This window comes from Hypanus sabinus, chromosome 1, assembly GCF_030144855.1.
Source record: "Hypanus sabinus isolate sHypSab1 chromosome 1, sHypSab1.hap1, whole genome shotgun sequence".
Taxonomy (NCBI): Eukaryota; Metazoa; Chordata; class Chondrichthyes; order Myliobatiformes; family Dasyatidae; genus Hypanus; species Hypanus sabinus.
Genome location: NC_082706.1, coordinates 25,328,263 through 25,588,970, shown reverse-complemented (window position 1 = coordinate 25,588,970; position 260,708 = coordinate 25,328,263). Strand labels below are relative to the sequence as shown.

Below are 260,708 nucleotides of genomic sequence, written 5' to 3'. Positions count from 1 at the left end.
ATTACAGAAAAAGGAGGTTGGTTCAGGCTGCGAAGCGTCTTGGAGCGACTCATTTGTGAACGGCAAACTCCTATTAACACCAACGTAATGACGGAAACTTGTAGGTCCCGTTGGCGTCCTGTCATTCAGGGTCCGCGAGTGAGGTTGAGATGTGCGGCAGATTTGGGAGGGCGGTGGCGGAGTCGAGTCTGTCATTTTTGCCTCATCCCGCAGTGTCTCCCCACTCGCTTCCCATATCCTAAACCGTCAGGTCCAGTGGAATGACAGACACCAAACTGGGAGGCAAAGGGAATAAAAGAGTTTTTAGGTTTATATTTCCAAGTTATTTACCCCAGTTCTAATGTCTCTGAATGCGCGAGGCTTCTCTTGAATTTAGCCTCGTGCTCTGCGCCCAGACTTGCCTGTTTTTTAGGGCAGAAGTTCAGCATGGTTTAGCTTTTGCTGTCTATCCTGAGGAGCAAGACCAATTCTGTGTCCGGTCGAGAATCAAAAACTCGTCACTGCTCAAGAACAGGCCGTTCGGCCCGAAGGCTCCATGTTGACCCTTTACATTAAAAATAAACTTTATTCATTCAAAATATATTCGGGTAACACAACGCACAGGTTTTTCTTATGAACAAAAGTAATTCGGCAGATAGTGGCAATCTTGAGCAACGCACTCAAAATCCGGGAAATGAACAGTGGACGTTTTGGGCCAAGATCCTTCATCAGGACTGGAAAAGGAATGGGAGAGATGCCAGAATAAGAAGATGGGGGGGTAGGGGAGGAGGGAAAGTTGGCAGGTGATAGGGGAGATCGGGTGAGGGAAAAATTCCCTATTCTGGTTAACCATTTACCCTTCTCTTCTCACCGGTCTATCACTTTTCTTTTGTTCCCTTTCCCCTTCCCTTTCTTGCATTGTCCACTATCCTCTCCTAACAGATTCCTTCTTTGGCCCTTTACATCTTCCTCCTTTCACCTCCCAGCTTCTTACATCATCCCCTCCCCCTGAACAACTTCCCCCTCACCTGGTCTCATCTATCACTTGCCAGCATGAACTCCTTCCCCTTCCCCCAGATCATGCTGCCTTTTGTTACCTTCCTTTCCAGTCCTGATGAAGGGCCCTGGCCCGAAACGTCGACTCTTCATTCCCCTCCATAGATGCTGCCTGACCTTAGTCCAGCACTTTGTGTTTCTTTCTTACATCATCAATGAAAACAATCCCGGTGCTGGCGAGACAGCGCATGCTCTTACAGAGCCCTTGTGTACTCTTTAAACAAATCATGCTAGAAGTGTTCACGACTGGATAGATGGGCCCTCAGGCCTCTGCAGTTAAGAAGTACATACAAGAAGTACGAAACACTAAGTTGCTTTCTGTATATTCATAGCATTGTTCAGTCTATCCGTTCATAGTGTCTTTTTACAGAGCATCATGTGGTCTCCCTGGACAATACCTCAAGCGTTGTGAGGCAATTACACAGAGACCCAGCCCCTCAGTGTCTAGTGGTGGCCGGGCATCAGACTGTAGTCCTCCACATAGCAGCAAGCTTCAATGTGTTCCTCAGCATATACTTCTAGAACAATCTAGAACAGGTCAGGTAGTCGCATTATGTGGTTTGATGTTTTATGTTCGATCTGTTCTTTTCCCACTTATTTTTCACTTTTTGCACAATTTGTTCTTTTTTTTGCATGTTGGGTGTTGGATGTTTAGTGCTTCTTTGTTTCAATGCATCTTGTTGTACCGGACAGCCAGGTTTCAGGCAGAACTAAGTGCATGTTTCACTGAGCTGATTATCTTCCAGCAGCAGATGTTTGTCTTGGAACTTTTTCTTAATTTCAAGAATAAACTACTCATAAAAATATGCACAGGAAACAAAATACAAGCCATTCTTGACTGTCTTTACATACAAAGTATATCAAGTCAAGTCACTTTTATTGTCATTTCAACCATAACTGCTGGTACAGTACATAAAGACAACGTTTTTCAGGACCGTGCAGTTACATGACACAGTACAAAAACTAGACTGAGCTACGTAAAAAACAACACAGAGAAAACTACTCTAGACTACAGACCTACACAGGACTGCGCAATGTGTTTCTGGTTTCTGTTTACCCCTTTTTATTGCTGTTTTGTGCAACCTTGATCAGAGCGGACTGTCTCTAAGGCCTGCAGTCAATAAACAACAGTGTTAAATTGAACTGAACTAAACTAAACTAAACAGAACTTTCCGAGACGGTTTCAAGGACTCTGTGGTTTGATGTATGTTCTGTGCCCATTTTTTTCCACTTGCTTTCTGCTGTTTGCACAACTTGTTGTGTTTTTTGTTGCACTTTGAGTGTTGGATGTTTTCTTTGAATGGCTTCCATGATGTTTCTTTTGTTTCATGCCTGTCTGCAGGAAGATGAATGTCAGGGTTGTATACTGCATACACACATTGAATAAATGTATTTCGAAATACCTGCTTCAAAGCAATGCAAGATAAGATAAGAGATGTAGCAGATATTAAACTGATAGGAGCAGACATTTTAAAATTTCAGTGGTGGGCAGTCTATGTTGGATATTGTCTAAATGTATGGTGACACTTGCAGGGCTGCCCCAATCATAACCTTGGGTGTGTTGATTGTTAATGCAAACAACATATTTTGCTATGTATTTCAATATAAGTGTGATTAACAAACATGAATCTTACTCCCTGAGATCCCACAGGCAGCAGGCACTGACCAGGTTTGGGACGATGGCTGAGGTTTGAAGATTAGGCAGAGTTCTAGGTGGCAGTCCTTCATTTCTCACTGGTGTGGGACTCAATCCCATGAGGTGGCAGGGTACTGCCTGAGGAAAGGAGCTTGAATAACTTGGCAGGTTAATCCATCTTGGGATAATGGTGACAGGAGCCATAGAGATCCCTCTAACCACAGCTGTTCAGCAAGCTCCCTCTTCATTGTAACCATTCAGAATTTCAATAATATTCTTCCGTTCTGCTTTAAAACTCCTGCTCTTGCAGAAGATATAGTTACAGCGAGGGTTCTGCAGCAACAGCCAGGCCACCTCTTCCCTTCCTGCAGTTTAGAAACTCTACCACCAGGTTTCAGTGTGACTTCACTTTATGGTGATTTTCACTTTTCAACCGTTCAAAAGATTTTACACTTTTATTTCTTTTATTTTAGAAGCCAACTTTGAAATCCCTTTAGCTATTTGCAATCCCATTCTGTTGCATTAACCACCTTGGGCAAGTTTGCTCTGTTGATATTACAGGTGAGTCTCTGGGGGCGAGACTCCTGTTTGCATCGCTGGCCTCTCTGATGTGGAGACTCCGAGACTCAAACTCCAAAATACCTCTCCTCATGCAAAATGGTGGTCACAGCGGCCTCTCCGGCTCCCAATAATGGAGGTAGTTTTAAATTTTTACATAGTGTTTCAAAGTTTCTATTCAGAGATTTCAGTCAACTAAAGCTCCGTAAACACCTTTGCAAACTGCATCACTGCTTAGTATGGAAACTACACTGTAATGAACAGGAAGGCTCTACCATGGGTAGTCAAATTGCCCAATGCAACACTGGCACCAGCCTACCCGCCATTGAGGATATATATACAGAAAGGTGCTGGAGCAGAACCAGAAACATCATGACAGATCCCAGAAACCCTGTTGACGGACTGTCCCACTCACATCAGGGAAGAGTCTACTTAGCATCCAGCCCATGATCACCAGACCCGAAAACAGTCACGTTCCACAAGGCTGATCAACACCTACTAACGCACCCCTCCACACCCCCGTAGCCAAAGAGTGGTGAATCTGTGGAATGCTCTGCCACAGACTACAGTGGAGGCCAAGTCTGTGGGTATATTTAAAGCGGAAGTTAATAGACTCCTAACTGGTCGGGGCATCAAGGGATATGGTGAGCGGGCAGGGATATGGGGCTGAATGGATTCTGAGATTGGCCATGATGAAATGGTGGAGCACACTCGATGAGCTGAATTGCCTAATTCTGCTCTAATGTCTTCTGGGCTTATGGTCAACCAGTACATTATAATTTCCTGACAGTCACCATCGAGTCTGCTCTGCTGTTCAATCATGGGCTGATCCAATTCTTCCAGTCATCCCCACTCCCCTGCTTTCACCCCATACCTTAATGCCCTGGCTAATCAAGAACCTATCTATCTCGCCAGTGACTTGGCCTCCACAGCCGCTCGTGGAAACAAATTCCATAGATTTACCACCCTCTAACTAAAGTAATTTCTCTGCATCTCTGTTCTAAAAGGATGCCCTTCGATCCTGAAATCATGCCCTCTTGTCCTAGAATCCCCTACCATGGGAAATAACTTTGCCCTATCAAATCTGTTCAGGTCTTTTAACATTCGGAGTGTTTCTATGAGATCCCCCCTCATTCTCCTGAACTCTAGGGAATGCAGCCCAACAGCTGCCAGATGTTCCTCATACGGTAACCCTTTCATTCCTGGAATCATTCTCGTGAATCTTCTCTGAACCCCCTCCAATGTCAGTATATCCTTTCTAAAATAAGGAGCCCAGAACAACACACTATACTCCAAGTGTGGTCTCACGAGTTATCAAAATATCTATATTGATGGTGTTCTTTATCTTACTGTGTTTTTGTGTGCTGCACCCTATCCGGAGTACAGTATACTGCTGCTGGTTCCAAATACCGGAACTCCATTCGTCACATGGACTGAAGTGGTTCAAGATGCAGGCTCGCCCATTTCACCGTCCTGAGCCGGTAGTGCTGGCGATGTTAGTGAAACCAGACCCTACAAAGAATACATTTATAAAGTTTCTTTTTGATTCTAACACCTCCTTTAGTTTTGTTCAAGCTAGAAGTGTTACGTTACTCTGCAGGTCAAATTCAAGGCGTCTTTAATGTAAGATGGTCCCAATGCATTTCCGGGAGATGTGAGAATCAAAGACAAAGGTAAAAAATCACTTTGTTTTCACGTGCGTCGTCTGCACGAAATCAAATCAGCGAAGATGTGCTGGGAGCTTCCGGAGAATCACCCAGTCACAGGGAGAACGTACAAACTCCTTACAGACTGTAGCGGGAATTGAGCCTGGATCTTACAACTGGGCTCTGTGATAGAGTACGATGACCTTTATTACTCAAAGAGTGAGAGTGTGCTGAAAGAAGCGAGAGTGAGTTATTTAATCTGAGGCACCCGGCGGCTGGGGTTTGTAAACGAAATCGATGAAATGTGCTCAGCCATCGCTGTGGGAGTCCGATGATCTCTGCGGGTTAAAGGCTGGAGAAAGCGTGCGACTGCTGACCGATTGAAGTGGCGGTCTGCCGTCCATTTGAATCGCCACCTCAGCTACTGACTGCGGTGGGGAAGGGCGGGGCGGGGGTGTAGTGTTGCAGAGCCGGGAATCGAACCAGCGTCGGGCTGTCAGCCCGCTTTCTGCCACGTGACTGACCCTGCACCGCCACCTGGTGGGAGTCGGGAGCTGCTGGTGTAATCACACAAGACCAGAACTGAGCAGATTAAGCCATTCAGCCCATCAAATTTGTTCCTCCAGTCCACCATACCTAATTTAGTATCCTTCTCAACCCCATTTTCCCACCTTGTCCCTGTAACTTTTGATGCCAACAGACTATCAACCTTGGCTTTAAAGATTCCCAATGACTTGGGCTCCACAGCCGTCTGACTCATCGCCCTCTGGCTCATGAGGATGAGAAATTCCTCCTCTTCTCTGTTCTAAAGGTATTCTGAGGCTGCACCCTCTGGTCTGAGACTCCCCCATTATAGGAAACATCCTCTCACCACCCACTCTGTCTAGGCCTTTCAATATTCAATAGGTTGCAATGACATCCCCCCTCAATTCTTCTAAACTTCAGCAAGTACAGGCCCAGAACCATCAAATTTTCCTCATATATTAACCCTTTCTCTTCATGAACCTCCCCTGGACCCCTTCTAAAGCCAGCACCTCCTTCCTTACATAAGGGGGACAGAACTGCTCAAAATACTCCATGTGTGGTCTGAATAATGCTTTATAAAACCCCAACCTTGCAACCCTGCTTTTTTGTTTTAAGTCCCTTGAAATGAATGTTAACATTGCACTTGATCTTCCTGGCCACTGACTCCACCTGCAAGTTAATCTTTTGGGAATCCTGCCCAAGGACTCCCAAATCCCTTTGCACCTCTCATTTCTGAATTTCCCCCCTGTTTATAAGATAGTCTACGCTTTTATTCCCTCTATCAAAGTGCAAGACATAACCACATAGTTTCATGTTGTCTTTAAGGATCCTGTGTCAACACACATTGTGGGGCAGGGAGAAATTCCTCGTACCGGACATCAGCTCTGGGAGGTTAGAAGGGGGGGGGGGGGGGCTGGATTCATTAACAGACGGTTACTGCTCAACACATTCAGTTCTGCTGCCCATCTGAGGGAAAAGGGCTATTCAGGTTGAAAGGCCTTCTCAGGGTCTTCTACTGATCACATTTGAATATTCCAGTGAAGGATTTGACCCTTGTTTATCTGCCGGTGGGTAACCAATCTCCCACTTGATCTGTGAGTGCTGGCGACCTTTTTTACTGTGAAGGCCATCAAAACGGCAGTGATCCCTCTCGGAGGCATTTTTCTGATCAATGCCCAGACTCCAATAAAGGCCCCAGCTGCCTCTGGTAAAGAATCAGAATCAGGTTTGTTGTCACCGGCCTGTGACGAGGCACCATGTTCCAGCTGATGTTTGTACTCGTGACTCCCTCCAGTAGGCTGAGGGGCTTAAACCTGCCAGGTTCTAGAGGGAATGGTGTGCCAGGCTTTATGGGTTGATTTGCTGTTGACGGCTGTGGAATTTAAATGTGGCTGCTGAGCTGGGAAAATAATACCTGGTCTCTGTAACAATAATTGAGATAACCAGCAAGTTGTTGTAAAAATCCACCCGGTTACCAAACATCCTTCAGGGGAGGGGAGGACCATCACCAGCCTGAGGGTGACATCATCCTTTTTGAATGACGTAGTGAGCTGTCTGATCAATGGGGCTCACCACCATTTCCCCCGAGGATGGGCAATAAGCGATAGCCCCTGTAGTGACACTCCCCACCCCAAAAATGAATCCATAAGGAGGGAGAGTCCTGCAGCCTACTCCCAAGCAATGATCAGAAGGAACACCAGATCATGGGGGAAAGTGAGGCAGATTTGCCTCCCGGTTACCTTGTCCAGGAATTAATTTAATGAAACCGTCATAAAGGATGAATGCACACAACAGGTGGATTCAAAGAAACACTTTCCTCTCCTGATGAAGATCAGCACTCAAAGGCTTCCTCTTAAAATCCGAGTCAAATGAGGGAACATTTCCATGTGGTATGGGGAACCTGGAATTGCCCCACAGTCCATTCCCGTACATCATGGATGATAAGGGTCAATTGGATATGGTTTTGGGGTTATACAATATGGAAGCAGTCCCTTTGTCCCAACTGCTCCATACTGACCAAGATGGCCTATCCAAGCCAGTCCCATTATCCAGCGTTTGGCCCATAGCCTTCTTATCCTTTCCAAATTACGTGCCCGTCCAACTGTTTTTAAAGAGTTGTTGTTGCACCTGACTCAACCTCTCCCTCTGATTGTTCATTCACATCCATAGCACTCTGTATAAAAAACAAAATATTGCCCCTCAACCTCCCAGTAAATCTCTTCCCTCCTACCCTACCTAAACCTATGCTCCCCAGTTCTCGATTGCTGAAACAGACTAAATACGTGCACCCTATCTATGCTCTTTCTGATTTTATGATAAAAAATCATCGGCCTGATCCTGCTTGTCTTCCACAGATGCCGCCCGACCTGCTGAGCACGTTCGGGTTGTATTCCTGGTGGACCCGTGTTGCACTGGAGATTGGCCAGCGGTAGAGTGGAGGGGCTGACCCAGCAGAGAGGTAACTGGATCGGGAGGTGGGGTGAATGGCTATCTCCTGCTTCTCTGCGGGAGTCGGGGGTACCAGAATGCTGCTCACCTCTCAAAGGCATTTAACCTCAGCGAGGAAGGTGACAGCGGAGCAAGATGATGGACCGTTACAGAATTTCTACTTGTGTTGATAGAGGAGGTGGACCCAAGGCATCAAAGAGCTTGCAATAGCTATATAAAATGTTCAGTGAGTCAGATAATTGATTGGCTGCCTTTAGATTTCACACTAATGAATGACTGGTGGCTGTTATTTAAATTGCACATCGCAGTCTATAACACTGAGCTCAAAGGGAGCCAGTGCTCTGTAAACAGCGGTGAGCAATGGGAGATGCTTGTAAAATTTATGGTATATTACTCATCTGGGAGCTAAGGAGGAGTACATCAGCCATTGTGTGTTTAAGTGTTTGGGTAATCCCACCTTTAAAGCTCACACAGCTCCTAATTTATCCAGTGTCAGACCACTCAGTTTAAAGATTTAATTTTAAAAGTTTTAAGATTTGCACCCCCTACTCATTGCATCATCAGATTCTAGATTGCAAAATCCCATGCAAGCGGGATGAGCTCCTTTCGGAGGATGTGAAACCTGCAACATTGCTGACTTTCACCTTGGAACTTCTAGTTGAGCTGAGTATCCTGAGGACCATTGGAGGTATAAAACAACCTGCACATAATGCCACAAATCAGAAGTTTAATGTCGAAATGTCATGTGAAATAAACAGACCTCTGAGAAATACCAGTACTGTCCGAGGATGGAGAAGGTTTAGAACAATCGTCCACAATGGTTTATTCTCTTTCAAGTTGAAAGGAGGATGGGGTTAGGGACGAGGGCAGGGTATGGAGATGTGGTCCGAGATCAAGGTACAGTCTCCATTCAGAAATGCTGATGGCTGCAGGGCAGCAATTCTGATTCTCACATTCCAACTTGTTCTATTTTTTCTCCCTCCCTCCCTCCTTCTCATTCTCCCCCTACTTCCATTTCTCTCTCTCTTCTTCTCTTTCTCTCACTTCCCTCTCTCCCTCCTGCCCTCGCTCTTTGTCCCTCTTTCACTTTTACCCTACCCCGTCTCCCTCACCGCCCACCTCACCCCCCTCTTTCCAGCCTCCACTCTCTCCAACCCCCTGCATCCCCCCTCCGTGCCCCCCTCCGCACCCCTCTCTCCTTCCCCCTTTTCCGTACCCCCGCTCACCCTACACCCCTTTGTCACTCCCTTCTCTTTCCCTCACTCCCCTGTCTCTCTCACACTTCCCCCTTACTCGCCCACTACATGTTCACCATTTTGTTATTTATTTGCTCTTTTTGCACTATTTATTTAATGTTTTATATTTATATTTCATGTTGTAATTTATCACTTTTATATGATGTATTGCACTGTTCTTCTTCTGCAAAATAATATTTCCTAACCAATGTGCGTGATATTAAATTTGATTCTGATTCCAACCCAGCCGCTGGTCCCTCCACTCAGATCATTGTCCATTTTTTCCCCTTCCAACATTTGCCCAATTCTTGGCGAAAAAGAACAATTATTTTTTGCATCATTTATTCTTTTGTCTACATGATTCTCAGCCCTTAAGCAAGAGCAGCAATTTTCCATTTTGTTTACGTGTCCTCTCAACCTTAAATGACAAATCAAATCTTTTCAGTATCCTGTGGGAGATGACTTTAAAAATGAACAATTTCTTTCTATTCACTTGAATTATCATGTTCTGCAATTTCTAAATCTTTATGTCAGTTAATGGATGTAACAGCAGTAATAAGATCCTTGGAATAAGCCTTAATCTTCCTTTGATCAGGGCAGAGGTCTGTGGGAGCTGGCATTACGAAAAGCCAGCAAGCTGAGAATCATTTACCTCTATTGTTTGGTTAGTTCTCAATGTGCTGAGTGGTGAATTTTTCCATGGTGCGGGGAGATGAGCACCTTTCAGCTGGAAGTAGGGGGTGGGAGGAGAGTTGAATGCAGTCCGAGAGCAGGGATTTAACCACAATAACAAACAGAGCCGCTGCTGGAAAGCAGAACAGTATTTTCAACGAATGACACAATTGCTAATCTTTGTATCGCCGATATTCCCTGGAGTGAATCGTGCCCCAGTAATCCCCGCGAGAGGCTGGAAATCGCCCTGGAATGACCAATTCCAGATAAGCAGCTGGGCTCAAAACAGTGCTGTGTAATTATATTGATTCAATTTCAGGCTGCTGCACTTTCTTATTAAGAAAATATCTTTCATCGGACCCGATAAAGAGAAAATTAATTGGTAATCTTGGGAGAATCACAAATGTGTTCCCCTTGAAGACTTGGATAGATAATTCACTTAACACTTGATGCCCCAGGACAGAAGCTCTGGATCAGCTGCTCTAAAAATCAGATGTCCCCTTTAAAGCCATCTCTTTGAGCACTCAAACACCCTTTCTCATGTCTTAGTGATCATTTAATAATTGCAACAACTTTGGGAACACAAAGGGACAGGCGGCATCTATGGAGAGGAATAAACAGGCGACCTTTCAGGCCGAGACCGTACAACAGCCCTGAAGAAGGGTGTCGGTCTAAAAGGTCAACTGTTTATTCCTCCCCATAGATGCCGCCTGACTCATTCAGATCCTGTGTGTGTTACACCAGATTTCCAGCTTCTGCAGATCTCTGGTGTTCATCAGTTTTTGAGATGAAGATGTTGATTTATTCTTGTGATGTAGACAGTGTAGGTGAGGCCAGTGTCTATTATTTATTCACTCTGAGTCTCTCTGAACCACTGCCAAGAGGACTGATACATCCACAATGAAAATAAGAAGGCGCAGATTGTAAATCAAAGCCCACAATCTTGGAATCATTCGGCCGGCCAGGAGGCTTCTGGGGCGATAGAAACCAAGTCAAGGACTCTAAGATAACTCTGTTGCTCTCTCCACAGATGCTGCTGGAGCTTCCCAGTGTTTCCAACATTCTGACATGTTATTACAACCGAGAATCCGCTGAGGTTGCCTTGGAAGACAATTTCACAGCAATCCCACCACTGAAGTTCGTAGTCTTGTGTAGACCAGACTGGGTAGGGGTTGCATTTCCTGAAGTGAATCAGATGGAGTTTTACAACCGCATCTCTTTCCTAGATGCTAACACCACTTATTTGATTTTCAAGTCTGTTCTTGTACTTAAACAGGCCAAATTCAAATTTTTGTACCGACTTAATGTGACTTGAGATGACATTATTTGGACCTTTCTTCCTGATTCATCATTATGTACCTTGAAATGAATGAACAAACATTAATTGTTCAAATAACTACATTAATTTTAAATTTTTATTGAATGTGTAGTGGGAAAATTTTGATTCAGGGTGAAGATGAACACTGTTGGTGGTTCATCATTGGAAGTGTCGTTTCTTCTCCATGCCAGGGTTTATGCAGCACGATCCTGCCAGTTCATTTCATTTTCTCCTACCAGAAAATCCTTTTCTCCTTGTTTTCTTTTTCCAGCTTCCTGTCTGTTCCCTCTGTTGTTCACCTCAAAAGCTCCCAGCATGAAGTAGCTCTGCACTCTGAACTCTGCTTTGGTCAAGAGGTCTTTGTTGATTAGACCAGGCAGTAACTCTCAGAGCTTCAATATTTCCAAGTGGAAGGAGCTCTGCTACATCGACGCAGAATAGTTCCATTAACTTAGAAGAAAAAATCAGACCTCTGGCTTCTCGCTTCCAGGGAGTTTGTCACAGTCTTGAACAAATGGTCAGTTTAACCTTCTGAGTTCAACTGTCAGCTTGCCCATTATTATTTTGGATCTTTCAGCAGCAGAGAGACAGAATTATGTGGCACTGAAATAACTTTCCTGCTATTTTCACACTAAATTAACCTATTGTTTTGTTCTAAGGTCACTGCCTGACACAACAGAGCTGTGTAGTACATTGGGATGTTATCCCAACAGTACTCATGTTGTTCTTTAGCTCTAGAAACACAAGGCCTACAAAACCCTTTACAAACCTGATTAATTTCCCATTTTGCTATATTTTAATGATATTCGAGGCGATTTGGCCCTCTGAGTCTATACTAGCTCTCAGATCAGCCCCATTTTCTCCAGCTTATTTCACTACAAGTTATTCATCCCCAGTTTCCCACCACTCAACTACAGTCAGGGAAAGCTGCAAAGCACAATTACCATACCCGGTGGAAGCATTTCTTCCGTTACCATCTAGGCCACAGGAGATTCTGCAGATGCTGGAAATCTTCAGGCCAAGTGCCTTCACCAGGCCTGGAAAGGTTACAGAAGCAGGTATTAGAAGATTGGGAGAAGCGGAAGAGTACACACTGGTGGGTGAGACCAGGTGTATGATGTGGGAAGCTGTTTCCACTCCTGATGAAGCATCCCGGCTCAAAACGTCTATTTTTCATTTCCCTCCACTGGTGCTGTCTGACCTGCTGAGTCCTTCCAGCCTTTTGTGAGTGTTTTCCATCTAGGTGTTGTTATTCTATCTGCAATCACTGTACCACAACCTCTCAAGGGATCTCCAAATTCCAAGAGTCAAACTATTCCAACATCCAGCAGCCACACTCCCCAAATGCTCGTTGCACCACGTTCTCCAATCACTCTCACCCTGTCCCCTAAACCCAACCCCTTCAGCACAGATACACTATCTCCCATTTCAACTCAGCCTTGGCAAATTTCTGCTGGATTTTATTAGGTTTTTGTCTGATAAAACATACTCTCTTTGTTTACAGGGTGGCAATAAAAATACTGTAAATGTTGGAGATCTGGACGGAAAACAGGTCAGAAATACTTAGCAGGTCCAGCAGCCTCTGTGGAGATAGAAGGAGTTAACAGTGATGCTGGCCCGACCTGCTGAGCATTTTCAGTATGCTCAGTTTTCTTGAAATACTACAGTGCATGTGCTCCCACCTCCAAGAGGCCAGAGGAATCCCAGAGCAGGGATCAAATACCACTTAATGCGTCTGCTATTTTGTTTCCCTCACGCGTTCTGCTTGCAGAAATATTGAGTGGTGGGGTGTACTGGGGCCCAGGCTGCATTTGGGTTCCAGCCACAGGACAGGCCAGCTACCGACCTGGAGTTGTATTTGTGAGGTGAGTCTGAATCCCACAGAGTTAAAATCCAGCCAATGGTGTCTCAGTTATAAAGTTGATTGGCACGTGGGAGGGAAATATGGGAGGGGGGGGTAGGATTGGTGGGATTTTCTTGAGAACTGGTATAGACTTGATGGGCTGAGCAGCCTTCTCTTATGACCTTTAGAGGAAATGGAAGACTTGCATTATTCTATGTAGAGTGCTGGCAAACCAGTGTTGCTGTAATGATCTTGCTTTGTGGCTATTATAATGGGCACATAGCATAAATGCCATGAAAATTAGCATTTAGGAACAGCATCAAAGAACATTATAAACATGAGCAACATACATTAACATAAATTATACATAACTCACAAGACAACATTTACACAATGACAATAGTGCAAGTATATGGGGAGAAGGGAAAAGAAATATAGTCTGAGGTCGTGTTAGACGTTCTCATTTTGGTCCATGAAGGGTAGAGTACTTGCTTCAGTAGAGAGTTGGCAGGCTGACTGAATGTGATCATGCATTTGGCGCCAGGGATATTGAGTGGAGAAAACAGCAGTATCAGCTTGCCGTCCTCTCAGTGGACCCAGAGAATCTAGCAGAGACTGTGCTGGGGAGACTTCAGTGTTTGCTGCTGGTCGTCCCCACCTCCAAAGCCACACAGGAGGGTAGAGTTGACCGTTTCACAACAGCCCATAAACACAGGGGTGGAGTGGAAGGCTCCGTCTTCAAACACACTTTGCCTCAGCTGGTTGAGGTTTGTAAGTGGCGGTGAATACAGTCATCGGTGTTTGAATTTCCTGGGTGACTCTTGTCATCCCCGTTTTCCAGGTCTCACTGGCGATCTTGTTGACAGGGCTGGTGTCGTATAGCAGCTATCTGTACAGTGTCTTAGAAAGGCAATGTCCAGCACCCAGGGCATGCCCTTTTCCCACTGTTACCTTCAGGTAGGAGATATAGAAGCCTAAAGGCACACACTCAGTGATTCAAAAACTGCTTCTTCCTCTCTGCCATCTGATTGCTAAATGGACATTGAACCTGTGAACACTACCTCCCTTGTTAAATATATATTATTTCTGCTTTTGCATGATTTTAAATCTATTCAATGTACTGTAATTGATTATTTTTGTTCTGTATTGTATATTGCATTGAACTGCTGCTGCTGCTAAGTTAACAAATTTCATGACACATGAGAGTGATAATAAACCTGATTCTGATTCCTGACGAAGGGTCTCGGCCCGAAACGTCGACAGTGCTTCTCCTTATAGATGCTGCCTGGCCTGCTGTGTTCCACCAGCACTTTGAGTGTGTTGTTTGAATTTCCAGCATCTGCAGATTTCCTCGTGTTTGCTGATTCTGATTCTGATATGTTAGGAGAGGGCATCGGTCTTCTAGGTGTTCAGTGTAAGACCTATCCCCTTGGACGTGTCAGTGAAAGAGTCCACATTGATCTGGGTCTTACACCACAACTGGTGAGAATGCAGGTCCTCCCCATCTTACAAATGCCCAACTTCTAAGTCCATAGGAAATGGGAGCAGAACTAGGCCATTTGGCCCATCGAGCATTCTTCACCATTTGATCATGGCTGATATATTATTCCTCTCAACACCATTCTCCTGTCTTCTCCCCATAACCTTTGATGCTTTTGCAAATCAAGAATCTATCTACCTCCAATTTAAAATATACTCAATGATTTATTGCTGGCTGTGGCAACAGCTTCTGCAGACTTACCACCCTCGAGCTAAAGAAATTCCTCATTTCCGGTCTAAAGGGATGTCTTTTTATTCTGACATTATTTTCCAGTCCTACACTCTTCCACTATTGGAAACATCCTCTCCACCTCCACTCTATCTAGCTCTTTCAAGATTCAGCAGGAAGAGCCGTATTAATGAATGAGCCTTTGGGAGTCCAGTGCGATGACTTGATTGGAGGTTACAGAGCTGCAGGCATCTTCTGCTGTGTGGGTACTGTGTGAGGCCACGTTTAAAACTTATGTAGAGTCCATGTTACAAACAGGTCACAGGTGTGGAACCCTGCTCTAACTGGGGGAGGACATGGATGTGTTATCTCTGGAGGACTAAAGCGGGGCTGATCCGGAGATGAGGAAAGTTGAACAGAGATCCGTTTGTCCTCCATGCTGGCTTCGCTTCAATAAGGAGCTTTGAAGTGAGGTGCAGTTTTGAACTGAAGGAGGAGGAATAGTTTACCCCAGACTGCACTGAGGTTGGATCTGTGGTGGACTAGATGGTTAAGATAATCAATTAGAAGATGTTGCAATCTCCAGTGACACCTAACCCCTTCTGCCTGCACATGGTCCATATCCATCCATTAGATAACATCAATCACCACTACTCTGAACTGATTTTACCAGTTACAGACTCACTGTCAAGGACTCTTTACAACTCATGTTCTCAATATTATTTTTTATTTGCCTTTTGTCTTCTTTTGTACACTTTTTTTTGTCAGTCTTTGTTTATGTTTTTTGCAAATTCTATTGTGTTACTTTATCTCCTGTAAACCCCTGCAAGAAAATGAATGTAAAGGCAGTACATGGTAACGTTCACTTAATAATGTGCACCAGTACACCTGCTTGTTGATAGCGTTCAGGTCTGGCGACCAAGTAAAATACAAGAGGTCCGGGTATGACCTTCGGAAAGCCATCTCACATTGAAGTGGCAAATCCAGGCCACACCTGGATCACAGAAGGTTGTTGATCAGCTCCTACACAGTAAAACCAAGCAAATATGTGACAACAAGGTTCCACTCTCTTCGACTGACACATCATGGAGGCATCATGAACTCCCACCGCCCCCGAAGACCCTGTGATTCTGGTTTCTGAGACTGACGTAAGAGCATCCTTCAGGAGGGTGAAGCCCTGGGAAGCTTCCAGCCCAGACAGGGTACCTGGCCGAGTAGTGAAGACCTGTATTGATCAACTGGCTGGAGTATTCACTGACACCTTTAACCTCTCACTTCAGCAGCCTCTACTAAAAAAGTAGGCTTCAATTATGCTGGTGCCCAAGAAGAATGTGGTAACCTTTCCCAATAAAATATTGTGCGGTGGTACTTACATCCACTGTGATGAAGTGCTTTGAGTTGATGATAGAACATACCAACTCCTGCCCTTAGGAGCGACTTGGATCCCCTCCAATTTGCCCACCGTCATAACAGTTTGACAGAAGATGCCACTTCACTCAACTCTGGAACATTTGGACAGTGAAGGTGCTTACATCAGGATGCTCCTCATTGATACAGCTCAGATTCAGTACTATCATCTCCTAAAAACTAATCAATAAGCTCAAAGACCTGGGCCTCAATACCTGCTTGTGCAACCTGGCCCTCAACTTCCTCACTTGTAGACCACAGTCAGTTTGGAATGGCAATAATATCTCCTCCCCAGTCACCATAAGGCTGAGTGCTTAGCACCCTGGTCTGCTTGCTTTATACTTTTGACTGTGAGGCTAAGCACAGCTCCAATGCCCTATTTAAGTTTGCTGATGACACCACTGTCATTGGCTGAATCAATGGTGGTGATGAATCAGCTTATAGGAGGGAGACTGAAAACCACCTCTCATTCAATGTCAGTGAAACCAAAGAGCTGGTTACTGACTACAGGAGGAGGAAACTAAAGGTCCATGAGCCAGTCCACATCAAGAGATTAAAGGTGAGAGGGTCAGGAGCTTTAAAATTAATTGGCATTATCATTTCAGAGGATCTGTCCTGGACCCAACACATAAGTACCACACAAAGAAAGCACAGTAATGCCTCTCCTTTCTTAGAAGTTTGTGAAGATTCAGCATGTCATTTAAAACTTTGACAAATTCTATAGATGTGTGGTGTGAAGTATACTGACTGGCTGCATCAGAGCCTGGTATAGAAGCACTAATGCCCTTGAATGGAAAAGTATTAGATACAGCCTGGTCCATCACGGGCAAAGCCCTCCCTATCACCGAGCACATCTATGAGGAGTGCTGTCACAGGGTAGCAGAATCCATTATCCAGGATGCCCAGCACCCAGGCCACAGCCCTCTTCTCACTGCAGCCATCAGGAAGAAGGTACAGGAGCCTCAGGGTCCTCACCTGCATGTTCAGAAACAGTTATTACCCCTCGACCATCCGGCTCTTGAAACAGAGGGGATAACAGAGGGGACTCGTACCAAGGTGGTATATGGTGACATACATGAACTTTGATAATACATTTACTTTGAACTTTGAAGTGTCTAATCAGCCAATCACATGACAATAACTCAATCCATAAAGGTCTGCACACATGGTCAAGAGGCTCAATTGTTGTTCAGACCAAACATCAGAAAGGGGAAGAAATATGATTTAAATGACTTTGACTGTGGAATTGTTGTTGGTGCCAGACGGGGTGGTTTGAGTATCTCAGAAACTGATCTCCTGGGATTTTTACACACAATGGAGAATGGTACAAAACCACCCCCCCAGAAAAATCCAGTGAGCGGCAGTTCTGCGGGCAAAAATGCCTTGTTAACGAGGGAGGTCAGAGGAGAATAGTCAGGCTGATTCAAGCTGAGAGGAAGGCGACAGTAACTCAAATAACCACACGCTACAACATTACTGTACAAAAGAGTATCTCCGAATGCACAACACGTTGAACCTTGAAGTGGATGGGCTACAGCAACAGACAACTAGGAACATACACACAGTGGCTACCTTACTAGGTACAGGAAGCACCTAATAAAGTGGTCACTGATTGTAGATTTTAATAACTTCCATTGAGTTTCTTTCTGCCTTGTAAATGTGTGCAAGAAATGAATCTCATATTTAATTTATTATCAAAGTACGTACTGTTTACATAGTTTGATAATACATTTACTTTGAATTGTGCACATTCTTTGAACAGCGTTTACTTAGACTTGTGGAACAGCTAAGATTGTTGACTATGCCTCTTCAAAAGGCAATTCCTCGATCTCCCTACAACTTCTGGGAGGTCTTTGAGAAGAGATGGTTGAGGAATGCGCTTGCACTGACTTTCACTGTGTCAGGTGGCAGGGATATCCTTCTGAAATTATTGCAGACAGCATTCCTTATTGAAGCTGTCCAACATTCCAGTGTCTTTCGGGAAGCTTACTCTTCCAGGATCAGATCATGAATTCCCATCAGGAATACTGGTTCCTGTATTCAAGGAACCAAGCCAAGCCTGCGCCCCGAGCTCCAGAATTCCCTCCCTCCCTACACCTTCAATCCATCCTGCTTGATCAAACTTTTGCTCTCTTGTCCTAACGCCTCCTCACTGCTTGGCATCAAGCTGTGATAATAATCCCTCTGTGGTGCCCTCAGCTGCTTCCCACTTTGAAGGTGGTATGAATGCAATTTGTTTCACTTCATGGTGGTGAAGATTGGTGTACCAAGTAGAAACTGATGTAGAGCCATTTTGTTTCTAAAGGGAGAATTAACTTTGGTTCCAGAGGAAATAGGACTGAGATTTGACATTGTTTATTCTTGAGGTTAGTTCAGATTCCTAGGACCATGTTAGACTGACCTCTGCTGGTCACATGTACTGCACAGAGTACAAGTAATTCTGCGCAGGATCTCGAGGATTTTTTCCCCATTGTCAGTTTTTAAAAAAATAGTTGGCAGGAGTTAGGTTGTGAGTTTTAAAAAGCGGTTAGTTTCCTCAAACGATAAATGTGTGCTAATCTGAGAACAAATTGGTTTGTACTGAGAAAATAGCATTCTGAACCAGAGAAGCTATGAGTAACTTTGCCAGTGAATAAGAACTGACCATATTGGCAACACTCACTGGACTCTCAAGGGCATGTAACAATTCCAATTTGTCGTTTGTTTTGCAGTATAACATTGCTTTCATTACCAGTCGTTCATGCCTCCTCGCCATGTAGTAAACCAAGATAAATTAGATGTCACATTGGATGAATAAACTTACTAAATTGATTTCATTCCAACTCTACTGACTACATTTCAAATTGGCAGAAAGAGTCTGAACATAACTTTGGTTTCTTCTTGGCCGGGTGCCTTCTCAAAGCCCAGGAGCTGCAGCGAGCGGTTTTCTGTTAGTAATGCACCCAACACTTTACAGTATGTTTCCATTCAACAACATAGTAACACAGAAAACCTACAGCACAATACAGGCCCTTCAGCCCACAAGGCTGTGCCGAGCATGTCCTTACCTTAGAACTACCTAGGCTTACCCATAGCCCTCTATTTTTCTAAGCTCCATGTATCTATCCAGGAGTCTCTTAAAAGACCCTATCATTCCATCCTCCACCACCGTCTCCAGCAGCCCATTCCATGCACTCACCCCTCTCTGCATAAAAAACTTACCCCTGACATCTCCTCTGTACCTACTCCAAGCACCTTAAAATTATGCCCTCTTGTGCTAGCCACTTCAGCCCTGTGAAAAAGCCTCAGACTATCCACACGATCAATGCCTCTCGTCATCTTATACACCTCTGTCAGGTCACCTCTCATCTTCCGTTGCTCCAAAGAGAAAAGGCCACGTTCACTCAACCTATTCTCATAAGGCATGCTCCCCAATCCAGGCAACATCCTTGTAAATCTCCTCTGCACCCTTTCTATGGTTTCCACGTCCTTCCTGTAGTGAGGCGACCAGAACTGAGCACAGTACTCCAAGTGGGGTCTGAGCAGTTTCCTATGTAGCTGTAACATTACCTCTCAGCTCTTTATCTCAGTCCCACAATTGATGAAGGCCAATGCACCATATGCCTTCTTAACCACAGTCAACCTGCGTAGCAACTTTGAGTGTCCAAAGACCCCAAGATCCCTCTGATCCGCCACACTGCCAAGACTCTTACCATTAATACTATATTCTGCCATCATATGAACCACCTCACACTTATCTGGGTTGAACCCCATCTGCTGTATCACTAAAATTTATCCCGATTTCTACTCCATAAAGCCGAGCTACTTCATAACTCAATTTTACCATTCGCATTTTCAAGTCTGATTTAATCTCTTCTCCTGTCTCTGAAATGTCCTCCTTTGTCTCTGAGGTGTTTAATTCTGTTCTTTTATTCTTCTATGAAATTAATCGCAGAGCCATCAGCTGGGATCCGAGCTCTGTCAATTCCCCCCCAGACCTCCATGTCTCTCTTCAGGCAAGCGATGTTGGTGAATGTGAGGGTGTTCACATTGCTGCGACAAAGAGAAAAACAAAGTGCGGTCAAAATGTAACATAACCCATAAAAGTCTGTGTTTGTGTTCGGAGGGATCAGGAAGTTCCAGTGCAGATGCAGCCAGGCAATGGCCTTAATTGCAAAAGGGTCAAAGTACAAAAGTTAAGGAAATCTTGTTGGTGTGATCACACCTGAGATACAATATAAAGTCCTGATTTTCTACTCTCTGGAAAGCTGCATCTGGTGCAAGCAAGCAAGTTTATTCCTAGAGCACTTTTCAAACACAAGATGCTTTACATAGAACAAGATATAAAAATCAAACATCAAATTTCCGGCAATATATAAGGGAATAAAATCACACAAAAATAGATATGATAAATAGTAGTTACAGTGCAGGAGATTCTATTTAAAAGCTACAGTGAAAAGCAAAGTTTTAAGCCTCGATTTAAAAGAGCTTAAAGTTGGGGCAGACTTCAGATCCTCTGGAAGGTCATTACAGATATGTGCCATGTAGTGAGCTCCTTCACCGTGTTTAGTTTTGACCCTGGGGACAGTAGGCAGACCCGCCCCGACGACCTGAGAGCTCGGGAGGGTTCATAATGCAGCAAGCGATTGAAGATGCATTTTGGCCCCAGGCCATTCAGTGCTTTATAAACCAGCAGTAATATTTTAAAGTCAATCCTCTGATGGGCAGGAAGCCCGTGTAGAGTTCAGGGGTGATTCTACTTTCTTGGTGCTAACAAGGACTCTAGTAGCAGAGACCTGTAAAAATGCCATTAGTCAAGCCTACTAAAAGTAAGCCACTGTGATTCTTGGGATAATCAAGTTGTGAGTTGAAATAACATGGAATTTACTACTTTCTTCAACAGAAAATACCTCATTCCTTGCTATTGTTGGAAATTGATCCCAAGATATTATCAATGATTATCATACAGTTCTGCCGCAAACCATTGTGGAACTTAAATTTACTCAACTGTGATTCTGGAAGTGTCATAGAAACACTTAGGGGACATCCTGTATTATTTCATTCAAATATTTGTTAAACTCAGCAATGTATGTTATGCACATTTTAATGCAGCACGATTATAAATTGCCTCAATTATAAAATGTCTCAATTCAAATGAAGTTTGATTGAAAATGAAAACTTTTGATGATCTTCTCACTTGTGCAGGGAGGGATCTTCTGCATATTATCTCGATTCAGTCAACTGTAAGCAGTCTTTCTCAACAGTTTCAAAGCAGAACAGGTTAGAATGATGCCAGAACACAGATTACCAGCTGCAAGATGCACGTGCATGCAACATTCACCACGCTTGTGCCTCTTTCTTTGATACAACCGCAGAATCAACTGTAAGGTGGATCTCAGTAACATGGAGAAATTTCCCAGTGTGACGCACCGACTGGCTATTGCAGCCTGCAATTCTACTTTAGACCATCGGAGGGCAGACTAGCATCAAACTTGAGGAAAGTTTTAATAAGGTTCAAAGATGCTCGGAGTACCTCGTCAGATTGGTCAAATTACAAACTCGGCAAAATACTTGAGATTTGATTATGTTCTACTTCATGAAAATATTCAAGCACCCTTTTAGGGTAGGGTCCCTCTAGTTTTAAAAGAAAGGCTGGGTTGCGAACTCCCATCTCTTTAGAACCACAATCTTGCAATAACGCATTGAAGGAGATTGCCTTCCTTCGAAGCGATCGTTCCGAATTGTTTCTTTCATGTAGTGAATATTTAATAGTGAGATTTTTCTAGAGAAACGTGAATCTAAGTTTCCGTTGAGACTTGTATTCTCATTTCCCTTCCACATCACAAGACCAGTTTCGTTTGAATCTCACCCTTTTAATTAGCTCATAGAAACTTTACCTTTGAGACTATTGTAGAACAATTAACAAGTTGCCCTCAGAAAATAATCGTTTGTCACTCTTTGAATACAGTAATAAGGGCTAAGAAATTTTAAAAAGTGCTGTTTATTTATCTCAAGGCCTCTTCTGTAGAGGTTTCCCAATGTGTCAGAGATCTCTGCCGAAGAAACAGTTCCTGAGGCAAGGTAGAGGGAATCAGCCTTGGTTAGTGCTCCTAATTACTTTTATTGGCTCCTGCTCGTGTTTCCAAGGGAGACAGATTCGGGTACACACAAAATAGTTTGGATTGCATAGGCAGATGAGCCACTTGTGACATCTGTGAGGGTGTACATCTTCAGATTAGGCACGGATGGAAAGAAAGGGAGTCACTTTCAGGCCAGATGCAAGGAGTGAATGACTAGTTCTGTCTGAATCCTGTCATAGTGATATTTCAACTGTCCGAGACTCGAGGAGCAGAGCAACAAGTGCTGCGGGTAGAGGCGCCGCCTCACAGCTTCGCTTGCCTCCGGTGCTGTCTGTCCAGAGTTTCTATGCTCTCCGTGTGACTGCATGGGTTTCAGAACGCTACAGTTTCTTCCCACGTCCCAGAGATGTGCGGATTGGCAGGTTAAGTGCCTGGGGTAAATCTTCCCCTGGGGCGTAGGTGAGTGGGATCTTTTGGGACTGCAAGGAGAACAAAAATGGAGATTGACGTAGGGCTGTGGTAATTGGGCAGCTGATGGCAGGCACAGATTTGTCGGGCTGAAGGTCCTTTTCTGTGTAGATTTTCGCAAATAAAGTGAAGTGAGGCATTTTACATTTAATGAAAACCATAAATATTTTATTGAGCTCCAAAACCTAAAAACCAAAAACACTCTAAAAATTCTAATGTAACAACATCATCATCTCAGAGCAGCCTCTTAAAGCGACCCTATACTTGAACTGTTATCAGTAAGTTCAGGACAAGAACTTCCAACTGGAAAACGCTGTGCATGTCGATAATCGCTGGTCTCAGTGGTAGGGAGTGGGAAGAAACACAAAGTGACTTAGAATAAATTAATTTAAAATAGAATCAACATTTGAGCAACAGCCTCTCTTCAAAGGTATATCACTGGGTCACATCATTAGGCTACTGAAGGGACATGACCAAAGAGTAAAACTCACACACATTATACATACACTGGTGAAGATGTAGCAGGAAATCTTTTTTTCCCAGAGAATGCCTCATTTAGTAACATTCTTTACTTAAGACAATTTGTATGTGCTACATGGTGTCCTCTCTTCAAACAGGAGAAACAGAAATGGAGGTACAGACAGGTACAGCATGGAAGTAGGGCCATAATGGCCCATTATGTCCATGTCAACTATCAAGTACATATTTTAATCCATTTTATTTAATTCCCCATTGAAACACCGCTGGGGGTTGGGAGTGAACCTAGGTCACTGGAGCTGTAGGTGAGCAACTTTAGGAAGAGAATCAGCTTCTTGCTAAGAGCAAAAATGAGCTGCTTCAGGTTGCATTGGTTTATAAGGATCCTGATATATGGAGAATGAATAACTTGATGAAACCTGCTTTCAGATAAAGCCGTGAGTAAGCCGTAACTATTTTCTGATGCCTTACCATTATGAATTATCCTTGCTGCAATCACAACTCTTCCAGACATTCTTCATAGGTCAGAGGATTTCCCCGGCGAATGGTATCCCCATTCCAGAACTAAAGCTGATAATATCTCTCAATGTTCAATTCCCTTGAAAACTGTCTAACGCACACAGATTCTGATAAGGGTAGCTCTCTGAATTGCTGGGAGATAAGATCAAGTTGCCAGCCTTGAATTCCAGTAAGTTTGCTCATTCAACACTCTCACCACCCTGCGAGTGAAAAAAGTTCTCCTTATAATCCCCTTGAACATTTCACCTTTCAGCCTTAAGTGTTCTAGTCTCACCCAAACTCAGTTCCTTGTCATATCAGCTGTTAAGTCTATGCCAACTGTCAGAGCAATCCATTCAAAGATTGAAATCACACTTCATAAGAATGCATAAATTATAACCTTGAGATTTGTCCTCACTAATTTTCCTGTATCTGTTCCCCCTCGTATGCCCAGTCATCCCTCCCCATCCCTTATCCTCTGATTACCCACCTATTCGGGGTAAGCTACAGTAGGTGGCCAGCATGGATGTGGAAGGAAACCACCCGACAGAAACTCATGCAAATTCTACACAATCAACACTGGCTGGAGCCTGTTTCTGTGGCAGGGAGACAGCAATGTCAAACTTATTGCCATGGATGCACAGGTACAATTAAGAATTTATTTGCAGCAGCATCACAGGCATATAGGCAGCATTGACAAAAAACAAAATAATTTATGTACAATTTATGCACTATTTTTACTGTGTCATTAACACCATAGTCCTGAAAAACATTGTCTCATGTACTGTACATAGCAGTTATGGTCAAAATGATAACAAAAGTGACCTGACTTGACACATGACTGTGTGCCTAGGCACAGCTCAAATGCCATCTATAAATTTGGTGACAATTCAATCATTGTGGGCAAAATTTCAGGTGGTGATAAGAGGGTGTACAGAAGCAAAATATATCAGCTAGTTGAGAGGTGTTGCAGCAAAAACCTTGCACTCCAAGTCAGTAAGACCAAAGAACTGATGGTGGACTTAAGAAAGTGAAAGGTGCGGGGACACATACCAGTCCCTATAGAGGGATCAGAACTGGAAATAGTGAGCAATTTCAAGTTCTTGGGTGTCAACATCTCTGAGGATCTAACCTGGACTCAACATATTGATGCAGCTAAAAGAAGGCATGATCAGCAGCTATATTTCATTAGGAGTCTGAGCAAGTTTCTACAATTGTATGGTGGAGAGCATTCTAACAGGCTGCATCACAGTCTGGTATGGGGAGCCACTGCACAGGACTGAAGTAAGCTGCAGAGAGTTGAAAACTTAGTCTGCTCCATCATGGGCACCAGCTTCTGTAGTATCCAGGTCACCTTCAAGGAGTGATGCCTCATAAAGGTGACATCCATCATTAAGGACCCCCATCAGCCAGGTCATGCCTTGCTTTCATTATTACCATCAGGAAAGAGGTACAGAAGTGTGAAGACACATTCTCAATGATTCAGGATCAGCTCCTTCCCCTGTCATCTGATTTCTGAATGGGCAATGAATCCATGAACACTACCACACCACTTTATTAAATTTCCATTTTTGCACTCCTTATTTAATTTAACTATTAAATATATATACAATTTTAAAAAAACATGAATTAAAGTATGTATTGCATTGTACTGCTGTCACAAAGTCAACAAATTTCAAGACCTGTTTCTGATTCTGGGGATCTTTGCTAATGGCTGTTGAATTCTTTGAGGCAATGCCTTCTGTAGATATTGCCAATAGTGAGTGGGGAGGGATATGCCCGTGATGAGACCACTACTCTCTGCAGCTTCTTACCTTCCTGTGCATTCAAACCGCTCCACTTCTTGCATCACTGTGCTAACTCTCTTCAGGTCCCTCAAACTACTCCCAGTGTTCAGACATGGAGAGGCCTAATTTATTTTAACAGTCCTTTAACAAGGTATAATGTGTTTTATTTATAACCCAAGCTGACAAAAGGAATATTAATACTGTTAATTCTCACCCCAAACCTGTTTGATGTGATATTTTTACGAGTCCACCTCAACCCAATTGGGTCTACACAATCTCCCAATATAGAAATCCCACCTGTCCAGTCCTTCATTTCCCTGTAACCCTACATGTTCATTCACATGCCAATGAAATGGCAATAGGTTAATCGGCTTTTCAAATTACTCCTTTCACACCACTTACCTACATTGACAGTGCCTAGGCCCAGGATCAAACCGAGATCCCTGACGTTAAATACCGAGTCACCTTGATATCCAAATATCACATCAGCTTGTCACCATTTTCCAGAAATTAATAGATCTGTCATTGGTACAATTTTTATGTAGATTTTAAAATGTTACCAATTAATTGAGTCAGGAATGGTTACTAATATTCCAGCAGGGGTCAATGTCTCTCAATGCTTCAACTCATGAATTGCCCACTTCCTTTATACTTAAAAGAACCTAGTGTATCATAACTTTGAGGACAGCTATGTTAAACTGAGGACAGCTGACAGCATCTGTCATTTTCTCTTTACGGCTGATCCTTCTTATGGATCTCGACTTCGAAGAAACTGATCAGACGTATTCCATGAGTGTGAAGATTTGAGGTGTAGTCCTGCAGGTCTGTGTGTATCCAACTGAGTTTCACGGGGGAAAAGCAATCAGTAACAACGTGTGTTTGAAAGTGAGAGAGAAAGGGAGTGGGGGAGAGAGTGTGTGAGAGCGAGATAAAGAGAGAGAAAGAACCTGCTGCCACTAATGAGTAAGGAAACAGGGTGTGAGAGAAGAGGTTATTTGAAGAGACCCCCAAGACTGCAGATGCTGAAATCTGGTGCAACAAAATGCTGGAGGAACTCAGCAGGTCAGGCACATCTCTTTGGTTGGGGCAGGGGAAGGGATGGACAGTCAACTTTTCAGGTCAGAGTCCTTCATCTGGACTGGGCCAAATTATGAAATTTAAGGAAAAGTTTAAGGAAAATAATTTCTGCAAAAGTAGAACCACACTTGTTTCTACAGTGTTTCAGCAATTAAAATGTTAATGTTGAATATCTAAGTATTGTACGGACAGGCAACTGAAATACTATACCAAGAAAGTCACCAGAAAACGTTACACAATAGCTTTCATGTACATATGGGAAGAGCCCAGTTGTAATTATTATGCAATGCCTTATTTTGTTTAAAGTAGATTCCTTAAATGCCGAACAGTCACCTCCCATCCTATGATAGGATTAATTGAGTATTAGCAACCCACGGACACAAATCAGATTCAGATAAAGGCAAAATATAAATGATCGAAGCCATTAAATGTGAATGACTTTTACTGAAGCATTGAATCTTTCTACAAAATGTCTCCAATGCTATAAACTGAGTGGAAGGCATGGAGTCTGAAGCAGGCCAGTGAGAGCCAGAAAGAAAGTGGTAATGTAGAAATTTATAAAAATCCTTAGAGGACTGAAACAGAGATGTTTCCTCTCGTTCAACCATGTAAATCCAAAAGGAGGAGAAAGTGTATTCACTTGGAGGCTTGAGGACCTATGGGATTCATTAACGGAGATAATCATCCTTAAATATACACGAGAAGGAGATTCTTTGAAGAGAAGGAAAAAATAGATATGATGAGAAGGAAGACTGATGGTTAGCCATGATTGTGGGAATGGTAAAGCAAGCTCAGTGTTCTATGTTGTATTTCCATATTGCTGTAATGCAGATGTCTCAGCATTACCTTTCCAAGATGCAGCCAGCAACATTAAGCAGCATTATATCGGCAGCTCATAAAACTACTAGATATACTTCTTCTCACCAATCTACAACCTGTAATTTCCCTTCAGGAAATGTGCTTTTGAACCGTCTAGGCGAACTAACGATTGTGCGATCTGCTGAAGGGTTCGGTGAACTTGACTCGCAAGAATGCAGCAGCTCAGCTCCATTACTCTGCACCGATACAAGAGTCGAGGAGCAGGACCACCATCTGCCTACGTTTCTCCCGTCTCCCACTCTTCTTGTTACTACCATCAGGTGAAAGTGTAGGAGTCTTGGGTCCAGAGTCAGGAGCAGTTGTTGCTCTGCAGATATTGGGGTCCCAGACCGGCTTCAGTTGCCTCAGCACTGAACTGACTCCACAGCAGTGGACTGCAGCTCGTGTTCTATGTATTACTTGTTTATTTTTACTATTTGCACTTTGGATGTTTGTTGTGTGTGGTTTTCTGTGGATTCTATTGAAGGTGTCTACAAGAAGATGAATCTCAAAGTTTTATAAGGTACATACACTTCAATAATACATTTGAACTTTCAACCTTATCCTCACCTGATGGCAAATTCTGGTCTTGCGCTTTTCGTGATATGCCTCCTGTTGGACTGCAATGTGTTCACAGACCTGCCAGTGGTAACTTGCTCTGATTTAGTTCTCTTTCTCAGCTTGTGGGTTTGATAGAAATAGAAGTCCTTGTGAGAACCACTGCATCTCTCTGTGCTGTCCCTGAGAAAGTGGATTGAAAAACTCCCCATTCCTCAGTATTGACCGCTCTTCCCCGATAGACAGATGTCCCCAGAGTAAGGAAGATTAGTGTTACCATAGTCAAATCAACTTTTAATGCAGAAAACACAACATCCAATTATATTTACAAATGTTACAAAATTACATCCCACTGAAGCTACCTTTAGGTGCAAAATGACCAGCTTTCACAGGGCTCTTCATTTTTCCCATTACATCAGGAATAATCAATCAAACAACAATCACCATCAGCTTCGATCGGAAGTGCAGTCCCACACCGTCCTCGTTCTGTGCTTGGGTTACATGTGCTCAAAGCGCTAATTGCTCAACAGTGGCAAGGTATTTCTCCAGCAATTTGCATTTGCCACAAAATGGAGAGGAAACCAGGGAACATACAGTGTAGCCATTTTGGAATGGGTAAAAAAAAAATTGAACATATGTGTGTTTAATTTCAAAGTGCAAAAAATGACTTCAGTAAGAGTGGGTAGGGTTGGCAGAAGGTGTTATCCAAATCACAATATAGACCCCACATAAAAATTAGATTCAGCAATTTAAAAGGACCTCAAAACCTCAGCTAATGGAGAGTTTTAGTGTTCTGACTCAGGGTCATTCAACAATAAAGCAAATTGAGGGGTCACTGTTCTGGCTGGATTTTAAGGACACAGCAGTGTCCTTTATTTCACAGATGAAATAAAGATTCTGAGCTGCACTTTGGGCATCATGGGGGTGGGTGGGTGGGAGGGGGGGTGTTGAATGATAAGTTTCTTTCTTGTAAAGTGCCTTAAGTTACATTCAAAATGATACTGTGTTTACACAGTTATCCATTATACTGGAAGCAAAACCATGGTACTTTGGAATGCAGAAGATTATTAGATAGAGTCAGCTTTTTTTTAATTAAGGGAAATTTAACTATAATTTTTTTTAGAGCTCTTTGAAGATGAATGAGTAGGTAAATGGGAGCCAGTATATGTTGTATTCAGGATTTCTTGAACATGTAATTCAAAAGCAGGAACATTTGATGTCTTAATGGCTTTACAAGGGATATCCTGCACCCCACCCCCTGGCCCTGAAGAGTCTGCTAGGGAAGCAAAGGAGAAGGTTGCAGGGATTGTAGACAGAGACTTGTAAATCTTCACTGGCACAGGTGCCAGGTGACCTGAAGACAGCAAATGTGCTAGCTTTATTCGACAGGAGAAGCAGGGATGAGCCAGATAATTACAGACCTGTGAGTCTAATGCAGTGGCAGAGATATTATTGGAAAGAATCTCTGGGAGACAGGACTAAGGCAAGGATTAATTAAAGGTAATCAGCATTATTTTGTTAGGAAGAGATCCAATCTGACCAATACGATTAGATTTTTCAAAGAGAAGTAAAATGTATTCATGAGGGGAGTCGAACGGATGCATGGATTTCTGTAAGGAATTTGACAAGGCCCCAGATACAGTGGTTCAAAATATTACCGCTCATGACAGCCAGGGCAAGTTAGCAAACGGGATCAAAACTGGCTTGGTAATAGAAGGCAGAGAGATGTTTCTGTAAGTGAAATCCTGAAACCAGTGGTGCAACACAGGGTTAGGTACTCAGACCCTTATTGTGTGTTATATATATTGACAATATAAATAAGATTTCTCTGTGAATTGTCACCTTGTAGTGGTGGAGAGGCTTGTGTGGTCCTGAGATCCCGACAGCGATGCTGTCTGGAGCTATGCTCCTGGTAGGGTCACCCATGGCGTTAAGGTCGAGGGTGAGGTCCCTGACAAAGAACAATCCAACCAAGACCTCAACGGTGGAACAGGCGGATGAAGTCACTTCAAACTCAACGACTGTGAAGGCGGATGAAGGCTGCAACAAATTCATCAGCACCAATCGTTGTGGTTTCCATGCCATTGGAATCAGTTGGTTGATTTGTGAAGTATCGTGTGCTTCTTGAAGTGCAACATCAAGTACACATTAAACAAGTACATGCACAGGCATCTTCGCTTATGCACAGGCATCTTTTGGCGATCGGGGGAGGACGACGGGAGCAGACAATGTGATAACTGGAAGTTCCTAGTCAAGAACCGGCTCGAAAGCGGTGAATACTTGATTCAGTCGTTCAACTTTTGGACAGAAGCAGGAAAGTTGTTCGGCAGCAGTATTCACGTGAACTCTAGCAAACCGTCATCTGAGAAGGAACAGCAACTTTCGAAACCAACAGATGTTCAGAATTAGAAGAAAAGAAAAGAAAAGAAAATGGAAAGAGAGGCAGCAACAACCAAAGCCCAGTCTGCCATCTGGAACTACCTGTGCTGAATGTGGAAGAACTTTCAAAGTCAAGATTGGACTCATAAGCCACTTGAGAACCCATAAATAGATCAAGAGAATGAAGACCATCATCCTCAACCTCAAAGTTTAGCCACGACGACGACAAAATAAGAATGGAGTGTGATCAATGGAGCAGATGATATACAAAAAATTCAGTGGTTTCAATTTTTGGTCTGACTTGTCAGAATTTAAATAACGATCTATTGGTAAGACAGGCTGAGCAAGGTGACATAGTTTGGGATGATAAACAATAGTGCCTTTAAGAGAGTATTGATTAACAAAAGGATTCCGTTCCCTCTAAGCTGTGTGAGAGCGTGATGTGCAGTAACTGAAATACTTCCATGCACATAGCCTTTGCTGCTGTAGTTTTCAGGCCATGTAAACATTTTCCTGCTCAGGAGAATGGTTGGTTCAAGCAACTGTAAAAAAAAAGTAGAGGGAATGTTGCAAGGGGATCTCAGTGTTCAGGTCTTCCTGAAGGTGATAGGGCCATAGAATATAAGAGTAAAGAAGTTGCAGTGCATTGCTCAGGCCCCCACTGAGTATTATGTACAGTTCTGATTGCCACAATATAGGAAGGATGTGACTACACTGGAAAGGGTGTAGAGGAGACTCACCAGGATGTTGCCTGGGATTGAGTGCATCAGTTATGAAGAAAAATGGATAGGCTGTGCTTGTTTTCCATCAAGCATAGGAGGCTGAGGGGAGATCTGACTGAGGTATAAGATAGGGTAGATAGCTGGAAACATTACCCCACAACAGAGGAATCTATAATGAGAAGTCATATGCTTAGGTAAAAGGTGAGAGGTTTAAAAGGGTATCTGAGAAAGAACATTTCTCCTGAGAGGGGTTGGAATCTGGAACATACTGCCTGAGGGGGTGGTGGAAGTAGATACTCTCTATCTAGATTAGCACCTGAATTGCCGAGGCATAGAAGGCTTTGGAGCAAGTGCTGGTAAATGGGATTACTATGGATGGGTACTTGATAGCTGGAACAGACACATTTCTGTGCTGAATGACTCGATTACTATGTAAATGGATGTAGAATGTTTAAGGGAGTGTGCAAAAACATGGCAAATGGAGCATTAAATTTTAAACACCACACAAAATGCTGCAGGAACTCAGCAGGCCAGGCAGCATCCAGGAAGGAGAATAAACAGTCAATGTTTCGGGCCGTGACCCTTCATCAGGACTGGAAAGGAAAGAAGCCAGAACAAATTAGAGTTGTGATTAAACTTCCAGAAAATAAATTCCATTTTTGCTAGGAAGAATAAAAAGGTGGAACAGTATTGAAGTAGTGTAAGTATAAGAGTTCATCTAGAAGCACAAAGTTAATATGCAAGCAATGAGGAAGGAAAATAGGAACGATGAGCCCTTATTGCAGAGAATTCAAAGGAACTCTTGCTATAATTACAGATGGTTTTGGTTGAGACCACACTCAGTGACTGCATACAGCTGTGGTTTTCTTAGTAAAGAAAGGATATTGTTTACTTTGAGGTGAGGGTGTGAAAGTTTGTGGATTGATGGGATGAGGGGTTCATTCAGAAACTGAAGTTTGGCCAGACTGATCCCAGATTGACTGCAGGTCAGCTAAACAAACAGGGATCTCAGTGAAACTATATTTAGTGGATGCTGTGAGAGCATCAGGATGGCAGGATGGAGATACGTCTCTACCAAGGGTGTTGTAAGGCACTCATTCCCTCCACTAGCCTGCAGGTCACCCTTGGGTAAAGTGCAGCACCTGACTGGCTCCCCGATCAGAGTCACATGAAGCCGTGGGAGCGGTCATATGAGCAGCCGGTGCATATCACAAATCCCGGTTATGCGACCACTGACGCCAGGCAGACAATCTCTGAAGTGTATTGATAAAGGCTGGGGTCACCTGTCTTGTAAAGTCACTGTCCAGAAGAAACTACGTCTGCAGAACAATTCACCAAGAACAATCGTGGTCATGGGACCATGATGACCTACATCATACAACACGGCATATAATGGTGATGACGAGAGCATCTCTTCTGATATCAAAACCAGGGCCAGATTCTTAGTGTGCCATGCCACTGTCCAGGGCTGTGATGAGGGAGAAATTCTCCCTTCAGAGGGCTGTGAATTTTTGGAATATTACAGTTCTGTGGTTAAAGGCTGAGTTGCAAAAATATTCAAATGAAGTAGGAATCCAGTCTTCTGGAGACAGGGAAGAAAAATGGAGTTAAGACCAAAGATCAGATCAGTAATAATTGTACTGAATGATAGAGCAGGTCTGGGGCCTCTGTGACCTACTTCTTATCCTACTTTTAAATTCAGGGTTGTATATCGATTAGATATTTTCAAATGAACTACAATATTCCCTCTCTCTCTCGCTAAAACACACAGATTCCCCCTGCTCAAAATAACATTAGTGGGCCAACTGCCCAGTTACTACAGACTCAGTGAATGGTTTATAATCAGCTTGCTAGGCATTTGGTTCAGTCTGGGAGTTAGGGTGCTTCTTAATATAAAGGTGGGGTATTTCACTATTTAACTCTTAAGCAGTTGTTTTTCCCCTAGAATTAAAACCAATCGTTCCTTCCAACTCTCCAAGGAATGGAAAGGTTCATCCACTCCCTCCAAAATATGTTTTGCAGGATAGGCAGGGACAGAAAGCCAGGCACTTCCAAGCAATGAGGGAACAAGTATGAATTGTACTGTACTGTCAAACCGAGGCCTGATAAAACCCAGAGAGATTATTCTTTGACATAGACACACAAAGACAGGAAAATAGAATAGAAATCCAGGATTGGGATCAATATCCAAAGATGTTCCATATTTTCCTAACTTTCTCAAATGATTCCTCACTTACACATTGATTGGATTATTCTAAACACCAGAGATTGAAGCCAGTATCAAATCAGTATGCAGTTCATGTACAGCTTTTCCAGTTCAGTCATCTGCCACTATGGAGAGAGCCCGCAGCTCATTGAGCTTAGCTTCGTTCTCCTTCTGCCGCTCTTCATCACTGATACCCTGCTGGTCCATTTGGCCAGTGAGGTCTCCGAATATCTTGGACATTTCTGTGTAATATACGACCTGCAAAAAGAAACAGAAACATCTGGTGAGATCTATGTTAAGCAGTACAGTCTTCACATTTAATAGCACACCAAAGCTTCAGTGACCACCATCTCATTCTGCTAATCTATCCGCCAGGTGCACCCAATCTTAGTTCTATCTCCACTGCGCCATTCATCTATAATAGAATTAGCTGGCTCACGTTTGAGCAGTGTGCTGCAGTAAATGGTCTATCTGACAAAAATAGACAGACTTTCATAACAGCTTTCAGATCTTTCAAAACTGCCTTACAATTAATTCAGTACTTCCAAAGTGAACTCACTTTTACAATGTGGAAAAGTGGTTGTGCGCAGTAAGCTTCCATGAACAGCCAGCGAAATAATGACCAGATGTGGCCTGGTTTGCTTTCAGAGTTACACACCAGAAACAAGCCTATCAGCCCAACACATCCATGCCAACCATAAATTATTCCTCTCCACTAATTAAAATCTTCCTCTCCAAACTCTCTGGCCACTCACCTACACTAGGGGCAATTGACAGAAGCCATTTAACCAGCATGCCTTTGATACGTGGAAAGAAACTGGAGCCATCCCAGAAAACCACGTGGTCACAGGGAGAACATGTGATATAACACAGACAGACTGAGGTCAGGATCGAACCTGGGGTCACTGCAGCTGCCACGCACAATCCTTACCTGGTATAATTTATATGTGACCGTAAGCAGGGATTAAAGACAATACCTCACTGCCATATCTCAGTGGTGAAAACAATAAAGGTTGACCTTACCATCAACATTCATATGCTACAAAGGATCTGTGATCATCTCTGAGCAGGCAAAACACCAGTTTAATGACTGCTCTCAAGTACAATTTGATATTATTTAACTAAACGTAGACACAGGTACATTAACCAAATTGAGACAGGAGACTGGGTTATGAGGGAGTTTTCACAAAAGAGTTAAACTGAACAAAACTTGAGCACGTGGAATTGGTGGTACTGATCTGAGGTCTGGTTCATAGGAAACATGAAGGCGGAATAAACAAATCATTTTCAGGTTAGGAGGTATAACTAGTAGAGTGCTGCAGAGGTCAGTGCTGGGCCCTAGCTTAGCATCTTCTTACTTCCCAGTGTAAGTGAGCAATATGTCACCATCCACTTAAAAATCCTCAAATCACAATGAGCTAGACAAAAGACTTAATTACATGGATTGGACTGCTTGCATAGAACAGACACAGAAAAGCCATTAAGCTTGAGGAAGCTGCCATGAGCAGACAGAAAAATGCAGTACATCCCTGCACAACCAGTCTCTCCATGAAGGAAATACTTCACACAGTAAGACCTTAAGACATAGAACCAGAATTAGGCCATTCAGTCCATCAAGTCTGTTCTGACATTCATTCATGGCTGATCCCAGATCCTACTCAACATCATACACCTGCCTTCTGGCCATATCCTTTAATGTCCTGACAAATCAGGAAATGAGCAATTTCCGTCTTAAATATACACACAGACATGGCCTCCACCGCAGTCTGTGGCAGAGCATTGCACAGATTTACTACTCTCTGGATTAAAAAAAAATCCTCCTTACCTCTGTACTAAAGGCCTGCTCCTCAATTTTGAGGCTGTGCCCTCCAGTTCTGGATACCCCCACCATAAGAAACATCCTCTCCAAACCCACCCTAGCTAATCCTTTTAACATACAGTAGATTTCAATGAGATCCCCCCATTCTTAAAGTTCCAGTGAGTACAGGCCCAAAGCTGTCAAACACTCCTCGTATGTTAACCCCTTCGTTCCCAGAATCATCCTCATGAACCTCCTCTGGGCTCTCTCCAATGTCATCTTTTCTGAGATATGGGACCCAAAACTGTTGACAATACTCCAAGTGCAGCCTGACTAGTGTCTTATGAAAGCTCAGCACTATCTCCTTGCTTTTATATTTGATGCCCCTTGAAATAAATGCCAACATTGCATTTGCCTTCTTTACCGCAGACTCAACCTGTAAGTTAACCTCTGGGAGTCTTGCACAAAGACTCCTAAGTCTCTCTGCACCTCTGATGTGTGAACCTTCTCCCCATTTAGATAATAGTTGTTCCTTTTACCAAAATGCATTATCATACATTTCCCATCTGCCACTTTTTTGCCCGTTCTTCCAATTTGCTGCAATCACATTGCTTCCTCAGCACTACCTATCCCTTCACCCACCTTTGTATCACCCACAAACTCTGCCACAAACCCACTGATTCCATTATCTAAATCACTGACAAATAATGTGAAAAGTAGCGGTCCCAATATTGACCCCTGAGGAACACCACTATTCACTGGCAGCCAACTAGAAAAGGCTTATTTTATTGCCACATGCTGCCTCCTGCCAGTTAGCCACTCTGCAATCCATGCCAGTATTTTTCCTGTAACACCGTAAGATTTTGTCTTGTTAAGCACATTATCGAACACCCTCTGAAAATCCAAGCAAATGACATCCACTACCTCTCTTTTGTCCACCCCGCCTATTACTTCCTCAAAGAACTCTAACAGATTTCTCAGGCAAAATTTCCCTTTACAGAAATCGTGCTGACTTTGACTTACTTTATCATTAGTCTCCAAATACCTCGAAACCTCACCCTTAATAATAAACTCCTACACTTACCCAATCAGTGAGGTTTGGCTAACTGACCTATAATTTCCTTTCTTTTGCCTTCCTCCTTTCTTAAAGAATGGAGTGACATTTGCAATCTTCCAGGACCACGCCAGAATCAAGTGATTCTTGAAAGATCACGACCAATGCATCCATTATCTCTTCAGCAACGTCTTTCAGGACTCTGGGATGTAGTCCATCCGGTCCAGTTGACTTATCCACCTTAAGACCTTTGAGTTTGCCTTGCACTTTTTCCTTTGTAATAGCAATGGCACTCACTCCTGCTCCCTGACACTCACAGACCTCTGGCACACAGCTAGTGTCTTCCACAGTGAAGACTGATACAAAGTACCCATTAAGCTCATCTGCCATTTCTTTGTTCCCCATCACTACCTCATCAGCCTCATTTTCCAGTGGTCCAATATCAACTCTCAGCTCCCTTTTACTCTTTATATAACTGAAAAAATATTTTTGCTATCATGCTTTATATTATTGGCTAGTCTGCCCTCATACTTCATCTTTTCCCTCCATATAACTTTCTTAGTTGCCTTTTGTTGGACTTTAATAGCTTCCCAATCATCCAACTTCCCACTTATATCTGCTACATTAAATGCCCTTTCCTTGGCTTTTATGCAGTCCTTAATTTCCTTTGCCAGCCATGGTTGCCTACCCCTGCTATTTGAGAACTTTTTCCTCTGTGGGACATATCTATTCTGTGCCTTGTGAACTATTCCCAGAAACTTCAGCCATCTCTGCTCTGCTGTCATCCCTACCAGTATTCTCCTCCAATTCACCTGGGCAAGCTCCTCTAACATGCCTCCGTAATTCTCTTTCTTCCACTGCGATAATTGTGCTTCTCCCTCTCAAACTGCAGTATGAATTCAATCATATTATGATTACTGACTCCTAAGTGTTCCTATACATGAAGTTCCCTAATAAGATCTGGGTTATTACACAACACCCAATCTAGCCTTTCCCTGAGTGGGCTCAAGCAATAGCTGCTCGAAAAAGCCATCTCGTAGGCATTCACCAAATTCCCTTCCTTGCGATCCGACACCAACCTGATTTTCCCAATCCACTTGCATATTGAAGTCCCCCATTACAATTCTATCATAACCCTTATTACATGGCTCTTCCAGCTCCCTTTGTAATCTCAACCCCACATCTTGGATACTATTTGGAACCTATATATCATTCCCATAATGTTACTTTTTACCCTTCAGTTCCTTAGCTCTACTAACAAAGATTCAGCATTCTCTGACCCCATGTCAGCTCTTTCTAAAGATGTATTCTATCTCTTACTGAAAGAGCCAGACCACCACCTATGCCTTCCTGTCTGTCCTATCGATACAAAAAAAACACTTTGATGCTAAGCTCCCAACTATGGCCTTTTTTCAGCCTGAAAGCTTCTTTTCAGCACCTGGTCTGAAATTTTAATGATTTCTCGGACACTAATTAATATCAGCGAGGGTTACTTCTGAACAAATAAAATTGAAATCAAATTGAAACCGTGCAGAAAACATTATCCTTCTCATTCTGAGACAGAGATCTGCTAAACTGCAGATTTCTCAAAATTAATAATCACTTGAGAAACAGTACTGATAAATCAATGGTTAACTGTGTTGAAAAATAAAGAAGAGAAACAAGTTGGTCTAAACAGACAAAAGAAAGAGCTCCACCATTGTGTATTAGCACAAGGAATAAATGTGGAAGGCTCTGTATAGGCAGTACAAGCATATTCTATTCATTAAGTTATAAAATATCTTCAGACATGTAGAAGACACAGATATTTTTATCCTAACAAAATAGCTAAATTAAGCTACAGTGCCTGGAGATTCATTCCCAAATAGATGAACTGAATATTGTTTTCAAGTCATTTTCTCTTCTGAAATTCATTTATTGTCTTTAATATTATATTCCTTACCACGGATGAATTTTCAGGCAATACACTCAGCCTACAGTGGCTATAAAAAGTATTCACCCCCGCCCCCAACCGCCAGAAGCGTTCATGTTTAATCGTTTTACAACATTGAATCACAGTGGATTTAATTTGACACTTTTGGATGCTGATCAACAGAAAGAGACTCTTTCATGTCAAAGTGAAAACAGATCTCTACAAAGTGATCTAAATTAATTACAAATATAAAACACAAAATAATTGATTGTGTAAGTATTCATCACCTTTAATATGACACACCAAATCATCACTGGTGCAGCCAATTGGTTTTACATCTGGATCTGGCAGGTCCAACTGCTGGTGAGACAGTATCCTGGCAAAAACTACACCATGAAGACAAAAGAACACTCCAAACAACTCCATGAAAAGGTTATTGAAAGGCACAAGTCAGAAGATGGATACAGGAACATTTCCAAGTCACTGAATATTCCTTGGAGTACAGTTGAGTCAATTATCAAGAAATGGAAAGAATATGGCACAGTTGTAAATCTGCCTACAGCAGGCCATCCTCAAAAACTGAGTGACCGAGTAAGAAGGGGACTAGTGAGGGAGGCCACCAAGAGACCTGTGACAACTCTGGAGAAGTTACAAGCTTCAGTAGCTGAAATACAACATGTACCTACAACACGTCCATATCCGTCCATCTTTCTTACATCCATGTGCCTATCCAAACATTTCTTAAAACCTCTAATGTATTTGCTTCTACCACTACACCAGGCAGTGCCTTCCAGGCATCCACAACTCTGAGTAAAAAAACTTACCCCTCACAGCCCCCTTGAACCTATCCCCTCTCACCTTCAATGCATGCCCTCTGGTCAAATGGCAAAAAAGGTGAACTTGCTTAAAATCTATTCCTTCTTGAATGATCAACAACCTGAAACAATGCAATGTTCCACAGATGCTGCCTGACCTGCTGAGTTGCACTTGCTGCTTTCATTGCTTTTCCATCCATCATTTATTGGTTTGCTGATTCATTTAGCTTCCAAGATTATTTATGGATGAGGTTAACTCCATACTTTTATGCTGAACAATTACGAAAACATCTCGCTTTCCAAAGTAAACTCCTTTCAAAAGGACACCACACTAATTCATGACCTGAAATTAAATGAAAGCTGCTTTGGGTTAGGGATGGATTTTGAAACAAGCCCCACACTTGATCGCACTTAGAAAGCTCCTAAACATCGGTTTGTGGGAGTTGCCATCAGTTGGCAGAAAGTCCTGAATACATACAAGCTTGGGTCAGGGCAGAGAGTTAGTGGTTTGTATAGGACTCCAGAAATGTGAAAAGATCTGCTGTTTTCTGTTTGTTTTTCAAATTTTTTTATTCACACAGTTTCTGGCCAACAGGAAATTGCAGGCTGCTACAGGGATCACTTCTGTGACTGACTCAGCAGAGGCAAGAGGGGGCTTAATCTCCTTTTCCTTATTTAAAGTGAGTTATATTGATACCTTCATGTTAGATGAGGGATTTATTGAATCTGGATATCTTAACTTTAAAAAGTTTTATTAAAGACTATGGTTACATTTGGTTGCCGTCAATTTTTTAAACAGCAAAATTAACGTTTTATTATGTTTTGCAAACTAGTACTTAGTGGTTTTTGAACTAGCCCAATAAATGTAACTGGCTCCAATCCTATGTGCCTGCTGCATACTCTAATGAGTATGGCAAAGTTGGAAATTGGATCACAAGACACTATTTCTTCTCTAGCAAGTTTTGAGAACTTAAAAACCCGAGGTTTTAAAACATTCAAATTCCCAATACTTTCATCTTATTCCCAGTAATCAACATGCTTTCTTGAGCAATACAATGCCTCATGGTCTAACAGGAAGTGGCATACTGCAGCTGTCTCCAGCATGTCGAAATCTATCCTGACCTTCAATGCTGTCTGTGTGGAGTTTGCACGGTCCCTCCTCCTGTGAATCCTCGCAATTTCTCAGGATGCCCTGATTTCCGCCCACATCCCAGAAACAAGTGGATTGGTAGGCCAGTTGGCCACAGTATATTGACCCTCATATGCAGGTGTGGCGTTGATGTGAATGTGGGAAGAATTAAACAATAGGACTAGTGTTAATGGGTGCTTGATGGTTGACTCAGACACAGTGGGCTAAATGACTCTAATTATACCTAACCAGAATGTTTTAAGATCTTCTTTTAGTTTCAAAGCTTGATACTGTAAGTATAACTTGTGAGATACAATCAATTCAAAAAGGAAACAACTGAACTTGCTCTAAATCTACTATGAATATACAATACGCTCCCCTACTATAGCATACTGGGTGAGCATTTGCAGAAACTCAGCAGGTAAGGGAAGCTTCCTTATTAATATCCCAAGTCCTACCAGCCCACTGAGGATGCTTACAATACTGAGTTGCTCCAGATATTGGCAGGATTTCACAGTGTAGTACAAGTTTCCAACCCAGTTCTGATCTCTGAGGAGTGCGCTAGAGGAGGTGTTTCACACTCAGCTAGAGGCAGAGGGCCAGGAAAAGGACATGCTCATCAAATTGCTTAGTCCACGTGCATGGACTAGTCACACAGAGGCAGAGGCCAGGTGTTAACTCTGTTCTCTCTTCTCCCTGCTATTTGAAATCCAAATCCTGTCAATGCAGATACTGATGGTACCTGATGCCTGGCTGTAAAACTCTCAGTAATGAAACAGTTACATTTGATTGTTGTCAATGATTTCAAATCAGCTATTTATTATCTTTTTGCAAATTGACAGTTAGTGGTTTACTAATTAATACTACTTGTAAGTGTGTACGGTTTTGTATCGGAATGGTGTGCATACAAGTGTACCACAAGTACCTTTCTTAACTATAAATCAGTAGAGGAACTCAGTCTAAAATGATCAATAATACACCTTGAGAAAAATTCTGCAAATATTCTGCAGTGAGCTGGTTTATTACATTCCAGAGACAAACCTCTTCAGTGTCACCTGAACTTACCTTCTGTCAATTTGGGTCAAACGCCTCCATCCCACACGGTTGCACTGCTCAGCTTGTTTCCAGCTACCAACTAATGGTCGTGTGGGCTGCAGTGAGTAATACAGCTGTTACTGGCTTGTGAACTTCACCCAGAGCAGCCCCCACATCCAAGGAGGCACCGAGTAATCTAACCACATCTTCAAGAAATTGTCTCTTACTGATTTTTCCTTCCCTCCAGTGTTTGAAAAAGTCAGTAGTTCTGATTGAATTCATGTTTTATAAAAAAAAAGTTGTAATAATATTTGTTGATTAAACAGTAAAGTCTATCCATATAGTACATGGGTTAAATCTTAACTGGCTGAAATGATCAAAATGATCATATTTTGAAGTTAGTTAAAGAGAGATTTTTGTTGCTGATCCCTTGTGTTCAGACAGAGAAGGCATTGCTCAGGACAAGGCCATTTTTATAATAAGAAACAGCACAGATTGAACGGAACAAACAGCAAGCTGTACACTCTGGAGACTGGTGGTTCACTTTCACAGTAAGCCCTCATGAGGTCACATGGTTTTTTTTTACAAGTTCCCACATCTGACCAGACGTGGGTGGGGAGAATTTCAGTTGGGTGCCTTGTGTACTGCTTCAGTTTAGGTCAAACAACACACAAGAGGGATGTTCAATCCCCATACACGATTCAGAGAAGTACCACAAGTCTGATCTCAGGCACTAGAGAAATATTACAGGATTTTGGGCTTTTCAGCACTGGAAGCAGAGGCTGAAACAGACTCAAGATTTCATAATGTAACAAGATTCTCAAATTAAGTCATTATAAAATGGCAAGGATCTTTGAGGTGGTTTCAATCTTAACTCCTTAGTTTCACATTTCTTAATACAGTTACCTAAACAAAACTGTACATTTTTTCCATTAACCTCTTCCTTTTCACACCCTTCCCCTTCATAAGCCATCCATGGTTTGAAGGTCTTATTAATATTTTGCAACTAAATTGTTCATGGCATCAATCCTAAATTTTATCCCCACTTTTTCTTGACTACAGCAATAGTTTCTCTCCATGACATCCTATCACGAAGCACTGCAGATACCTGTTAGAATTTGATAATCCCAAGAGAACCCAAGCCTAGATTTAGCAAAAGGAATCTTTGTAACAGGAGATTTCGTCCCGTGGGATTTAATCCTTTCAACCCTGGTGCAATTCTGCAAATATGTGCAGTACCCCATCCAAGACGGATGTCCTTGCTGAGCCGCGGTGCCAAGAATTGAGCACAAATCTTCACAGAGAACCCTGAGAAACTATAGTCAGTTCCACTCTTCATTCTCTTGAGACAACTTACACATCCCAGATTGTTCTTATTTTTTAAATACCAGTCCACAAGTTTTTAATGAAATTTTGTATTTGGACACAAATTCCTGAATTACAACTCTCAGCACTTTGACTCATCTTTCTCAATTTCAAAGTCATCCATCTTCCATTTTTCTTTAGAAAAAGCACAAGTATGGTGAAAGTTTTCATTACAATACCAGAAGCTGCTTTTTCAGGGATGATCAGTACATAAGTGGACAACAGATAAGAATGTTGTTTTTTCTGCGACTGGGTGGGTTGGGGAAATGGTGATGGAAGGAAGCGAGGAGATAGTGCAATTATTAATTTCCAGCCTTGGAGATAAGAAACTGCAGGTTCTGGAATTGGGAGCACAAAACAAACTGCTGGAAGAACTCAGTAGGTTGAGAAGCATCTGTAATAGGAAACCTATAGTCAATGTTTCAGGTTCAAAGGGCCTAGACCTAAAACATCAACTGTCCATTTCCTTTCACAGATGCTGTCTGACCCGCTGAATTCCTCCAGCAGTTTGTTGTTTGCTCCAACTTCCAATACTATCTGCTTTGGGTAGAGGACAAATTGCTGGACCTAAATTTGGGCAGCACTGGAGCACAGTGGTTAGCGCAGCGTTTTACAGTACAGGCAGCCCAGGTTCAATTCCCATTGCTGTCTGTAGGGAGTTCGTACTTTCTCCCCGTGACCATGTGGGTTTGCTCCGGGTGCTTCCGTTTCCTTCTACAGTCCAAAGATGTACCATTTGGTAGGTTAATTGGTCATTGTAAATTGTTCCCTGGCTAGGCCGGGGTTAAGTTGGGGATTGCAGCTCAAAGGACCAGAAGGGCCTACTCTGTGCCATAGCTCAATAAATAAATAAATAAATAAATAAATAAATAAGCTTCAACTTAATTACCATCGATGATCCAACTGAAGAAAGACCTCCAAATTGAATCCCATACAACCAAGTGAAAGCTCCGAGAAATGAAACCATCAGTGTAGCGGTGAAATAGATCTGTAAGTTACATCAGAGATCGTCGTGTAGAGGTTGTTAGGTCACTGAATGGGCTAGAACTAGTGATGACAGCAGAGGACAAGATGTTTTCTTCAAAATAAAGTGTTTAAAAAATTGTATAGACAGTTTTGTAATGATTAATATGGCATGAGCAAGTAAAATAAAATGAAAGGAATGACTTTCACTGCTAGTGCCTGCTGAATGGGTTGAATGGCCTCCTGCAGCAGTGTAATTCCATGCGTGCAGATGCAATGAAGGATGTGATATACATACATCTGGCACATAACTTACTGCAGTCGGGTCATCAAATACCATAAGTATTTAAACAGTAAGTTGCACATGCTCTGAATTACGGGGACTACACCACTGATTCCTGGAGGGAGTAACATGATGTATTTTTTTTCACTGTAGTTTGCTTGATTATTCACAAATAGTTAACCAGTTGAAAAATCAACTCCGATCCTACAGATCTCCATAGGATTCAGTTAGTGATAACAGACATCTATTCTGGGAGTCTCCCGCATATTGATAGCGGCTCCCCAACGCCCACAAATTATATACAATGTCCCAGAAATCAATTTTTTGAGAGCGAGCGGGCGAGAGAGTGTCAGAGGGAGCACCCCGATTGGTCTCACTTTGTGCTAAGTAGACCTATCAGTTTTCTCTGTGGGCGAGCATTACAGTCAACCTCTCTCTCTCTTTCATTGTCCATCAGTTCAGTTTAGTGTCCTGCAGCACCGTGGCTGAGTGTTCAAAAAAAAGAAAGTATAAAACCTACTTCGCCCCAGACTACACTAAAGTGTACCCTTGCCTAATAGGGGTCAAAAATAATGACAGTGTGGCTCACTGCACTGTTTGCAACAGTGACTTTTCTATTGCCCATGGTGGGTTAAATGATTGTAAAACACATGTTGATGAGTTTTGGGGGAAGCTATCCAAAGTAAAATCTGTGAGCACAGGGCAATTGAGATTCAAAGAGCTCTGCCAGTTGATGAAGCTGCTTTTGGTGCTGCCAAATTCTAATTGTGATGTAGAAAGGGCATTCAGCATGGTGTGTCACATTAAGACAGAATTCAGAAGTCAGCTGTCTCACAAAACACTTATGAATCTGATGTCTTGCAAAATTAACAAATTCATTGACACAGACTGCTATGAGGTTGAGACTTCCAGCAAAACGCTCAAATCTGCCAAGCAAGCCACATCACAGTACAAGGAAAGTTTGCAAAAGTAATAGTAAAGCTATTTTGTATTAGCATTTAGCTGTTAGCATTGAGACTGCCAACAAAATACTCAACAAGGAATATATGTGTGTGTGTGTGTGTGTGTGTGTAAATAGTTTCAATATGTGATCAAATAAATTGCTGTGTTCTTTCATAATCAAATGTCCTGTATACATTCACCCTTGGAGGTCAACCGGTGGGGGGGGGGGGATATGGGGTTGTGGGGAGTAGGGGTGGTGGTGCTACCTCCCTGAAATGAGTTTTTGTGGGGTGGGATGTGTGATAAATATGCAAGTTCGGATTGAGGTCTGTATGGACCTAAGAGAATTGACCTAACACAAATTTGCTTGTAGCATGAATACATCACTATAGGGAACTGCTGAAGCACAGCACATTGGATCTTCTCAGCTCGAAAACTGGAGCAGAGTGCGTGACGAGGTAGGAAGGAAAAGGCTAGCACCTGTAGAGAAAGGTTCACAACCTCAAAAATGCCCCAGAGCACATTGCAATGAATTAATTAGTCTTGAGGTGTTGTTATTGATGTTGGAAATGCAGGATATAAAGAAGGTAGCTAAACACTAGTCCTTTAAAAGATGAATCAGGGGAATCAATAATGGGAGAAAGCTAAGTAGCAGAGATGCAAAGTAATTATTTTGGATTAATGGCAGAGGACACTAAAAGACACCCCAATAAGAATAGATAATAAAGGGGCTTCTGGAAGGGAGGAACTTAAAGCAATCAGTTAAAGAGGCTAAAAGCCCCCATCCCCTGGATTGACTGCATCAAAGAGTCTTAAGAAGTGCTGGATGTATTGGTTGTAATCCGACAGCAATTCCCTGGATTCAGATGTTGTAATAGATTAGAAAATAAAAACATAATGCCACTATTCAAGAAACGAATGAGGCAGAAAGCAGGAAAATGTTGGCCAGTTTTAATCTGTTTTGTTATTGGGGATTGATGTTATCTATTACTAAGTAGGTAACACTATGATATTTGGACAATCATATGACAGCAGAATCAATATGATTTTATTAAAGGGAAATTATGTTTGACAAATTTACTAGAGGTGTAAGAAGCATATTAGATAAAGAGTAACCAATGAATAGAATGTATTTGGACTTCCACAAGGGATTTGATCAAAAAATATCACTTACTGCACAAGATAAGTATACACAGAGTTGGAGTAATAAATTGGCAGGGTGGCTAGCTAATAAAAGTGGAAACACTGGGAGAAATGGTACTGCCAGGGATCTCATCTGTTTATAATCTATATGTATTACTTAGAAAGAAGGGACCAAGTCTACGACAGAAAAATTTGGTGATGATAGGTGGATTATAAAGTTGCAAGGAATACACGAAAAGCTTACAAAGGAACATGAGCAGGTATATGAATGAGAAAAACGTTGACAGGTAAAGTAAAATGTGGGAAAATGTGAGATTATCTACTTTGAAAAAGCAAACTACTACTCAGGACAAGTAAATGTTGATGTACAATTGGATCTCAGGGTCTTGGTATAGTAAATACATCATTTGGCATGCAAATATAGCAAGTAAATAGGAAGGCTAATCAAGTGTTGGCCTGTATTGCAAGGAGACTAGGGTATAAAATTATTTCGATACATTACAGGACTATGGAGAGGTTGCATATGGAGTATGCCATATAGTTTGGTCATCACATTTAAGGAGATATATGTACACAATAGGCTGAAACTTGGGATGAAGGGGGTTACATATGAAGAAATGTTAAGTAGGCTGGGACTTAAGGAACATGTAAGGTGATCTTATGGAAAATGAAAGATTCTGAGTTGATTTGACAGGATGGTTGCTGTTTCTTCTTTTAGGTGTATTAGAATTAGAGGGTATAGTTTCAGAAAAAAGCATCATCCACTTCAGCTGAAGATGAAGAATTTCTTCTCTACAGGATCATGAATCTTTGAAATTCATGAAAGGTGGAAAGTGACAAGATTCAAACTACAAGGGTGATGAGGGATGTGGGATGAGTGCAAAGACATTCAGCAGAATCTTGATGGACAGCAAAATAAGCTTGAGGAGTCAATGGCAAAATTCTGCTTCCCATGTGAAATTCTGTCTACACAAAGCAAGGACCTTAATTAAGTAGGATCATGACAATCTACTTTAATGATATTGCTTAAGAAATAGCTCGTTCCTGGTACACCATAGAGAACTCCCTTGCCCATCTTCAACATACAAAGGAGGGATCTCATTATGGAGTAGGCATGTTCTCATCAATATCATCATTACTACAATCAGAGAGGAAATACTGAAGCCTGAAAATACAGTCAGTGTTTTAAGAACCACTTCTTTCCCTCCACTATCAGATTTTTGAATGGACAAAGAACTCATGAACACAACCTCACTATTTTTTGTGCTGTTTGTACTACTTATCTATTTTTTATATATTTACTGTATCATTATAATTTATAGTATATTTTATGTATTATAATGTACAGCTGCAACAATAAAGCAAATTTCATGACTTATGGTCAGTGATAATAAACCTGATTCTGATTTTAATGTCCCATCTGAGAAATGGCATCTCTGGCAGTGTAGCTTTCTTTCAATATTGGATTGGAACACAAGTCTAGATATTTGTGCTGGAGTCTCTGGAGTAGACTTATGACCTGATGACTGAAAAACCGAGAGTTTCCATCAACACTTCAGAAATACTTCATTCCTATACTGAGCTTTGGGGCAATCTGAGGTTGTGAAAATCATCAATTTTGTTTCTGCCTGATCTCATCTATAGAAACCCTTGAAGTCATAAATGACAGGAAAGATATGATTTGGATTACTTTAACACACAGCTTTTACTGTGAGCAAAATCTCAACAATCACCCAAAGAATTTTCTCATTTCCTGTCCCAATATGGAATCACATAACCAGGTGAAAAACAGATTGTTGTACTTAGTGGACTCACAACACAGAACAGACATCAGGCCTGGGCTTGAAATTTGTAAGTGTGCAACACTGCAGGAGGACGAACAGGAAATACTGTGTGGAGGCAGCTGAGTTTTGGGCTGGAGTCTCTGAAGGGAACTGCTCCAGTGCCTTTAAGATGCGCATTACAATTGGAACTACCATTATTCACCTTCAGGGAAATAAAGGCAACAGCAATCAAAAGTGAGGACCAGAGCTGGCTAATAATCTAATCCAGGCTCATGTGCAAGTGTCTGTTCTTATTGTATTGTTTCAAACAGGGTTGTTGGATTAGGAGTGAGCGTGATGACATTTCCAATTTTCTGAGTAGAGAAATTTCTCTTGCACTTTGTTATAAATCACCGATTCCTTGTGTTAGGTTTACAGACTGCAGATGTAACTTTTGGCAGCTACCATATTAACCTCTTTTATAATTTTGTATGTCTCAAATTAACTCACCTCTTGTTCTGGAGAACACCACCATAGTTTCTTTTGTCTCTTTACTGTAAACAATCTAATAAACTAATTTTGGCAGCTTCTATATTACCCACTTTCATATCTTTGTACGTCTCAAATAACTCATCTCTTGTTCCTGGGAACACCTATATATATATATATATATATATATATAGTTTGCTCTACCCTTTCATTAGAAACAAATTAAAAACTCATGTTAGATGTACATGAGGCTGCAGTATCTGGAAATCTGGAGCAACACACAAAAAGCTGGAGAAACTCAGAACTCAGTGGGTCAGGCATCATCAAAGGAAGGAAATGGACAGTTGACGTTTTGGGTTGAGACCCTTCATCAGCTCTGGATAGAAAGAGGGGAGACAGTCGGCATGGGAAAGGGCTGGAGCAAAGGCTAGAAGATGATAGTTGGATCCAGGTGAGGGGAGTAATTCACCTATCACCTGCCAGCTCTTGTCCCAAACATCTTTTACACTGGCAGTCTCTCCTCTTTCTATCCAGAGCTGATGAAGTGTCTCTACCCAGAACATCAACTGTCCATTTCCTTCCATTGAGGTTGCCAGATCTGCCAAGAACCTCCAGCGTCTTGTGTTGCTTCAAACAAATCATATCAAAGTAACTTCAATGCAAGGATATTACTTTTTTATCTTTGGAAATGAACATTAAAATAAACTTCAAGAACTCCAACCAAAGACATCTACGATCATTGTGAGACTTCCTTACTTTTGTCTTCTAATACCCTGGATGATGAACAATGTACAATTTACCTCTTTATTTGCTTCCTGCATCTGGTTGTTTACTTTCTGAAGGTCATGAACCTGCATTTGAAAATCCCTCTGTTCAACAACATTTGTCAGTTCCTCACCAGTTAGAAAATACAGTTTCTCAGCTTCTATGAAACTAAATTACCTCGTATTCTCCCACATTATGTGCTGCTTCCTTTTTGCCCATTCATTCAACACGCCAACACCCCTTTACATACCATTGTGTCCCCACACTTCACTTTGCCACCTAGCTTTGCATCAGCAAATCTGTTAACATCAATTTGGCCCCTAAATGAATGTCTACAATATAATTATAAATAGTTCATGCCCCAACACACTGGTTCATCTGAGCCATTTATATATTATTTGAGTAGCTATGAGGTCAGCATCCACTATCAATAGTCAGAAAACCAAAAAAATCAACCGGTCTATCTATGTTTACATGTCACCCAACTTCCCATGAGCAAAATCATTTTACACAACCACACTGCGTGGTACTTTATCAACAGCCTTTTAAAAATTCAGTACATATTTATTCATTTACAAGATGTGGGTGTCACAGCAAGCCTGCAACTACTGACTGCACATTTGTCCCACTTGTGAGCTGCCTTCTTGAATTACTGTCACCATTCTGTGAAAGTACTTAGACAGTGTGACTGGATTGGAAGTTTCAGGAGTTTGACCCAGCAATGAAGGAGTGACGGTAAATTTCCAAGTAAGGGTGGTTTGAGTATCTCAAACTGTTTATCTCCTGTGACTTTCACACACGGCAAATGGTGCGAAAAACAAAAAGTATCCAGTGAGTGGCAGTTCTGTGGATGCAAATGCATTGATAATGAGAGAGGTCAGAGGAGGATGGCCAGACTGGTTCAAGCTGACAGGAAGGTGACAGTAACTCAAATAATCATATACTACGACAGTGGTGTGCAGAACAGCATCTGTGAACGCACAACATATCAAACATTGAAGCAGATGTGCTACAGAAGCCGAAGAATGTGTACATACACTCAGTGGCTACTTCATTAAGTATTAAGTATAAAATGGCCACTGAGTATATGATTGCTACACTCAGTTTTTTTGGATGTAATTTTCATTGTAATTTTATAGCAACGAAACAGATTCACCAGAATGGTAACTTATTTTTCAATTTGTGTGTTGGTGCTCTTTGCATGTTGTTCTACACTCCACATTGAACCAGGTCACCCTGGTCTCTGACTTTGTCATATTTGAGTGAGACATAAGCCAAGTTATGAGCACAGTCACAGAATACTACAATACCAAAAGAGGTCCTTCACCCCACCATGTCCATGCTGGGCATCAAATATTCTCTATATTAATGCCATTTACCAGCAGTTGTGTTGGTCTGCAGCCTTCAATGCCTCAACTCAAGAGTCATCCATATGTTTCTTAAATGTTCCTAGAGTCTTTGCTTCTCAAGAAGTGCATTCCAGCTTCCCTTAAAAACCTTACTCCTCGCCGTAAACCTTTGGCTTCCAGTCTTAAAAATATAGTTTCATACAATCCTGCCGTGGCTCCAAGACGTTTAGCTCAAATGACAGAATCATATGCACCAGGCAAAGAGGTGAGTACAGCTTCAGCCAGGTTGATCAAGAGGACTGGCTGTATTGAATGGCCAGGTCAAATGATTTTGTTTATTATCAGAGAATGTATACACCATACAACCTGAAATACTGGTCTTCGCAGACATCCACAAAAAACAGAAGAATCCCAAAAGAATGATTGACAGAAAAATGTTAGAACCCCAAAGCACCCTCTCCCCTTCCCTCCCCAAGCAGAAGCAAGCATCAGCCTCTCCCCCCAAAGCCTGTTTCAGCCAGAAACAGTGCCCACCACCCACCAAGCAACAGCAAAGCAGCCAAAGAAAGACCACGATCCGCAGTCAACGAAAACTATTGTTTACAACAGTTGTACATGCTACAGGCTCCCTCTCTCACTACTAAGGGACACAGAGATTTCACACATTTTCACATCGAAAGGCGAGACTGACAGTCGCTGTTACAATATTACAGTCTGCCGCATCATTTTTTTTTATTCCCTGAATCTCCTACGCGAGAGTTGGCAGCAAACTCTCCCACCATCGAGAGAAAGAAGGCAAGAGTGCGACCGCTTGACTACAGAGATCTCCACTCAGAGAAATCCTGATGTTCCATCTACCACGACACCCGTCATCAATACCAGTCTGGAATCGGTTGTCCACAGGGCCGCACCCTGGAGGCGCCATTTCCAAGCCACAGTTTACACTAAACAATCCATTTTGTTTTATTATATGTGGTTAGAGCCACCAATGCTTGCTACGCTTCTCAAATGTCAATCAACTGAGTGTCTTGATCAGCCACTTCAGAGCCAACCATGCTTCTGTGGGTTTAAAAGCCATATGTCAGGAGGCAACTTTCTCACCGAAAGAAGATTTATAAAAAAAATAATAACCTGGCAGTTTCTCAATCACTATCACTGATCCTTACATTATGTCCAGAATTTATTTTATTAACTATATTTAAAACTGTCTACAGCTGAGGTGGGATTTGAACTCCTCTTCACATCATTAATCCAGTCCAGTAAAATAAAATCTCTATACCACCACTCTCTGAGGAAATATAGAGACGTCTTTCCTTGACAAACATCACTGTGGCTCTTGGTCATTCAATAAGAAGATTCATTATTATCGGATCGAGTAAAAATATTGAAATTCTGTTGCCAGCTGCACACGAACAGTTAGATTAACAATTACTGAAGGGAGCCTGTATCCTGCGTTCTGTCACACTGTGTGTTGATGTACTAACATGCCACGCATCATGGAGGCATCATGGATTAAATGAGCCAAGAAACACTTTTTGAAGAGCAATGTGCCATCAATCCAATCTAGTTTAGATGAAGTGTAAGTGCTGGCAGTATTACAGCTGGTGGCAGTGCAGCAAGGGATTAAAGGGAACTCATCTGTACAATGACAGCATGAGAAACCATATTCATGACACATACAGAAGAGCTGAGAAACAGGCCATTGAAATTAATCATAGGCAATTATATTTAATCCAATTCCAGTACACTTTAAAATAAGTTGCTAATCAAATTAAGACAGAGTCTTCTCCCAGTAGTTATCTTGTCCACTAGAGCTCAGCAGCATTATTGCAATTTTATATGCCCCTCAACCTGAGGTCAGGAGTATGACTATTACTTATCTGGAACTCTACAGTTGTTATTATATACTCAGAGCTATCTATTATGTGGGATTTTCTCTCAAATGACAAGTAGGAGCAATAGGATGCCACATTCCAGTCTTACAAAGTTCTGAGCAATCAACAATGCACAATTTATCAACCGCCTAAATTCTGGGTCATGTTTCAGGGCACCCACATCAACTACATCAACAGTGAAATGCTCCTTGCTCTAATTAGTTCCATTTCTAGGGAAGGGATAAGAAATGATATGGACAGATGTGTTTTAATTTTTTTCCCCAGAGCAAATTACTCCCTCCCTTCTCTGAAGACCTTATTTCTGGAGCAAAGGCTCCACAGTCACCAGCTGCCTTTCTCTGTTGCATGTAAGTAGCCATCTCTTTTGGTGCCTGTTTCACAGGGAAGACAGGGATCGGAGAGAATCGTGCCAGGTGGTATGCATCCCATCCACTGCCGAACAGAAGCAACAGATAATAGAGGGTGAGTAGGCAAAAGTGGGGAATGACGAGGATACACAAAAGAAGGGACATATTTTATCTTACCTCATTCTATCCAGCATTATCGATCAACAGCTAGTGTGCTGTAAACCAAATGCCAGCGGACAGCGCTGTTCTTGCACTCCACTGGAAGTTGCTGCCAGAAGGATCCTCTACATTCTCCCACTTGGTAACTTCACTGAACGTGTGATCAGGCACTATCTCTCTGCTGTTTTCAAAGAGCATGGGCATCATACTGCAAGTACTAAGGATACAGACACACATACAGGGAATGAAGTTTGCTGAGGGGATCCACTTGGAAATACTGCAACGAGTTTGTCCCGCAGTTTACGACCCTAAACGTTTGGTACAGTACACAGTTGCTACTAAATTGTTGCCCGCAGAGGATGAAACATGCAGGACACAGGGAACTTGGTACTGTATGTAAATTGAAAGATTCATACAGCAGCCCAGAGGTGTTCCTCACAGCAGAGGAGGACACACTGGATCCAATACACAGCTAAAGTTGCTTTGAGAGAAGTTCTGTGGGCAGATTGTGTTAGTGTTACTGTCTTTCAGAAGCTGCTACAAGGGTTTGGTCTCCAGAGGACACTGTGGCATCCCTTCTATACTCCACAGCATTGCATTGTAACAAAAAAGAAAGTCAGAGCCACTCACTGATGTTCTTGGCATCATCTCACTCATAGGGAATTCCGTGCACACAGAATGCCTGATACTGATGGTAAGTCAGGGGTCTGCTTGAGTGCTACTGCAGTTTTTCCAACAGCTCTGTCAGAAGCCAGGACGAGGACAGAAAGGATGTTACATTAGGCTGTCAGTGCAACAGAACAAGAGATACATTGTGACATACAGACATCTCGTGCCCCTTGAATTTTACCATCCAGCCATCTCATGCCATTTCTCAAACTGCAGCGCTGGATCAGACCAACAAGTTCAAATGGCACAATCACTGTAACGGGAAGAACACAGGCTGCAATGAAAAAACACCGAAAAGCTGTTTTTTACAACAACATTTGCAACTTTTTTGAAAGACAGGACAAAGATGAGATGCACATATAAATGTGAAAGAGTGAGAAAACTTTTAATATAGGGGTGGCACAGTAGCACAGTGTTGAACTATTAGTTAACACTGTTTCAGCAATGGCTGGAAGAACGGGGTTCAATTACTGCCACTGTCTGTACGGAGTTTGTACGTTCTTCCTATGACCGTGCATTTCGTCCAGGTACTCCAATTTACTCCCATGTTCCAAAGACATACAGTTAAGGCTAGTGAGTTTTGTGCATGCCATCTTGGTGCCAAAAGCATAGCAACATCAGCACATCTGCTGATGTGAACTTCCCACTATTCAGGACATTTACAGCAACAGGTGTATAAAAAGGGCCCAAAGGATCATTGGGGACCCAAGTCACCCCAAACAAAAACTGTTCCAGGTACTACCATCCAGGAAACAGTACTGTAGCATTAAAGCCAGGATCAACAGGCTCTGAGACACCAAGCCATCAGACTGATTTAGCAGGAGGAATGTTTTGTTGTATACCTTACAGTACATACTATTTATTACAAATTACTATAATTTACACAGCACACATTCAGACAGAGATGTAACGTAAAGATTTTTACTCCTCACCTATGTGAAAGATGCCCAGCACAATCCTCACGATTTGATTTGACACAAATGATGCATTTTGCTGTATGTTTTGATGCACATACGATTTGAAAACAAAATTTAATCTTAATCTGGAGAAGATATCCTATATCATAAGGCTAGAGAAGCTCTAACAATCTGTACCAGGGCTGAAATCCTCTCAACTGATGGCTTCGTTCACCATTTTCCATCCTACTTCATCCATTAGAATTGTTGATAGACCACTACCTCAGGAAATAGGTTTACAAAGTAGCAAAGCAGCCCAGAGCAATCTGGACACTTGATGGAAGACCTTAGCATCTCAGATTGTGCCTGAATGAAGCAAAAGTGGATACTATTTAATCAGAGCTGAGCTCCGGTAGTAACCGTGAGACCTGTACAGCTTGTTCCGTCTATTAGAATAATTATGGTGCTTCTGGGACAAGAAGGACATGAGAAGGGCAGCAATGCGATAGGCAACATGGACAGGAAGGCCAGTGAAATAGAAATATGCAGCAGTTGATGGTGCTATTTTAGTTATCTTGGCGCATGAAGATTACTGCAATCTCCACGAGGAAGCAACAACGATTTGCTAGAGGAATTGTTCTGCACAATTTCACAAAATTGATCTTAATGGTCCCCGGAGATCCCAAATGCAATGCCTCCATACCCAAGAATCAGAATCAAGTTTCATATAACCAGCATATATCGTGAAATTTGTTAGCAGCAGCAGCAGAACAATGCAATACATGATAAGGATAGAATAATTAAATTTTTACAGTAAGTATATATATGTTTATTAAGTAGATAAATTACATATAGTACAAAAACAGAAACATAAAAATGTGAGCTGGCATTCATGATTTCAATATCCATTTAGAAACTGGATAGCAAAGGGGAAGAAGGTGTTCCCGAATCTGATTCCTTTCTTAAGCAAGGAGCAGTACCCTCAGTAAACCTTGCAACAGTTTTTATAACACACTTGTTGCTTACAGCAAAGAGATAGAATGGGCCCTTCCAGTCCTCATTCTACTCTTAGCTCTGACAAAAGGAGATTATCAGGCTGACACAGGAAAAGGATTCAAGGATACAACTTCGGCATTGATTATTAAGGCACCTGTCCATGTGACTCAAAATGGAAGATGATTGAGGATCATATTGAGAACATGAAGGCCTTAAATTGGGAACATACCAAAGCCTCTGCAAGTGATGGAGGGAGTACTATGCCAAACAGCTATCTACCGCCAGCCCCATCTACTACCCAGAGTCTCTTTCTATGTTTTCCACATTCATCCTATCTGCCACTTCAGAACCCACAGAACGAGCACAGAGGCAAGTCATTCTCGGTTCTGAGGGACTGCTCAAGAAAACTACACAATGAATTGCAGTGAACTGATGACTGGAGATATCTGCTCTATAATTCTATAGTCCACTCTACTAGTATATCAAGTAGAAAGTACAACTACTGTCGAGCTTCATTCAGCAAGAGACAGAAACAGAATAAACAAACTGCATATTACACTTCATTTCCACAATGTGGTTCCAATCTTCTCAGTGGAACATAATTCTGAAAGCAAGTGTATGAAGAACCCCAAGCATTTAGTTAATGTGTTCATACTGGCCTGTTTCTTTTTTAATGAGCTTGGTACAGTCCTTCATCAAGTGTAGAACTACAGGCGATTGTAAAATGAACAATATGTAGGAGCACTGATGGTTATTTACACACCAGCAGCAGTGAATGTGAATAGGCCAACACAATAAATGATAACTCATCACCTGAGACCTGTAGCTCCATTCATTACTCACACCAAGGGAGTTTCCGGGGGAAAAAATCCAGCGATATAATTGGCTAATGCCATTTTAAAATGATTTTTTAAAAAACTTCTTAAAAATGAAAAAGCTGTCAAACTAGATTAAAAAAAACTCAATTTTGTCACTTCAGTGTAAATTGGTGTTACTTATGCAAAGGATGACCACTTACAAGAGACATTTTTATCAATTCAATGATCCACATTGGAGAGTGACTTAAAGTAGATGAATCACGATTGATACTGGGGCAGCACAAGTGAACACGAGGATCTCCTCAGGATTCAATACATTCTGCAGTAAAGGCCCATTAAAACTCTTCAAGCTTTGGTAGAGCCAGATGAGCATTTTTTTTAACTATAGGATGTTAATGTATTAATACATCAATACACTTCTACACAATTCTTTAAAAATCAAATCATATTTCCAATAAATCGTGTAAGCTGGAAAACACTTCTCTGGAAGAAATAAATGGGCAGATTGTTATTTAAATGGGGAGGGAATTCAAAATGTAGAGATGCAAAAGGATTTGGGAGTCCTTGTGCAGGTTACTCTAAAGGTTAACCTCTAGGTTGTGTCGGTTGTGAAGAAGGTAAATACAATCTAGAGGTATAGGATATAAGAGCAGGGATGTGATGTTGAGGCTCTAAAAGGCACTAGTGAGACCACACTTGGAGTATTGTGTGCAGTTTTGGGCTCCTTATGTAGCCCCCTGGGTCACCTCAGGCTCGCTCAGCTCGTTCTCGTCTAGGGGGAGCAGCCTTCGGCCCCGCCAAACTGGGTAATCGGCTGGTGTGGATGCTGTGTGATGTCCCCGCCTCGCCCAAAAACAGACAGTACACCATATGCGATTAAATGAGTACAATTTATAAAGGTTACTATAACTAAGTGATTAATAACGATACAGTATATATGAAGGAAAAAATAAAGAAAAGGTGCCAAACTTATCAAAGTCCAAACCACTTTGTGCGCAACCGTTGGAGCTCAATTACTGAAGTCTTCTGGCCACCATTCGATCCCCTCCGAACTCCTCGACTTGCAGCTCAGGACCACCCGAAGTGGTCAACCAACCACATCTATCTTCGTCTCCTCTCCTCGGGGTACCTCCTGGCCTCGGACCCCCCCCCCCTTGGGGTCCGTTCCTCACCCTGTTTACAACATAGCGTCCTCTCTCTCTCACCCCCTCGTGCCGATCTCCCCAAAAGCCCGCCAACAATAGCTTACAGACTCAGAAGAAAGAACAACATTAATCCCAATTGGTTTACAAAGGAATACAATTCTCATTATCAGTAAATTTTAACCCAAACAAGCTTCCAGCACTCTCTCACAACAAAGAAGCATTCCTACTTTTAACAAAACAAAGAAGCCATTTTGATTACATACACAGTAACAAAGAAAAAGAAGAAACCCCCTTTACACTTATTTTAGAAAGGACACACTGACATTGGAGAGGGTTCAGAGAAGATTCACGACAATGATTCCAGGAACAAAAGGTTACCATACGAAGAACGTCTGGCAGTTCTTGGGCTGTATTCCCTGGAGTTCACGAGAATGGGGGGGGGGGGGGCGGATCTCATAGAAACATTATGAATGTTATAAGGCCTGAACAGATTAGATATGGCAAAGGTTTTTCCTGTGGTAGGGGAGTCTAGGACTTCAAGATTGAAGGATGTCCATTTAGAACAGAGATGCAGAGAAATTACTTTAGTCAGAGGGTGCTAAATCTGTGGAAGTTGTTGCCACAAGCGGCTGTGGAAGCCAAGTCATTGGATGCATTTAAGGCCGAGATAGATAGGTTCTTGATTTGCCAGGGCATCAAAGAATATGGGGAGAAGGCAAGGTTGTGGGGATGACTGGAAGAATTGGATCAGCCCACGACTGAATGGTGGAGCAGACTGGATGGACCAAATGGCCTACTTCTGCTCCTATATCTTATGGGCTTATGGTCTAAGTTTCAAAGAAGCATGTGAAACAGAACCAGGTACGTTTGGAAGATACACAGTGCGCTGATCTACAGTGTGCATGCTTTTAAGGGAGTGTATGTGTGTATGAGAGAGCGAGTGTGTGTGCATTAAAGTGCACATCTGTACAGGGAGAGTGCATGCAAGTTTAAGAATGCAGGGATCTAACTTTTTTTGCTGAAGTAAAAATACAAATTGCACTGTGCAACTGAAACTAAATGACAATCAGGAAAGAAAGATGGCTTTGTCTGCCAGAATAAATTGCCTAATTATAAACCACTTTTTTTCAGGAATCTATGCTGATTAAGTGAAATTTTGTCTGCAAGATCACATTCATGAAAATTATCTGATCAGAAATATAGTCACCATTCAATGCTTTACATAAAAGCTGCAGCATATTGTACAAAACAAGTAAAACCTTGTTTCCTCGGGAGATCCCCTTTCCTCCAAGCTTGTGCTAAGAACTTACAGCTGCACTTTCACATCCAATACTTTCTAAGAAACTTGGGAAGATGCAAATTGTGGAAAGAGGATGTATTAAACTGGTGAGATAACTGAAGTAATAATTTGAAAGTGATGCAAGTTCCCCATAAATCATGTTAAATGCTCTGAAATTGTTTTGAATCCCATTACGGTTTCCAACCAGTCCTGATGAAGGGTTTCAGCCAGAAATGCCTTTCCATAGATGCTGCCAGACCTGCTGAGTTCCTCCAGCATTTTGTGTGTGTTACTCAGGATTTCAAGCAACTGCTGAAACTCATGGGTTCGTGACTTCCAACCTTAGCTTTTTTTAAAACCAGAAACACCTTTCTTCTGTCACATTACAGAAAAGCAACACATTCAGATCCATGCTTCCTGACAAAAACGCAGTAATTAGATGTTTCATTCAGTAGACCCAAATGGGCCAGCTGGTGTGATATGTACCAGGGTTTGCAACTCATGGCTATAATTGCACTGTGGGTCATTTAGTCTTTCACTCTTAAAGTAGAAGGCCATATCACCTGTAAGCTAAGGTTGAATAATTCAGATCTTTGAATTCCACTAGCAAACTAAACATCATATTACTTGAATATGTGAAATTAGCAGCAAAACAAAAGCCCTAGAAGGTTTAAAATTGTAGTCCGCACCCTACACAAAAAGAATCCAGTAGTACATCTTTAGTACAAACAGCTGCCTTCCAAGTTTACTTTTCAATGATACGGCATATTGTCCCTTCAGCCAAGCAGTGAATTACCTATCAAAACAAAGATCGAATCCAAGGTCCAGCAACCAAAGAAAAGCTCACAACGTTTGAAGATACATTTGGAACAAGCTGTGCTTGCAGTGCATTACCATACATAGATGTCTTGACATAAAATTCGTAAATGGAGTTAATGGAACAAACAGAGCAGATAAAATCTAATTCACAGAACAGCAAGAATTAGGAGAATCACCTTGACCCAATGATACAGTTATAATGGGACAGATACTTGGTTATCTACATACAGAGGACTTTGAAAGTGGAAGGACAGGTGGATAAGGCACTTCCTTCAAAAAATGCAAACAGAATAATAGGCTTTATAATTCATGATGTTAAGCATGAAAGGAGGATCTACTCTAAATCTTTAGAACCTACTTATTAAGCCCCAAGTAGAACATTATATTTAATTTACTTAGAAGGATGTCAGAGCTCTGCAGAGGGTACAGAGGAAATTTACCCTAGTGATCAAGTTAATTCCATGGAGGTACCAGAAAAACTGCAACAGTTCTACTTATAACAGAAATGCTATCAAGTAGTTCATAAAAATTTCCCGATCCTGTGGAGTTTTGATGAGTAAATAAAGTTTCAATTGTCATAAGTGTCAGTAATCAGAGAAATAAGATCTCACGTAATTTGCAAAGAGCTAGAGAACTAGTTTACCCAGCTAGTTATGATGGCCCAGAACCTGCTGCCGTAAAGGGCAGCATTAACAATCAGAACTCTCAAAAAGGAATTGGATACAAGATTGAAGGAGTGAAACCTGCAGGACGAGGAAAGAGAAGTGGAACGGGACCAACTAGATAGCTCCTTGCAAAGAGGCTGCCGAGCCAAGAAGGTCTGAGTTGTCTCCTCTGTGCTGTAACATTCTATATATCAGAGACATCAATGACAGTTGGCTACATATTGATCAGAAAACAATGGCGCAGCCTCTCCGAGGGAACAGAATTCAAGTGCAATGAAATCCAATGTTATGAATTCTATAAAGACATATAAGTTTTATAAAAATGTACAGCACAGGAAACTCGTCCATGAATATGTCTTTTGGAAAGGGTGAATCGATTTGTTTCTTGCTCATAGACCAAAATGATCTTTCCTTTTCAACCATTGATATGTGCTTGATAACTAATTTAGAAATTGTATCCACAGTGTTTTTAGGTCCATCACAACAACTTTCTGAGCATTAAAATTCCTCATCTCTGTTAATTAGCTTATGGCAATCACATGCAAGAAACCTTGCATGTCTAATATCCATTTCTAAAAGGCAACTTTAGTCATGCTAATATTACCTGAATCCAATAACTATGCAAACATCCAACAAGCTTGGAGGGACTCCATAATTGTGTGGTCAACATTATGATGTTACTCTCCTAAAAGCTGGCTTTCCCAAATGTCAATAATTTCCTCCTGTCTGCCAAAAAAGAATTCCACACAGGTAGGAAATAACCTTTCAGAGTAACTCAAATTTCCCAACCAAAGTGGGGCTAACATCTCAAAAACAGGAATTATAAGGACAGTGCATGGGGACTTTACTGACATTATCAAAAAAGAACACATTTATAATTATGCAAATTAGTAGCTAAGGAACTGCCTACAAAACAGGGAACACATAAAGATAAAACATACTGGTTCAGCTACAGGTAGAATACACCAGTATTGAACGAGAAATTACATGCACACTTGAATCAGTGTGTGAGGACTTAATATATTTCATGCAGAATTGCAAAGCTAAGTCTAAAACAGATCTTCGTTCACATTCACTCCAACTCCTAAGGTTGAATCATTGAAAAAGTCAGTTTTTCCAGGAAAAGGAAAAAACCTGGTTATTGCTTTCTTGGACATATTTCTACATGGATAAGAACTGCCAGTGAGCACAAGATGATCTGATAATTTTTGAATATCAGTAAAATGCAACTGCTAGAAATCTGAAATGATTTTAAAATGTGTGGCTTTAATATTTTTGTTTAAATTTACAATCACATTGGTATTATCTTCCTTCTGCATCTGAAACAGCTGCCCCTTTCTTTCCCCTGTCCCCACTCCCCCGAACCTAACATTTCCTAGATGCCACAGAGATCTATCTAGGTGTTTGTGTGTGTGAATCATAAAAAGTCAGCAGACAAGTGCAGCATGTGGTTGGAAAGGCAAGAGGTGCATTGACCTTCATTGCAAGATTGTTGGAATTTAGAAATTGGGAAGTATTGTTACAATTGAATAAGGTACTGGTGAAGTCTCAACTGGAACATTGTGCATTGTTCTGCAACTGTTTCAGGCAGCATACACTGGCAATGACAGGAATCTAAAAGATCCACTTGGCTGATTCTTGGGACAAGCGAGTGTTCTATCATGAACAGCTAAAGTAATTAAATCTATATACAGTGCCTATAAAAAGTATTCACACCCCCTATAAGTTTTCATGTTTTATCTTTTTACTTCATTGAATCATAGTGGTTTTTTTTAAAACACTGATCAACAGAAAAAGACTGCTTTGTGTCAAAGTGAAAACAAATCTCTACAGACTGAACTAAATTAATTGCCAATATAAAACACAAAATAATTGATTGCAGAAGTATTCACCCCCTTCAAGTCAGTATTTAGGAGGTACACCTTTGACAACAATCACAGCCCTGAGTCTGTATGGACAGGTCTCTATCAGCTTTGCACATCTGGACATGGCAGTTTTTCCCTATTCTTTTCAAAATTGCTCAAGCTCTGTCAGATTGTATGGAGATTGTGAGTGAATAGATACAAATTCTTCCTCAGACAGTTACGTTTATCTATCAATCAATTAATTAATTAATTAATTAATTAATTGAGATGCAGCGTGGAATAGGCCCTTCTGATCCTTTAAGCCACGCCACTCAGCAATTCCCAATTTATTAATTAATGGCTCCGTCTGTCTAAGTAGACAAGTAGCGTTCGGTTTAGGATTCAGTTTGGTGTGGCACAGCGTCAACTGTGGCTGAACAAGCTGATTCTTGAGCGGCATTTCTTGGCACGGCTGCTGCACACGAAGGCTGATGGCTGTGGCTGGATTGTCACTGCCACAGCGTTCCTTATCTCTTCCCAAGTGTCCACCCTGATATCAGCAGACTTCAGGTCACGTTTACAAACGTCCCCGTAATGCAGCAGTGGCGCCCTATGGGCCGGGATCCTGCAGCGAGTTCTCTGTATAGGATGTCCTTAGGGATGCAGCCATCCTGCATGCGGCGGACTTCGCCAAGCCAGTGGAGTCGTCGCTGTGTGAGAAGGACACACATGCTTGGCATGCTGGCCTGGTCCAGGATGTCCTTGTTTGGCACGCGGTCTTTCCAGGAAATGCCCAGGATCCGACGCAAGCACCGTAGGAGGAAGCTGTTGAAGTGGTGCTCTTGGCGCGCGCAGGTTTTCCAACTATCGCTGCTGTAGAGAAGAGTACTCAGTACGCAGGCTCTGTACACTGCTATCTTGGTGGCTGGGGTGAGCTTGTTGTTTTTCCACACTCTCTTTGACAGCTTGGCCACAGCAGTGGCGGCTTTCCCTGTTGAGCTCTGGATCGAGGAACAGGTTGCTGGAGACTGTCGGTCCTAGGTAGGTGAATTCATCTACCGCTTGCAGGGTGTGGTCGCCGATGCTGAGGCTGGGAGCTTCACTGACGTCCTGGCCCATGATCTCCATCTTCTTCAGACTGATGGTGAGGCCAAGCTCTTGGCAAGCATGCGCCAGGGAACTGACTAGCCTCTAGTGTGTGTGTGATGTCAGGGCGGCATCATCAGCGAAGAGTATCTCCCGGATCAGGACCTGGCACACTTTGGTCTTTGCTCTGAGACGTGCAAGGTTGAAGAGCTCGCCGTTGGACCTAGTGTGTAGGTACACTCCATCATCAGATGTCCTGAAAGCGTACAACAGTATGAGGGAGAAAATGATCCCGAAGAGCGTCGGGGCAAGGACGCAACCCTGCTTCATTCTGCTTTGGATGGGGAAGGGGTCTGACGATGATCCATCGAATTGTACTGCCCCATGCATGCTGTCATGGAAAGAGGCGATCAGATTCAGCAGCTTTGATGGGCATCCGATCTTCTTCAGGAGTGCAAAGAGGCCTTTTCTGCTAACCAGGTTGAAAGCCTTGATCAGATCAATAAAGGCAACATACAGAGGCTGTCTCTGTTCCCGGTTCACACTGCAAGAGACCAGGCTTGCTGCAGATGGCATGCTGTGGGAGAGGGACTATAACTTCTTTTGGCAGGGCAGACCACCTGAGGAACCCTGACTGCAAGGCGTTGGCCTTGCTGTCAACAACAACCTGCTATCCATGATAGTTCCTCCCACCGGCAGGTCAGAACGCATCCTTTCCCTCAGCCTTTCAACATTATCTGGTAAAGTGAACATCCTGAGTGTCTATGCTCCAACGCTGGGCTCACCTCAAGAAACAAAAGATCAATTTTAGGAGGACCTCAACGCTACCATCAGCAAAATACCAGAATCTGAACACATCATACTGCTGGATTTCAATGTTAGAGTTGGATCTGACCCCAGCTCACGGTCTACTGCCTCAGACACTTCGGCGATGGCCAGATGAACGACAACGGCAGAGACCGGTGGAGCTTTGCTCCTATTGCAAGCTGTGCATCACCAACATGATCTCCAAGACAAAGCCTTGCCATAAAGTCTCCTGGAGACATCCAAGGTCCGGACACTAGCATCAGCTGGACATGATCATTACCAGAAGAGCTGCCCTCAACAGTGTGCTTCTAACATGCAGTGCAGACTGCGACAAGGACCATTCCATGGTGTGCAGCAAGGTCCAATTGAAACCAAAGAAGATCCATCACACCGAGCAGAAAGGATGCCCAAGCATCAACACCACTAAGGCAGCGAACCCAGAACTTCGCACAGAACTCAATGACCAAATGGAACAGGCTTTCAAAGCAAATACAGCTACAACTATGTAGGAGAGATGGCAACTCCCAATTTAACCTTGGCCTGATCACAGGATAATTTACAATGAATTAACCTACCAATTGGTACATCTTTGGACTGTTGGAGGAAACGCACGCATTCCATGCGGAGGACGTACGGATTTCTTCAAGATGACATTGGAATTGAACTCTGAACTCTAAATGCCCTGAGCTGTAATAGCATCACACTAATCACTACACTACCATGGCGCCCCAGTTCTGACCATGAATGCTTGGAACATCAGATCAAAAATGAAGTGCTGTGATTTTTCTTCAAAATAGGTGATAGACACTCCAATGAAATATTCTAATCTTATAATGTTTAAGCAATATGAGGACACTGAATACAACACAGAACAGTACAAACAGTACAGGCCCTTCAGCCTACAATATTGTACTGACTTTTTAACCTACTAGAAGAACAACCTATCCCTTCCCTCCCACATAGCCCCCACTTTTTTTCATCCATGTGCCTATCTAAAAGTCTCTTAAATGTCCCTAATGCCCCTGCTTCTCCCACCACCCAAAGCAGTGCATTCTATTTGAAAAACCTAACTGACATCAATCACCTTGAAATTATACCCCCTCATATTTGCCACTGCTGCCCATGCTAACTGTGTCTCTTGTCATCTTATACACCTTTATAAAGCAACCCTTCATCCTTCATCACTCCAAAGAGAAAAGCCCAAGTCTGCTCATCCTTTCCTAAGACATGCTCTCTAATAGGTGCCATCCTGGAAATTCTACTCTGCACTCTCTCTAAAGGTTTCACAACCTTCTTGAAAAGAGGTGACCAGAACTGAACACAATACTCCAAGTGTGGCTCAACCAGCAACAATATCTTGCAGCTCTTGAACTTAATTGCTCAACTAATGAAGGACAACCATAAGCCTTTTTTAACAATCCTATTAACCCGCGCAGCAACTTTGAGGGATGGACCTCAAGATCCTTCTGCTTCTCAACATTGTTACAAATCCTATTATTAACCTTGTACTCTGCCTTCACGTTCGATCTTTCAAAGTGAATCAGTTCATACTTTTCTTGGTGAAACTCCAGCTGCCACTTCTCACCCCAGCTATGCATCCTATCAGTGTCCTGTTGTAACCACCGACAACCTTCTACACTATCCATATAAGATCGGGCAGGATAACAGTATATTTATTTTACAGAATATTTGGCAGAATTTCATCTTTAGAGACATGCAAATGTTGGAGTAAATAAAAACCTTTTTGATTCTGAACCTAAAGAATAATTGTGACTATTTTCCCTAGTACAGGTCCTCAAAATATCCTGATGAAGGGTCTTGGCCCAAAACATCGATAGTCGATTCCCATCCATGGGTGTTACCTGAATTAATGAGTTCCTCCAGCATTTTGTGTGTGTTCCACAAAACATCTATAGATTTTTCCATTTAATTAGGTTAAATTAAAGATAATTCTAAGAATATCGATCACACACAAAAGAGAGAAATAAAATTGTTACTGCAACCAATCAACTGAAGAGCCAAGGTTAATTTTTTTTCTGAGACAAGAGAAGAACACAATTAAATTGGATGGTTGTGTATTAATGCCTGAATCATGATACAAAATAATGTATGTAACGTCCATCTGAAGATTGCACAAAACAGAAAGATGTATCCATGGTTCATCTATTGCTCCACACACCACCAGCAGAAGACAGAGTAAAGAATTAGATTATTTATTTTCTCTACCTTCCTACCCACAAAACTAATAATTTATCAGTTGCTTCAACCTCAGCTAGGCAGACCAGTTCAGCAATATTTCTATCATGTGAATCTATATCATCGATTTGCCTGAATATATACTAGGAATATAATAGGAATATAACAAAATACTTTTAAGTCCAGTTCCAATGTCCACATCTCATAAGAACATAAGACGCAGAGCTAGATGTTCATCTGTCTCTCACTCCAGCTCTGCCATTCTATATTGTTGATTGTTTACATTTTCTTGCATTTACCTCATATCTCATGATTCCCTTAATACTGTATCTAAAAATTTATTGATCAATGTCTTGAATATGTCCAATGACTGAGCTGCAAAAGCCTTCATGTGTAGAGATTCTCCACCATCTGGGGTAAAGAGGTTTTAGTTCATCCGTACGGAGATCATTTTAAAGAGCATAAATGCGTTTGTTTCACTTCTCCTTACATTTGTAACATCTTTTCACCTGACCTGCTTATATCACCCGAAGCCTCTTTGTCCCCTCCTCAAAACAACAGTAAATTTAAATATATTAAATTTAATTCTCGCATCCAAATCATACAAATTCCAAACAGCTAAGGCCACAAGCACCTATCCCTATGAAATCTCACTGACATTTAAAACTTTGACAAACTTCTACAGATGTGCAGTGGAGAGTATAGTGACTGGTTGCGTCACAGCCTGAATGGAAAATCCTGCAAAAGGTAGTGGATTCGGCCCAATGCATCCCAGGTAAAGCCCTCCCAACCTTTGAGCATATCTGCATGAAATAGTGTCATAGGAAAGTAGCATCCATCTTCAGAGATTGCCACCATGTTCTCTTCTTGCTGCTGCATCAGCTAGACAGTAAACGAACCTCAGGACTTGCACCACCAGATTCAGGAACAGTTACTACCCCTCAACCATCAGGTTTTTCAATAAATGGGGATGACTACACTCACTTCCCCCATCATTAAAATGTTCCTACAACCAATTATCTCACTTTGGGGACTCTTTACCTCATTATCTCATGTTCTCATTATTTATTGCTATTTAATTATATTTGCACAAGAACAGTTGGAGATTAGTCCAGACAATGAGAAGTGTTGCACTCCAGGAGGTCAAATGCAAGAGGAAAATCTACAGTAAATGGTAGGATTCTGAAGAGCATTGATGTCCTGAAGGATCCTTGGGTGCAAATCCATAGCTCCCCGAAAATGGTAACACAAGCAGACAGGGTGATAAGGAAACGGTTAACATTTGCCTTCATTACTCTGAGCAATGCATATAAAAGTCTGGAAGCCATGCAGCAACTGTATAAACTTTGGTTAAGGTATGCTGAGAGTATAGTGTGCACTTCTGGTCACGGCATTATAGAAAGCATGTGAAGGTTTTGGAGAGGTTGCAGAAGAGGTCCACCAGGCTGTTGTCTGGATGACAGAGTATCAGCTACAAGGAGAGGTTGGACAAGCATGAAGCTGGAGTTTCTCTGGAGTGTCAGTGGCTAAGGGGAGACTTGATCGATAGGGCGATGACCAGAATAATTTTCCCAGAGGGAAAATGTCAAATACTAGAAGGCATAAGTGAGAGGGGGAAAGTTTAAAGGAGATGCTTGAGGCATTTTTTTAAACAGAGTAGTAAATGCCTGGAACATGCTGCTGGGAATATGGTGGAAACAGTGACATTTAAGAAACTTCCTGGGCCAAAGGGCCTGTTCTGAGCTTGCCAGTCTAATGTTCCATGTTCTGTGAAAACAGATGCAGTCAGGGATGTGTAGGCAGCTGGTAAATGAGGAAGGGGCTGTGTACTTAAAATAAACATTTGGGTACATTTGAAATGGACTATACTTGGAATACTCACATTAAGTTGTGCAGAGGGAAAACTTGAAATTCAGATGATTTAATTTTTCTTGTTTTATTTGCATATTGTAAAAAGGCTGGTACAGTACTTGGAAAATCCAAGTCAGCCTCCGTGGAAACCATGAGGAAATTATTAGATTGTAGCAAAACCACAGAACACAACAGATTGAACCAAAGGGGATGCACTCAATACAGCAACAGTTCCTGCTCTGGAGATGAGATGCTTTCAAGGAACAAGAAGCAACAATGAATAGTGGGAGGCTCTCAAAATATTGAGTTAATTTAGTTAGAAAGTTTATATAACATAAGGTTATATCAAATGAAAATATTCTCATTAAGATAACTAACATTTTCCATGAACCCTTGGGAAAAGTTCAACTTCGTAAAAGGCTTGTGACATCATCAGGCATTAATGGGGAATAGTATTTTGTTGTGTGTGTATTGGCATTGGTATAGCATTCTCAGATATATTAAAACACAGTGAAAAGGTTTTGTTTGCATGCTACGCAGCCAGATCATGCTATAGTTGCAAGAAAATGTTTGTGAACCCTTTGCAATTACCTGATTTTCTGTATTATTCATAAAATGTGGTCTGACCTTCACCTAAGTCACAATAATAGACAAACACGATCTTGCTAAACTAATAACGCACAAACAATTGTATTCTCTGTCAATACTGAGTACACCATTTAAACAATCACTGTCCAGATTCAAAAAGAATTATACGAACCACCGGGATAATGCCTTCTACAAAAACTATTTGGAGTCAGGTGTTCCAATCAGTTAATGCTGAAGGAAGTGGAAAAAGAAACCAAGGGTAACAGCAAAAAATCTGCAATAATCTCTACAATTTGCTAAAGTCTTTATTCATGTGCCCACTATAAGAAAAGCACTGAACAAGAATGGCATTCATGGAGGACACTAGGGAGGAAACCACTGCTGCCCAAAATAAACATTGCTGCAAACCTCAATTTTTGCAAAAGACTACCTGGATGTTCCACAACACTTCTAGGACAATGTTCTGAGGACAGATGAGACAAAAGTTGAACTTTTTGACAGAAATGCACACTGCTATGTTTGGTGGAAAAGGGTATGACATACCAACACCAAAATCTCATCCCAACTGTGAAGCATGGTGGAAGAATCATCATTGTATGGGCTGTTTTGCTGCCTCAGGGCCTGGACAGCCTGCAATTGTTGAGGGAACAATGAATTTAAATCTGTATCAAGACATTTTACATGAGAACTTCAGGGAAGTGGTCTGTCACCTTAAGCTTAATAGATGATGCAGCAAGGCAATTATCTGAAACTCAAGAGTAAATCAACAACAGAATGGTTTAAAAAGAAAAAAAAGTTACGTTCTGTAATGGCCAAGTCAGATTCCAGACCTTAGCCCAATTACGATGCTGTGGTATGACCTGAAGAGGGCTGTTCATGCAAAAATCCTAGAAATATTTGCAAACTGTAAGAGTTTTGTATGGAGGAATGGTCTAAAATTCTTCCTCATCGCTGTACAGGTCCGGTCAGCGGTGAGAGGAAACATTTAGTGGAGGTGATTGCTGCTAAAGGAGGTTCAACCAGTTATTAAATAAAGGGTTCACATATTTTTTCCCAGCCTGGACTGCGAATGATTAAACAATGAGTTCAATAAAGACATTTTGTATGCTACTAAAGACTATTTGTATGCTACTAGTTTAGGCAGGTTGTGTTCGTCTCTTATTGTGACTTGGAAACATAGAAAACCTACAGCACAATATGGGCCCTTCGACCCGTAAAGTTGTGCTGAACATGTCCCTACCTTAGAAATACAAATACTTTATTGTCACCAAACAATTGATACTAGAGCGTACAATCATCACAGTGATATTTGTTTCTGCGCTTCGTGCTCCCTGAAGTACAAATCAAATTAAATAAAATAAAAATTTAATTTATAAATCATAATTAGAAAATAGGAAAGGGAAAGTACAGTAGTGCAAGTCAGGTCCAGATATTTGGAAGGTTCGGCCCAGATCCGGGTCAGGATCTGTTCAGCAGTCTTATCATAGTTGGAAAGAAGCTGTTCCCAAATCTGGCCATACGTATCCTCATGCTCCTGAACCTTCTCTCGGAGGGAAGTGGGACAAGAATTGTGTTGGCTGGGTGGGACTTATCCTTGAATATACTGGCAGCACTGCTCCAACAGCGTGTGGTGTAAAGTGAGCCCAAGGATGGGAGATTGGTTTGTGATTGAAGATTGGTTTGGGCTAGGTTCAGGATCTTCTGCAGCTTCGTTCGGTCTTGGACAGGACAACTTCCATACCAGGTTGTGATGCACCTATAAAAATTAGTGAGGGTTTTAGGGGACAGGCCAAATTTCTTCAGCTTTCTCAGCAAGTAAAGGCGCTGGTGGGCCTTCTTGGCAGTGGACTCTGCTTCATTAGACCAAGTCAGGTCATTTGTGATATTCACCCCGAGGAACTTAAAGCTTTTGACCTGTTCCACCCGCGCACCATCGATGTAGATGGGGTCGTGTGGTCCGCTACTCCTTCTGAAGTCAACAACCAATTCCTTCGTCTTGCTGACGTTGAGGGATAGGTTATTGTCTTCACACCATGCCACCAGGTTCTTAATTTCCTCTCTGTACTCAGACTCATCATTACCCAAGATACGGCCTACAATTGTGGTGTTATCAGCAAACTTATATATTGAGTTTGATGGAAACTTGGTTACACAATCATGGGTGTACAGAGAGTACAGCAGGGGGCTGAGTACACAGCCTTGTGGGGCACCGGTGCTCAGAGTGATTGTAGAGGAGAGGAAATTACTAGGCTTAACCATAGCCCTCTATTTTTCTAAGCTCCATGTACCTATCCAAAAGTCCCTTAAAAGAACCTATCGTATCAGCCTCCACCACTGTTGTTGACAGCCCATTCCACGCACTCACCACTCTCTGAGTAAAAAACTTACCCGTGCCATCTCCTCTGTACCTACTCCCCAGCACCTCAGTCCTCTTGTGGCAACCATTTCAGCCCTGGGAAAAAGCCTCTGACTATCCACACGATCAATGCTTCTCATCATCTTATACACCTCTATCGGGTCACCTCTCATCCTCCATCGCTCCAAGGAGAAAAGGCCGAGATCACTCAACCTATTCTCATAAGGCATGTTCCCCATAAGGGCAACATCCTTGTAAATCTCCTCTGCACCCTTTTTATGGCTTCCACACCCTTCCTGTAGTGAGGCAAACAGAACTGAGCATAGTACTCCAAGTGGGGTTTGACCAGGGTCCTATATAGCTGCAACATTACCTCTTGGCTCCTAAATTCAATTCCACGATTGATGAAGGCCAATATAGCATACGCTTTCTTAACCAGAGTCAACCTGCACAGCAGCTTTGAGCATCCTATGGACTCGGACCCCAAGATCCCTCTGATCTTCCACACTGCCAGAGTCTTACCATTAATATTATATTCTGCCATCATATTTGACTTATCAAAATGAATCACTTTACACGTATCTGGGTTGAACTCCATCTGCCACTTCTCAGCCCAGTTTGGCATCTTATCAATGTCCCACTATAACCTCTGACAGTCCTCCACACTATCCACAACACCGCTAACTTTTGTGTTATCAGTGTTACCATCCCTTCACTTCCTCATCCAGGTCATTTATAAAAATCACGAAGAGTAAGAGTCCCAGAACAGATCCCTGAGGCACCCCACTGATGACCAACCTCAATGCAGAATATGACCCTTCTACAACCACTCTTTGTCTTCTGTGGGCAAACCAGCTCTGGATCCACAAAGCAATGTGCCGTTGGATCCCATGCCTCCTTACTTTCTCAATAAGCCTTGCATGGGGTACCTTATCAAATGCCTTGATGAAATCCATATACACTATACCTACTGCTCTTCCTTCATCAATGTGTTTAGTCACATCCTCAAAAAATTCAATCAGGCTTGTAAGGCACTACCTACCCTTGATGAAGCCATGCTGGCTATTCCTAATCATATTATACCTCTACAAATGTTCATAAATCCTGCCTCTCAGGATCTTCTCCATCAACTTACCAACCACTGAGGTAAGACTCAATGGTCTATAATTAGCTAGGCTATCTCTACTCCCTTTCTTGAATAAAGGAACAACATCCTCAACCCTCTAATCCTCCGGAATCACTCCCATCCCCATTGATGATGCAAAAATCAATGCCAAAGGCTCAGCAATCTCCTCCCTTGCCTCCCACAGTAGCCTGCGGTACATTTCGTCCGGTCACGGTGACTAATCCAACTTGATGCTTTCCAAAAGCTCCAGCACATCCTCTTTCTTAATATCTACATGCTCAAGCTTTTCAGTCTGCTGCAAGTCATCACCACTATCATCAACACACACTAAATGCTGGTGGAATGCAGCAGGTCAGGCAGCATCTATAAGAAGAAGCACTGTCCACGTTTCGGGCCGAGACCCTTCGTCTATCACTTACTATCACCAAGATCCTTTTCCATAGTGAATACTGAAGCAAAGTATTCATTAAATACCTCTGCTATTTCCTCTGGATCTGTACACACTTTCTCACTGTCACATTTGATAGGTCCTATTCTTTCATGTCTTATTCTCCTGCTCCTCACGTACTTGTTGAATGCCTTGAGGTTCTCCTTAATCCTACCTGCCAAGCCCTTCTCATGGCCCCTTCTGGCTCTCCTAATTTCCTTCTTAAGCTCCTTCCTATTAGCCTTATAATCTTCTACATCTCTAACATTACCTAGCTCTCTGAACCTTTTATAAGCTTTTCTTTTCTTCTTGACTAGATTTATTTCAACCTTTGTACACTACGGTTCCTGTACCCTACCATAACTTCCCTGTCTCATTGGAACGTACCTATGCAGAACTCTACACAAATATTCCCTGAATGTTTGCCACAAAAATTCCCTGAATTTTTTCCATACCTTTCCCTGAGAACATCTATTTCCAATTTAAGCTTCCAATTTCCTGCCTGGTAGCCTCATAATTCCCTTTAGTCTAATTCAATGCTTTTCTAACTTGTTTGTTCCTATCTCTCTCCAATGCTATTGTAAAGGAGATATCTCCAAAATGCTCTTCCACTGAGAGATCTGACACCTAACCAGGTTCATTTTCCAATACCAAATCAAGTACAGCCTCTCTTGTAGGCTTATCTACATACTGTGTCAAGAAACCTTCCTGAATACACCTAACAAACTCCAACCCATCTAAACCCCTTGCTCTAGGGAGGTGCCAATCGATATTTGGGAAATTAAAATCTCCCATCACAACAACACTGTTATTATTACACCTTTCCAGGATCTGTTTCCCTATGTGCTCCTTGATATCCCTGTTACTATTGGGCGGCCTATAAAAAACACCCAGTAAAATTATTGATCCCTTCCTGCTCCTAATCTCCACCTACAGAGACTCCATAGACAATCCCTCCATAGCATCCACCTTTTCTACAGCTGTAACACTATCTCTGATCAACAGTGCCACGCCCCCCCCACCTCTTTTGCCTCCCTCCCTGTCCTTTTTGAAACATCTAAAACCCAGCACTTGAAGTAACCATTCCTGTCCCTGAGCCATCTAAGTCTCTGTAATGGACACCACACCATATCTCCAAGTACTAATCCATGCTCTAAGCTCATTCGCTTTGTTCACAACACTCCTTGCATTAAAATAGACACATCTCAAACCTTAGGTCTGAGCGTGATCCTTCTCTATCACCTGCCTATCCTCCCTCACACACTGTCTCCAAGCTTTCTCTACTTGTGAGCCAGCTGCCTCTTCCCCAATCTCATCAATTTGGTTCCCACCCCCCAACAATTCTAGTTTAAACTCTCCCCTGTAGCCTTAGCAAACCTCCCTGCCAGGATGTTGGTCTCCCTGGGATTCAAGTGCAAACCGTCATTTTTGTACAGGTCACACCTGCCCCAAAAGAGGTCCCAATGATCCAGAAATCTGAATCCCTGCACCCTGCTCCAATCCCTCAACAACACATTTATCCTCCACCTTATTCTATTCCCACTCTCACTGTCATGTGGCACAGGCGGTAATCTTGAGATTACTACCTTTGCGATCCTGCTTCTCAACTTCCTTCCTAACTCCCTGTAGTCTTTTTTCGGGACCTCTTCCCTTTTTCTACCTATGTCGTTGGTACCAATATGTACCATGACCTCTGGCTATTCTCCCTCCCACTGCAGGATATCTTAGACACGATCTGAAACATCCTGGACCCTGGCACCTGGGAGGCAAACTGCCATCGGAGTTTCTTTACTGTTTCCACAGAATCGCCTATCTGACCCCCTAACTAGAGTCCCCTATCACTACTGCTTTCCTCTTTCTCTCCCTACCCTTCTGCGCCACAAGGCCGAACTCTGTGCCAGAGGCATAGCCACTGTCGCTTCCCCCCGATAGGCTGTTCCCCCCACCCCCCCAAACAGTACTCAAACAGGAGCATTTATTGTCAAGGGGTACAGCCACAGGGGTACTCTCTAGTACCTGACTCTTTCCCTTCCCTCTCCTGACTGTGATCCACTTACCTGTCTCCCGTGGCCCCGGTGTGACCACCTGCCTTTAACTCCTCTCTGTCACCTCCTCGCTCTCCCTGACCAGGCGAAGGTCATTGAGCTGCATCTCCAGTTCCCTAACTCGGTCCCTTAGGAGCTGCAGCTCGACACACTGGGTGCAGATATAGCCGTCCAGGAGGCTGGGAGTCTCCAGGACTTCCCACATCTGACACAGAACACCGGCCTCACACACATCGTTCCTCCTTTCTGCAGTTAACACAGCTAAACCTACCTCGCCTCATCCCATTACTACCTAAGCCTGTTGAGCCAAAGCCCTATCACTCTGCCGCCTCTCACTCCGCTGCCCACTCCAACTTAGATGAAGTTCAGGCCAGAGTTCATTAGCATTTAATGCAGAAAACCAGGTAATTGCAAAGCGTGCTCTAACTTTTCAATGCAACTGTATATACAAGCAGACTGAGTAAGTAAAACTAAAAATAAATCAAAATATGTACTCAGCGGCCACTTCATTAGATACTCCTGCTTGTTATGTAAATATCTAATCAGCCAAACATGTGGCAACAATTCTATGCATAAAATCATGCAAAAATGGTGAAGTAGTCGTTGTTCAGACCAAACATCAGAATAGGGAAGAAATGTAATCTAAATGACTCTGACCGTGGAATGATTGTTGGTGCCAGACAGGGTGGTTTGAGTATCTCAGAAATTGCTCAGCCCTGGGATTTTCACGCAGAACAGTCTCTAGAGTTTACAGAGAATGGTGTGTAAAAAAAAATCCAGCAAGTGGCAGAAAATGCCTTGATAATGACAGAGGTGAAGAGGAGAACGGCCAAGCTGGTTCAAGCTGAGAGGAAAGTGACAGTAACTGAAATAACCAGGCGTTACAACAGTGACGTGCAGAAGAGCATCTCTAAATGCACAGCACATTGAATATTGAAGTGGATGGGCAGAAGACCACAAACATACCTTCTGCACCTAATAAAGTGGTCATGGAGTGCAGTGTTGCAGTTACAGAGAAAGTGCAGTGTAGGTAGACAAATAAAAGGCAAGGGCCACAAGGATCAAGAGTTCATGTTTCAGTATATGAGAGGTCTGGTCAAGAGCCTGATAGGAGATAGAAGCTGTCCTTCAGCTTGGTGCTCCGTGCTCTCAAAAATGTGTAATTTCTGCGTGATGGAAGAGAGGGATAGCAAGAATGACCAGGGAGGGAGCAGACCATGATTATGTTAAATATCATGGATTAGCTTCATCTGTTACATGTATGTAAAACTATACAGTAAATGCACTGTTTGCTTTAAATTAGATCAGTAAGGATTGCACTGGACAGCCTGCAAAGTGACACCTCGTTTCTGGTATCCATCGCGAGCCCAGAACACTCTAACCCTAACCCATACATCCTTGGAATGTGGTTGGAACCCAGATCACCCAGAGGAAACCCACGTAGTCATGGGGAGAACATACAAACTCATTACAGACAGTGGAGGCAATTGAACCCCGATCTTACAGCTGCTGCTGCAATAGTGTTACACTACCTGCTATAGTATTGTGCCACCCAGCTGGCTGATTTGCCAAGGCAGTGGGAAATGTAGATGCTGTCAATGGAGGAGAGGCTTGTTTGCACGATGAACTGCCAGAGAGGACATTCAGGCTAATTTGCTAATAGCAACCAGCATTATACAGTTGCTACATGGCATTTTATTAAGATTAGCCATTTTTAAAATAAATAATTTTTACAAGGATAAAATTCAATTTATCTAAAGCTCAAAGTCTTTAAAAGGGAGTGACACTACTGACTGGAAAAAGTGGCTAAGGAAAATTTCAGAATCAGTGATGCTTACAATAGGGAACTGCACCTTGACTTTAAGACTCAGGATTAGCAGCAGGAGAACCATTTTTCACTCCGCAGGGGTCTGAAAAGCTGTGAATTATTGAGTTAGCAACTTAAGTACTTGACCAGAGAAAAAAAATGACATTAAAGCAAGGAGGTCAGAGACAAAGAGGAATGTGACAAGAACATGGGATTAGGATGCTACTCCTGAAGAGGGCAAATGCCTGACAGGATAAGCGTACCAACATCTGCATCCTCTTCTAGGACAGTATCATTGTACTGATGAACTAATTATGATGCACATATGCCAAAAACAGATACCCATTTCTGAGCTCTGGCACTGCAAGGATTCACCAAGCAGACAGAACAAAAGGTCTGAGGGTTTCCTCAGATATATCCTCGACAAAGTGCAATAACTCTGCAGATTTATGAGATTTACTAGCATTGTCCATGCATCTGAAGTTCACACCAAGTGCAATGTAAAAAGTGGAAGGGAAACACCATCTCCCGAGTCAACTATGTGCCCTTTCGTGCCTTTTATCCTACTAGCTGTAGAGTCTGAGAGATCTACATTAACCTCATGAACCACTTCAGAACCAACAATACCATATTAGAAGCATATTATCCTTGACCCCACAAACACTGCCTAAGGAGAAGAAACACCAATACCATTTTATTGGACTGAAAACCTATTACTGCATGGTAATTATAATTTATTTTCAATGTTGTATACAGATCAACATGAAGAAAAATCTTCAGATTGCAAGACTGGACCTATTACACTTGAAGTGCAGCAAAGTGAGAACATGAACTCAACCTCTCCTACCTTCTGAAGCACAAATTCCATAGAACAAGGACCCATCAATGAAAGTGACCAGCTCTCTACTGAACCAACGCACCCACTGGCCAGACAAATGGCAATACTGAGCAAATGACAGGGAGTCCATTGGAAATAGGATAGGTGTTGAAATAAAGGGCAGTCAATCCCGTTCATTGTCTACCTGTGCACGAATCAGAGCCTCGAAGCTTGGCTGAAAGTAGTCAATGCGACTGTTGTAAAACTTTGGCATCTCCTCAAGAAGCTGCTTGTTCTTGGCTTCAAAATCTTCACGAACCGGCCTTAGCTCTTCTTTTGCCTAGGAAATGACAACAGTGAAGAATTGTGATGTTGTATACCGCACACCTTTTAAGCCAGCAATGAGGAATAGGAACTGTGAAGAGCAATGGGGAAAGGAATAACTTTTCTTGTTCCAATTTCAGATAGTTCTGATTTAAGTTTACCACGAATTCACTGATAACATGGTTAAAAGAGATTTATTTTTGGCTGTGGAACCTACATAAAAAAGTGCTTCAACTAAAATTGAGTTGCCGACCTGGTGAAGTCACAATATGGAACTACTAGCATGCTAACAACATACAAAACTTAGAGCTTCTGTAAGTAATTTTATAGCGAACAGCAAAGTCCTGTAACTGTGCCACATCTAGTCATGAATGATGATAGACAACTAAAGAGCTAACAAGAGGAGCAAACTCCAAGATCATTCCTATCCTCAATGAGATGAGGAAAACGGCACATGAGCACAAAACGCTTGAGCAAAAAAAAGGATGAAGCACTGACAACTAAGTGGCAGGTGAATGATCCAACTCAGCTTCCTCCCAAGATCCCTACCATCAAAGAAGCCATTCTCTAGCCAATTTCATTTACTCTATGTTATGCCAAGGAAAAATATACTCAGTGACCACTTTATTACATACCTCCTATGGCTAATAAAGTGTCCACTGAGTGTATGTTCATGGCCTTCTGCTGCTGTAGCCCATCCACCTCAAGGTTCAGAGATGCACACCGCTGTTCTAACATATAGCTGTTTGAGTTACTGTCACTTTCCTGCCAGTTTGAATCAGTCTCACCATTCTCCTCTGTCCTCTCTTATTAACAAGGCACTTTCGCCCACTGAACTGGCACTCGCTGCATGTGCTTTTTTTGTTTTACGCACCCTTCTCTATAAACTCTAGAGACAGTTGTATGTGAAAATCCCAGGAGGTCAGCAGCTTTTGAGATACTCAAACCACTCTGACTGATACCAGCACCCATTCCACAGTCAAAGTCATTTAGATCACATTTCTTCCCCATTCTAATGGTCTGAACAACAACCGAACCTTTTGACCATGTTTGCATGCTTTAATGCATTAAGTTGCTGCCACATGATTGGCTGATTAGATATTTGTATTAACAAGCCAGTGGCCACTGAGCATATATAGCCAAGACTATTGAACCAGATACCAATCTGGCTGTATACTGAAGACCTGTACTCAAGAACTAGTCATATCTCTAGCCATCTGGTGTCCTTTCCAGTGTAATTGCACCACTGGCTTCCAACTGACAGTGTGAGAAAATGTCTAGGTATGTCTTGTTCACAAATCTGCCTTATTATCATCAATCAGCATGATAACTCATTTTCTGGCACCTCAAAGATTTTCCACCATCTACAAGGCACAAATGAGGACTGTGATGGGACACTCTCCATCTGCTGGTGAGAATGCAGCTCCAACAACACTCAACAAGCTTAACAGTATAAAGCAGCCTACCCAACTGATAACATTTGTAATCCTAAACCCATAGCTGCAAAATGTGATTCTCAGCATACAAATACGATGTTAAAAATGTTGCTTTATTTGCTTTATACCACAGTGGTTTAGAGGTTGTACAACAGACAGACGACAGTCCATAGGTCTTTTTAATTCACTTTTTTACACCCCTTTTTCTCTCTTCATATATTGGTTCCTTCATGGTTTTTCCCACTCCCCCATCTCCTTTTTCACCCTCTTGTAGCCACCCTTTTAGATCATCTGATGACTTTGTTAGGCTATCCAATGATAAAAGGCTAAACATGGTTCAGCACTGAACTGTAGTGGATAGATTGCAAGAATGCAGCAAGTACACACATAATTGATCGGACCTCTTATGCGCAGAAGGCGCTCTCTTTTTCCACAGACTTTCGTTTTTTTCTCTCTCGGTGGACCTGATTGCCTAGTGGGTACAGTGGCTAACATGACTCAGTAAAAGTGTTTAATCCTCCGCTTCACTGTCATTGTTGTTCTGTGCATATGTAACAAATACCAGCTTTGTGTTGAGTTTGTTGTCCTCAGTGGGATAGCTGGGGACAATACTACAATGAGCCTGGGTGACAAAAACACCAACCCCAGTCCAGCAACCCAGGAAATACAGACTGTAGAACAATGCTTTTTTTGTTGCATTATTTACAGTTGAAGATACTTTGTCTGACCTGATTCACCTTGAAGGGAGAAGGGGAAGGAGAGGGAGAAGTACCTGCACTCGATATTTCCCTTCCACTCCCTCTATCTCTTCTTGGAACAGAAGAAGCCATTCTTACTTTACAATTATCTTGTGTCTTAACCTGCATTGGCAAAAAGAGTTCAAGGGACCATGATGTTTATTTAAGATCCTACCAACCATTCCTTAATCTTACAAAGAAAAGCCAAGCAAACAAAACTAAACTGCTGCTAGAACTAAGTAGGTCAAGAAGCATCGTTGGAGACAAAGGGTTGGTCCTGCTTTGGACTCTGTTTGCTCAACTAAAAATATCAACCATACCATTGCATTCATTGATGCTGCTTGACCGCTGAGTTCTTCCAGGAGGGTGTTTTTCATTCCAGCTTCCAGCATCTACTGTCTCCAAAGAAAAGCAGCCATCATTTTGCTCCAACTTACCTGGTGAAGCTTCACAAGCACAGGACCAGATTTCTCTTTCTCTTCATACTTTTCCACTTTGGATTGCAATCTTTTGTAATCCTGCAGGATCTGCTCTCGTCTCTTCACAGCCATGTTGAGACTTGGAAAAACATTACTGAACCTAGATAGTAACAAGAAAGAAATAAAATGGGAAAAAGCCATTAGAATATTATTTACCAAAGTACGGTTTTAAAGCCCCACAGTCAGAGAAGCTAGAGCATAGAATAGTACAACACAGGAACAGGCCCTTCAACTCACAGCATCTGTGCCAACCATGATGCTAATTTAAAAGGAACATCTGTCTGCATATGATCTGTAAACCTCAATAACCTGCTTGTTCATGGGCTTATCTAAATGCCTTAAATGTTGGGGCGTCAAATCCAATTACTAGGCTTAAATTTAAACCATTTACAATCAACATCAAGGGACGACTACCTTATAAGATACATTTTGGAGTCTTATGATTAATGATCACTTGGAAAGGCAGGACCTAATCAGCATGACAGATTTTGTCTAACCAATATACCTGAATTTTTTGAGAGGGTAGCAAAATGTTTTAATGAGGGCAGTTTAAGAGATGTGATTTCTATGCTCTTCTGTAAGGCCCTCAACAAGGTCCCACGCAGCAGAGATTAGGGCTTGTGGCACCCAGGGCAAGATGAATCCAAAGCTGTCTCAGCCATAAGGAGAGAGAGGGTGATGGCTGAAGGTTGATTTTTGTGGTTGGACGTCAGTGACTATAGGTGTGCTACAGGGATCAGTGCTCGGACCCTTGATATTTCTAATATGCGTGAATGATGTTGACCTGAATGTAGGTAGCATAATTGGTAGCTCACTGATGACAAAGTTTTACTTATCACATACACATCAAAATATACAGAGAAATGCATCGTTTTTGCGACAGACCAACACAGCCCGAGAACTGTGCAAGAGGCAAATAGCAATTGCCGCAATGCTTCTGGCACCAACATAACATGCCCACAATTCACTACCCCTAACCCTAACTTTCATCCTTGGAATATGGGAGGAAAACGGAGCACCCAGAGAAAACCCACACAGTCAAGACACTGGGTATGTTTGAAGCAGGGGGTGGTAGCTTCTTCATTAATAAGGTTTCATAGGTTATGGGGAGAAGGCAGGAGAATGGGGTTGACAGTGATAGTAAATCAGCTACAATGGATTGGCAGAGCAGACTTGATGGACCAAATGGGTCAATCCTGCTCCTATGTCTTATGGTCATTGAGTGAACATACAAACAGACAGAAGGCAGCGCCAAGAATTGAACCCCAAATGATGATCACTAACGTGGTGAAGCAATGTGCTAACTGCTACGCTACCGTGCTGAGAGGTGGAGATTGGTTGTGATGGGGATTTTATTGATGTGATGGTGAAACTGGCTGAGAACGTCAGGTGATGCATTTTGAAAGTACCAAAGAGGCCATCAATGGTAAGGTCCTAGGGAATATTGAGGAACAGAAAGCCCTTAGCGTGCAAGTCCAAAGATCCTTTAAGGTGGCAACACAGGTAGTTAATGTGGTTAAAGAACTGAATACAAGAGCAGGAAAGTCAAGCTCCAAGTTTATAAAACATTGATCAGACTTCACCTGCATGATTGAGTTCACTACTGGTCACTGCACTAGGAAAGATATGACAGCGCTGGAGAGGGTGCAGGAGATTCACCAGGATGTTGCCTGGGATGGAGCGTTTTAATTATGAGAAGTGATTGGAGAGCCTAGTTCTGTTTTTTCTGCAGTGGAAAACATTAAGAAGGGAGTATGTTTGAGGGGTGTAGATATGTTAGAGAGCAGGAGTCTTGCCCTTCTCAGAGTGAAACAAAACTAAAGGGCAATGATTTAGCGTAAGGGCTGAGAGATACAAAGGGGATCTAAGGGTGACATTATCCACCCAAAGCACAGCAAGTACCTGAATGCACTGGCAGAGGGAATAGTGGACAAAGGGCTGCTGACAGCATTTAAAACGTATCTAATCAAGCACTTGAATCACATAGGCATTGAAAAATATGGGTCAAGCGCTGGAAGATGGGTTTAATATACATGGGATCTCACTGGTTAGCATGGAAGTAGTGGACCGAATGATCTGTTTCCATCACAAAATGCTGGAGGAACTCACCAGGCCAGGCAACATCTATGGAAAAAATAGTATAGATAACGTTTTGGGCTGAAACCCTTCAGCAGGACTGGAGAACAAAAGCTGAGTAGATATAAAAGATGGGATGAGGTGTAGTCCAGGTAGATGTGAGAGTTTGTGAAGTCCACTTCCCCCCTTCACCATTTCCCATCCCCTTTTCCTTCTCTAACATCTCCTTGCCTGCCCATCACCTCCCTGTAGTGCTCTCCCTCCGCTTTTTCTTTCTTCCATGACATTCTGTCTCTTCCACCAATCAACTTCCCAGCTTTATTCTTCATTCCTCCCCCTCCAGGTTTCATCTATCACTTGGTGTTGCTCTCCCCTCCCCTCCGCCACCTTTAGTATCTACTCCTCAGCTTTTTTTCTCCAGTCCTGCTGAAGGGTTTTGACCCGAAACGTCACCTACACTTTTTTCCATAGATGCTGCCTTGTCTGCTGAATTCTTCCAGCATTTTGTGTGTTTTACTCAGATTTCCAGCATCTGCAGATTTTCTCTTGGTTTTCATACTGTATTACTCTATGACCTTTCACAAAATATGAATCAAATTTTTTGCCTATTTAGGTGGATGCTGAAGATCCCAAAGCTTCATCCGAAGAAGGTTAGGTAATTCTTTCCATTTCTCTGTGCTGAAATACTTACAGAAAATACTGGGAACAATCAGGTGGCACACATGGAAAGAAATAAAGAGGTAAAGTTTCAAGCTGAAAACCCTTCATAAAAATTATGAAACAGTTGTAACAAAGGGTGATTCCAGTGTTTCCAGTAATTTTTCATATTTTTAGCACATGGAGTTTAGGTTTTATTCTCATTTAATGGTGCACATAAGACCACAAGACCATAAGACATAGAAGCTGAAAAATAGTAATTTGATTCATCAAATCTGCTCCATATCAATCATGGCTGATCCCTTTTCCCCCTCCTCAGTCCCACTCCCCGGCCTTGTCTCCATAAACTTTGATGCTGTATCCAATCAAGAGCCTATCAAGCTCTGGCTTTGATACACCCAACAACCTGACCTCCACAAATGCCTCTGGTAACAAATTCCACAAGTTCACCACCCTTTGGTTAAAGAAATTTCTCCACCTCTTTATCCTGAGGCTATGCCCTCTTGTCCTAGACTCCCCACCATGGGAAATATCCTTTCCACATCTACTCTCTCAACCTTTCAACATTCAAAAGGTTTCCATGAGATCCCCTCTAATTCTTCTAAATTCCAGCAAGTACAGACCCAGAGCCATCAAATGTTCCTTGCATGATAACCCTTTTATTCCTGGAATCTTCCTTGTGAACCTCCCCTGAACCCTCTCCAATGCCAGCATATCTCTCTCAGATGAGGAGCCCAAAACCGTACACAATACAGCCTCACCAGTGCTTTATAAAGCCTCAGCATCACACCCCTGCTCTTCTATTCTAGACCTCTTGAAATGAATGCTAACATTGCATTTGCCTTCCTCACCACCAACTCAACCTGCAAGTTAACCTTTAGGGTGTTCTGCACAAGGACTCCCAAGTCCCATTACATCTCATATTGTTGGATTTTCTCCCCAGTTAGAAAATAGTCTGCACATTTATTTTCACTACCAAAGTGTATGATAATGCATTTTCCAAAAGTGTATGATAATGCATTTTCCAAAAGTGTATGATAATGCATTTTCCAAAATTGCATTTCATTTGCCACTTTCTTACCCATTTTCCCAACCTTAAGTCATCCTGCATCCTTCCTGTTTTCTCAAGACTAACTGCTCCTCCACCAATCTTCATATCATCTGCAAACTTGGCAACAAAGCCATCTATTCCATCATCTAAGTTATTGACATATAGCATAAAAAGAAGCAGTCCTAACACTGACCTCTGCGGAATAAAACTCGTCACCGGCAGCCAACCAGAAAAGGATCCTTTTATTCCCACTTGCTGCTTCCTACCCAATCCGCCAATGCTCTAACCATACCAGTAACTTTTCTGTAATACCATGGGCTCTTAACTTGATAAGCAGTCTCATGTGAGGCACCATGTCAAATGCCTTCTGAAAGTCTAAATATACAACATCCACTGCATCTCCTTTATCTATCTTACTTCAAAGAATTATCTCTTCAAAGAATTCCAACAGGTTCATCGGGCAAGAATTTCCCTAAAGGAAACCATGCTGACTTTGTCCTATCTTGTCCTGTGTCACCAAGTACTCATCCTTAACAAATGACTCCAACATCTTCCCATCCACTGTGGTCAGGCTAACTGGTCTATAACTTCCTTTCTGTTACTCTCCTCCTTTCTTAAAAGTCCTATATCCACCTCCATTTCTCTTTTATTTTTTACATACTTGGAAAAAGCTTTTGCTATCCACATTGATATTGTTTGCTTGCTTGCATTCACATTTCATCTATTCCCTCCTAATGATTCTTTTAGTTACTCTCTGTAGGTTTTTAAAAGCTTCTCAATCCTCTATCTTCTCACCAATTTTTGCTTTTTTGTATGCCCTCTTTTTAGCTTTTACATTAGCTTTGACTTCCTTTGTCAGCCATGGTTGTTCTATTTTGCTATTTGAGTATTTCTTCATTTTTCGAAGACATCTATCCTGCAGGTTCCTCATTTTTTCCAGGAAATCACACCACTGCTGCTCTGCTGTCATCTCTGCCAACATCTCTATCCTATTTACTTTAGCCAACTCCTCTCTCATACCACTGTAATTTCTTTTACTCCACTGAAATACTGCTATGTCAGACTTTACTTTCTCCCTATCAAATTTCAAGTTAACTCAATCATATTGTGATTACTGCCTCTTATGGGTTCTTTTACCTTTAGCTCCCTAATCGCCTCCAATTTATTACATAACACCCAAACCAGTATAACTGATTCCCCCTGCAGGCTCAAAGACAAACTGCTCTAAAAAGCTATCTTGTAATACAAACTCATTCTCTCGAGATCTATTACCAACCTGATTTTCCCAATTGACCTGCATGTTGAAATCTCCCATGACTGTCATAACATTACCCTTTGACACACCTTTTCTATTTCTGGTTGTAATCTGTGGTCCACACCCCAGCTACAGTTGGGAGGCCTGTATATAATTGTGTCTTTTTACCCTTGCAGTTTCTTAACTCAGCCAAACAGGATTCAACATCTTCTGATCCTATGTCACATCTTTCTATTGATTTGATGCCATTCTTTTCCAGCAGAGCCACGTCACCCCTTCTGCCTCCCTTCCTATCTCTCCTGTACACAGTGTAACCCTGGACATTCAGCTCCCAATTACAACCATCCTTCAGCCATGATTCAGTGATGGCCACAACATCATATCAGACAATCTGTAATAGCGCAACAAGATCATCCGCCTTATTTCTTACACTGTGCATTGAGATAACACTTTGAGTATTGTATTAGTTACCCTTTTTGATTCAGCATCCTTAATGCACTGATACTCATCCTGATGGCTACAATTTTGACCTATCATCTGCCTGCCCTTCCTGACAGTCTGCTTGCTATCTTTGCTTTTAACCATCTGTCCTAGTCTGAGTCCCTTCACTCTGCTTCCCTCAGTTTGCCCTGAAGGACAAACTACCCACTGTCCTATTTGCCTGTGACCGACTTTCAATGCACATCCTTGGATAAGAAGCACTTCAACAACATTCCATGAAAAATATTATAAATCCAAGTTAAGTGCACACCAACTCTAACTGCAACAAAACCAAACATGAGAAAATAAAAACTGGACACACTTCAAATACTCTCATAAGTACTTCATAAACAAATGTGCATGAGATACTCTTATTACGGAGGTTAACTTCCCTATTCACAAATAACTGCACTGCAAAATACTTGAGTCGTCACATTGTCAAGTTTGCCCATGACACAATAGCGGTGGGGCTCACCACCAACAACGATCAGATGGCCTGCAGAGAGGAGGTGGAGGAGCTCGAGGACTGGTGCCAGACAAATAACCTCTTCTTCAATGTCAACAAGACGAAGGAGATGGTCATTGACATCAGGAGAACTCGCACCACTCACACCCCACTTTACTTTGGCAGCACGGCAGTCTCAAACTCCTGGGAGTGCACACCTTCCACAACCTCTCATGGTCTCAGCGCACGTCATACATAATCAGGAAAATGCACCAATGCCTTTACTTTCTGAAGAGGCAAGAGCTGGCCTATGTATATTTAAACTCACATTATTCTACGGATGCACGGTAGAGAGCATCCGAACAAGATGCATCTCTGCACGGTACAGTATCTGCACTGCCGTGGATAGGAAGGCCCGCAACGAGTAGTCAAAACTGCCCAATCCATCAGCAGCACCAACCTACCTGACATCAAAAAAATACGTCAGAAATAGGTCAGTAACGTCATAAAGGATCCAGCCCACCCTAATCATGGTCTAACTCTCATCAAGGAAGAGGCTAAGTAGCATCTACACTAGGACCACTAGACTCACAAACCGTAAGGCTGATCAACACTTCCACCTGCTAACCCACTGTTCCATATCCCCAACTACCACCTTTTCCCGTCAGTAACCTTAAAGGTAGGCACTCTTGTTCTTAGTGTCACTTTATAGCTATACAAGCAATGTACAGTACAGCTACATCAGACCTGGAGTAACAATTATTTGTTCTCCTTTATGCACTGGAAATGACATTAAACAATTTTGAAACTTGAAGTTCCAAGTCCAATGTACTTTTTCCCCTCTAGCCTTCTCAGGTCACTGGTAGGAATAGAGCATCATTACCACATCTCAGTGGGCAGAGTTCCCTTCCAGCAATATTGTGACAAACTGCTTTGGAACATTTAGTAATAAGAAGGGCGCTCACAGGTTAACAGTAACACGTTATAATTCAAAGGAAACTTCATGCTCAACAGATTCCGTGCATAAATATGAAATCATAACTTCATTGTAACACAACTGTGTGGAGGTAAGTGCTTCAATGGTGGCACCATTTTCCAAGATTTTAAAACCTGTTGAGTTATATAACAGTGCAAGTTTTTGACATCTGTCAAGCTTTTGACCTATACTAACCACCATCATCTGTACTGATTTTGAACTTACTTTTTTAAATTAAGCAGCTAATGAAGCAAATACCATAAGCCAGGTGAATTTTATTTTCCTATTTGACGCAGTGCCACCTTGCTGCCTTCTGGGTCCAGGCTTAGATTTCAAATGCTTGGGCTGAACACAAGTTAGGCGACCTAACTTGGGGCTTATAATAAAGCTGCTCCTGCTCACAGAAGCAGACGCACAAGAGGGCTGGGAAGTGGAATTTGCTTCCCCAGATGCAATGCATATTTAAGGGACAGCTAGACAGGGATATGAGAATCAGAATCAGGTTTAACATCACTGGCATATGTTGTGAAAAATTTTAACTTAGTGGCAGCAGTACAATGCAATAAAGTACATGATAAATACAAAAAATAAATAAGTGAATAACACCAAGTGTGTGTGTATATATACTGTATGTATATGTGTGTGTGTGTGTGTGCACGCGTGTGTCTATAGAGAGAGAGATTAAACAGTTAAATTTAAAATAGTACAAAATTGGAAATAATTTAAAAAATTAAGTAGCGTTCACAGGTTCAATGTCCATTTAGAAATCGGATAGCAGAGTGCAGAGTGGAAGAAACTGTTCCTGGATCGCTGAGTGCGTGCCCTCAGGCTTCTGTACCTCCTTCTGAATGGTGACAATGCGAAGAGGTCATGTCCTGGGTGATGGGGGGGGGGGGGGTCCTTAATAATGGGCACCACCTTTCTGAGGTATCATTCCTTGAAGACATCTTGGATACTGCGGAGGCTAGTACCCATGATGGAGCTGATTAATATTACAACTTTCTGTAGCTCCTTTCAATCCTGTGTGGTAACACCACCCCCCCAAATTACCCCATACCAGAAAGTGATAGAGTCTGTCAGAATGCTCTCCACAGTACATCTGTAGAAGTTTTCAAGTGTTTTACATGACAAACTAAATCTCCTCAAACTCCTAATGAAATATAGCCACTCTCTTGCCTTAAATAGCAAGAACATTACAGGTGACTGGGGTACAATACCCTCTGCTGCCTTTATAGAGCTTGTACACGGGTTTCCTCCAGGTGCTCTGATTTACTCCCACAGTCCAAAGATGTTCTAGTTGGTAGGATGATTAGTCATTGTAAAGGGTCAAATAATTAGCGGAGCAATAATTCCGGGGATTGCTGGGCAGCATGGCTCAAAGGGCCAGAAGGGCCTATTCCACACTGCACCTCAATCAATCAATATATCAATAAATACAAACATGAGGGTGATAATGATGGAGGAGCAGGAAGTATAGATGCCAACCTCGACTAGTTGAGCCAAACAGCCTCTAATGTATTGTATTGTTTTGTAAAATAATACATCACAGCTGCCTTTGAAATCCAGCAACCTATTTATACATAAATGGACACCAGTTTCGTGATGCAGGATGAAGAATAAATGAAGAATTCAGGGAGGGTAATGTATCCTAACTAGTCCCAGACTTCCAGCAACGCATATAGTGGGAATTAGAAAAAACATGTTAGGAAGCAGCCAGTTAACATTTCAGGCCGATGATCTTTCATCCGAGTTGGGAAAGGTTAATAACAGCACATGTTTAAGGTTGCCAGGAACGGGGAGAGGGCACAGGGAACAATTGGTCTGTGATAGGACTGAAGCCAAGAGAGATTGAGTGACACTGGTATTGTAGTGCTGACTGAAAGCTGGTGAAAAGGACCTAAGAAGACAAAAAGTATGTCTGAAGGTGGTATAAACAGGAGATAAATGAAATCCGAAATACCAGTAAGAAAGAATGTAAACTCTTCTCCTTGGTACAAAGTGAGGAAATTCAGATTTGTTTTCTTAACAAGCTATGAAGGGCTATGACGAATTAATAGGTAATGGGTCTATTATCGTACGTACCGAGATCCAGAGAAAATCCAGATAAATCATTCCAAATGTCAGTACACAATGTAGAGCAAATAACAGAAAGCAGAATGATAGAGATTACAGCATAGGTAGGCAGCTAAGGAGCACAGGTCAGGACGAGGGACACTGTGAAATCAAGAGTTCATATTTATTGTATAAGATGTTCCTTCAAGAGTTTTGTAACAGCGGGAAAGAAGCTCTCCTTGAACCTAGAGGAAAGAATTTTCGAGCTTTTTGTACCTTCTGCCCAATGGGTATGACTGGGTTAGGAGGAGTCTTCTACTATATTGGCAGCTTTCCTGAGGTAGCAGAAAGTGTACACAGTCATTGGAAATACTATTTTTAAATCTGGTGGATGGCCTCATTAATTAAAACATATCAGGAGCAGAGACACAAGTTGCATAGACAGCTGTCCTAAGAACATATGGTACACCACAAGAGAATAGTGAGTATAATGTTCTATCCCATTCTGTAGGAAATAAACTGGGATGCTCTGGTGAAATTTTTTGGACCTACTGCGTATTTTCAGAAATTTCTGTTTTTATTACAGAACTCCACCATCAAGAGTTTTTTTTTTGATTTTTGATTACTGTAATGCTGTGGCTGGATTTACGTGGAAGTGGTGCTATCAGCCACCAAATGCATAATGGTTTACAAGTTTGATTAAACGGAGGAAACAAAATAATAACATTAGGCCTAGTTAGCCACTGTAATACTCAATACTTACCTCACAAAGATGAAACCCAAATGTACAGAATGTCAAGGCTATAGATAAAATGAAAGCTGGCGGTACAGTACTGGCAGAAAGGCTTAGGCACAATAAGTAAATGTTAGGATTTTTGTGCAATTGTGGATAACCTTGCGGTATAAAATACATATTTCACATGCATGCATAGAAGAGTCGAGGAGATTCCCTGTTACTGAATTTTAAAAAAAGTCCAATTGCATAATTAACAAGAAATGAATAAGAAAAACAAACAAGGTATGTTTAAGATGTTGCAAAATCAACTAACCAAATTCAAAGCAAGACTTAGTGAACAGAAACCAGTGAAGTTCAGCACTCTGAGGATTTGAATGCAACAACCTTCCTTTCAGGTTTATGACAATGGTTGGTTTCTCAGAGAAGCAAGTGTGAATTTTCCTTTTATACACAATGGCAGAAGGATTATATAGTTGGTCAAACATCTACTAAGAAGCAGAGACTGAGAGATTTGAAGAATACAATAAAATCAACAAACTATGCAGATAAAATGTAGCACACACGAGAACACTGATACACAACTACAAACAATTTTATTTTTTTCAATGCTTTCCCTTGAATCATGGCTGGTGATAAAAACAAAACAAACTCAATCCCATCAACAAAGATGGATGAGATCAAGTAGAGAGAGGCAAGTTGAAGTAATTCTGCACTGGGCAACCAGTTGAAAGTCAAACATTTCACAAGTATAGACCCTTCAATCAACTGAGCCTATGCCACGATTCAATTAGCTCACAGCCGATCTGTTCCTCATTTACTAAACTGTTTCCAAAAGCAGAGTGAAATGGGAAAGGTACCAGCACTGCATCTGTGTGACCTGCGCATTGAATTATGCAATGACTGCACCATTACAAGAGTCAAATATTATTAATTCTTGCAGGAAATTTACAGCATTCAAAGAAAGCTTCTATTCATTAATTTTGGGCGAGTTGAGTTCTCTGGTCCAAGACCAGGATAAATGAAAAAAAGTGGTTTGCATCTGCAGCAGTGGTCCCAAATCTGAAACCAACTCACAACCGAGTGTTTGTGAACTCCTGTGTAATCAAGATTTCCAAGCAACTTGAATAAAATATCATCCTTTTATTTTATTCTAATAGCAATCCTTGGAACAAACAGACAAATTGATGCAGATTTACAAAGGCCACACGGAAGAGCAAGAATTAAGATTTATTTCTGGTTGACAGAATTGAAAACATAATGGGCTGAATGGTCTATTTCCAGGCTGCCTCTCAATGACTTCACAAGGAAAACAGCAGGCTGATTAAGGCATTGACAGAGAATGGCTGAGCTGATTGCCTCAACACCACAGTGAAAATTCCACATTTGAGGTATTTTGTTGCAAAGATCAAACACAAAATGCAAGTGTTGGAAGAAATAGATTCGAATGGGTTATCATCGCTAGGAGTGCTACAGTATCTTGTGAAATATTAATGGCCACTGTTGCTTTAGTGTTCTAACCCGTCATTGTGTTCTGCTCACCGGATACAGTATTTAAAACAGCATGATTTCATCGAGTTACCAGTAGTCTTTCATTATGCCTGCCTGATCAAATCATATTTTGTGCTAAAAGCGTTAGAGTTGAATGACACACTGATGTCATGAGGGAAGTATTTGGAGCCCAGGAAAGCTTGAGTTATGGGTACTATTAAAATAAGGGAATTAAGAGCTAGCTCAGCAAAGTGAAACAGCAGATCTTGGCTTTTTAAAAGTTTCTTTTTCAAAATCAGAATCAGAATCGGGTTTAATATCACTGGCATATGGCATGAAATTTGTTGACTTTGCAACAATAGTACAAATCAATAAATGATCATAGAAAAGGAAAAAATCTGTGAATTATAGTAAGTATATGCATATATTAAATAGTTAAAGTAAATAAATAGTGCAAAAACAAAAATTTTTAAAAATAGCAAGGTAATGTTCATAGATTCAATGTCCATTCAGAAACTGGATTGGAGAGGGAAAGAAGCTGTTGTTGTATCATTGAGTGTGTGGCTTCAGACTTCTGTACCTCCTTCCTGATGGTAGCAATGAGAAGAGAGCATGTCCTGGGTGATGAAGGTCCTAAATGATGGACACCACATTTTTGATGCATTGCTCCTTGAGATGTTCTGGATTCTACCGAGGCTAATGGAGCTGACAAAAGTTTACAACTTCAGTCCTGTGCAGTAGCGCCCCCCCCCCCCCCCCCAGACAATGCCTGTTACACATAGGCGCAGGATGGAAAACAGAAGTCCCGCCCTGTGCCAGTAAGCTCCCTATACTCTATTTAATAAAGCAAAATGTTTTTTACAACGCTTAAAGTGAGTGACCAGATCAGCAGTAAAATGGTTTAAAAGACCCATCACAAAAAACTTCAACTTAATGTTGCATTTAGTATTAATCAATTGAGGAATGAAATTTGAACCTGAAGACTTAATACAGAATTGCATTTGAGGGGGTGGTTTGTTCGAATAGCAGTAGTAAAATGGAATGAAAAATATAATGCTTGATGTATTTTTTCAAAAATGTCTTATATTTCTTCTCAAATCTACAAGTGTGAGCTTGTTTACATTGTAACAGTGTATCTCAACTTCTCAACTCAACACTCAACACTCCCAATGCATCCCAACCTCTCTAAAGCACCATGACTCATGGGGTTTAAAAGTGCAAGTCTTTGTCTTAGTATGACATGGTCATAATCAGGTCAGATTCAATAGAGGCAGCAAGATTTTTTTTGTGTGATGTATCCAGCAATCTGCATGACTAGAGATGAGTGATCGAGGTTCAGGAATTCAAATCTCACAATGGCAACTGGGCAATTTAAAAATGGTTAATTTAAGTAAACCTTGAAATTAAAAAAAAACTACCATTAGCAATGGTTGTAAGAATCCAATGGTTTACAAAAGCCTTCATGGAAGGAAAGCTATCATTCTTACTCGGTCTAAACTGGTAACAGCAAACCCACAATAAACAACAAAAGTAAAATGCTGCACATGTTACAAATTAGAAATAAAAACCGAAACCCTGGAAAAACAGCAATATGGATTAAAGACAATGGTGGAGGAATTAAAACAACTCAAGAAGAGCAAAGTAGTGCTAAAGAAAAACTTGCATCACAATGCTTTTCATAAACTCAAGGTCTCTCTACACACGTCAGTACCATGGAGCATTTCTTAAGTTATGTCATGCAAAAAAATAACTGTACCTACAAAAAAAACACAAAATCCTTCAAACAACAAAAGAAAAGTCTGTTATAGTGTCTCAGCGATAAAGAATTTCACACAGCAAAGAGAATCTTCCAAACCCTTTCCAAGAATGCAATGAAAACTTTTGCATTTAATTTCTTGAGGCCCTCTGTTAGTCAGGGCCAACCCTGGATGTTGTGTCCCAGAAGTCTATCTGATATGCAAGCCAGTACACGAGCTTGAGCAACACAATATGGAGGACAAGCTGTTGCCCATGTCGCAGGCTCCCTATCTCCATGCAACCGATGAATCGAAAGGAACGGCAGAGACCGATGCAGTTTGGCAACAACACTGTTGCAGGAGTTGTCAGTCAACGCTGAACGCAATGAAAGACTGCCTTTGGCACTCAGGCTCCTGATCTCTCCTCTGGGTTTACTCCCAAAGCCTTCCCCATGAGTGGGTATAACTGCGAGGCAGCAGAGGTTTGAGATCAGGGGTTTTCTTCTCCTAGGTGAGCTGCCAACCAAGGTTGAGAAACCCCATCTGCCAGAAGCAACTGATTTTAAGATGCAGTAACCAGCCTTTGCCCCTTCTCCTGTCAGTACAGACGGTTCCACCGGGCTTAGTAGCTAAGCCACACTTGAAAGCTAGGAGCTAGACTTTGTTGTCGGAGGCTATTTGAGATGTATGGCATTGGGAGCATTTAATAGATAGTGGAAGCTTATCCTCACTACCACCCCCAGCTAAGACAAACTTAAACCACTAAATTACTATGCATAGGGAAAAATAAATTTAAAGCCCAAGTTTGTTATCACAGCAACTGAATCAACTGCCTAAGTAATGAATATGCCACAGTAATTCCATAAAGCAACACAGGATCTATTAGTACAGCATTTATAGAGTGCAAAATGTACTATAGAACCCATGTGAAAAAACAAATATCTATTGCAAGGCACATCATGCTGTTATGGTACTATACATATTTTTGTGCAATTGATATTTGTAACCTTACTCCTCATATCCTTGTTAAACAACTAGTTTTTTTTCCATGTGCAGTGAATTGCTTTCTGTTAAGAAACAACTACCAGCGAGCACTGCATAACCAGAACTGTTCAATGGTACAGGATTATTTTTTGAAGAAAGTGCAATCAGTTATATCAGCACTTTATATTTCCTTTGAAAATCAACAGTGGCTGACCACACACCTATTTTAGCTGAAATGGACAACACACCAGACACTACTGAATTGAATCCACTGATCTTGAGTCACCAAAAGTCAACATTTGTAAATGTACTTTTAAAGAAATTTTCCAGTACAAAAATGTGTGTAAAAATAAACTGGTTACGGTAAATTATGTGTTTTAATTTTCAAAAACATTTTGAAGTCGTAGCCAAAAAGAAACAGTGTGGATGGTAAAAGGTATGTAGAACATATAACCAGAATTATTAACCACACCTCTTCCCAGTGGAATTTCCTTAAAGCAAAAGATGATAATTCAGTCATGTGTTGGTTCTTCAGTTGGGCAATAAGGCATCCATGTAATAGCAATGATGAAACAGAATAATTATCCTGTCAGTACATTAAAAACCCTAGAGATGATACTTCTAAAGAGAAGAGTAATCATTTCAGAAGATATGAAGAAAGTGAATTTCATTGACCATCTCTGGAAAAGAAAGAATTGGGGAAAGTTTGATCACGTACCTCATAAATAGGAATTTTTTAAAAAACAGCAATTTCACTGTCAATAAAAAATGTTGTTAATTTGAAAGATTAACATCTGGTCGCAACATAGATGGCAGCTATAAAGAAGGCAAGACAGCAGTTATATTTCATGAGCTGTTTGAGATTTGGATTATCACTCAAAACACTTGAAAACTTCTGCATCACTGTTTGGGGAGGTGGGGGGTGCTACTGCATCCATGAAAACTACCTCATTACTTTTTTAAAGAAATTATTTCTGTTCTTGCACTGCTTATTATGTATTTATCTATTTATCATGTACTGCCTTGTACTGCTGCTGCAAAGTTAACAAATTTCATGACAAAACTTGTGACATCAAATCTGATTCTAAGAATCAAGACTATTATCTAAAAGAAACATGGTCTACATCCTGCAAAAATGAACCATTTTCAAGCTTAATTTGCAGGACAGTTACTTCACAATTCTTGGAGTGGACCAGGAGGCTGATAACAAAGTAATTTGGATTACAACTAATGACAGTCTGATTTTGCTTTCCCCTCCCCAAATGAACTGAATATCCCAGAGGAGACAGGGAGACAATGCGCTACATTTTGTGATGAGTAACTGTTGATCTGTTATGTAGAAGTACATATTTAGGAGTTACAACTACTGCCTACCTCACCGCCTTTTATCCAGACCCCCAGCCTCCAAAAAAACAGACCTTTCAGTCCTCCAAATCCATGTGAATTAGTATGGATACTAACCACACTTACCAGCACTTGGCCCATAGCCCTCTATACCTTGCAAGTTTTTAAAAATGCTAATTAAAAAAGCATTAATACTTCCTTCAAATCCTTCCCTGAAAATCATCAATAAAGCCAGATGTGTTTTTAATGACAGTCCAGTAGCTTCACACATGCCACTAATGATTTAATTAGTTAATTGAATTTAAATTTATCTACTCACATGATGGATATTTTTCAGGGATTAGAGGATTATTAATCACTAGTGTCACCATATACTAATGTACACCTGAACATCACTACACTTACTCGAGTATATTACTGTATTTTCCCATGTATCACACATGGTAAGACAAAGGACTTCATTATAGAACTAGCTTTGGCAAACTTGGATTATGGCAGAGGATACAGAAAATTTAAAATATCTACAATTCCATGAAAATTGTGAATTGCTTTATATTTAGCATGTATTTCTTCACCTCAATATTTAACATTTATCTCTGTTATTGAAGGAGACTGCAGATATAAACAGTGTTGTGTAATGCGCAGCATCTTGAAGCTGCTATCTGAGCTTTGGTTGGAGGAAGAGTGGGGTCTAGCAGCACAAAATGGGGGAGGCCATTGCTTTGGTATTTATTGACTGGGAAGACGTTGCACCTCAGAATGGGCTTGAGACCATACCTGGCCCATTAATCTAGGGCTTGGCAAGTGGCTTCTGGCTTTGCTTGTTCTAAAATAGAATGGTAACTGATGATATAAAAGTGCAATGTATTTTTATGTGATTAAATTCAAATTAGTATGGAAGAAAGCCAGATTTGATAGCTATTAGCAACCTGAATAAAGCTTCCATTTTCTTTTCATATTTAATATAAATTGAAAAAAATTCTATAAGTTCAATTAATGAATCAATGCTGATGTATATTCAGAAATTCAAAGTACACATGCAGACTGCAGTCTACAGTATTGTAGTTTTGGACAAATCTACAAAGATCAAGTGTATTGGGGGCACAAGTGAAAACTGAATAAATAATTAAACATTATGAAATGTAATTGTTCTGCTGTTTTGATGTTTTGCTGCTGTGGATGTCAATAACTAATAAAATGGTTTAAAGTTCTTTCACAAAGCACTGCTTATGATTTTTGGGAAAAAGTCATACAGCACCATCCAGTGCCTAATTTTGGACTGTTGAATTGAGAGAGTCCACATGCATTATGAATATGGACTTAGAATGTAAAATGAAAAAAAATGCTAATAAAGAAATAAACTAAAAAATAATATTTTTTTCAGTCAGGAATTTACATGAATAATATTTTAAAAATATATTTGTAAGATAGTAAGGGGATTGCTTGCGTACAAATAAAAGAGCAATGACCAAATACTTTTGGCCACAAAATGCCAAACAGCGTGTTCATGCACTGATATTTTTGGCTGATGAAAATATTACCATGGATTTTCACAATCTAACAGACTGCTCCATAGAAGATGTGTGTTAATGGTTAGACAAATTGTACTGAGGTACTGTGGGCAATTAGCAGATTAATCACATGCCAATTAGACAAAAATGACTGACCAATCAATGGATAATTTTGTCTCTGAGGTTCTATTTACAGGATGGAGCTGCCAGCACTGGTATTATTGAAGAGAATCATTACACGGCTTACTCGGTTGATGTACAATGAGTAGTACCTTCTGTCATCTTAGGATACATTGATGGTGATCATATTGAGCAGGCTAAAACCAGGAAACAGCGGACACTTCCACATCTGTTCTCAAAACCCATGATGAGACCACACTCGGGTTGGAGGAGCAACACCTTTTATTTCATCTGGATAACCTTCAGCTCAATGGAATGAATATCGATTTCTCAAACTTCCAGTAATTGCCCATCCCCCCACTTCTCCTTCACCATTCCCATTTCCCTCCTTTACCTTATCTAGTTACCTGCCCATCACCTCCCTCTAGTGCTCTTCCCCTTTCCTTTTCTTCCATGGCCTCCTGTTCTCTCCTGTCAGCTCCCTCTTCTCCTGCCATTTATCTCTTTCATCAATGTGTAAGGAGATAGCAGATATTTGTAGTAAACACAAGGTGGTGATTGTGGGAGATTTTAATTTTCCACACGTAGACTGGGAAGCTCATTCTGTAAAAGGGCTGGATGGTTTAGAGTTTGTGAAATGTGTGCAGGATAGTTTTTTGCAACAATACATCGAAGTACGGACTAGAGATGGGGCAGTGTTGGATCTCCTGTTAGGGAATGCGATAGGTCAGCTGACAGATGTATGTGTTGGGGAGCACTTCGGGTCCAGTGATCACAATAGCATTAGCTTCAATATAATTATGGAGAAGGACAGGACTGGACCTAGAGTTGAGATTTTTGATTGGAGAAAGGCTAACTTTGAGGGGATGCGAAGGAATTTAGAGAGAGTGGATTGGGTCAAGTTGTTTTATGGGAAGGATGTAATAGAGAAACGGAGGTCATTTAAGGGTGAAATTATGAGGGTACAGAATCTTTATGTTCCTGTTAGGGTGAAAGGAAAGGTTAAAGGTTTGAGAGCACCATGGTTTTCAAGGGATATTAGAAATTTGGTTCAGAAAAAGAGGGATGTCTACAATAGATATAGGCAGCATGGAGTAAAGGAATTGCTCGAGGAATATAAAGAATGTAAAAGGAATCTTAAGAAAGAGATTAGAAAAGCTAAAAGAAGATACGAGGTTGGTTTGGCAAATAAGGTGAAAGTAAATCCGAAAGGTTTCTACAGATATATTAAAAGCAAGAGGATAGTGAGGGATAAAATTGGCCCCTTAGAGAATCAGAGTGGTCAGCTATGTGTGGAACCGAAGGAGATGGGAGAAATTTTGAATGATTTCTTCTCTTCGGTATTCACTAAGAAGGATATTGAATTGTCTAAGGTGTGGGAAACAAGTAAGGAAGTTATGGAACCTATGACAATTAAAGAGGTGGAGGTACTGGTGCTTTTAAGAAATTTAAAAGTGGATAAATCTCCGGATCCTGACAGGATATTCCCCAGGACCTTGAGGGAAGTTTGTGTAGAAATAGCAGGAGCTCTGACGGAGATCTTTAATATGTCATTAGAAACAGGGATTGTGCCGGAGGATTGGCGTATTGCTCATGTGGTTCCATTGTTTAAAAAGGGTTCTAGAAGGAAGCCTAGCAATTATAGACCTGTCAGTTTGACATCAGTGGTGGGTAAATTAATGGAAAGTATTCTTAGAGATAGTATTTATAATTATCTGGATAGACGGGATCTGATTAGAAGTAGCCAGCATGGATTTGTGCCTGGAAGGTCATGTTTGACAAACCTTATTGAATTTTTTGAAGAAGTTACGAGGAATGTTGACGAGGGTAAGGCAGTGGATGTAGTCTATATGGACTTCAGCAAAGCCTTTTACAAAGTTCCACATGGAAGGTTAGTTAAGAAGGTTCAGTCGTTAGGTATTAATGCTGGAGTAATAAAATGGATTCAACAGTGGCTAGATGGGAGATGCCAGAGAGTAGTGGTGGATAATTGTTTATCGGGATGGAGGCCGGTGACTAGCGGGGTGCCTCAGGGATCTGTTTTGGGCCCAATGTTGTTTGTAATATACATAAATGATCTGGATGATGGGGTGGTAAATTGGATTAGTAAGTATGCCAATGATACTAAGGTAGGAGGTGTTGTGGATAATGAGGTGGATTTTCAAAGCTTGCAGGGAGATTTATGCTGGTTAGAAGAATGGGCTGAACGTTGGCAGATGGAGTTTAATGCTGAGAAGTGTGAGGTTCTACATTTTGGCAGGAATAATCCAAATAGAACATACAGAGTAAATGGTAGGGCATTGAGGAGTGCAGAGGAACAGAGAGATCTAGGAATAACTGTGCATAGTTCCCTGAAAGTGGAGTCTCATGTAGATAGGGTGGTGAAGAGGGCTTTTGGAACGCTGGCCTTTATAAATCAAAGCATTGAGTACAGAAGTTGGGATGTAATGCTAAAGTTGTACAAGGCATTGGTAAGGCCAAATTTGGAATATTGTGTGCAGTTCTGGTCACCGAATTATAGGAAAGATATCAATAAATTAGAGAGAGAGTGCAGAGACGATTTACTAGGATGTTACCTGGGTTTCAGCAATTAAGTTACAGAGAAAGGTTGAACAAGTTAGGTCTCTATTCATTGCAGTGTAGAAGGTTGAGGGGGGATTTGATCGAGGTATTTAAAATTTTGAGAAGGATAGATAGAGTTGACGTGAACAGGCTGTTTCCATTGAGAGTAGGGGAGATTCAAACTAGAGGACATGATTTTAGAGTTAGGGGGCAGAAGTTTAAGGGAAACACGAGGGGGTATTTCTTTACTCAAAGAGTGATAGCTGTGTGGAATGAGCTTCCTGTAGAAGTAGTAGAGGCCAGTTCAGTTGTGTCATTTAAGGTAAAATTGGATAGGTATATGGACAGGAAAGGAGTGGAGGGTTATGGGCTGAGTGCGGGTAGGTGGGACTAGGTGAGATTAAGGGTTCGGCACGGACTAGGAGGGCCAAGATGGCCTGTTTCCGTGCTGTGATTGTTATATGGTTATATGGTTATAATCAGCTTTCCAGCTCTTTATTTCACCCCTCCCCCTCTATCTGTTTCAGCTATCACCTACTGCCTTGCACTTCCTCCTCTCCTCCCTCCATTAACTTCTCATCTTCTTTTCCAGTCCTGATGAAGGGTCTTGACCCGAAACATCAACTGTTTACTCTTTGCCTGGCCTTGATGAGTTCTTACAGCATTTTGTGTGTATTATTCTCAAAACATGTATTTTAACTAGATTGGATTCCACAGACTCCTAGAACAAGGTACATCCTCTTCTCCAAACATTCACTTTTCTGTCAAGGTGCAATACATCAATCGTTAACATCTATCCTTCCAGCGGTATTAGTGACAACAAGTATATTTGACAATTCTCCATCTTTTAGCTGATCTTCCAACCAACCTGAACACTTTACTTGCTGCTAATATAAAGCACAATGTCACCACTGGGATAAACAGCATCTGCAGCGAGATTGACATGGTGTTACTAATATTAATTTTACAGTATCACAAACACAACCAATAAAGGAAAAAGAACCACAGTAAAACAATGACTGCAGTTGCAGCTAGGCTTGTAGCAGGAAACGTCTGCCTGTGAACTAAGACAGACTTTCACTGCAATGACTGGCTCACTTCACTTACAGTGGCATCCCAAACTGGTGCCAAAGCCAAATGAGTCAATAAATATCATACTTATATCTAACAATGCTTTCATCACGCAAGCCCACTTTACAGGGGATTAATATGACCTTTCGGCATGAGCAGTACAAGCAGTTACTTGTGCAAGCAAAAAGCTCAAACAAAAACAGGCATTGTGGAGGCTGTGCATTTAGACCCTTCAGGATATTATAGCAGAATTACACTTTTAATGACTAAGAGATATAGCACACCTTTTCCAGAGAGAAAATGTCACAGCTATGTGTAATAAGATCCACTCCGATGTTTCAACCAAATTGTTTTATTCTGGAAAAACAATAAAACAAAAATAATGGAGGTTGCCTTTCCCATTTCAGAAAATTTATGTCATTTAAAAAAAATGAACTGCATTAATATGGCACCATTCAGGTTCAATTCAAGCCACTGCAGACCATTTTAAAGTATAGTCACAGTTGTAATGCTAGAATCACCCAATATGGCCATGGCTAACTCCCACCAACACTAGATAATGTTTTTAATATATGGTGAGCAAGGGGCTAACACTGACCCAGAAAATGTGGATCATTTCTACTCCACTAGTGCCATGGAATCTTCTACATCCATCTTGGTCAGCTGATAGCTGCAGTCTATTATCTCACTCCAAAGACAACACCTCTAACACTCAGCATCCCTTTGATCTACACTGCTGAGTGTCAGCCTAAATTTTTTGCACTGTTTCCAGAGCAGAACTTGAACCAGCAATCGCATGAGGTAAGTGTGATAATATGGCAGAAAGTTTTGGGTCAGTTGACTTTTTCCCCAAAAAATGTATCTTATTTCAGTTGGAATTGCACCCTTTCAATGAAAAGTTACTCAACCATCTCAGCTTGCCGTTACTTGCCCAACTAACCTTTTACACATCTGTAGATTCCACTTGTATCCACATGCTTTCATGTGTCATACTATTTACGTATGTAAAGGTCAGTGGTCTACGCAAACAGGCTGCTTATACAGGGGAAAGGATTTAATTGTGTAATCCAAGAGTAATCTGAAGCCAATTATCTCAGTTTATCAACACTGCAGAAAATTTAACATAAACTACAATGGATTTTCTTTGCAGAGGCTAAAACAACCATTTTCTGAGAAACTAGGCGTAAGAATTGAGAGGAATATTTTCACTGCAATAAAATTTGGTTGTAACACAACCTAAAAATTACTTTACTGTAGCAGAAATGTGGATTAATGAGGAGCATTACTTCATGTTGGTTAATTAGTCTGATATTAGAAAATATGCGGAATTAAGTTATGAACTATAAGGATTCAAAAGGCTTCCTAAACTGAGAGGACAACTTTAATGACTTTAAAAATTAAATACAAATTTAATAATTTAAAAGGCGGCAGGGTGGTCTAGTGGATAACATAACATTATCAACTACATTACATACGATCGGGGCTCAGTTCCTGCTGTTGTCTGTAAGGAGTTCATACATTCTCCCCATGACCATTTGGGTTTATTCCGTTGCTCTGGTTTCCTCCCACATTCCAAGATATATGAGCTATGGTTAGTATGTTGTGGGCATGCTATGTTGGTGCTGGGGTGCTGGAAGCAAAGCGACATTTGTGGGCTGCGCCAGCACAATCTCAGACTGCACGGGTCGTTGACGCAAACAATGCATTTCACTGTATATTTTGCCGTTTTGATGCATATATGATAAATACAACTAATCTTTAATCAAGACTTCATCACTGCCTTATTTTTTAAAAGTAACATTTGTTTATTTTAGATCACATTTAAAAAAATAAAATAGTTTATTTGAAACTCAAGCAATTCTGAGCAGACTGAGAAAGTTTCTGCAAATCAAAGTTATCTAACAACTGGCAGTTGTATGGCAGCAAATATGATCAATAAATCTGGATAATTTGACAATTATGGAAAGTGTTGCGCAATGATGTCTAAACAACAGTTCCAGAAACACATATGAATCTGAAGGCCAGGTAATTTCCAGAACACAAAAATTTATAGTCTTGTAGTGTCCATTCATCCCATTGTGTCTTTGCTAGAGTATAACAAAACTACATAAACCATATACAACCCTAAGATTCATTTTCTTGCGGGCATACTCACTAAGTACAATAACCACAATAGAAGAGGCAGATGGAGTTCAACCCATATAAGTGTGAAGTGGTTCATTTTGGTAGGTCAAATATGATGGCAGAATATAGTATTAATGGTAAGACTCTTGGCAGTGTGGAGGATCAGTGGGATCTTGGGGTCCAAGTCCATAGGACGCTCAAAGCAGCTACACAGGTTGACTCTGTGGTTAAGAAGGCGTACAGTGTACTGGCCTACATCAATCGTGGAATTGAATTTAGGAGCCAAGAGGTAATGTTGCAGTTATATAGGACCCTGGTCAGATCCCACTTGGAGTATTGTGCTCAGTTCTGGTCGCCTCACTACAGGAAGGATATGGAAGCTATAAAAAGGGTGCAGAGGAGATTTACAAGAACGTTGCTTGGCATGCCTTATGAGAATAGGTTGAATGAACTCGGCCTTTTCTCCTTGGAGCGATGGAGGATGAGAAGTGACCTGATAGATACTGATGTGTGGATAATCAGAGGCTTTTTCCCAGGGCTGAAATGGTTGCCACAAGAGGACACAAGTTTAAGGTGCTGGGGAGTAGGTACAGAGGAGATGTCAGGGGTAAGTTTTTCACTCAGAGAGTGGTGAGTGCGTGGAATGGGCTGCTGGCAACGGTGGTGGAGGCGGATACGATAGGGTCTTTTAAGAGACATTGAGATAGGTACATGGAGCTTAGAAAAATAGACGGCTATGGGTAAGCCTAGTAATTTCTAAGGTAGGGACATGTTTGGCACAACTTTGTGGGCCGAAGGGCCTCTACTGTGCTGTAGGCTTTCTATGTTTCTAATCATTGAAAGACTGCATCAACGGTGGACAACCAGTGTGCAAAAGCAACAATGTGCAAATACAAAAAGAAAGAAAAGAAATAATAATCAACAAATAAGTGAGAAGAGTCCTTAAAAGGGAATCCATAGGATGCGGGAACAGCTTAGCGGTGGGGCAAATAAAGTTGAGTCAAGATATTCCCTTTGATTTAAGAGCCTGATGTTTAAGGGGTAATAACTGTTCCTGAATCTGGTGCTGCAAGTCCTGAGGCTCCTGTACTTCTTTCTGATGGCAGCAATGAGAAGAGAGTATGACCCGGGTGGTGGGTGTCTCTGATGATAGACACTGCTTACCTGTTTACAACGCTCTGTGTAGATGTGCTCAATGGTGGCTGAAGGATGGTTGTAGTTGGGAGCTGAATGTCCAAGGTTACATGTTATATCGGAGTGATAGAAGGTCGGCAGAAGGGGTAGTGTGACCCTACTGGTAAAGAATGGCATCAAACCAGTCGAAAGATGTGCCATAGGATGGGAAGATGTCAAATCCTTGTGGGTTGAGTTAAGAAACTGCAAAGGTTGATGGCAGTTACATACAGGCCTACCAACAGTGGCTGGGAGGTGGACCACAGGTTACAACGGGAAATAGAAAAGGCGAGTCAAAAGGACAATGTTATGGTAGTCATGGGAGATTTTAACATACAGGTCAATTGGGAAAATCAGGTTGGTAATGGATCTCAAGAGAGTGAGTTTGTTGAATGCCTAAGAGATAGCTTTTTAGAGCAATTTGTCATTGAGCCTACTAGGGGATCAGTTATACTGGATTGAGTGTTATGTAATGACACAATTAGGGAGCTTAAGGTAAAAGAATCCTTGGGAAGCAATGATCACAATATGATTGTGTACAACTTGAAATTTGATAGGGAGAAATTGAAGTCTGATGTAGCAGTATTTCAGTGGCATAAGGGAAATTACAGTGGTATGAGAGAGGAGTTGGCCAAAGTAAATTCGAAGGAGCTGCTGGCAGGGATGTCAGCAGAGCAGCAATGGGTGCATTTCTGGGAAAAATGGGGAAGGTGCAGGACATGTGTATTCCAAAAATGAAGAAATACTCAAATGGTAAAATAATACAACTGTGGCTGACCAAGGAAGTAAAAGCAATTGTAACAGTAAAAGGGCATACAACAAAGCAAAAATTAGCGGAAAGATAGAGGACTGGGAAGTTTTTAAAAACCTACTTGAGAGCAACTAAAAAAATTATTAGAAAAAGATGAAATATGAAAGAAAGCTAGCAAATAATATCAAAGTGCGTAGTAAAAGTTTTTTTAAAGTTAAAAATAAAAGAGAAATGAGATTGGATATAGGACTGCTAGAAAATGAGGCAAGTGAAATAATAACAGGGGATAAGGAGAGAGTTGATGAACTAAATGAGCATCTTGCATCAGTCTTCACTGTGGAAGACACTAGCAGTATGCCTGATGTTGTAGTGTGTGAAGGAAGAGAAGTGGGTGCAATTACTGTTACAAGGGAGAAGGTACTCAAAAATCTGAAAGACCTTAAGGTACATAAGTCACCCAGACCAGAGGAACTGCACCCTAAGGTTCTGAAAGAGGTAGCGTTAGAGATTGTGGTGGCATTAGAAATATTTCAAAAATCATTGGACTCTGGCATGTTGCCAGAGGATTAGAAAACTGTAAATGTCACTCCACTCTTTAAGAAAGGAGGAAGGCAGCAAAAAGGAAATTATAGACCAGCTAGCCTGATCTCAGTGATTGGGAAGATATTGGAGTCAATTGTTAAGGATGAGGTTATGGAGTATTTGGTGACACAGGACAAGATAGTACCAAGTCAGCATGGCTTCCTGACAAACCTGCTGGAATTCTCTGAGGAGATTACAAGTAGGATAGATAAAAGGGATGCAGTGGATGTTGTATATTTGGACTTTTGGAAGGCCTTTGACAAGGTGCCACAAATGAGATTGCTTACCAAGTTAAAAGCCCGTGGTATTGCAGGAAATTTACTAACATGGCTAGAGCATTGGCTGATTGGGAGGAGGCAACAAGTGGGAATAAAAGGATTCTTTTCTGGTTGGCTGCCAGTGACTAGTGGTGTTCGGAAGGGGTCGGTGTTGGGACTGCTTCTTTGTATGCTGTATATCAATGATTTAGATGATGGAATAGATGGCTTTGCTCCCAAGTTTGCAAATGATACGAAGATTGGTGGAGGGGCAGGTAGTGTTGAGGAAACAGGTAGGATGCAGAAGGACTTAGACAGATTAGGAGAATGGGCAAGAAAGTGGTAAATAAAATACAGTGCTGGAAAATGCATGGTCATGCAAACTGGGAGAAAATCCAAAAATCAGAGATGCAAAGGGACTTGGAAGTCCTTGTGCAGAATACCCTAAAGGTTAACTTGTAGACTCAGTGGTGAGGAAGGCAAATGCCACGTTAACATTCATTTCAAGAGGTCTAGAATACAAGAGCAAGAATATGATGCTGAGGCTTTATAAAGCACTGTTGAGACCTCACCTTGTGAACAGTTTTGGGCCCCTCATCTTAGAAAAGATGTGCTGGCATTGGAGAGGATCCAGAGGACGTTCACAAGGATGATTCCAGGAATGAAAGGGTTATCATATGAGAAACATTTGATGGCTCTGGGTCTGTACATATTGGAATTCAGAAGGATGAGGGGGGATCTCTTTGAAATCTTTCAAACGTTGAAAGGCCTAGACAGAGTAGATGTGGAAAGGATGTTTCCCATAGTGGGAGAGTCTAGGACAAGTGGGCAGATAGAGGGGCACCCTTTCAAAACAGATGCAGAGAAATTTCTTTAGCCAAATTGTGGTGAATTTGCAGAATTTGTTGCTACATGCAGCTGTGGAGGCCAGGTTGTTGGGTATATTTAAAGAAGAGATTAATAGGTTTTTGATTGGACATGGCATCAAAGGTTACGGCAAAAAGGTTGGAAAATGGGGTTGAGGAGGAGATAGAAAAAAAGGATCAGCCATGATTGTATGGTGGAGCAGACTCGATGGTCCAGAAAGCCTAATTCTTCTCCTACGTGTTATAGCCTTTAACCGTGATGGACTGGGCCGTATCCACCACTTTCTGTAGGATTTTTGAGGACATTGGTGTTTCGGTACCAGGCTATGATGCAGCCAGTCATATACGCTCCACCACAAATCTATAGAAATAGAGGCGGTTCCATACTTTCTTCATTATTGCACTTAAGTGCTGGGCCAGACAGGTCCTCTGAAATAACTTCCTCTGAGGTCATTTGTCCATTTTAAAAGACACATTTCTGCATGAATCACTCCTTGTATCTTTTTAGGGAGTCAAGCTCTTTTCCACTCCAGTCCTGTGGTGGGTGATGAAGCCAATGTGCAACAGATATAATTTTGGTAGAGTGGATGATGGATTGTTTTAGAGACAGGTCTGCTCCTTCCCCATCTTTATACTCAGTAGCTGTATGCTCCCAATCCATGTACTCAAGGTTCTCACCACTATTTTTCATGTTTCTTCTTCATTTTGAGCAGTTGTGAGATGGAAATTTGATGAACTATTTGCACTTTTCCAAGCAGCTGTTGAAGTTTTTTCTTCTGGTCATATGATGATCTTTTACCAGAACAGAATATGTTTCAGCAGGCTGGTGTCAATGTCTTTGGAACAAATTAGGGATGAATGCTGAGTAAAGACTAGGAGAAGACATCATTATTCTTCCTGCCAATGGATCTGAGGATTATGCAGAGACAGCATTAGTAGTGTCTCTCCAATTACAACTGCTTAGAAGAACATTAATGTTGTGCTGACTTTGAATTTATTCTTCAGGTGGTTAAACACTGTATTTGCATACAGAGAGAATGGTTATTTTATTGGTTCTTGCCTTATTTGACAGATGGCTTCCGAGATACAAGCAGCACTCCAACATTTTCCATGGATTCTTTCCAGCTTTGTCAAAAGGTAGTTTAGTACAGCAGGGGCAGGTTGGTAGAGGGCCTTACCATTGTCAATGATCCCTCCCATCTGTCCAACAATATCCTTGACCCTTTAAAATCAGGCAGGATTTACCTTAGCATTAGGACACGGACTGTTAGGTTGGAAAACAGCTTCTTCCCCCAGGCTGTAAGATTACTGAACTCCCTGCCGCCACCACCCGGGTGTCATCATGTATGAAGCACCAGTAGCGTTATACTGTTTACTTTTTAATCTGCAATGTAAGTGGGTTATATCATTCGTTAATTTATTTGTGGTAATATTACTTTATGTGTTGTTTGTGAGTTATTTGTACTGTGTTCTGCATCTTGGTCAAGAAGAACGTTGTTGTATCCATGTATACAACTGAAATGAAAATAAACTTGAACTTGACTTGATCATTATTTTGAGGTTGTTAAGCTTAAGCCCCATTCCCTCAAGAACTTCATAAAGTTCTGCAATCAAACAGCTGTTGTGAAATTACACTTCCCCTGATTTGTCCCATATTTTCATAATGACAAACCTGGAATGACAGTAATTCAGTACTGATAACCTAACCAACACTGCCTTTTCCTCCATCAAATGCCTTCCATGACGTTAGATAAAAAATCTTCTGGCAAACCTCTCAATTCCAATAGGAATTGTTTACATTTCTGAAGTCTCTCCTCTGCAGCTGTGGTTTCTCACTGGTGAGCCTGTTGTCCAGTTGCTAAGAATTGAATGTCTTTCTATAATTGAAGATGAAAGTCTGCACATAACACTCAAAACTGTGGGCAAAATGTTGACGCCACTACCAAGATCATCCAACTCACTTCTACTTCTGTAAATATTTGAAGTGCTGGTTTGTCTGATCCTTGATTTGAGAATAAGGCAGTATTAATTAATTTTATCACTGCCACACACTGATTTCAACAAATTGAGATCAGTATGTATTTGACGGAATACAAATCTGAACTTCATTTGGCAGCCCCAAGCCTCTACAAAATGTGTTTCCTCCACCATAGCTGAAGTTTCTGTTTGGCTATCCAGCAGAACCTCAATGGTTTTTATGGTGGTTTTTGTAGAGTTTAAAGGCCAAAGATTTAAGACCAAGTTTGTACCTCATCTCTGACCACGCTTCCTATGAAGAATAACAAGCTAACCAAGGGCTGGTGAGACAAGGCAATCTCAGAAATGGCTGATGCAAATTATTTAAAATTCATCTGAAATGGCATTAAACCAACTCTTACTGAAGTAAATTTATTCTGAATTTGAAGGTTTGAAAATAAAGCAGCTGATAGAGGTTATGTGTAATAACCATTATAAAAATGCTATGGAATTTAATGTTTTGTTGGGGACTTAGCTGTTAGTGATGGTGCCCCAGAGCATGTCTCTGGTTTATGCCCACTCCAGAAACTTGTACACAAATGGTATTCTAGAGGGAAGTTTTGACGTTAAACTAAAACTCCATCTGAGGTGGATCTGAAGGATTGTGTGGCACTCATTTAATAAAAACATGCTAGATGGCACTGGTGAACCACTGTGACATTCTGCGCGCTACATACAATACTTCTAAATATAACTCTTGAATTACACTCCCTGTAACCTACAAATATGTAAATTTCCTTTAAGCAATGAACTTTTAAATCAACTTAATGATCTGCTGATTTCACGATCTTCTGAAGGACTCAGCAGACCAAGCACATATGACACATTTAAGGTTTACCATCACGGCCGAAGTGAGGCAAGACGGGGGGGGGGGGGAATTCAAGCCAGGGTGAAACCCAAAGGGATCAGGCCCCCTCTACCCAGTATCTTGTTAGCAAATGTGCAGTCCCTGGAGGACAAAATTGAAGACCTGAGGGAAAAGATTGCTGGGAAATGAAAGTGTGTTGTGTTCTATGTTTGAGCGTGCCAGATACAGTGATCAGATCCGAAGGCTTCTCAATTTACGGAATGATGCGAACTGCTAATTCAGAAAAGGCAAAAGGTGGAGGTATGTGTTTCATGATAATCTTTCAGTAGTGCTCTGATGTAATAGTTCTGTCAAACTCGTATTCACCCAACCTGAAAAACTAATGGTCAAATGCCATCCATTCTATTTACTTAGGGAGTTCTCTTTCATAATCCTGACCGCAGATTACATACCACCATTAGCTGAATATAATCAAGCGCTTGAGACACTGAATGATACTGTCTTCAAACAAGAAACAGTTCATCCCAATCCATTTCAAAACATATTTGGGTACTTCAACCATGCTTGCTTGAAGAAAACCCTACCTCAATGATTCAGATCTTCTCCCCTGCCATCCAATTTCTGAATGGACTCTGAACCCATTCAGAAACTTACTACTTTATTATTTTTCCTTTTCTACTACTTATTTAGCTATTTCATATATATATATATACTTACTCTATTATTATGTAGTGTGTTGTTGCCACAGAGACAACAAATTTTACGACATATGGTCGTGATATTAAATTCTGATTCAATTACCATCAGTACCAGAAGTCCCAACACATTAGATCATTGTTATACTATGGACTGTCTACCATTCCCTGCCCAGGCGACATTTCAGTAAATCTGATCTATTAGCTGTCCTTCTCCTACCTGCATACAGGTATAGGCTAAAGAGCAAAGCTCCAGAGATGGTTGCTGGAGGCAGAGGAACAGCTGCAGGATGACTTTGAGTCAGCGGACTAGGTCGTGTTCAAGGACTCATCTGTGGATCTGAATGAATACACCATGGTTGCCATGGTTGTAGATGAGTGTGTTCCCACAAAATTATTCAGAGTCTTCTCCAATCAGAAGCCCTGGATGAACCACTTAAGTTGGCAAGGGCAAGAAAACCAGGGTGTTAGGGTCAAGGAAGAGGAAAATAGTAATAAGTCAAAAATACTGTGCAGCAAAGATGGCAAGAAGGACAGACAGGTGAATAGACAGGGTAATTTGCTGTGTGATAGAAATATAACAAAATCAGTAACAGATACTGATCTAAATGTACAATACTTAAATGCCCGCAGCATTAGAAATAAAGTGGATGAGCTTGTTGTACAGCTACAGGTTAAAACATATGACATAGTGGCCATCACTGAGTCATGGCTAAATGATAGATGTGATTGGGAGCTGAATGTTCAAGGATACACTGTGTATAGGAAAGATAGGAAAGTAGGTAAAGGGGCTGGCATGGCCCTGATGGTAAGCAATGATATCAAATCACTAGAAAGAAGGGACATAGGATCAGAAGAAGTAGAATCCCTATGGGTCGAGTTAAAAAATGGCAAGGGTAAAAAGACACTAATAACAGTTATATACAGGCCTCCAAACAGCAGCTGGGATGTGGACTACAAATTACAGCTGGAAATAGAAAAAGTGTGTCAGAAGGAAAATGTCAAGATAATTATGAGAGATTTTAATATGAAGGTGGATTGGGAAAGTCAGGAAGATATTTCTGGAGCAGCTTGTCCATAAGCCCACCAGGGGATCAGCTGTATTGGATTGGGTGCTGTGTAATGAGCCTGAGGTGATTAGGGAGCCAGAGGTAATGGAACCCCTTGGAAGTAGTGATCATAATACGATTGAGTTCAGTTTCAAATATGAAAAGGAGAAGCTGGTATCAGGTGTATCAATATTTCAGTGGAACAAAGGAAATTACAGTGGTATGAGAGAGGAACTGGCTCGTTGATTGGAAAAGTAAGCTAAATAGAGGGACAGTAGAGCAGACTGGATGAAATTCCTACAAGAAATAAGGAGAGTGCAGGAAAAGAATATTCCAAGAAAAAAGAAAATCATCAAAGGAAAAATGACACAAATGTGGCAAACGAGAGAAGGCTAAAATAAAAGCAAAAGAGGTAGGGTACAAGGCAGCAAAAATTAGTGGGAAAACTGAGGACTGGACGAATTTTATAAGTTTACAGAAGGAAACTAAGAAAGTCATTAGGAAAGAAAAGATGAATTATGAAAGGAAATCGGCAATTAACAAAAAAGGACACAGAGTTTTTAAAAGATATATGAAGAGTAAAAGAGTGACATGGGTAGATCTAGGACACATTGAAAAGGATGCTGGAGAAATTATAATAGGTAACAAAGAGATGGCAGAGGAACTAATGAGTATTTTGCATCAGTCTTCACAGTGGAAGACATGAGCAACATACCTGATTGCCGGAGGTCTCAGGGAATAGAATTAGGTACAGTCAAAATTACTAGAGAGAAAGTGCTTGAGAAGCTAAATGGACTAAGGATAGATAAGTCTCCCGGACCGGATGAAGGGCATCCACAGGTTCTGAAGGAGGTGACTTTGGAGATTGTGGAGGCATTAGAAATAATCTTCCAGGAATCAGTAGACTCTGGCACGGTTCCAGAGAACTGGAAGGTTGCAAATGTAGTTCCATTGTTGAAGAAAGGGGGGAGGCAGCAAAAAGAAAATTACAGACCTATTAGTCTGACATCGGTAGTTGGAAAGTTATTGGAGTCAATCCTCAAGGATGAGATTATGAATTACCTTGAGGTGCATGACAAAATAGGCCAAAGCCAGCATGGTTTCATGAAGGGAAGATCCTGCCTCACCAATCTATCAGAATTTTTTGAGGTAATCTCAAATAAAATTACTAAGGGAGAGGCTGTGGATGTTGTGTATTTGCATTTCCAAAAGGTCTTTGATAAGGTGCCGCATAAGAGGCTATTTAATAAGATGAGGGCCCATGGAATTACAGGAAAGATATTGGAATGGGTGGAGCATTGGCTGATAGGCAGAAAGCAAAGAGTGGGAATACAGAATACAGGGATCCTATTCTGGTTGGTTGCTGGTTACTACTGGTGTACCACAGGGGTCGGTGTTGGGGCCTCTTCTTTTTACACTGTATATCGACGATTTAGATTATGGACTAAATGGTTTTGTGGCTAAGTTTGCAGATGACACCAAGATAGGTGGAGGAGCAGGAAGTGTTGAGGAAATGGAAAGGTTGCAGAGAGCTTGGTCAGTTTAGGAGAGTGGGCAAAGAAATGGCAGATGAGATACAATGTTGAGAAATGTACGGTTGTACATTTTGGAAGAAGAAACAATCGAGCAGATTATTATTTAGATGGGGAGAAAATTCAAAAATCGGAAGTGCAAAGGGACTTGGGGGTCCTAGTGCAGGATACCCTAAAGGTTAACCACCATGTTGTATCGGCAGTAAGGAAAGCGAATGCTATGTTGGCATTCATTTCAAGAGGAATAGTGTATAAGAGTAAGGAGGTGTTGATGAGGCTCTATGGGGCATTGGTGAGACCCCATTTGGAATACTGTGTGCAGTTTTGGGCCCCCTATCTGAGAAAGGATGTTCTGATGTTAGAGAGAGTTTAGAGAAGTTTTACTAGGATGATTCCTGGAATGCAGGGACTAACATATGAGGAGCATTTGTCGGCTCTTGGATTGTATTCATTTGAGTATAGAAGAATGAGAGGGTATCTCATAGAAACATTTCCAATATTGAAAGGGTTGGACAGAGTAGATGCGGAAAGGCTGTTTCCCTTGGTGAGTGAGTCCAGGACAAGAGGTCACAGTCTTAGAATTAGAGGGTACCCATTTAAACAGAGATGAGAAATTTTTTCAGCCAGAGGGTCATGGATTTATGGAATTTGTTGCCACATACAGCTGTGGAGGCCCAATCCTTGAGGGTGTTTAAGGAGGAGATTGATAGGTATCTAATTAGTCAGGGTATCAAGAGATATGGGGAGAAAGCCGGAAATTGGAACTAGATGGGAGAATAGTTTAGCTCATGGTGGAGTGGCGGAGCAGACTTGATGGGCTGAATGGCCTGCTTCTGCTCCTTTGTTTTGTGATCTTGTGTGAACCACAAAAACTGCAACCTGCTGAGGCCCAGATCAGAGGCATTCAAGTTTGGTGACCAAGAAGGTTAAAAGAGGTCCAGGGACGATATCCAGAAAGCTATCTCAAGAGTGAAGCAGCAACTCCAGACCAAACTTGAATCAATGAAAGATGCTCGGCAGTTGTGGCAGGACTTGAACGCTATCATCTCTTATAAAAAATCAAGTGACACAGGCAACACCAGGGCTTCACTTTCAGATGAGCTCAATGCCTTTTACGCTCACATTGACCAACAAAACATGGAGGTCCCATCACAAACTTCCACAGCCCCTAATGATCCTGTGATTTCAGTCCCTCCGATCAACGTGCGAGCAACGTTCAAAAGGATGAACCCACGAGAAGCTTCTGGCCCAGATGGGGTACCTGGCCAAGTACTTAAAACTTGTGCAGATCAACTAGCTGAAGTTCACTGAGATCATTAACCTCTCACTTTGACAGTCAGAGGTTCCCACCTGCTTTAAGTAGGCTTCACTTAAACCAGTGCCCAAGAAGAACGTGGTAACCTACCTCAATGACTATCATCTAGTAGCACCTACATCCATCTTGATGAAGTGTTTTGAGAGGTTGGTGATGAAACATAGCAACTCCTGTTTGAGAAGTGGCTTGGATCTACTCAAATTTGCCTTGTGGTCACAACAGATGCCACCTCATTGGTTTTTTTCTCAACCCTGAACTTCTGAACAGCAAAGATGTACACATCAGGATGCTCTTTATCCACTACAGCTCAGTATTCAATACCATCATCCCCTCACAACTAAGCAACAAGCTTCAAGATCTTGGCCTCAACACCTCCTTATTCAATTGGATCCTTGATTTCCTCACTTCCAGACCTCGGACAATTCAGATTGACAACAATATCTTCTCCACAAGCTCCATCAGCACAGGAACACCACAAGGCTGTGTGCTTTCAGCCCCATGCTTTATTCGCATTACACTTATGACTGTGTGGTTAAGCATAGCATCAATGCCACATTCAATTTTGCTGTCAACGCCACTATCGTAGGCCGAATCAAAGGTGGAGATGAATCAGCATACAGGAGGGGGAATGAAAATCTGGCTGAGTGGAGCCATAATAACAACCTCTTACTCAATGTCAGCAAGACCAACGAGCTGATTATTGACTTCAGCAGGAGGAAAATAGATGCCCATGAGCCAGTCTTCATCAGAGGATCACTTTAAATTCCTTGGTGTTATTGTTTCAGAGGACCTATCCTGGGCCTAGCATGTAAGTGAAATGATGAAGAAAGCATGGCAGCACTTTTACTTTCCTAGGTGTATGTAAAGATTCAGCATGACATCTAAAACTTCAACAATTTTCTATAGAGTGTAGTGGAGAGTATAATTACTGGCTGCATCACAGCCTGGTATGGAAACACCAATGCCTTTGACCGGAAAATCCTACAAAAAGTAGTGGGTACGGCCCAGTCCATTAACAGGGAAAGCCCCCCCCCCCCCCCCACTCAGCACATCTACACAAAGCATTATTGCAGGAAAGCAGCATCCACCAGGACTTGCTCTCTTCTTACTGCTGCAGTCAAGAAAAAGGTACAGGAGCCTCAAGACTCACACAACTAAGTTCAGAAGCAATTACTGCCCCTCAACCAATAGGCTCCTGAAGCAAAAAGATAACCCCACCCTCCCCGTAACCTATGAATTCAATTTCAAGGACTCTTCATCTCATGTTCTTGATATTTATTGCTTATTTACTCATTACAATTTCTTTCTTTTTGTATTTGCACAGTTTGTTGTCTTTGACACACTGACTGAATGCCCAAGTTGGTACAGTCTTAGATTGATTCTATTATGTTGATTGTTCTATTATGACCTTATTGAGTATGCCTGCAGGAAAATAAATCTCAGAGTTGTATACGGTGACATATATATACTTTGATAACAAATTTTCTTTGAACTTCGAACACTGAAGAGCACAGGTCTTGCACTAAAATTTAAATCTTTAGCCAATACTCTAGTAAAGCAAGTTATCTGTCTGGTCATTATTTTCAACATATTTGGCGTAACTTTGTAGTGCACAGGTTTCCTACCTGACAAGTACATAGATAGTAAATGCCATAAAGCAATTTGCCATATACTAAAGTCTTATTCAAACATAAACCTCTCTTTTTGGAATGAATGCAGATATTACTAAATATTTTACATATGTTCGATGGATATTTTTAAAAATATGAGATTTATCCCACTTCCATTCCATTTCATCTCCATTAATGGCTAAGGTGAGTGAGCCAATGTATAGATGGTGAATTACTAAAATTCACATCTTTGAAGATGGTTACTATGGAAAAAACAATATGACACAGAAATAAGTTGAACTTAATGCTTGAAATCTGACACAAGCCTGAGAGGGGCAGTAATTGTTGACTAAATGTACTTCTCAAACCCCAACACAAAGAAGATGTCAAAAGAAAAATTCAAATTACCTCCTACAAGTGAAAATACTCCCACTGAGACCTACCCAAAACCTTACCACTGCAAGACAAATAATGCCCAGAGGAAATGTTCCGCCAGCCTGTCTCCAACTAGTAGCTGTCACAGGCAATAGACATCAGCATCCTCTTCAAGTCAATCTGTCCAGCACAACAACAGCATTATAATATTTTCATCAGCAAGGACTTGAGCTGTAAAAGCTCTTAATAAAAACATTGAGACTACAATTATAGTCAGATTTGAGAATTAATGCCAAGCCCTGACCTGCTGGATATGTTCTCTACAATCAAGAGTCACCAAAGTGGGCAAGTGTCCATCAGGCTGTAAGTAACGGATGCTACTGATCCTACAGAGAAGATATTGTAAATGTATTCATTTCCTTTTTAAAACAAATTCTGTTTTGGCCCCTGCCAAACTGCGATTACACAACTACTCCCTTGCCCATGCAAGAGTTCTCTTGGACAAAAGCCACATTTGAACATCAACTGAGCTGTTTCACAGCTTCTTCAAAGAACACAAGAGGTCTAATGAGCCTCTTTCCCTGCTTTATGAAATAAACTTTCCTACGAATCAATATCAACACTCTGCTTTAGCTTTTTCATTTGAGGAGTTACTCCGTTTTGAATTATCAAGTATTGAGACCACCAGCTGCTGGTTATAACACAGAATACTAAAGCAAGAAAATAGAAGTGTTGCTTTATCTCCAAGGGTGTGAATTCAATACTTGTCCAATAATTACAGACCTTCATTCACTTCTTATAATATGACAATTTATAAACTGCCATGTTATACTAATTATAACATTGCTAATCTGTAGCAGTGAAAAAGCATCGCAACCCTCTACTTAAGGATCAAGAGGGAGACTAATCTGCCAGACACACTTGCAATATTCTCCATGAATTGCAAGTGGGAGGACTCTCTCAGGAATATTCATTCACTGGTTCCAGCTGGCTGAACTCTAGACCAGTCCTCCCACACTCATGTACATGGAGCTCAAATCCCAAAGGGAAGACAGTAAGAGAGTGGCCTATTTGGTGAGAGGGAGGGAGGGGGAGGGAGGAAGAGGAGGAGATAGGGAGAGTGAGTGAGAGGGAAAGAAAGAGAGAGGGCAAGAATAAAGGGAGGGAAAAGGAGAGAGAGGAGAGAAAGAGGGTGACGGGAGTAAGGGGGGAAGAAGAGGGGGATGAAGAGGTGAAAGGGAGAGTGAAGGGGAGAGAGGGGATGAGGAGGGTGGAGTGAGTGGAGAGAGTGTGGGAGGGGTGGATGAAGAGAGAGAAAGAGAGAGAGAGAGGAAAGAGAAAGGGAGTGAAAGGGGGAAGCAGACTAAGAGCGGTAAGGAAGGGTTAATGTGGGAGATATGGAGAGGGGGTAAAGGGGAGAGAGGGGAGAGTGGGGGAGGAGGAGGAGGAGGTGAAGGGTTGGGGAAATGTGGAACAGGAAGAAGGAAGGGAGACGGAAGAAGGGAGAAGGGGAAGAGGAAAAGGGGAGGGGGAAGGGAGGAGGGAAGGGGAGGGAAGGAAAAGAGGTGGAGAGAAGGGTGGAGAGGTGGAAGGTAATGGAAAGAAATGGTGCAGAGAGGCAGGAGAGAGAGAATGAAGGGTAGGTGGAAAGCTTCACTCTTGCCTACCTTAAGAGAAACAAGCATTTAATAATCATCAGTCTGTCACTGACCAAGCCAATACACACAGCCATCATTCTCAGAAATCACTCAGTGCATACAACCTGTCCACATGATTTTACTCCTTTGGTCTTTAATGGCCACTCTTTCACTGGCTCTGCATTTGCCAGTGTAAAGGCCACATGCATGAGTTTGTCTCATTGTAGCCGCCACCCAAGCTACTATTCTTAGTCAGGCCTCCAGCATCAGCATTTGTGTCTTTTGTTGCATTACAACACATGTTCTGTCTGGATTTAAGTCCAATAAAAGAATCCTTGGACGTTTTTGTGCTTTCTTTCTGTGGAGTTGAACAGAATGGATGATAATGTGGTTAACTGGATCAGCAAATTTGCAGATGACACATTGGGGGTGTGTGGACAGTGAGGAAGACTATTGGAACTTGCAGTAGGAGACCTGGACCATCAGGAAAAATGGGCTGAAGAAATGGCAGATGGAATTTAATGCAGATAAGTGTGAGGTGTTGCACTTTGGTAGAACCAACCAGGGTAGGTCTTACACAGTAGGACACTTAGCAGTGTGTTACAACAAAGGGATCTGGGAATACATGTCCATAATTTGTTGTAAGTGGCAGCACAAGTAAGGAAAACTTCTGGCACATTGGCTGTCAGAGGGTCTTGAAGTGTGGAATGAGCTGCCAGCACAAGTAGTGCATGTGAGCTTGATTTCAACATTTTAGACAAGCTTGGATAGGTACATGGATGGGGCCAATATGGAGAGCTATGGGCCGGGTGCAGTTCAGTGGGACTAGGCAGTTTAAATGGTTTGGCACAAACTAGATGGGTCGAAAGGCTGATTTCTATAACTCTAAGAAATGATCAGTTTAATTACTTTGCACACACAAAATGCTAGAGGAACTCAGCAGGTCAGGCTGCATCTATGGAAAAGAACAAAGAGTTGATGTTTTGGGCCGTTCCCTCATTCTCCATTACAAATTCTCACATCTGTCAGAATCATACCACATCTTCCCTCTCTACACTTTTATGATAGACCCTTTTATAGATACTCCTAATCTATTTATTCTCCTAATCTATTTCCTCTACTTTACTAATCATGGGATCATCCGTTGCTGAATTCCAAAATGCTCAAATCCCAGGCATTGCTTTCTAAAACATTTTATGAACCTTTTCTTTACATTTAATGCTATTTTCAATTTCCGTGAAACCATGAGACACAGCAGCAGAATTGGACCATTCGGCTCATTGAGTCTTCTCCTCTATTCCATCATAGCTGATTTATTATCCCTCTCAACCACATTGCCCTGCCTTCTTCCTGTAACCTGATTGTCTTTCTAATCAAGAACTTATCAACCTCTGCTTTAAATATATCCAAAGACAACGTCCACAGCCGTCTGTGGCAATGAATTAAACAGATTTACCACCCTCTGGCTAAAGAAAAAATTCCTCCTCATCTCTTTTCTAAAGGGGCATCCATATATTCTGATGCAGTGCCCTGGGGTCCTAGACTCCCCCACAACAGCAAACATTCGCTCCATGTCTATTTTATCTAGGCCTTTCAATATTCAATTGGTTTCAATAATATCTTCCTCATTCTTCTAAACTTCAGCAAGTGCAGGCCCAGAACCATCAAACACTCCTCCGAAATTAACTCTTTCATTCCTGGGATAATTCTTGTGAACCTCTGGATGTTCTCTAATGCCAACACATCCTTTCTTAGATAAGGTGTCCAAAACTGCTCACAATACTCCAAGTATGTTCTGACCAATGCCTCAGCATTACATCCTTGCTTTTATATTCTGTTCCTTTTATTCTGTTGCTTTTATATTCTGTTCTGTTCTGGATTTGTGCATGGAAGGTCATGTTTGACAAACCTTACTGAATTTTTTGAAGAAGTTACGAGGAATGTTGACGAGGGTAAGGCAGTGGATGTAGTCTATATGGACTTCAGCAAAGCCTTTTACAAAGTTCCACATGGAAGGTTAGTTAAGAAGGTTCAGTCGTTAGGTATTAATGCTGGAGTAATAAAATGGATTCAACAGTGGCTAGATGGGAGATGCCAGAGAGTAGTGGTGGATAATTGTTTATCGGGATGGAGGCCGGTGACTAGCGGGGTGCCTCAGGGATCTGTTTTGGGCCCAATGTTGTTTGTAATATACATAAATGATCTGGATGATGGGGTGGTAAATTGGATTAGTAAGTATGCCGATGATACTAAGGTAGGAGGTGTTGTGGATAATGAGGTGGATTTTCAAAGCTTGCAGGGAGATTTATGCCGGTTAGAAGAATGGGCTGAACGTTGGCAGATGGAGTTTAATGCTGAGAAGTGTGAGGTTCTACATTTTGGCAGGAATAATCCAAATAGAACATACAGAGTAAATGGCAGGGCATTGAGGAATGCAGAGGAACAGAGAGATCTAGGAATAACTGTGCATAGTTCCCTGAAAGTGGAATCTCATGTAGATAGGGTGGTGAAGAGGGCTTTGGAATGCTGGCCTTTATAAATCAAAGCATTGAGTACAGAAGTTGGGATGTAATGCTAAAGTTGTACAAGGCATTGGTAAGGCCAAATTTGGAATATTGTGTGCAGTTCTGGTCACCGAATTATAGGAAAGATATCAATAAATTAGAGAGAGAGTGCAGAGACGATTTACTAGGATGTTACCTGGGTTTCAGCAATTAAGTTACAGAGAAAGGTTGAACAAGTTAGGTCTCTATTCATTGCAGCGTAGAAGGTTGAGGGGGGATTTGATCGAGGTATTTAAAATTTTGAGAAGGATAGAGTTGACGTGAACAGGCTGTTTCCATTGAGAGTAGGGGAGATTCAAACTAGAGGACATGATTTGAGAGTTAGGGGGCAGAAGTTTAAGGGAAACACGAGGGGGTATTTCTTTACTCAAAGAGTGATAGCTGTGTGGAATGAGCTTCCTGTAGAAGTAGTAGAGGCCAGTTCAGTTGTGTCATTTAAGGTAAAATTGGATAGGTATATGGACAGGAAAGGAGTGGAGGGTTATGGGCTGAGTGCGGGTAGGTGGGACTAGGTGAGATTAAGCGTTCAGCACGGACTAGGAGGGCCAAGATGGCCTGTTTCTGTGCTGTGATTGTTATATGGTTATATGGTTAAAATGAATGCTAACGTTTTATTATTGTCTAAGTTCAAGTCTAAGTTTAATGGTCATTCAACCATACATGAAGACCAATGAATACAGCCAAATAAAACAGTGTTATTCCTGGATCAAGATGTAAAACACAGTACCAACAGTCATAAACAGTACAAGGCACATTTCGCACATATAAAATAGCAGTAAAAAATAACATACAAAAAACATACATGTCCTAGACCCCGAATCCATAAATGTTGCAGCAATCAGCAGTCGAACATAATGCAACTTGTCCTCTGCCGAGCAAACACTGGAGGACAGCAGGGATGCCTCTCTCCTGGACAATTGGAAACACATGACACCACAGCTTGAGTCCTAGTCCTCTCTACAACTGAGGCCAGTCAGCTCCCCTGCTGTCCATACCCGCCTTTTGCCAATAAACCAGTGAACCAACAAGGTCTTGCGATCACAAGGAAAGTGACTAAGGCAATCAATCACTCACTGTTAGACTGCACACTGCCTTCAGGCACCGATTCCAAAGCCTCTGACACAGGCAGTAGCATGGTCCACACCAAGTCCAGCAAGGTCTTACGATCATAAAAAAGAAAGTTTTAAAAAGACAGTAACACCTTTGGTCGGCCCCATGTAAGCCACTGTGTCCGACCGCATCGCCATCTTACCGGTAGCACGTTGGATCACATTTACTGTTGCCTTTTGTATCATGAATGCTCAATATGTGTTATAAACTATCTGTATTTTCTTAAGTGTAAATGCTACCCATTTCCTATTGTCTCTGTCTTAGACATTGATGTGGTTTCCCAATCTACTACAGACGACCCTCATACTTTCATAGTGGCTTTTAAGTTAAAAACTTCATTTAAAATGGAACAATGTAACTGACAAAATTTAATGTAAAATTCTGTCACATTATGAAGACACTGCAACCAACATCACTCTCTTTCTCGTTGAATACCGTTCTATCTAAAAAAACTCTGTTCCTAGTTCTTCAACATGTTGATCTGAACACCTAACGCATGTACATACTTTGTCATTAATATTAATTTAGTTTGTCCAATCTATGAACAGATTAAAATCCCTGATTACCTTATTGCCCTATTATATGCATATGTAATTGCCATATACCCTCCATCTAAACTATTACTCAGGGATCCCCATTGATGCTTTCTTCCCCCATTGGCTTTTAATTCCACTCAAACTGCTTTTAATATTCTACAATAATCTGCAGAATTGATACTATTGTTTACTAAACACCACCCTCAACATCTAATGGCAATAATACCGTTGGGTGTTCCATTGTTAATATGCTGAGGTCTCCAGAGACCCCAGAGTCAAACGGAAGAGCCACAAACACTGTGGTTACAACAGCAGGTGAGAGAAAAGGTACCCTGTGGCAAATGACTCACTTCCTCAGGACTGGAGAAAGGCCATGGCCCGAAATGTCGACTATACTCTTTTCCATAGATGCTAACTTGCCTGCTGAGTTCCTCCAGCATTTTGTGTGTGTTGCTTGGATTACCCGCAACTGCTAATTGTTCTTGTTTGTGATGAGATAGGCCAATAGTTCTTTTAGAATAGTAAGGGTGTCAGAGATTATGGGGAGAAGGCAAGAGAATGTGGTTGAGAGAGAAAATAGATTAGCCATGACTGAATGACAGAGTAGCTCAATTGCTGAATGGTCTTACAGATCATTCATGTTTACTACTACTTTTGGGATTAATTAATTTATTCATTAATTAATATAAAAATTACTCAGCACGTACTGGGGCAGTGATTACTATTTCTATGCTATTCCCATCCAACTAAATAATTTAAATGCTTACCTGACTCTTGGCTAATCAGCTCTTTGCTACAATTACAGACGTTGGCCCATTGTTGTCATACTAATGAAGTCAAAGGTCTGAGGAAGAACAAAACTGTTTTGGAGTTTCCTGACTTGGAACATCCAAATAAGTACTGCCAAATGGCAGCTTGGCCCTCTTGTGTGTTAAATCAGCCTGGCAGCAGTCTGGCGTGGGCACACAATGTATACAACATCAAACTGAATTAAAAGCCATGTGTGATTGCCATGACTTTATGCTTTGTGAATCTTTCAGACTGTAGCCCTAAAGGACAGTAAACCGGTGCCACTTGTGGGCTGCCCCCAGTACATCCCTAGGTGTGTTGGTGGTTAACACAAACAACATATTTCATTCACTGTACGTTTCGATGTGATAAATAAATCCAAACTGTAAAAATTAAGGCATAGGTCCTCCCCCAAGTTTATGAACGCCTGTCTTATGTACAGCCCATACACACAAATGAGCACTCAGGAAACCTGAAGGATGGATTTGTCAGCTGCTGCAGGCATCTTCCACTGTCTGGTTCACAGCTGCATTTCTGACTTACAAACTGTCTGACTTAAGAACAGATCAGAGAAATACAAATCCGCCATAACCTGGGGAAGACCTGAGCAGGACTGACCACTTGCAATTTAAAAATCACCAAGTTGTGTGGTCCAAGGAATGACACCCAACAGGCCACCAACTTTGCACCAGAGTTTTTGAACAGCAATAGTCCCATTCCTCTGCTCATCCCCCATCATAAGAGAAGTAAATGGAGTCATGGACCGTAGGGTACCTCAAGCCTGCTCTGCTGTTCAATACAACTGTGACTGATTTGCTCACTGGCCTCAAATACTTTGTTGCCTGTACCACAAAACCTGCAAATTTTTTCAAGTCTTTGAGAAAAGTAAAAACAATGTCTGCTCAGCTGCCTTCAACTCAAGAAATAAATCTGGAATCACCAAATGCAAAAACTGTTCTGTGCTCTCTGCCTTATTTCACTCAGTGAGCTGTGATTGGTGTTTTGCTGACTGACATCCTTATTTGATTTCACAAAAGGTTAAAAAAAATCCTCTCAGTGGTACTAAAATCCACAGATGGAGAGAGTAGCTGCCAATTAACTGTTTACTTGTTGCTTAGTGACATAGCACCTAAAGTAGCAACATAACTGAACTCATTTCAAGATTGTAGGCAGCCCCGAATATCAAAATGAAGCGATTGCTAGCTTTCCGAGCCACTGATCAAAGCTCGAATTCTTCCTTCTGACAGTTTTGCCATCACTGACTCGCATAATAGCGAAGGTGCAAGAAAAGAAATCAGAGGCTGTCAAAAAGAAGTGCGGAGATTGAGGCAGCAAGCTTCAACAATGTTTTTGCTTAAATCCTAAGCAAACCAGATGTACTGAACATTACAGCACACACTTGTGCAATGGATGTGGCTCCTCGCACGGTAAACTTCCACATCACTCACAAATGCAAACTAGAATGAAGAAAAATCCAAGGCTGAGGTATCTGTTTAATTCAAACAAATCCTCCTTATTAATTTTTATTCCATTCTTTGCTCAGGTTATTGACTCTTGTGGTAGTTCCTCTCCATTAAGATGGTAACTATTGACAAAATTACTCATAGGAGACACAAACTCAACCATGCCTACTCCAAAATAGAGCACAGTGTTAATAGGCACCTCCCAACAAAAGTTCGGGAGCGTCTTCAGTTGACAGGGGAAAACAATGTTTCAACACCAAGAAATCAGACCTCAATGCCAAACTCCTAGTTTCACAAACAGCAGTAATCCTGCCCCATCACTGTACATTTCAAAGTCAGTGCACCTCAAGGCACTGGAGAATTATGACCAATATTACTTCTGCAAAATTCTCCAAATCAATTTGCATGATGGGCAAATTAAGTCAATGTCCTCTCCCAGACTCCTATCCCCAGAAACAAGGCTATGGCAACAGTTAAACAGCTCCAGTTGGTGACCAAACCATTCACATGCCCGACACTAGGCTTTCAGCACTCTCATGCTGCAACTGGAAAAGACTGACAGAATGCTTCATGGACAATTTTGTAAAAGAGCGATTTAAGGATTAGCTTCATTTGTCGCAGGTACATTGAAACATCGAAACATACAGTCAATTGCATCACATGCGCCAACGAACAACACAGTCTGAGGACCGTGCTGGGAGAAGCCTGCAAGTTTCGCTATAATCCCACCACCAACATTGAAGTCCCCAACTCACTAAACTTAACCCTAATCATATGTTTAGGAAAGTGGGAGGAAACCAAAGCACCCAGAGGAAACCCAAAGAGAACGTACAAACTCCTTACAGACAGCAAGAGGAATTGAATTCCTGATCGCTGGTGTTATAAAGTGTTGTGCTAACTGCTACGTTACATGCAAAAGTAAATCCTTAAAAGTAATAATAAAATATTAATATTTTAATAGTATTAAAAGTAATATCCTTGTAGACTTGTGGGAATCTCCTGCCCATAACTGCTCAAACTGGAAAAGGGATATTCATAAAAGCATTAAGTACCTCATATCTCACAAATCAAGAGCACACAAAGGTGAATTGCAGATCACCCTAGCCCCTCCCCATAAAGCAGACTTGCCCACTGTGGCTGTTGTTGTAAATCTTATACAGAATTGTTTGGCCACCTCAGAATCAACAGAACTTTTCTCTCTCTCTCTCACACACACGCACAAACTTACACTCGTAGCCAACTCATGATGTAACTTCTGCACTATTTCACCTTGCTTAGTTGTAACCCATTGGGAGTTGTATTAAAATAATTGAAATAACAGTCCTGACCTGAAACCATTCAAGCTCAAGAAAGACATTCACATTCTACCTGATTGCACTGGTTCAAAACACCTTAAAAGAGTAATGGAAGATGTTCATAAAATTGTGAGTAAAAGTTCTCATCAAGACATTATGGTTCAGTTACATTTATTGCATCTACCCTTTGATTTCTTTTTCTGTAATGTAATACATGTCAATAATCATCACTCCTATCATTTGGGCCCTGTGCTGAGTGCACTATTCTCTAGCTAGGATAATGTACAGAATCAATATTGCTGGGTGCTCATTTTCAGAATGGAAATTTTTTTGCCCTTAAATATATGGCTTTGATTTGAGAATGAAAAGGCTATTGTAGGGTTAAAGGTGTAACAGCAATTGCAAAGGAATCAAGCTGATAAATGGAAATGTGACAAAAACTGGGCAACTGTATAAAACATTATATGTGGAGATATTCAGGCTGAAGGAATGCAGAGAACTTTTCCAAAATCATTAAGTTAATAGACACAACGTGATGGAGGAATTCATAATTACATCATGCATTCTGCAGTCAACGTCATGCGAAGACTCCTTCCTCAGACCATCAGGTGTGTAATTCAAGCTAAAAATCAAGTGAGAGCGACAGAGAAAAGAGTCGGCATCGGATATTTAAAAAGCCTTCAGGAATGCCTGCCTCCCCAATGTGATCCTACACGTCCGTCCATCCACCCACCAGGAAGTGAAATTGAAACCGTCTGCTTGAGCCAAGTGGTTTAAAATGTAAGTCGGTGTTAGCAGTATTAAAAAAAAATGGCTTAATAAAAGGGAAATCTCTATCCATTCATTAAAGCTCAGGCATGATCTAACAAACAGTCGATGAATGGGTAAAGAGTATTCATCCCAAAGAAGGAAAAGGTTTGCAAGAAGTGCTAATCAGTAAATCTCTGCAATTATAACTAGATAAAAGTCTTTTTTCCCACCATACTAGATCATTGTGTGTGAAAGAAAGAGCGTAGAAATATGAGATGCACAGAAAATTATGCTAAATTCCCAAGCATAAACCACTGAATAAATTCTTAACTTCAATGGACAGAACAGGAGTCTTAGAACTGCTTTTCTGAAGTTAACTGCTGTGTCGTAGTGGTTTCCCTCGGTCAGTAAACTGCTGTGAAGCACAATGTAACAGTAATAGAATCTACAGCCGACATTTTTATTTTACAAGTTAACTGCTATGTTCCTAGGAAATCTGTCAGTGATTTTATCAAAATGCTGAGATCTTATATCCAGAACAACGTAAAAGTGGGATTCATTGTCTGTAAAGGAAATGTTGGAGACTATCACAATGGATTGAAACATGGTCTGTGGTCAGAAATCCATGGCAGCCGTTGGCATTGAATGCATCAGAATATGGATGAGGTTTTTTTAAACTATTAGCAATTCCTTATTCTAATGTGCCTCCAAGACAAAACAAACATTGTATACAGGGCCACATAACAAGAACACAATACTTATTCCTGGAATGCTACCAGTCCACTACAGCTTGCCATTGTAAAAATGTGAACCCAAAGGAAATATTAATGATGTCAAGAAAGCCTCTATTGAAGCCTCATTTACTGGATACAAGAGTTGGACAGTCATTTCAAGTTCTTCTAGAGGTTAAGGGCAACAAGGAAAGGACAATGAGGGATTAGTGCACATAGTGTGACTAATGCACAAGATCAGTCGCAATCTTATTTAATGGTAAAGCAGAATCAGAATCAGGTTTAATATCACCAGCATATGTTGTGAAGGTTGTCTTTGTGGCAGTCATACAATGCAGTGCATAATAATAAAGAAAAAACATGAATTACAGTAAGTAAAATTAAATAAGTAGTGAAAAAAAAGTAGTGAGGTAGTGTTCTTGGGTTCAATGTCCATTCAGAAACCGGTAGTATAGGGGAAGAAGCTGTTCATGAATTGTTGAGCACACACCTTCAGGCTCCCATGCCTCCTTCCTGATGGTAGTAATGAGAAGAAGGCATGACCTGAGTGGTGGGGGACGTTAATGATGGCTGCTAAATGATGGGGTCCTTTTTAAGGCACCGCTTCTTGAAGCTGCCCTGGATCCTACAGAGGCTAGTGTCCATGAAGGTAACTTAGTCACAAGAGGCTGAATGATCTGGTCCTACTTCTGTTTCTTGTTTTCCCTTGTTCCACGAATGACAGCCATCTTCGCCACTACTCCTGCACATTCCAAATTTTTGCGGTAATGTTGTGTGCCTGCCACACTCTAACTTAACTGGGTTCAGCTATTTTAACCAATTGCTCAATAATTAGTCAAAGAGTGGTCAAAATGTTGTGGTCAGTATAACCTCTAACAGAATCCCAATAATACAGAGAAACCACATTCCATCTGCTCCTACAGTAAAGCTGTGGAGCCAGCCTGTCAGAGACTGAACCTCAATTCTACATGCTCTCTATCACTCGTACACAATTTCACTCTTCATGGAGTTAGCCTGAAAGAACAAGGAAATTAATTCTGAGAGGCTTAGAATGGTGCATTCTTAATAGCAGTGGCACATAAAAGCCACTGGTACATCATAATTCCTCATAGGTTGATAATACAGTTTGCAACACTAAACTTCTAAGGCCTTACATTGCTAGATACAAGACTGAACACGATCAGGGACTACTGACAAATAGGAAAGACACATTTAGCCTTTGGTATACCCTGCTGCTGAATGTTATATCCAGCAAGTCTTTGTTCTTTTATTTTGAAACAAAAAGCCTGATCAGCTTCCCTTAACCAACAGAAACAGATTATGATAAAGATCCTGAAAATTTAAGAACACCCTGTTTTAGAGTCACCAAATACTTCTCTGGTCAACTCACGCAGCAACATAATCACAACAAGACATAAACATATTAAGATTCTTATTAAGGACCCTCACCATCTGGAACATGCCCGCTTCTCATTATTACCCATCAGGGAGGAGGTACAGGAGCTTGACAACCCACACTCAGTGCTTTGGAAACAGCTTCTTCCCCCACCTCCTCCCCACCATCAGATTTCTGTAGTCCATGAACACTACTTCACCATTTTCTTTTGCACTATTTTTTTTTCTGTAATTTATAGCAATTTGTTATGCCTGCACTGTTTTCCTGCCACAAAACAACAAATCTCACGACTGATGTCAGTCAACCAGAAACCTGATATTGATTTAACTTACTTTTCATCTTTTCTTGTTCTGATCTCCCTCATTCATGAAAATTTTAATGTGTTTAGAATTTCTTTCAGCGGGATATCTTTGCACTTCTCTGTCATTACTGCATTTGTTGCTGCCGGACAAATCACTGTCTTTTTTTAAAACCCCAATAAAAGTGCAAAATCACCATGAAATGATTCTGAAATCAGGCTGTCATCGAGTTGCACAGCATGAATCAAGTCCTTTGGCTCACCACATGTCTACCAACTATGTAATCCCACCTGCCTGCCTTAATTAAACATCCCCCTATGTCTTGCTCATTCAAGTAGCTTTGGTGATGCCTCTTAATTGTTACTGATCCAGCCTCCACCACCTCCTCAAGCAGCTTATTCCACATGCCAGCTAATCGTAGTGTAAAAAAATTACCCCTCAGATTGCCTTTACACCTCCTCTCTCCACCTAAAGCCACGTACCTTAGTTTTAGTCACTCCTACCATGGGAAACAACAACTGGCTATCTACACCTCTCATAATTTTATGTCACCATTCAACTTTCTTTGTTCCAGGGAAAACAGTCCTAGCCTACGCTATTTCTCCAGATACCTCAAGCCCACCAAACCACATAATATCCTCATGCATCTTTTTTGTACCCTCTCTAGTCTAACTTTATTTTAGTGTACTGTTCAGAATACCATGCAATACTCCAAGTACATTATATTCCAACTTTTTGCCTTCTGTGTTCAGCCTAATCTTTCTTTCCCTTTCTACTTTCCATCTTTTCATAACCGATTTGTTACTGAAGTCATTGTTACTATCCTTTCACACTCCTTGCACTGTCCATTTCAATGGTCCAGTTAAGCAGATGTACAATTGTTTGCCCTATTCACTTTTGTCCCAAATGCCCAGTTGTCTATAAGACTATAAGTTATAGTTTGAATCCCGTCGTCTTTAAGGAAAATCAGAATAATTTTCAAGAATGCTTAATTAAGGACAGACGTTATTATATGCCCTTTCGTAGTGTGGAGTCAGTTTTGTTAATTGCCTCAGTTAAATGCCACAAGAAATCTCCTGTATATTACAGATAATTCTGGAATATTTAAAAATAGGCATTCAGACCTTCATCACAGTCTCTGTCCCAATCTGATATTGTACTGTGTAGTGCTGATGGACCTTGGCAAGCTTTTGAAAGGAGTACTGTATTAAACACACAAATACTTGGCAATTGTGCACTCTAAAGTTTAATATTAAATAGGCTCAGGAGAGCCTTGGAAAAGCATGTAATTGCCTTTTGCCATTTCAAATTCTTAAGTGTGGCCCAAAATGCTAATTGCTTCCAAAGCATTGTCACTATTGTTTCAGAGGCTAATGGGTCTGCCAGTTTTTGCACAGCAAGTTCCTACATATAGATTCAGAAAAGAAAGGCATTTACTTTAGTTGAGTTTGCGTCCATATATATACAGTTGTTTGCTTTACTGCTTGCACACAAATTTGCTCTTCAGACTGCAGCACTTCTCGGATAATTCAACATATTGGAAATAGACAGAACAACTTTGCATAAACGTATCATTAGTTGTTCAGGTTATGTTTTTTAGGCCATCTTGAAGTGGAATACAATATTTTAAATACTCCAGAATTATCTGCAGGATTCAAACTTTGAGGACAACTGGACATCTGGGATCCAAACGAATAGTGCAAACAATGGTTAACTGAAACCATTGAAATTGACAGTGAAAAGAGTGTGAAAGAATAGTAACAATGAATTCAGTAACAAATCAGTTACAAAAAGATAGTAAGTAGAAAGGGAAAGAAAGATTAGGTTAAGAGCTTTAAAGAGATACAAAAGAGATTGACATCGAAAATTATTTTACAAGTTAAACTATTAAAACATTCAATATCTAGAGATTGAAGAGCTTCCAAGTTCATTAAATGGGTGCCTGGATGAATATAGATAAGATTCCAAAGTTCAAAGTAAATTTATTAAAGTACATGTATGTCACCATATACAACACTGAGATTTAAATTCATAGGCGACAGTAACCATGTTATTTGATATACATTATACAATATCCATTAATATATATTAATGGTGAGGCAATCAGTAAGATTCCCCTTTATCAAAGCTAATAACATTGTGGTGCAACCCAGAGCTGCAACTTTGGTACATTTCAGAATCTGTTTCTCACCTCAAAAAATAATGCTGAGCACCATCAAACTCAAACTTATGTTGACAACAAATTATGGGCTACTGGAACAGTTCACCACTGCTGTCATAAAAATCAGGGATATGAAAGAGAGCAGGAATGAAGGAGCTGAGACCTTGGAGAGCTGTTGGGCTGAACGGGAAATGGAGGAGGAAGACTATGGTGGGATCTATAGATGGTATACTTTGTTCACTAGGTACAATAAAAGCTCTTTACTGGGCAATCAAATATATGAACTTACCTAGTGCTCCCTCCATAAGCAACCTGAGAATAATTTTGATTTTATTTTTCTTGATGACTTGGTTTTAACTGCGTGAGCTGGGAAATCTGATTTGGAGATCAGAACCTGTATAAAGCCCTTGACTGAGTGTTCAACCTTCATCAAGAAATTAATTAAACAATAGCTAGGTCAGCCGTACAGGCAATCCTTCGTGTGTGATTCACCACTATCTCTTTGCTTTGACCTGATCAAAAGCTCCTTATATTGAGGTCTAATACTGGCTTTGTATGCAAGACAGCTATTATTCTGACCTGGTACACATGCGTTTCTAAGGCAACATGTGAGGTCTACTGGGAAGGCAAGCATATTACCTCATCCAGGTATAAACACATCAGTAAGCTTATAAAAGGCAGCATCCACCAACAGATCTGTTGTTTATTGGACTGTGAAAACATGCTCATGATGAAGGCATTTTCCAAGTGTTCAAGACTAACTTGGTATTTGTTTTAAATCTATCTATTTAAATCTATGTTTTGCTAAGTTTACTTATGTATAATCTTAATACATAAACTTAAATTATATTTCTTACCATGAATTTGTCTTTGTAATACATTCCAACCTGTCTTGAGTACATAAAAACCAAATAAAAAGACAGACACAAGACAGTGTAGACTCTGGAGCAACAACCTGCTGCAGGAACACAGCAGATAGAGCAGCATCTATGGGAGGGATAAGAACTGGTGGCATTTTGGTCTGAAATCCTGCATCAGGATAAAAAGTCAGACTCTATTCTTGTTGCAAAGCAATTAGTGTTCAAAACATGCATAAAAGCACATGTTTATGATGCTCAGCATTGCAGGTTTCCCAATGGAGGCCAAATTCAACTTGAGTCTAGAAAGGGCACTAATTCGTCCCTGTGAATTATTTTCAGTTTAAATTAGATGTTTATTTAGATTAGACATCAATCATTATATTTGTCGTATTAACTTCACAAGAGTATTTTTTTTCTAATTAAATAAAAAAAGAATGACTTCTATTTATATGCCATTCATCATGATCTCAGGATACCCAAAGAGATTAAAAAGCAAATGGTAAACATCTGCCTGAAACATTTATTTATTTAACTATTTAACTATTTACTCCCCTTTATACAATAGATCTGCCTAACTTGCTGAGATCAAACAACATTTTCTTTGTGTTGCTCAAAATGTAAGTGAAGTTCCTTTGCACTACAGTCACTGTCTGAAATCCCAACGTTTGACTACAAGCTGAATTACTGAAAAAAGCAAAAGTTGCAGATGGTGCAAAGTTGATAGAAAAGAGAATATGATGAAAATACTTAGGGGAAAAAATTAGGTTAACATTTCTGCTTAATGACCTTGCAGCAAAAACAACAAAGATTAGAAACTAAACATACTTTGAACTCCAGGGAAAGGAGAGGAGCATAAAATGTGAATGTCTGTGATAGTACAGTGATTCAGAGATTAATTGTCACAAATTTCTGGATTTCCAGCATCTGCAGAATCTCTTGTGTTAAGAAATAAACTTGCTGGAACGGTGAGATACAAAATATTGTGGTTGCTGGAAATAGATGGGCACCAATTAATGACACTGTTGTTGATGGACAAACTGATGTCTATCTCACAGAAGCTGAATGCCAGCTTTCCGACACCTTCTGGCAGAACACGGCCCCAATAATGATCATCTGGCTAGAGTCGCACAGAGCTCATTTTCGCCATTCATATACAACCCACTTCTACCTCCTTCCCAAGATCCACATCAGGAATGCAAAACAATAGTGTTTCTCTGTACCTCAGTCTATGTGACAATAATTAAACAGTACACGATATTGAGTGTTCCCAGCAGCTGCAGTGCTCCATTAACTCACTGTCCCAACATCTTTTCTCCTCTTGTTCTCATTCACACTTTGGAAGTTACATCTATTAACAGTCCAGCCTTCCACACACTCTCGATTAAACAGCATCACTGCTACTTGTGTCATTCAATCTCTCTTGACCTCCACCACTTTATCACCCTTCCCTTTCTTCTGTCACCACCTTTCCTTTCTGTGCAACATTAAAGACTTTGATTCCTTAACATTTCCTGGTTCAGGTACAAGGTCACTGTTCTAAAACACTAATTCTTCACATTAACTTTCCCAACCTGCTGCCTGTTTCAAGCATTTTTGGTTCTTATTTATGACTTATTTTGTTGACCGCATATACTAAATATACTATCTATCTCTTATTTGTATGTTATTCCAATCTAAAGAAAGTTCCACAAAGAAACGAGAACTTGTGTTTATAGAGCAGTTAAAATTTTCTTCAAAATTATATTGAAGCAAATCACATTTAGTAAGACACTTGAGATGTAACTGCACTACTGCAAATCTTCCTCGCCGACTGAGCATCCACAGTTGGTTGCAGATCAGGAGAAGTAAAGTCACACAGAGAACCGCAGGTCATCAGCATCCATCTAAATAGATGACGGAATCCCAATCTAATACTTCACCTGAGAATATGGCTTGCAATCACAAGACATTGCTTCAACATTCCAGACAAATAGGCCACAATTGCATGTTCAAATTCTATACATTTATCCAAAGGGCATTCTCTGACCAATAACATGCTCTCCATTATAATGGTCCAACACAGATGTGAAACTTTCTAAGCTGGCAGGCTGATGGCAGCAGCACATTGACCTGAAATTGTTCATACGCAAGAAAGCCAAAGAGATGAAATAGTATTTCTGAGCGAGAGAGTTTGTATATGTGCATGCAACACATGCATGATTCCCATTGATTCTTGTTTAGTATAATTCCATCATGTCAGTAATGATGAAATCATAATTCCTGTGTCATGAACTTCAGCTCGTGAAAAATCAAAAGATAGTTGGCATTGTGCTATCATTTTGTTGGTCACGGCCAGAATCAACTCCTGCTGAAGCAATTTGCCTATTGCCACAATAGGTCTACAGCAGATGCAATCTGACTGGCTCTCCTTTCAATGTTGGATCACCCGGACAATAGCAATACCTATGTCAGATTGCTGTTTATTGATTACAGATTAACCGCATCATCCCCTCTGTACTAATCAATATGCTCCAAAACCTAGACCTCTGTGCCTCCCTCTACAGCTGGATCCTTGACTTCCTCATCAGGAGACCAGTTAGTGTGGATCAGAAATAGCATCTCTTCACTGGCAATCAACACTGGTGCACCTCAAGGATGCGCGCTTAGCCCACTGTTTTACTCTCTCTACACCCAAGATTGTGCGGGTAGGCACAGTTCAAATGCCATCTATAAATTTGCCAATGACACAACTAATGTTAGGAGAATTTCAGATGGTGTCGAGGAGGCATACAGGAGTGAGATAAATCAGCTGTTTCAGTGATGTTGCAACAACAACCTTGCATACAACATCAGTAAAACCAAGGAATTGATTGTAGACTTCAGGAAGATGAAGTTGAGGGAACACACACTAGCTCTCATCAAGGGATCAGCAGTGGAAACTGTGAGCAGCTTCAAGTTCCTGGTTGTCAATATCTTTGGATCTATCCTGGGCCCAACACATGGATGCAATTACAAACAAAGCACAACAGCAATAACATTTCCTTAGGAGTTTGAGGAGAGTTGGTACGTCACCAAAGAGTCTAACAAATCTCTACAAGTGTACCATGATGTGCATTCTAACTTGTTGCACCATCCTCCAGTATGTAAGGACCATCACAGAGAATTGCAAAAAGCTGCAGAAGGTTGCAAACTCTGTCATCTCCAACATGGGCATAGCCTCCCCAGCATTGAAGGTATCTTCAAGGGCAATACCTCAAAAAGGCTCCAGCCATCATTAAGGACTCTCTTCACCCAAGACATGCCCTTTCAAGGAGGTGGTACAGGAGTCTGAAGACACACACTTAAAGTGAACAGCTTCTTTCCTTTTGCCTTTAGATTTCTGAATGGACAATGAACCCATGAACATCACCTCACTATTTTTCCCTTCTGCAATACTTATTTAATTTACTTTTATATATGTACTTCTTATTGTTATTTATAGGTTTTTTTATGACAATGTACTGCAAGGTACTGCTGCCGCAAAACAACACTTTTCACGACATAAGCCAGTGATATTAAATCTGATTTTGATTCTGACTGAAACTGGTCTCCAGTGATGGAAAGGTACTAGTCATTGAAAAATTACTAGTCAATTCAAATCAAGTTTGGACTGGCCTGTTATAATCAGCAGGGGGATATAATGAAGAACCACATGCAATTGACTTCTAAAACAGATTTCCACTGGGCTCCAGGATATTATTCTGCTGTTTCTATCCCACAGATCCCAAGGCAGCAGACTAAAAAACATAGCTGCACTCAAGCAAGAGTGAAATCAGTAAATCATTGAGTGGAATAGAAGGTTCCAAGGGGGCAAAAACAGAAGAATCTTTCACGCCTTCACACGAAAGTTCTGAATCTGTTCTCAACTCATATGTACTTTTGTAAAGAATCATATGTTGATTCTTTCAAACTGTTAAGTACACAGGCAAAAAAATTGAAGAATTTCAAAAGTATGAATTGCCCTCGTTTGGTAACCTATACCTGTTTCTTCTGGCAGGGCCTATTTAATACATCAGGCAAATTCACCACAGAATCAACTAGCCGTGAATAAATATAGAATATCGCAAGTCCAGAGGGATGGGGCTCACTATCTAGAATTTATAGCCATCAGTGCTGGCTTCACAGATGAGAAATATTTGCTTCTGCTTCTGGTGTTAAATACTTTTTCACTTTGCTATTCAGTGGGAATAGACAATGATTTTGGTGACTCAGATTTGCTTGGCTTGTGACTCTCACTCACTGGCTGATTCATCTGCTAGAAACTTCCCAACCTACCCCCTCATCTATTCCCTAAGGTCCTTTTGTACTCCCAGATGTCCCAGATGTTATGAGCCGATGGACCAATACTGTGATGTTCAAGTATGAACGTTCCGCGAACTTATTCTGATACAGCCAATCAGAACAAGAAGATTATGTTGGATCATTATATTGTGGCTTGGCCACAATCAGAGTAAATTCTAGCCACTGAACATCAGAAGAAAGCACACACCAGAAGAGTGCAGGAACTGCTGGATAAAGGATGTTCCAGGAAAGAGGGATTTAATTTACAAGGAAGACAGCAGAAGCTAAGATTGTTCCCTCTGGAGCAAAGAAGGCTGAGAAGGCTCTCTTCAAAGAAGGTGTTCGAAATCTTGACAAGGTTTAGGGAAGGAACTAGAGCAAACAGTTCACTTAGTGGAGGGGTCGAGTTCCAAAGGATAAAGACTTAAATTGATGAGCAAAGGATCTATGGAAAGTACAAGGAAAAGCTCTCTCTTTTGCAGTCAGCGGTCTCAGTCCTTAAAAAATGCAGAGCATGCGGAATTGACAATGGTTTTAAGAACTAGGTAAGTGGGTGAATGGTTTCACTCCTGAATCAACTTGCACACTAGATTAGCTGTGACCAATAATTAACAGAAGAAACAGATTATCCTTTTACTGCATCTGTTAATACATCCATCATTTCCTTCTTTCAAACAACCATACCAGGCATATTCCAACAAGAACATACATTTAATAAAAGTTTTGTACTTACTTTTTTAAGGGTTCAATGCTGGTTTTCTGAATCTGATTGACCTGATAAAGAAACACTTTGCATAAATATACTGAACCATGAAAGGAAGTGCAAGTTAGAAGTAAAGGATGCATGCAAAAATGAAGATAAAAAAGCATGTGGGTAATTCCAATGTACTAGGGTGCAAATAATTTTCATATCAAGCTGTACAAGACAATTTACATAAATTTCAATTTTTAATCTCTGATTTTCACTACTTCTATATGACTACATTGCGTTTTGGGGTTGACCTCCAAGCTCATTTGAACAGACATGGAAGTATTTAAATGACACAGACAAATCCAGACAACAGATATTACTCTACTTATGTTGGAATGGAGATAGGAAATAGATTCGCCCACAGCTTCACATACAAGTGAAATGTCATTCCTCTCAAACAATCCATAAGGAAGCCTCTCAAAAACCCCAAGCTACATCATGGAATCTTATACACAAAGGTGGCATTTAGCACTTCTGCCATCCCAGTGACTATGGATTCAGAGTGCTGTTTCATTGCACTTTCCTCTCAGCCCTGTAACATTAGTTGGGTTAACTAATTTTCTTTTAAAGCGGTAATAAATTCATTTTCACTATCCTTTCAGGAAACGCACCCTTGACTGGATCTTGTATCAAACAATGCTAATTATTTTGCCTTTTTATTTTGCAAATCAGATTCCCCCCAAGACCAACTCTCCTGCCAACACAAAGTTCCTCTCTGTATACCCCAAACCACTGGATTTCTCTTTGGAGTTTCACACGATAGGAAGGTTGTTGGGCAATCAGAGACAGAGTAGCCCCGATCAGCACACTACTGCTTAGTATGAAGAACCACTATTACAAAGAAAGTCTTGAAAACTATGGCACAAAGTGTAACTGTATTAGTTTATAATTATGAAAAGGTACATTATTAAGTAAAAATAATATAAGATTAAATTCAAAAGACTTTAGACGGAAGATTATTAAGAGGGCTGTGAAACAAAGCAATATTCTACCTAGTTAGTAATTGTACCAGAGACCATTACAGCACTCAAGAATACGTTAGAGAAGTGGCTGAGGAAAGGTCGAAGAAGATACAATTTGGATGACAGTTTGAGAGAAGATAAAGCAACAACATATACTTCATGGATCATACAGTCATATCCATTCCATACAGCAAGGAAACAGGATCTTTGGGCCAAGTGGTCCATGTCAACCACAGCAACCTCCCTGCTATTCCCAGTTCTTGTGTTCAGCCCTTAATCCCCAAAGCCCTTTCCCTCCATCTGCCTATCCAAATGCCTCTTAAATGTTGCAATTATACCCACCTCAGCCACTTCCTTTGGCAGCTCATTCCAGGTTCTCACCACCTTGTGTAAAAACATTACCTCTCTTAAACTACCTTCCCTTAAATTTCTCCCCTCTTATCTAGCATCTGTGTCCTTCAGTTTTCAACTCCCTAATCCTAGGAAAAAGACTATGACTGTCCATTTTATCCATACCCCTCACAGTTTTATAAGCTTCTATGATGTTGCCCCTTACTGTTGATTTTCTTAAATCTACTAATTTTATTTAGAGATTCAGTACGGAACAGGTCTTTCCAACCATTCAAGCTGCCCAGCAACCCACTGATTTAATCCTAGTCAAATCAATGCGCTCCAAACTGCAATAAAATCACGCTAACTGCAACGCTACCGTGGTGCCCCAGGAATCTTCTATGACCGGGGTTACGAACCCAGGCTGCAATCATGAAAGTGCTGAATCCTAACCACTAGACCACCGGGGACCTTCTCTTTATTGTCTGGAGCGCATTCTCCTGTGCTCTGGAGAATAAAGATCCAGTGTGGCCAATATAACTGAAGAACCCCTTGGGATTATGTTTAACTCTGCCTGCCAATTTTACCTCAGACCCTCTTCCTGCCTTCCTGACTTCCCTCTTAAGCTTCCTCTAAATATGTTATATTCATCAAGGCATTCAATTATACGCAGCTGCCTTAAAGCAATGCACACTTCATTCTTTTTCTTCACCAGAGCCTCTTTACCTTTTGTCAGCCACGGTCCACTGACCTTAGTATGTCTACTCTTCACTATAACAGGAACATGCTGCCCTTAGAATCTTGATATGACCCTTTTAAAAGCCAATCCTCCCTTAAATGTTTTCACAATCACAGTGCTAGCTACTTCAGAGGGCATTAAAATTTGCCTCTTGTTTGACTCAAGTCACATATAGTCAAACCCTCATGGAGCATACAAGATACTTCAGAAGCTGGAAATGAGAGCAACAAACAATCTGCTGGAAAAACTTAGCCAGTCGAGCAGAATCAGTGGGAGGAAATGAACTGTCAATAAGGGAGGTTGAAATCCCACATCAGGGCAAGTCAGATCTACTTTTACAATCAATTTTTAGCTGTGCAGACTTACTGATCACTTAGATTTTGATTTTTCAAATTGTTTAAGTAGGATAGTCAGGAGGAAATGGATAGGATGGGACTATTTTCCCCGAAGTAAAGGAGGCTAAGGGGTGGCTTCCAAAGGTTTATAAAATCAAGAGTAGCAAAGATGAATGACCACAGCCTTTTTCCCAGGATAAGGCAGCCTAAAATCTACAAAGTATTTATTTAAAGTGAGGGAAGAAGAATTTTAAAGGAACTTGAAGGGCAATGTTTTCACACAAAGGATGATCTGTATATGGAACAAACTGCCAGGGGAAGGGGTACAAGTGGGTACAATTACACTTAAAAGGAATTTAGACAGGCACTTGAATAAGCAAGGTTTAGAGAGTTACGGATCAAACATCGGGAAGTGGGCTAGATGAGGTAAACAACTTGATTGACACAGATGAGTTGGACCAAAGACCTGTTTCCATGCTGTCTAACTCTATGACTCAATTTAGGGTACATCCAGCACTACACTCTCCTGATAGAGCAATTTGCTCTACTTTGCCATTTAAATAACGTGAAACAAAATGTGCAAACCTTCTCCTGATTGAAGGCGTCCATTCTGCGCATTGCAGTGTCCAGAGCAGTCACCGTCTCCATGAAAGTTTGATCTTGATCACACAAAGGGTTGGCCAACAGATCTGTTGAAATTTTCACTGCGGATTTTGACATTGCTGCCGAGGAGAATGTTACAGCACTTAATTGAAAAAGTATTAATTAGGTAAAGTAAACGCATCATACTCATCATTCAGAGCCATGCAATGTCTTTTCCTTGAATCAGCAAAATAAACATACTAACACTGATATTCCTCTATCTGTCATTCATAACGCTTTAATGCTCTTCTAATAAAGCGTGAACTCCATCCATCCTCCTTTATATTAAAGAGATTATCAACTCCCAAGATTTATACAAATTTTGAGCTATTAATATGTCTTTATGAAGTAAAGTAAGGTAGTGCCTTTGTGTGTGGTTTTTATTCCAAAAGGATTGTGATTTACACGCCAACATGACATATATTTTGAAATGGCAGCATCAGCCTAAGCTGAATATGAAGTTTCACTGCCTTGCAACACTTGTGTTATTCTAAAATGGGCATGTGCCAACATCCCCCATGCTAGGATTAATATAAGACAAGAAAAAAATAACTGAAATGAAACATTTGGAGAGACAAGAAATGACAAGTCATATTATTATCTAGTTAAGTTGGGAGGGAATGCAAGAGTGAAAAGGAGAATCTCAATACTCAAATCTCAAATGACTGAATTAGAAATGGTTCAAGTCATTTCATATTTCTGTAATCAGTAGATTGGAGGAAAATGGCGTGTACTTAAAAGTCATTCTTTTGCTGTATTTAAAATCTCTGGCTTTTTGTTTTGTCTTTTTTACAGTTCACTCAGCGAGGTGCAAACTGTTCTCCATTTCTCTGAATCATTGCCAGGTTTGATACTATTCGGACCTGGTCTGCTACTCCCAGCGCTAAAAAACATGGTCAAAACCTAACAAATAGTGTCATTTACCTTCACAGCTTGCTCATGGTGCTACCAGGTTGAAGAGTTGTTACAGATATGTGGTTGTTACAGTTTTAAATGTAGTGCAATAGATTGTATTTTTGCTTTTGGATTAAAAGTGTGTCTGCATGTTCAAGATCAACACCAGAGATGAGTACAGGAGATTCAAATTATGTTCAATAGGTGCTACAGTGTTAGAGTGAACATCTTTCAAATTATACATTAAACTACAGTCCCAGTCCATCGTCTCAACTGGATAAAGATCTCATGACAGTCCTGTGAGGAAGTGTATTATGCTAGTCACCTGCCCAATACTTACTGTCCAACTATAATCTCTTGTAGTTACCTGATCATTATCTCATTGCTGTTTTTGGAAATGTGGTGTGTGTAAATGCTACCTTATGTTTCCTGCTATACAAATGGTTTCAGAAGCAAGCACTTCAATGGCTACGTAGCTATTGGGATTTCCTGAGGTCAAGGAAGGCAAATTTAAAAAGCCTGTCTTTTTATTTACTAGATTCAGTGGATACAAAATGGAAGGTTAGGGAACAAGATATAAATCTAGGCAGTACAATTCAAAACGTTTCAAGTTGGCTTTTGCTAAAACGATGCTTTCCTCTAAAGGCCGCTAATATTATTCCACATCAGGCTGAAGACAAGAAATACATTAAAGCTGTTTTATTTCCAGCATTCAGCATTTTAACAAAAAAAATCTCAACATCCAGCTTGAGTTGCAGAATGTCAATTATCATTTTAGTGTGAGTCATGCAACATTCATTTTTTCTTTGTCAGTGACCATTTAGCTACATTACATAACATACATCTAAATCTCTCATGTTATTTTTAAAAGTATAATGGGTGCAAGAGCTTGTGCAAGCAAAAGCACATCTTGAGGTTCTAATGTACTGCAATTGTTGTTCAGTTCTAATATGTAATCATATACTCATCGTACAGTGGCATTGTATTCAAGGCTCTGTATTCAGTGTAAAATGACTAACTCTTCCAAACATGATCACTCTGCTAGGCTACTAATTTAATTTACTCTTTTCGTTTCATTGCCATATTAAGTTTTAATTAGTTTCTAGTAAACATATACCAGCTTGCTTGCCAGTGATGAAGGATGCACATTATGAAAATTTTCATTAGACTGTAGGAGTACAATTCACAAGAAATCTTTCCCTTTCAGTAACAGACAAGAGTTCTTGCAGTGACTCGGGAGTGATGCATCAAGTTATCAAATATGAAGGTCACTGGCAGTAAGCATAATGCCAGCTCAGCCATATATTTGTCAGACTTGGTGGTTCCAGGGTTGAACACAAGATCCAGACTGACTCTCCAAAACAGTATTGCAGCCATACTGAACTCTGAGGAGGTCTCTTTCTCTCCAGTCCTGATGAAGGATCTTGGCACGAAACTTCAACTGTTTCCTCTTTTCTATAGATGCTGCCTCACCTGAGTTCCTCCTGCATTCTGAGTGTGTTGCTATCTGAGGAGGCGCTGGCTTCTGAATGATGCAAAAGATCCTGAGCACAATCTTGAAAAAAGTGCAAGGCCATTTTACTTCAATATCCTTACAAACATTTGTCCCTGGAACAATACGTAAAGTCACCAAATTGTTTATCTCATTGCAAGCTGATTATGCTGAAATGTGACGCATCATTACCCACAAGAATGACTGCATTTTAAAATTGGCTGTAAAGAATTCAAGGTGAATAAAAATGAGTTCAAGGTGAATAAAAATGAGTTTCAGAACTATGAGTTGTACTGAATGACTGAAGCGTGCCCATGTTGCAAGGAGTAGCAGAAGTGAATAGTTTATTTGCATCAGCGAGTACTCACTGATATTAAGAAGAATGAAGGGAGGATCTCATTAAAACCTATTGAATATTGAAAGGAAGAGAAATCTGCAAATTTTGGAAATCCAAGCAACACACACAGAATCCTGGAGGAACTCAACAGCCAGGCAGCATCTATGGAAATGGCCAAGCACACCTTATGTTCAGCCTCGGCCTGAAATGTCAGCTGTACCCTTTTCCATAGATATTGCCATGGATGTAGAGAGGATGTTTCCGACAGAGGGGGAGTCTAGGACCCTGAGACACATCCTCAGAATTGAAGGATGTCCCTTTAGAACAGAGATGAGGAGGAATTTCTTTAGCCAGAGGGTGGTGAATCCATGGAATTCATTGCCACAGATGGCTGAAGAGGCTAAATTATTGGTTGCATTTAAAGCAGAGGTTGATAGTTTCTTGATTAGTAAGGGTGTTAAGGGTTAACATAGAAACATAGAAATCTACAGCACATTACAGGCTCTTTGGCCCACAATGTTGTGCCAACCATGTAACCTAGTCAAGAAACTGCCTAGAATTTCCCTACCACATAGCCTTCTATTTTTCTAAGCTGCATGTACCTACCTAGAGTCTCTTAAAAGACCATCCCCTCCGTACCTGCTTCCAAGCACCTTAAAACTATGCCTCCTCATGTTACTCATGTTAGCCATTTCAACCCTAGGAAAAAGCTTCTGGCTATCCACATGATCAATGCTTCTCATCATCTTAAATGCCTCTATTAGTTCACCCCTCATCCTCCATCTCTCCAAAGAGAAAAGGCCAAGTACGCTCAACCTATTCCCATAAGGCATGCCCTCCAATCCAAGCAACATCCTTGTAAATCTCCTCTGCACTCTCTTTATAATATCCACATCCTTCCTGTAGGGAGATGACCAGAACTGAACACAGTACTCCAAGTGGGGTCTGACCAAGGTCTTATATAGTTAGAACATTACCTTACAGCTCTTGAACTCAGTCCCACAGTTGATGAATGCCAACACACCATACATGGGTTACAGGGAGAAAGCAGTAGAATGGGTTTAAGAAGGATAATAAATCAGCCATGATGGAATGGTGGAGAAGACTTGATAGACTGGATGTCCTTATTCTGCTTATATGTCTTAATGTTTTATGTTACTTGGAGCTGTATTATTTCTCAGAGAGTGTGAAATTGGGTGTAGCTTCAAACTACCAAATATGTCAGACATGGCTATAAGCAGCACTGGGGCCCCACAGGAGGATGTATTGGCTCCCTTCCTGTTTACCCTGTATACCTCGGAGTTTCGATACAACACTGAGTCATGTCATCTGCAGAAATTCTCTGATGACTCAGCAATAGTTGGGTATTTAAAGAGAGGAAAGGATTTGTCAAATGGTGCAAGCTAAATCATCTGCAGCTCAGCATGAGATGTGGTGGCCAGTGCAATCGTGTTTGCTGTTGTGTGCTGGGGCAACAGGCTGAGGGTAGCAGACACCAACAGAATCAACAAATTCATTCATCAGGCCAGTGATGTTGTGGGGGTGGAACTGGACTCTCTGACAGTGGTGTCTGAAAAGAGGATGCTGTCCAAGTTGCATGCCATCTTGGACAACGTCTCCCATCCACTCCATAATGTACTGGTTAGGCACAGGAGTACATTCAGCCAGAGACTCATTCCACCGAGATGCAACACTGAGCATTATAGGAAGTCATTCCTGCCTGTGGCCATCAAACTTTACAACTCCTCCCTCGGAGTGTCAGACACCCTGAGCCAATAGGCTGCTCCTGGACTTATTTCCACTTGGAATAATTTACATATTATTATTTAATTATTTATGGTTTTATATTGCTGTATTTCTACACTATTCTTAGTTGGTGCCACTGTAACAAAACCCAATTTCCCTCGAGATCAATAAAATATGTCTGTCTGTCTGTCCGTAAGACAAAGGAGATGGTGATGGACCTGAGGAAGACTAAGCCTGCACTGCTTCCTGTTACTATTGATGGTGAGGACATGGATGTGGTGAGAACCTACAAGCACCTGAAGGTGCACCTGGATGACAGACTTGAGTAGAGCATCAACACAGAGGCTGTGTACAAAAAGGCCCAGAGTTACGTCTGCTTCCTCAGAAGACTGAGGTCCTTTGGAGTATGCAGGCCTCTCCTTCACATGTTCTACCAGTCAGTTGCCGCCAATACAATTTTCTATGTAGCGGTGTGCTGGGGCAATGGCATCTACAAGGGTGATGCCAACAGGCTTGATAAACTGATTAGAAAGGCTGGCTCTGTTATAGGAGTCAAACTGGACACCCTGGAGACTGTGAGAACAAAGGACTATATAACCATATAACAACTACAGCGTGGAAACAGGCCATCTCAGCCCTTCTAGTCCATGACAAACGCTTACTCTCACCTAGTCCCACTGACCCGCACTCAGCCCGTAATCCTCCATTCCTTTCCTGTCCATATACCTATCCAATTTTACTTTAAATGACAATACCGAACCTGTCCTTACCACTTCTACTGGAAGCTCGTTCCACACAGCTACCACTCTCTGAGTAAAGGAATTCCCCCTCTTGTTACCCTTAAACTTTTGCCCCCTAACTCTCAACTCATGTCTTCTTGTTTGAATCTCCCCTACTCTCAATGGAAAAAGCCTATCCACGTCAACTTTATCATAATTTTAAATACCTCTATCAAGTCTCCCCTCAACCTTCTACGCTCCAAAGAATAAAGACCTAACTTGTTCAACCTTTCCCTGTAACTTAGGTGCTGAAACCCAGGTAACATTCTAGTAAATCTTCTCTGTACTCTCTCTATTTTGTTGACATCTTTCCTATAATTCGGTGACCAGAACTGTACACAATACTCCAAATTCAGCCTTGCCAATGCCTTGTACAATTTTAACATTACATCCCAACTCCTACACTCAGTGCTCTGATTTAAAAGGCCAACATACCAAAAGCTTTCTTCACCCTTATCCACATGAGATTACTATCCAATTTCTCTATTACATCCTTCCCATAAAATTAATTATCCCAATCCACTCCTTCTAAATCCTTTCGCAACTCCTCAAAGTTAGCCTTTCTCCAATCAAAAATCTCAACCCTGGGTCCAGTCCTATCCTTCTCCATAATTATATTGAAACTAATGGCATTGTGATCACTGGACCTAAAGTGCTCCCCAACACATACCTCTGTCACCTGACCTATTTCATTCCCTAACAGAAGATCCAACACTGCCCCTTCTTTAGTCAGTACCTCTATGTATTGCTGCAAAAAACTATCCTGCACACATTTTACAAACTTCAAACCATCCATCCCTTCTACAGTACGGGCTTCCCAGTCTATGTGTGGAAAATTAAAATTCCCCACAATCACAACCCTGTGCTTACTACAAATATCTGCTATCTCCTTGCAAATGTGCTCCTCCAATTCTCACTCCCCATTAGGTGGTCTATAATACACCCCTGTAAGTGTTACTACACCTTTCCCATTCCTCAATTCCACCCAAACAGCCTCCCTAGACGGAGCCCTCTAATTTATCCTGCCAGAGCACCGCTGTAACATTTTCCCTGACAAGCAACGCAACACCTCCCCCTCTTGTCCCTCCAATTCCATCACACCTGAAGCAACGAAATCCAGGAATATTTAGTTGCCAATCACACCCCTCCTGCAACCATGTTTCACCAATAACTACAACATCATATTTCCAGTATCAATCCATGCTCTAAGCTTATCCACCTTTCTTACAATGCTCCTAGCATTAAAATAAATGCATTTAAGAAATTCTCCACCTCCTCTTCTCTGTTTGTCTCTAACAGTACAAAGAACTTTACTGTCTTATTTTCTTCCTTCTCCCATACATCTGTTCCTACTCTCTGGTTCCCCTCCCCCCTCATATCTAGTTTAAATCCACTGGAGCCTCTCTAGCAAACCTACCTGCAAGAATATTTGTCCCCCTCCAGTTTAGATGTAAACCGTCCCACCGGAACAGGTCCCACCTTCCCTGGAAAACTGCCCAATTATCTATAAATCTGAAGCCCTCCCTCCTGCACCATGTCTTCAGCCACGTGCACTATCTTACTACTTCTAAACCCACCTGCACGTGGCACTGGTAGCAATCCTGAGATTGCTATCCTGGAGGTCCTCTCCTTTAACTTGGCATCTAGCTCCCTAAACTCACCTTTCAGGACCTCCTCACACTTCCTACCCACATCATTGGTCCCTACATGGACCATGACATCCGGCTGCTCACCCTCCCTCTTGAGAATACTGAGAATTCGATCCCAGATATCACAGACCCTGGCACCAGGGAGGCAACAGACCATCCAGGATTCTCAATCTCTTCCACAGAACCTCCTATCTGTCCCCCTAACTATTGAATCCCCTATCACTACTGCTCTCCCCTTTTCCCTCCTTCCCTTCTGAGCTGAGGGTCCAGCCTCGGTGCCAGAGACGCAACCACTGCAACTTGTCCCTGGTAGGTTATCCCCACCAACAGTATCCAAAACAGTATACTTATTGTTGATGGGAACGGCCATAGGGGTGCTCTGCTCTTCCTGTCTATTCCCCTTCCCTCTCCTGACAGTCACCCACCTACCTGCCTCCTGACTCCTAGGGGTGACCATCTCCCTGTAACTCCTGTTTATTTCTGCCTCTGCCTCCCGAATGATCCGAAGTTCATCCAGCTCCAGCTCCAGTTCCCTAACACGGTTTGTCAGGAGCTGCAGCTGGATGCACCTTTTGCAGGTGTAGTCATCAGGGACAGCTGTGCTCGCCCTGACTTCCCACATACTGCAAACGGAGCACTCAACTGCACTAACTGCTGCCTCCATTACCTACTCCTAAGCTAATTAGATTAATTAAAGGAGCTTACCCGGCCTTTCCTCACCTGGAGTGATGCTCGTACTCAGCCTCTGCTCGTTATTTAAATTCTCCCGCTGCCTCACTTTCACTCGCCTGCGCAGTCTAGCCTCTTTGCCCCGACCAGTTTTAAAAAACAGCTTCTCTCCGAGCTTCTTTTACCTCTTCGCTCTCCACCTCTTGCTGCGATTTAAAATCCTACAGGAAATCCTGCCAAATCTGGACAATGATTCCCGCCCTCTGCATGCCACCTTGGCTGAACAGAGAAGCACTTTAAGTAACAGACTAAGGCAAACGTGCTGCTCCAAAATGAATTGTATGAGGTCATTTTTACCCTTGGCCAGTAGGCTCTATAATGAGTCAACCTATAACCTTCTGTTAGACTGTTTGAGGTAACTCACTTTTTATTCTTTCTAATTCTCTTCTAATATTTATATCTGCGCCCTTGTAATGCTACTGTGACACTGTAACTTCCTTTGAGATCAATAAAGTATTTATCTATATGTATAGTCTCTTCAGTCCTGTTACCTACCTATTCATAAAATATCATGCCTATATACATTGTGCACACCAAAAATGCTCTCCATGATCATGTTAATGCTCTATCCCCATGAATGGAATTCACATCCTCGAGCACAGAAATTACATTCTAAGATCACATAACCACAAATCACTTATCCCTCTGCCTTCAAACCCAGAATCTATCCCCATTACCCTTGTATATGAAAGCTACAATGTGGCCACTGAGATAAACATGTTTGTGAATGTCACAAGAAAGGCTGCCTTGCCTCCTTGTCTCCAGGTAGTTCACAGGTGTGCCCACACTTCCTAACTCTGCCTCGTACAACACTTGTACTTACCCACATCCGCCTCGGTACTCTTCTTCATATCTTTGTGAAGCTTCTTAATTTGGTCTTCTAGCCTAAATGCAGAACCAGAGTGAATCTCAGAAGCTGATTAATATTTCACATCAGGAACAAAAAAAACAAACTTCTGTTGCCGCAAGTTTCTATTTGAGTTAAATATTTCATTGCAATCTGTATAAAATGGACACTTTGCTAAACTCTGTCATGCCCACCATTACAGAAACCTGACAGAAACTTCCTGAAGTAAGCCACATAGAAAGGAGAATGCAGCATGCAAGCTGCTCTTCAAGGTACAAGCTGATTTAGTCGCCTCTGTTGAACAATCTTTCCATCCACCAGCTGCATATTTTGCATCATAACATCTTCTGCAGCTGAGACTGTCACATCAAGACATAAGAGATGAGGCCCCATGGCAGAAAGAGTATTTGGCAAGAACTACCTTGATACAGAACAGCCTGAAATGGATCTAAAAGGAGCCCTTCTTATCCGTTTCCAGAATGGGCAAGGTGCCTGCACAGCCTGCCAGCAACTGAGGTAACCCGGCCTGGTGCTGTGGCACACATTCTAGATGAGTTCTCATCGATTCAATGTTGGGTACCTTGAGCAACAGACCATCGCCAAGATTGCCGAGTAAAAACAATCCGAACACTAAATCAATAAAATAATGTCACAACCAAATATTGTGCTGGAGCAACACAAAAATTAAAAATTATACTGTATCAATGTGTGCTCAGTTTTAAACGTTATACTTACTGCTGGAGCTTGGCATATTCTCGTTCAAAATCTCTTTCTACCTGCAAAGTTAAATCAAGGAAAAAATTGTAAATTGGAAGAGAATAGAATAGAAGGAAATTGGAACCCACCCCATCCCCACTATCTTTTATCATTTCCTGTCAGTCACCTTTTGTAGACACTTCTGTGCCTAGCGTCACTTTACATACACAAAATCAGTCTATGTACTTAAGCATTCTTATGTATTTATATTTATTATGTTTTGCTTTATTATTGTGTTCCTTACCTTATTGTGTTTTTTTGTGTTGCATCAGATGCAGAGTAACAATTATTTTGTTTTCTAGTACTTGTGTACTGGAAATGACATTAAATAATCTTGAACCTTGAGATGTAAAAGATTCAATGAAAGAACATAGATTGTAAACATAGAATCTACAGCACATTACAGGCCCTTCAGTCCACAATGCTGTGCGACTATGTAACCTACTCTAGAAACTGCAGAGAGTTTCCCTACAGCATAGCCCTCTATTTTTCTGAGCTCCATGTACCTATGTAAGAGTCTCTTTAAAGACCCTATTGTATCCACCTCTACCACCATCGCTGGCAGTGCATTTAATGCACCCAACACTCACTGTGTGAATAACTTACCTCGGACACTCCCCTTATATGTACTTCCAAGCACCTTAAAACTATGCCCCCTCATGTTAGCCATTTCAGCCCTGAGAAAAAGCCTCTGGCTATCCACATGATCAATGCCTCTCAACATCTTATACACCTCTATTAGGTCACCTCTCATCCTCCGTCGCTCCAAGGAGAAAAGGCCAAGTTCACTCAACCTGTTCTCATAAAGCTTGCTCCCCAATCCAGGCAACATCCTTGTAAATCTCTTCTGCACTCTCTCTATAGTATCTACATCCTTCCTGTAGTGAGCTGAACAGAACTGAACACAGATGGCGTCTAACTAAGGTCTTATTTAACTTTAATATTACTTCACAGCTATTGAACACAATCCCACGATTGATTAAGGCCACCACTCATACACCTTCTTAACAGCACTATCAAACTGCACAGCAGCTTTGAATGTCCTATGGACATGAACTCCAAGATCCTTCACACTGCCAAGATTCTTACCATTAATATTATATGCTGTCTTCAAATTTGACCTTCCAAAATGAATAACTTCACACTTATCTGGATTGAACTCCATCTGCCACTTCTCAGCCCAGTTCTGCATCCTATCAATGTCTTGCTATAACATCTGAAAACCCTCCAGACTATCCACAACAGCCCCAACCTTTGTGTCATCAAAAAACTGACTAATCCACCCTTCTACTTCCTCATCCAGGTCACTTATAAAAATCACGAAGAAAAGGGGTCACTGATGCCTGTGGAACACCACTGGTCACCATCCTCCATGCAGAATACAAACCATCTACAACCACCCTTTCCCTTCTGTGGGCAAGCCAATTCTACATCCACAAAGCAAGGTCTCCTTGGATCCCATGCCTCATTATTTTCTGAATGAGCCATGCATGGGAAACCTTATCAAATGCTTTACACCATGCTGCTTCTACCTTTGCTGCTCTACCTTTGTCAATATGTTTTGTTACATCCTCAAATAATTCAATCAGGCTTATAAGGCACAATCTGCCCTTGATGAAGCCACGCTGATTATCCCTAATCAGATGATGTCTCTCCAAATGCTCATAAATCTTGCCTCTCAGGATCTTTTCCAACAACTTGCTCTCCACTGAAGTAAGACTCACTGGTCTATAATTTCCAGGGTTATGTCTACTCCCTTTCTTGAACAAGGGAACAACATTTGCAAACTTCTAATACTGTGGTACTTCCCCCGCCCCTATTGATGATGCAAAGATCATTGCCAGAGGCTCAGTAATAGAAAACATAGAAAACTTACAGCACAATACAGGGCCCTCGGCCCACATGGTTGTGCCGAACATATCCCTACCCTAGAAATTACTGGGCTTACCTATAGCCCTCTATTTTACTAAGCTCCACGTACCTATCTAAAAGCCTCTTAAAAGACCCTATCATATCTGCCTCCACCACCGTTGCCAGCAGTCTATTCCACGCACTCACTATTCTCTGAGTAAAAAAAGTTACCCCTGACAACTCCTCTGTACCTACTCCCCAGTACCTTAAAGCTCTGTCCTCTTGTGGCAACCATTTCAGCCCTGGGAAAAAGCCTCTGACTATCCACTATCTTATCATCTTATACACCTCTATCAGGTCACATCTCATCCTCCTTTGCTCCAAGGAGAAAAGACCGAGTTCACTCAACCTATTCTCATAAGGCATGTTCCCCAATCCAGGCAACAACCTTGTAAATCTCTTCTGCACTCTTTATATAGTTTCCACATGCTTCCTGTAGAGAGGCAACTAGAATTGAGTATAGTACTCCAAGTGGGGTCTGACTAGGGTCCTATCAAGCTGCAACATTACCTCTCGACTCCTAAGTTCAATTCCACAATTGATGAAGGCCAATACACCATACGCCCTCTTAACCACTGAGTCAACCTATGCAGCTGCTTTGAGTGTCCTATGGACTCGGACCCCAAGATCCCTCTGATTCTCCACATCCCAAGAGTCTTACCAGTAATAGTGGATTCTGCCATTATATTTGACCTACCAAAATGAACCACTTCACACCTATCTGGGTTGAAGTCCACCTGCCACTTCTTAGCCCAGTTTTGCATCCTATCAATGTCCCGCTCTAACCTCTGACAGCCCTCCACACTATCCACAACACCTCCAACCTTTGTGTCATCAGCAAACTTACTAACCCATCCTTCCACTTCCTCATCCAGGTCACTTATAAAAATCACAAAGAGTAAGGGTCCCAGAACAGATCCCTGAGGCACTCCACTGGTGACAACCTCCATGCAGAACATGACTCATCTACAACCACTCTTTGCCTTCTGTGGGCAAGCCAGTTCTCGATCCACAAAGCAATGTCCCCTTGGATCCCATGCCTCCTTACTTTCTCAGTAAGCCTTGCATAGGGTACCTTATCAAATGTCAAATGGCAGTGACTAATGGGGTATCACAAGGCTTAGTGCTGGGACCCCAGTTGTTTACAATATATATTAATGATGTAGACGAGAGAATTAAATGCAGCATCTCCAAGTATACGGATGACACGAAGCTGGGCGGCGGTGTTAGCTGTGAGGAGGATGCTAAGAGGATGCAGAGTGATCTGGATAGGTTAGGTGAGTGGGCAAATTCATGGCAGATGGAATTTAATGTGGATAAATGTGAGGTTATCTGCTTTGGTTGCAAGAACAGGAAAACAGATTATTATCTGAATGGTGGCCGATTAGGAAAAGGGGAGGTGAAACGAGACCTGGGTGTCATTGTACCCAATCATTGAAGGTGGGCATGCAGGTACAGCAGGCGGTGAAAAAGGCAAATGGTATGTTGGCATTCATAGCAAAAGGATTTGAGTACAGGAGCAGGGAGGTTCTACTGCAATTGTACAAGGCCTTGGTGAGACCGCACCTAGAGTATTGTGTGCAGTTTTGGACCCCTAATCTGAGGAAAGACATTCTTGCCAAAGAGGGAGTACAAAGAAGGTTCACCAGATTGATTCCTGGGATGGCAGAACTTTTATGTGAAGAAAGACTGGATCAACTAGGCTTATACTCACTGGAATTTAGAAGATTGAGGGGGGATCTTATTGAAACGTATATAATTCTAAAGGGATTGAACAGGCTAGATGCAGGAAGATTGTTTCCGATGTTGGGAAAGTCCAGAACGAGAGGTCACAGTTTAAGGATAAAGGGGAAGCCTTTTAGGACCGAGATGAGGAAAGACTTCTTCACACAGAGAGTGGTGAATCTGTGGAATTCTCTGCCACAGGAAACAGTTGAGGCCGGTTCATCAGCTATATTTAAGAGGAAGTTAGATATGGCCCTTGTGGCTAAAGATATCAGGGGGTATGGAGAGAAAGCAGGTACAGGGTTCTGAGTTGGATGATCAGCCATGATCATACTGAATGGCGGCGTAGCCTTGAAGGGTCAAATGGCCTACTCCTGCACCTATTTTCTATGTTTCTATGTCTTGCTGAAATCCATATACACTACATCTATTGCTCTTCCTTCATCAATGTGTTGAGTCACATCCTCAAAAAATTCAAACAGGCTCATAAGGCACGACCTGCCCTTTACATGCTGACTACTGCTTATCATATTATACCTCTCCAAATGTTCATAAATCCTGCCTCTCAGGATCTTCTCCATCAACTTACCAACCACTGAGGTAAGACCCACTGGTCTATAATTTCCTGGGCTATCTCTACTCCCTTTCTTGAATAAAGGAACAACATCCACAACCCTCCAATCTTCCGGAACCTCTCCTGTCCCCATTGATGATGCAAAGATCATTGCCAGAGACTCAGCAATCTCCTCCCTCGCCTCCCACAGTAGCCTGGGGTACATTTCGTCAGGTCCCAGTGACTTATCCAACTTGATGCTTTCCCAAAGCTCCAGCACATCCTCTTTCTTAATATCTACATGATCAAGCTTTTCAGTCCGCTGCAAGTCATCACTACAATCACTAAGATCCATTTCCAAAGTGAATACTAAAATAAAGTATTCATTCAGTACCTCTGCTATTTCCTCTGGCTCCATACACACTTTCCCACTGTCACACTGATAGGTCCTATTCTTTCCTGTCTTATCCTCTTGCTCTTCACATACTTGTAGAATGCCTTGGGGTTTTCTTTAATTCTGCCTGCCAAGGCCTTCTCATGGCCCCTTCTGGCTCTCCTAATTTCCTTCTTAAGATCCTTCCTAGTAGCCTTAAAAAACTTCTAGATCTCTGACATTACCTAGCTCTCTGAACCTTTTATAAGCTTTTCTTTTCTTCTTGACTAGATTTATTACAGTCTTTGTACACCATGGTTCCTGTACCCTACCATAACTTCCCTGCCTAACTGGAACGTACCTATACAGAACTCTACACAAATATCCCCTGAATATTTGCCACATTTCTTCTGTACTTTTCCCTGAAAACGTCTGTTTCCAGTTTAAGCTTCCAATCTCCTGCCTGATAGCCTCATAATTCCACTTACTCCAATTAAACGCTTTTCTAACTTATCTGTTCCTATGTCTCTCCAATGCAATTGTAAAGCATATAGAATTATGATCATTATCTCCAAATTGCTCTCCCACTGAAAGATCTGACACCTAACCAGGTTCATTTCCCAATACCAAATCAAGTACAGCATCTCCTCTTGTAGGCTTATCTACATACTGTGTCAAGAAACTTTCCTGAACACAGCTAACAAACTCCACCCCATCTAAACCTCTCACTCTTGGGAGATGCCACTCGATATTTGGGAAATTCAAATCTCCCATCACGACAACTCTGTTATTATTACACCTTTCCAGGATCTGTTTCCCTATCTGCTCCTCGATATCCCTGTTACTATTAGGCGGCCGATAAAAAACACCCAGTAAAGTTATTGACCCATTCCTGTTCCTAACCTCCACCCACAGAGACTCCGTAGACAATCCCTCCATGGGGTCCACCTTTTCTGCAGCTGTAACACTATCTCCAATCAACAGTGCCACGCCACCACCTCTTTTGCCTCCCTTCCAGTCCTTTCTGAAACATCTAAAACCCGGCACTTGAAGTAAGCAATCCTGTCGCTGAGCCATCCAAGTCGCTGTAATGGACACCACATCATATCTCCAAGTACTGATCCACGCTCTGAGCTCATTCGCTTTGTTCACAACATTCCTTGCGTTAAAATAGACACATCTCAAGCCTTCGGTCTGAGCGCATCCCTTCTCTATTACCTGCCTATCCTCCCTCTCGCATTGTCTATAAGCTTTCTCTATTTGTGAGCCAACCTCCTCTTCCCCAGTCTCTTCAGTTCGGTTCCCACCCCCCAACAATTCTAGTTTAAACTCCCCCCAGTAGCCTTAGCAAACCTCACTGCCAGGATATTGGTCCCCCTGAGATTCAAGTGCTACCTGTCTTTTTTGAACAGGTCACACCTGCCCCAAAAGAGGTCCCAATGATCCAGAAATCTGAATCCCTGCCCCTTGCTCCAATCCCTCAGCCATGTATTTATCCTCCACCTCATTCTAATCCTATTCTCACCATCGTGTGGCACAGGCAGTAATTCCGAGATTACTACCTTTGCGGTCCTGCTTCTCAACTTCCTTCCGAACTCCCTGTAGTCTTTTTTCAGGACCTTTTCCAGCTATGTCATTGGTACCAGTATGTACTAAGACCTCTGGCTGTTCTCCCTCCCGCCACAGGATATCTTGGACACGATCCGAAACATCCCGGATCCTGGCACCTGGGATGCAAAGTACCATCCGGGTTTCTTTCCTGCGTCCACAGAATCACCTGACTGACCCCCTAACTATAGAGTCTCCTATCACCACTGCCTTCCTCTTCCTTTCCCTACCCTTCTGAGCCACAGGGCCAGACCTTGTGCCAGAGGCACGGCCTCTGCCACTTCCCCCAATCTAAGATCATCGCCGGAAGCTCAGCAATGGAATGAACTGCCACAAAATTTCTACAAAATCTACATTGCAAATCTGGAAGGGGAAGCATTTTTAACTCTAAATTATAAAAAAAAATAATTAACAGGCTGATCAATTCACCACGGGACTGTTGCTCTGAGATTAAGCGAGTAGGATATTTGGCCAAAGTCTATAGCAGCTCCTTCTAACAGCAATCCAGTTAGTTCCACTCCAACACTCTTTATTCCTTTTCTTCGAGTACTTATCAAATTCCCTTTTGAAGGCTTCTGCTGAATGCATTTCCACCAGCTTAACAGACAGCATATTCCTAATTCTTACTATTTCATACCAAGATCAAAAAACCTAACCTTGAATTGTTGCATTCCACTGCAGAGCATCCAAATTCAAAATTCCACCATTAACTGACAATCACTCATCAGCTCTGTCAGAATACAACGTACACCACTTTGAGGTTACAGTTTATGTCGAAAGGAAGAATGTTTGGATCATATCTATCCTGTTAAAATGTACCTTCAATCAGTATTTTTTCACCATACATCCTTTCTACCAACTGAGACAGAAACACATTTGTGAGAATCATAAAGTGATTTCTCTATCTCTATTGTTCTCCACAAGTGATGTGACCTTTCACCACTGCTTTTGATGGCTTTGACCTTAGCTAAGGACTGCCTGCCACCATGGATGACAAGGTCCTCAATCTTTCTTGATTTCCTAGATTTGATATTCTCTGTTTACCTGTCTCCTCTGCTTTGGGGAGACTAAACCCAAGCACAGTGAGTACATGAAGCATTATAATTTTCAGGTTGACAAAAGAGATTGCTGTAAGGTTTCACCAAACTACTTCGAAAGCGTAAGGAGATGTTTAATTCGGAATTGTAACTATTAATGTAACATCTTTTAAAACAGATAATCTCATTATTAGATTTGCTGTTTATGGGACCTTATAGTGTACAAACTGCTGTCACAGATCGTCCAACATTGACAATTCAAAAGGACTTGATCCGCAGTCAAAGGCATTAGAATAACTTGAGATGTTTTAATGTAATTCATAAATCCTTTTTAGAACTGTAACACCATGGTGCCATATGTTTATCATTTTAATTAACTGCTCCATGTATACTCCTAACCTCTTTATTCCACACTGCACAGATATAGATCAACGTCATTCTTGGATTATCCTTTGATTAAGTACAAACACAAGCTATCTTCTAACCAGAACGTAGTTCAATAATTTCATATTATGACCATGCCATCACTTTTTTATACAGCTGCTACATGTAAAAAAATCTATGGCTTGTCAATGGGTGGAAAGGGTGAGGGAGGAAAGCACCGGAGACACAAGTCAACTCCCCACCCTATTCACATTCTCAAATAATCAGTGAACATGCTAGTTTCACATAAAATATATTTGTTTCATTTCACAACCAGAAAAATTCAAAGGAAATTAATGTACACATCTCTAGCTGGTAATAATTCTATTATTAGTAATGTTTCTCTCTTCATGGATGTTGTCTAACCAGTTGAATATTTCTCAGGACAGACAACATCTGTGAAGAGAGAAACATTCATCGCTTTCCCTTCAAATTTTCATCAGCCACAGTCTTCTGCTATGTTGGTAGGAGATATGATTGGCAGAGAGGAGATACGTCTCCACCAAAGAAGGTGTAAGGTGTTCCTTCCCTCCGTTAGCCCTGAAGGTCACCTTTAGACAAGGTGTGATAACTGCTTAGCACTCTCCCCCAAACACCAATCAGGGTCATTTGAAGCCATGGGAGCAGATGATGAGTGGATGGTCGTATGAGCAGCTGGTACATATCTCAAGTCCTGGATACGTGACCACTGACACCAGGCAGACACTCTCTGAAGAGTATTGACAATGGCTAGGGTTACCCGTCTTGTAAAGACTCTGCCCAGAAGAATGCTGTGTCAAACCACTTCTGCAGAAAAATTTGCCAAGAACAATCATGGTCATGGAAAGACTATGTTTACCTACGTCATTGGACATGGCACATGGGCACAACCGAACGAGCAGGGGGTAAGTGAATGAAAAACAGAATAAATAATTTAAGCAAAAAAGAATGCACTAAGTAAAAATATCCAGCTAACTTGAACTCAGAACAAAGAAAACTACAACACAGTATTGGCCCTTTAGCCAGGAAGTTATTGCAAACTTTTAACGTACTCTGAGATCAATCTGACCCTTCCTTTCCACATATTTCCCCATTTTTCTTTTACCTAAGAATCTCTTATGTATCTAATGAATTCCTAATGTACCTATCTACCTCTACCACCGCCCCAGTAGTGCATGCACTTGCCATCCCTCTGTACAATATCTACTTCTGACATCCTCCTGTACTTTCCTCCAATCACCTTAAAGGCTTGTCCTCTCGTATTAGTCATTGACACCCTGGGAGAAGGGTGCTGGCTGTCCACTCTATCTATGCTTCATCACCTGAGACTAATCTTTTGAGTTTCCACTCATCTCCTTTGCTCCAAATAGAAAAGCCCAAGCTCACTCAACCTTTCCTCATTAGACATGTTCTCTAATCCAGGCAGCATCCTGGCAAATCTGCTATGCTCCCTCCCAAAAGCTTCGATATCATTCCTATAATGAGGCAACTAGAACAGAACAAAATACTCCAAAAATTATCTAACCAGAGATTTATAGAGCTGCAACATTATGCCACAGCTCTTGAACTCAATCCCCCTACTTACGTAGGCCAACACACCACAGATCTTCATAACCACCCTATTAACTTGCCCAGCAACTTTGAAAGATCAATGAACTGCAATCCCTCTGTTCTTCCTTGCTAAGAATCTTCCCATTAACTTTGTACTTTGGTATCAAATTGGACCTTCCAAAGTGAGTCACTTCACACTTTACTGGATTGAACGCAATCTGCCACTCTCAGAGCAGATCTGTATCCTGTCAAATACCCCATGATAACAGAGGACAACCTTCTACACTATCTACACCACACCAACATTTGTGTCGTCAAAAGTTAAAAGGTCTACATCAAAGAAATTGCAGTTTGGAGAATAAGGACATAAATACGCAAGACACTTTTGATATTATCTTAACAAAAACAAAATATTACTTTGTTAAACCACAGAGGAAGCTCACAGAACCACCTTAAGTTCTGATGCACAGTAGAACAAAAAGAAGAGGCTCTGCCTCGTAGCCAAAAAGACCCATGTCTGCATGGAGTTGCAAGTTCTTCCTATCACCACTTGGGTTTCTGCTGAGTATTCTAGCTCCCTCGTGTGTCCCAAAGACCCAAAGGGTTGCTAGATTAAGTAACCAGTGTAAATTGTCTCTCATGTGTAGGATCTGGGAGGTGCTGGTGAGAATGAGGGTAAATAAAATGAGATTAGTGTAAAGGAGTACTTAATGGTCTTCTTCAATTCAGTGAGCTGAAGGGCCTGTTTTAGTTTGTGGATTCCAGTTAACTGGGACACATCTGGGCCAGTACATTTTGGCTTAATTAAGAGGCTGTTCCGATTAGTCAAAGTTTCAAGGAAATAGTTAAAAAGTATAAAAAAAGTAAAACTATGTATTGACACAAAGAACAGAATAAGTTAGAACACTACTAATAATACAGCAAAAAAACAGCATATTAGTTCCTAATAGTTATCAACGGAGGCAGCATACTTTTCTTTTGACTGACTGTAAATGAACAAAATCAGCGCAGACACCCAGTGCAGATAATGGACTGCCTTCACACATTGCTATTGATGAGTGCATCCTCAAAATCTTTAATTTTATTGTAATATTCAAGATGATCATTGATACCTTGAATCCTTGGTAGTTCATAACTCATTGAATTAATGAAATCATTTCATTTTTACTCCTGGTCATTTTTGCATTAGCAAGCCTGAATGCTTGAAACAACAGTGAGCAAAACAATTCTGAATTATCTTACTGCTTATTTCTCACTAACTATGTGACAAAAATCACTACTTTTGAACAAAAACACACTAACTGGCATTATTTAAAAACTGTTTGTGCTAAGCACAGTGCAGTGTCTAATGGCCACACAAGTGCTGAACTGTGAAAAACTATTCAGCAACAGTCTCCTGGTCCAATTATGCAGCATTGTGTCCCAAATAAATGAAGGGAATACTGGCTATTTTCTTGATTAAATTTTGTTCTTTAAGATTAATCGGAATCCACTGTGTATATCTTTATAATTGATCACTGGATAGCTACAAGACCAGCTCCCACTGATAATGCAGACATGATTGAATAGTTTCTGAACCAGGGAATTGTAGCCTCCCCCACAGGTTACCCTCAGTGGCAAGATTAGGACCCAGTGAGACACGGAATAACATTATGCCAGAGGAGGATGTTCAATGCATTTAATTTATGGTGTCGTTTTCCCAATGCAATCCAATTTGCTCAATTTCTCCACTCCTTTCCCATATCCTTTATTTTCTTTCCTCCTTCAGTTATTTATTCATTTCATTTATGAAGGCTATGAGTGAATCTGTTTTCACCAATCGAGAAGGCAAGGTATTCTAAATCTGAGTCACGTGATATGACTTAAAAACGTTTGTCAACCCTTCTGCCACTGGAAATAATGATTTCAGAAGATAAATTGACAACTTAGTCAGCCAAGCCTGTACCTCAACCAACCTAAATCCAGGAATCTTTATTGCCTCATTACCTTTGGTTAAGAAAAATATATCTCAAATTTAAAATAAACCATGGATTGAATATTTGCTTATTATGGAAGGCAAGTTCAAATTTTTACCAGTCTCCATATGTAGCAAATTTTCCTAACTTCACTCCTAAAAACATGCCTCCAAAATTTTGACAACTCTCTTGATCTACTAATAACATTGAACAGACTTTATATTAAAATCTTACATTTGTCTTCTAATTTCTAAGGAATACTGGTAGTTGCTCGTAATGTAATCCTTAGGTATCACTTCACACTACAGATCCTCTGCAAATAAAAGTATTATTCCAAAGCTTTAGTCCTCAGAACTACTCCAGTATTCCAGTTTTCTAGTATCCAGATCAACTCCAGGAAAAATGTCAAGAGCAGCACAGCGACCTCTTTAACACCTTCATCGATCTGACCAAAGCATTTGATAGTCAGCAGAGATGGCTTACAGAAGATAATCGAGAAGCTTGGCTGCCCTAGCAGGTTCATCACGATTGTTCGGCAGTTCCACAACGGCATGATGGTGATGAGTCAGAAGTGATAAACGGTGTGAAGCAAGGATGCATTCTCGCCCCTACACTCTTTAGCATGGTCTTCTCTGTTATACTGAATGATGCATTCCGCGATTGTCAGGATGGTATACACGTCAGATACAGGACTGGCGGTGGGTTATTTAACCTCCGGCATCTACAGGCTGTTACAAAGGTAAAGGAGACCATCGTCAGAGACCTCTTATTCGCTGATGATTGCACCCTCAATGCCAGCACAGAGCAGAAGATGCAGTGAGAAATGGACTGCTTCTCACGAGCCCGTGACAACTTTGGACTTACAATCAGCACCAGAAAAAACTAAGTTATGTATCAGCCCGCACCCGGAAAGCCCTACCAGGAACCACACATCACAGTAAAGGGGCAGAAGCTACTGGCAGTCGACAGCTTTACTTATCTGGGCAGTATTCTATCATGAGCGGTGAACATAGATGCAGAGATCAGCAACAGAATTGCCAAAGCCAGTGCTGCCTTTGGGAGACTCCGTGAGAATGTATGGGAGCAGAGAGAACTCAGCCTTACCACCAAGCTGAAGGTCTACCGAGCAGTGGTTCTCACCACCCTCCTCTATGCCAGCAAGACCTGGACTGTCTACAGCAGACACACTATACAGCTCAACTACTTCCACTTGAGCTGCCTCCGCAGACTTCTCCATGTACGATGGCAGGACAAAGTCCCAGACACGGAAGTCCTGGAGTGGGCTAGCACCTACAGCGTCTACACCCTCCTACAGAAAGCCGAAGCCAGATGGGCTGGCCATGTCATCAGGATGTCTGACAGTCGACCACCAAAACAGCTGCTGTATGGAGTGCTGAGCCAGGGCAAGTGCTCAGTTGGAGGGCAGAAGAAACGTTTCAAAGACTGCCTCAAAGTGTCCCTCAAAGACCTCAACATCAATCCCAGTAGCCGGGAATTGCTTGCTCTGGACCGTCCAATCTGGTGGAGCAGGACCACTAAAGGAGCGTATGCAGCAGAAATCAGATGCACCGCAGAGGCTCAGAGGAAATGCGCCGTGCGCAAGACTCGAACTACCTCCACTTCCACTGCAGCACCTACCCTCATGTGTCCCACATGTGGGTGAGCTTTCAGGGCCCGGATTGGCCTCACCAGTCACCTCTGGACCCACAGTCACAAACCCTCCACCTGACAGAAGTCGTGGTCGTCTTCGACTCCAAAGGACGAACAACAACATCCAGATCAACAGAAAAGAGCTCTTTCATGTCAAAGTGAAAACAAATCTTTACAATGTGATCTAAATTAATTACAAATATAAAACACAAAATAATTGATTGACTAAGTATTCACCCTTTTAATATGACACGCCAAATCATCACTGGTACAGCCAATTGATTTTAGAAGTCACATAATTAGTTAAACAGAGATCACTGTGTGTAATCACGGTGTTTCAATTGATTATAGTAAAAATACACCTGTATCTGGAAGGTCCCACTGCTAATGAGCCAGTATCCCAGCAAAAACTACACGATGAAGACAAAAGAACACTCCAAGCAACTCCACAAAAAGGTTTTTGAAAAGCACAAGTCAAGAGCTTGATACAAGAAAATTTCCAAGTCACTGAATATTCCTTGGAGTATAGTTAAGTCAATCATCAAGAAATGGATAGAATATGGTACAGCTGTAAGTATGCCTAGAGCAGGGTGTTCTCAAAAACTGAGTGATCATGCAAGAGGGAGACTAGTGAGAAAGGCCACCTCGAGACCTATGCCAACTCTGGAGGAATTAAAAGCTTCAGTGGCTGAGATGGGAGAGACAGCGCATACAACTGCTGCTTGGCTGCTTCACCAGTCGTGGCTTTATGGGAGAGTGGCAAACTCTGAAGTCAGCTGGGCAACGTTTCTATGGTCTGATGAAACTAAAATTGAGTTTTTGGCCGTCAGACTAAACACTATGTTTGGCGAAATCCAAACACCACACATCATCGAAAACACACCATCCCTACCGTAAAGCATGGTGGTAGCTGCATCGTACTGTGGGGATGCTTCACTGCAACAGGCCCCAGAAGGCTTGTGAAGGTAAATGAATGCAGCAGAGTACAGGGAAATCATGGAGGAAAATCTGATGCAGTCTGCAAGAGAACTATGACTTGGAGAGGATGTGTTTTCCAGCAAGTCAGTAACCCCAAGCATAAAGCCAAAGCTACACAGTAATGGCTTAAAAACACCAAGATAAATATCCTGGAGTGGCCAATCCAATTGAGAATTTGTGGCTGGACTTGAAAAGGGTTGTTCACTCACGATACCCATGCAATCACACTGAGCTTGAGAAGTTTTGTAAAGAAGAATGGGGGAAAATTGCAGTGTCCAGATGTGCAAAGCTGATACAGACCTATACACACAAACTCAAGGCTGCAATTGCTGCCAGAGGAGCATCTAATAAATACTGACTTTAAGTGGGTGAATACTTATGCTATCAATTATTTTGTGGTTTATATTCGTTATTAATTTAGATCATTTTGTAGAGATCTGTTTTCACGTCAACACAAGAACCTTTTTCTGTAGCTGAGCATCAAAAAAGCCAAATTAATCCACTGTGATTTAATGTTGTAAAACAATAAAACATGAAAACTTCCGGGGGGGTGGGGCGGTGAATATTTTTTATAGGCACTATAAAATCTTAGTAATTTTCATAGTAAATGTTAATATAACTACGCATGCCATTTTTTATGAAATGCCTCCATGGTAATTTTAAATTGTAGTATAACTCCATATCACAGAGAAGACAAGAATTTTTTTCTTTTAGCCAGTGGTGGTGAATCTGTGGAATTGATTGCCACAGACACCTGTGGGCTCCAAGTCCTTGAGTATATTTAAACTGGAGGTTGATAGGTTCTTGATTAATCAGGGAATCAGGGGGGAGGGGATGCAGTTCAGAGGGATAATAAATCAGTCATGATCGAATGGAGGAGCAGAATCGACGGCCTAATTCTGCTTATGTCTTACGGTCTCTTTTCTTGATAGCGAAGTTACATTGGAATATTATTCCACTTAGTAAACAGGGCATTCACTTCATAGTGTTGATCAAACCAAACTAAAAACTTGGTTATTGGGGAATTGGAAAATATATTAACCAGGAGTAGAGCTAAGGCCATCCTCAGGGTGGAGGAACAACAACTTATATTCTCTCATGAGTAGCCTCCAATTTGATGACACAAATATCAATTTCTCCTTTTAGTTAAAAAAAAATTCCCTCCCCCTCCCGTCTTCCTCTATTCCCGACTCTGGCTTTTCTTCTCACCTGCCTACCACTTCTCCCTGGGTCCCCTCCTCCTTCACTTTTCCCTATGGTCCATTCTCCTCTCCCATCAGATTCTTACTTCTCCAGCCCTTGACCTTTCCCAGCCATCTGGATTCACTTAATACCATCCAGCTAGCCCCCTTTCCCTCCTCCCATTTTTTATATTCTGCTGTCTTCCCCCTTCCTTTTCAGTTCTGATGAATGGTCCCTGTATGAAACGTTGATTCTTTTCCATAGATTCTACCTGGCCTGCAGAGTTTCTCTGGCATTTTGTGTGTGTTGCTTTGGATTTCCAGCACCTGCAGTCTTTCTTGTATTTAGGTTAAAATCTAATAAACTGCATGTTAGAAGTCTGAAATAAAAACCAACAATGCTGCAAACACTCAACAGGTCAGGTAATATCTGTGGGTAAAGAAAAAAGATTTAATATTTTTGGTTAGAAATCCTTACCCAGAACACTGTCATATACTGATCCAAAGGACAACATTCAACAAGATTATTAATGAATCCACTTTGCTTTGTGCAAATCCAGCCTCAGAGAATACTGATGACTGCTGAATCCACTGATATAAAAGAAGATATTCAATATACTGTCTAGAACTCATCCTCCAAAGTATTGCTGATTCAGTATAGTAAACAATATGTAGATTAAAGTCAGACTCTATACATGCTTACATCTGTACTTTCCTACTTGATGTCATTCCCTACACTATCAGTAAGGCCTACAGACAAATTCAACCGATGTGTGCTGCCCTTGGTACTTTCAGATCCATCCATATTGACTTTATATCTTGATATAAACAAATGTTCATCAAGTGTTATTGAGGTTAGCAGTGATAATCACACTGAATGTCAAGGAGAATGTCAAGGATTGGTCACTACCCAACAACCACGATAAGTATTACTTATCAGGTTGTTGATGTGGCAGCTGAAGAATGGGCAACACAATGATGTGCAGTTGTAACCGCCTGTGAGTGAGATGATTCTCATTTGTCCTGGGTATAATTTACCCAGTAGAAGTTCACCCCTTTGTTTCCACTGTCTTCAGTTTTCCCAGGGTTCCATGATGCCACACCCGAGAGCCACTTATCACCACTGAGAAACATTCAAACGTCAGATATAGTCCTATCTGTTTAAGTCAACACTTCTAACCCCATTTAAATTTTGGTGTCAACATTGGTATCACGATAGTGTAACAGTTACTGCAACACTGTTAAAGCTCGGGGTGTCAGAGTTTAGATTTCAATCCTGGCATTCTCAGTCCCATGCAAGGGTTTTAGCCTGAAACACCAACTGTATTCTTTTCCATAGATGCTGCTGGCCTGCTATGTGCATTGCTCGGACTTCCAACACCTACAAATTTTCTCTTGTTTGTCCTCTGCAATGTTCCCTCTAGGATGCGTGCACATACGCGCACACAACTTTTGCTACTAGCGCACAAAGGAATTTAAACTGCGCGCTAAAGGTTGTCACGTCTACCTCGTTGGCATGTTAAGTATATTTCACAATTGTACACAATCACATTTCCTTGTCCGGTCACTGATGCCAATGGTGTTGACAATGATTTGTCTGCAGATTTTAAACTGACTTACTTACACTGTTTTTATTGAAGAAGTTATTAATTCACTATATTGAGTTCCAAAGAAGCAAAGGGGGTGAAGCACAAAGGAACTGCTAGTTCATTTAAATGAAACAGTAGAAACCGCTGCACTGAAAGCTCATAAAGTCATGCAGCTATGAAATATTTATGTAAAATACAGAAACTAGTGTTACTTGGGTGTACTATTGCGATGCAAAAGTTGCTGGAGAATTTGCAAGTAGAAACTTGACTTTTTAAAGTGTCAGTTAGGAAGCAAATCACATACGGATGGTGTGCAAAAGCTCCGGTCTGAAAATCATTCATTACCCGCTACGGGCCTGCTTGTATGTTTTGTGAGAGTGCAGATGTACGAGAGCAAAAATGATCAAACCCAGAGGAGATCAAAGTTCTTATTGACAGCAGGTGCGGCAGACAGGAATCACCCCTGGTGTGATGCAGCAGGAGCCAGGCCTGGAGTCCTATCACAGTACCCAGAACTTCCGTGTACCCAAAACCCCAAGATCAACCACAGCATCGAAACTTCACCAGGTGAAGTGGCCTCTAGCAAGCAAGGGGGATGAGTGGCATCAGTTCAATGACAACGTGGACAAGATACTTGATGCTTCAGGAAGGGATGCTGACAGATGGCTCAGGGTCACGTCAGTTTCATTGCAGAGAGGTCTGGCACGGAGCAGAAGCATCGGGTGAGCACCCCCTATGCGATGAACCTGAGAGCCAACAAGATCAGCAAGTTGAGACAGGACCTATTCATGGAAGCAGCGGAGGAGAAGAAGGAAGCAGGACCTTCGTAACATCATGAGAAAGAAGCTCCTCACCCTCTGCAGGGCAGAATGGCACAGACAGCGCAGGAAGGAGAGGACCAGAAAGAGGGCTGCCTTCAAAGCCAGTCCACTTCACTAAGAATTTTCTTGGACAAAAGCGGAGTGGACATCTACCTTGCCCAAAAAAAGATCGATCAGCATCTCCAGGACATCTATGCAGACACAACTAGGGAGCAAAACTTGGGGGCATCCACCAGCACCTACCACTGAGTTTGACAGCAAGGAGCCCAGTTTGAAAGAGGTCCAAGAAATAGTAAGAACAGCTAGGGCAAGCTTAGCACCTGGACCAAGTGGAGTACCATACAAGGTATACAAGTGGTGTCCCAAACCTCGGTGGAGGATTCTCAGGGTGATTAGGAGGAGGGAGAGAGTGACCCACCAATGAAGATTCGCAGATGGTGTCTGGATTCCCAAGGAGAACGCCAAGAACATAAAGCAGTTTTGAGTAATCTCACTGCTCAGCATTGAGAGGAAGACATTGTTCACTGTTATGGCCTGATGCCTAATGGACTACTACCTGAAGCATCATTACATTAACACCTGAGTGAAGAAGGGCAGGATAGCAGACAGGAGACATCACTCAGTTAACAAAAGGACAGGAAGGCAAGGGAGATCTCTCTGTGTTCTGGCTGGACCTAACAAATGCGTATCGTTCCATGTCGCAAAAGCAGGTTGCGCCACCATGTCCCAATCAGGACCAGGAAACTCATTCAGAACTACAACACTAATTTCAGTCTAAGAATTATCTCTGGGACAGTCACATCTGATTGGCATCATCTTCAGAAGGTGATCCAGTTTGGCCTCCTGTATATTGGTGAGACCCGACACAGATTGGGAGACTACTTTGTCCACCATAAAAAGTGAGATCTTCCAGTGGCCATCCATTTTAATTCCACTTCCTATTCCCATTCCAACCTGTCAGTCCATGGCCTCCTCTACTGTTGCAATGATGTCACACTCAGGTTGGAGGAGCAACACCTTATATTCAGTCTGGGTAGCCTCCAACTTGATGGCATGAACGCGATTTCTCGAACTTCAGACAATGCACCCGCTGTGGTCACCCATACAAGAGAAGTGCTGCAATACAGAGAGTCCAGCGGCCCAAAGGCATTGAGGTGAGGACGGGGAGGAGGCAGAGTGCACAGGATGCAGTTGAACAAGCCGAAGCACGGCTGCTCCATAGTGTGCTGGTGGACTCAGCGGCTCTGGGATGGGCGAGCTTGAGTTGCTTCCCAACTGTCCACTATGATAAGGTGCGAGGAAGTGTGTGGTGCCAGCTGGTCCAGCAGGAGGTGCGGGCTGCTCTGGAGCAGCGATATGCTAGTAAGATTGCTGGCATACGGCAACAAGGTGCCTGGACAAGATGGAACCAGGTAACGGAGCACAATATCTTGTGGAGGGAAATTTGGCGAGCTGAACTCCACCAGATCTGGTTCCTGATCCAGTCTGTCTGTGACATCTTGCTGAGCCCGGTGAACATCTACTGCTGGGGCAAGGCTGAAACACCAGCATTCTCCCTGTGCCAAGGGAAGGGCCACTTGAGCTAATCCTCAGCTTCTGCCCAAAAGCCTTGAGGGAGGGGCATTATAATTGGTGCCATGACCAGGTGCTGAAGACAGTGGCTGACACCTTCTGCACAGCCATTCCACAGGTCAAACACCATTGCCCAGTAAAGCAAGCAATTGCTTTTATCAAGGCAGGGGAGAAGGGTCAAATCCAATCCAAGAATCATACTGGCCTCCAAGGAAGAGCAAAGGACAGGCAATCGCGAGTCAACCTAGGAAAACAGCTCAAATTCCCTGAGCACGTCACCTCGACCATGCTTAGGCCATGCTTAAGTACATACTTTTTTCATTATCATGGAAAAGGATAGAATCAGAGAGGACAGGGAAATTTTTAAATGGGGAAGGGCAAATTATGAGGCTATAAGGCTAGAACTTGCGGGTGTGAATTGGGATGATGTTTTTGCAGGGAAATGTGCTATGGACATGTGGTCGATGTTTAGGGATCTCTTGCAGGATGTTAGGGATAAATTTGTCCCGGTGAGGAAGATAAAGAATGGTAGGGTGAAGGAACCATGGGTGACAAGTGAAGTGGAAAATCTAGACAGGTGGAAGAAGGCAGCATACATGAGGTTTAGGAAGCAAGGATCAGATGGGTCTATTGAGGAATATAGGGTAGCAAGAAAGGAGCTTAAGAAGGGGCTGAGAAGAGCAAGAAGGGGGCATGAGAAGGCCTTGGCGAGTAGGGTAAAGGAAAACCCCAAGGCATTCTTCAATTATGTGAAGAACAAAAGGATGACAGGAGTGAAGGTAGGACCGATTAGGAATAAAAGTGGGAAGATGTGCCTGGAGGCTGTGGAAGTGAGCGAGGTCCTCAATGAATACTTCTCTTCGGTATTCACCAGTGAGAGGGAACTTGATGAGGGTGAGGACAATATGAGTGAGGTTGATGTTCTGGAGCATGTTGATATTAAGGGAGAGGAGGTGTTGGAGTTGTTAAAATACATTAGGACAGATAAGTCCCTGGGGCCTGACGGAATGTTCCCCAAGCTGCTCCACGAGGTGAGGGAAGAGATTGCTGAGCCTCTGGCTAGGATCTTTATGTCCTCATTGTCCACGGGAATGGTACCAGAGGATTGGAGGGAGGCGAATGTTGTCCCCTTGTTCAAAAAAGGTAGTAGGGATAGTCCAGGTAATTATAGACCCGTGAGCCTTACGTCTCTGGTGGGAAAGCTGTTGGAAAAGATTCTTAGAGATAGGATCTATGGGCATTTAGAGAATCATGGTCTGATCAGGACCAGTCAGCATGGCTTTGTGAAGGGCAGATCGTGCCTAACAAGCCTGATAGAGTTCTTTGAGGAGGTGACCAGTCATATAGATGAGGGTAGTGCAGTGGATGTGATCTACATGGATTTTAGTAAGGCATTTGACAAGGTTCCACATGGTAGGGTTATTCAGAAAGTCAGAAGGCATGGGATCCAGGGAAGTTTGGCAAGGTGGATTCAGAATTGGTTTGCCTTTTTGCCTTTTTGTAGGCTTTGTGGAACAGTCCATGTTCCAAGTCTATACCGGTATCCATCCCCCTTTTCCATAGCTACATCGACGACTGTATTGGTGCTGCCTCTTGCACGCATGCTGAGCTCGTCGACTTCATTAACTTTGCCTCCAAATTTTACCCTGCTCTCAAATTTACCTGGTCTATTTCCGACACCTCCCTCCTCTTTCTTGATCTTTCTGTCTCCATCTCTGGAGACGGCCTATTTACTTATATCTACTATAAGCCTACAGACTCTCACAGCTACCTGGACTATTCCTCTTTCCACCTGTCTCTTGCAAAAAGTCTATCCCCTTCTCACAATTCCTCCGTCTCCGCCGCATCTGCTCTCAGGATGAGGCTTTTCCTTCCAGGACGAAGGAGATGCCTTCCTTTTTTAAACAAAGGGGCTTCCCTTCGTCCACCATCAACTCTGCTCTCAAACGCATCTCTCTCATTTCCCGCACATCTGCCCTCACCTCAGCCACCTGCCACCCCACTCGGGATAGAGTTCCTCTTGTCCTCACCTACCACCCCACCAGCCTCCAGGTCCAACATATAATTCTCCGTAACTTCCGCCACCTCCAACGGGATCCCACTACCAAGCACATTTTTCCCTCCCCCCCTTTCTGCTTTTCGCAGGGATCACTCCCTACGCGACTCCCTTGTCCACTCGTCCCCCCCCCCCCGTCCCTTCCCACCGATCTCCCTCCTGGCACTTATCCTTGTAAATGGAACAAGTGCTACACCTGCCCTTACACCTCCTCCCTCACAACCATTCAGGGCCCCAGACAGTTCTTCCAGGTGAGGCGACACTTCACCTGTGAGTCGGCTGGTGTGGTATACTGCGTTCGGTGCTCCCGGTGTGGCCTTTTATATATTGGTGAGACCCGACGCAGACTGGGAGACCGTTTCGCTGAACACCTACGCTCGGTCCACCAGAAAAAGCAAGATCTCCCAGTGGCCACACATTTTAATTCCACGTCCCATTCTCATTCTGATATGTCTATCCATGGCCTCCTCTATTATCAAAATGAATCCAAACTCAGGTTGGAAGAACAACACCTTATATACCGGCTGGGTAGCCTCCAACCTGATGGCATGAACATTGACTTCTCTAACTTCATTAATGCCCCTCCTCCCCTTCTTACCCCATCCCTGACATATTTAGTTGTCTGCCTGTTCTCCATCTCCCTCTGGTGCTCCCCCCCCACTCTTTCTCCTGAGGCCTCCCATCCCATGATCCTTTCCTTTCTCCAGCTCTATCACTTTCGCCAATCACCTTTCCAGCTCTTAGCTTCATAGCAACCCCTCCTATCATTTTGTATTTCCCGCTCCCCCCACTACTTTCAATTCTCTTACTATCTTTCCTTTCAGTTAGTCCTGACGAAGGGTCTCGGCCCGAAACATCGACAGCGCTTCTCCCTATAGATGCTGTCTGGCCTGCTGTGTTCCACCAGCATTTTGTGTGTGTTGTTGTCAGAATTGGTTTGCCTGCAGAAGGTAGAGGGTCATGGTGGAGGGAGTACATTCAGATTGGAGGGCTGTGATTAGTAGTGTTCCACAAGGATCTGTTCTGGGACCTCTACTTTTTGTGATTTTTATTAACGACCTGGATGTGGGGGTAGAAGGGTTGGCAAGTTTGCAGATGACACAAAGGTTGGTGGTGTTGTAAATAGTGTAGAGGATTGTCAAAGATTGCAGAGAGACATTGATAGGATGCAGAAGTGGGCTGAGAAGTGGCAGATGGAGTTCAACCTGGAGAAGTGTGAGGTGGTACACTTTTGAAGGACAAACTCCAAGGCAGAGTACAAAGTAAATGGCAGGATACTTGGTAGTGTGGAGGAGCAGAGGGATCTGGGGGTACATGTCCACAGATCCCTGAAAGTTGCCTCACAGGTAGATAGGGTAGTTAAGAAAGCTTATGGGGTGTTAGCTTTCATAAGTCGAGGGATAGAGTTTAACAGTCGCAATGTAATGACGCAGCTCTATAAAACTCTAGTTAGGCCACACTTGGAGTACTGTGTCCAGTTCTAGTCGCCTCAGTATAGGAAGGATGTGGAAGCATTGGAAAGGGTACAGAGGAGATTTTCCAGGATGCTGCCTGGTTTAGAGAGTATGGATTATGATCAGAGATTAAGGGAGCTAGGGCTTTACTCTTGGAGAGAAGGAGGATGAGAGGAGACATGATAGAGGTGTACAAGATATTATAAGGAATAGACAGAGTGGACAGCCAGCGCCTCTTCCCCAGGGCACCGCTACTCAGTACAAGAGGACATGGCTTTAAGGTAAGGGGTAGAAAGTTTAAGGGGGATATTAGAGGAAGATTTTTCATTCAGAGTGGTTGGTGTGTGGAATGCACTGCCTGAGTCAGTGGTGGAGGCAGATACACTAGTGAAGTTTAAGAGACTACTAGACAGGTATATGGAGGAATTTAAGGTGGGGGGGGGTTATATGAGAGGCAGGGTTTGAGGGTCGGCACAACATTATGGGCCGAAGGGCCTGTAATGTGCTATACTATTCTATGTTCTATGTTCAGACATCGTGCTGCTGTCAGTCATCTAGACAGGTGGTCATGTTGGAGCTAGCCATTCCTGGGAAGACCAGATGGAGAGGCCCTTGAAAGAAAAAAGACAAAGTACCAAGACTTGGTGGAGGAATCTTGCAGCGAGAAGCAGTGGGCTCATAGAGATGGGCTGCAGAGGGCTTGCTGGTCAATCCCTCTACCAAGCCCACAGCCGGTTGGGCATCTCAGGAGCCCAGCCATTAGGAACACCACTGAGGCAGCAGAGCGAACCTCAAGATTGCTGTGGATCAAGGAGGAGTGATCTATGTCATAATGCTACTCAGACACAAGCTGGGACCTGATCAACCTCGGTTGGGTGTCTGATGTTGAAAGACCTGAAACACCCTGTGACCCCAGGTTACATCACTGATGATGTGTTTGAGTGCATCGCAAGATGTATCATTCGATCTATATATGCTAGCTGTTAAAATAATACTATATAAAAAATTCAGTGCACACATATTGTTGTCACTGGGCAAGATTTTTGTGCACACTGGTCATTACAAATTAGTGGGAACATTGGTCCTCTATAAGGAGTCTGTATTTCCTATCCCATTCATGAGTTTTCTCCATATGCTCCAATTTCCTCCCACAATCCAAAGACATACCAGTTAATAGGTTAACTGGACATTGTAAATTGTCCCATGATTGGGCTAGGGTTAAATTGGCGGTTGCTAGCAAAGCAGCTCAAAAGGCCAGAAGGGCCTATCCTGCGCTGTATCTCTAAAATAAAAAGTTTTTAAAAAAAATTACTCTCCTGCATACCTTAAAATGTGGGTGTCCAGTGGAAAGCTGGTATACTGGGCGGCATGCTCAGCGAATGGGAAGATGCCTTTCTCTGGTGAATCAACCAAGTAAATAAAAATCATTTTAAGGAGCTCCAATGCCTTTGGATTTATCAAAACATCAAAATGGGGAAAGGCAAATTCATATTGCAAAGGCAAATACAGAGACAAATTGGGACCTTATAATGTGGTCAACAAAACAGAATGTCAATGCAAACAAGGCCAAAATAAGTGAATAGAACTAGAAAATGCATGGGGGGGAGCTGACGACTTGACTAAATTGTTTCTAGTTAATGTACTTTGGTTCTTTGTAATAATAATCATACCTTTTAATTGGTTTATCACACAACACTGAAGTGAGAGACCCCTTTTCTTCAAAGGAAAATTATTCCAAATGCAAGGCAGAGAATAATTCTTCGGAATTGTTTTAGAACTTATGAGATGCAATGGAACTGAAAGGAGCCTATAGAAATTCTCAAGATACCTAAATCATATTTCCCAATTTATTTTTCATTAGAAGATTTCGGATCTCGGTTGAACCCTGCAAGGAAGCCTTTAGTCCAAATTTAACCTATGTGTATATAATATGAAGGAATTACATACTAAATTTTCAACAGAATTCGGAACCTCTACAGTGGGTATGCACCTTCTTGGCTTAATAACTCCCTCCAGACAAACAATGCAAACACAGTTTTACTGTGGCCCATTCAGCACCAGTACTGGCATTAAAAGGAGCAATTTCCATTCCAGCCTAGATGATTCAGATGACACTATTTGACCTGCCCAACACTCAGATCGATGAATCATTCACAGTGTTAAGGATTGGCCATTCACAGCGATTAGCACGGCACTAATAATAATCACCAATTCTATCTACTGCGACATTTACAAATGCCACAAATATAATTACTGCTGACAATATGGACAACATGATAATTGAGAGACAAAGTGGGATATATAGATAGTCCTGACAATACATAATTACAGTGATAGCTCAAGATATTATTGTAAAATCATGAAGGGTTTTGACAGGGTAGAAAGGGAGAAATTGTTTCTAGTGGCAGGAATGTTGGTAATCAGAGAACACAGATTTAAAACAACTGGCAAAACAAAGAGCACACAAGGAGAATTTTTTTCTCCCCTTCACATATGCAATAATATACAATTGTCTGGAGTACTTGAATGAATGGCTGAAATAGATTCAGTTGTAAATTCCTAGAAGAAATTTGGTATACATTACAGGATGAAAATATTGCAGAGCAGCGCAGTGGGAACAGATAATGCTGGACTATTTTAAAGATCATTCTAAGAACTCACAAAGAGGTGATGGACTAAGTGACTAATTCTTCCATTCTAATACTCTTTACCTAGCCTTCAATGAGAACACGTATATCAGCTGTCATTTACATATCAAACCATGTTTCACTAAAAACAATGAAAGCAAATGTGCAGAATTAAGTAAACTTGCAGCCAGACACCTAGCACTGGTGACCCCAGATGAATTACTGCCAATTTCCATATGGAGCAGTGGTGGCATCCGTCAGTCTCGAGAGACCATGGATCTGCGCCTGGAGTTTCCAGGGCGCAGGCCTGGGCAGGGTTGTATGGGAGACCGGCAGTTGCCCAAGCTGCCTTCCCCTCTCCATGCCACCACCATTGTCCAAGGGAAGGGCACTAGGACCCATGCAGCTTGGCACTGGTGACATCGCAGAGCAATGTGTTGTTAAGTGCCTTGCTCAAGGACACAAACACGCTGCCTCAGCTGAGGCTCGAACCAGTGACCTTCAGGTTACTAGTCTGATGCCTTGCCCACTAGGCCACGCGCCAAGCAATGATCCCAGAAAACAACCTTCCAGGACTGGTGCACAGGGATTCATGAAGGATGAGGCACTCATGTCTCACAGCTTTTTGGAAGAGGCAGGATAAAATCCAGGAAACAACAATTCCACTGGAAAGAAGGCCCATCACTGCTATTAGTCATCCATAGATGCTCAATATCTCGAAGACCTCATAAACTTTATCAAAGCATTGCTCATTGAGCCTTTCAACATAGCAACAAAGACTGCAAGCAGAGAATGTAAAGGAGGGATGCGGGTTGTCTCGAGAATTCTTAAGAGGGCTAAGTACATTCAATCATCAAGTACATATCATTGACAGGGTTATATGGGTCTACTTGAAAGCCAAGCTTAGAATCAACTATGATAAAGGGTATTGAATCTGTCGATACATTGCCATGGATCGCTATGGAGGCCAAGTCATTGAGTACATTTAAAGTGGAGATTCTTGATTAGTCAGGGTGTCAAAGGCAGGAGAATGGGACTGAGAGGGATAATAAATCAGCCATGGTGGAATGGTGGAGCAGACTCAATGGGCCAAACGGTCCAATTCTGCTCCTATGCCTTATGGTCAATGATTCGAGGGAATGCTGGTGATGCACCAAGGGACTAAACAGCCTATTCCCCCAAAAACCTTTTCAGCTAAAAAATCTATGGAAGGTTAGGAAAAATTCAGCCAATACAAACTCAATTGCACTTGCTGAATGATCACAAACATCATAACCATTTGGTCATCTCCATTCATGTATAAAGTACCGAAGCTGACCTGAAGAAAACCAAGTCACAGCTTTCTCCCTTGTGTTTCTGGGTGATAGAACTTTTAAACTAACGTAATTAGACACACTCAGAAATAAAATTGGTGACAATATATGAGAACTCAAGGAACTCAACTAACCTACACAGTACAATGATAAGTCATCCACTTAAAAATCGTAAACTGTGGATTTCATTTCAATCGAATACCTCATAGCACTTTTATAAGCACTGAAATATATCTGAAGAGTAGTCACTGTTGTTATGTTTATTGTTGTAAAGAAATTTGGCACAACAAAACAGCTTTATATAATGGCATGCTTGTTACCTAGCATACAGAACATCATGGCACAGAAATCCCTCTGAGAGATTTAATGCTTATGCAGTTTTACCCAAGGGGTACAACAGTTTCCCTATCAGCACTGCTGGTTAACTAACAGTTATCACTAACCTTCAGATATCAGTAACAACAAAATGCCCAAGAAGAGGAGGATGAGCAACCTCAACGATGATTGCCCAGTAGCACTTGTATTTACTCTGGTGAAGAGGTTGGTCATAGCTGGGACTTACTCCTGTTTGAGCAAGGACCTGGGCATAATGCAATTTGCTTACCGTCACAACAGGTCTAGGGCACATGCAATCTCACTGGTTTTCTATTTGACCTTGGACCACCTGGACAACAAATTATGTCAGGCTGCTAGTCATTCATTAGAGGACAGCATTCAAACCATCACCCTCACAGTACTAGTTAACAAGCTTCAAAACCTGGGCCTATGAACCTCCATCTATAATAGTATCCTTGGCTTCCTCATTGAGAGACCACAGTTTGTGCAGATCGGAAATAAAATCTCCTCTTTGCTGACGATCAACACAGGCACATCTCGAGGATGTGTGCTTATCCCACTGCTCCATTCTCTCTACACCCACAACAGTGTGGGTAGGTACAGCTCAAACACCATCAACAGATTTGCCAATGACACAAAAGTTGTCAGAATCTCAACTGGTTCGGTGGGTCACAACAACCAGTGTGGAAAGGGTAGGCTGCTTCGAGTTCCTGAGAGTCAACATCTCAAATGATTTTTGACGGCCCAATATATTGAGGCAATCACAAAGATGGCATGCTAGTGGATATAATTCATTAGGAGTTTGAAGAGATTTGGTACAGTGTGCCACGAAAGACTCTACCAAATTTCTGCAGATGTACTGTGGAGAGCATTTTAACTGGTTGCATCATTGCCTGGTGTGGAGACACCAATGCACAAGATCAAAAAAAGCTGCAAAGGATTGAAGACTCATCCAGCTCCAACATGGACACTAGCCTCCCTACCATCAAGGATGTCTTCAGAAGGTGGTGCCTCAAAAAGGTGACATCCATCATCAAGGACCCTCATCATCCAGAACCTGCCCTCTTCTCATCACTACCATCAGGGAGGAGGATGCACACTCAGCATTTTAGCTACAGCTTCTTCCTGCCCAGCTTCAGATTTCTGAATGGTCTATGAACACGACCTCACTGTTTTGTTACCTTTTTGCACTGTCTTTGTTGTTTAGTACTTTTTTTTAGTAACTTATAGTAAATGTTTGTATTGCACTACACTGCTGCCATAAAACAACAAGTTTCAAAACATATGTCAGTGATAATAAAGCTGAATCTGATTCTGATTCTGACAATACTGGAAGTGTGCAGTGACAACTTTGATTATTTTGAAGACTTGGATATATGATGATCTGCTAATTTGCTAGGGTTGTCTGTTGGGTCTGGTGCTCCTGATGCAGCCTCCTCTACCTGGCGTAAATTGAGAGAATTGCTTCACTGAGAACTTCTACTCCATCCGCCACAAGCGGGACTTCCCTGTGGCCAAGAATTTTAATTTCTGTCCCTATTCCCATTCTGACATGTCGGTCCATGGTCTCCTCTTGTGCAAAGACGAGGCCACTCTCAGGGTACAGGAACAGTACGTTATATTCCATCTGGATAGCCTCCAAGCTGATGGCATGAATATCGATTTCTCCTTCCAGTAAAGTATTTCTCTCCCCCCCCCCCACTTCTTCTATTCCCCACTTTGACCTTTTACCTCTTCTCACCTGCTTATTACTTCCCCCTCCTCCTTCACTTTCTCCTATGGTCCAACTCTTCTCCTATCAGTTTCCTTCTTCTCCAGCTCTTGACCTTTCCGTCCACCAGGTTTCACCTATCACCTTCCAGCTAAACTCCTTCCCCTCCCCTCACCTGTACATTGACGTCAATCTTTACATTTTTTTGCCACAATCATTTTTGTGAACTTTTTTCAAGGCCAGCACATCATTTCTTAGATAAGTGTACCAAAATTGCTTACAATACTCCAAGTGCAGTCTGGCCAAAGCCTTATAAAACCCCAGAATTACCACCTTACTCTTATATTCTAGTCCTCTCAAAACGAATGCTGTAATTGCATTTGATTTCCTTACTAATGACTTAACCTGCAAGTTAACCTTTAGGGAATCCTGCACAAAGAGACCCAAATCCCTTTGCACTTATGATTTCTGTATTTTCATTCTGTTTAGAAATAGTCTAACCCTTATTTTTTCTACCAAAGTGCATGCCCGTACACTTCTGGATACGATATTCCATCTGTCACTTCTTTGCCCATTCTCCCAATCAGCCTAAGTACTTCTGCAGGCATTCTGCCTCCTCAATACTACCTGCCCCTCCACCTATCTTCATGTCATCCACGACTTTAGCTATAAAGCAATCAATTCCGTCACCCAAATCATTTATATAAACTGTAAAAGTAAGTGGTCCCAACAGATGCTGTGGAACACCACTAATCACTGGCAGTGAACCAGAATAGGTTACCTTGATTTCCACTGTTTTGCTGCTGCCAGTCAGCCAATCTTCTATCCATGCTACTAGCTTTGCTATAACACCATGTAATATCCTGTAATATCTTGTTAAGCAGTCTCATGTGTGACACTTTCTCAAAGGACTTCTGAAAACCCGTCAACAATGTCCACTGACTTCCTTTGTCTATCCTCCCTTTAATTTCCTCAAAGAATTCCAGAACTCAAAGAATCTGTCACATAAGATTTCCCCTTAAGGAAACCATGCTGATTTTGGCTTACTTTATCATATGCCTCCAAGTACCCTGAAACTTCATCCTTAATAATGGACTCCAACATCTTACTAGTCACTGAAGTCAATCTTTATGGCCAATAATTTCCTTTCTTTTGTCTCTTTCCCTTCTTAAAGAGTGGAGTGATAATTGCAATTTTCCAGTCCTCTAGAAAGATCCATAAACCAGTGATTCTTGAAAGATTACCACTAATGTCTCCATAATCTCTTCAGCTATGTCTTTCAGAATTTCGTCCAGGTGACTTATCTACCTTCAGACTTTTCAGCTTCCCAAGCACCTTCTCCTTAGTAATAGCAACTATACTCAATTTTGCTCCTTGACTCTCTCGAATTTCTGGCATATTGCTGATGTCTTCCATTATGAAGTCTGACACAAAATACTGATTAAATTTGCCTGCCATTCTTTTATTCCCCATTACAACCCTCCAGCATCATTTTCTAGCAATCTGACAATCCATTCTCACCTTTTTTTACTCTTTACTTATCAAAAAAAAACTTCTGATATGCACTTTTATATTACAGTATTGTCTAGCTTACCTTCATATTTCATCTTTTTTCACCTTATTGCTTTTTCAGGTGCCTGCTGGTGCTTTCTAAAAGCTTTCCATCCTCTAATTTCCGACTAATTTTTGCTGTTATATGTCTCCCTTTTGCTTTTATGCTGTTTTCCCTTGTCAGCCATGGGTGCCTCATAGTTCCATTAGAAAACTAGTTATTCTATAGAATATACCTCTCCTTCACCTTCCGATTTCTTCCCAGATTCTCCAGCCACTGCTGTTACACCATCATCCTTGCTAGTGCCCCTTCCAATCAACATTGGCCAGCTCCTCTCTCACATCTCTGTAATTCCCTAATTCCATTATTCCAGCAATTCTAGTAGAAAAGGAGATGTATGAATTTAAGTTATTCATACAATGCCCTTAAATAAAGGTAAAGCATCTCAAAATCTATAACCTAAGTGCTATCAGGCAAAGATTTAGGGCATGCCAAATAATAAACTATGGAACCAGTGGCCAAAAGATTGTCAAAATAAATTGAAATTATTTAAGTTTATATGAAAACCTAAACATGCGTTCAGTGTTCTTTAAATTTTGTCCAATAGCATCCCATGAAACATTTTACAGCATTTTAAGGCAATGTATAAATATACCACATATTTAACATAGTAAACCGTTCCAGATCACTAGAGAATTAGCAGACAAATATTTTACTGAGGCACGTAATCCTCAGACTCCCCACCCTGCAAAAACTCATTTCAGGGAGGTAGCACCACCACAGCCCCATATCTACCCCCCCACCCTGGTTGACCCCCAAGGATGTATGTATACAGGACATTTGATTATGAAAGAACGCAACAATTTATTTGATCACATATTGAAACTACACACACACACACATACACGTTTTCTTTGTTGAGTATTTTGTTGACAGTCTCAATGCTAACAGCTAAATGCTAATGTAAATAGCTTTTCTATTTCTTTTGCAAACTTTCCTTGTACTGTGATGTGGCTTGTTGGCAGATTTGAGCATTTTGCCGGAAGTCTCAACCTCATAGCAGTCTGTGTCAATGAATTTGTTAATTTTGCAAAACATCAGATTCACAAGTGTTTTGTGAAAGATGTAAAGTACACCTCTACTCTAGTGACCTTCTCAGTCAGACTTTGGTTTTCTGCTGAAAAGAACTGTGAAGTACTTGAGCAGCCTTCCCTGCACTTAGCTTCCCTAATATGTTGTGGTCCCTAAAAGAAATAAAAGCATAAAGTATATCCTCACTATATTGCCTTATGCAAAAAATGTGACATTAAAATATGTACTTGTGTAATATATTATCATGGAGTCATTTTTTTCTTATTCTATTACAACTTTAAGCAAGTCTACAGGGAGTTTGGCCTCATCAAGTAGGACATCAATAGAGTAGCTCCAGAGCAGCTAGCCAGTTAGTTTAAATGACCTTAGCTGTGCTAATGAATGAATGACACCTCTTAAACTCACCTCAACATGTCTTTTACAGTCATTTAACCCACCATGGGCAATAGAAAAGTCACTGTTGCAGACAGTGCAGCAGGCAACACTGTTACTATTGTTGACCCCTACACTTTAGTGTAGTCTGGGGTGAAGTACATTTTACATTTTCTTTTTTTTTGAAACACTCAGCCACGGTGCTGCAGGACGCTAAACTGAACTGATGGACAATGAAAGAGAGAGAGAAGTCAACTGTAAAGACAGCCCACAGAAAACTGATAGGTCTACTTAGCACACAGAGAGACCAATCAGGATTCATTTTCTCTCTCTTTCTCTCTCTCCCTCTCCCCTCCCCCTCCCTCTCCACCCCCCGAGTTTTAGCATTTTTTTGCAATGTGGTGCCTTTTCCATTGAGAAGTTCAGATTTATTACCCCAAATTTTACCAGGATCTGATAAATCAATCAATGCCCCTAAAGGAGTTAATATCTATAGCTATAAAGACACAATAGTCAAGTCAGAAGCCCTCAAAGGTTTCTGCTGCTCTCTGCATATTAGAGTAAATAATGGAAGAAACCATTTATTCCATTGTGTTCGCATCAGCTCCAAAACCTTATCATTATTGAAATATTTGTGATATGCAGTCGCCACGGCAACGTGGGAAAGATGGCAGCTAATTTGTGAACAGCAAGCTCCCACAAATCACAATGAATAGGATAATCTGCTCTGTGATATTGTGTTGAAGGATATACATTGACGGGGACTCTAATGTGTGTATATCTTGCTGGATAGGTAGGGCATGGTCATCATACAAAGTCGGTGGCATTATGTATTTTTATACATGTGATTAAGTAACTAAATTGGAAGTAAATTAATTTGGTTCCAACTAAATAGGAATCAAGAAATATCCAATCAGCTATTTTTTAATGGAAACCTAAATATTTTTAAAAATCAATTACACATAATGATCAATTGAGTTGAAGTAGTATTTGGAGAGAATTTGGAGAGAAACAGTTTACATTTCAATGGTTCAAAGGCTTCATTTAATATCAAAGAATGTATACAGTATACGTGAAATTCTTATCCTTCATAGACATCTACAAAACAGAAGAAAATCCCTAAAGAATTAATGACAGAACCTCAAAGCCCCTTTCCCCCTCCCACACACAAACAGCAAAGCATCAACTCTCCCCCTTCCCAAGTTCCTGCAGAAGGCATTAGCAAACCCCCCCCCCCCCACCACCCACCATGCAAGCAACAGCAAAGCTCCAAAGAGACCACAATCTACAGTCCATCAACAAAAGACTCTTCATCCTAACAGCTTGACATCCCACAGGCTCTCTTTCTCTCACTAACAAGGGAGAGAGAGGTATCACTCTTTCCACAGCGAGAGGAGAAACCAACAGCTCGCTGTTGAGGTATAAAGTATGACCTTTCCAAACTAACTTAGTGTTCCTGATGATAGGTTAAAATGCTAAAACGTTATTTAATTCTCTTCACTCATGCACCCAGTCTCCCTGACTACTACCAGCATTATATTTCTAGATTTTCAAATTGGGATTGGGTTACTTAATTTATTCTTCTAGAAAATGTTGCATGTCCACAATCTGCCCTGAGTCCTTTTATTTAACCTCTTCCAACAAAGTTACTGTATTTCAGCCATAACCTTCTTAATAAATGGCACTTACATAATTTCATAGGCATTATCTTCCCAAAGGTTTTTCTTAAAAAATTGTCATGATCTGTCATAATGAGAGCTGCTTCCAGGGTAGCAGGGTGGGGTGAATTAAAAAACATGCAGCTTGGTAACCAATTATGGTGCAACATCATGTTCAAATGAACGAGTACAACTCGTTTGGATGAAGGAGAAAAGTGAAATATTTAAGGGGAACCTGAAGAGAACTATCTTTACCCACATGATGGTATGAGTGTGGAACAAGCTGCCAGCAGTGGTAGATGTGGGTTCGATTGCAACATTTATGTGAAGTTTGGATAAATACAACTGATGACAGGAGTATGGAGGCCCAGGTGTAGGTTGATGGGACTAAGCATAATAACTGTTTGCAGACATTAGATGGGCCAAAAGGCCTGGTTTTGTGCTGTGGTACTCTATAATTGTATGTCTCTAACTTCAACAGAACGTCCTTCTTATAGTCCAAGTTTTCTTACAGATTCAGTCTAGTGAAAAGTCTATTTGCAAACAGGTATACACAATAACGGAAGCTCACCCTGTACATATCTATAGAACTTTGCAGATAAACACTTCTAAACTCAAGAATGTTTGAAGAAAAAAAACAGGCTATCAAACTTACATGATCAATAAAGATCAAAAAGACCCAACCCCACCCAAAGGCACATAGCAGAAAATTATGCCAAATATAATCGTGACTCAATAAAACCATCACACGTGCCTCAGGTTAAATTTTAATACATTAATATCACTATTGTACTGAGCTGTTTATGAGACCGACTGCTTAGCTAACTCTTTAATTTATGGTATATAGATTATGGTTGTGTTGAAGCATGTTATAAAGCTGTTCAGCTCACAGACGTATCATCCACATCAGAGTGATTCTTCCTGCGGTTCACCCTAACATAACTTGTTCATTGTAGGTACGTGTACGTAAACCTTTCATCATGACAATAAGCCTCGCATTATCTGCCAGGGCAGTCTTCTGAACACAGTAACATGTTCCATCTTGAGACAAGATTTACGTAATGCCATTTGTATAAAAATACCTCCAGTTTCAGAAGCAATGATTAGCTCGCAATACAGCAAACATCATTGCCGCTCTGTTAACTTCATACTTCAATTATGCACATTAATTATTTTCTTAGGTTGTTCAGTATTAAGGCACTATTTCTTCACCATCTTTGTTATTTAAGGGTCTTACGATATATGCTAAATGGAAATCTCTGGCTGGCACATCAGAGAAACCATCTGTAAAGCAAAATGAAGAGAACACAGAAATACTTCTGCTTGGTCCCAAAGCCAACAGAGATAATATCTTGGTAAACCTAGGAACTTGGCTTGCCTTGTAAAATCAGAAGTAACTAGTCTGGTATCCTTGATTCAGATTTAAATTTTAAATCCCACATAAAGAAAGTGACCAGAACACCACATCTACACTTAAGAAATATTGCAAAGGTACGCTCACTGCTGTCAAGTAATGATATTGAAAAATTAATTCAGGTCTTTATACTCAACAGACTAGATTACTCCAATGTACTGGTCTTCCAAAGCAATCTATTGATAAACTTCAACAACATTCAGAGTGCCACTGCTTGACTTTTCACCAAAATCAGGATGATGGAACACATTACTCCCACACTAGTCACTCTGTATTTGCTTCTTGTATGTTTTGGAATTGATTTTAAAGTTCTCTTACTTGTTTTTAAGGCTGTTAATGGTCTTGGACCAGAGTACATCACAGAATCATTTTTGTTTTATAATCCTATTCAAGCTCTCAGGTCTTCTTCTACCATTCTCTTAATTTTAAGCAATTTCCATCAAAAGATAACTGGCAGGTCAGCTTTTGTGAACTACGCTCCTAAACATAGTTTAATGTAATTCAGTACCTAAGGGATGCAGACTCAGTTGATAATTTTAAACACCAACACAAAACCTATTTATTTAATCTTGTTTTTAACTAACATATTTTCATCTTTTATTTTCATGTTACTTTATTTTTGTATTTGTTCCTTTATCCCATCGTAAAGCACTTTTAACTACATAATCTTTTTCAATAAAGTTATTATTATCATTAAGTATGTTTCTTTAAAGTTTAAATGATCAATCATCAGTTTCAAAAGAGGAAGTAATCCCAAGTAACGCAACATATCCATAAGCAATTCTTAGTAACTTACATTACTCAGCGCATTCCTGAAAGAAAATGAGTGATGACACATGATGCTCTATATATAAATACTTCTCAAATAAATGTACAATGTCACCTTAATATTCACAATATACTGTACACTGTATTTAAAAGTTAACTATTTATCCATACATATAACAAATGGAACACAAATAAGCCATTCAGCTCAATTAGTCTGTGAAAGCTTCACATTGCCTTCCTCATGCCTCAAATTATCTATTACTCTTACCTGACCTGCATTGCTTCCTATTGCCAAGGGAGAAAATAATCAATAAAATCTATAATGATCTAATCAGACTTTAGCAAGCAATCAGCCCTCAACAGAAACAGAGATGAAAGATTATTTTTAAAGATTAGCTTTATTTGACATATGTACATCAAATCATACAACTCACACAGCAAAATGCAATATTTTGCGTCAACAACCACTGTCCTAGATAGGCTTAGGCATCCTGCAAGCATTGCCATGCTTCCTGTGCCAATGCAGCATGCCCACAAATTATTAACTCTAGCTCACACAATTTTGGAATGTGGGCAGAAACCGGAGCACTGGGAGGAAACCCATGTGTCACACGGAGAAAGTATACACTCCTGACAGACATTGGCAGGAATTGAACTCCAATCCTAGAGCTGAAGCTGTAAAGCATTATGCTAACTGATATACCACCATGTCAAGTACGCAGCTCTATAACTGACATGATTCACAGTATTCTGGAATAAGCCAAAATCAACAAGTTATCATGAGAGCCGAAAGAAACAAAAACTAATGAGGAAACCCAAACCGGCCAGTTCAACCTGCCTTCCTCTAGTGCAAGTTGTTCACAAACCCACAAGGGAAACAGTTTTAACTTTCAAATAATGTCAGAAAATTGGAAATATAGCTAAAAACCTTCAACAGGAAAATCAAAATATAATTCTCAGAATTCTCTGCTGCCTGTGGTGTCTATACTGACCTCGATGTCAATTTAAATGTATTCCTTTGAATTTAATACTTGACCAGTGGACCTGACTTTTCTAAACCTCATGTTATTCACTTCCCTTTCAGTAAAATACAAGTGAAACAAACATGACTGTTGCAATTAAATTTAACACTATAGGATCTTTTGTCTTGAACTCAATTTTACATAAACTCTAAGTTCAAAATAAATCCATAGAATAATAACCATAACAGAACAATAGCACCAATTTGGGTGTTCAAACAATGTGCAAAAGACAACAAACTGTGCACAAACAAAAAAAAAAGAAATAATAGAACAAATAAATGGGCAATAACTATTCAGATCATGAGATGAAGAGTCCTTGAAAGTGAGCCCATTCATTGTGGGAACATTTCAATAATGGGGCAAGTGAAGTTAAATTAAGTTATCCCCTTTGGTTCAAGGGCCTAATGGCTAAGAGGCAGTAACTGTCGCTCTTCCTGGTGGTGTGAGTCCTGAGGCTCCTGTACCTTGTTCCTGATGGCAGCAGTGAGAAGAGCGCATGTCTTGGATGGTGGGGTCTCTGAAGATGGATACCGCTTTCTTGCGACATGTAGATGTGATCAGTAGTTCAGAGGGCTTTACCCATGATGGCTGGGCCATATCCACTACTTTTTGTAGGATTATCTGTTCATGGGTTTTGGTATTTCCACACCAGACTATGATGCAGCCAGTCAATATAGTCTCCACTACTCATCTATAGTGTTATAGCGTCAGTCATGTGTGCTTCTGTGGTTATTAGACACTACACTTGGCTTAGAGTGAACAGTTTTTAAACAGCATCAGTTGAATGTGTTTGTGTTCAAAAATCAGTGATTTTTCTCATTGCTCCTTGCTGAGAAATAAGTAGTAAGAGAATTCAGAACTGTTATGCTCAATGCGTTTTCTAGCATTCAGACTTGGAAATACCAGAAACAGCCAGGAGTGAAGATGAAATTAGTTTAATAAGTTAATAACTATAAAGAACTTGAAGGTATCAATAATAATCTTGAATGTTACCTTTGGTCCCCTTTGGACACTCAACTCTCACCTGTGGCTCCAAGAAGCTGCTTGCATATGACAGTGCCCACATCCTGGTACACCTCTTTGACAGATGGGGTAAACCAGGTAAGGGTAGCCAATGAGTGTCACCCCAGTGAAATAGGGATTTACCTATCTTAGCATGCGAAGTCAGCTCCAGCGAACTGGGCAGATGAGATCTACAATGAGATCCAATGGCAAGAAAGGCAGTTCTGCAATGCTACATGGAGAGCAAAGAACAGGCCAAGGCACAGAAGCAGTCTTGGTCAAACAGGGAAGACCCAGTTGTGACATCTGCTCAAACGACTGAACCCAGTGCAATGGCTTTCTCACTTTAAAAACTCTCCCGCACCGGTGTCTGCATCACCTGATACAAGACAAGCACGAGTAATATTGGTTATATTCTAAGTTGTCCCGCATTTCATTTAAATACATAATTTGTTACTCAGTTAAACAGCAGTTTCTGTTTCTACACCTTTATAACTATTTCCATGAAACTGGCTAATTGAGGCAGCTGCCTAATTGGGCCAAAATGTACTGTCCTGATGTGTCCCAATTAACCAGAATCCACTGTATTATGTGGCTTAGTGTAACATGTCTTTAAATTGATAAAGTGTAACACGAAGTGAACACAGCACAGAACATCTTTAACAGTGCTTAACAAAGGGATTGCCCTTGAAAGTTCAATGGTACATGCTACTAGCATGTAGCAAATAAATGAATTACCTGGACACAATGGGCTAGACTGTCCCATGTGACACATACAAAGGAGAGTTACAAGATGAAGACAGCTGGCTTTGCACTTTCTACAGAAAAGCTGCTTGTCAGCCAAACCTTAAAAAAAACTTGAACCATCGTCTTCTATTTGAGTGAACAGAACAAGTAACTGTATATCTCTTTAACAAATCAGATTAAAGAATTGCTCACCAGCTGCACAGAAATGAAGTTCAGATACTAAATTCAATATCAGATAGGATATAAAATGCAGAATAAAGTTCGGGAAAGAAAGACAAGGAGAAATGGAGAATGATGACAAGCAATCAGAGTTTTAAAAGAAAAGACAAAAGTAAAGAAGTTATCCATTTATTTATTGTAATCATAAACATTGAAAAAGTGAGTGTCTGCATTCGTGCAAGTCTTGATAAGAGGTCTCAGCCTGAAACGTCAACTGTGTATTCATCTCTATAGATGCAGCCAGATCTGAGTTCCTCCAGCATTTTGTGTTCTTTGATTTGGATTTCCAGCATCTGGATATCTTATGTTTATGATCTATGCAAGTTAATTTTTAGTGCCAGAGAGGTTGTTTGTAGCAATAACATTAAGATGGGAAGTCTACCTGATGTCCAGGTTTATGACATCAACTTTGACTTGGAGTGGAAGGGGAAAGACTCATTTTATTAAAGTCCACGTGGGTACCAATGACATAGGTTGAACAAAGAAAGGGTTTCTAACAGGGACTATTAAGAACATTAGAACTAAATTTAAAAAAATAAGAATCAAAAAGGTGATAATCTCTGGATTTCTACCAAAGCCACATACACGGGGTCAATAAGATTAGAGAGGTAAATGTGTGGCTCAGAGACTGGTATGAAAGAAGTAGGCTTGAATTCTTGTGACATTGCCACACGTATTGAGGAAGAAGGAAGTTTTCTGGTGAGATGAACTCCACCTGAACCATGCTGGGTAGAGGGTCCTGAAGAAATGCATAATTAGGGCTATGGATAGGGCTTTAAACTAAATACTAGGGGGTGGGTTGAATGTGTAGACAATTTGGGAAGAGGGATGGTGAATCTAGACCTGAAAGTGTTATAACTGATACACACAATGTACAAAACAAGGAAATTAAGCTTATAGTGTAGTTAGAAATCGGTAGGCACTACACTGTGGCATCAGTGTCATGGCTGAAAGAGGGTCACAGCTGGGAGAATTAAACATCCATGGACATACATCTATGTACATCTATGGTAACATATACATATTGTATATGTTACCATGTACAACTCATTTTCTTGCAGGCATTCACAGTAAATACAAGGAACACAACAGAATTAATCATTGATCTCCCTCAATGTCTAAAGGACAGCAAACTGCACATTCAAAAAGAAAGTAAATATATAATAAATAAATAAATAGACAAACAAACAAACAAACAAACAAGCAAGCAATAGATATAACGAAATGTAGACTCCTTAAAAGTGAACCCATAAGTTGTGGGAACAATTCAGTGATAGGGTGAGTGAAATTGAGTGAAGTTATCCCATTTCAAGAGCTTGATGCTTGAGCAGTAATAACTGATCTTGAACCTGGTGGTGTGGTTCCAGATGGCAGCAATGAGAAGAGTACATGGTCAGGATAGTGGAGGTCCTTGATGATGAATGCTGCTTTCATGCACCAGCATTCCATGCAGATGTGCTCAATGGTGGGGGAAGGAACCCATGAGCGACTGGGCCATATCCACTCCATTTTGTAGGTGCTTCTGTTCAAGGGCATTGGTGATTCCATACCAGGCTGTGATGCAATCAGTCAATATACTTACATAGAAGTTGGTCAAATTTTTAGATAACATAGCAAATCTTTACAACTTTCTAAGAAGGTAGAGGCACTGCTGTGCTTTCTTTGTAATGGCACATACGCACTGGACTTAGAATAGATCCTCTGAAATTATACCAGAAAATTTAAAATTGCTGAGAGTCTCCACCTCTGATCCCTCAATGAGAACTGACCAGGGACCTCTGGTTTCTTCCTTCTCAAGTCAATAATCAGCTCCTCGGTCTTGCTGACATAGAGTGAGAGGTTGTTGTTGTGGCACCACTCAGCTAGATTTTCATTCTGTGGCTTCACCTGTTACAGCCACAGGGGAGATGGTGCCGACAGTGGTGTGGGACAGAACAGAAGCAATGATGGGCCTACTGGAATCTGTTCTGGGTTGGAGACTGAACCCTGCAGACCAGCTCTGCCATCAGTGCTGCTCTCCAGTGTTCATTCCCTGGAAGATGCTTTCATCTGCAATTGACTCAGTGGAAGATGAGGAACTGCTGCCATACTTGTTCTTGCAGAAACATAGCTCCAGGACAACATACCATGCCCCATTAATCTTCAGGCCATGTCACCCCAGATTTGCCGTAATATTATTTTTGTGACTATGTGCTATTGTTACAATATGTGCTATGTTTGACTTATATGCTGTGTTTTACACCTTGGCACTGGAGGAATCCTGTTTTGTTTAGCTGTATACATCTGTATAGTTAAATGACAATTAAACCTGAACTTGAATTAAAGCTTTATAAGGCATTTGTAAAGATAAAGATTTAAAGCTTTATTTGTCACATGAAATGTGAGTCGGATCACATTTGGGAGTATTATGAGCAATTCTGAACCCTATATGTAAGTAAAGATGTGCTGGTGTTTGAGAGGGTCCACCGGATATTTACGAGAATGATCTCAGCTATAAGAGGGTTAATGTATGAGAAGTGTTGAAGTTTCTGGGCCTGTACTCATTGGAGTTTAGAAGCATGAGAAGGGATCTCATTGGAGAAGCAGATACGAAGAAGATGTTTCCAGTAATGGGAGTGTCAAACACTGGAAGACAAAACATCGGAATAAAAGGACATCGTTGTAGAACAGAGATGAGGAGGAATTTCTTTCGCCAGATGGTTGATAGGCTCTTGATTATTAAGAGTATCATTGGTTACAGGGAGGAGGCAAGGAAATGGGACTGTGAGAGAAAAGTTAAAAAATCAATCAACCATAATCAAATGGTGGAGTAGACTCGATGGACCAAACAGCATAATTCTGCTCGTGTCTTATGCTTAACGTGAACTGGGTGTTTCTTGCCACAAAACAGCTCTCTCATAATTCACAGATCAATATTCAGATTTTCATGCTTTATCCATATATGCACATATTAGCACATAAGTAAGATAAAGTATCGTTAGGTATCCTCTACAGGTGTTCCCCCCCCCTTTACAAAGGTAGAACGTTCCTATGAAACCTAAAGCGAAGAACCATTAACTTATATGGGAAAAATTTTCGTAAAAGCAAAAATCCTCTTTGTAATGCAAAAACAGGTTACTAATGTCGGTCTTTTGTAAAAGCGAAGTGGCGTAAAGCAACCATTCGTAAAGCATTGTATTTTTAAGTAGAGAAATCAAATCCATTTCATTTTGGAGAGACAGAATAACTTAGGTTACTTAATGGTCAATGACAAAAGAAAAATAAAGTGTAGGCCTCCGTTAGTTTCGACAGACCATGGATTTGCACCTTGGAAAGTTTTCAGGGCGCAAGCCTGGGCAAGGATATTTTTTTTAATGGAAGACCAGCAGTTGCCCAAGCTGCAAGTCTCCCCTCTCCACGTCACTGACGTTGTCCAAGGGAAGGGCATTAGGGCCGATACAGCTTGGCACCGGTGTCATTGCAGAGCAATGTGTGGTTAAGTGCCTTGCTCAAGGACACACACGCAGCGTCAGCCAAGGCTCGAACTAGTGACCTTCAGATAACTAGACGAACACCTTAACCACTTAGCTACGTGCCAACACACAGAAAAATAAACACCAAAATGAAATAAAAATTCATATAACCACTAAAGGCAGAAGCCAAATGCATAGTGTACTTTTAACATGTACTTACGGTCTTTGGCACAATCTGTTTCTTGGGCTGACCAATCTTGAAAGGTATCCTGCAAAACATAATTCTGCTATTACCATTTCAGAATTGCATTTCCTCAGAGTCCACTTTATTTTAATGGTCAGCTGTGGTTCAGTTAGCAATACTTTCAGCTGAGATCAAAAGGTTGTTGGTTCAAGTGCTTCCCCAGAGAGGCAAGCTCAGAAGTCTTGGTTGGTGCTCCAGCACAGCAGAGTAAGAGCTGGAGGTAAAGTCATTCAGATCAGATGCTAAACTGAGGCACTTACTTACTGCCTATTGGGTGGATATAAAAGTTCTATCTGAGGAGGAGCAGTGATGTTAAGGACAGTGTCTTAGCTAATTGGTCCGATGTTCAAGAAGAGAATCAGGGATAATGCTGGAAACTATAGAGTGGTGAGTTTCATGCCATTGGTAGGGAAGTTACTGGAGTGAATTCTTAGGGATAGGATTTACAAGCTTTTGGAAAACCATGGCCAAATTAGGGAGAGACAGCATGGCCTTGCACGTCTTACTAACTTTGATTGAGTTTTTAGATGACATGACAAGGATGATTCATGAGGATAGAGCAGTGGATGTTGTCTACGTGGATTTCAGTAAGATGTCTGAAGAGGTCCCTCAAAGGAGGCTGATCTAAAAAATTAAGATGGGATCCATTTTGAATTGGCCATTTGCATTCAGGGTTGCCCACAGAAGGCAGATTGTAGTGGTTGAAGGGACTTATTCTAGCTGGAGATCTGTGATTAGTGGTGTTCCACAGGGATATGTACGGGGACCTCTGCTGTTTGACGCGTATTTAAATGAACTAAATGAACATGTAAATGGGTGGGTTAGTAAGTTTGCAGATGATACAAAGATTGGCGGTGTTGTGGGTAGCTTAGAAATTGGCCATGAATATAGAGGGATATTGATCATTTGCAGATATGGGCAGAGAAATGGTCGGCATTTAAATGGTCGGTGGGCAGAAGAGTCGGCATTTAGCCCGGTCAAATGTGAGATGTTGCACTTCAGTGGGTCAAGTGCAGAGACAATACTGCTAACGGTTACACAGGATGATAGAGTGTTTAAGAAGGTTTTTGCCATGCTTGCCTGTAGTAGTCAAGGCATTGTGTTCAAAAGTCAGGAAGTTACGTTGCAGCTTTATAAAATTCTAGTCAGGCCGCATTTGGAGTATTGTATACATTTCTGGTCAACTCATTATAGAAGGAATGTCGAGACTTTGGAGACGGTGCAGAAGTTTACCATGATGCTACCTGGATTATGTTATAATGAGAGACTGGACAAACTTGGTTTGTTTTCTCCGAAGCAGGGGAGGCTGAGTGAAGATATGATAAAGGTTTATAAGATTATGAGGAATAGATAGAATAGACAGAATCTTTCTCCATGGGTTGAAATGTCTAAAACCAGAGGTCCTGCACTGAAGGTGAGAGGGGGTAATTTTAAAGGAAATGTGAGGGCAAGTGCTTTTTTTTATACAGAGTGGTAGGCGCCTCAAATGCACTACCCGGGGTGGTGGCAGAGGTAGATATATATTAGGGACTTTTAAGGGAACTTTAGATCAGCACATGAATATGAGAAAAATAGAAGAATATGGACTTTGTGTCGACAGAAAAGATTAGTTTAGTTGATCTTTTCATCACTAATTTTAATTGACTCAGCACAACAATGAGGCCAAAGGGCTGTTCCTGTGCTATACTGTTCTATGTTCTAATACAGTATCTATCTCAATGATATTAACAGAGAACAGAGTACCTGCTCATTATTGCAGCTTACTGAAGCTTCATGTGTTCAATTTAACTGCTGCACTTCCTACATCATACCAATAATTACATTTCATAAAACACAGAACGTAGATGCTCCATCAAAGTTCTATCTAACCCTTCCCTTGCACATAGCTCTCCATTTTTCAGTTGTTCTTATGCCTATCTAAGAGCCTTTAAAAAGTGCCTGATATATCTGCTCCTACCACCACCCTTGGCAATGCATTCGACACCACCATTTTCTGTGTAACAAAACTTAACTCTGACATCCCCGCTATGCTTTCCTCCAATAAGCTTAAAATTATGCCTCATATTAGCCATTTTTGTCCTAGGAAAATAAGTCACTAGCTGTCATTTCTTTCTATGTCCCTTATCCTATACACCCATATCAAGTCTCTCATCCTCCTTTGCTCCAAAGAGACAAGCTCCAGCTCAACTTACCCTCATAAGACGTGCTTTTTAATCCAGGCAGCATCCTGGCAAATCTCCTCTCTAAAGTTTCCACATTCTTCCTATAATGAGGCTACCAGAAATTCACATAATTCTCCAACTGTAGTCAAAGCAGAGTTTCATAGAGCTGCAACATTTCAGTTCTAAAAATGCTACAGAACATTTTTGAACATTTTGACAGAGCATGAAAGTTGTTAAACATTCTTCAATTATTTGAAAGTGCTGAGAGATTATTAAACTTCTGCAATGTAGAGTCCTTAAATATTAGTGGCTTTGTCATAATTGTTAACCAAAATTAAAAAAAAGATAAAATATATAAACTTCTCTTTTACAATGCAACATTATTTATTAACCACAAACTCAAACTTTAACCAAATTATCATGATCACAAGAGATTATTGGCTTAACGTCAACAAAGGAATTGAAAGATTTGGAGACAAGGTATTGAAGTAGATCAACTATTGACATGATACAAGATGTATCTGGTTCAAGGGACAAAATGGTCTTGCCCTGTGTTATTGTTTGCTTCTCGATAATGTCATGGTCCGCAATAATCAAATGAGCACTTACTAGAATATTAAGTGAATAAGTACTGTATCTTCAAATCGTCTAAGTCGAAGAGTTCCGCTGATTTCAAATGTGCAAGTGAGGTACAATTTCAGCTAGTCATAGAGGGGTGAAAGATGAACATTGACTAAAATATAGAGAACACTCACTCACTCACAGCGTGAATTCTGGATCACAGTATTTGGCTAAAGCCGTACCCCTGAAGATTCTCCACAAGCTCAGTTTCAATCAGAAACCAAACATTAAAGAAAATCATAATGAATTGAGATCTATTATACAATTTATTTCAAAGATAAACTTCTCATCCCAATTTTGATCTCAAAGGACATTAAATTTTCAATTAGATGATAACATCTAAGCAAATGGCTCAATCCCAAGAAGCCATAGTGATCTATGAGCAAAACTAACTGGGAATGAGATAACAGGAAAGATACAGAGGTCCAGCAAAGCTAAGTAAAATTATAGGAGTTGAATGGTATTCACAGTGCATGCTTTTTAGTAAAAAAATATATTCCTCAGTATAAGCTTAATCTCAATACTCGAATTACCACATTTTAGATAAGGTTTTAAACTGTATTATTTATACTTTGCCCATCGATTACAGATTTACAAACACACTTCAGGTTAATCCATTAATAGGTTAATCCATTATGAAGTTTAGCCTTTTGAAGCATAGAACAGACAATTTTGAGTTTAGAAAACTCATCTATCTATGTTGTAATGCCAGAAAATGCTTTTGTTACACTATGCACTAAACGTTAACGTGCCTCAGAAAATAACATCAGTCGGTGATTTTTGCCATCTCCAGCCAAGAGAGAAAAAAGGAAATTACACAGAAGATTTAGTTGACAATCTGTTAATAGAACTGGCTCAAACCTGAAATCAAGATCAGCTAACTGGCTGAGACACATTTAGTGTAGGCTACAGCCAATCAGAGATTGACTTTCAAGGAAGCTGAAAATCAAAATGATGAAACAAAAACAGAAAATGCTGGAGACATTCAGCAGATCGGGTACCATCTGTGGAAAGGGAAACAGTGATTAATTCAGATCAAAACCATTTGTCAGAATTGTGAAAGAGAGAATATGTTAATTTTACATTGAAAACAAGATGGGGAGCAGAACTGACCAACCCAGCTCTAGGTTATCAACACAGTTTTATCCCTGATCTGATGGGCATATGGCTCACTTGCTTTACAAATAAAAGACAATAAGATACAGGAGCAGAATAAGGCCATTCAGCCCATCAAGTCTTCTCCGTTATTCCATCGTGACAGATTTATTATCCCTCTTAACCCTGTTCTCCTGCCTTCTCTCCATAACCTTTGAGTCCCTTCCTAGTCAAAAATCTATCCACTTACATTTTAAATATACCCAATCTTTGGTCGGTGCATTGAGTATAAAGGTAGGGAAGTCATGTTACAGCTGTATAAAACTTTGATCAGAGATTGTTTAAAATATTGTGCACAGTTCTGGTCACTGCATTACAGGAAGGATTTAAAGGCTTTGGACCTGGTGTAGAAGAGGTTCACCTGGATGTCGCCTGGATTAAAGAGCATTAGCTAGAAAGGAGGTTTTAAAAACTTTGATTATTTACTCCATAGCATCAGAGGCAGAGGGGAAAACCTGATAAAATGTATATAAAGTTCTGAAAGATAGATTGGAATCCTTTTAGAGTAACTGGAATGCCAAATAGAGGCTTTAATGTGAGAGGGGAAATTATTTTAAACAGAGCTGTAGGTGCCGGGATCATGCAGCCAGAAGAGGTGGTACTATCAGGTTAAGAGGTATTTAGTCAAGTGTATGAACAGGCAGACAATGGGAGGGATATACAGTAATGTACAAAAAATCTTGGGCACATGTAGAAAACAATGTGCAAAGCGAAGATGCTTTCAAAAGTAATGAAATTTAAAGTTTCTAAATATCAGAAGTTTACTGCAAAGAACAGTAAACAGTAAAAAAGTAAATCAAATATTTGGTGTGACTTTTAAAACTGCATCAATTCTCTTAGGTACACTGTCTTTATATGAAAATCAGGTATTAGGCTGTTCCAATCATCTTTCCATGGTTCTTCTGCAGACTTTGACTGTCTTACTTGCTTCTGTCTCTCCAGGTAATCTCAGACAGCCTCGTTGATGTTGAGATGAGAGTTCTGTGAAGACCATAACATCTGTTGCAAAACTCCTTATTCATGTTTTTGCTGAAGATAGTAATGACATTGGCTTTATGTTTGGGGTCATTGTCCTGCAGTGGAATGAAGTTGGGACCGATTAGACACCTCACTGATGGTATGTGTGATGGATGAGAATCTGCTTGTACTTCTCAGCATTGACGATTTCATTAATTCTGACCAGATCACCAATTCCATTTGCAGAAATGCAGCTTCAAACCTGTAGGGAACCTTGCCTATGCTTCACTATTAGCTGCAGACACTCATCCATGTAGCACTCTCCAGCTCTTCCATGGACAAACTGCCTCATGTTACAAATTTTGATTCGTTAGTCTAGAGCATTTGCTGCCATTGTTCAGCACCCCAGTCCTTCTGCTTTTGCTCATAGGTGGATCTTTTGGCTTTCTGGCAGCAACACTTCCACGAAGACCACACTTGACAAGACTTCTCCGGAATGTAGAGGGGTGTACTTAGGTTCCTGTGTTTCTGTGAGTTCAGAGCCGAAAGCAGTGCTGAACATCTTCTGATTTAGAAAGGACACCAATTTGGTGTTTCTCTCAACTGCTGCACCCAGTTTCTGTGGCCAACGTCTGCGATTCTGGTCCTCAACCTTGCCTGTTCCTTTGTGCTTCTTCAGAAGAGCGTGGACAACTCATCTTGAAATTCCTATTTGCTGCAAAATTTCTACTTGGGAGAGACCTTATGGATGCAGGATGGCCACCTTATGTCTTGTTGCTATGCTCACTCTTGCCATTGTGTAAGAATTTGATGATTTGAAGGTTAAACTGTCACATCTGCCACACCCTCACCTTTTAATTTAGATGTTCTTTGCCCAGTTTGATCTCTTCTACACCCGTTTCTGTTTCAGTTGATCGGTTGAGTTCATTCAATTCTTTATGTTATTAGCATCTGCTTGCTATCTTTGTTTAATCATGCACTGGGCTATATGCCCACAAAAAAATCAAGTTTTTATTTGAGAAGTGGTCTATTACTTAATGTTTTTTTCTTTAACAGAGTACAAAAATTTCTAACATTTAATTTTTTGGAAAACAAATGTTTGGAAATTTAGAATTTGCTGTTTTCTACTGACACACATACAGAAGACAAAAATAAACAGCTAAAACAAAATTTATATACAAAATCTAAGTGCCGAAGACTTTTGCATGTACTGTAGATGTGCGAAAGGACGAGACTAATTTAATTTGGCATGAGGGTCAGCACAGGCAGGGTAAGCTGAAGAGTAATATCGTACAAGAACAAGTGCCTTGTTCAAAGCTAATGCATTTAACTTGGGAAAGGAAATTAAGAATATACTGGCAAGCTACGATTAAAATAGAGTGAAAGCATACTCATACAAAGCATCAACACCCACAATACACCAGTGGGGATCTTCTGTGTCATAAATTCACTGCTTATAAAAAATAACTACGAATTTTGCATTTTCATCATGTTGAGCTGGGTGTAGCAAAGGCTACAGGACTAGGCCATGTCCTGTCTGTAATAGCAAAGAATTGCACTACTGAACCAGCTATGCAGCTAGCAAAGTTTTTCTAATATACTTGAAACACTGGCAACTACCCAACCGCATGGAAAATTACCTACACATACGCTAATAACAGAAAGCAAAACAAACTCACCCTGGCTAAATGGCATCCATTCAATCCATTCTCAAACGTCAGCAAGGTGATGGAAAGTGTCATGAAGCACTGCTTTGATTCTGATATGCTGCTCACTTTTACTGAGTTTGCATTTCAACAGGGCCATATACACTCCTGTACCTAATGAAATGGCTACTCAGTGTATGCTTGTGGTCTTCGCCTGCTGTACCCCATCCACTATTAGGTTTGACAGGTTGTGCATTCAGAGATGCTCTTCAGCACATCACTGTTGTAACACACTGTTGTTTTATAACCTTCCTGTCAGCTTGAAATAGTCTGGCCTTTCTCCTCTGACCTCTCATTAACAAAAATATTTCGCCCACAGAACTGCCGATCACTGAATTTGTTTTTGTTTTGCTGCTCTACTGTCTGTAAACTCTGGAGACGGTTACATGTGAAAATCTCAGGAGATCAGCAGTTTCTGAGATAATCAGGACCAACTTGTCTGGCACCAACAATCATTCCATGGTCAACAACTCTTTGATCACATTTCTTTCCCCATTCTGATGTTTGGCCTGAACAGCAAATGAATCTCTTGACCATGTCTGCATGCACTGAGTTGCATCCACATGATTGGCCAATTAGATAATTGCATTAACAGCAGGAGTACCGGTGTACCTAATGAAGTGGCCACTGAGTATATTTTGACATATCATCACAGGAGGAGGCTAAGTGTGGATGAAATAGTTGAATTCCAGAGGCTAGGTGAGAATAACTACTCTTGAATTCAAAGCACGTAGTCGTGGCATCAAGAAGTCCTGGTCAACTGAAAACAACCGGCATTAAGGAGAACACACCAGCAATTAGAGTTATCTATCATACATAAGAAGCTAGCTTTCATTGTTGGAGGCTAATCATCCCAGTCCATAAACACAAATACAGTGTCCCAGACCCAACCATCTTCAGCTCCTTCTTCAATCATTTTCTACTTCTGACATTATGGAAGGAACTGTTTCCTGTTGTCACTGCTCAATTCCATTTACTACTTCATCAGCAAATGAAGTGGTCCACACACATAGGCACAGAGAGACCTGTGACATTAACACTAATGCCACAAGTTTACCAAATACACTTCCACTGAGAGAGTGCCCAATTTCCACTGAAACAATCTAAGCAACTGTTCATGGCATTAATGTCACCTAGTCCTCACCACCAACATCCTTGAGGTCAGCACAGATCAGAATTCCGATGGGCCAGTAACAAGACTGGACATCCTGCAAAAGTGGCTCACCCCTAAAACTCCAAAGATTTCCACAATCTACATCACAAACTTGAGAACTGTGGTGAAATGCCTTCCACCTTCCTGGACATTCAGCTCCTATAAAACCATCAAGGATAGAAGCAACATACCTGATTGGTAACCATTCATCACCTGAAAGAACAATTCCTAACTTGGCTACTGAGTTTGCTAGGTTCAATAAAATATAGTCACTCACCTGCTCAACTCCTGTAGCACCGTCCTAACTTGCAAGCTTTACCACCAAGAAAGATAAAAGTAGCAACATGGGAACCCCAGTTTACTTTCCAAGGTACACGTGAACTTAGCTTGGAAATATAACACCATTTCTTCATTGTCACTGGGTGTAGATCCCAGAACTCACTTCACAACAGGATTGTGGGAGTACGTTCAACAGATATATGCAGCGAGTTAAAAAAAAAGTGGCTCAACATATTTTCATAGAGATAGGTTATAAGGCCCTGCCATTGACACCGTCATCCTGAAAAATGAAATCCTAAACTTGTGTGATACTTGTATAATGCCCTGGTTAAGATTTCTACAGCTATGCTGTCAGGTATTTTATTTTAGCCGTTTTCTGTAAAAACAGCATGTCCTGCTGTTAAGAGTGTTTTGTCTTCAGCTAAAGATAAGGAGCCATGCTGTCCAACTTAGGAATGTTGTATCAGCCAATCAGGGTTGGGGGATGTGAGAAAAGGCTCTAGAGAGTTGGGTGGGAAGAGTTTTCTGAAGGACAGTGGTCTGGTTTGGGGTCTTTTGACGAGAGGTGCGGAGCGAAGAGCAACACGGAAGACACCTAGAGGATCCCATCCGAAGGGGAGGTCCTATTGCAAGGAGTGCTTTGCGAGACAGAGGATTCCAAGAAGGGAAGTTCTACCTGTGGTTGGTGATAAGAAGTCAGCACTGTGACTAAAGCGATATTCCCAACTACTACAGAAATAAGGTCCAACATTTATCTACACATTTAGACTGGTTGAACTGCAATGGGCCCTTTTATCTTGCTTTTTCTTTCTCTGTTAACTGTTTGATAAAGTTGAGAATTGGTTTATATATTTACTTTAGAATTTTATGCTGGTATACGTTCTGTCCTTTCTGGGCTACCAATGTCTGTGTATGGGCAATATTTACACAGCATTCGCTCAAATCAAGTTTCCTTTGATCTGAACATCCCAACGTTCCTGTTCGGTTGAACCGCAAATCATACTGACCCTGGTTTATCCCCCGCTGAGTCACATGGCTGTTAGCGGAGTCAGCTAATGAGCCAAATCGGTATACGAGTCCTAGTGAGAGGGTTGCATTTGTAAATGAGCTCTAGTGAGAAGAGAATGCGTCACCTTGGCTGCAAGATAGCAGTGGAAGTCATGTTCCAATCATATTATTGGTTTCCATTCCTCATAAATCCTCACATGTGAACTCACTGACTGGTCTAAAGAAGAACAGGAGTATGTAGAATAAAATACATGTTCTTTTGAGACCAAATCTTTGTCAATAGTCTTAGTTTTGCTATTAGACTGTTAAGACACAGCATTAACAAGTCTACTGAAAATTATAGTGCACAAAGTAAACAGAGGACCACAAAATAACTGACACAAGGAAACAAGTGCAGAGCAACAAGATAATCCCCACTGTCTTTAGCAACAGATGTCATAAATGTCGCAATTTGACTTTCTGGAAGCCGGTCAAAAACAGGCAACAATAGAACTGCTCTAACATTCAAGCCGTCTTGAAGAAGAATTATTATTTTATACACTTGCAGGACAGATGGAGTGCAGTTCAAACTACTGTCTAGATTGTCATAAATGCTGACCCGAGCAGTGATTATACACTTGAGATCACAGGGCAGCATACGAGAAATGGCATGCTTCAAATTCCTATTAATAATGAATAAAGTACCCTTTCATGACATTACAACAAGCATTTTGGACATAGTGCATTTGCATACACTTTGTTGCTATTGAAATGAGCACGAGCTGCCAGCCATTCAGAGTTTTACCAAGGGCAATTGTATAGGCTTGCAAAGACAAACCTGGCCTCATGTTCAGATGCAAATAGGGTCGGACAAGCACAAGTGCTGACAGAGGAAGAAAATCAATGTTCAAGAATACTAACAGGCCAGGAAACATTCCAAATACCTCCGCATGGTGGTTGCACGCAGAGCTTAAAAACTGATTTAATAGCAGGTTTTTGTTCTCTCCTACTGATTGAGTACTGAAACCATCATCACTGAGAGATACACTTAACTTGCAGAACTGTGACAGCAAGGCTCAAATCCAATTCTATCTTAACCTCCACGCAGATAAACATGGCAATCTCAGCTCTTCGGTCGCCCCACCAATATTAGGTTTTTGTTTTGCAAAAGCTGAGAAGCTGAATGTGCCAAATGTTCAATGGCAGGATGTATGTCAGATGTTGTCATGTTAATTTTTTAGAAAAAATAGCTTTATAAAATCAGATTGGTTATTATTACATTTTTAGAGGATTCTTTCCCAGGATGTGGCTACCAATGTTTTATGTCATGTTTACTATCAATTCCTTATTTTCACAAATACACCTAATTATTTTAATTTTAATAGCGGTAATATTGCTTTCTGGCTGTTGGGGTCTCGACCAAAGGAGGTGTAAGGTGTTCCTTCCCTCCTCCAGCCTGCAGATCACCCTTGGGCAATGTGTAGCGCCCCTGATTGGGGTCCAATGAAGCTGTGGGAGCAGGCGGATGGTCAAATGTGCAGCTGGTGCATATCGCAAGTCCTGGTAATGCAACCACTGACACCAGGTAGACAATCTCTGAAGGGTATTGATAATGGCTGGGCTCACCCGCCTTGTAAAGACACTGCCCAGAAGTCAACGGCAAACCGCTTCAGTAGAAAAATTTGCCAAGAACAATCATGGTCATAAGACCACGATTGCCTATGTCATACGGCATGGCACATAATGATGATGATGATGATGACAATGAATATTGCTTTATATGATATGTGCATGAGTTATATGCACTGTGTTGTGCACTTTGGTCTGGAGGAACGTTGCTTTGTTAGGTAATGTGGTTCATTCGTAAGGCCAGTGATGTTGGGGGGGGGGGTGGAACTGGACTCTCCGACGGTGGTGTCTGAAAAAAGGATGTTGTCCCACCGAGATGTAACACTGAGCGTCATAGAAAGTCCTGCCTGTGGCCATCAAACTTTACAACTCCTCCCTCGGAGGGTCAGACACCCTGAGCTAATAGACAGATCCTGGACATTTCCACTTGGCATGTTTAACTTATTATTATTTAATTATTTATGGTTTTGTATTGCTGTATTTCTACACTATCCTTGGTTGGTGCGGCTGTAACGAAACCTAATTTCCCTCAGGATCAATAAAGAATGTCTGTCTGTCTGAATGACAATACATCAAGCTTAAACTCGAACCAGATATATTACTTAAGTACATCTCTGATCCAACAAAATGGCCTTAAATGAGTCTCACTTGGAGTAATTTCTTCTGAAACACCTCTGCCCTTACATAACACTATGGACTGTGTTTTCTAGGCCATCTTCCACTCCCTAGCTTTACTTTTACAGCCATACCCAGTCTAATTGGAGACATTTTGAATGTAAAACCTTCAGAGTAAATTGCAAAGTGTCATATTCAACAAGGCTTTACTATATTAAAAGCAGAATATAAAATCTAAAAGATATTGGTGTATATGATTTTAGGGAACAGGATTCCAGATTTTCATTACCCTTTGTGTGGTTTCTGATGTCATTTCAGAACAATCTCACTCCATAACCAAAATGGGCTATAATGGGCCTATTTCCCAAACAGAATGGACCATAAATGGACAAGAACAACAGTTTTTGCGAATACAGGACATAAAACCACCCAGGCAGACACAAGCCAGACAAATCAGGATATTGACGGCATGAAACCTTAAAGTTTTTTCTGAAACCCTGGAAGAGAAAAAAAACCAGAACACATTGAGGAAGTTAAAGATGAAATGAAAGACCAGTGGGGAAAAAATGGTTTTCGATTTCATTGCCTGCTGCAGCACTCTAGATCACATGGTGAGATCTCTCTATTCCAGTCACAGCTCCCCGATATTTGGTTCCACGAAATACATAAATATGACTGATTAGATTTATAAGCAAGGGTCCTTGAGAACAAATGAATTAGTTATTGGGGCCACCCATTAACCCACTACGTCCACATCTACTACTCTCCACAGTCCCTCAAGCTCTTCAGTCCCCCTCCCCCCATACACTGCCCCATTACAGTTACTTCTGCACCGAGTTCTATAGGATTGGTTTTATATTTACACTCAAGTAAGTGGCCACTTCATTAGCTACCCCACTACCAAATAAATCACTGAGTGTATGTTCATGGTCTTCTGTTGCTGCGGCCCATCCACTTCATGTTGTGTGTTCAGAGATGCTCTTCTGCAAGCCACTGTTGTAATGTGCTGTCATTTGATTTACAGTCCACAGAATGCCGCTCACTAGATTTTTTTTGTTTTAAACACCATTCTCTGTAAACTCTAGAGAAAGTTGTCCATGACAATCCCAGGAGATCAGCAGTTTCTGAGATAGTCAAACCACCCCATCTGTCACCAACGATCATTCCACGGTCAAAGACGACATTTCTTCCTCCTTCTAATGTTTGTTCTGAACAAAACTGAACCTCTTGACCATGTCTGCATGCCTGTATGCATTGTGCTGCTGCCACATGATTGGCTGGTTAGATATTTGCATCAACGAGCAGTTGTACAGATGTACCTAATAAAATGGCAACTGAGCGCATATTTATTGCGTTTTCTATGCTTATTGCGTTCTTTCTATGCTGCATCAGACCCGGAGTAAAAATCTTTTTTTTCTCCTTTACACTTACAATCTACCTAAACAATATTGAATCTCATTAACAATATCTCCAAACTGTACATAGTTTTGCTAACTGCGAGGTGGGAATCTTATTTTTTCTTATGCTAACATTTGCTCAATTGAACAAAGCACGTTTAGCATTTTAGCCCTCTGCAATCAAGTGCTTCAGGCATTCAGCCATTCTCCTGTTCCACTATCAAATTACTGTAAAATAATTCTCACATGAGAGTTCTATGTTTTACCCATCAACTTCCCTTGCCTCTATAATCTTCGTTGCCCTTACCAAACAAACATCGTTTTTATTTTGAATGTTTTGATTTAACTGAGCATCAGCCCTAAATTAGGGTTGGGGCTGTGGGTCACGTAAGGAATTTTATCTGTCAGTGGTTGAAACAAGTCGCCTTGACATAAGCAGCCTTATACAGAAAGTAATCTCAATTAGGAGCATTACAAACTTCATATATGCTTGAAGAAAAGATTCTAAACATAACCCTGAACCCTATAGAGTGAATCCATACATTTTCTTACAACAGAAAGGCTATACAGTCGGCCCTCCTTATCCGCAAGGGACTGGTTCCGGGACCCCTCGCGGATACCAAAATTCGCGGATGCTCAAGTCCCTTTTTCAGCCTGTCGCAATGCGGTGGACATTAGGACCCAGCAGAATCCCAGACCTTATTTACCCGTCTCAGTGCAGTAGATATTAGGACCCAGCAGCAGAGATCTGAATCTGCAGTGTTTTTGTTCACGAAAATAATCACGATCGTGATTGAAAATAAAGTGGAAATAATAAATTGATTGGAAAGACGTGAAACGCCATTGGTCATTGGAAAAGCATTAGGCTACAGTTGGTCAACGATCAGAACAATTTTAATGGATAAAGTGAGAAAGGCTGTGCCCCGATGAAAGCTACAATTATTACTAAGCAACATAGTGGTTTAATTATTGGGTTTTTGATCCTCACATCAACCCGACACGGTGGAGAGCGCACTCGATAGCGGTCTGTCACTGCATTGAACTCGGGAAGAAGTTCCCGAGCCCAGTGATGAAACATACATTCTTAAGTGCTTTATATGCATAGAAAGGTAAAATATATACTCCATACTAAGACAAACGTTTGACTAACTGACGCTAAATAACACCGGATGTACCTGTTCCGACTTACTTAGTAAGAGAACTTCCGATTTTTTTCGATCCAATCCACGATAACCCACGCACATCCTCCCGTATACTTTAAATCATCTCTAGATTACTTATAATACCTAATACAATGTAAATACTATGTAAAGTGGTTGTTATACTGCATTGTTTAGGGAATAATGACAAGAAAAAAAAGTCTGTACATGCTCGAATAACAAGTGCTGGAAGAGCACTTCCAGGTTTTCGCGATTCACAGTTGGTTGAATTCGCACATGCGGGATTCACGGATAAGGAGGGCCGACTGTATTGCTCATCAGGTATTGGTACTTTGTTCAACCACATCAATCCCATTTCTCACTTATTTCCCTGTCCTTATTCACCTCATTTGGCCATCAACTCCTCTCTGATTCCTCTACCACCCATCTACACCTGTGGATGACTGACAGCAGTCAATTAATCTACCGATTTTTAAAAGGTAGTACCTCAAAAAGATGGCACTGATCATTAAGGACCCCTAACAACCAGGACATGTCCCTCTCTCATTACTACCATCACAGAGGAGGTAAGGCAACCCGAAGTCACACACTCAAATGATTTAGGAACAGCTTCCCCTCCACCATCAGATTTCTGAATGGACAATGAACCCATTAACTCTACCTCACTATTTTTGCTCACTCTTTGCACTAACTTATTTAATTTATACAGTGTAATATTTTATTTATTACATTGTACTGCTGCCATAAAACAATACATTTCATGAGCTACGCCAGTGCTAATAAACCCAATTCTGATTCAAGAACGATGCATTTGGAACCACAGGGCAACAGCAGAGCAACTGGAGAAAACCCATACGATCACAGGGAGAATGCACGAAATCCGCACAGACGTCACTGAGTCCAGATTACACTCAGGTCACTAGAGCAAAGTGGCAGTGCACTACTTGGTCAGCTACTGTGCTGACACTGGTCTTTGAAACCATTATGAGTAGATCTGCTCTACACATTGCATCAACTTCTGATCAAGTTTAAAAACTTCACCCTTGCAAAAGAATGGCTGTACTGAACTACACATGGCTATAAGAATTAGAAATATTGCAGAGAACCGGCAGAGATCTGTACCATATATAGCCATGCAGTATGCTACCATTAGACTGGAGGATGGCAGTGGCGTACCCGTTTTTTAAGAACTGGAAGGAAAAGCCAAGAAACCGCAGGACAATTTTTCCTGCAACATAGGGGGAAGGGGGATTTTAAGAGAGGGAATTCCCCAATATTTGTAAAGTCAGAGACTAATAAGAAATATTCAGCATGGCTTTGTATGTGGGAAATCATGTCTCATAAATTTTTTTGAAGAGTTAATGAAGACTGACGAGGCCAGAGTGGTAGATCTTGTATAAGTGGACTTTAGCAAGGCTTTTGACAAGGTCCTACGTGACAGGCTAATCTAGAAAGTTTGATCACCTAGGATCCAGGGTGAGCTAGGCAATAGATACAAAATAGATGAAAATTGATGAAGGGTGCTAGCGGAAGGTGGTTAACGTAGATGGCAAGAGTAGTGGACCCAGTATTGATCCCTCTGGCACGCCACTGGTCACATTACTCTTTGCCATCTACGTTAACAATTTGAAAGCCAATGTTAACATGGTTACAAATTTGTGGGTAACACCTAAATTGGCAATGTAGTGCACAGTATTGTTTATTTAAGGGATCTAGATGTACTGGGAAGTAGTCAATAAACAGTAGATCACGTTAAACTCAGCAACTGCAAGGTGTTGCACTTTAGCAAGTTAAACCAGGGTAGGACTTGTACTGTAAATGGTAGGGGCCTGGATAGTGTTATAAAACAGAGAGACCAAGAGTTAGTTGCAAATACAGAGTTCCCTGAAAGTGGTGACAGAAATAGACAGGGTGGTGAGGAAAGCATTTGGCAAGCTTACCTTCATCTGTCAGGGCACTGAGTATCAAAATTGGGACATCATGTTGTATAAACCTAGGTCTCAAGGCTTTCTTGTGAGTTTCACTTTAAAGGACTTTTACAGGTAAGTTTGCTCATTGTTAGTCAATTGTAAGATGATTGGCTGATTAGCTAATTAACAGCAGCCAATGAAAAGAAGGCAGTGTCAGCAAGGCCATTTTAAAGTGTGTCAGTGGAAGAATTGGGGAGCTGAAATGTTGGCTCAAGAGGATGAGCATGTAGCCTAGGTATTGAAGGTGAGAGCTGATCTTTAAAAAAAGAGCATCAATGATGAGGCACTGATTGCTGTTGATCCTCACTACTTAACTTATAGTTGGCAGAGGTGGGAAGTCAGGAAAACTCATGGACTCCCTGATATTACATCCATGCAACCCGACAAAATGGGTGAAGGAACTATACTGGATTTGGATGTACTCAAGCCCATTTGGGAGGGTGGTTCACATTAATGTTCAAGTTTCCTTAGGAGGGTGACTGCCAGGAAAAATAAGGGAAGTAGCCAATCAGTACAGGTTTCCACTGTGGTCATTCCCTTATAAACAAGAATAACTCTTTGGATACTGTTGAGAGGTATGTTCTTTTGGGGACAAGTGGTAGTAGTCAGGTTCTGATACCTGGGGAAAAGCTATAGTCAAAGTATAGGAGACATAGTGAGGGGGACAGACAAATAGTTCTGTAGTTGTGTGGATGCTTGAATTGTGTGTTGTTCCCTGGCCATGATTAAGGATATCTGAGTGATTGCAAAAAATTCTGCTGAGTGTGGCTGAACAGCAAGAGGTTATTACATTTGTGTGTACAAGTGGCATGGACAGAACAAGGGATAAGATCCTAAATATTTCTTACTGAACTCCCAGTAAGAATTTATGCCTTGAGGTAGTGATATCTAGATTATTCCCAGTGCCAAGGTCAGAGATAAAAGCAATACACACACAATGCTGGCGATCAGGCACCATCAACTGAAAGGGAACAAACAGACAATGTTTTGGATCCTCCCTCAAGACTGGAAAGGAAGTGAGAGGAAGCCAGAAGTCCATGTCATTAGTGAAGCAGCAGCTGAAGTACTGTATACAGTTTTGTCACACTTTTTTTGGAAAGATGTGATTAAACTAGAAAGAGTTCAGGTTAAGATTTCAGGATTTAGCTAGGACATTAAGGCATAGACAAGGTAAATAGTAAGTCTTCCCAGAGCAAGGAATTTCAAAATTAAAGGCTGTAGACTTGAAACAACTGCAGGGGCACCTTTTTTTCATGCATTAGGTGGTGAGAATTTGGAATTTGCTACCAGGTACAATATCAGTTAAGAAGCTCATGGAGAAGAGGGGATGGGAGGAATATGGCCAAACAGGAAATTGGGACTAACTGGATGGGCACTGTGGTCAGCATAGATGTGGGTCAAAAGGCCTTTATCAATGCTGTATTGCAAAGATTCTAAGTCCTTGGAGAGATTAGACATGGGGCTTTGCACAGTCTGGTCACCCAGCTATAGGAAAGATCTCATTAAACTGGAAAGAGTGGAAAAACATTCATGAGCATGTTACTGGGACTGAAGGACTTGAGGTATAAAACTGAATTAGCTGGGACTTTATCCCTTGAGGTAGCTTTATAGAAGTATATAATATCATGAGGGGTGGTTGGGCACAGGCCAGCTCAGTCTCAAACTAGAGGCACAAATCAAGACAAGGAGAAATATTTAAAAATGCATCTGACTGAAAACATTTTCCAAGGTGCATAGAATAGTATTCACAAATTCATTAAGTTTAAAGGTAATTTGAGTGATAATTTTAGAAGTGTTGGTATTTTAGAAGTATAGTTAATCCTAATAATGAAGTTAATGAAATAAAGATAGCATCCCAAGTAGAGAAAAGCCTGGTGGCATTGGAGTCAGGTGGTAATAGTGACAAAGACTAATCATATTGTGTTAGTAATGAGGCTATAACTGTGTACACTGGTAGGAATTTTAATTGTACTTTTTGTAATGAAGGTTTCACTGCTTTCAATGCTTTTAAGAAACATTTAGCTGTGTCCACAAGAATAATGTTTCAAAAGTGCAGTTTGGTAAATTGAGTGATTTATCACTCTAATGCCTGCCATTTTCCAAAGTGTGCTCAGTATAGATATTTGAATAGACTGGCCTCTAAGGTGGAGGGGGGTGGGGGGGGAAGACTGCTGGTTCTGTGCATGAACTTCGGGTGTTTCAAATGCACCAAATGTGATGCGTCTTTCAACTCAAATTGGTCTAGTCCAGCACCAATGCGACATGTACACATGAAGAAAAGAGCCAATGTACCCCTAGCTCTTCTAGTTGCGTAGAAATAGGTTAGGAAAGGTAGACCTCAATCAATATGGATTAGTGAAGAGGTAAATCTGCTATTGGCCTTGGAGCAAAAATACATTGGCAAGAAAAATATTAATGTTTTGATTGCCAGTGAGATGTGCTCCAAGACCAATAAGATTTCAGATAAAAGAACAGTGGAATTTCTCCAATTGAGAGAGTAGTATCTACAGATTAATAGGCAACATGAATAAGATTAATTCAGATGTAGTCAATATACTTATTACCAGTGAGACAGAACCCAATATACAGATAGTCAGACATTTTAGCAGGTTTGACTGTTGGATAATCCACCATTTGATCATTGTAGTGATAATAATTTTAATAGTCTTAGTGGGGATAATGTTTCAAACTCACAACTTTTAGCTGAGCTTGAGATCCTTCTATCCAGGGAAGTTCCTGACATGAAGATTAAATGTTTTGGGATTGTATAAAAGGTTAACAGTATTTTAGTAGATGGAAGAAGAAAGGCTTTAAGTTCAGAACAAGGAAGAAAAACAAAATAGCCAAATAGCCTTAACTCAAATGCTAAGAAAAGAATTTTCAAAATGGTACAAGAAATATAAGAATAGGTCTGGCAAGAGAACTGGTGGGTGGTCTGGCAGAGGTGTACTGCTCCATTGGGATCAAAGATCTGGAGAGGCATTTTATGTCTCTGCCAAACCTAATAAGACATTTGAGCAGTTTTAGTCCTTGTACAGAACAGGCTGTGGATTTTAATTTGACTACTTCAGCAGAGGGTAGTCACCAGTATTGACAGCTTTGAGAAGGATACGGTAGATGGCTCAACAGTCTGGCTGAGGATGGGAAAATAGAGACCAATGAGCTGGCAATTGTTTTCCTCTTGGAATAAGGTGGGTAGAATACCCATCTTAATGATGAAGAGCAGACAGACCCAACTCCAAAGTCTGACAATGAAAAATTAATCAATGGACAACTGGCATCTTTTAACAATTGGTCTGATTCATTTGAGACTATTCTTAAAGATTTTGGCCAATGTTTTGATGGATGCAGCCGTCAGAAGGATTTTATCTAAGCAATCCTAGCTATAACAAAAATATTGCTAATTTAAGCAATTTACTGAAGGGGATCAAAGGAACCATAAAATCAAGCTGAACTGCTGATCTTGCAAAAGTATCTGACTCCACTAGCCATAAGTTTACTGTTGTAGCTTTAGGCGGGATGGGGTTTGTTGCTCTTTTTGTGAACATCAAGACTTGTATGTAGACAGCTTCCAGCACTCTTGTTGAGAATGGCAAGGCTAAGTCCAGATCCATCCCTACTTAATATCATCATGGACTTTCTCTTGTGTTCATTAGATAGAAATAGCTCCATGTTTCAATCTTGTCACTGACAATGTCTTATACAGCCTCAGCCTCTTCAGATGTTGCCCTTGTGAGTGATTTGTCACAAGAGCATAGCCAAAAACCTCAAGATCCTGGAAAACTTCTGTAAGACAGGCTGTGAGGCTAATTTCAACAAAAATGTTGGCTTTTATATGGAATGTTAAAATAAAACATTTTTTTTTAACGCTGCCAATCACTGGATTTTCAATGGAGGAGAAATTCATTTATTAGTTCACATAACATTGAGAAATATCTTGGTGCCAGAATTGAATGTTCCAGCCATGACTAAATAAATAAACTCGAGGGATGAGGTATGACATCTTGAAGCTGGACTTGAGCCGACCCAAAAGATGGAAGTCTTCAGAACATATTCCATCCCGCAACTTTATTCTTTAATCCTTCATGCAGCTGCCCAAAGTGATCTTTTCAAGGTAGGTGGGACAGTCGGGGGCCTCAGGACTTTTTACACCTCCCCATAAGTTTTACTATTAGCCTTTAATATTGCAAATATAGAGATGGTGGTCTATTGGTCCCCCAAGTTTGAAATTCACACACCATTAGCTATCATTTTAAAAAAATATGGATTTTATAAATTCAAAAGATGGAAAAGTAATTTGAATTTGCTGGGATTCGATACTGAAGAAATGAATAGGGAATACAAGCAGTTATGTCTCAGTGCCACCAGTTACTTAGATGAGGCTGTGAGAAATAAGGAAGAAAGGGTACGCAGAGATTAATAGGAACAATTAGGTCGTGGAATTTGGGGGAGTGAGGTCGGCCACCAAGGGATTAAGGTTCATTACTTTTGTAACAAGACCCTATCTAACAGCTGGTTGAGAGGCTTTGTGCCTCAGCAGTATGAATGAATCACTGGCCTGCTCCTCTGGTCAAACTTATGCCCATTAAGAACATCCTTGCTTTGGTCTGGCCAACTATGCCTAAAAACTGTAGGCAAGAGAAACCATTATTTACACTTCAGGCACATGCCTATTTGTGAAGGAGCTGAGGATGCACCATCATAATAAAATTATTGACATGCTATGTAATAAAGGAGCCTTGGTCAGCTACAGTTTTTAAGGAACAATCATTCTTTAATCTAGAAGGTCGCACCTGGATCCCAAACGTCATTTCTTGAAGGCTAAGAGAGCTGCTGTTGTGGACATGTCCATCTGCCTTGATGATAATAACAAGTTCCTTGGGCACCTTTTTAGAAATATCTGCAAAGTATGGACATCTTGACCTGATTTTAAAGGACAATTTTAATGTTGCCTTTGGCTTCAACATTAGTGCCTGTGGCTCGTGGTTCCCAGGGAATTAGAAAGTGTTGGAATTCCTCAGTCTTACTAGGAGTAAGGATTTTATCTCTCAGATTACTTGCTTGGCCCTCATGAGGATTATCAAAACTTAAGGATTTTTATTAACTCGTAATTTGGTTACATTATCAGTTGGCGTAGGTTGTTGCGTGTTTGGGATGTGCGGGTTTGTGTTTAAGATTTATTCTTTCTGCTCTAGCTTTAGTTTCATAATTTGTATGTTTGTATTAGTTATTCTGCACAATACAATGTAAAATAACCATGAACAGTCCTATGTAAGTGACAATCTAATATAGTGATTCTCCTTTACAATTTTATTTTATTTGGCTAGTTTTACCATCTGCTAGTAGTAGGGTCTTTTAATGTTACAGTAGACAAACAACTCCAAAACCCAAAACAGAAGACAACATGCTTACCTCTCAAATAACCAAATGCCTTGTTGCCTATTTAGTAATGCTCACTGTCCCCAACTACTATCTAGTGAAACCACAGCTAACAGAATGGTCTGCCAGAGGAAGCTGTAGTGGTAGGTACAATTACAATATTTAAGAACTTCAGACAAATGTGGATAGTAAAGTTTTAGAGGTTATGGGCCAAAATCAAATGGGACCAGTTAGATAGGCATCTTGGTCTGCATAGACTCTGTTTTTGCTTCGATCTTTTTAAAGAAACTATTTATTACTAGAAATGCTTATAGCCAAGGGAATTCCTTAAGTATGAGCTCCAATATTCATTGACCAGATTTATAAAGAAACAGTTACACTTCTGCCTTGCTGACATCACAAATGCCAATAAGGTAGTCTAAATTATCACTGTAATATACAGGAGGGAAATGAAGCAACTGGTGTGTACAGAAATTTCTCACGTAGTAATCTGTTTTTAAGTAATAATGAGATTGTTGCCCAAGGACACCAAAGAAAAACTCTTGTATTTTTTGTCAAGATAGTGTCACGGGTCCTTTTATACCAAGTGAACTGCAGGCAGATATTCCAGTGACATCTTATCTGATATTGGTTTAGTTCCCACTGAACTCAAATTATGTGCTTAAATTTAAGAACATGTACTCTACAACTTCTCACTTGGCCCTCAAGTGTATTTTCTTTACATGGACAATCAATGAATTTATGCCTTGTACAAAATAATTAAAAAGCTCCATTATAATTCAATAAACTTGATACCCAAGCACAGCAAAATACTATTAGGTATAGAGGCAATAATACAGGTATATACATTATTCTTTTGACTAGCACAGAATATTGTGCTACAGGCTTGTTCGTTAATAATTCTTGAGACAAAACACTAAGTTCACAACTATTCCAAAAACTTGAGTCCATAATTTGTAGTTCAACTACAGATCAGAGCTGAGTATAGCAATATCAAAATTATTTTTGATTGAAATCCAGTCCACCAAATTGGTGAGTTGAGATTGAACAGCAAACTGTACAAAAACCTGACTAACAATCATCCCCAACCAGGTAGTTTGCAGAGGCAACTCTGATAACAAAACGGATGAAGTGAGGATAGCTTTAGATTGTAGGAAAGTATGAATGCTCCAATTATCTTGGCAGATAGATATGAGGTAATGCTCTTGATAAACTATAACAAGGGAGTTTCCAACAATGGTGGGTTATTCGGTGATGTGGAAGAGCAGGACCTCTGTGTAGGCCCATAAAACAGCCACAGACCTGCACAGCAGAGAAATGGTCACTTTGGCCATACTGACTTATCTACACCAATCCCCTTTGCCTGCATTCATCCCTTACCTCTACATGTTTCCTATCCAAGCATCTATCCAAATGCACAACTTAGAGGCTACACTTAGGTTGGAGGAACAACAACTTTTATTCCATTTGGGTAGCCTCCAACCTGAAGGCATGAACATCGATTTCTCAAACTTCCGATAATGCCCCCAACACTTCCCTTCCCCCCCCCCACCTTCTCTATTACCCATCCCCTTTTCCCTCATCTCATCTTACTAATCAACTTCCCAGCTCTTTACTTCATCCCTCCCCCTCCAGGTTTCACCTACCACCTGGTGGTCTCTCTCCCTTACTCCCACCTTTTAAATCTCTTCCACAGCTTTTTCTCCAGTTCTTCCGAAGGGTTTCGGCCTGAAATGTCGGCTGTACTTTTTTCCACAGATGCCACCCGGCCTGCAAAATTCCTCCAGCATTTTGTGTGTGTTGCCCCTTAAATATTTTAGCTATACTTATTAAATATTCTACCACTCCATCTAGCAGCTCATTCCACATACCCATGCTCCCCGATGTAGAATAATTTGCCCTTCAGATCGCCAATACATTTCTCCCCTCACCCTTAACCCATGCCCTCTAGTTTTAGATATGTCCCCTTGGAGAAAGACCATCTACCCTATCAATGCCTCACCCACCCCCATAATCTGATAAACCTCAGAGCTTTCTACACTCCAGTGAGAAAAAACACAGCCTATCCAATCTCTCCTTGTAACTAAAATCCTGTGTTCCAGGTAACAGCTGGTGAACCTCTGCTGCACTCTATGCTCCTACATTTTCCTAAAGTGTGGTAAGCAGAACTGTACATAATACTCCGAGTGTGGCTTAGCTTTATGTAAAGCTGCAATGTGATCCCAATTCTTGTACTCAATGCCTCAGTCTATGAAAGCAAGCATGCTAAATTTCTTCCTCAGTGCAGTCATTTACAAGGAACTTTCAACTTGCACCCTAAAGTCTCTCTGTACCAATACTCAGAATCAGAATCAGGTTTATTAATAATCAGATTTATTGTTAATTTAGCAGCAGTTCAATGCAACACATAATATAGAATGAAAAAATGATAAATCAATCAATTACATTATACATGTATTGAATAGTTTAAAAATAGTGCAAAAAACAGAAATAATATATACTAAAGCAAGGTAGTGTTCACTGGTTCAATGTCCATTTAGGAATCTTACGGCAAAGGGGAAGAAGCTGTTCCTGAATTGCTGAGTGTGTGCCTTCAGGCTTCTGTACCTCCAACCTGATGGTAACAGTGAGAAAAGGGCATGCCCTGGGTGCTGCAGGTCCTTAATAATGGACACTGCCTTTCCGAGACACTGCTCCTTGATGTCCTGGGTATTTTGTAGGCTAGTACCCAAGATGGAGCTGAGTAAATTTACAACCCTCTGCAGCTTGTTTTGGTCCTGTGCAGTGGCCACTCCATACCAGACAGTGATGCAACCTGTCAGAATGCTCTCCGCGATACATCTATAGAAGTTTTTGAGTATATTTGTCATACCAAATCTCTTCAAACTCCTAATGAAGTATAGTCACAGCCCTGCCTTCTTTATAACTGCATTGATATGTTGGGACCAGGTTAGGTCTTCAGAGATCTTGACACCCAGGAATGTGAAAGTCCTCACTCTCCCCACTTCAGATCCCTCTTAGGATTGGTTTGCGTTTCTTCGTCTTACCTCATACCTCATGCCAGCATTTGAAAATCCATTGCATTACCTCACACTGGTCTGGGTCCTTAAACTTCGTATGTGATATGTGCATGTAATTTTAAAAAGCATGCAAGAAATATCCTTCATTAGCCAAAACACTGAATATAAGAAGTATAGTATCCTAAACTCGACATAATTTGAACAAGGAATTGAAAAGCGAAAGGCATAAAAGCTGATAAATGGGATTAGTATAAGTGGACACTTCACAGTTGGTATGGACAAGGCAGGCTAGAGGACCTGTCCTATGTAATATCAGCTTCAAAACTGGGTATAATTTCAATCACCACATCACAGACATTGAGAAGGTACAGAGGGAATTTACAAAAATATTGTCAAATTGTACCCATGAGAGGAGAAAAAAAAAGAATTGGATGAAGAACAGTGATTTTCTTGGCACACTTAATTACTAGAGCCCTGGACAGAGTTAAAAGGAAGGTACTGTAGATTAACTCCCCTCCAATTGAAAGTGTTCAGGAAATGAATTGCAACAAAGTTGGTGAGACAGACTGAAATAAGTGTGTCAATGCTACAAGGGAAACTGTTCAACCTACTGTGCCAACACTACAGAACTAAGGTCACACAAACTCAGCAGCTGCAGCAGAGGATCCTTGTACTTGCTCACTTGGAGTCCAAGTCAATATCAATTCATTCACCTGAAGCATAGGAAAGGATGCTCTCAGTGTGAACATTCACAATACAAAGGTCATCAACCAAACTGCCTCCCACTTGTTCAAACACTGGTTCTGATTATAAAGATCCATAGCCAGTCTCTGGATCATGAACTATTTCCCATATGTTGGGAACTAACTCTTAAAGATGATAAATATCAGTAACGAAATTCAAGGCACAGGGCTCAAGGAATATGCCTCATTTGTCACCAGTTTTGAGTAGACAACGTAGGTAACTCAAGAACAATTGTCTCATGGCCCAACGCTGAGGTGCACTCCCTACCCCATACTTAAAAACCCAGGATACTGCCTTCAGGTCTGACAAAACAACTCTCAGATCAGTCAAGAAAAATCTCATCTTGGGCATCAAGAGGGCAAAGACTGGCTACACTCAAAAATTCAGGAATGTTGTCCCTTAACAATCACCAGCACATACAGCTGGGCATCAAGAGCATTACTAAGTACGCAAGGAAACAGTGTTGACTCCCTCCCTATAGCTCTAAACAACTTTTGTTTACGCTTTGAAGCATGCAACACAACGCTGGCCACGAAATCTACGCCCCTCCAATATTAGCAGCAGAGGTGAGGACTCTGTAAAGTGGCTGAGCCAGATAACATCCCAGGTTGTGTACTCAAGGTGTGTGCACACCTACTCACTGACATTTTCATGGTAATCCTCAATACTTCACTCAGGCTGTTGTTCCCACGTGCTTCAAATCAGCCACCATTATCCCTGTACCAAAGAATTCTACACCTTCAGAAATAAACAACTACCACCCGGCGACACCAATCACCATGAAGTGTTTTTAATAGCTGGTAACGACACCTATCAAACTTCCTACCACAGGGAACACTCACCAAAATGCTTATGACAGAACTGCTCTATGACAGATGCAATGACATCTGTCAAATACCTGGAGAACAAGGACACTTAATCCGAATTTTATTTCTCCGTACACTGGACCTTGTCCAGTTCACTTCGTGCTCAAATCAATCCACCTAAGATTCAATAGCCTCTGCCCTCCACTCTGTCCTGTCCCAATTGGAAAATGGGGTCTCGTATGTCAGGCTGTTTACTGACTTCAGTTTGGCGTTCAACACATCATACCCAAGAAACTAGTCAGGAAACTGTCCTTGCTGGTCTCAACACCTCCCTCTGCAGCACGATACTGGACTTCTTAACAGTAAGGCCATAGTAAGTCCGTGTAGGCAGCAGCCTCTCTCATCCCATTATGCTGAGCACTGGCACTCCCAAGGCTGTGGGCTCAGCCTGCTGCAGTTCACATTGCAGACACATAACTGTGTCACAGGATCCAGCTCAAACTATGCCATCAAGGTTATGAATGACACAACAGTGTTTGGACTTCCTACCACAGGGAACACTCACCAAAATGCTTATGACAGAACGATGACGAGACGGAATATAGAGAGGAAGTGGAGCGGCTGGTGGATTGGTGTGAGAAGAACATCCTGAGCCTGAACATGCAGAAGACAAAGAAAATCATAGTGGACTTCAGGAAGGTGCAGATAATCATCTCCCTCTGCAAATACATGGATCCTCCATAATGCAACAAGTTCTTGGGAGTTCACATCACAGATACCCTCACCTGGTCCCTTCACATCACCTCTCTGAACAAAAAGACACAGCAGTCCCTCTACTTCCTTAAGAAGATTGAGGCTCCATCCCCATCTTAACTGCATTTTATAGAAACTTCACAGAGAGCGTCCTGACAAGTTGCACCTCCATCTGGTATGGGAGCAGCAGAGCATCAGACCAGAAGTCCCTATAAAAACCCGTGAGAACAGCTGAGAGGATCGGGGACATTTATCAGGAGCACTGCATATGCAGGGCCCTTAGCATACTAAGGATCCCACCAATCCATCAGTATCCTTCTTCACTTTCTACCATCAGGCAGGAGACTATGATGCACAAAAACAAGAACAGACAGCATGAGAAACAGTTTCTTTCCCCGGGCTATTATGCTTCTGAACTCCCAGCCGCATCATATTCAAAGTGTTACTGGTTAATCTGTTCCAGCACAATATTCAATATTAATGCACTTTAGTTTGTTATTTATCTGTGATTCATCTGTAGATTTTATCCTGACTTCCATAAGTTATCCTGTGTTATGTGTAGACTGTGCTTTACACCCTGGTTCAAAGAAAACGTGGTCTTGCTTCTACATACATTATATGGTTGTATATGTACCTTACATGTATGTAGTTAAATGACAATAAACTTCACTTGACTTCTGGATTTCAGTTCAGCATTCAACACTACTGCACCACAGACCTTGGTGAACATATTCCTCAGTCTAAACACGTCACTGTACAACTGGGTGTTGAACTTTCTAACCAGATAGTCAGGATGCACAACTGCACTTCCCTCCCCATCACCCAACACAGGTGCCCCTCCAGGACTATGTGCTGAACCCAGTGCTGTGCACTCTGCTCACACATGAATGTACGGGCAAGCACCCAAGAAACCACGTTGTCAAGTTCACTGAAGACAACAGTGCTGTGGGGTCATCACCAACAATGGCCTACAGAGAGGAGGTGGAAGAGCTCGAAGCCTGGTGCCAGGCAAATAACCACACAACCAGTGCCTCTGCTTTCAGAGGAAGCCGAAGAGAGCTGGAGTACGCACATCTACACTAGCGTCATTCTGCAGATGTGCAGTAGGGAGCATCCTAACACACTGCACAATACAGAAACTGGACTGCAGCGGACAGGAAATCCCTACAAAGGGTAGTCAAAACTGTTGAATACATCACCGGCACCAACCTAACAACCATCCAGGACATGTACACAGAAAGGTGCCAGAAAAGGGCCTGTAACATCATGAAGGACCCCACCAACCCTGTTCACAGACTGTTTGTTCCACTCTCATCAGGTAAGAGGCTCCACAGTATCCACACCAGTGCTACCAAACTCAGATCAGTCACTTTCCCCAGCAGTAAAGTTGAGCAACACCTCCACTCACTAACTCACCCCTCCACAGCCTCGATTGCCACTACTTCATCATTTCTTGACAGTCACCTTATGTACAGACACTCCTGTGCCAAGCATCACTTTATGGATATACAATCAATCTATGCATCTTATGTATTTATATTTCTTTTGTTTTTTATTATTGTTGTGTTTTTTTAATCTTTTTTTTCTGCTGCATTGGATCAAAAGCAGTAATTATTTAATTCTGCTTTATAATTGTGTACTGGAAATAATATTTAACAATCTTGAATGCCACCATATGTTACTTTAAAATTCATTTTCTTACAAGCATTGACAAGGAAAAAGAAACAATAGAATTTAATAACTATAACAAAAAGACAAAGAACCAATATGCAAAAGACAAACTATGCAAATGAAAATCACAAGAGATTCTGTAGATGCTGGAAATCCAGAGCAACGCACACAAAATGCTGAAAGAACTCAGCAATCAGGCAGCATCTATGGAAACGAATACACAGTCACTGTTTTGGGCCAAGACCCCTCATTGGGACCAGATAGGAGAGGAAGGACAAGCTAGAAGATGATATAAGAAGCCAGGTAAGTGGGGAATGGGGGAGCAGGTAGGTCACTGAAAATGATAGGTGGCAAAAGTAAAGGGCTGGAGAAGGAGGAATCTGACAAGGAGGGGAGTGGATCATGGGAGAAAGGGAAACAAGAGGGACATCTGGGGGAGGTGATAGGCAGGTGAGAAGTAGGAAGAGACTATTATGGAGAATTTGAGAGGAGGAAAAAAATTACTGTAAATTGGAAAAATCGATATTCATGCCATCAAGCTGGAGGCTACCTTGACAGAATATGAGGTGTTGCTCCCCTAACCTCATCGTGGCAGAAGAGGAAGTCATGGACCAACATGCTGGAATGGGAAAAGGAATAAAAATGGTTGGTGACTGGGAAATCCCACTTTTTATGGATGGAGCAGAGACGCTCGACAAAGCAGTCACCCAATCTGTATCGGGTCTCACCAATGAAGAGGAAGCCACTACAGTAGAGAACCCCAACAGAGTCACAGGTCTCATCTGGAAAGACTGGTGCCCTGAGAGGAGGTGAATGGGCAGGCAAGGCATTTCTTCTGCTTGCAGAGGCAAGTGCCAGGAAGGAGATTAGTGGGGAGGGATGAATGGACAAGGGAATCATAGCGGGAGCGATCCCTACAGAAAGCAGAGAGTGAAGGGGAGATGAAGATGGCTTTGACAGCAGTGTATGAAAATAAAAATAATACCAAGAACATGAGTTGTAAACAGTTATTGAAAGTGAGTCTGGAGGTCACAGAACCAATTCAGAGTTAAGGTGAGTGAAGTTAAGCACGCCACTTCAGGAGGTAATAGATGATAACTGTTCCTGAGCCTGGTGGTGTGGTACTTAAAACCTCGGTACCTCCTACCCACTGGGAGCAGCAAGACAGCATGGCCTGGATGGCGGGTGTCTTTGATGATGGACACTGATTTCTTGCAGCAGCACTCCATGTAAATGAACCTCATGGTGGGGGAGGGACTTCCTTCTCCATTTCTGAGCATTGCTGCTTCCATACCAAGCTGTGATGCAACCTGTTAGGATACTCTCGGACTGTGCGTCTACAGAAGTTTGTCAAGTTTTTTTGTAACATGCCTAATTTGCGTAAACTTCTAAGAAAGTAGAGGAGCTCCCGTGCCTTTTTAATGACACTTATATGCTGATCCCAGGACAGATCCTCTGATAAGTTAACACCATGGAACTGAAAGCTACTGACCCTCTCCACCTCGGTTCCCCTAATGAGGGCTGGCTCATTGACCTCCATACATACAGTACTTAGATGAGTACTCAAAGAACAATGACCTACTACAATACAGACCAATTGCCAGAAGGGAGCAACAGGCCAGAAAGCTCCATACAGACTGGAACAGATATGACAGCCCAGAAGACTTCCTGTTGTATACTTTATACGATTCTATGGGTTCGAATTTACATGCCACCTCACAACAAAGACTGTAAATTCTGACTGGAAGGACATATACCCTATTCAAAATCTATATTAATAATACTATAACCTTGGGTTGTTCTCAGGATCAAGGATGACTACTTGCTCAAACAAGAGAAAATCCGCAGATGATGGAAATCCAGGCAACTCACATAAAATGCTAGAGGAACTCAGCAGGAAAATGGAAAAACAGTACAGTCGATGTTTTGGGCCAAGACCCTTCAGCAGGACTTGGCCTCTGAGCTGGTTAATGAGACCGACACATGAACAGCAAACTTTTCCACAGACAGAGCAGTTGGTGATGACAACTGGTCCACCCCATCTGATAGTTGAGTTCTCAGTACCAATCCTATGTTCCTTCTCCATTTTGAGTTGTTACAGTACCCATAAGGTAAAGGCCCTGACAGTACAGAGTTACACTGACACCCTAAAAAAACATCATCTTGGGCACCACTTCTGCAAAGACAGCTATTAAGGAGGAAATTCACCAATGTCTTTGAAGGGCCAGAACAGCTACATGTTGATTAAGGAAAATGATGTTTGAAGCTCCAAACTTCAGAAAGCTCAGCGTTTATCAGGTAACAGTAATCCCTGCTTTCCTATATGGTTCTGAGATCTGGACTACTGACAACACAATCCCTAAGTGCCAGAAACAAGCTATCATCAGCATTTTAACATTTAATTTATTATTGCAGACAGCACTATCAACACAATGTTTTTCACCTTTTGCACAATGTGAAAAGATCCAATAATTCAGTTAACAAAGCTGCTTGGTGGTACAGCATATTCTGTGCAGTTTAATTTCAATGCAGGCAGAAATAGGATAGTGATGAACTGTTCTGCATTTAATTCAACTTGTTTAGTTAGTCCTTGAACAGTCTTATCAAACCACCTTCCAGATGAGCAGGGGTATTGAAAGAAATAATGAACAGACTTCCTTCCACCACATCCTATGGATTTAGATGAAGTAAGTTGGACAGGTACATATAGGAAAAGTCCAGAGGGATGGACCAGTTGGGTTGAAGGGCCTGTTTGCATGATGCTTTATGCTCCCTGCAACAAAGATTTAAGCAATCACTCTCCTGATCGCCACCTCAGCTTAACAAGAGCTCTCACGTTGTCTATGGGGCTGTTCCCTTCTTGAATCCTCCAGGGTTGGGTTCCCCATTCCGCACCTTCCTCCCTATGATTAAAGAATCATGACTCCCTTTACACTTCCTCACCCAGAATAAGGGATCTTTCGGTCCTTGTTAACCTCCCTGGATTTGGGAACTCCACTGCCTTTCCTCCTCCCTTCTTCCCTCCCCTCCCTTCCGCACACCACCCCCTCCTCTCCCCTTCTCCATCGAGCCTAACTCCTCCCCTACTCTCTCCTCGCCCCTCCCGCAGAGAATGATGTACGGTGAACTACAGCGTCTGACCCGCAGGCCCAGCCGTGATCAGGCAACGCGGCCTCCAGTGGGCGGAGATGGGCTCCAGGGCCGATCGAGCCCCGGCTCTCGTCCTCCCCTGGCCCCCCGACCTCACTTACCAACTCATTCTGCCACCACTCCAACTTCCCGACCGACCGTCGCCGTCACCGCGTCAGCTACAGCCAGGGGAGGTCAGAGGGCACGGGTTCAGCGGCGATGACGTAGAAGCCCTGCTGCGAGAGTCAGGAGGTAGGCGGGCGAGTGTTGCCCAGCGAGGGCCCCCGGTCTTTTCCCCGAATCTGGCGCCGCTGAAGAACTGTAATAAAAACACAAGAAGTATTTTACTTTTCTGCAGCAAGTGCGATTTGGAGCCCGCTGCCTGGGAGGCGTCAACAGGAACTTTGCAGAGGTAATGGGATCACTACTGACACAGGAACGACGCGGGGCGTCTGCGTGGATTGAGTGGCAAAAGGATAGGTTTGCATTTTCACGGAAGCTTTCAAGCCTTCTTGATGAGACTTTACATCCCAGAAGTGTATTTTTCAAGTAGTGACTACAGCTAATCTGGGCACAGTAAGCTTCCAAGTTTATGACATTGCGATAACGAGGACACAACCTGCACACCGTTCTATCATCCATTCTGTTCATGACACCAAATAGGAGCTGGTAATAAATGCTATTTGCGGTGGAAAAAAAGAGAATCTAGACACACAGGAGACACGACACCAAATGAAATAATTCATCCCGATTTATCTGCATAGATCGAAGACCTACTCAGACTTTCTCAGCACTCAGCCCTCGGGATGGTGGAAATGGAGCCAATCAAAAAGGAGCAAAAACATACTGGTGGATAATCTCAGGCCAGACAGTTATCTGTGGAGGGAAATAGAAGTTTGATATTTCCCTTCATTTATAGTGATCTTTTGCTCCAGATGGCAGCATGTGCAGTCTTCTTGTTCCTCCATTCAAAAGGGAACTGAATGGGTAATTGAAAGAAAGAGTTACATAGGACTGCAGGGAAGAATTTATAATGTAAGTGGTGACACAGTGAACTGCTGAGGCAAGGATCTCTAGCATCAAACAACCTGCTGAAGGAACTCGGCAGGTCTGGCAGCATCTTTTGGGGGAAAGAAATTTGACATTTTAAATTAAAGTTGAGTTAAGTCTCATGCACAAATACAGTAAGCAAAAGCTCGATGCAGCAGCATCACAGACACAGATAATGCACAAAATACAAACTGTGCAGTAATTATGCAGGACAGTGAAAAGAGAATGAAAAAAAAAGACTGCAGAAGCAAGATGTTAAAGTATTTAAAAAAAACATTCAGTCCACAGTGGTGCAAGAGCTGAGCCATAATGTTCTGTTGCCGAGCTAGAGTTTGTGCTGTGCACTTTGCTTCAAGAACCTGATAGCTGTTGGAACTTCCATCAAGTTTCTGAACCTGGTGATGTGGGACTTCATGCTTCTGTACTGGATGTGACAGGTTAGCTCTACTCAGAGCTGGCCTAGAGCCTTTAAGGCAAAAGGCATTTTTCTGTGCCGTGACATCTTTTGTGTTTCTGTAGTATGACTCAAAATGGATAGGATTGCTCATGTGCAATATTGGGCTGGAGTCCAGAGATAAAGGATATAATGCTCGGGCAGTGCTGTAGCTAATAATCAAGGTAAAATGCAAAAATAAATAAATGATGTTATCAAAGAATTTCACTTGCTTTAATAATACAGGTGTATCACTTAAACTGAATGGAGATGTGAATAAGTTCTATTGACCACCAGCCACCAGTTTGGATTTGCTTTCCAATCGACATACAGCTGCAAAGTTGGATATGTTCCCTAATCAACGGCAGAATAGTGTTGGCTGGCTGATTTGAAGTGTGGTGAACCTTCGGGAATATACATGAATGAAAGGTGGCAGTACTCAAACATGGATGTGCGTTCTCCCCACCCCCACCGCTACAGAGATTTTTTTTGGAACTCTGCAACATAGAACTTGGCCATTTAGCCCATTGTGTCTCAAGTAGCGTGGCAGGTGGCACGACGCTATTACAGCTTGGTGCGTTTCAGAGTTCAATTACAGCGGCATTCTGTTCGGAGTCTCTGTACATCTTCCCCATGGAATCCGCGTGCTTTCTCTGGGTGCTCCAGGATCTTCCCACAGGCCGAACATACGGGGTGGGTTAATTGCTCATTGTGAATTGTCCCGTGATTAGGTTAGCGTTAATCAGGGTTGTCAGGGGTTGCGTAGTTCAAAGGGCAAAAGAGCCTACTGTGCTCTGTACCAGTAAATAAAAATTGTAAAGAACACTAGTCAACTTCTTCCCAACTTCCATCACCTCTTCAAACAATGAATTTTGATTCCCACAATTTCTCTGCAATCCTTCTGCAAATTAACCCAAAACTGTGGTCTACAACATGCTGTATGTTAACTGGTGCAATAAAACTGTCAGGGCCAGCACTGAGTGCAGGAACTGAGGCTAGAGCAATTACAAAGGAACATGGAAATTGGAGCCCCAGTGAATCAGGAGGGGACATGGGTACTTGGGATCCAGTGAGTAGAAGGAAGAACAGGGTTCAGCACCTGGTATGCCAGAGCAGCAGATTATTGGAGTTTTACTGTGTATGAATAAACTCTGCTTTATTCAGTCTTTGCAGTTTTACACTCATTTAAATCATCTCACAGTCTCACCTATTTTATCAAAAACAAAGCCATTATGGCCAATCTTCTCATAGTTGAAGTTCTCGGGCTTTGACAGCATGGTCATAATTTTGATAATCTTATAATGGCTCCTGAACTGATGTGGATAACGTAACACGACAAAACCCCAACTGATTCGGAAAGAGAAACAGAATTAACATTTCCAGTCTGATGTCCTTCAACAAAACTAGGGAAGATAAATAAAATAAAGGTAATTTAAAATGCAGAGAAGATGATGGAAGGGAAGGATAAGACAAGAGAATATTTGTGGCAGGTTGAGATTGTCAACTAGGTTAGTTTGTAATCATGCATCTTTGTGTTTTGTGTTGCTAATGGGCAGAGCTGTAGAGTGTGCCTGGCCTCTCAGGACATATCATTGGAGAGAAGCATTCAGCAAAACTCACAAATGAAGGCAACACTCCCAGAGACAGGGTCCAAGTAGTAACACACTCCCATAGATACAGTAGTGGGAAAATTTTGTAGACGTTTACATGGGGGGAAGGAGGAGGGGCATTAGTGTCCGATATTTCTACCATTCATTCTATGGGGTTTCTTGTTTCGTGGATGTCTGTGGAGAGTAAGAGTTTTGGGTTGTACACTATATGTTCCCTGATATTGAATTGATCCATTTTAGAGGGGCAGTGCCCAAACACTCATTTCCAGGAACAGATCATGATTACTAATTATTAATGTGCAAACAGTGGCATCCTCCCAGAGAGGGGAGCACAAACAGAGGTGTACTCCAAGGAAGTGGGAGCACAGGTAGAAGCACAGCATGTGCAAATACTGGGACAGTCAGAGGAAAGGTGCTCAAGTATCTGGCACTCTCAGAGTCCACAAATACTGAAACACTCCCTGTGAAAGGAAATCCTAGCACACACTTAGGGAGAGTGCAAAAAGTGCTGATGCTTCAAGAGAAAATGCACAAATACTGGCACACTCCCAGACAGCAACCGCAAATATAGACACAATCCCAGATACAGACCACAATTAGTGACACATTCTTGGAAAGACTGCAAATACTGGCACACTCCCAGTGAGACTGAATATATGTGTGCATTGCCTCAAGACAATACACGTATGCTGTCACAATTCAGGAGAGAGTGTGCAAATGTTACAAACTACTACAGTGATCCTGTAAATATTGACACACTGCCAGGAGTAGACCACAAATATTCACACACATAACAGAACCACTTCAAACACTGACTCATCTCGGAGCATGTTTACAAATAGTGACACACTGTTGTGAAGTGTGCACAAGTACTAACATACCCCAGTGACAGTGTTCAATTATCAACATGTACCCAAAGCAGGGACAAATACCAACATGCTCCCAGAAAGGTGGCACAAACACTGGTACAGTTCCAAAGTGCCAAAATGCTAACTCACACCGAGACAGCGTGCAAACGCTCTTGGAGACTAGCACATTTCTGACAAGGGACTGCAAATATTATCATATTTCTGAGTAGACAGTGTAAATGTAACTGGCAGAGAGAATTCACAGATACTCCCAGAAGGTGTACAAAGATGCTGAGAAACTCCAAGAGAGTGTTCATAAATCACACTCATATCCACAACGAAAATATTCTGACACATTTCCAGAGGATAGCTATAGATGCTGACATACTCACAGTGTGTGTGAATAAATGCTGACATTCTTTAAGCGTGTGTATTTGTGAATGCTAATGTACTCTGAAACTGCCAGTCAAGTGCTCACACACTCCCAGAGGGTGTGTGTAAATGCTGGCACACTTCTAGAGAAAGTGTGCAAATAGTGACCCATTCCAGGCAACTTCCAGTAGCCAGTACTTTTGTAACTGAGATTTTGAAAATACACACACCTGGCATAAAGCCATGTTCTCTTCATTATGCAATGAAAACGTAAAGAGATAAGTAAGCAGCAGCCTTTCTGCCTTCATGCCCACTCTGCTATTCAATGGGATCATGGCTGATCTCTGACTTCAGTGCTGTTTTCCTGCACCAACACATTCCCTATCAATTTCTTCTTGAATATATAAAGTCACCGAACTTATATAGTCCTTGTGGATAGAGAATGCTGTGGATTCAGAATCTTCTATTGAAGAATTTGTTTCTCATTTCAGTCCTGAATGGCCGGACTCTGTTTGCTCTTAACTCTGTAGTGTATAAACCATGTTTCTGAATCAAACCCCTACCCTACCTCCATCCCAGTAATTAATCTGGTACACCATCGTGGTACTCCTTGTATCTTGGATATATCTTACTTTAGATAGGCAGACAGAGAGAGCAGACCAATACATAATATTCCAAGTAGAGTCCCAATAGGACACCTTTACTGGCAGTAAAGGCCAACATATGATTTATCTTCCCATTAGATTACTTCTTGATGTTGGCTTTCAGAGATTGGTGTATAATGATATCTTAATTTCCTTTGTAAAATATTAACACTTTTACTATTTTTTCCTACCGAAATAAGTAACTTAACATTTTTTTGTAATATATTCTCCAGTACTGCTCCAATAGTACAGTTTGTGGCATATTAGCTGAAAAAGCTCTCCAGGGCACTTTAAAAATTCCACCTCGTTCACACAAATTTAATCCCAGTTAGTGTTGCAGAAGTTTTAATTTCATTTACTGTAACCCCAATGTTCTTACACCATTTGTGATTTCCCTACATGTCTGAACCTCCCCCTCTCAGGAGTCATGCAATATACCTTCATAAATACAATCATCCTTTCTAATTTCCAAGTTCTACTCTTATTGCTTCTATTGAAGAACATCCTCCTTCATTATTCAGATTCAGATTTATTTATCATGTGCGCATCAAAACATACAGTGAAACGCATCATTTGTGTTAACAACCAACACACCTAAGGATGTACTGAGGTCTCCCTGCAAGAGTCACCATGTATTCCAGCGCCGACATAGCATATCTACAATGCTTGGCAAAACAACACAGAACACCAAAAAAACAGAAACCAAAAATAACAAGACAAGCTCCTTTCCTCTCTCCCACTGTCCTTCCCATCCATGCGCACTGAGTGCCCTCCAGCTCCAGGATAGGCTTCCAGGCTCCAGCCATTAGGCTACTACCTCCAGACTTCCAATCGAACTTTGAGCTTCGATCTTTGGTATCGACCCCCTAAACTAGCTGATGACGGGACCCCGGTGCTCAAACTCTATTGTAGTGATGGTCTCCTTAATCAAAGTTGAAAGTAAATTTATTATCAAAGTACATATATGTCACCATATACAACTCTGAGATTCATTTTCTTGTGGGCATTCACTGTAAGTGCTAGAAACACAATGGAATCAATGAAAGTCCAACAGGACTGACAAACAACCAATGTGCAAAAGACAACAGACTGTGCAAATAAAAAGTGATTCACTACACAGAGATAGCTCCTCCATGGAGGGAGTTAAGAGCACCAAGTGTCCAGTAGTGCGCATAATGGAAGATCACACATGGTCACTCAACAACACCTCTTTAGTCAAAAAAGCACAGTAGTGTCTCCACTTCCTGGGGAAATCAAAACCAACGAGGCTCCCTCCCCCTCATTCAAGCCAATTTTTACAGGAGCACCATTGAGAGTGATCTGAGCCATCTCGTAAGGGAATGCAAGGTATCTGACCGCAAGTCCCTAGAAAGGATTGCGAGGACTGCTGAGACGATCATTAGGATATCGCTTCCACCCATCGGACACTATTACCAGGACTGCTGCATTGTCACTGATCCCTCCTACCTGTCCAACAATCTCTCCGACCCCCTACCATCAGGCAGGAGGTACCATAGTATTAGGACAAGTGCTGTTAGGATGGGAAACAGCTTCTAACGCAGGCTGAGAGACTACTGAACTCCCTGCCATGACCCAGGCCTTATCACATATGATGCGCTAGTAGCGTTATACTGTTTACTTTCTAATGTGTTGTAAATCACATTATTATTTGTTTGTGATATTGCTGTTTTTAAAAGTTCAAAGTAAAATTTTTTTATCAAAGTACATACAAGTCACCATGTAGAACGCTGAGATTCTTTTTCCTAAGGGCATACTTAACAGATCTATAGAATGGTAACTGCAAGCAGTATCAAAGAAAGAGCACAGAAGACAGCAAACTGTTGAAATGCAACTATAAATAAATAGCAATAAATAACATGAAATAACAAGGTAAAGAGTCTGTAAAGTGAGATCTCAATTGATGAGAGTAATTATCCTCTTTTGTCCAAGAGCCTAATGGTTGAGGGGTAATAACTGTTCTTGAACCTGGTGCTCCGAGTCCTGAGGCACTTGTACCTCTACCTGATGGCAGCAGCGAGAGAAGAACATATCTGGGTGGGGAGGATCTTTGATGATAGATGCTGCTTTCCTGCAAAAGCATTTCATGCAGATGTGCTCAATGGTTGGGAGGGCTTTACGCATGATGTACTGAGCCAAATCCATTACCTTTTGTAGGATTTTCCTTTCAAAAGCATTGGTGTTCCCATAATGTGGACAGTCAATACACTTTCCACTTCATCTATATAAATTTGTCAAGGTTTTTGAAGGTTATAAGGAAGTAGAACTACTGTCGTGCTTACAATTATATGATGGGTCCAGGACAGGTCCTCTGAGATAGTGATATGATCTATTTAAAGTTACTGACCCTCTCCACCTCCGATTCTCCAAAGAGGATGGGCTCATAGACCTCTGGTTTCCCTCTCCTGAAGTCTACAATCACGTGTTGTGTGTGAATTATATGTACAGTGTGTACATCTTGGTCCGGATGAACATTTAGTGGTATACATGTGTGCAGTAGGATAACAATAAACTTGAACTTGAAAATCTGAAGTCTTCTTCTTACACCATCACTTAAGCCACACGTATCCTCATATCCTTGTTCTCACTAGTGCAGTATGTGGCCCCAAAATCAGGTTTATTATCAGGTTTATTTATTTGCTGTGGAATTTGCTGTCTTGCAACAACAGTGCAGAACAGAGACATAAAATTATGATAAACGGCAAAAGAAATAAACAGTGCAATAAGAGAAGTAACAAGGTAGTGCACATGGTCCTAATTGGACATTGAAGCTTCGGACACTACCTTACTTTTTTTAATATACACTATTTCTGTTTTTGCACATTTAAAAAAACCTATTCAATATTTGCAATTGATTTACTTTTAATTTATCGTATTATTTCTTATTTTATTTTTTTCTTTCTTCTAGATTATGTATTGCATTGAACTGCTGATGAGGTGACAAATTTCACGTCACATGCCGGTGATAATAAACCTGATTCTGATTCCAATTCTGAAAATTTGATAGCAAGAGAAAGAAGTTGAATCATTTGGCTGTGGCTAAAGATGGAATAGGAATGTAAGACATTCTTTTCAAGTTTTCAATAATAACATTAAATAAATGTAAGCAATGTAGATCAGATTTTTCACAATGTAGTGAATAATATAAGGAGGCTGGTTGTTATGATTTTCAGTGCTGTTCTTTTTAGATCTTCATTCATCGTCTACAGTATTTATTTCTAACTCTTACCCTCACATCAAAACATTAAACTTGATGAGCGATGTTGATCATATGGCAGGATGAGCTAATATTCTTAGTTCTACATGTATTTATATTGAACTAGAGGCACAAGCAGAGAAGAATATAAATTAAATGTAATTCTATTAATGAACCATGTGATGTGAGGCACAAATGTCAATGTTCCAAAATGCCCAGCAAAACACTTCAGGAAGGAAGTTTGTATCTCACCAATCTCTGGAGCAATATCAAGGCTATGAGAAAGCTGTATTTGAATGTGCTTACTAACAAAGCCTTACAACATTTCCTGTTGGAAGCAAAAGCAGTCAACCCGGATTTATATGTTGGGAGGTGTCATCTGTGTGGTTATTCCCACAATGCAATAGTGCCCACATTTCACAAGCATTTCATGAGATGGAATCTGTTTTTAATTATCTCAATGATGCGAAAAGAACTTGGAAAATGCAAGTCTTTTTTTTTAATGAAAGTTGAACATTGATAAGCAAGGAGTTTTTCCCCACTCAGAGGGGGTTAGATTGTGAATCCAAAGCCCTGCAGCATTGATAACTGTGGCTCAATGGGTAGATATCAGGTGGTTGTCAGAGAATTAAGCACAACACCTTCAGTGGTGTTTATAGTGATGGCCTGGAAGAGTGTCAGAGTTCTTGCAGATGAGGAGAATTCCATGGCATTCATTCAAATACACGCATGGTTGCTTCCCACAGTGATACAGTCAATGTCGGCATTTCAACCAACATAACAAGAAAGGGTTCCACAAACCCCGCTATACTCAAAGTGACTATTCAATTTCTCACCTTACAATATTTCAAATGAATGTAAACTGCTTGGTGTCAGTGAAAGGTTACGAAAGTACATCAGGAGAAATGCATACATTTCATTTTTAAGACATGTTCAACATTATTGGAAGGAGGTCATTTCATCCAAGTGGCCTTTGCCAGTATTTTGCCCACAACATCCTCCATTCACACCATCTACCTTATCAGCAAATCTTTCCTTTTCTTCCTCATGAACTTCCCTTGAATTCCCTTAAGTTCATCTTTGCTATTCAATTCAACCTCTCCCTGTGCAATCAATTTCCAGACTGTCACACTCCCTAGTTTCTCTGGAATTCACTGTTGGATTTAATAATGACTCTCCTGCATACCTACCTCCGGATTTAGTCTGTCCACAGGTGGAAACATGCCTCCCCCTCCATTATCTGAACATCCTCTTTCAGCTCATTCCTCAGCCACCTTTTTTTCCAGAGATTGTGCAAGAGAGTATAATACCTGCAGACACACCAACTTGTTTTTTTAAACACTAAATGAAAGATAAATGCACAGTTGGCACAAGATGGTGGCTGTAAGACTCTGTGGCTTATGATAACTTGGTGTTCCACATGCCTCAAATCCTAAGGACTTTCTATAGGGGCACAATTGAGAGCATCCTGACTGACTGTATCACTGCCTGGTATGCAGGGCTCTGCAGAGAGTGGTGCGGACAGCCCAGCACATCTGTATGTGAACTACACACCATTCAGGACGTTTGCAGCACCAGGTGTGTAAAAAGGGCCTGAAGGATCTTTGGGGTCCTGAGTCACCCCAACCACAAACTGTTTCAGCTGCTACCTTCTGGGAAACAGTACCGTAGCATCAAAGCCAGGACCAACAGGCTCTGGGACAGCTTCTTCCACCAGTACATCAGACTGCTTAATTCACACTGACACAATTGTATTTCTAAGCTATACTGACTGTTCTGTTGTACATTTTACTGTACATACTATTTATTACACATTGCTATAATTTGCACATTGCACATTCAGATGGAGACGCAACGTAAAGATTTTTACTCCTCACATATGTGAAGAATGTAAGAAATAAAGACAATTCAATTGAATTGGGGACTAGTTTGAGATCTTACCAGAAAGCAGGTCAGAGTGCATTTCCAAGTCAGGCCAATACAGTACCATGTACGGTGGGACCGAACTCTGAAGATGCACCTTGATACAGGATTGAATCATTGCAGTCTGCCACTTAAACAAACAATGCTGCTGGTATCAATCAGAAGATGAAACATAACAGGGGCTTTTCTAAAGAAATAGTTCCATTTTCACTGCTGTTTTCACAACCAGTGGAGTCAATTCTGTAGTGTGAGGAGTGCATTTTGCACACAGCAAGATAACACCAATCGCCCCATGAGAGTGTTTTAATGATCTGACTTATTGCATCTTTGATACATGATAAATGTCGCCCACAGGATCACGTTCAACCACCTGTCCCATGTGGTTATTTTGTCAAATGTCTAAACCAACTCATACATGTCTGGATATATGACAGCAACCACCCCACCCCTCCCTACTCCCATTTCTTACAAAGCATCTGGAGAATAAGTGTGAACTTGCTGGAGTCTTTAAGTTAACATACTTATTGTATATAAGACACAATTGCATACATCCAAGGACCATATTGTAATCTTTAACGTGTCTAGCCATGAGTTGGCTGGCTGGTTGATTGAAATGCAGAGGACTGTCACAGCATAAATGTTGGTAAGCTCCTGGTATAACCTACAAAACTCACAGCCTGCAGTCGAGTGGACTTCGAAAGGATAGAACTTTTCTTGTTATGCTGTTTTAGCAAATCAGTATCAAGTATCAAGTATCAAGTAGACAATCTACCCGCCCTTCTAGGAAACCTACAAGCCTGCAGTCTGTCTAAGTCACCCTCCCAAAAGGAAATGAAATTAAACTAACTCTTTATGACGTCCTCCCAGAATGAGCTGCAAGGTGCAAGATAATGCTTATACATTCAGTGACAGACTAGAAGGAAACCAGTGCAGAAAAAAATCACAGCCACAGTCTCTGTGCACTCTTGCCTTGCTCTGAGGATATTTTTACTTTCTTCACAAGCCCAAGAAAATCTACAGTTGCTGGATGTCCTAAGCAACGCACACAAAATGCTGAAGGAATTCAGCAGGTGATGAAGGGTCTCAGCCTGAAACACCAACTGTTTACTCTTTTCTATGGATGCTGCCTGACCTGCTGAGTTCCTCCAGAATTTTGTGTCTGTTGCTTTTTATTTTTTTGGTTGATGTGGGCATCATTAGTAAAATCAGCATTCAATGCCCACATGTGATTGCCTGAAGAAGTTGAAGTGGAATATCAGTATCTCAAACTCTCACTATTAGTGCCATTTTGCTTTGGGTCAACTGAGCAGGTTGCTGAATCAGTTTGGAAGCCAGTTATGGGTCAATCAAATATGTGGATGAAGACCCTCAAATAGACCAGGCTCAGCAGAGGTGGCAAATTTCCTTCCCTGAAGGACATGTCAGTTATGACAATTTACTAGTTTCATGGTCGCCATTATTAGTATCAATAATTTTAATTCCAAATTGAATTAGTCAACCAATGGTGGATATGAAACAATGCCTTTGGATCCATACATCCAGTAATCCAGTAATTTATAATGCTACCATTCCATTGAGTCAAATCGAGCACAGAAACGGGTCCTTCAGCCCATTAAGTTCAAACTGACCGTTTACCACCCATTTACACTCATTCTACAATAATTCCACTTTTTAATCTCCCCACATTCTTAACAACTCCCCCCAAATTCTACCATTCATCTGTAGGGAAATTTTACACAGCCAATTTACGATAAACCTCAAACATGAGAAAATCTGCAGATGCTGGAAATTCAAACAACACACACAAAATGCTGGTGAAACGCAGGCAGCATCTATAGGAAGAAGAACAGTCGACATTTCGGGTCGAGACCCTTCGTCAGGACTAACGGAAAAAAGAGATAGTAAGAGATTTGAAAGTGGGAGGGGGAGGGGGAGACCTGAAGTGATAGGAGAAGACAGGAGGGGAAGGGATGAAGCTAAGAGCTGGGAAGTTGATTGGCAAAAGAGATACAAGGCTGGAGAAGGGGGAGTATCATAGGACAGAAGGCCCTTGGAAGAAAGAAAGGGGGAGGGGAGCACCAGAGGAAGATAGAGAACAGGCGAAGAGTCATTTTGAGAGGGAAAGAGAGAGAGAGAGAGAGAGAGAGAGAGAGAGAGAGAGAGAGAGAGAGAGAGAGAGAGAGAGAGAGAGAGAGAGAGAGAGAGAGAAAATAATAGGGATGGGGTAAGAAGGGGAGGAGGGGCATCAATGGATTTTAGAGAAATCAATGTTCATGCCATCAGGTTGGAAGCTACCCAGATGGAAACTTGCACATTTCTGAGGTATGGGGAGTAACTAAAATAGCTGAAGGATACCCAGATGGTCAAAGCAAGAATATGCAAACTCCACAGAGAGGTCAGGATTGAACCTGGGTCTCTGACATTGTGAGGCAGTTGGATTACTAGTTGTGTCATGATGCTCCCTACAACTCTGGACCTTTAGTAGTTGGCAGTTTACAGTAACAACCTATTGAGTAAAGCACAGACTTTTCAAACACTGGTATAACCTGGGGCTCAAGTTGGAAAGTTATGGACCTCCGTCTCATGGTTCTTTTTTGTTTCCTCCTATCCAAACACCAATTAAGACCATCCTTCTTTCCTGCCAAGTTCCTCCTACCTCTGAACCTGACTTGCTCTCAGTCGTCATTGTTCAATCCACCGCCGCAATTAACCAAGTAACCTCAGTGATTGACTAAATTCACAGATGAAATCAGTGGAGTTTTGGCAAGGAAATAGTGACTCATGAGAAAATAGGGTTAAGTTGTATGATCAAATATGATATTACTGAATGGCAGATCAGGTTGGAAATATTTACGGGCTGTTCCTGTCCTGATTTCATACATTCTTGCCTTCTGAGAAGGAGACCTAATAATGCAACCAAGTAGATTGTACAAAAGCCAAGTAAAAGAATGAACATCACCACTCGACATGCAGAGTTGAACAGACAAAAAGGAATCAACTAACAAACAGCATACCAGTAGTTCATGAATACTTTAACTGCCACCGACAGGCGATATCGTAGGAATTTACAACAGGGTTTTTTTAAAATCTCTAAACCAGACAGTTAATGCATCATAATGAGGTCCAGGAAAGGCTTTTGACTGAAGTACCGAGATCCAGAATGATTCAACTGGTGTCAATCTTGTGTGCCATTTGACTCCATGACATCTCTGCTGTAAAAACCGGGCAGACATTCATAAATTTGCATGAATCCCTTTGCTAAGGTGGCACCTGACATACACATTGAAGTGATAAAGGGACTCAGTAGAGGAAGCCATAGAGAGGGATACAATTAATTTTTTAAAAGATATTTGGACTGGCACATGCAGAGGAAACAATTAGATGGATAAAAACTAAATGCAGACAAATGAAACCTATGTCTTGGTCAGCATGGACAGGTTGGCCGAAGAGCTTCCTTCCAAGCTGTGTATGGATCTAACACTATATAATAAGGTCCATGCGGCAAAGCTATTTACACACATAGGTTAATCTAGAAAGAAAGTGCGCAACAATAAAATTAGAGCTAGATTACTTCCTTTTCGATAGAAAAAGCTGGTTTTCACTCCAAGAGTAGTAGGAATCTGGAACTCATTTCCCAAAAATAGCTGAGATTCTTGGTAAAATTGGTCAAGGAAGAACTTTTTTGCCATGTGTGGGGCATGACAGTAGTTAGCACAATCGTTTTACCACAGCAGCTGTAAGCTCAGGGATTGTTTCTCAATGCTGCCTGCGGGCTCTCCAGTTTCCACCCACATTCCAAAGTCATATGCTTAGAGTTAGAGTTCGAGAGTTGTGGGCATACTATGTTGGGAACGAAAGCATGCCAGCACAATCCTTGCTTGTTTGATTTGACACTAATGATGCATTTCACTGTATAGTCAATGTACATGTGACAGATAGAGCTAATTCACTCATTTTCTTTTTGTTGAGCTGGGATCATAAAAGTGGCAAGAGACAAGTACTATTTAGATGCCTATCAACAAGTATCAGACCGAGAGGAAGAATTGGCCGTTGGGACTGAATGGTCACCCTCAATTCTGTTCTGAGATATCTAACAAAACTTCATCCAAAATAATCAAACTGGAAGCCGAGAAACCTGCTTTGTGTGGATGCTACATCATCAAGAAGGGAAATTTAACCTTGTTGAAATAAAACAAGTTCCTTGAATCCACTCCTAACACCAACTTTTGGAAATTTTATCAGGGAGATGTTTGGAATGAATTTGTAGAGCAATATACAATTGGACGAGTGACTCATTAATTGGTGCTGTTGTTAGTATGGCTGATTTAATGAGATGGTATTGAAACCTTAAGGTATTTTTAATGAAGAAAACAAGCAATAAATAGATGAATTATTGTCACTCTCAGTTTGGGAGGAAGATTTCTTCAGTATGCCAAGTATAAATAACATGTTTCCATCTCACTGCTGTCGTGAGCAGAGGAAATAATATTCATTTTTCTTTAATAATTAAGTATGATTTTTTAATTAGTTTCCTCTGAGCTCACACTTGCAAATCGAGAAATAAACAACTTGTGACCACAAAGCTGTTGGATTGGTTGTGCTTTGTTTGTTTAAAAGATGCAGACATATCTCTTATTTAAGTATATCCATGGTCCACTCTCCTTTCAGATTCCTTTTTGTTCAGCCCTTTACCTTTTCCACCTAGCTTCTCACTTCATTAAGACCCCCCCCCCCCCCGAATCACCTATCTTCCCCCTCACCTGGATTCACCTATCACCTTGTAGCTTGTACTTTCCTCTTCCCCCACCTTTTTATTCTGGCTTCTTCACCCTTCCATTCTGGTCCTGATGAATTATTAATTCTTGACCTGCAGAGTTTGTCCAGCATTTTGTGTGCGTTCCTCTGGTGTTTAAGTACATGTACTGCCCATTACCTTTTGAACTGAGAGGTTGCTCAACCATAATGCTGTTAAAAGGGTCTGGAGACAAATTTAGCCCGGACATTGTAAGGATGGGAAATTTTAAGGACAGTATAGCAACCTAGCTAATGGAGCTATGGTCTCATGGCTCCAGCAACCTGGATTAGATCCTGATCTCCAGTGGCATCAGTATGTTTGTTCAGCCTGTGATTATATCCTCTTTTGCTCCAGACTCTCCCACATCTCAGACATGATGATTGGAAGGTGATGGAGCCATGGTACATGACCCCAGTGTATGAGCTGTAGAATCTGCGGGGACTGGCCAGAAGACAGAAAAAATTATATAGGATTAGGTGTGAATGGATGATTGATGGTCAACAGGGACTTTGAGATGAAGGACCTGCTTCCTGCAGACTATTGTTTGTTTCCTTTCAAAGCATCATTGAACCAGAATGGTTATCATTACTGGGTTTCAATTCCCCATTTATTTAATCATGTGTGTCTTAATTCCCAAGCTGCTGAGGTGGGATTTGACCTCAAGTCTTTGGATCAATTATGCAGAACTTTGCCTGCAAGTCCAGTAACTTAACCACAAGAATAATATATCCAGCATTCTACAAGCTAATGGTCAGGTAGTTATCAGGAGGTGGCTTCCTTAGGCTGAAGAGTAAGTATCTGCAAGAAGGAGTCAGCCATTTAGAACAGAGAGGAAGAGAAATGTCTTCACCCAGACTGTTCAGAGTCTTCAGAACCCTCGGCCTCAGAGTTTGGTGGATGTGGATGAATGCACATTCCACAGTGAGGTCAATAAATCTGAGCAACACACGCAAAATGTGGGAGAAACTCAGCAGGCTAGGCAGCATCTATGGAAAAGATTAAACAGTCAACATTTCAAGCCGAAACCCTTCATCAGGGCTGGAAATGAAATGTTGAGAAGTCAGGGTAAGAAGGTGGGGGAGGGGAGGAAGATGTACAAGGTGGTAGATGGTGGGTGAAACCAGGAGAGGGGGAGGGGGTGAAGTAGAGCTGGGAAGTTGAGTTGTGAAAGAGATAAAGGATTGGAGGAGGGGGGGAATCTGATAGGAGAAGGTAGAAGACCATGGAAGATAGGGAAGGAGGAGGAGCAGCGGAGGGAGCTGGTGGGCAGGCAAAGAGATAAGGTGGGAGGGGGAAACAGGAATGAGGAAATGGTGAAGGAGACAGTGGGGGGAAGGGGGAAAGTGGTGCAATTACTGAAAGTTCAATATCTCTACTTTCATGCTATGTGGTTTGAGGCTACCCAGACAGAACATGGGATGTTGCTCCTCCAACCTGAGTGTGGTCTCATCACAGCGGTAGAGGAGGCAGTGGCCCAATGTGGGAATGGGAATGGAGAGTAGCGTTGAAATAGATTTGAGATACTTGGGTGGAGGAATGGCCATGATCCTGCTGAATAAAAGGAAAGCATCGAGGGATCCTATTTCTTGTGTATTTAAAATGTTGCTTCCTGTATGACCGCACCAGCTAGCTGAACCCTTGGGTGACCCAGGATCACTAGATTGTATGGTCAACAAAGGCAAAAATGACCCAAATCACCTGCTCAAGGCAACTCAGAAGGATTTGAAAAGACTTCAAATCAAACCTTCTCAAGTAAAACAAACTAGAAGCTGGGATTTCCTGATGCTCTGCTTTGAGTGTTGCTTGGGTCAACACATACCTCAGCAGAAACAATACTCTGCTGATTGTCACTAAGTGGCAATTGACCATTTGTGTGCAACACTCCCGCACTATTGCTCAATATAAAGGGATCAAGCAAGACGGCTACACAGAATCAGCATATATATATATATCGTCCATGGTGTAATTGAATGACTAAACAGGATCAAAGTACTGATTGACCAGCTCCCGTGTGTATCCTTTAATCAATTTTCATCCCGAGCTTTCTCAGAACTAATGGAACATATTGCAACGATTTGTACATTTATGATTCATTTAACATTGTAAAATGCTTAAGGGCACATCAGAGGAATGCTACCAAATATGTAACTTATTAAGAGGTGTGGAGACAAAGAAGGAGTGGCAGGGGATAGAGAGGCAGATCAGTAAAGTTTTAGCTTCTAATGTTTTGAATACTGAGTGAACAAAGGGATGAAGTAAAAATAAGCCCTGGCAGTGAACAGCAGATCAGGGGTTAGGGGCCAAATGGCCTGTTCCTATTTCAATCATGCCACCTAAAGGTAGATCACTAAGGCTGAGTGCAGTGCATTTGAGAATGTGACCTAAATCTTCCCTATAATTTTTTGTGTGAAATTGTCTGAATAATAATGTTGTAGAATTGAGATAAATAGTATGTCAAAGGAATGAGATAAGTACTGTTTATTATTGCTGATTGAAGTCTATTACAAATGTACAGGATGATTATTTACATTTCTCTGCAGTTGCTTAGGCAATGTGCAGGAATCACCATTTGACAGCAACATGGACCTTGCATTGGGGGGGGCTGATTAATAATTTCCAAAGTCATGACCTTTGGAAATCCAAATCTGGGGTATCCTAATGCCTGGCAATCTTGACCCCAAGTCTCAGAGTTCAGATAGCGGTATGCTGAATGGCAAGAACATGGTGAATAGTAGAATAGCTTCATCCCGTCCCAACGTTCCCTTGCGGAAGGGAAATTATTTCCCACTGGAAAATAAGTGGGAAAGGGGAAGGGGTCTGTGTTAGAACTTCTGATCTTCCTCCAACTATCAGATCTCTAATCACTTTTTCCTTAAAACAATTATATCAACTACCAGCCTAACTAACGCACCGGCATACGTGCATGCTCACACACACACACACACACACACACACACACACACACACACACAGACGATGCTGGAAATATTTAGCAGAGTCAGAAATCTAAATTGAAAACAGGAATTAATCAATTGAACTCTCGTGATCTCAGCATTATCATCCTCTCCACAGAGGGTGCACAACTGGCAAATTTCTTCTTTTGTGCTAACGATTTTGTGGCAGGACAAAGTGACCACAAAATCATAAAAGAAATCTGTACCTCAGATTCCTGATTTGAAAGCCCTTCAATACCCAAAAAAATATTTGAAATGAAAGAGCTACTTCACCTGGATTTTCAACTTCCATCAGTGAGGGCACTGAGCATAGGAATTATGTTGCAGTTGTATAAGACATCGGCGAGGCCACATTTGGAGCATTGTGTACAGTTTTGGTCACCCTGTTATAGGAAAGATGTTATTACACCAGAAGGAATGGGAGAAAAGATGTACCAGGACATTGCGTGGACTAAGGTACCTGGATCAAATGATGAGAGGTTGCGTAGACTTAGACTTTTTTGCCTGGAATGAAATAGATTGAGGGGTGATCTGATAGAGGTATATAAGGTCATAAGGGGCATAAACACGATGAAAGTATGTCATCATTTGTCCAGAGAGGGGTTAGAAAAAGAAGGCTGCATGGGTTTAAGATCATAGGTGACAAATTTAAAAGGGGTATCTTCATGCAAAAGGGTGGCACATTTTTGGAGTGGGCTGACAGGAATGGCAGTTCAGGCAAGCTCGTTAGCAATATTTAAAAGCCATCGAAGTAAGTGCCTGGAAAGGAGAGCTGGACGGCTGTAAGCCAAACACAGGCAGTTGGGACTTCCTCACTGGGCAACAGGTCAGCACGGGTGAGTTGGGCCAAAGGGCCTGTTTCCATGCTGCATTACTTTTGATCGAAGAATAAGAGGGGTCTGGATGCACAGAAGCTTGAAAAGAGTGGATCACATGATGTGGGAGTGGATGGGAAAGTAGAATCGGCAAAGCAATCAGCTATGATGCTGCGAATGGTGAAATTCTCTAAGGACAAATTCTCCACCGCTGCTCCAAATTCTTATGGTCTTAGCTTCAAATGAAACATAGCTGCTGATAATCACACAGCTGTGTTCATCAGAGGCTCTATCTGTCTGTACTAACATGTTGCACGTTTTGCCTGAAGTAAAATTTTGAAGGAATTCAGCTTTATTTAAGGGCTTATTTTGATGATTGTAATTCTAACCAAACAAACTGTTCACTTCTCCTGATGTAAGTAAGTTTTCTGTTATGACATGCACCCGGCCGCATCAGCCTTTGGGGTTTGGACGCTCTAATTCTTCAGAATGTGTACAGCTGGCGTGGCCCCTTTAAAGCTTCAGGCCCACCCCACCATGTCTTGGCACCAGGATTTTAATATCTAAAGACCACTTGAACTGAGGTATGGTGCACAATCATTAGCTCAACGTTGGATTCTCATCTAGCATCTAGTTTAGAACCCTTTCCTCATTTCAGTCTTGTATCGTGTCTCGATTCTTGTCTCCGATACTCCAGCACTTGGGTCCCAACCATCCTCGCCTGGGTCTCCCGTCACATTTTCTCTGATGTTCTGGTCAAAGTTTACACCTGTATAAACTATCTGATTATTGTGGTGTTGTTTCTGAGATCTTTCTTTGTAAATGGCCCTCCACGTTTCCAACATTACAACGATGTGTATATTCCAAAATTCTTGATAACCCCAAGGAACATGAAAGAAATGCAACTCTACCTCCTTTATACTTTATTTCCATGATATACTTGATGGTAAATAATGATATTGAGTTAAATTGCATCATAGAGCATTGTTATTTGCTGAGATCATAGTAGAAAATTGTTCAGGAGAAGGATCCCAGGAATGAAAGAGTTAACTTATGAGTGTTTGATGGCTCTGGGCCTGTACTCACTGGAGTTAAGAAAAATGGAGGGGGGGGGTGTATCTCATTGAAACCTATCTAATATTGAAAGACCAAAACAGATTGGATGTGGAGAGGATGTTTCCAATACTGGGAGAGTCTAGGACGAGAGGGCACAGCCTCAGAATACAAAGGTATCTCAGAAACAAAGATGATGAGGAATTTCTTTAGTAAGACAGTGGTGAATCTGAGCAATTCATTGCCATAGACAGCTGTGGAGCCCAAATCATTGAGCACAGGTAAATTGGAGGTTACTAGTTCCTTGATTAGTAAGGGCATTAAAGGCTACAGTGAGAAGGCAGGAGCATAGAGTTGAGAGAGGTAATAAATCAGCCATGACTGAATGGCAGCCTGACATGATGGGCCAAATAGCCTTTACAGTGTTGTGAATGAGAATGGCAGTGTGTGTTAGTAGTGTGTGTATGCATTGCAAAAGAGTGATGTGCAGATGAGAAATTTTGACATGGCACCTCATCGTATGCACTGGAGCTTCTGTTCCAGTGTGTTAGGAGTTGTAAATTGCTGTATTGCTTTATTGAGATAATGAATTAGAATGACATGTTGCAATGTACAGGAGTGACAAGTTGTTGTCATACGTTGCAGCAGCAATATGCAGCACCCCAGGGTGTTGACACAACTGCTGAAAATTATGCCACAGTTCACAACTTAAGTCTCTGTCAAAGCTGGAAATTGAGATGAGGTACTTCACTGCAGGGAGCGAGAGAAACTTTGACGCTTAACTCCATTTTGCAATTCAGTTCTTAATAAATCAGTGCCTGAATTCCCCTGGGTTGTTTTTATTCAGATTCAAGTGTCATCAGGAGGGCTACTTGTGTCCAACAAGACCCTCTTGCTCAACTAGAAACTCAGTTTTTTTCAAAAATATCATACCTATTCAAGTTCAGGTTACTGTCAGTCATGGCATTTCTCGTGAATGTCCCATTCCGCTCTGTGAGTTAGAGGACATTGTCTCTCAGCATTATCACTGTTTTGTTCACAGAGTGCTGCTGCTTTATCCTCTCTCTCTCCCTCTCTCTCTCTCTCTCTCTCTCCCTCCCTCCCTCCCTAATGTTTCTGTTTCTCTGTCCTTCTCCCTAGCCTCCTTTATGTCCTTTCTCTGAATCTCATGGCTGCAACAGAATAGCAAAGTAAGACATAAAAAAGGCTTTCAGCTTCAGGGCAAATGTGGCTCTCACTTCCATAATGTTAGTGGACACACAGAAGAAGATTACAACCACTGGTTCCCACAACAGGGTTGATCAGGTTGATTTTATTAAGGTCACCATTCGCAACTGGAAAAGTGACAAGCTATTGCAGTGTTGATCAGATTTACCACAGAGCGTAAAACCTTTCCTAATATAGTCATAGAAAAGTACAGGGGAGAAGCTGGCCCTTCAGCCCATTTAGTCCATGCCAAACTATGTAAACTGCCTACTCCCATCGACCTGCACCGGGACCATAGACCTTCAAATCCTTACCATCCACGTACCCACCCAAACTTAAACGTTAAAGTCAAGCTTGCACACACCATTTTCACTGTCAGCTCATTCCAAACACTTACTACTCTCAGTGAAGGAGTTTCCCCTCACGTTCCCCTTCAACTTTTCACCTTTTACCCTTAACCTATTACCTCTAGCTGTAGTTGCACCCAACCTCAGGGGAAAAATCCTGCTTGCATTTACCCTATTTATAATTTGCTATACCTCTATCAAGTCTCCTCTTAATCATCTACAGTCCAAGGAATAAAGTGCTAACCTATTTAATCTTTCCTTATAACTCAGGTCTTCCAGACCTGGCAACCTCCTTGCAAATTTTCTCTGTACTCTTTCAACCTTATTTACATCTTTCCTGTAGGTAGGTGACCGAAACTTCAACATCCTTATGTGTTTTCCATTTCACATGGTTCACTCTGTTCCTACTCTTTGTCCAACCCTACTCTCTCATCACTACAATTTCTTCTGTATCTTTTAGAGAAGGCCATTTGTCTCCTATTGAGTCCATGGTAAGTCATATTCCCCCACTAATTGTTACTTAACCTGTTTTTCCTACATTTCCATCAACAGCACTATGTCCCCCTATAGTGATTGCAGCCTTCACCTACACACTAGGGGCAATTTAAAGCAGCTAATTAATCTACCTGCACACCCTTGGAATTTGGGAGCACCCAGCAAAGAATGACAATGCCACAAGGAGAATGGGCAAACTCCAGCAAATTGAGTGGAGGATTGAACCAGGGGCTGTGAGATTGCTGCTCTGATAGTGCTGCCAATTCCTTTCCTCCAGACTGACCATTGAAGCTGCCTTTCACTCCAATCTGCAGTCACCAACCATCCCTTTAAATGCTTCTTGGTCCCTTTGATGAAGCTGAGATTTACAAAGGATCACGCCTTTTGTCAGACATTGGTGAGAATGTGGAACCCACACCCACGGAGAGGAATTGCGGCACAAGAAGTGGTCGCATAGTAATTAGCATGGCTCTGGGCGTCGGAGTTTGGAGATCATTTCTGACGCCATCTGTACGAAGTTGGTACGTCCTTCCCGTGAGCCTGTGGATTTCTTGCCACTTTCCAAAGGTGGTTAGTATGCTAAATGGCCATTGTTAATTTCCCTGTAATTAGGTTAGGATTAAAAAAACAAACATGATACAGTCTGCAGATATTGGATATCCAAAGCAAAACACACACACACACACACACACACACACACACACACACACACACACACGCACACATGAAATGCTGGAGGAACTCAGCAGGTCAGGCAGCATCTAAGGAAATTAATAGTCCACCTTTCAGGCCGAAACCCTTATTCAGGACTGAGAAGGAAGTGGGGGAGATACTAGACCAGAAAGGTCAGTGGGGGCTAGCTGAAAGATGATAGATGAAGCCAGGTAGGTGGAAAAGGTCAAGGGCTGGAGAAGAGGAATTAAGCAGGTGGGTTGCTGGATGGTGCAGGAGGGCATGTTCTGCACTGTATCTCTAAATGAAAGATAAAACAAAATATGTTTAAGAACAAGCTGGATAAACATAAATGAGAAGGAACAGACATATCATCTCATGAGATAGAGTGAACTGACAGGAAGTTTGAGTGAGAAGAATAACCACCACAGAGGCCCAAAGAATTGAATGGCTCGGATCAATGCTGTCAATGTCTAACTGACCATGGCAGTCAAGGCTTGTACAGCACAACTTGGGGAATGAGTTGCATGTTGTTTAGGTTCTGGTCAGGAAAGAAAAGTACTAACTGAAATAAAGAAAAAGAACATAAAAGATATTGAGAACAGCCATGTTCAGAAGGATTTGACTGTAAAGGGTGAAGGGAAATTATCATAAAGGCAGGATTAGAATTGTTTCTCAGCCCAAAAATGAAAGTGTGACAGGTTTTGAAACTGGAGGAATGCCTCTAAATTCAAAAGCAATTCAAAACAGTTGTGAAACAATTTAGGACTAGAACATGTTACGAGTTTAATTGTCATTCAGCCATACACATGAATACAGCCAAATGAAACAGTGTTTCTTCGGGTCCAATGTGCAAAACGCAGAACCAGCAGTCACACACAGCACATAAATCAGATACAGCTACAATATGAGAAATGCGTACCGTCGCAAGATATATAGCCCAAGTCCCGAAGTACCATGGCCTGTAGATTGATGGTGCAGGGCACATTGTTCTGGAGCCTTGTTTCTGCAAGATCAAGACTATAACAGTCTTCACCACACACTAGTGCAGCAGCAGATGAATGCAATCCAGTTTATCAACCACCATGATATACCACACTGAGGTAATTGAGGTTTGTTCAGCATAATAATCAAGGGCTGATATAGGGGAAGGATTGGTAATGGAAGGTGACTAGATTTATTTCAAAGTTATGTTCAAAGTAAGTTTATTTTCAAAATATGTACATGTCTCCACATGCTACCATGAGATTCATTTTCTTGCAGGCATTCATAGTAGAACAGAGAAATACAATAGAATCAATGAAAACTACACACAAAGACTAATGTGCAAAAGAAGACAAATTGTGCAAATAAACAAAATAAATAATACTCAGAACATGAGTTGTAAAGTTCTTGAAAGTGACTCCATCATTTGTGGAATCACTTCAGAGTTGAGTGAAGTTATCCACTCTAGTTCAGAAGCCTGATGGTTGAAGGGTAATAACTGTTCCTGAATACCAGATATCAATAAAGGATCTGATTAAATAAAAGAATCAAGAGCTGCTTTAGACCTCAGCAGGTCAGGCAGAATCTATGGAGGGAGATATACAGTCAGCATTTTGGGGTGAGACCTTTCATCTGAACTAAAAGGAAATGGGGAGAGAGAAAAGTGGAGGGAAGGGGAATTTTGTTTCTGTTCAAAATAAATGGAAGTATGGAAGTATGATCTGATATAGTTATATTAGGAAAAACATGCTCTTCACACAACTTCTAATGGACCCCATCAAAAGCTTAAACAAAAAATAACATTTATGGGCTTTATGATCTTAGAATGTCCCCACAATAGAAAACACTAATACTTACACAGAGTATAGTAGAAGTGAAACACAAGTCAGGGCAGATTTTTGCATTGGATGTAGAGAATCGCCATTGTAGCAGGTCAGTCAAACTTAAAAGGAAATGTGATCACAAAATGTGAATAACTATGAGGGCATCTGATTACCAATAGCAGACAAACAATAATAAATGGGATAACTTGCATTTATGTTGAGGAAAGAGCAGACATTTTTAAAGCAGTAATACTAAACATGGTCAATTGCAGACCTGGAAAGGATTTTCAGCAGTTTTCGTTATACTTAAGACCAAAACTAATGTAAGCAAAATGGCAAAGGAGTGAAACTTTTGCAATAGAAGGATGTGCTGACAAAAAGCAAGAAGCTTTCAAAGAGAGCACTGGATGTTAGCACTGGAGCAAAGGGGGTTAGGCTAAGAGACTCTTTATTATAAATGTACCAAGGTACTCTCATTAAGCAGAACAGGATATCAGAACAGAAAATCAAAAACTTGGCCAAAGAGCAGCCTAAGGCATGAGAAGGAGCCAGCACGAGAGTTAGAGATGAAGTTCTCCAGCAAGCATCAATTACGTATTTGATTTAGAATCAAAATGATAAAACAAATTCTACAGAGGGTGATAAAGCTTTTAGTGAAGCAATGGAAAATTAAAGAAAAAAAATAAATGATTTAATGATTACTGTTCAGAAGTGCTCACTAAGGTGGAAAACAGAGACTCAGTTTCCACAGAGAATTCTCCAGTGTATTTTAAAACCAGTGTGAAGGAGAAACATGTTTGATTAAAGGAATTGAAAATAATAAATCCTCTGAGACAAATGGGAAATACAGTACTGCGCAGAAGTCTTAGGCAGATATATATAGCCAGGGTGCCTAAGACTTTTGCACAGTATTGTATAGTAATTTTTTTGTATTGCTCTGTACCTCCGCCACAAAAATAAATTAATGACATATGTGAGTGATGTCAAACCTGATTCTGATATGGGTCTCTGTTGTGGTCTGGAAGTAGGAAGGGGGCAAAGAGAGGAGGATTGTGGCTGGGAAAAGGGGAAGGGAGACACTCTGTAACGATCAATATACCAATTGTTTACAATCAGATGTCCTCGCCCGGTGTCTCAGGGCTGGAAGTGTCTGCACCATCCCCATCCCTGGCACTCCTTCTCTCCCACCTGTCCCACACCCCTCCCACTGCTCACCACCCTCACCATTCCTGGCACCCTTTGCACCTGCCAGATTTGCAAACATGCTCTCTGTTCCATGTTGACAAATACAGGACAATGCACCCTAGCCGTACTATATATCTGTGCCTAAGACTTTTGCACAGTACTGTGGGTTCCTGGGTGATTCAAAGGGTGAAAAGGGGTGTCTTGAGACAATGGTGCAAAAGAACGGTGCAGGGTTTTCACACAATCGATGGAACATGACAAGCAACCAGCAGCACAATACAAGAGTGGTTGCATGTTAAATGGATGCGTGCAATAGAAAGGGCTTCGGGACATTCTGAGATTGAAATAAGTGCTGTAGAAACGCAAGTTACGCTTCTTATAGGTATCACGTCAGAATTGAAATGGAAAGAAATATTTACCATGCTCATTAAAGCATCCACAATATGATAGTCTGAAAACCCATATCTAAACACAAAACAGCCAGCTCTGACTCCTCTGGGTGAGTTACTATTGAATTAGACAGTTTGCCCAATTGTGTTCTTTACTCAAAAGTCTGAAAGAGATCCCGTGTGAAAAATGAAATCAACAAACCACACAGTCTCGGGAATAAGGTCAGAATGGAGGAATAGTCAAGTGTTGGAAAACTATGAGAGATGTGGCATAAGTACAGGGAGGCACCAGATGTTATGTTTTTGCAGTCATTTTAAGCAATGTAAACCATGCAGATTATCATTTGTCAGCTTGTAGACAACTACAACTGCTGTTTATATAATCATTTCCAACATGGTAAAATATATAAAGCAAAAGCTTAATCTGATGGAATTTCAGACCAAGCTATTCAGCTGACCAAAATTTTATTTCATTTTTATTGATTAATAATGGATCAGGTTTGCTCACTACTGAAAGAGAATTGAATAGAATCCTGCAAAGAGTAAAAATTATGCAGAATTTGGGAAAGATTCAGGGGAGTGGGAAACTACACGATTTTGCATTGAAAGAACCAGCACAGAATACACGGGCTAAAAAGGCCTCCTCCTTTGCTCTGCTTTTCTGTGATTGCCAGAAACCTTGGTCAAAGCAGGAACTTTAATGAAAGAGAGAGAAGCAGAGGACCAGAAAGATTTATGAAAGAAATATGAGAGAGCTCTAGGCTGATGTAACTCACAGAAAGATTTAAGATCCTAGGCAGGGAATTGGAAAAGGAAGTAAAATAAAGTGTAGCATGTTAGATAAAACAGAACATAATGTGGATTTACAATGAAGGAGATTAAGTTGGAGAGGGAACTGAATAAACATTACTACCAATGAAGAAACAAAGACAACTAAAATGACAAATAGCCAGAAGACAGCGAAAAGGAATGTAAACTAACAGGGTAATACTGAGGGGTTATAATGTGAGTCCAGATCATATTTTCTGTAGAGTGCACAGACTTAATCACTGCATTTCAAAGTTGTCTGTGTTGGAGAAGTTAAGGCAAAGTTCAGCAGAATTGACCCAAAGTCTAAAGAGAGTATTCTTTGAGAAAGAATAAGAGATAATTAACTCCTGCAGACTAAAAAGAAGCTCCTCAATTAGGTTTTAAATTACTTTTAATCCAAATGCTAAAGTTTAGGCTAAAGTTCAATAATTCAAGATGATTTCATATATATGGAAAACTTAAATTTAGGTTAGTGGGAAATATATTTAAGACATATATTAAGGAAAATATTGTTTGGAAATTATAATAAATGTTTTTAGAGAAACCAAAGCTGTAAATATTATTTACATTGCTGTCAATGTTCTTTTTTTGTCTTTCCTTTTGGAACCAGCTTCAACATTCTTCTCCCACCAGTGTTCCAATTGAAGGGAAGCAGAGAATTCAAATTTGAGATGACTTGCGGAAGGACGGGAAATGAAATAAGGTAAAGTTTTCTTGTGTGAATAGCTGTCCCTCATTGCAACTCTGCCAAGCTCCTGATATGTGCATTTATCACAAACATTTTCTATTTTCTGCAAGGAATACTCCTGCCTTCATGGCCTGCAATAAGAACACTCAGCTTTAATGGGACTAAATTTTTGCTGTCTTCTCCACAGGTTCAGAACATTCTTCTGAGTCTTTCATCTTGGTTTCCCTGAGCTAATTCAAATGACAACAAATCATATTTAACTTTTACTATTAGTCCCAACTTATTCCAGCATGAAGCCTATGCTATATAATGAAATTCTATAAATAATTAAATACTTTTATGTGCAACATTTATTAAACAGTTCCACAGTTTTGTTGGAATCAATTTTACAATGCTTATTATTTTTACTTTCCCTTTGAAAACACCCCTTTTAAGAATGCTGCTACTCATCATCCGACCTTTTAGTTAATTTTATGTGGCAATAAATTGAATGCAGCTTTAAAGTCATTCTTTTAAGCAAAAACTGACTGAAATTCCAAAATTCAATTCTATAGGATCTTTCTAATTTGATAACAGATATAATTGAATTAATACACTAAAAGTCAATTCTTTTGCAACTAATTCCTGAAACTTGTAAATGATTTTAAAGCATTTATCTTTCTTACTGATTTATTTGGTTATTTATATGTGGAAATAATGTGTGTATCTGCTTGATTTTTGCAGCAACATAGTTGGGTCACTGAACCAGATGTTTCAGCACTCCAAACTTTTTTCATATTTATTTACCTTAATTATATAGAAATATTTATGGAATTCAATTGTTACTTTATGCAAAGTGTTAAGGAATACCAGCTGTAGAAATAGTGAAGCCATTACCTCTCTCTCTCTCTCTCTCTCTCTCTCTCTCTCTCTCTCTCTCTTTCAGTAAGAACTGCCAATGGGGTCATTTCTCCTCTCCTGACTTCCATTATATCATAAGCATTCATTTTGTTACTTTGTTCTCTCACACCCCCCACCCTACCATACCCCTCCCTTCCCCTCTGCAATCCCTCCCTTGTAACTGAAAAGAGGTTTTATCAGTATTGATTAATAGTCATCAACATAGAACATAATTCTGCTTTATTTTCCACAGTTGCTGTCTGATCTTTTGTGTGCTCCCAGGATTTTTAAACAGCTTTCCTGCATCTATTTTATTTTGCTTTTTATGTTCTAATCCAGTTTCTGGGCTTCATTCTACTTCATCATACTTACTTTAACCCTATCTGCTATTATCTCTTCTTTGTCCCACATATCTAACTTCCTTCTCAATGTATCCATAGTTTCTGCCTCAGCTATTCCTAATGGGAACCAGTTCCCTATTTCACTGTTCTCTGGGTGAAGAAAATACTTCTGGATTGTTTATTGAATTTACTAATCTTATATTTATAACCTCAGGCTTTGGCTTCTTGCAAGAACTAGAAGATTTCCCCTTCAATACTTTTGAGTGTTTTTCTAATCTTTTGGCTCACCCCCTGCCTACTCTCTGACAGAGATCTGAATTGCTTATGATTTAATTGGACATTTAGCATGGGATATTTTAGAAACAAACATAAAAATACTGTTGATGTTGAAAGAAAATATTGGAAATAAACACAAAATTGACCTGAAACATTACTTCTGTTTCTTCCTCTACACATGCTGCCTGACATGCTGAGTATTTCCAGCACTTTCAGGCCTTTCTTGAGGACTCATAGAGATAAAGTGAGACATAGGTAAAATGAAAGAATGTCTGAATTTGGTGTTGAGTTAATGAAACTCTGTAGAGTTAATGAAACTCTCAATAAAACACAAGAGGGACTTTGCTCAGCAAACACAATATATTTATATCTCAACATTTGCGCACAGTGCAAATGGTACAACAATACATCAGCTATCTCTCAAATGCCTATACTTTAAACTACAGTATTTGCATTACAATAGACAATAAGCCAATGAGAACATTGGTGAGTAATCACCATCTCTTCACAAAACCAAGCCTGTACCTTATTATAAGATACAATAAAATCTTAAAAATAAAGCCACAAAATATAATACATCTCTGTTCAAAATACTGTACTTTATGCAAAAATTTTCCAGGAAAAAAACATTTCTCACAGGTGTCTTCTTAACTGTTATATCAAACCACTTTGATCCCTTGTCTGACAACTTTTTCCCCCACATGCAGACATTTAAAACTGTAAAGAGCAAAAGGGAACCATTTGCTTTGTGCATGGTTCCCATGGAAAAATGCCATCGTGCAGTAACATGCTTTGAATTTAATGACTGGGTGCAAAAGTGCTCCCTTTTTTGTAATAAAATGACAAAGAAGGCGGAGGAGAGGACCAATACAACAAAAGTTCCGATTGTACACATGGTGAGGTGTTTATCAATGGCTCTTGCGCTCTCATGAAAATTCCTCCCCAGAGCCAATCTCAGTAATCCTGTTGGTCATCTACAACTGAGGTGCACGCACAAAGTATACACGTTGTGAATGCTGTATACACAAAGTCAAACATGATAGCGGCAATTCATTAATTGCAGCAAACTGCAGAACACAACACAGGCTGTCTGGCGGCGGGTCATTACACGGCAGTGGACGGCCATTGAAGAAACAAAGGTGCGTCTTGACTTATTCTTCGGAATATTTATATTGTGTGATTACTTTGCAGTTATCGTTACAAGTTCACCGGGAAGGCTGTCCGGCTAGTAAACACCAAGGATTTTTTGTTTGTTTATTTAAAAAGTATCTGAGTGAAGTAAGTGATCCCACTGAATGCAATGCTGAATTGTATTAGTCTATCACAACGATTTATAAACAGACGTCAGTGTCCACACAATAAGGACATGAGTTCAATTTATAATCAAAAATGTGCTCAATAAAAGTCAACTGTGTTTTTTTATGATGTAGGGTCAGTGTTGTCCAATAGTAGTCATATTCTTCAAATAACACGTCGGAAGAGACCAAGAGACCTTTAACCGCGTTAAAGGTCTGACATTAACTTAATCTTCGACAATATTGTTCCTGATTGTTGCTTCACAAATTCCGCCGTCCTGCTTTCGGGCGTTCCGGAGCTGCGCCGAAAATACGCTAAAACATTGGCGGATGGACTGGAATGTATACTCATCAAAATATGCGCAGAGCGGATCCGCCAGAGCTCACTGGAACTTCCAGAAAAGATGCACCGGTTCGCATCTCGAGTTGTGCACCAGCAGGCGCGTTGGGTGCAAGTCACATTGCGCCACCAGGAAAATTGGCCCCGTAGTAAAACGTGCAAAAGTCCAATGCACTGGCGTGGCGTGGCAATGGACGCCGCTTGCAGCAACGTGAGTACAATTCAACCTTTTGCGTTTTTACGCATTGAGAGACGCTAGTCTAAGCACAGGTTGTCACCGGAACACCGGCTGTTGCTGCCGGGTTGGGAGCCGTGGGATTCTTGTCCATTTTTTTATCCTTCTGTTTGAGGTGGATCTTGGCGTGCCTCTTGCGTTCGTCACTCCGGGCAAACTTGCGCCCACAGAAGTCACACGAGAAGGGCTTCTCCCCTGTGTGGGTCCTGATGTGGGTGGTGAGGTGGTCGCTGCGGCTGAAGCTCCTCATACAGATGCGACACTGAAAGGGCTTGTGGCCCGTGTGGATCCGCAGGTGTCTGGTCAGCTCGTCCGATCTGGAGAAGCGTCGGTCACAACCCTCGGCTGGGCAGGCGTGGGGTCTCTCGTGGACGGGAGTCTTGCTGGGTCGGTTGGGGTACTTCCTCGGCCGAATGGGCTTCAGGGTCAAGGGCTGCGGGTGAGAACTGAAGCTGGCGGGCATCTGCTTAGAATCCGTGTAGGCTTTGATAGTGGTGAGTGGAGTGAGAGGAGGAGGGATCCTAATGGGATCCACTGAAGATGGGTAATGTTTGTGTTCCGTAATGGAAGCCAGGTCATTCTGGTGGTGAAACAGGTTGTAATCCGGAATGACTGGGAATATATTATTGTCCTGAGCAGGTTTGGAGTGATAATCCTGGTTGGAGTAGAGGTTGGTGGTGGTTGTCGGGGGAGTGTGATAGACCTGCTCCTGGTACATTTCACTGCATTGTGGATAAGGCGTTGGTCCCTGATAAAGTTGATCTATCTCGCCTTGGTTCTGCACCATTGTGCAGGCAGTCGATGTCTGGGTGCTGGTCGAGGGCGAATGAGAGACCCCGAACAGGCCCGCCAAGTTGATGATGTTTTCTGAGCACCAGTTCGAACCTCCAAGTGGCCCGGGTGGGGAGTCGAAGGCAAATTTACCCAGGTATGTGAGAGTCTGATTGCGACCGGAGCTCTGGAAAGTGGGAGCGTAGGACATGTCCTGACTACCTTTGTCCATGGTAACGTCCAGAAGAGCATCTAAAAAATGAGAATGTTCACCATTAGTTCCCAAGTAACTATAAAAGTATTTTGGAGTGATTGATATATATGTATTCATTTTGTGAGCAGCGGCCTCGACACCTGACCTTAAAGTTCAATCAAACGCCCGCACAATTCAGTCGAACCATTATGAATGACGTGAGCGTTTGTTCAAATGTTGACGGTAGTAAACCGCAGTGAAGCCGGCACCAAGGAAGAAATGCCAGAACACTAAAGTGGCTGCGCGTACGCAGCGAGCGCAGCCCGCTCTACGCCTCAAATCGCAGTGATCACAGTGCAGAGATGTGTAGATAATAAAGCCCTGTATTTTATTTAGCAGGTAACTCCTCTCGTACAGAGTTGGATATATTGTCAGTTAGATATATTGGTAGGTTACTGTACACGTTAAAGCCACAGCAATGTAAGGGGGTTCAATTTCTCGCATTGCAGGTTTCATTGTGTGATCACAGTGAGATAAATCGTATTAAATAGAACGTGTTTGGCAGATAGTTGTAAAGTCATATTAGAAAGAGGGCTTTAGTTAGTTAAGTGGAATGCATGCGAATCCTTTATATTCAATATATTAGAAATAATGTGTTGATTTATTAACTGTATTCATTGCAGCAATATATACATTGTTTAGATATTTAAGGAATTGTTATTAATTATATCATTCCAAAGTATAAAATGCAATATTAACTGTAGAACTGTTGTTAGAGATAATAAACACTTTAGGTTAAATTTACCACGATGCATTTAACAATTTCTGTGCCGCCGTAACAGGCGATATTATCGTATAATTGGATCCACACAACTATTATAACTGTAAGTATCCATGACTTTAGTACAACATTCCAGGTAATGCAGAAAACATTCAGGGCAGTCACGATAGAGCGTAGTAACCCACTGTGAGAGCACATTAATTGCACTTGAGCATAACACAGCACTGTTGCAAATCCGTCTATTTGTGCAATCAAATCAAAGATATAACTGAATATCTACATATTAATTTATTCTCCACTTAATGCACGCAGGAGTATTTAATACTTACACGACCGCGTCAATATCACTTTATTTACATTGCCTTCCGATAAATTAAACAGTAAGTTGTCTTACCCCCAGCCATCTGATTGTAGGCGTTGTTTGATTCCGAGCTAAAAATGTTCATGGAGGTGGGCACGGCCGAGGAAATATCATCCTCGGGGTAGATATTATCCTGCAGATGGTTTAACAAGCCGTTCATCGTCACCGGGATCTTCTCTACTATCTTCCCTGTCATATCAGAGAGCAAACAGCGGGGGTATCCTCTTCCAAGAAATAAATAAATAAGTCCCAGATCACCACCAACGTATGTGTAAATACAAATTCCTCTTTTTAAAACAGAAATCCACCTGGCAATAGAAGGTTCTCCAAGCAGGGTTAGATGACAGCTGTAGTCAGTGAATTAACATTGAGAAAAAATTATATTCTCCTCTCCTTCTGTATCTGGTGTTTCTCTGTTGAAAGCTTGCAAAGCAATACTGTGAAATATGGTCCTCCAGTATATATAGAGGAAAAGGAAAGCACCATGACGTAGATGCCCTTACATGGACATGCAAAGAGTTAGCAGCGGTGACGTAGCAGGTGTAAGCTTGTTTCATGGAACATTCGGGCTTGCATTGAACCAACAACCGCTGCTCTCGGGGGAAATGTTTGCAAAAGTTAACGAGGGCTTTAAGCTCTGGGAAGCGCTTAAGATGACCATTGCATCGATCCCGATCAGCCGAGAGCCCCTTGCATCCTTGCAGTCGGCCTGCAGCCCCGAGCCTTGCACTTTTTCAGCCTTTTGCCATTTTTTATGAGATCGGACTGGAACTCCATATAAGGGCAAACCCGGCTGACGTCACGGCACTCCCCGTCCAAATTTGGCTCACTTTCCGGCGAGTGTGTCGTTCCCTGGAGTGGAAAATACTGTCTGATCGGAACCCACATCCTTAAAAAGTACCGACGTAATGGTTACTTCTGGGCCGCTTGCTTGGTGAAATTGTAATGTAGGAAAATAATTAAAAATAAGTCCGCATTCGTCCACTTCCTGATTTGAAAGTGAGAATTTGTTTTTCTCTTGTTTTCCGCACCCCTCCCCCTGCCTTTCCGAGCGCCAGAGCCATTTTGATTTCTTGTAGCGACATTTAGGATGAATATATATGCAACCCCTGGCACGGCGGTAATTAAAGAACCGAGGGCGAGCACTCTGACAATCAGTCTGATAGCTCATCCTTCAATTATCAGCAACCAGCTGCTTCGGCCGGCTTTCCCTCTCCCTCCCTCACCCACCCACCACCCCACCTCTCCCACATCAGCAACCCTATCCTAAACAAAACTCATCTCATTAACTGACTTCATCTTCATCCTCCCGAGAGACAAATAACAATGGCGTTCAGCAGTAAAGATTAATTGATATGAAATTAATAAAGTGATTATTCAAAAAGTCAGTGGATTTGACCCCATGCACAGTGCAAGTTTTTTATCCAATTATTTTACGCTAATAACAACAGGAAGATTTATGTCTGCAATAATCTATATATAATAAGGTGCAACTGGTCATAAATGTATACTTTTTAATATAAATGAATGCATATATAGTATAGACACAACTATACAGGTGCAATACTTGAGAGGTCATTTAACATGTGATATTACAGTTACATTAATATATATATAGAAGTTTTGTCTTTCAACTTTAAGATATTCAGCCTCACTGTTCAACAATAGTTACTCCGCTATTTAAGCAATTTGCAAAAGATGCAACACAATCTTAACCGCCCCTTCATTAAAACAAAAGGAATTCCACTTTTCACCTGATACTGAGATCACTGACTACCACCACTGGACTTGATATCAATACACCATCCCCTAAGGCCACGCTGAAGCCAAAAATCTGCGAATGTTCTAAATATTGGCGATACTTCTCCGAGGCCTGATGCTGACTGATGAGTTTACAGATATTTGCGACCCCACATGCCCTCTTGCCTTAGCAATGATCCGTTCAAGCAGTGACTGTCCGCAGTAACCCAAATGAAGTGAGTATCAGATGCCACCTAACCTGGCGAGCAGTTCCCGCACTCACGCTGCTCCGATTGACATTGTTAGGGCGGAGAGGACTCGCTCGCTCTACAGTGAACCATGGTTTACTGACTGGCTTCCATGTGGCTACTGATTTCAAAACTTTAATGTGTAGGGAGATACAGGGAAGCTACAGTCTACTCTTTGTGATTTTTAAATATGTAGAACCACATTAGATGCAGACAATGAAAGTTGTGGTAAAGATGTGAAAGGTTTGAATGAATGACATTTCCAGAGACGCAAAATGAAATGAAACAAAATTGTACGGAAAGTCAGAGTTTACTGGAAATATTCAATAAATCAACAGCATCTGTGGCGAGAGAAACGGGTTTCAGATAGGATGAAAATTCATCGACCTGAAAGAAGTTCATTATAGAAATGCCATTATATTGCACATCACAGCACATGGGACAGTCTGTGCTTGTGAAAGCTCTTCCAGTATTCAGAATTCTCAGTTTTTAATTGTGAACATCCCTCCCCACCCCCCTCACTCTCCAAGTGCTTCTAGGGCCCACAGTATCTGAATACAACATCCACGCCAGGCAGTTTTCAGACATGTCCTTCCTCACTGCTGTGCTGTTAGGTATCACACGGTACTGACCCTTCTCCACAATGGCTGCACACTCAGGTAGTGGGCGCAAGCCTCTTCTTCGGTAATTCCTTGCAATCATAGATGTCGTAGGGGGCCAAGGAGCCCTTTTATGTGGAGTACACGTACTCTGCCACAGAGGATGCAGAGGGATCGACAGGAGAGGTGGGATGTGATGCTAACTACTGATTCCTCTTGGGAATCCCTTCGTACTGTTACCACTTTGACGAGTGCCTTCATCAGTGTGAGGAGGATCGGACCAGAGATTCTCGAACGAGTCAGAGGACACGCTATATATTTATTTCCAGGGAGACTTTAAGAATGTTATTAAAGCTTTTCCTCTTTCCTGGGAAATTCGGTGTCCATAGTGCCTATTCCGAGCAGAGATGGAGCCTCAGCGCTGCGGGAAAAAGGCGTAGACTTTGGGTTGCCTATCTTGCCAGTTTGCAGAGATCTCCTCAGCGTACACACGAAGGGAGTGAACTCCGCTGCTCAGTGCCGGGTGCGAAGTCCTGGCCTTCATTCCTGCAGGCGCCAGAACGCTGTGGCGACGCGCCGAAAACAATGGTGAAATTCAGCATCACTGTTGGCCTTTGCAGGCACCTGTCTTCTGAGATACCTATAATTTGCAAGGTCTTCTTGTGCATCTTAATTTTCAGAGCACTGGGGGAGGGTTGGGGCAGGACGGTGGGGACAGTTTCCAGATAATTATTATAAGGTACATCCTCTCCCACATCCAGTAAAGGAGTCGACTTGGACCAGAGCTCCTGTGTGCGCTCATGCCAAGTTGGCGTGTCGCAAACCAGTAAGAGAGAATGGGGCGATCTTGTCTCTGGAACTGCCAAAGCTCGAAGATTTCTTCGTTATTCCCGCAGATTGATACTTTTTACTTCATTGGCAATAAGGTGCAATACTACAGCAGAGTAATGCCGAATGTTTAACGTGGTAATGCAGACTTATTCAACCCTACTGGCACTGGGTGTATGGTGGACCCATCACAGCCTGAACTGCGGATAATAAGTTTCTGAGGACAATCAGATATGAATACTTCATCTTTATTGCCAGCGTTACGAGTTTCAGTGATGTTGAAAGAGGCCCTGACGGTGATTATGTCCTCTTCAGTTTCCTCCGGTTTATCACTTACTAAGCCATGCAGCAGTAACTGATCGGTAATCACCTTGGGCCACCTTGCAATTAGAGCAAGGCCTCACTTAGTCGATTGCGTGTCGTAGTCGGTGTGATACCCATCTCATGTTAAAGCAGCCCTCGACTGGGCAATCTGCCACTTCGTCCGAGAAGCAACAAAACATGTCAACAGAATGCCTCTTCAGTGAAATCGCCCCGTTTAAGAAGGATGCGCACGTCATTAAGGGATTAGTTGCATCTTTCTGCCCCCAGTTTTGCCTTCCACCAAACTCAGCAATCAGGCAGCACCTATAGAAAGCGATAGAATCAACGTTTCGGGCCGAGACCCTTCATCAGGTCTACAAGTCTTGCTGTAATCTCGGTGAAACATTGTAATTAGTATACTAATTGGGGCGTGTTATTGATTTGATGCGTGTCCTGCACACCTCCCACTGTGGAACAAAGAATTGAAGGTTCAAGCCCCATCCCTTGAGACATGAGCACAAAACTGTAATCTGGGTCTTCAGCGAAGGACTGAATGACTGCACTCTTCCAGTTGGGAAATTAAGAAGATACCCTACAAAATATAAAGGAGACGTCTGCTCTTCTTGGTCAGTGTTTACACATCATTCAACTTCAGTGTTACAAGTTCATTCTTACGTGGCTGTTCTGTGGGACCCCGCTGTGCACAATTTGGTGCACAACCCGCCACAGGTGAGCTCACTTTCCAAAGTGCTTAGAGGCGCCTTGGAAGAGCGCGGATTGCACTGGAGGACTGATGTTTTAAAGAAGGGCGTCGTGGGGATACCCTCGCGGCGCGCGTCGAGCAGGCCTGCAGAGGGCAGCACGTCAAGCTAAACTTGACCACGCTGATGTCTCGAAGGAGCGTCGGTGTTGAGCAGAACGAACACTGCACAGCGCGAAAGCAGGGATTCCCCCGAATGACGTCTGTGCTTCCAATGCACACAGGTCTAGGCAGGAATCGGATACCTGACCTCCCACGCACTGCAATGGAAAGGTCTCCCAACGCAGTCTGTCGGACCGCTTTGACTCTCACTCTTAAAAGGGCAATGTCTGCTCGGTGAAAATCGAGGGCTTTCTGTTATGTTTTGCTCCACAGGATCTAAAGCGGGCTGATAAACTATAAACCACTGCTTGGGAAAGTGAACTATTCAGGAATTAATTCAATGAGTATTCCAAGATTCCAGCGATGATGTTGTCCCGGGACGGATCTCCCCGATATAGTTTAAAGAAAGACTTAATTGTTTATTTCTGTGACTGGATAACATCTGCGCGAAATCCGTACCAGTTCAGACCCCGTTGGTACAATGGGCGTGAGATCTGATTACCCGCAGATGAACACACACTCAAATTTAAAAGAGTCCGAAATTTGTGAAATTTCTTCGAGACGTACCAAGTGAAAGCTGTTGTAACCCACGTCTGACGGGTTCATTTGCATAGATGCTGTTTTATGGAAATCAACGTGCTCGCTGCAGATTTATGAATCATTTACTTTCAAAACACCAGCACCCGTGTGAGAGCCGCGACGTGGACCCCAGGTGAACTCCGTGATCGAGATACCCACTACAGCACAGCCATTGTTTACCCTTGCTGTATTAAATCCGAATAAACGCCCCTCAGTTCTCAATGTAGCTGCTTTGTCGAGATCAGTATATTCATCTTACACTGACCAGTATAACAAACGTAATTAATTATTATAACCAATTTAAACCAATTGGTGGAACTAACTTTTACCAGTCATTATAACCAATTAACTACTGATTAGTTCAAACCAATCCATGGAAAGACATTGCACAAGTAATTACAACGTACAGTATTCCGAATGGCAACCGTACTGACCAGTGCAATTACCTCGTTCAAATATATAATGAACAGGATGGGTGCAGTCATATTTAATTTGAAGGTTGTATTGACACTGTCTGTACAACATGTACAGTAAATTGTCAGTTTACTGAATATACTGTGTATTTAAATTCCAGAGGGCACAGAAACTACGGCGAATATCCTTTTTTCTTTCCCAGAATTTTTTTTCCCCAGGAAGTGCTAGGAGAATAGAACAGTAGAGCACATAAACACGTTATCAATCTCATTCTCAGCCGCTCAGGCACTAGCTTTGATTGATAGGGGGAATTAATTACCCAATCACCTTCAGACTTGATGTACATGAGCGTTGATGTCATGTTTAAATATTATAAATACACTAGAATGTTCTGCTTAACCGGATCCCCTCTAATTTTCATCATTGTGAGCTTTTTCAGATAACAGCGGGAATGCACTGCCGACAAAGCTGAACGTGGAAAATGCAAACAGTGACTACCTTAATCGAGGAGATCACGAACTGCTCAAAGGAATGTGAAAGTGGGTGTCTTCACAGGGCGAGATTTGCTTCCGATCCTATGCATCACCCACTGATAAGAGTGGTCGGAATTCTTGTTCAATTTGCCTGTCTGAAGCAACACTTGTTCAGTGCGTAATTCTATCTGCATTGGTAATTTTGCAAATTAATGACCCTAACCTCAAAGCACAGAAAGAGTTCATGTCTTTCTGTGCTTTGATATCATCACGCCCGTGTAGTGTCTTAAAAAGAGTCCCACCCCCTCTTTTTTTCCATAGCCCAGTGTTAGAGGCAGGTACAATTACAGTATTGAAGACTATTAGAGAGGGACTGAGAGGAAAGGCTCAGAGGGGTTTGGGCCAATTGCAGGGAAGTGTTTCAGCAGGTAACTAGGCATAGATGAGCTGGGCCGAAGGGTCTGATTCTATGCTGTATGACTCTACAAATGTTTCACTTGTGAGTATTTGGACATATATCTTTGAAA

The 260,708-nt window shown here is 41.4% G+C and overlaps 2 protein-coding genes across 3 annotated transcripts; both read right to left on the bottom strand.

Annotated features, from left to right (window-relative positions):
- Positions 1–28,090: 28,090 nt before the first annotated feature.
- bin3 (bridging integrator 3) lies at positions 28,091–221,520 on the bottom strand. 2 transcript variants are annotated; one of them, XM_059965944.1, is made up of 9 exons: positions 221,475–221,520; positions 190,036–190,084; positions 148,094–148,134; positions 147,335–147,396; positions 138,829–138,965; positions 135,860–135,900; positions 79,498–79,639; positions 76,769–76,903; positions 28,091–33,378 (listed from the first exon to the last, which is right to left on the bottom strand). In XM_059965944.1, the coding sequence occupies exons 1-9, from the start codon at positions 221,480–221,482 to the stop codon at positions 33,232–33,234; spliced, it is 762 nt and encodes a 253-aa protein (XP_059821927.1). In that variant the 5' UTR covers positions 221,483–221,520; the 3' UTR covers positions 28,091–33,231. The 2 variants fall into 2 exon arrangements, with proteins under 2 accessions (XP_059821927.1, XP_059821928.1); XM_059965945.1 differs by lacking the exon at positions 221,475–221,520 and adding an exon at positions 192,252–192,389.
- Positions 221,521–250,506: 28,986 nt separating this feature from the next.
- On the bottom strand, positions 250,507–254,545 carry egr3 (early growth response 3). The gene is made up of 2 exons (XM_059966295.1): positions 254,169–254,545; positions 250,507–253,052 (listed from the first exon to the last, which is right to left on the bottom strand). Exons 1-2 carry the CDS (start codon positions 254,329–254,331, stop codon positions 252,055–252,057), a joined length of 1,161 nt encoding a protein of 386 aa, XP_059822278.1. The 5' UTR covers positions 254,332–254,545; the 3' UTR covers positions 250,507–252,054.
- Between the last annotated feature and the right edge of the window lie 6,163 nt (positions 254,546–260,708).

Coding starts and splice junctions, on each gene's coding strand:
- egr3 (XM_059966295.1), bottom strand. CDS start 254,331: ATGACAGGGAAGATAGTAGAGAAGATCCCGGTGACGATGAACGGCTTG. Junction 253,053..254,168: donor CTACAATCAGATGGCTGGGG/GTAAGACAACTT, acceptor CTCATTTTTTAG/ATGCTCTTCTGGACGTTACC.
- bin3 (XM_059965944.1), bottom strand. Junction 147,397..148,093: donor GAATATGCCAAGCTCCAGCA/GTAAGTATAACG, acceptor TTCTGCATTTAG/GCTAGAAGACCAAATTAAGA. Junction 79,640..135,859: donor AGCATTGAACCCTTAAAAAA/GTAAGTACAAAA, acceptor GTTACTATCTAG/GTTCAGTAATGTTTTTCCAA.